We start from the raw sequence: 288,358 nt of genomic DNA, 5'->3' as shown, positions 1-288,358 counted from the left end.
ACATTCTATTTCAGATGACCTAACTATTACTGATTGAAACAATGGCATTGAGGATGAATGTCTGTATACTCTGTTCTTTTATTTCTTGGTGAGGAGATGTGTATGGTTCAAAGTTTTATGGACATTCATAAAATGTTTCCAGCTTCTAGAAATTCCTGGCATTCATGGCATTTGCTATTTTACCAAACATGGAATATCTATCCTGTGGGATTCAGATCAACACTAACAAACAGTCATTGGCCAGTCAGGGTTTTGGTATTAGAATCTTAGGAGAGTTTTGGTGTTAGAATCTTAGGAGTCTCATTCAGAACCTTCTATTAACTGGAAGCTTTTCTTTTCCACTTCAAGAAGAAAGTTTCATTTTTGCTTTGGAGAATGGTACAAAGCAGTTCTGAGGTCAGGGTATTTCTCCATTCTTTTGTCTGTGAAAGCAAGAGGTGGCGTGAAGGCTCTGGCATCACTGCAGTTCTTGTGAGAAGAGGCAGAATCGAGACATGCTAGGGGTGGGTAGCAACAAGTGGGAGAAGCCACCACAGAGGAGCATAGGGAAAGCAAAGGGAATGACAGCCGGCGTGGAGGGGCCACGCCTTTATCAGAGCAGCACTAGGGAGGAGTGCTGGGCCACGGGGCAGGGCAGGGCAGAAGGCTCACTTTCTGAGCAGAGTCAGATCTCAAGTGCTGAACTAAAGCTGCCTGAAATCCTGGTTTCACTGCTTCTGGAGCAGTGCAAGAACCCAGGGTAGCTCGAGCGACCCTGTCACACAAAGAGAAGGGGTATGAGGTTTAGAGGTGTGAGGCTGCAGATCTGCCCTTGGGCACTGTAAAATTAAGAATTGTTACATGGGTTCGTTGTTGTTTTTTGAATAATATCAAGAGAGATTTTAAGCCCTGAGTGTAGAGACAGAATAGGTTGCTGGTGACTTATTGAAGCACTTCATTTCTGGGAAACATCCGTATGAGATGTCCAGGGGTATTTTTTTTTTTTTTTTTACATTAGGTGTTTTATCTAATGCTGTACAATGGACAGTCACAGCAGTACTTGCTGAAGGAATGAATACTAGGACCAGACTATAGGAGAAGTTCCCAGTTATTGATTCGCTTTCATCTTCAGTCTAATAAAGCTTAGTTGTCTGGGTCATTTTCTGATAGTGGATGAGGTGAAATATACACTGAAATACATCGGAGATTCCATTTCCAAGATGATTCATTGTTCTGTAAGTTTGTACTTTAACGATTACAGAGAAACTTGGCAAGAAAGCAATTCTTTAAAGCATAATGATAATGAATCGAAACACCATTGGCCTGAGTGTTTAGCTTAGGGAAGTGATAGCTTCCCTAAACATAGGGAAGCCATCCTAACCAGACAGAGAAGTTCACACTCTGGGAACCCACCTTCCGATTGCAAGGATGCCATTTTTCTCTTTGCCTCTCACGTTGAAACTGAAGTTCTTTGGAAGACAGATGTATCCAATTCAGACTGGGATTCAAAGACTCTAACACATGAAACACTCTCAAGAGTCAAAGGTGTTCAGGTTTCTAATTTCTGGGTGAATGTGTTGGAACGTCTCACCAACTACAGGATGGTTGGGTACTGCAGATATTCCTGCTGAGGTTCAGGCAGCCAGTTGGCATTTGCATGAGCTGAAAAGAAAGGTCAAGGTGAATTGGGACTAGCTTGAGCACTAGGGAAGGGCTTCTCTGCTCTTTCATGTACTCTTCCCAAGTGTTCACTGAGCATTGCTGGGGGGCCCTGTTGCTGTACCCACAGAAGAGGAAAATGCAGCTAAGCACCAAGGGCTACAGAAGCACAGTGTATGTAGCTGCTTAAGTTTCTAAGGATTTAGAGAAGGCTCTTAAAAGGAAGAGTTGTTATGGATGGACTGAATCCCTGTGTTCCCCCACCAAATGTATGTTGAAGCCCTACCTCCACTCCCAGTGGGATGATATTTGATGATAGGGACTTTGGGAGGTAATTTGGCTTAGATGAGGTCATGCGGGTGGAGTCCTCATGATGAGATTGTGTCCTTCTAAGAAGAGGAAGTGGAAAAGGAATTGGCAACCCACTCCAGTATTCTTGCCTGGGTAATCCCACGGACACAGGAGCCTGGCGGGCTACAGTCCACGGGGTCGCAAAGAGTCGGACAGGACTTAGCAGCAACACGGCAGCAGCGAGAAGAGGAATAGGCACCAGAATACCCTCCCTCTGCCAGAGGAAGTACAGCAAGAGGATTGCTGTCTGCAAGCCAGGAAGAGGAGCCCCGCCAAGATCAAATCCACTGCCACCTTGAGCTTGGACTTCCCAGCCTCCAGAACCATGAGGAATGCCTGTCTGTTGATTAGCCCACCCAGTCTACGCTACTGTGCTGTAGCCCCCTCAGCAGACCAAAGCAGGCTTAGCTTTTGATTTCAGTCTTTTAAAGATGCAGACAAGTTTAATAAGCAAGAAGGAATATTTTTAACAGAGAGGAGAACACACGTAAGGGAGTGTGGACAAGCACAGCATGGACATCACATCTAACTCTATCTTCTTTGTGACTGAAAGAAAGAGAATAAGAAAAGAGGGGTGAAATGGTTCCAATTGTGGAGAGTTTCTGTGCCAACCCGAAGAATGTGATTTTGACTTACGGGCAGCTTAGTGGGTTTCATCCAACCATGCCACACCCCTAGTTTACACTTCTGCACCTGCACCTACATTTCTCATAGTGATTGCGACAGGGCGAGCTGAGGACAGCTTATTTATCTGTCTCTTCCACTAACAGAGAATTCTTGAGATCACAGATGGTATTTTTCTTTTCCTTGTGGGGGGTGGGGTTCCAGGCAAAGCCTAACATCTAGTATCGTTGTTGTGTGTGCATGTTCAGGTGTGTTCGACTCTTTGCGACCCCATGGACTGTAGCCCACCAGGCTCCTCTGTCCATGGGGTTTTTCCAGGCAAATCTACTGGAATGGGTTGCCATGCCTCCTCCAGGGGATCTTCGATCACGCATCTCTGAGTCTCCTGCACTGGCAGGCAGATGCTTTGATGCTAGTGCTGCCTGGTAGGAGTTCAATAAATAAGTATCCAATAGATATTCATGTCAGGACTTGGAGGAGAGGTGACATCTCGACAGGGTCCTGGATAGAGCTGAGAGGAGAGCTTTGGAGGCCGTGAGAAAAGCAGGCGTGATGGCCATCAAGCCTGTAGACATAATGTGTTTGAAGACAGAGAAGGCTTATAGAAGGGGAGTGGTCTATGGGAAGGCTGGAGATATGGGGCTTGAATGCTTTATATGGAAATGCATTGATCTCAGATTCTTCCTTTGCTTCAAATGCATTCCTACAGCAAATAGTGATTGTGGCAGGTGGCCTTATAGATGACCCCCTAGGGTCCCCAGTTCCTGGGACTCACATCCTTGGATGATATTCCTCCATTGAGTGTGGGCAGGACTAATGACTTTATTCCAACGAACAGAATCTGGCAGAGGTGGTGGTAGGTCACTACCAAGGTGATGTTATAAGTAGATTGTGATTGCTTTCTCACATTCTCTGACCTGCTTCCTTGCTTTCGTGAAGCAGACTGCTCTATTGTGAGTTACCCTCATGATGAGGCCTTATGGCAAGGTCCTGAGGATGACCCTTGCCAACAGCCAGATAGGAACTAAAGGCCATCAATCCACCATCCTCCAGAATTAAATGCTGTCAACAACCACATGAGCTTAGAAGCCAGTCCTTCTCCAGTTGAGCTTTCAGATGAGATCCCAGCCCTGGCTGGTTCCTTGACTGCAGGCTTATAAGACAGAAGGCCCAGCTACGCTGTGCCTGGCTTCTTGATCTATACAAACTGTTGTTTTAAGTCACTAAGTTTGTGGTCATTTGTTATGTAACAATAGATGACTTTCACACAGTGATGTTTCAAGGTCCACTGAGACAGAAGGGAGTTTATGGGATGAGATACAAGCTTCAGGGTGGCCTAGCCATTCATCAGCAGCTTCCAGGAGCTCTGGGCCTGGCAAATTTCTGGGTGTGACTCTGTTGTGATGTTAGCATCGACCCACAGCAGACAGCTCTGGCTTTGTGGAACTTGGGAAAGAAGCTTCTCCTAGAATGAGTCAACCACTCCAAATCTTTGCTCCAACTCTCATGATCTCTAATAAGGATGTCTTGTGGGATCTTTTAGCATCACACTGGAATGGAAGCACCTGCTTACATTTAGCCAACATAACAAGAAAGCAAGTGCTGTCAACCCAGCCTAGAGGGTTGAAGCAAGAACTTGGCAAGACCAGACAGAAGAAGTTTAAGAAAAATATCACAGAACTCATACAGAAACTTGGTTTTCCAGTGACTCTTTTCTTGGGTCTGAAAGAATCTGAAGATAAATGCAAATAGCAGAGGTCTTTTCCTCTTTCGCTTCTGTTCTGTCTCTAAAGTTCAGTGGAAGGGATCACTCAGGACTCAGCTTACTGTATAGTATGGCCTGAACTTGAAAGAAAACCAAAAACCTAGTGGATGCCAAGTATTTCTTCCTGATTCGCCCTTAATGCACTTCTGAACTTGCCTAAAAGGCTGAATTTCTCTATCCAAATCATGTCTAGTTGATACCTTAACATTTTAGTTGGAGTTTATTTAGAGCCATAGAGTTTGAATTTCGCTCCAAGTGAAGTATTTGGCTCTGACCTGTGTTTGGGAGCACGTGCTGGGGAGCTTTTCCCCATATAGCATATACGTAATTGCTTCGATCACTTTTATATGTTAGGGTTTCAGGTAAGATAACACTTGAAAAATGCAAAAAGACTTATAGTGAGACAAGAATAATAATAAAATTTAAAGTGCTCCCGAAACCACTGATTTTGAGCATCTGCAAAAGGTGCGGGCCCTTTATACCATGATGGAGTATACTTAACTTAATATTTAAAGTATACTTAGTAATATAATTTATTGAGTGCTTACTGTATACTGTTGGTAGCTCAGTTGCATCTGACTCTTTGCAACCCCATGGACTGTAGCCCGCCAGGCTCCTCTGTCCATGGAGTTCTCCAGGCCAGAATACTAGAGTGAGTAGTCATTCCCTTCTCCAGGGGATCTTTGAGACCCAAGAATCAAACCTGGGTGTCCTGCACCACAGGCAGATTCTTCACCATCTGAGCAAGTGGCTTTTAGTAAAATTAGTCACATTTTCTGCTTCCATTTAATGTAAACAAAAGCTGATCATCAGCATTTATCTACTTAATTTACATATTGATAGCTTAGGTTAAATTCTAGAGGGTTTTACCCTGCCATCTATTATTGACAATTTTCTAACTCTTGACCAATATGTAAAATTAGTCTTGGTTTACCTAGGTCAAGGGAAACTGCTATTTAGTTGGCTCACTTCTTCCAACTCGGACTGTTTCCCAGTTGCCGTGGACAGCGTTCATCCTTTGAAAAGCATGAATATCTGCTTTCCTATATGGAGATCATGACTATCATGGATTTTTGGGGTGGGAATCTACCACCCACGCTGTACTTTCTTTTACTTTCTATTCCTCCAAGGAATAATTGTGAATCAGAGAATAACTATATGGAAATCAGAGCTAAAACAGCCTATAAATCACACTTGTCATCGTTTCCCCAAACTCGAGTTGATTTATGATACACCCTAGTGCTTCATTGATATGGCCACACCATTCTCATGACATGAAATCACATCCGAACACCATCGGGGACCACTTAAACACTACACAGAGGGAGAGCTAAAAACAAAACCCAGTCAAAGCTGGAGAGCTCTGAGACAAGCATGGGATGCAAAAACACAGGAGTGGAAAATCTGGGGGAGGCTGGAAATAAATGTGCGCATTGCAGAGAGCAAGGAGGGCAATCCTTTGGTCAACACTGGGTTATCTCAGCTAACGGAGAACGAAGGGGTTCACACCAGTGCTGAGATGATCGAATGCTCATCTCTAGGTACAAAGGTGTCCCCCATGACTTCGTCCTGGGGCACTCTGCATTGGCTCTAAGCCAGGGAACAGTCAAGATTAGCTCCCAGTCAACACTGGGTGAAGGTTTCCCTTTGGCAGCAAAGCGTATTGGGAGAAAGCTAAGAGGAAGGAAGTGGGCTAGAGGAAGTGAAGCTGACCAATAGTCCTCCACCCTTTTCTAAGCTAGGCCTTGGAGAGCTGAGGACGAACTGGGAGAACTGCCCCGTATCCTTGTCCACCCAGATTAAAATTGCAGAGCTGGGATTCAGCTTCCAGCATCCATCAGCATTGCCCCAAGAACCCATTTCCTCTGATGAGTCAGTCTTGAGGCTTGCTCTCCAGTGGAATGTACTTCATTAAAATAAAATCTCCAAGTCTCATCTATTCCAGAAATCTGTCTGGGGTAATTTTCTAAAATACTGCAACAAAAAGAAACAGTCAATGATGAAGTCATGAAGGGAGCTAATGGGAAACCTAACTGTCCCCCTTTTAGGCTGCCATGAATTTTCCCTCCCTCCAGGGCACGTCCGGCACCCACTAAAACCCATCACAGCAGCTCAGGAGATGGGCAGAGGCACAGAGAGGAGGCATCTGGGTGCACTTGCCTTTGCCAGGGCAGCCCCGTCCCTTCCAGCAGCCTGTCGTTTCCAATTGTGAATGATTTCACCAGTGATGGTTATTGGGAGATGATTCCACACTTGTGGGTCTTCTCCCTTCACATATTCTGCCTCTTAATTTGTTTCATTTTGCCTGGTTACTTGTCATCACTTCAGAAGCTGAGCAGAATGTCTTGGTCAGATGAGTTCAAGTCCTAGCTCTGTTTCTTGGGAGCTATGATCACGTTAGCTAATATTTCTGAGTCTCAATTCTCTTACCTATAAAATGGAGATCCTAATAGCTAGTTTGTAAAGTACTTATGGGAATTCAGCAGATATAAACAATCTGGTGTGTGGCTCAACATTCAGTAGGTATGTAATATGACTCTGTGTGTGTGCACGTGTGTGTGTGTGCGAGCATGTGTGTGTGCATCAGTCAGGGTTCTCCAGAAAAACAGAACCAATGGGATGTGAGCATCTTCCTTCTGTCAACTGAAAACAAATGCACAACATGAGAGCTGAGAGTTAAGTTTTATTTGGGGCAAAATGAGGACTGCAGCCCAAGAGATGGCACCTCAGATATCTGAGAAACTGTCCCAAAGAGGCAGGGGGGAAAGATCATTGTACATGTGATTTTGGTGAAGGGAGAATACATGCAATCAAGCATGTATCTTTCCAGACAGTTTCTGCTAGTCTTGTGAGGCTTTGGCTAGTCAAGAGGAACAGTTGTTACTGCAAAGGATTTCAGTGCTTTTCTAGATACAGGGAGACACAAGAGTTGGGCTCATAAAATCAGCTCCTGAAACTATCCATCTGAAGACCTGTCCTGCCCGTTTTTCCCACATCCACAGAGTGCCTCATTTCTGCTTTCCACCCTGAACTCCTTTCAGGGGTTGTTGAAGGTCAGCAGCGGCAGTAGCACATGATTTAATCTTTAATCCTGGCAGAGGTAGATGGCAAGTGCCAATCTGTAGTTGACATTTCTTTCCTAATTTCTTTTCTTCTCATCATCTGTCTAATCTGTCACCTAATTACCTAATCTATCCTCTATCAGTCTAAACTATCATCTATCCATCAAGGTATTTTTTTAAGGAGATGGCTTATGCAATTGTGGAGGCTTGGTGAATGAAAAACCTTCAGGGTAAGCTGGCAGGCTGAAAACCCAGGAAGAGTTGCACTTTGGGTCCAAACACAGACCTTCTGGCAGAGTTCCTGCTTTCCTGGGGGAAGACAGCCTTTGTTCTATGAAGGCCTTCAACTGATGGGCCTTCAACGCCCAGTCACATCATGGAAAGTCATCTGCTTTAAAGTCCATCACTTTAAATTGTTAATTTTGCCCCATAAACACCTTTGCAAAAACATCTTGAATAATGTTTGATCAAATATCTGGGCCCCATAGCACAGCCACATTGACAAACGAAGTTAACCATCACGATGCACATGTATTTAAAATTAGGACACGTAGGGCTCCTTAAATGCATCAAATAATTGTATGCATCAGATACTCATAGGCTTCCTAATAGCTTTAGAGTAGTCACTGACTTTGTGTGGGAAAAAAAAATTTTTTTTTCAGTAACTCTGGCCGGTCATTTGACCCCACATTTTGGATCTTTCAAAACTTATTCCACTCTGGTTGTCTGGTTTGTCCATGCCAAATCTTGAGTTAAGCAAAATCTCCTCTCTCCTGCTGACCTGAAGCAAATTTTTTTGGAGAAAAAACAGAAAAATGAAGCATGTCTAGGCAGAGATAGATGCTGAAGAGAAAGTAAACCCAGCCACTCTTTCCTCAAAGAGACATGTGATTGTTCTGGAACTGTAAACTCCCCATTTTGGCTTTGTTGGCATCAGGCCATGGCTTTGATGGGGAGACCAAGTGGCTTGCTGGTTCCTTGAGGTCTATGGGACTTCTCGGAGTGGATAGTGAGCTATCCACTTTATTACCACCCTAACCACGTGGAGTGCGTTTTCCTACCATGGTGGTCTTTGGACCCACTTGAAATGAGCCTTTTACATATATAACAATAGGCTCAGTCAGAAAGACTCTCACACCTTCTGATAGAGTCACATACGTAGCAAAGCCATTGTGTATTGTGGGTCTTAATCTCTATAACTTGCCTCTTGGCTTTTGAGACGTTCATCTTGGCTTCCTCACTTGTCTGTCTGAGATTATGGTGTCTCTTGGTGTCGCTAAATTATATGTCTTTGACCACACCCTTGAGCGGCTTCCATAAAGAGATATGTTGAAGGAAATGCTTCTTCCCTGGCCCTCCCCCTTCTTAGGGATTTTCAGGCTCTTCTTGATGCCAAAAACCATCTTGGAAGATGCGACTGATATGGAATGAGACAGGGCAAGTTCGATAGACACGTTTTTAGATAGTTTTGGTTGCTGTAAGACAGTTATTCCAGACTGACCACATTTCCATATATTCCGCTGTGTGGGAGGTTTCCCACAGATCCCACATCCCAAATGTTCTTCTGGTGTAGCCAGTGTTCCTACCTTTTCAGCTATTTCCATCTCTTTTTAGCACACATATGAACAAGGGAAGATTTTCTCTCTCATCTGCACATGGCCTCTCACATGTCTGGGCCATTTTCCTAAATTGCCTCTGTCTTTCCTACAAGGCTGCCTAACAAACTCTTACTCATCCCACAAAGTGTAACTCCTGCCAGGATGCCTTCCCTAGAAATCCAACCACTGTCTTCTCTGTGTTTCCATAGAATCTCTATATGCCTCTATTATAGTTCTTTGCAGATGAGTGTAATTATCAGGTTTGTGTTTCTCTCCCTTCTACACTATAAACTCTGCAAAGAAGCAATGGGGAATCTTCATCTTTGAATCTCCATCATCTAGCATAGACAACAGCAAGAAGATCTTTCACACAAGTTTGTTGAATGGACAGATGTCTGGAAGGAAGGAGCTGTGAAGATCTCAGCCAGTCAAAGTTCTAAGGCTGACTTTACCACCAACTTGCTGTGTGACATTGAGCAATTTGCTTGCTTTCTCTGGTTTTTCTCATATGTCAAAATGAAGGTGACTTTTAGTTGATAGGCAAGTTCTTTCCAGTTCAAATAATCTGTACTTCCACCCTGCTACTAAATTTCTATGAGGCAGGTAGCTTCCAAACGAAGATTCCTCACTTTCGTATGGTCTTAGCATCCTTCAACAAGCCCATGCTGTTATACCACCTGGGACCCAAGGAAATACCTGGCTCTTTCAATGATGTATGTTTACTGCCTGATTCACTGGGATGAGAAAAAGCAATATTAAACTCTCAGAAAGCCTTCTCTTTAGAATTCACATATCTTGTGAAGGCAGCTTAGCAGTATGGTCAGCACCATATATACCTTGGTGATACCAACAGACACCAAAATCTGAGAAATACAAGTGGGAGAGCCAAAATGAGTGGATCAAGAGCCAAGGGGCAAGGCATGGGAAGCAAGTCTTGAGACTCATATACATCCAATATTGGAAAAGACCTACGGTCAGTGGCTTCACCCTGGAACAGACATCTTTTCCCAGTGGACACTGTGGGCCTACTTGGCTCCCCTCTGCGATGTTAAGCTCATTACATGCTGAGGCAGTCCACGCAGTTGTTGAAACACTGCAAAGGAATGATGGTCAAACTCTACTCAAATTCTCCCAAAGCGGGAGCCCACATTGTTGGAGAGTGAAAACAGCTGGGATCCTAGGTACTCGTATGCTGCAGCAGTTACAAGGGTATGTTCCGCAACTAATTGCCATGAGCACTAATGCTGAGCGAGCCACATGCCAACTGTGTGGCTTTGTGCACAATGCTAAACCTCGCTCGACCTCAGTTTTCTCACCTGCAAAGTGGGGGTGACTGTAGTATGGGTATGAGGTTTAAATGAGATGCTACATACAAAGTGCATAGGCAATGACTAGCATTAACCAGTGACATTTACTGAAGACATAGTACTTCTCGCAGCACATCAGCTGCCCTCCAGAGGCCCTTCATGTTTCTTTCTTCAGCCGATCAAGACAAACACCAAAATATGTAGCCATCACATGCATAAAGATTGTGAAAAGCGGGTTGCGTTTGGAATCAGACTCATTGGTTCCAAGTCTCAGCTCTCCCAGTGTCTGGGTTGCCCTTCATCAGTCATTCTGGGTATCAGTCTACCTGTAAATGTAATTTTCTTAAACATTTTTAAAACAGATGAATGCATGTCTATGATAATTTTTGAATAATAAGTTCCATTGCTTGTTTTCCATGATCATAATGGGTGAAACTTTCTAGGCTGGAAAAGAAAACTCAGAGCTTCTAGTTACCGAACTGAACTTGTTACTGGGTCAATGTTACCCATTTTGTAACAGCCTTGAACAGCTTGAACCTTGAACTTTCCATATAGAATAAGTTGCTGAACAACACTAAGTCTAAGCAGTACGATAATTTAAAAATCATTCCAAGCATGTGTGTGCATTTCCCCTGAGAAAATCTGGTCTACACGTTCCCATTTTCCACCCTCCCCACAATACTCATGTACCACAAGCTAAAAGTTACTGTCCTGTGAGTCAGTGCCAGTGAGGAGGATGAACGTAGAGCCTGTTATCCGGAGTGAAGTGTGTCGGAAGAGAAGAACACAGTTTGTGTATTAATGCATACATGTGGAATCTAGAAAAATGGCACTGATGCACCAATCTGCGGGGCAGGAATAGAGGTGCTGAAACAGGACAGACTTGTGGACACAGCAAGGGAAGGAGAGACTGGGAGGAATTGCGAGAGTTGCTTTGAAACGTATACCTTACCGTGTGGGAAGCAGATAGCAAGGGAGAAGTTGCTGTATAATACAGGGAGCTCAACCCAGCGCCCTCTGACAACCCAGAGGGGTAGGAGGGAGGTTCAGAAGTATTTGTACAGGGGCTGTATGTACATTTATGGCTGGTTGATGTTGTTGTATGACGTGACTCAGCACAACATCGTAGAGCGATTATCAGTTCAGTCAGTCATGTCCGAATCTTTGCGACCCCATGGACTGTAGCACACCAGACTTCCATGTCCTTGACCAGCTCCTGGAGCTTGCTCAAACTCATGTCCATCAAGTTGGTGATGCCATCCAACCATCTCATCCTCTGTCATCCCCTTCTCCTCTTGCCTTCAATCTTTCCCAGCATCAGGGTTTTTTCCAATGAGTCAGCTGTTCGCATCAGGTGGCCAAAGTATTGGAGTTTCAGCTTCAACATCAGTCCTTCCAATGAACACCCAGGACTGATCTCCTTTAGGATGGACTGGTTGGATCTGCTTGCAGTCCAAGGGACTCTCAAGAGTCTTCTCCAACACCACAGTTCAAAAGCATCAATTCTTCGGCCCTCAGTTTTCTTTATAGTCCAACTCTCACATCCATACATGACTACTGGAAAAACCAGAGCCTTCACTAGACGGACCTTTGTTGGCAAAGTAATGCCTCTTATCCTCCAAAAAAAAAAAAAAAATCACCGTCCTAGAAGCTCTGAATTTTCTTTTCCAGGCTAGAAATGTTCACCTCATTATGCTCATGAAAAACAACCAATGGAAGTTGTTATTCAAAAATTATTGTGGACACGTGTTCATCTGTTTAAAAAAATTACAAAAGAAAATTACATTGGTGGGAACAGTGGTGCAAAATTTCATAAGCTGTTTTTGTTGTATATTTAAAAATAAGTGAAAGTCAACTAACAGAGGAATAAAAGCATGGTGGGTCATGATCAATACTCATTATCTTACAGAGCCTGTGCATGCACGGTATTGTGGTGTTTTCATATCATCCACCCCACAAAGAATTGAAAAATCATTAGCCCACAAAAGTTCCATCTGTCCGTAGTGTCTGCACTAATTTTTCCTTCTTCTCCACCCATTCATCAATGGCTGCATCTTTTCCTTCTTATCAGGATCTACTTTACACCACTGCCCATCTCAGACTGGATTTAAAAAAAAAAAAAGGAGTCTTGCAAATACCTGAACAATAGGCTTTGTGAGGTGGATGGCTTACCTCCAGTCCCCCGAGACCGCATCTTTACCCCAAATTTCCTTAGCTTCCACCACACACCCCCCGACCCCGCCCCACCAAAGGAAACAATAGCTGTCAGCCCCACCAAGCTGTGTGTTTCTGAGATGCAGCTGAATAATCAATTACTGGGTGAGTGTATCTGAGTTTTCCCTGGCTGCCTTCCACGTGCCTTCCAAACTTCAAAGTCTCCAGGAGCAGGTCTGCAGGGCCCTCCTCCCAGACCTTCTCAACATCCTGTCTGTCACTCATCCCAAACCTCCGAGGCAGCTTCTGCCGTCACCAGCCACAGCTTCGCTTCACCCATCCTTTCCACAAGGGGTCTGGAAAGAAAGACCATTGTTCCCCCGGAAAAGGGAGGAGCTGGAAAGGAGACGCGGCCCAGACAGCAGCATCTGGCAACTCTGTGGCTCAGGGTGAGAACCAGAAGCTACGAAATAGAGACTTGAAAACAAGTTCTCTTTTCATTTTGGTAAGTTAAGTGGCAATAGTACAACAATGCAGGTAGATCCGAACTGTGAAGACCTGTGAGGAAGCAGAACCTTGAATGCCCTCCTGCTTGCATGCGCCCGGAGCCGGACACAGTTAGGAAGGGCAGGGCGTCTGTGCTTCTGGTTGTTTGCGGAGTTTACTGTAAGAAAAGTCGAAGGGTATCAAGTGACTGAACAGTGGCAGCTTGCCAGCTGTGAGAGCAAGCTGGGAAACCGCTTAAGGAGCAGAAAAATTCTTGTCTGTGACGATGTCCAGTTTTTCTGAGTGTTGGTGTGGATATTTATGTCACTTTGGGGAAAATGATGGCACAGACCGAAGCCCTGATAGGAGGGTGGTTGGCGGGTGGATCAGACAGCAGGTTGTAATGGTTCAGTTGAAAAACAAACACTGTTTATGTAACAGGTCGTGCACCCAGGCCAAAAGAGCCTTGTTAGGACGACATTTGCTAAGATGTACAGTTTAACAGTTTTTTGCATTTTTCGCTGGGATTCTTGGGGTTCCCTTGGGGCTCAGCTGGTAAAGAATCCGCCTGCAATGTGGGAGACCTGGGTTCGATCCCTGGGTTGGGAAGATCCCCTGGAGAAGGGAAAGGCTACCCACTCCAGTATTCTGGCCTGGAGAATTCCATGGACTATACAGTCCATGGGGCCGTAAAGAGTCAGACGTGACTGAGTGACTTTCACTTTCACTTTCAAGCTGAGGATTCAGACAGACCTGTGTTGAGCGAGTTGGGTTAACAATTCTCAAAATCGGCCAGCTCTAGAGAAAAGCCAGACTCAAGTGTTTTCATCTGTCAAATGGGAGCTATCCTTGTTCCCTTCACAGAGGTCTGGGGTGGAGGCAAAATGAGATAATTACCAGCTGCCCAACAGTGGGATTTTTAAAAATGTGTTGGAGCACAGTTGCTTTACAATGTTGCGTTAGTTTCTACTGTGCCATGAAATGAACCAGCCATCTGTACACATGTATCCCCTCCCTTTTGGGCTTCCTGCCCTTCCAGGTCACCGCCGAGCACTACACAGAGTAGCTGCGCAGTCTGTCTCATGAGCTGTCTATTTCACGCACAGTGCCAATAGCGAATGCGTGTCAGCCCTGATCTCCCAGTTCCTCTCACCCACCCCTTCCCCCCTTGGTACCATACAGTTTTCTCTACATCTGTGTCTCTATTTCTGCTCTGCTAATAAGATCTCCGATACCATTTCTCTAGATCCCACATATCTGTGCTAGCATACGACGTTTGTTTCTCTCTTTCTGACTTACTTCCCTCCGTCTGACAGTCTCTAGGCTCATCGATGTCTCTGCAAAGGAGCCAACTTCATTCCTTTTTATGGCTGAGTTATATTCCATTGTATATACACGTACCACGTCTTTATCCGTTTCTCTCTTGATGGACATTTAAGTTGCTTCCACGTTCTAGCTATTGTAAATAGTGCTGCTATGAACATTGGGTGCATGTATCTTTTTGAATTATGGTTTTCTCTGAGTATATGCCTAGTAGTGGGATTGCTGGGTCATGTGGCAGTGGGATTTTGTTTGTTTATTCAGGGTTTCTAGAAAAAGTGATAAAGTCCACTAGGTAACATTATGTGTTTGAAAAAATCTTTGGAAGGAATCTTTTTTTTTTTTTTTTTTAGTGTCATTATTTGGCCTTTTTTTGCCACCTTATTTTTTTAATTGAAGGATAATTGCTTTACAGAATGCTGTGGTTTTCTGACATACATCATCAAGAATCAGCCATGGGCACACCCGTATCCCCTCCCTGCTAAAGCTCCCTCCCATCCCCTCCCCATCCCACCCTTCTAGATTGCCACAGAGCCCCTGTTTGAGTCATACAGCAAATTCCCATTGGCTATCTATTTTACATATGGTATCCTTAGGAGGTATAATAACAGCAAAAAGATTATAACTATAAACCAAGGACATAGTTGCTGAGTTTCCACTAGATATATACAAGGCCCTGGGGACTAAGATTTCTTGCTATTTCATGCATCATAAAGAATAAGAGGAAAATTACTTGTTTCCCAGGTTGAAACAGTGGAGGGGAAAATAGAGGGTGACTACTAATAGAGGGTGGGAGGCTTCTTTGAGGGTAGCAAAAGAAGTCTAAAATTAAGTGATGGTATGGGTTGCATAATCCTCCAAATATAATTAAATGCACTGGGACGGGGGAGCCTGGTGGGCTGCCGTCTATGGGGTTGCACAGAGTCGGACACGACTGAAGTGACTTAGCAGCAGTACACTTTCAGTGGGTGCACAGGACGGTATGTGGAGTATATCTCAATAACGATGTTCAAAAGCAACGTAGAGAAACAGGATAAAGCTAAAAGAAACAAGAACCAAACAACCAACCACAGTCAAGCATTGGGCAGGAATATACCAAACTGGCTTGGTCCCTGTCCCTATGGAGCATCACGTCTTAAGGAGCAGCCACACATTTGCTAACTGGCCACATAAAGAGGGGGCTGGATAGAGAATAAATGAGTGTAACTCAACTATGCTTCAATGGAATAAATTTTTTAAAAAGAAAAACTGGGAACAGGGCCATGATTCTACTGTAGCTACTGGAAATCACCCCACAATAAACAGGTGCCTCGCCTTTGAGCAGTGGTCCTCCCTGAGGCTAGAGACTTACAGGCTTCATCACCAGCCAGTTTTGGCCCTGGGACTCAGTTCTGGCCAATGGTGTGTGAACAGAGGTCACGTGGACATGTTTTCACGTCATCCTCCTCAGAGCAAGATCTGCTTCCTTTTCTACTGTCCCGGTGGATGGGAAAACAGCTCCAACCTTGTGAACTTTGTAGATGGCAGAACATCAAGTTGGCAGCATGACCTAGTTACCAGTCTAGGAAGCCTCATTGTCTTGTATTATTTCTGACGAGAAATCTGATACATCCTTATCTTAGTTTTTCTGTCCATACAGAGCGCATTTCCTCTGTGGCTGCTTTTAAGATTTTCTGTTTATCTCTGGTATAAGCACACTTTGTTTTTTATTTTGATGAGTTTAAGCAAGTTTTGATTGAGATGTGCCCTTGTATAATTCTCATGTCTATTGTGCTAGGGCAACACTGAGTTTCTCAGATCTACGTTTTCATTCAGTTCAGTTCAGTTCAGTCGCTCAGTCGTGTCCGACTCTTTGCGACCCCAGGAATCACAGCACGCCAGGCCTCCCTGTCCATCACCAACTCCCAGAGTTCGCTCGGACTCACGTCCATCGAGTCCGTGATGCCATCCAGCCATCTCATCCTCTGTCGGCCCCTTCTCCTCCTGCCCCCAATCCCTCCCAGCATCAGGGTCTTTTCCAATGAGTCAACTCTTCTCATGAGGTGGCCAAAGTACTGGAGTTTCAGCTTTAGCATCATCCCTTCCAAAGAAATCCCAGGGCTGATCTCCTTCAGAATGGACTGGTTGGATCTCCTTGCAGTCCAAGGGACTCTCAAGAGTCTTCTCCAACACCACAGTTCAAAAGCATCAATTCTTCGGTACTCAGCCTTCTTCACAGTCCAACTCTCACATCCATACATGACCACTGGAAAAACCATAGCCTTGACTAGACGGACCTTTGTTGGCAAAGTGGTGTCTCTGCTTTTGAATGTGCTATCTAGGTTGCTCATAACTTTCCTTCCAAGGAGTAAGTGTCTTTTAGTTTCATGGCTACAATCACCATCTGCAGTGATTTTGGAGCCCAAAAAAATAAAGTCTGACACTGTTTCCACTGTTTCCCCATCTATTTCCCGTGAAATGATGGGACCAGATGCCATGATCTTACTTTTCTGAATGTTGAGCTTTAAGCCAACTTTTCCACTCTCCTCTTTCACGTTCATCAAGAGGCTTTTTAGCTCCTCTTCACTTTCTGCCATAAGGGTGGTGTCATCTGCATATGTGAGGTTATTGATATTTCTCCCAGCAATCTTGATTCCAACTTGTGCTTCTTCCAGCCCAGCGTTTCTGATGATGTACTCTGCATATGTTAAATAAGCAGAGTGACAATATACAGCCTTGACATACTCCTTTTCCTCTTTGGAACCAGTCTGTTGTTCCATGTCCAGTTCTAACTGTTGCTTCCTGACCTGCATATAGGTTTCTCAGGAGGCAGGTCAGGTGGCCTGGTATTCCCATCTCTTGAAGAATTTCCCACAGTTTATTGTGCGCCACACAGTCAAAGGCTTTGGCATAGTCAATAAAGCAGAAATAGATGTTTTTCTGGATGAAGTTGGGATAAGAACACAACTGGCCATGATCGCTTCAAATATCTTCTTCTCCCACCTATCCTGTTAATTTTACAGAATACAATCACACATCAAATAGGCTGCTTGCAATTGTCCTTCAGTTCCTTGATAATCTTTTCATTGTCTGTTTTTTCCCTCTGAGTTTTATTTTGAAGAGTGTACATCACTAGCGTTCCATGATCACTAATCTTTTCTCCTGTTACGTCTGATCTGAAATCAATCTCATCCAGGGTTTGTTTTGTCTTATGTGCTATAGACTGATAGACTGCATCTCTACGAGTTCACTGTGGGTCATTTATCCATATATATAGAATGTCTTTGTCAGTCAGAGTCGTCTTCAATTAAAACCTGCCTTCTGAACATCTGGAATACAGTTATAACTGCTTTCGTGTCTGTGTCTGCCAGTGTGAAACATCTGTCTTGGTTCTTGATCCATTTCAGCATATTGAGTAGTCTCAATTCCGGCCCTATTTTCTGGTTTCATTGTGGGCCTGGGGATGTTTGGAAGCTAGCCATTGTGAATTTCACCGTCTTCGGTGATGGATAGTTCTGTCCTTCTCTAAGTGTTTTTGAGAGTTTTATAGGATACCGTGAAGTTACTTGGGAATAACTTGATCACTTTGGAACTTGGCATGGATGGTCTCCTAGGCAGGTCTGGAGCAGCACTCAGTCTAGAGCTAATTAGCTCCCACTGTTAAAGCAAGATCTTCCTCTCCCCCATGCCCCATGAAGTATGAGTTCTCACCGGGGAAAAGGCCATTATTCCTGGCTCTGTGTGAGTACCAGGCAATGTTCCCTTTATTTCTTTCAGTGGTTCTTTGCCTGTCTTGGGCAGTTTTCTTGCAGGCTTGTACTGAGCTCTACTCTGTGGAACGCGCAGGAATGAGTGTCTCTTTGGGGGTTCTCTCTAAGTGCAGCTCTTCCCTCCCCAAAACTCTGCCCTGCGTGTACTAGTCTGGCGGTCTGCATGCTCCAGCTGCCTCGGTATCCCTGGACACAGCTCAATGCTCACCTAAAGAGCTGAAGGTTTCTCCAGGGTCCCCCCTCATCAGAGGCAAACTGAGGCAATAACAGCATGAGCTTCATCTATCTCCCACTTCTCAGGGATCACTCTCTTTGGTCACTTGGTGTATAATGCCTTGGAAATAGTTTTTCCGTGTATTTTGTCTTTTCGTTTGTCAGGTTTTTTTTCAGGTGGGTGGGTAAATCTTGTTCATCCATCTTGTCTGGAAGTAAAAGATATGCTTCCCAGGATCTTATTTAATCTTATCAATGAGCCTTTGAAAGAGCTAACCCCACCTCCATTTACCAGAAGAATACGAGGTTCAGACAGGTAGCATAACCTGTCTCACACCATTTGTAAGCGGCAGGGCCTGGATTTCACCCCATTTGCCTCTTGGAAAGAGTTGTTTATACAAGTCCATGCGCTGTGTATTCCCATCACTTAAAATGCTCTAGGGTGAAAGGAGAGGAATTGGGCTTGAAAATAGGCTCCAGGATACTCTTTGGAACCCCAGAGGCCAGTTCCCTGCTCCTTTAGGATCTGGACATTAAGTCAGGATGGAAATTCGAACACATGGTCCAGACACAGGGACCACACCACTGGCTATCATCTCTTCCTTTCTCAGAGCAATCTTCTAGCTCAGTGGGTCTCAAAGTTGCGAACAAACAAATGGACTCTTGACTGGAGAGAATATGCAAAGTCTTGAGTTACGAAGGAAAAACTGAGAAAATAAAGAAAAGACTGAAAATTAAAATACTTGATTCTGGCATGTGCCCCCAGTAAGAACCACCAGCATATAGAAATTAATTCTTCAAGGTGGAGAATTTCATACTCTGAGTGAAATTATCCAATGAATGGCTCAGCAGGTAAAGAATCTGCCTGCAGTGCAGGAGACACAAGAGACGCAGGTTTGATCCTGAGTCAGAAAGATCTCCTGGGGGAAGAAATGGCAACCCACTCCAGTATTTTTGCCCGGACAGCCCCCTGGACAGAGGAGTCTGGTGGACTACAGCTCAAAGGGTCACAAGAGTCAGACACGACTGAGCAACTAAGAACACTTGAGTATAAGTGAAGGTGTACCATTAATTTTACTCTCGACACTCTCTTTTATTCCGTGGATGTGCTCCCCTCCCTCACTGTGGGGCAGCTGAGACACGGTCAGGCATATCCTTCAGACCCAGCTGAGCACGAGAACTGCTTTTCTCCAACTGTGGCCACTGGCTTTTAGTTCCATGCCCCGAGCTGAGACATTCCAAGTTCCTCCCTAGGACTTTGTTCATCTAGGGCTGGAAGATAAGGGTTTTATCTGTGGGGATACAGAATTAGAAGGCATGAATCTGAGTTATCTGGGAGCCATCTCTTAAACCATGCAAAGAAAACTTGTGTGCAGTAGAGAGGATCTGACGACAGGCAAGAGAAGCACAGCCAAGGACTGGCGTGCAGCGGGCTTGGGGCCAAGGCATCAGAAAATATAGGTCCTCAGTTTAACCAGTTCACCATCTGCAGGTCCCACAGTGCCTGCAGCCAGTGTTTGGACCTCCCAGTTGCATGATCTGGTAAATACTATTCTTTTTAAATTGGTCTCTGCTAGGTTTCTGTTACTTATGACCAAGAGAGTCTTTGTGCATACAAAGGCGAATTTACTCCATTCAAAGACTGGGAATTAGTAGGGGAGCTGGGACGAGAATGCTGCTGTTTCAAATACACTAGGCAAGAGAGACACTTTAGGCCCTCTTTTTTTTTTTTTTTCATGACAGGGTGAGCAAAGGCTGCCCCGTGCACACAATCTGATGGTTTTTATTGTTGTTGGCGTGTGTATGACAGAAGCATAGCAGCTTGGTACCAGCTCATGCTAGAGGCATGGAAGATTCCTTGCACAACCTGTAGGGAAGATCTTGTTATAGTCTCCCTTTGAAAGATGAAGAAGTGGAGGCTTGAAGAGGTGAAGGGCCTCAAGTCCAGAGCTGGTCGGTGTTAGAGCCAGGATTCTCGAGTGAGGGCAGCCTGACTTCCCAGCCCTGCTCTTGGGAGCTGCGCTCTTTTGCCCCTGAGTGTGTGTATCCGCAGCCTTCTGCTGGAGCACCAGGTGACGTCAGGAAGTGATCTCTGGCTCAACAGTCTAGTAGGAATTTTCTTTCGTATCAGGCACTTTCATCCAGATTGCTTCCTTGAAGAATGAAAGAGGAAGTCTCACATCAGAGCAGAAGAGGACAGAGACACAGGATTGCTCCCCTCTTTGCATAGCTCTTCAGCCAAATGTTTCCTCATTTGATGTTGGCGTCATGTAAGAGAGTGCCGGTCAAGATGGCTGAGAGTGAGCTCTGGTACACAAGGGAATATTCATAATATACTCTTCCAGAAGGATGTATTATCCCATCTCAGGTGTCATTCTGGCAGAATTTACATGTGATTCCTGCTGATCTAACGAATTGGAAACAAATCAATGTGCTTTTTCTTCAATGACACCAAAGCACTTATTTTTAGAAAATTCTCAGTTGCCCTGATTACCATCTGAGAAAAGAAAAGCCCAAAGGGCACACACTGAGGTCAGTTCAGTCTTTGCAGTGTTCCGTGTCTGAATACATACACAGCATCCATGAGTCAGCCATATACATGTCACTTTCAGTGGAACGACGCCTGTTTGGACAAGTGAGACTGGGAAGCAATTTTCCTTAGGGTCATTTCTCATCCGGAAAAAAAAAAATTGAAGTTGGGGGGAGGTGAAAACGTAAGTGGACTTTTAACAGTCAGTGGGACCAAATCTAATAAATAAAATGACCCAGACCCCTCCGGCATTTGTTGCAACGGCTTTGGCTTTTATCAGCAGTAGGGTTCAGAAAAGTCTTGCTGGGACAGCTGAGGAGAACTCAGTAGGGGCTGCGTGTTTAGACGGGGTGGGGCTGGGAACAGTCACAGAAGGCCCACCCTGGGTCTGGGCTGTGGGAACAGTAAACACAGCGGAGACTCCCATGTCCTAGGGAGGAAGAGACCATCACCAGGCACTTGGGAAGAATGGAGCTGCAGGGTCTCCTGTGGCTTCGGGGGCCCCTCCTCCCTGAGTGCATCGTCACGCGTCTTTCTCACACACCAGATGGTCTCTGCCTCGGAGCTGGCAAGCTGGCGCTCCTCCTCTCTCAGTTGGCCAATACCTACAGGCTAGAGTTCACAGGAAGAGAGTGGATTTGGAGCTGAGCAGAGTGGCACAGTGCCCCAAACCTGCTTGGGCAGCTCTACTGGGCCGACGGTGAACAGGGAGCCTTGAGTCCTTGGGTTGGCTCCACTGCTGACTATGTGAATCTGGGCAAATTCAATGACCTCTCTGAGCCCCAGGAATCTCATCTAAAAAATGAGCAGGTACCTCCTGAAGAAAAACCTTTGAGATGCTCTAATTAAAACAGGCCATGATTCTAAAAAAAAAAAAGAGAGAGAGAGAGAGAGAAAAGAACTGCCAAGAGACCATTGTTCTATTGTGTGTAGAATGTTCCAAAGATTCAAAATTCCCCACATTTGTTTTCTGCCCTCGGGTTGGAAGTAAAGGAGCAAAAAGCAGATGAGAGGGAAACAAGAGAGTCCCTCGGGATATGTCCAGAAGACCCTGTGTGCTAATATTTGCTTACTATTTGTCTTTAAACCAATTCACTATTTTCCCCCACAATAGAAGTACTTACAAAGTAATACTGATATCATTTGCTATAGTAAAGTTTTAAACATTGTATTATTTTCTTTGTATTCCCGCCCCCCCCCCCCACCCCCCACCACCACCACCATTAGCTTCTGATGAGACAGTGTTGCTTGCCAAGGGTTCTAGCCCCAGGCTTGTTCTTTCTTTAATGCTTGCTAATCTCTCTTTTTAATGGAGAGGTATTAAACTCTACTAGTTCTGAGCCAAAAAGCTTCCCGTTGAGGCAACCAGCAAGTGAGAAAAGGAGTCCCTTTTCAGCTCTGTGCAGTCCTTGAGATTTCACTGTTAACTTTGTTCATGTACTTCGGAAAATCATCTGATTCTGAAAATCACTACCAGTGGTGCCTAGAAAGCATTCTCCACATTAGGGAATGGAGACTGCAGGTTCCCCCATGCCTAACCAGAAGTCCAATTCAACAGTTTAAGCCTTGCTGGGTGAAATCAGTCCTGGCCATTAGAAGGATTTCCTTGCAAAGGGCAGGATGCCGTACTCTTATCACCATTTGCTTTGGTTTTTATACAGGTCTTCCATAGAAAGTAATTATTCTCAAACAATTCTGGTCTTGTCCAATACTTCCTGGAGAGTGATAGAACAGAAGCCTCAGTCGCTAGGACCAAGCTTTGGACAAGCCATCCCTCTGAGCCATTTTGGAAACTCATCAAGCTTCTTGGGAACTGGCAGAGCTTATATTCCTACATACCTGCTGAAGTCAGGTCCTTCCTAATCACACAAAACATACGTGAGAAAGTCCACAAATTGTCAAAATACTATACGCAGCAGTGAAACTTAGAGGCAGAGAGGTGTGATAGAAAAATTCCTGTTATTCTTTCTAAATAGTACACTTTAATATCAGAGTGTGTTGGTGGGCACTTGAGGAGGATGATACTGTGAAATGTTTTGTTGATAACGGCAGGAAATACTGCTGATGGGTAATGAACTTCAAGTGAACAGGAATGCAAGGATGTGGGTCTTCAGGACTGTGGCGGCTATCTTTTCAATTCTTTTTGGAATTTCTGGATCTTTCTTTTTTTTTCCTAGTCTAATCAATATTTTTAGAGTATTTTACCCAACAATAGAAAAATACACATTCTTTTCAAGTGTCTATGGAACATATATGAAAATAGACCAAACCACAGACCTGCTTTCAATTCCTGAAGGTATGTTGCTTCTTTAAATTTAATTTTTATTTTATATTAGAGTTGAGTTGGGGCTTCCCAGGCGGCACATTGGTAAAGAATCTGCCTATCAATGCAGGAGATGCAAGAGACGCAGGTTGGATCCCTGGGTCAAGAAGACCCTCTGGAATGGCAAGCCGCTCCAGTGTTCTTGCTTGGAAAATTCCATGGACAGAGCGGCTTGGCAGGTTACGTCCATGGGGTCACAAAGGCTCAGACATGACTGAGCGACTGAGAATAGTTGATTCATAATGTTATTAGTTTCAAGTGTACAAGCAAAGGGATTCAATTATTCTAAACATATATCCATCCTTTTTCATATTCTTTTCCCATATAGGCTATTACAGATTATTGAGTAGAGTTCCCTGTGCCATGCAATAGGTCTTTCTTGATTATTATATATATATAGAGTGTGTGTGTGTGTGTGTGTGTGTGTGTGTGTGTCCCAAAGCCATAATATATCCCTGAATATATTCCCTGGAATCTCTGAATCTTAATTCTATGTTCAGCTTTTCGGGGAAGCACCACTTTTCTTCACAGTAGCCTCAGTATTTTATGATCCCGTAAATGATGTATGCAGATTCTAATTTCTCTCTACCCTCACCAACACTTACTATTTTCCATTTCTGATTATAGCCATTCTAGTAGACATGAAGTCATATCTTTGTTTTTGGTGTGTGTTTCCCTAGTGACTCTGTTGAACTTCTGTCCATGTGCTTATTAGCCATGCATATATCTTCTTTTGAGAAACCTCCACTCAGGCATCTCAGCAACTGTTTAATTAGGCTGTTCGTCTTCTTGCCTTTCCCTGGTGGCTCAGCAGGTAGAGAATCTGCCTGGAATGCAGGAGACACAGGAGACACCGGTTCAATCCCTGAGTTGGGAAGGGATCCTCTGGAGAAGGAAATGACAACCCACCCCAGTATTCTTGCCTGGGAAATCCCACGGACAGAGGAGCCTGGCGGGCTGTAGTCCATAGGATTGCAGAGCTGGACATGACTGACTAAGCACGACCTGGCCAGTCTTCTTGTTGCTGAGTTTTAGAAATTCTTTATGGTGAGTGCTAAGTCGCTTCAGTCATGTCTGACTCTTTGTGACCCTATAGACTGTAGCCCTCCAGGCTCCTCTGTCCATGGGATTCTCCAGGCAAGAATTCTGGAATAGGTTGCCATGCCCTCCTCCAGGAATTTTTATATATTTATTTTAATACATATTTAATATACTGTATGTATTATATATTTTGTATGTTAAATCTTTACCAGATATATGATTTGCAATCCCCCAGTCCCCATTTTTTAGATTGTCTTCTCCCTTTCTTAACAATATCCTTTGGCACCCAGAAGTTCTTAATTCTGATGAAGTCCTATTTATCTATTTGTGGGTGTTGCCCGTGCTTTTAGAGTCTGTATTAGTTTGCTAGGGCTGCCGCAACAAAGCCCCTCTGGCCTTTTGTTTTGCCATAGCAAAAACACATTTGGTTTCCTCTGAGATCTCTCTCTTTGGTTTGCAGATGGCTGCCCGCTTGCCGCCTCTTTACCTGGCTTTTCTCTGCACACACACATCCTGATGTCTCTCTGTGCCCAAATTTCCTTCTCTTGGAGAGATGCCGGTCATATTGAATGAGGGCCCACCTATACAACCTCATTTAGCCTCTGTTACCACTTTACAGGTTCTGTCTCTAAACAGAGTCAGATTTTGAGGTATCGGAAGTTAGAGCAACAGTGTTTGATTTGAGGTAGACACAATCCATCCCGTGACAGAGCCGTCACTAAGAATTCATTGCCAAATCCCATTCGTTGAATTTTACTTTCAACCGATATTTATTGACTGCTTAGCCTATGGGAGATAATGTGCCGGATACTAGACACACAGAAAGGCTCCTGCCCACATGAAGCTTACTTATCTGTTAGGGCGAAGGCGAAGTCGCTCAGTCGTGCCCTACTCTTTGCGACCCCATGGACTGTAGCCCACCAGGCTCCTCCATCCATGGAATTTTCTAGGCAAGAGTACTGGAGTGGGGTGCCATTTCCTTCTCCAAATCTGTTACAGGAAACAGGAAATAAATAACAGTAGACAGCAACAAGTTGTATGATGAAAATAAACATACATTTTAAAAAATAAAATGCCAGAATATAAGAAGATAAAGAGTGACTGGAGAAGAAAGAAGCTACTCAAACTGAATGATCAGGTGTCAACTCTGAGTTGATACTGCCTCTGGTACCTGAATGGCAACCCACTCCAGTATTCTGGCCTAGAGAATCCCATGGATGGAGGAGCCTGGCGGGCTACAGTCGATGGGGTCACAAAAGAGTTGGACATGACTGAAAGGACTTAGTGCACGTGCGCACGCACACACACACATACACACCCCTGAATGATTAGACAGGACCCTTGGTTGCAAGCCCTAGGAGAAAATTCAGTCTTACTCCCTTGAAAACCACACTCATATCCATACCACTTGCTCATAGTAGCAGAAGCAAGATTTGTACTCAGGTCTCCCAATTTCCTTGTATTATGCATTTCAAGATTAATCACTCAAGTTTGAACAATTGGGTAGTTTATCACTAGAAGGAGAAAAGGTAAAAGGTAAAAAGGGATGTGATTTCTATTTATTTATGGATCAAATTTAAGGAATCTTTGGCAGCCGTGAGGGGGGTAATCAAATGACATATTAACTTGAACAGTATTTTGACAAGCTGCGTGGAATGTAGGTTCCCGAGAATGACTTAAAATCAATAAACAACATTCCTTGCTGGGGAAGGTGGCAGGCACGCTGATCAGCTATCCTGGAAAGGAAGGCAATGCGTACATTCCACGCTCCAGACCGAGGGCTGGCCACAGTGGGATTTCTGAGTGGCTGAGGAGAAACAAGAAGATGCAAACGCACGGTCTTTGGTGAACTCGCCTGATGAATACCAAAAGGACAGGTTGACTCTTCTAGTCCCCAATGCCTGACAGCAAAACATGGCGGCAGCTCAGTGTAGAAATCACACTGCACTCTTGCAGGATTGCAAGGACCCCAGCCCAGTTCTCAGCATCCTTCTGAGACCAGACCACACTCTCCTCCTTGGGAAAGCACCACCCAAGGCAGATCTGTGCAACATGCTGCCTTCTCCCACAGCTCACCTCCCAAGTCACTGCACTTCCCAGCACAGTCTTAGCACACTGCCGTATATAAAACAAACAGCAAGGACCTACTTCAGAGCACAGGGAACTCTGCTCAGTACTCTCTAATAACCTATATGGGACAAAATCTGAAAATGAGTAGATTTGTGTATGTGTATAACTGAGGCACATTTCTGTCCGCCTGAAACTAACACAGCACTGTAGATCAAGTATACTCCAACATCAAATTTAAAAAGATTTAAGGAAACAACAAATAACAAAGAGTGGGTGTAGATCCTTCGAGAGAGAGAGGGAGGGAGGCAGAGAGAGTTTATTTTTGATTCCCTAACAATCCATCTTATTTGCACCATTTTCTAACTTGAGCAGGAAAGACAATGTCTTTTTTTGGATTTTTGCTAAATCTTAATCACCATGAACTCCACCACCTTGCTTTCCTGCCCCATGCCGAGTGTTTTAATCCCAAATTCATTCCTCCAGCTTTTGCACATAGCATTTTGTACACTCCGGACATTTTTCCATATTCTGCCTCCTTTCTCTGTGGGTTTTTTTCCCCCTTGTCCTCTGCAATTACATGTCTCCGAACATAAGGGCCATGTCTTACTCATCTTTGCCTCTACCACCGCCTCTGTCATGCTAGGAACAAACACATTCTCCATAATTTGTCTTTGTTTTTTTTTTTTGTTTTTTTTTTTTTTAGTGGCAGACAAATTCAGTGAATTTTAAAACTGTTTCACAGTTTATGTTTAAAAAATTGAGAGCTGTCCTTGTGGGTTTCTGCATAACTCTCATAAACCAGCTGTCTGATAAATGTACAAAGTAGATACTGTAGAAAGAATGGTGTAAGGTTGTCACATGAGAAAATCTAATTGCCCTATATCAAAGTGAGAGGAACAAAGCTAAGTGAAACAATTTTTTAAAATGTACTCACTGGGGAAATTGATGTAAGAAATGTCTACTGTCTAGCCATCTACAAGCCACAAATCCAAGGCTTGATGGGACAAATATTATACAGAGAGAAGGGTCTCTATTAGAATTAAGCATTTGAAAAAGAACAGTATGTATAATGCAAGAGTAGTTTTCAACAATATATTTGTGCATGAGCGCTATACGTTATTTTAAATATAAATAGTAATACAGCGGGGCTTCCCAGGTGGTGCTAGTGGTAAGGAACCTGCCTGCCAGTGCAGGAGACACAGGAGACCTGGGTTTGATTGGGTTGGGAAGATCCCCTGGAGGAGGGCATGGCAACCCACTCCAGTGTTCTTGCCTGGAGAATCCCATGGACAGAGGAGCCTGGAGCACTGTGGTCAACAGAGTCGCAGAATCAGACATGATTGAAGTGACTTAGCATGCGTGCATGCGGTAATACGTCAGTGCATTAACAGGAATGAAGATACTCATGAAAATACTTAGACCCATTCTCTGTCTCAAGGGAATTAAAATCAAGGAAATAATTAATTTGAGTAGATATAAGGTAATTCTTAACTAGTACAGAGAAGAGTTTTTCATATTTATACAAAAATTGAATTTAAACATTATAATTGCTAGTCTTTCAGTGTTTTAAGACCTGCATTATGATCCAGGTAGCTAATGTAGCCAACTTTGCTTAATTCTACCACTAGGGCATGAAACAGCACGAACAGGGATATATTCTGATACTAGTTTAAAAATGCAAATGTAAAAGTGTATCAGTGATTACAAAATATGCTGGTCTGAAATGAAGCTTCATGGATCTGTCTTCTCACAGCAAAGAAAAGATCAAACATATTTTTGAAAAGTGGAAACTTTCCTTGATAGGGAAGAAGATAATGATCACATAGAGAAAAGCACAGGTATCTTCCTTCAGGGCTTGTGAAAACAATACTGTGGTCTGAAAATTCATTAGCGTACTTCTCTACAACCTTTGAATTTTCATAGAAACTAGGAAAGATGCCATTAGATTAGAAATATCCAAATGTTCTAAAGGGGAGACTATCTATTGAAGTCATGTCCCGAAAGCGAAGAAGCGACTTAATCTTTTTAAAAGGAAGGACTCTCTAAAGAGCCAGGTGCCTCTCATCAGACCTATGAGTATTTACAAATGTATGCTGATTCTACAGCAGCCTGTTTTTGCACCAAAATAACTGCATACATATCGGTGGTTTTCCTATGAGGCTGGTGGATCAGGGGACAAATGCGTCTTGGTGTCAGAGAAGGACTTGATAAAGTTGCCCTGATGGCTGTGTGTGCAGGATTATGACATGGGAACGAGATGCTGGGGCCTCTGAATAGAATCACAGATGACTGACGAGGTTGATTCACGACTTCTTGTCAGCTTGGTAGGAGGTCTGCAGCAGGGCGACGTGGGATCCCTCCCTTGGCTCCGTCTTGTTTGTCATTTTTTTATCAGTTACTCGGGTCGAAAGTATGCTTATCACATTTTCAGCTGCCACAAAACAGGGAGGGATTGCTAATAGCATAGATGATAGAAGCAAGGCACAGTGAAATCAACAGGGGGGAACGCTGTTCAAAAATGGAATGCAGATTGGGAGAAAAGGGCATCTTGCTTTGGGGGCTATTCGTCAGACCAGTACGTTTGCCATGGGAGGCATGAGAGTTTAAACTGAAAACAGTCAGGGATGTTTATGTTGTGGGGTCTGATGGTTCTATCTCTGCGTCAGAATCATCCCTGGAGTTGTGTGGACAGATGGGCGCCTCTCATTTCAAGGGGTTCATTAAATAAACTAGAGAGAAATCAGAGGAAGGTGAAAGGCAGCAGGAAGCCGACAGCACTAGCTTGCTATTCTGTAATCTGCTGGGAACTTTATATATTTGATTCCCTCAAAGCCCTATGATGTGTGTTCTGCGTTCATCAATTGACAGATGAGGAGACAGGGTCAATTTAAGGAAGTTATTTAGAGATTAAAGAGTAGCAAAGGGCCAAACTGAGATTTGAATCTAGGGCTAATAAGTTGCTTAACCATTAACTATTTCCTGCTCCAGAGAAGGCATCCAAATTTATTGAGGACACAAGCATTGTCTACTTATATTTTAAGCCTCAGCATATGGAAGAGGAAACAGACTGGACGATGTGGGTTTCCAGTTATGAGAACTAAGGTATGTGATGCAATTTTGTGGAGCAACTAATTCCTGCATAATTTTTTAAATATTTATTTTTTTGGCTGTGCTGAGTCATAGTCACAGCACGTGGGATATTTTGCTTGTGACATGTGGGATCTAATTCCCTGATCAGGAATCAAACTGAGGACCCTGCGTTGGGAGCTCAGAGTCTTAGCCACTGGACCAGCAGGGAAGTCCCTAATTTCTGCTGTCTTTAAGGAAGAAGTATGACCAAGAATTATCCCACCATGCAAAGTCCCATCCACATAAAACTTGAATTTCCTTTCACTGGAGCTCTTGAAGCAGAGAATAGAAGGTCATCTGTCATGGATATGTGGAAAAGATTCCTGACTCTCTTTCTGAGCTCCAAGTCTTGCACCATCCTTTCCAGCACGAAAAATTCATTGAGTGAATAAGCCAAGCCCACAAGAAATGCAGCTATACTCAGAAAGGACCAATTTGCCAACTTCTCTGCTTTAGTACTTTTGAGCTCCTGCTGTTTAATCCCATGTAACATTCCAGATTGCTGGCATTTTATTTCCAGCCCTACAACTTGCTAGCCCTGTGACTACAGATCAAGTTACCTGACTTTTTCAGGATCATTTTCCCCACATGCAATCAGGGAGAAGCATACTGCCTTCTTCAAACGGTTGTGCAACCATCAAGCGAGACATTTATTTTTTAAAATTGTAAGCCACCACCCCCAGATCCTAGCAAAATCTCAGTCAATGTTAATGATAGATAGTAACAGCTTGGTGACCGTAGCTGTTATCAACAGAGTTTACGTTTTCTTGTTCTTTTCTTTCTCTTTTCTACCTTTTCTTTCATCCAGGGAGGATATCAAACTGCTCGAGGAGGCAGTTTGAGGTTCAGATGGGCCAGAGTAGGTTCTGCCTTTCCTCTTACTCCACTGCAGAGTTTATCTTAGAATTGAGCCTGCCTCCAACAGGCAGAGGATCAGCAGTTCTGGACAGGGACCCAGACATTTAATTCCACTGTGTTTCAGAACAGAAGTCAAGAACCAGCATCTCCTTCCACAGGCACTTTCTATCTTCTTGGTATCTTTGTTCTTGTCTTTTTGATCACTGACATTTATGTGTGAAGCATGTTCATCTTAACATACTCAGCTGGTTTGGAAGTGTGTAACATACAGAGTGGGAGCCCCCTGTCCTCCGTGTACTGACCCACCCCATTCCCCAACGCCCGCCTCCACACATGTGCACATCCCCAGTAGGAGAGCTTGGTTGAGAATGTGATGTGTTATCTGTCCAGATTTTTTTCCCTGTTCAGCCACAAAGTTCCCCCTTTCCTATTTCATTTATATACTCAACAGTCATAAAACATTGCCTCTTTACATATGATGACTATAAAGACCAGAGCAGGCTAGTCTCCCAAAGACAGTAGCCATTAGGGTTGGAACTGTGCTCTAAATTGGCTGATCCTTATCCCAACAAAGGCAGTCTTAAAGTTGTTGAAACAAGACTTCTGGCTTATGGCATAAAGAATCATCAAAAAGATTGTTAGCAAAATTGAATTCATTAGTATTTGCTTTGAAGCTTTTACATTGAAGAGACAATTAATTTATAGAGCTCTGTAAAGAAGTGTATAGCCAAAGGCTTTATCATCCAAGAATGTGTCATAACTATTTTCTTTAAAATGTAAGACAAAGAATAACACTAAGTTTTTAAAGGGGTGATTTAGATATTTGGATATGCTATGTTTGGAATAAAATGTGATGTGATAGATTCTCAATTTCTGGCTAGTTTAGTCTTTTCCTACCACCAACTCGTGGGAGGGGTTCAAAACACTGCAATTCAGGGGAAGAAAATATTTGTCTTTCTCCATAACACCTCCTTTTTTGGGAGTTGTTTATTTAATAATCAGAATCAGACTTTTTTTTTGCGGGCTTGGCAAGTGGCTACCAAATTGAGATCCATTCTGATTTGATTAATTGGACCACAGAGGAGACACTGGAGCAGAACTGACTAGAGTTTCCTTATTTTGAAACTAAACATTTGGCTTTGCTGCATTTTTTTGGCCTGTATACATGAGACCACAGTGTTACATGTTCCTAAATCCACTGTTGAATTGAGGGCACTGTGGGTTTTATTTGTGATACCTTCTCTTCCTGATGGATAACTTGTTGAATTTTAAATTCCGAGCTCACCGCACATGAAATGTTCAGACTTAGGAGGACATGTCTGTGATGACATGTCTGTGATGGGTCCTTGGTGTGGCTGGCGGGCCCTCCCATATGTCACAGGATGCCATGTGATCAGGTTATGCAGACCAGGGTTTCCCAGGCAACCGAATCAAGCCCCATGGGGATTGCTTGGGAAGCTGAAAAAAGAAGCTGGAGATGAGGGGTCTGGAGCCACCCTGTCTTGAAGCCATTGTTTGCTTCCTTTTGTCTTTCTCCCCAAACCCCCCGTCATTCTACCTGAGCGCATTGTGGGAAAGGCACCCCATCACTCATGCTCCAGAAGGTTCCCGGACACACAGAATTATTTCTTAATTGTACAGCTTTCAGCTTTAAACTAGCACACTAGGTAGAATCACTTTAAAGTGGATCATTGTAATTAGCTCATTTTTCTTAGTCCTTAATGATGATAATGAACACTTTATTTTCCTTCAAATTCACAAAAAGTTTCATATCTATCAAATCTATCTGTGTAATGGCATGATCGCCCTTGACTTTTTTTCAACAAGGATGAAGAATTATTATTTGTTGACTGCAGGGAGAGAGAGAGAGACCTACAAAACTGGCTCCTGGTTCATGTTAAAAAAAGAGCTTAGTCTGGAGTCTGATAAGCCTTTTTCTGAACCCCAGCCTCATCATTCACTAGTCAAGTGGCCTTGAGAAGTTCTTTGATTTTTCTGTGCCTCAATTTCTTTCTTTATACAGATTTTTCTTTGCAAGTGATGAGCTTGTGCACAGCACTTGGCATAATCCCTTCTGACATACGAATTACAGAGCAATACTTCCTTAAGAGAATAGTTTCATAAAAGATAGTCTAATCTCTCTTTAAACAAAATACTTGCTATGTTGAAATCAAGCCTCGGTTGTTTTTTTGTTTGTTTGTTTGTTTCTCCCAATTTCTCCAAAGAGGATTAGAGGCTCAAAATGAATGCCCAAGGTTACTGGTCAGAATGAAAAACTCAAACACATTCCCCCGCCCCCAACCCCTGGTTCTATTACTATAAAGTGGATCTCAGCAAAATAATCCTTTGAGAAAAGGGATGGATTGACTCCTGTCAATAATTCCAAAAATAATATTAAGAGTCTTCTGTACCTTGCTCAGGGCAAGGGTTACTATGGTTGCTGCTTATTGCTATGTATGAAACATTATATCAGTAATTCTTGGACAGAGTGCCTGATTTTGGGACTGCTTTCCCCAGCATTTTACAGATAGAGGAACGAAGGCTTGAAAGGAAACAGTAGCTGGGTCAGACGGCAGAACCCAAGCCGTATTAGCGGTACAATCTGTCCTACCCACATCCTTCCCCGTTTTCCCCTCCTCTTCTTTCTTCTTCATGTCATTAAACAAACCTTTGGAGTCCCTGCAGGATGGGTCCCGAGACCTGCTGTCTTCTCACTGTAGACTCCGTGGCTTCCCCGGGGACACACACGTGTGAGTCACTTCACGTTTTGATATCTCCAGCCCGGATCTTTTCTCTGAGACTCTACTCCAGGCGTGTACCTACCAGTCTCAAGGACAGCCCAGACTCAACATGCGAAAAACTCCCTTCTTTGTGTCTCGCCTCTCACCTCACCTTGTCTGAAACTTGATGCTCCTCAGGGTTGTCACCTCAGTGAATGACACCCCATTCCTCTAGCTGTGAGGCCAGAAACAGAACTCTTCCCGCCCGCCCCCCGTATCACTGATGGATTTTTTTAAACTGTATTTTTTTAAATAAATTTTTATTGAAGTAGAGTTGTTTACAAGGTTGTGCTAGTTTCTGCTAAACAGCAAAGGGAGCCAGCCCCCTCTGTTTTGGATTTCCTTCCCATTGAGGTCACCACACAGCACGGAGCAGTTCCCTGGGTTACACAGTGGGCTCTCATCAGTTATCTGTTTTAGACACAGTAGTGTGTATGTCGGAGAAGGCGATGGCACCCACTCCAGTCCTCTTGCCTGGAAAATCCCATGGACGGAGGAGCCTGGTGGGCTGCAGTCCATGGGGTCACGAAGAGTTGGACACGACTGAGCAACTTCACTTTCACTTTTCACTTTCATGCACTGGAGAAGGCAATGGCAACCCACTCCAGTGTTCTTGCCTGGAGAACCCCAGGGACGGGGGAGCCTGGTGGGCTGCCGTCTTATGGGGTCGCACAGAGTCGGACACGACTGAAGCGACTCAGCAGCAGCAGCAGCAGCAGTGTGTATGTGTCAATTCCAGTCTGCCAATTCATCCCACCTCCCCTCTTTCCCCCTGGTGTCCATAGTTTGTTCTCTTCTGTCTTTCCATTTCCTTTGCAAATATCATCTGTATCATTTTCCTAGATTCCACACATGTGCGTTAATAGATGATACTTGTTTTTCTCTTTCTGACTTACTTCACTCTGTGTCAGTCTTTAGGTCCATCCACATCTCTACAAAGGACCCAGTTTCATTCCTTTTTATGACTGAGTAATATTCTATTTCAAATCTCCACCACGTCTTCTTTATCCATTCGTCTGTTGGTGGGCCTTCAAGTTGCTTCTATGTCCTGGCTATTGTGAACATTGCTGCAGTCAACACTGAGCTGCATGTGTCTTTTGGAATTACAGTTTTCTCTGGCTATATGCCCGATAGTGGGATTGCTGGGACTCTTTGTAAACACCTTTGTCTCCCGACCCCCTGGGATCAACTCTTCCCAGGAGCCTTTCAGCTCCTTCCCTGTCCCTAAACCTCCACCGTCACCCTCTGGCCTCCCAACCTCATCTGGGGCCTTGACAACTGCACTGCCATCCTAAGTGGACCCCCACCCCAAACCCCTCCCCACCCATCCTCCGCGTCTCGATCACTGCTGATCTTCCCACCCGTCTTCAGACTTTTCGGGGGATGCCATGGATCTCCTAATAAAGACCAGCCTCTTAGCACAGCTTCAAGCCTCTTCTGTGCATCCCGTCTTTCTTCTCATCCTTTGCCCTTTAACCTCTGCATGTCAGTTGCCCTAATATTCTGTCAGTGCCTTAAATGACCCTCCTTCATCCCAATGCCTTGATGCTTCTTCCTTTGCCCATAAAGCCACCTGCATCCCAAAGTTTACCAACCTAATGTCTGTGTTTCCTTTTTATTTCTAAGCAGAGCTCCCTTGCTGAAGCTTTTCTTCCTCTCCCATACTGAATCAGGTGTGTCAGTTTTATTTATAGGAACTTAAGTAACTGGTTCTTATACATTCACTTGTGTATTTGATTGATATCCACTCTCTTGGCTAGAATATGAATATGTGAGAGCAAGACTGTGTGTCTTGAATTACCGTGACACCTTCCCATGCCAAGTCCAGAGCATAGAACATAGTAGTAGCTCAATAACTATTTGAACCAGCACGCTGTGATGAAGCAGTTCTCACAAATGAAACTGTCTGGTGTTTTAGTTATTGGTGAAAACACAGTCACTGTTTCCAGAGCAGGGATGCTCACACTTGAGCGATGATCAGGATCACCTGCAAATCTTAATAAAACAGCATGCCACATCCTATCCCCAGAGTTTCTGATTTAGTAGGTGGGGGTGTGTCCAAACTTGGCATTTCTTTCTTTTTTGAAAAAAGACTTATTTTATTTATTCATTTTTGGTTGCGCTGGGCCTTCATTGCTGCACATGGGCTTTCTCTAGCTGTGGCAAGCGGGGCTACTCTTCATTGCAGAGTGCGGGCTTCTCATTGTGGAAGCTTCTCTTGTTGTGGAGCATGGGTTCCAAGACTCCTGTCTCCAGTGCCTGTGGGACATGGCTCAGTAGCTGTGTCTCACAGGTTCTGGATCAGGGGCTTCGGTACTTACATCATGTGGACTCAGTAGCTGTGTCTCACGGGCTCTAGATCAGGGGCTTCAGTACTTACAGCATGTGGACTCAGTAGCTGTGTCTCACGGGCTCTAGATCAGGGGCTTCAGTACTTACAGCATGTGGACTCGGTAGCTGTGTCTCACGGGCTCTAGATCAGGGGCTTCAGTACTTACAGCATGTGGACTCGGTAGCTGTATCTCACGGGCTCTAGATCAGGGGCTTCGGTACTTAGAGCCTGTGGACTGAGTAGCTGTGTCTCACGGGCTCTGGACCATGGGTTTGGTACTTACAGCCTGCGGACTCAGTAGCTGTGTCTCATGGGCTCTAGATCAGAGGCTTCGGTACTTACAGCATGTGGACTCAGTAGCTGTGTCTCACGGGCTCTAGACCATGGGTTTGGTACTACAGCCTGCGGACTCAGTAGCTGTGTCTCATGGGCTCTAGATCAGGGGCTTTGGTACTTAGAGCCTGTGGACTCAGTAGCTGTGTCTCACGGGCTCTGGATCAGGGGCTTTGGTACTTACAGCCTGTGGACTCAGTAGCTGTGTCTCACGGGCTCTGGATCAGGGGCTTTGGTACTTACAGCCTGTGGACTGAGTAGCTGTGTCTCACAGGCTCTAGATCAGGGGCTTCAGTCCTTACAGCATGTGGACTCAGTAGCTGTGTCTCACGGGCTCTAGATCAGGGGCTTCAGTACTTACAGCATGTGGACTCAGTAGCTGTGTCTCACAGGCTCTAGACCATGGGCTTCGGTACTTACAGCCTGTGGACTGAGTAGCTGTGTCTCACAGGCTCTAGACCATGGGTTTGGTACTTACAGCCTGTGGACTCAGTAGCTGTGTCTCACGGGCTCTAGACCGTGGGCTCTGGTACTTACAGCCTGTGGACTCAGTAGCTGTGTCTCACAGGCTCTAAATCAGGGGCTTCAGTACTTACAGCATGTGGACTCAGTAGCTGTGTCTCATGGGCTCTGGATCAGGGGCTTTGGTACTTACAGCCTGTGGACTGAGTAGCTGTGTCTCACGGGCTCTAGATCAGGGGCTTCGGTACTTACAGCCTGTGGACTCAGTAGCTGTGTCTCACAGGCTCTAGACCATGGGTTTGGTACTTACAGCCTGTGGACTCAGTAGCTGTGTCTCACGGGCTCTAGATCAGGGGCTTCGGTACTTACAGCCTGTGGACTCAGTAGCTGTATCTCACGGCTCTAGATCAGGGGCTTTGGTACTTACAGCATGTGGACTCAGTAGCTGTGTCTCATGGGCTCTGGATCAGGGGCTTTGGTACTTACAGCCTGTGGACTGAGTAGCTGTGTCTCACGGGCTCTGGATCAGGGGCTTTGGTAGTTACAGCATATAGACTCAGTAGCTGTGTCTCACAGGGTCTAGTCAGGGGCTTTGGTGCTTACAGCATATAGACTCAGCAGCTGTGTCTCACGGGCTCTAGACCGTGGGCTTTGGTACTTACAGCATGTGGACTCAGTAGCTGTGGCCCATGGGCTTAGTTGTCCCATAGCATGTAGGATCTTCCTGGACCCGTGATGGAATCCGTGTCCCCTGCACTGGGAGGCAGATTCTTATCCACTGTACTACCAGGGCAGCCCCAGAACCTGCATTTCTAATGCATTTCCTGGTATGCTGCTGCTGGTGGTGGTGGTCTGGGGACCATGCTTTGAGGGCCACTGTGCTACCTCATATACATTTTTGAAAGACAGTTTTTACTTGCACGTAGTCCAAACATTTTTGAGCAATCCCCCTTTCTTCATTGACTGCTCTAGACAGCACAGCCTGGGATACTCTGGAGGGGGGACAGGGTTGCTCTTTCCTAGATCTGGGAGAAGCTTCCCCAGTTTTCAGCAGCTGTGCCTGGTGTTGCTCAGGCCTTCAGCATCCAGCAGGGATTTGCTTGCTAGCAGGACTCCTTACTCTCAACAGGGACAAGTGTCTGCAACTGACAATAAAATGGAGAGCGAGGTTGGGAAGGCTTAGGTTTCAAACATCTTTCACCGAGGAATTAGTTTTAAAGAGACACACAACAATAAAGCATGCTCTGAGTCCAGACAACATCATTCACAGCAAGCTTATACCCTCTGCCTCTGGCTCCCTGCCAGCCTGGAGCCAGGTGCCTCTCCTGGATCTGAGTCAAGCGCCCTGCGGCCACCTACAGAGCGCTCAGGGAGGATCCTGAAAGCCCCTAACCTCCATCTGCCCCACTTGATCCCCATTTCAGGTCCCACCAAAGGACTCTCAGCTGGCTGGCTGGGGTCCAGCAGCTCAGACACGCCCCTCCCATCATCCCTGATGCCCCAGGAGGGTGGGCACGGCCCGCAGGAGACGGATGACAACTGGCCCACCTCCTTCGCTCGGAGCTCATCTCAGAGAGGTGTTGTTTACACATGATTACGGTGTTTATAGCTTCTTATCCTGGGCCTCGTGGCTTCAGAAAAAAACAGAAGGGCCAGACAATCCAAGTGGAGATACAGATTGTAATGGGAGACAAAGCCGCAGACTAGGCCATTCAGGGGCAAGCTGGGCTGGAGTGAGAGGGCGTGTGCACGGAGAAGGGCAGGTGTCATGTGTCCTGCAAGCAGGTGAGTGCACTGGTTCCCAGACGGGAAGGTAAACAGATGCTCCAATCCAGTTCCCAAGACAGGCAGGTGGCACACTGCTTGCCCTAAGGGTGTGTGTTTGAGGACACGCATGTCTAGTTGAATCGAAAGAGCATTTGTGGGTGTTCTGGGGGGAGAGGGAGGCTGTGCTGGAGCATCTCTTGTTGCGGAGCATGGCTGGAGAGCACGTGGGCTCAGCGGTTGCGGGACTCAAGCTTATCTAGCTGTAGCCCGGGGGCTCAGCTGCCCCACAGAGTGTGGGGTCTCTGCTCCCCATCGAGGGCTTGAACCTGCATTCCCTGCATCTGAAAGCAGACTCTTAACCACAGGACCACTAGGGATGTCCCACAGGTGTTTCACGAGACATTAGACGTCAGTGTGGTGGCCGTGGGAATACCTCTCACAAACATTGCGCTGCAGGGAAGAGGACCAGCCAACCAAGGGCCCAGCTGCCATGCCCTGAACCCCCTTGCTGCCGTCCTGCCGAGGCCACGCTTCTGGTGGGCTGCCTCTAGCCAGCAGTCAGTGCAGCACGACGCTAAAGCAGGCTCATCCCTAAGAAACACAGGACACACCTCTGATGGCTGGCTTTGGCTCGAGGCCTCTTCCAGGGTCTTCTGGAAGCTTCCTTAGAAGCTTTCTTAGACTGCACAATGGGCTTCCCAGGTGGCTCAGATGATAAAGCATCTGCCTGCAGCGTGGGAGGCCCGGATTTGATCCCTGGGTTGGGAAGATCCAGGGAAATGGCAACCTACTCCAGTACTGTTGCCTGGAAAATTCCATGGATGGAGGAGCCTGATGGGCTACAGTCCCAGGGGTCGCAGAGTTGGACACAACTGAGCGACTTCACTTTCCTTTCTTTAGACTGCACAGAGGTCTAAGCTGCTGCCACTCCACCAGCCTTCCCTCTGTCCTTCCCTGGGTGTCAGACCCACATCAGGGGCTGAGGGGTTTTCCTGACTTCCTGGCTCCTCCCCGTTTCTTTTTACAAACATGACTGTTAATATATTTGCACACTTCCTCCTTCTCAGAGGATCCTGGTGAAAGGGGAGGGTGCAGAGAACTCTTCACGCATGTGGAGAGGGAGAAACGTTTACTGGAAAGGGGTGGATTGAGATTCTGAGAAATAGAGATGCTTCTGTTGAAGGCTGGTCCACACTCTCCTCATCAATAGCATCTGTCGGGATTCTTTGTTCTCTGCCATCCACTAAATCTCCCCTCCCCAACACACACACACACACACGCTCATTCTCCTAAAAAGGATCTTCAACAGAGGTTTATCATCCCTGGGGAATCAATTTGGTATTCAGGATTTCCTGTAATCACAGACCCTTTTTAGATGTCCTGTCTTCTCTCCTCCCTCAAGTGACAGGCTAGCACCTCTCAAACCACCCACCACAGCAAAAGTCATTCTGAAGATTCTAGCCTTGAAAACCTACAGTATTTGTGGAGTCACTAAATAAAAAAGATAACATAAATAATCTTTACAACAACCCTATGAGGTAGATACTATGATTCCTGATTGCTTTTTCTCTGGTAGCGATTGTATGCGATTGTCAGGAATCATGAAACCTGAGCCAGATGCTGTGCTGCCTTAGGAAAATTATGTAGCCTAACCTCTGTGGACTTCTACTCTATCATCTGAGATGATGACATTACAGAGCTATTGTGAGGACTGTAGGAGATAAGATTAGATATGTGAAGAGTTAACATAGGACCCTACATCCTTTAACGTTCATTGGGTGTTGACCATTATTACACAAATAATTATGGTAAGAAAATAGGCATGGGTTTTCTCACCCTCAGCACAAGGTATGATACATAGACAGTGTTTAATAAATATTTGCTAGATGAATAAACTTTAAGATCAGGGTTTCTCAGCTTTGGCACAATTGACATTTTGGACTGGATGAGTCTTTGTTATGGAGGTTCTGTTCTGTGCACTGTGGGATGTTTAGCAACACCTTGGCCTCTGAACAATAAATGCCAGTAGCAACCCCTAGCCCAGTGATGACAACCCCCAATGTCTCTAGACATTGCCACATAATGTCCCCTGGGTAGAGGGAATGTCTTCAGTTGAAAACCACCATTTAAGATAGAATTAGCATAGCCCTTCAGAGGTTAAAGCATCTGCCTCCAATGCGGGAGACCTGGGTTCGATCCCTGGGTCGGGAAGATCCCCTGGAGAAGGAAATGGCAATCCACTCCAGTATTCTTGCCTGGAGAATCCCATGGATGGAGAAGCCTAGTAGGTGCAAAGAGTTGGGCATGACTGAGCGACTTCACCTTCACCTTCACCTAGATCTCAGAGGCTTGAACTCAGTAGGTTAACCGTCCCACTTTCTTTTAGCTTTTGGTTTAATTTTCTGTGCCCTGACAGAGTGAAATGCTGTAACCCAGCATGACCCCCTGGGACCTTCCTTGGGGAGCCCCCTCTCCCAGGCCCTCTACTTCAGCTCCTCTCGGAAGCACTGAGACAATAGTATCTGATGTTGCCTTCCTAAGTTGTTTTATAGATGCTAAAACCACCACCAAGTGGAAGGTTTAGGTACCTGATAATCATGAGCACCCAGATCACGATCTGAGACTGATCAGATCAGTAGCCCCCAAAACTGCTGCTGCAGATTAACCCCAGGGACGCCACTCTGTTTCCTCATCATCAACCAATCAGAGAGTTGTGCACAAGCGGATCAGATACCTTGGCATACCCCTCCCTCACCTGGCCTTTAAAAACACTTTTGCTGAAATCCATCAGAGAGTTCAGGGTTTTAGAGCCCAAGCTACCGCTTCTCCTTCTTTGTTGTTGTTCAGTTGCTAAGTCATGTCCAGCTCTTTGTGACCCCATGGACTGCAGCCTGCCAGGCCTCCCTGTCCGTCACCAACTCCTGGAGTTTACTCAAACTCATGTCCATCGAGTTGGTGATGCCATCCAACCATCTCATCCTCTGTCATCCCCTTCTCCTGCTTTCAATCTTTCCCAGCATTAGGGTCTTTTCCAATGAGTCAGTTCTTTGCATCAGGTGGCCAAAGTATTGGAGCTTCAGCATCAGCCCTTCCAATGAATATTCAGGATTGATTTCCTTTAGGGTGGACTGGTTTGATCTCCTTACTGTCCAAGGGACTGTCAAGAGTCTTCTCCAGCCCCACAGTTTGAAAGCATCAATTCTTTGGCGCTCAGTTTTCTTCATGGTCCAGCTCTCTTGCAATAAACACTGCTCTTTCCTTCACCGCAATCCAATGTCTGTAGATTCGCTTCACTGTGTACGGGCAACTGGACCCAAGTTTGGTTTGATGACAATCTTGAGTGTTTAAAGATCAAAGAGCAGGGTCATCAGTCCCTTGTGGAGGGGTGGGGATAGTGTGGAAGGCTTCCCATTGAGAAATCAGAGCTCAGGCTCCTGTCAGTCATGGTCTCTTGGGTCAACCTTTCTGAATGGACCCTTTCGGTCAGTCTGAACTAAAGATGGGAAGATCTGGCTTGGTTTCACTCCTAGCTCCATGGTTGAGAGAATGGATTCCAGCTTTTACATTTTAAAAGTTTACAACAACAATAATTTTTTAATCTTAAGCTCAAACCAATGATTAATCTTTCTTCCTTCTGAGGGAGACGACACCCTTCAGAGCCCTGAGGAAATCCACCTCTTTCCAGCTTCTTTTTGAGCAGAGAAGGCATCTGAATCATCAGCACTTTGGTTATTCTGTTCTACTGAAGAGTGAAGCAGGAAATGAAGGACCTTCTGTTTCTGCAGGATCCATTCATGACTTATTTGATCTGCTGGGGTAGGTCAGGCCTGCGGTGGAGGCTGAATTATTCCAAACAAGAGATGGGAGAAAAGGAGAGGCCAGGAGAGAAGTCTTTGGATTTAGGGAGATCTCACAGCACCGGGTGGGTGACCTGGTGACTTGTAAGAAAACAATATCTGCTTTAAATCAGCTTAGGCCTCCATGATGTAAACCCCGCTGATGCTGGCGATGGCTTAATCATGTTGCGGATGCACGGCATGCCACTGAACTGCACGATTTCAAGTGGCTGAAATGCAAATTATATGTTGTGTGGACTCGTGATGCTTAATTTTAAGTGTCAGCTTGACTGGGCTAAGGATGCCCTGATGAGCCATAAGACATTATTTCTCGGTATGTCTGTGACGCTGTTTCTGGAAGAGACTATCATTTGCCTGGGTAGCCCAGGTTCAGAGATCAGCTCCCACCAATGTGTGTAGGCATTGTCCAAGCCACCAAGGGCCTAAAAACAAGAAAAAGTCCCCCAAGTGGGAGGAAGGGTAAAGTCCTTCTCTGTGCTTGAGCTGGAACACGCACCTTCCCCTGCACTTGGACATCAGCGCTCCTGGTTCTCAGGCCTTTGGGCCAGAACTTAGACCCTGGCCGCCCGCCCACCCATGCCCAGCAGGTTCCCAGGCCTTCAGGCTTGAACTGTAACTGTGGCAACAGCTTTCCTGAGCCTCCAGCTTGCAGATGGCAGATGGTGGGACTCCTCAGCCTCTATAACTGGGCGAGCCAATCCCTCGTACCAACTCTCCTTCTGTGTTTCTGTTTGTGCCCTATTGCTTCCGTTTCTCTGGAGAACCCTGACCAAGACAGCATTTTTCCACAATCAAAAATCAAAAGCACTTGGGTCTCCAAACTTCAGCGACAACTGCTGCACACACAAATGCCTTTCTTGAGCGGTTTTGGGCAAACAAGAGGTGCTGGGTTCCACGTCTGGGTTGATGCAGGACAGGGAAGAAGACAGTGGATGAGGGGAGAGACGGGAATGTGGAGAGTTCAGGAGGAGTCAGAAGAAATGTGCGGAGCAGATGTCTAGAAGTCTCTCCAGTTCTGGCAAGACCGCTCGACTTCCAATAGCATTCAGTACAGAGGGTTCACGGGTCACATCACTGCGGTAGCATTCTAGGGGACACGGTAAGTCTAATCATCTGGCTTAACATAAAGATGGAGTTAAAAAGATTCCCTGGTGGTCCAGTGGTTAAGACTCTGCATTCCAATGCAGGGGGCACAGGTTCAATCCCTGGTCAGGGAATTAAGATCCCACATGCTAGGCAGTGCAGCCAAAAAAGAGAGAAGATTCACAAACACTATAGTCGATGCTAGCTTAGAGTTTATCAATTGCTATTTATATTACCATCCTCACAGAGCTGTTGTAAGGATCGAAGTTAAAGAGCTGTAAAAATCTAATGCCGTCTGAGGCTGCCTTTTCACACACCGTTTCCTCTCTTTGCTCCTGTTCGGGTTTCCTTGTCTTTACATCATACTGCATCCGTTCAACAGATATTGTCCTCAGCTGTGTTCCCTGTGTTTTTGTCCTCAGTTTCCTCCCTCCTCTAGCGGGCCTCAAAGCTTTGCTTCTCTCAGCGGCTTTCCCCGTTCATCTGAGCATAGCTATGCTATCTTGCCTCAGGCCCATGACTTGCCTGGGTGAGTATTCTGGTACCCAGAGATAATCTGGGTGAATTATGAGTGTGTATTACAGTGTGCTGCTGAAAGTCCAAGATGAATTTGAAATGCTGTGCATTCCCAGCTGCGATCTTGTCTGGCTAAGCCTTCAGGGATGGGTCTATGGACATCTGCTGCTAGACCCCAGGAATATAGTTCTTTCCTCCACTGAGGCCCCCTGGAACCTGAAATTCCTGCTGGCATGATGGGGATGGGGGGATATTGTACCACTGGTCCAAAGCTTCCTTTTCAGTCACTCAGTCATGTCTGGCTCTTTTCGACCCCGTGGACTGTAGCCTGCCAGACTCCCCTGTTCACGGAACCAGGCAAGAACACTGAGGTGGGTTGCCATTTCCTTCTCTAGGAGATCTTCCCAACCCAGGGATTGAACCCAGGTCTTCTGCATTGCAGGTAGATTCTTTACTGCTTGAACCCCAGGGAAGCCCTTCATGCTTCATGCTACCCAGTAAAAGATGCTGAGATGGACCTTATATGTGTTTCTGGAAAGCAGACTCACTTTCAAATTCTGCCACTTGCCCAAATTTTGTCAGTGCTGGGGGTGGTGGTTGTCTGACTCTCTTGAGACCCCATGGACTGTAGCCCACCAGGCTCCTCTGGCCATGGGATTTCCCAGGCACAAATACTAGAGTGGGTTGCTGTTTTCTCAGTAGGGAATTACTTATTTCTTTGTGCACTGGACATTCTCACTTTCATTTTCTAGATTAGGCAACCATACTACAGAATACTCTGATGTTTCTGTTCTTGAAATGGTGCTTGCCCTACGGTAAGCAACCAGTTAGTGAGAGTAACTTTGATTATCATTATCATCCCTGCCATTTCTTTATCAACCACACTCGAGTCTCTGTATACTGCAGTGGAACTTTCTGAGACACACGTGTGCCTTTGTTCTTCTGTTTTCCTAGTTGTACATTATTAACAATGTATGATATCTTTCATATGTAAAATCACAGTTTTCATTGGGAAGAGAGATGGCCTCGTGAATGTCATGTTTTGTGGGTTCAATCACTAGGCTTGTGAGTGAGAGAACTCATGAGATTCAAAGAAGGATGAAGGCTATCTATGGAACATGTGTTCAACGGGTACTTATCTTTTGCACGGTACTCACAAGCAAGGAGTAGACTCCAAATTCATGCTCTTCTGAGGAGATACTGCTTTTCATCTGCCAGCGGACGAGGGGGGAGGATGAAGGGAGAACTTGACGCACTTGCTTTGTCTTCCTAGCTGTCTCACTAGCTCGGGAACTTTGGCCGGTGACCTCACCTATCAGTGAACACCAGTTTCCTTCTATGTTAGAGGAGATTGGAATAACCCCTTGGAGTGTTGTTGGAGGATTTAATGAGGAACCCTATAGAACATTCCCTGGCATAATGTCTGGCCCAGTGTAACTCAGAAATATGAGTCCTGACTCCCTTCCCCATTCTGAGCGTGATGGTGTCAGCATCCCCACCACTGCTACGATTATTATAGCTCAGCTGCCCCACAGCAAGAGAGCTTCCAAAGTTTTGCTAAGTGTGCTATGTTACACTCTGCTGGATTACATCCCAGCTATTAACAGTGATGGTCCAGAGCATTTTAATACCTGCAGCGTATGCCATATATAGTAGTAGTTACACAAAGCAGTTCACTATATCAGATGCAATCTCAGCTATGCAAAATGGGCTTTCAGCAGGAAGCTACTATGTTATCTGTAGTCATCTTTGAGGGGCGGGTGATAAATTACTTTCATTCTCTCATCATACTTTCTTTTTCAAGGTTTTCAAAAAGAATTCATATTGGTTTTGTCACTATTCAAAAAAAAAAAAACACTTATTACTGTTCTTAAAGTAAATTAAGATTTGCAAACACTCCATGCTAAGTCTGCTTTTCAGCTCTGTGGTGTATGTGGCAATTTATCTCCTTTTTTTTTTAAGAGGGGGTTTGTTTTTGTTTTGTTTTTGTCTGCATTCCCTTTCTGTGCTTTTTAGACCAGAGAACTGTTTGCTAATGAGAGCAGTGTGTTCAAAGCTGTATGTCTGTGAGAGATCTTTCATTTACTGTACAGCTAACTCATTGGGCAAAGCAATATTTAGGCAATTCTGAAGAAGGGTTTTTTTTTTTTTTTTTTAAAGGCATGAGGGAGCATGGGGGTGGGTGGGGGGACTCAACTGTAATGATTTTCCTCTGTGTCATTTAGCAGCTTTCCAGGGCTTTTCATTACGGCCGCACTGGGCCATTTGAGGTGCCTGCTTTCTAATCAGCCCTGGCCACCTTCCAGTCAGCCTCGGCGGAAACTCACTAGGCACAGGGTTTAATTGGGGCCACCCACCATGGAGAAGCTCCCTGCTTTGTCCAGGGAGATGGAGGCTCTTAATGTGATGCACATAAAAACGTCCAGGACTGCAGGCCAGGCACCAGGGCTCTGATGTCCCGAGGCTGTTATTATGTCCCAGTTCAATGTCAGCTTTTCAAAGAGACTCCATCCAATCGTGGGGGAGGCTTGACCTCTCCCAAAGAGAGCACTAGAAAATGCTAGGCTGCAGACTGGACACAACCCCGATGTTTGGAACCTCCCTAAATAGATCGCAGGAGGCTTTAAACATTCAAAATCTCCCCCTCCCTGTCCTTTTCATGATGATCCCTCTGGCATCTTGGATTCCTTCAATTAATTCCTTGCAAAAGCTAGTGGAGTTCCAATCGCTGGTTTTAAACAATCTGCCTCTTGAAACGGTGCCTGGCAGCCTGGCGGACATGCCAGCCTCAGGCGTGGTGGGGCCCAGTCACCACACAGCTTCTGGAAACAGAACGCCTGTGTAACGGGGTGCAGGCATCATGGAGCGCTCTCGACAGGTGGGTGAGTGTGTCATCGGGCAGCAGGGCCTCAGGAAGCCCAGGTCATGGCGGTTTTCGGTGATGCAGGTGAACCAAGGGAGCCGCCACCTCTTTGTGGGCTTCAAATGGGAAATGTTTAATTTGGATGTGATTACGTCATCTGTCAGCCTTCTGTCAGCTCTGCTTCCCAGCGTAACAGAGAAGGATCCTAGAAATTAAGAGTGGACCTGCTTTGGCCTCCTCTAACCACGAAGCAGGGAGAGACATGGAGTGAGGCAGAGAGAGATGAATGATAACGAGGCTGCCGCTTATCAAGTGCTTCACCCAGCCCCTCCCCTGATGACCACGGTGACCCCTTTTACTCCTTCCTCCATCCCTGGGAGACAGCTATTTTTAGTGCCATCGTGTAGATGGGGAAACTGAGGCAGGGGACTACCTAAGTTCACCCAGTAGGTGTCAGTGTCGTATCCATTCGACTCCTCTGGAAAGTTCACTCGGGTACAGCCACCTGGGGACCTTGATCTCACGCAGGTCATCGACTGGTTCAGGATGCGATTCAGGGCCGAGGCTGGGTCTGAGATGACGCTGGTCTGGGGACTGCAACTCTGAGTATGCAGGGAACAGACCGCAGTCTTAACTGGCTGGATTTTAGGTTCACCTGGAGCCAGGGGCCTTTAAAAACACTCCTGATGTACATTCAGACCCAGAACCCCTTGCAGGGGGCGGGGGGCAGCCAGTGTGTACCCAGGTTGAGCACAGTTAAAACGATCAGGGTGAGTCTCAAGGCCTTTAGACCTACTCAAACAGCAACAGAATCGTCAGGTCTGATTAGGAAGGGAGGGAGATAAAAGAAAGACCACTGTGTGTTGGAAGGTGAGGAAAGGAATGAAAATGAGGCCAAGCTGGGGAGTAAGGGAGGGGGTGATATCAGTCAAAACAGCTGGCACTGGTTGGCAGGCAGGCCGGTTGGGTGGTGGATTTTGTTCCTCGCAGGAGGTGGGGTTGATAAGGTTCCCTGGTCCAGGCTGGCCCAGGAGGTGGGATAGAGAGACTGCCTCAGCAGGCCAGGTCATTTTCCTTCCAGGAGAGATTTCAATTCAACAGCGTTATTGTGAGTTTTGGGCTTCCCTGGCGGCTCGGATAGTACAAATTCCACCTGCAGTGCAGGAGACCCGGGTTAGATCCCTGGGTTGGAAAGATCCCCCGGAGAAGTGAATGGCACCTCACTCCAGTATTCTTGCCTGGAGAATTCCTTGGACAGAGAAGCCTGGTGGGCTACAGTCCATGGGGTCACAAAGAGCTGGACACGACTGGGTGACTCACACACACATACACACACACCCACACACACACACACACACCCCATGAGTTTACCCTGTTCTTGGTACTGGAAACAAAGATTACAGGAGGGTCATCTCTGCTCTAAGCAGCAGAAGAGGCGGTGGGGGTCGGGGTGGGGTCACAGCCTCCACGCTTGTCTCACTGACCAATCAGAGGCCGAGGGAACACAGGGAGGTGGGTCTCGCCCAGCCCAGCCCAGCCCAGCCCAGCTGGGGTGATCAGGGGAGTGTGTCCTGGATGAGACACCCCATTCTTTAAGTCTCGGGGTGACACACTGAGGGCCTGAGTTAAAGCAGTCATGATGAGGATGAAGGGCTAATCCAGAGGCATTTCTAAAGCAGGTTTGGTGACCAGTATGTCCCCCTTCCCATCTGAAATACCCAACAAATTTGTGGATATAACAAAACAGAAGCAGAATCACAGATACAGAGAGCAAGCTAGTGGTCTCCAGTGGGGAGGAGGGTGGTATAAGGGTTGGAGAGATGAAGGCACAAACTACTGGGTGTGAGACAGGCTACAGGGGTGGATTGTACAATGTGGAGAACAGAGCCAATATTTTGTAATAACTTTAAATGAAAAGTGAGCTTCTAAAATTGTATTTAAAAAAAGTTTAAAAAGTGGATCAGTGGAAAAAGAATCTCCTCCTCCTCAGTTTGCCTCCCACATCTGAGGGAGGCACCCAAACTCCCCAGCTTGGGATTCTGGTTTATGGTTTATGTCTGGCACATTGCTGAGTTTAGGTGCCTCTGATACATACACTTTAAAATGCCCAGTAAGTGGCTGAGAGTATATATTTAGAGCTAGGAATAGAGATTTGGGCTGGAAAATGAGATCTGGGAGCCACCAGCACATCATTTAGGATTTGTACATCCAGGAATGGAAGCAGTTCTCTTGAGAGAAAAGACAAGGGGAGGAATGAAAGTCTGTGGACACCAACATTGAAGAGAAAGTGAAAAAGTGAAAGTCGCTCAGTCATGTCAGACTCTTTGTGACCCCATGGACTGTAGCCCCCCGGCTCCTCTGTCCATGGGGATTCTCCAGGCAAGAATCCTAGAGTGGGTAGCCTTTCCCTTCTCCAGGGGATCTTCCCAACCCAGGGATTGAACCCAGTTCTCCCGCATTGCAGGCGGATTCTTTACCAACTGAGCCACCAGGGAAACCCAAGAATACTGGAGTGGGTAGCCTATACCTTCTCCAGGGGATCTTCCTGACCCAGGAATCAAATCGGGGTCTCCTGCATTGCAGGCGGATTCTTCACCAACTGAGCTGTCAACATTGAAGGGACATAAAAAAAGCAGGGGGATTATTTGATGGAAAGGTTCCTGTGCAATATTGCTCTTTACAGCATCGGACCTTGCTTCTATCACCAGTCACATCCATAGCTGGGTATTGTTTTGCTTTGGCTCCATCCCTTCATTCTTTCTGGAGTTATTTCTCCACTGATCTCCAGTAGCATATTGGGCACCTACTGACCTGGGGAGTTCCTCTTTCAGTATCCTATCATTTTGCCTTTTCATACTGTTCATGGGGTTCTCAAAGCAAGAATACTGAAGTGGTTTGCCATTCCCTTCTCCAGTAGACCACGTTCTGTCAGACCTCTCCACCATGACCCACCCATCTTGGGTGGCCCCATGGGCATGGCTTAGTTTCATTGAGTTAGACAAGGCTGTGGTCCTAGTGTGATCAGATTGACTAGTTTTCTGTGAGTATGGTTTCAGTGTGTCTGCCCTCTGATGCCCTCTTGCAACACCTTCTGTCTTACTTGGGTTTCTCTTACCTTGGACGTGGGGTAGCTCTTCACAGCTGCTCCAGCAAAGCACAGCCACTGTTCCTTACCTTGGACGAGGGATATCTCACTGCCGCCCCTCCTGACCTTGAACGTGGAGTAGCTCCTCTAGGCCCTCCTGCACCCAAGCAGCCACTGCTCCTTGTCCCATCACTTGATGGGAAATAGATGGGGAAACAGTGGAAACAGTGTCAGACTTTATTTTTGGGGGCTCCAAAATCACTGCAGATGGTGACTGCAGCCATGAAATTAAAAGACGCTTACTCCTTGGAAGGAAAGTTATGACCAACCTAGATAGCATATTCAAAAGTAGAGACATTACTTTGCCGACTAAGGTCTGTCTAGTCAAGGGTATGGTTTTTCCTGTGGTCATGTATGGATGTGAGAGTTGGACTGTGAAGAAAGCTGAGCACCGAAGAATTGATGCTTTTGAACTGTGGTGTTGGAGAAGACTCTTGAGAGTCACTTGGACGGCAAGGAGATCCAACCAGTCCATTCTGAAGGAGATCAGCCCTGGGATTTCTTTGGAAGGGATGATGCTAAAGCTGAAACTCCAGTACTTTGGCCACCTCATGAGAAGAGTTGACTCATTGGAAAAGACTCTGATGCTGGGAGGGATTGGGGGCAGGAGAAGAAGGGGACGACAGAGGATGAGATGGCTGGATGGCATCACCGACTCCATGGACGTGAGTCTGAGTGAACTCTGGGAGTTGGTGATGGACAGGGAGGCCTGGCGTGCTGCTATTCATGGGGTCGCAAAGAGTCGGACACGACGGAGCGACTGATCTGAATCTGATCTGAAGTAAGAAAGGGAAAAACAGGACAAGGTAATGACCTCGAAGCTGAGCAGGTGAGAGATTTTTTGAGAAGGAGATGGTGATCGTGAATTTCAAATGCTACAACACTTTAAAGAAGACACACTGCCAAGGGTTCGGGTTCTCCTTCTCTTTGAGTGAAAGAAACAGGCCCACACATTTCATGTCTCCGTATTCTTAAATAGCTTTTGTCATCTCATGATTATGAGACGACCCTTTGGAGGCTGGCCTTGGTGGGGACAGTTTCAGGAGGCTGGGGGCAGAAGCAGTGAAGGGTGAGTGACGAAGGATGCCAAGCCTGTACCTTCACCTGCAGGCTCCAGCCTTTTGACGGAGCACCTCGGGAGACGGGAACACATGGGAAGGATGCTGAGGAAATGGATGTGGGGGAATGATGAAATCAGTAATTTAGAAATTGAAATGCAGTACACAGCAGTGGAATGAATGAATGAATCAATCTCTGCTCCCAGTCGTTTTCCCAAGCCAAGAGAAGAAAAGACCTAGGAGAAGATTGCAACCCCGCCTGGCAGTGTGGATGGTCATGTCCTGTCTGGGCTTGAGTTGAAATGAAATCCAGTAGGTTATAGACTTCTTAATCCTGTCCCCAAAGGATTCAATAGCCCAGAGGGGTACTCTTGCCCTAATTTGCATAGCTTCCAAATTTTGGCTGCTTTGAATGCTGGTGCAGAAGGGTACATATGCAGAGAAAGACAGATCATATGATATCGCTTACATGTGGAGTCTGAAAAGATGATACAAATGAATTTACAAACATTTGTAAGACAGACAGACGCACAGACTTTGAGAACAAACCTATGGATGCACTCTTTTTGAATGCACACCCAGGCACTGTGTCTGGGAGCTGCAGTCCTGAAACTGAATGGTAGATACTGGGATCCAGCCTGGAGTTTGGATGAAAGAATATTCAGATGGCATCCGTCTCTGGGCCACAGTTCACAGCCTCAGAAAGTGGCATGTGAGTGAGTGAAAGTTACTCAGTTGTGTCCGACTCTTTGCGACCCCATGGACTTTTCTGGGCCAGAATACTGGAGTGGGTAGCCTTTCCCTTCTCCAGGGGATCTTCCCAACCCAGGGATCGAACCCAGGTTTCCCGCATTGCAGGCGGATTCTTTACCAGCTGAGCCACAAGGGAAGCCCAGGAAGTGAAGTGGCTACAGCAATAAAGTTCAGAGAAGTTAAAAAAAGTGGCGGGGGGGTGGGGGGGTGGGGGGGGTGGGGGGGGGAGGGGGGTGGAGAACAGCTATCATTTATCAAGCACAGGAGGTTTGGGGTTCTGTCTCAGACATTTTATACATTTTATTTTGTCCATGATGAAAAAAAAAAGATGTAAAATAAGGATAGTTCACCATCTGTGAGAGATGAGCATGTAAAGACTTTGCATTCAAGGTCACATAACAAAAATACAGGACTACTTTGAAACCCAATACAGACCGACATAAAGAGGAAAGGAGGTGGAAAGTATTTTCTTGGCTGAAATGGCGGTGGTTTAACTCAGACGACCATTATATCTACTACTGTGGGCAAGAATCCCTTAGAAGAAATGGAGTAGCCCTCATAGTTAATGAGAGTACAAAATGCAGTACTTGGATGCAATCTCAAAAATGACAGAATTATCTGTTTGTTTCCAAGGCAAATCATTCAATATCACGGTAATCCAAGTCTATGCCCCAACCAGTAACACTGAAGAAGCTGAAATTGAACAGTTCTATGAAGACCTACAAGACCTTCTAGAACTAACACCTAAAAAAGATGTCCTTTTCATTATAGGGGCCTGGAATACAAAAGCAGGAACACAAGAGATACCTGGAGTAACAAGAAAATTTGGCCTTGGAGTACAAAATGAAGCAGGGCAAAGTCCAACAGAGTTTTGCTAAGAGAATGCACAATCATAGCAAACACCCTCTTCCAACAGCACAAGAGAAGACTTTACACATGGACATCACCAGATGGTCAACACTGAAATCAGCTTGATTATATTCTTTGCAGCCAAAGTGGAGAAGCTCTATACAGTCAGCAAAAACAAGACCAGTAGCTGACTGTGGCTCAGATCATGAACTCCTTATTGCCGAATTCAGACTTAAATTGAAGAAAGTAGGGAAAACCACTAGACCATTCAGGTATAACCTAAATCAAGTCCCTTATGATTATAGAGTGGGCATGACAAATAGATTCAAGGGATTAGAACTGATAGAGTGCCTGATGAACTACAGATGGAGGTTCATGACATTGTACAGGAGGCAGTGATCAAGACCATCCCCAAAAACCTAGATGTCCATTGGCAGACGAATGGATAAGAACATTGTGCTATATATACACAATGGAATATTACTCAGCTATTAAAAAGAACACATTTGAATCAGTTCTAATGAATGAGGTGGGTGAAACTGGAGCCTATTATACAGAGTGAAGTTAGTCAGAAAGAAAAACACCAATACAATACATGAACACATATATATGGAATTTAGAAAGATGGTAACGATGACCCTGTATGCGAGACAGCAAAAGAGACACAGATGGATAGAACAGACTTTTGGACTCTGTGGGAGAAGGTGAGGGTGAGATGATTTGAGAGAATAGCACTGAAACATGTATGTTACCATATGTGAAACAGATCGCCAGTCCAGGTTTGATGCATGAAACAGGGCACTCAAAGCCAGTACTCTGGGACAACCCTGAGGGATGGGAGGGGGAGGGAGGCGGGGGGGGGGGGGGGGGTTCAGGATGGGGGACACATGTACACCTGTGGCTGATTAATGTCAATGTATGGCAAAACCACCACAATATTGTAAAGTAATTAGCCTCCAATTAAAATAATTAATTTTAAAAATGACCATCCCCAAGAAAAAGAAATGCAAAAAGGCAAAATGAAAAGGCCTTAAAAATAGCTGAGAAAAGAAGAGAAGCGAAAAGCAAAGGAGAAAAGGAAAGATATACTCATTTGAATGCAGAGTTCCAAAGAATAGCAAGGAGAGATAAGAAAACCTTCCTCAGTGATCAGTGCAAAGAAATAGAGGAAAACAACAAAATGGGAGAGACTAGAGATCTCTTCAAGAAAATTAGAGATACCAAGGGAACAGTTCATGCAAAGATGGGCTCGATAAAGAACAGAAGTGGTATGGACCTAATAGAAGCAGAAGGTATTAAGAAGAGGTGGCAAGAATACACAGAAGAACTGTACAAAAAAGAACTTCATGACCAAGATAATCATGATGGTGTGATCACTCACCTAGAGCCAGACATCCTGGAATGCAAAGTCAAGTGGGCCTTAGGAAGCATCACTATGAACAAAGCTAGTAGAGGTGATGGGAATTCCAGTTGAGCTATTTCAAATCCTGAAAGATGATGCTGTGAAAGTGCTGCACTCAATATGCCAGCAAATTTGGAAAACTCAGCAGTGGCCACAGGACTGGAAAAGGTCCGTTTTCATTCCAATCCCAAAGAGAGGTAATACCAAAGAATGTTCAAACTACTGCACAATTGCACTCATCTCACATGCTAGTAAAGTCATGCTCAAAATTCTCCAAACCAGGCTTCAACAGTCTGTAAACAGAGAACTCCAGATGTTCAAACTGGATTTAGAAAAGGCAGAGGAACCAGAGATCAAATTGCCACATCCACTGGATCATCAAAAAAGCAAGAGAGTTCCAGGAAAACATCTATTTCTGCTTTCTTGACTATGCCAAAGCCTTTGATTGTGTGGATCACAACAAACTGTGGAAAATTCTTCAAGAGATAGGAATATCAGATCACCTGACCTGCCTCCTGAGAAAGCTTTATGCAGGTCAAGAAGCAACATTTAGGATTGGACATGAAGCAACAGACTGGTTCCAAATAGGGAAAGGAGTCCGTCAAGGCTGTATATTGTCACCCTGCTTATTTCACTTATATGCAGAGTACATCATGAGAATCGCTGGGCTGGAAGAAGCACAAGATGGAAGGAAGATTGCTGGGAGAAATATTAATAACCTCAGATATGCAGATGACACCATCCTTATGGCAGAAAGTGAAGAAGAACTAAAGAGCCTCTTGATAAAAGTAAAAGAGGAGAGTGAAAAAGTTGGCTTAAAACTCAACATTCAGAAAACTAAGATCGTGGCATCCGATCCCATCACTTCATGGCAAATAGATGGAGAAACAATGGAAACAGTGACAGAATTTATTTTCTTGGGCTCCAAAATCACTGCAGTTGGTGACTGCAGCCATGAAATAAAAAGATGCTTGCTGCTTGGAAGGAAAGTTATGACCAACCTAGACAGCATATTAAAAAGCAGAGACATCACCTTGCCAACAAAGGTTGGTCTAGTCAAAGCTGTGGTTTTTCCAGTGGTCATGTGTGCATGTGAGAGTTGGACCATAAAGAAAGCTGAGCGCTGAAGAATTGATGGTTTTGAACTGTGGTATTGGAGAAGACTCTTGAGAGTCCTTTGGACAGCAAGGAGATTCAAGTCCATCCTAAAGGAGACCAGTCCTGAATATTCATTGGAAGGATTGATGCTGAGGCTGAAACTCCAATACTTTGACCACCTGATGAGAAGAACTGACTCATTAGAAAAGACCCTGATGATGGGAAAGATTGAAGGTGGGAGTAAAAGAGTATGACAGAGGATGAGATGGTTGAACGGCATCACCAACGTGATGGACATGAGTTTGAGCAAGCTCTGGGAGTTGGTGATGGACAGGGAGGCCTGGCGTGCTGCAGGCCATGGGGTTGCAAAGAGTCAGACACAACTGAGCAACTGAACTGAACTGAACTCAGGGATGAAAGGAGCAGGTACAAGAATCCTGATCTTAAACTGGAGCATGTTGATTTTCCTCTTCTTACTTGATGGAGTTCATTTTTACAGCTCAGGAGGATGGCTGTTGACAAACCCAGGCTTAATTACGTATTGTGACAACCCCAGCTGGAAGATGGGTTCATTCTCCCAAACTGGGGATCAACAGCAGTGATAGCAGGTCACATAAGTCCAGACTCTACCTTTTTGGCCAATGATTTTTTGCCTAAAAGAAAGTGTTACTGTGTTCAGGCCTGTCTAAATCATGGATCAGGGGCTTCCCTGGTTGTTCGGTGGTGAAGAACCTGCCTGCCAGTGCAAGAGACACGAGTTCAATCCCAGGGTCAGGAAGATCTCCTGGAGAAGGAAATGGCAACCCACCCCAGTCTTCTTGCCTGGAAAATCTCATGGACAGAGAAGCCTGACTGGTGATAGTCCCTGGAGTCGCAAAAGTGTAGGGCATGACTTAGCCGCTGAACAACAAATCATGGATTAAACTTGAAGAAAAGAGATGCAGGTGTTTAGAAGGCAAAGCACTATCTCCAAAATTCAAAAATTGAATCAAACAGCAAATCCTTCCGGCTCATCACTCCATCAAGGATCCAATCTCAAGCCCATCCTTGATTCTTTCTGTTATTCTTTACTTCCTCCATGAATAAGAAATGAGTCACAGGCATTCCAGAAGCCTTCAGTGCTGTTGGCTGGGCAGCAGCACTGGCATTCAGCGGAGGTGTAAGTACAGTGGGCTGCAGCTACAGGCTCGTAATCTAGTTAGTTACATCAGAAACACCCAGGTGTTAGTTCAATGACAGACGTCTGGGCCGCGTCCCAGACCCGCGTAATTGGAATATGCATGGCGATGCCCGGGAATGTCAGTTCTAACAGCTGCCCAGATGTTTCTGATTAGCAGGGGTCGTTCCCTGTCTTGGCCGTCCCAGGCTTTGGGCAGATGGGCTGGTGTTAAAGACGTGAGTTCGGGAGTCACGGGGGCAGGTGTCTAAGTCTGCGTGTGATGAGATCTGATGGAGGACGGGAGCGAATACTTCATGTTGACCAAAGTCATTTCCCTTTCTCATGCAGCCTGAGCTTTTCCAGAGCCCTTGCAAAGAACATGTTCCGCCCTTCGCTGCGCAGAGACTGCAGAACTTGGCCTCGAGTTCGCCCGTGGGAACCGGGAGTCTAGTTGTCATGCTGCCTCTTCAGCCTGGGGCAGACAAGCTACTTTTAATTGTAGGGCTTGGGAAAAGGCTGAAAATAGAGCTGGGGAGCAACTCGTGTAGGCAGAGCTAGGGAAGCTGAGATGAATAGAGGAACCTCATCAGAGGGACCGGCACACGTGGCAAAGAGCAGAGATTAGCGCCGACGTCCCAGGAAAGCGCCCTGAAAGACTGGACATAATTTGAGCTGAGGGAGCAGTTGGTAATCCCTAAATTGTGCTTGTGGATAATCTCCTGTTGCCAACAGAAATCAGCCTATGCATGTCATTTGTTGGAATTTCACTTTTTATTTCGTGCAGTGAAGGAAACACTTTACCTATCTGGATGTGTGTGTTAGCTGCTCAGTCGTGTCCGACTCTTTGCAACCCCGTAGACCGTAGCTCACCGGGCTCTTCTGTCCACGGATTTCGCAGGCAAGAATACTGGAGTGGGTATTCCCTTCTCCAGGGGATCTTCCCAACCCAGAGATTGAACCCGGATCTCTGGCATTGCATGCGGATTCTTTACTGTCTGAGCCCCCAGGGAAGTCCATCTTTCTGGGCTTCTCCCCGTCTCCACTGCTTCTGAGGACAGTGTGGTTAGCTGCACCTTGTTTCCTGAGACACTGGCCAGAAGGCGGCCCCCTTGCCTCTCAGGGTTCACAGCTTGAAATCCGCGTCCATCTCTTTCTTTTTCTTTTTGGCTACTCTTGAAATAAGTCCTATTCTCTGTTTCTCACGTCTCCCGCTCTAGGTTTGGACACATGGCTTTGGACATCTTACTTTCTACAGGAAACTGTCAGAAATCTGTTCAGTAAAACCTGCAGGCTACTCAGGGCAGCTGTAAAACTCCAGAGGAGAGACAGCATTCCTCCTTGGAAGTCAGCTGAGTGGGGAGTGGAATGGGCAGAGACTAAATGTTTCTTTCTTTCTGTGGGGGAGAACCTTGCATCCTCCTACACCAGAGATCAAGGGAAAAGTGAATCACCAACAGAGATCACTGTTTATTTCTTGCTCTGGCCAGAAGGAGGTGCTTGACTTGAATCATATTATCTTGGGGAAAACAGGTTAAACTGATGTCCGTGTAAAAAGATGAGAAAACAACGCCCAGAGCTGTGCTGTTGATTTTAAAGGATGGAAGTGGGGGGGGGGGGCGGGGGGGAATGTTCTTAGGTGTGCGTCTTCATGTCCACTTCCCTACCACATCCTCCCGTCCTTCTTACAAGTATTTACTGAACGCCCACTATGTGCTCGGCTCTGGGCTTGTTTGACAGAATACACCAAGACAGCGATTGCTTTCTCTTTTCCCCATTGGTTCCTGCAATGTTTGTGCCCCGCCCCGCACTCACATAGTGAAATCTAACGCCCAGCGTGAAGGCACTGGGAAGTGAGAACTTTGGGAGGTGACTGGGTCTTGAGGGCTGAGCCCCCATAAAAGGGATTAGCGCCCTTAGAAAAGAGTGCAGAGAGCTCCCTGGCCTCTGCAACCACATGAGGACACAGCAAAACAACGGCCGTCTATGAAGCAAAGCAGGATCTCACCAGACACCAAACAAACCTGCTGGAACCTTGATCTTGAACCCCCTAAACTCCAGAACTGCAAGACATACATTCTGTTGTTTCTAAGGCACTGTGGCCGTGGCATTCTGCAACAACAGCTCAGATGGCCTGAGATGGATTAGTATGAACTTTAGACACCCTTTATGGTGTCTTAGAATTAAAGTTTTAAAATCACTTCAGATTTAGGCTTCCAAATATTTCAGAAGCTGATTGTTGTTTTGCAATCACTCGGTTGTGTCTCACTCCTTGTGACCCCAGGGGCTACAACACACCAGGCTTCCCTGTCCTTTACTGTCTCCCTGACCTTGCCCAAACTCATGTCCAATGATGCCATCCAACTGTCTCATCCTCTGTCGCCCCCTTCTCCTCCTGCCCTCAATCTTTCCCAGCATCGGGGTCTTTTCCAATGAGTTGACTCTTCACATCAGGTGGACAAAGTATTGGAGCTTCAGCATCAGTCCTTCCAAGGAATATTCAGGATTGATTTCCTTTAGGATGGACTGGTTGGATCTCCTTGCAGCCCAAGGGACTCTCAAGAGTCTTTTCCAGCACCAGAGTTCAAAAGCATTAATTCTTTGGCACTCAGCCTTCTTTATGGTCCAACTCTCACATCCATACATCACTACTGGAGAAACCATAGCTTTGACTAGATGGACCTTTGTTGGCAAAGTGATGTCTCTCCTTTTTAATACGCTGTCTAGGTTGGTCATAGCTTTTCTTCTAAGAAGCAAGTGTCTTTTAATTTCATGGCTGCAATCATTGTCGAAGTGATTTTGGAGCCCAAGAAAATAAAATCTCTCACTGTTTCCATTTTTTCCCATCTATTTGCCATGAAGTGATGGGCCTGGATGCCATAATCTTAGTTTTTAGAATATTGGGATCTAAGCCAGCTTGTTCACTCTTCTCTTTCACCTTCATCAAGAGGTTCTTTAGTTCCCCTTCACTTTCTGCCATAAGGATGGTGTCATCTGCATATCTGAGGTTATTGATATTTCTTCCAGCAGTCTTGATTGCAGCTTGAGCTTCATCCAGCCCAGCATTTCACATGATGTACTCTGCGTAGAAGTTAAATGCTCCTTTGCTATTCAGAGCTGAAAGGACCATGGCTCCTGACTCTCTGTCACCATCTAGAGGCAATTTATACATATTGCAGGGCTAGTTCCTAGAATATAGAAACTCAGCTCAGAAGTGGTGGCTTTGCAGTCTTGTGTGTTGGCCCTACAGAAGAAAGTGGGCCCGGTCTTCTGCAAACGCACAGACACTTTGTCCTAAGTGTGGGAGTGCTACTGGCATCTAGTGAGTAGAGGCCACAGGTGCTGCTCAATATCCTACAATACGTGGGACAGCCCCCACCCCAGAGGATTATCCAGCCCCCAAGGTCAAAGGTGCGACGGGTGAGAAGCACAGGTAAAAAGTGTTCTCTGAGACTCAAGCCCTGACCGTGGAAAAGAACGTCTATTCTTGGCTGCAAAAAAGCAAGACCAAAGAGGGTGTGTATGACTTCGCACAAAGATGTCTCACTGGAGAAATGCTGATGAGGGACACGGTTTTATTGGGCTGAGTGTGGACAAGCCACATACCCCTCCAACTTTTAGAGGCACTGAAGTCACCTCTGTCAGAATCATGTGCACCTGCTGGCTGAAAATACATATGTGGGCCCAAGGCCAAGTCTACCCAACCAGAATGCCCATGGCTGGTGCCCCAGGCCTCTGCATTTCCAGCCAACATCAGGGATGATTTTCATGGGTGTTCCAGTTTGACACAGAATGGATGAAGTAACAGGAATACAGAGTATCATCTATTTTTTTTTTAACTGTTATTTTTACTTTTTTCGTTGTGCTGCACAGGCTGTAGGATGTTTGTTTCCTGACCAGGGATTGAAGCTGCACCCCCTGCAGGGAAAGCACGGAGTCTTTTTTCTTTTTTTTTTTTACTTTTTATTTTGTATTGGGGTATAGTTGATTAACAAACAACACTGTGATAGGTGAACAGCCACACATGTATCCATTCTCCCCCAACTTCCCCTCCCATCCAGGCTGTCGCATAACACTGAGCACAGTTCCCCGTGCTATGCAGGAGGACCTTGTTGGTTATCCATTTTAAATATAACATTGTGCACATGTCCATCCCAAACTCCCTAACTATCCCTTCCTCCTATCCTTCGCCCAGCAACCATAAGCTCATTCTTGAAGTCTGTTTCTGTTTGGTAGGTAAGCTCATTTACATCATTTCTTTTTAGATTCCACATATAAGGGATGTCATACACTATTTCTCCTTCTCAGTTTGACTTAACTTCACTCAGTAGACCACTCTCTAGGTCCACCCGTTTTGCTGCAGATGCTATTATTTCCTTCTTTTAAATGGCTGAGTAGTACTCCATTGCACATACGTACCACATCCTCTTTATCCGTTCCTCTGTCCATGGACATTTAGATTGGGTAGCGTGGAGTCTTGATCACTGGAAACGAAAGAAAGTGAGAGTGTCCCTCAGTCATGTTCGACGCTTTGCGAGTTCATGGACTGCAGCCCGCCAAGTTCCTCTGTCCATGGACTTCTGCAGGCAAGAATAACGGAGTGGGTTTCCATGACCACTGAACCGCCAGGGAATTCCCTGATCTTACTTTTAAAGCTCACTTAGAAAGGGCTCAGGAAAAAACATTCACTTCATCCTTGGCATTGGCCACCCAATGCGGCCACACTTTGGCCACCTGATGTGAAGAACTGACTCGTTGGAAAAGACCCCTGTTGCTGGGAGAGATTGAAGGCAGGAGGAGAAGGGGACAACAGAGGATGGCATCACCGACTTGATGGACATGAGTCTGAGCAAGCTCCAGGAGTTGGTGATGGACAGGGAAGCCTAGCGTCCTGCAGTCCATGGAGTCGCAAAGAGTTGGACACGACTGAGCGACTGGAGTGAACTGAATCCTTGGGAGAGCCTTTGGCTGTATTAATGTTTTACAGATTATAAAATGTAGGCCACAAGATCTTTAACAGATTGTTGTGAAACACAAGTGATTTGTTTAATCTGGATTTGTCTCACTGTGCTCAGTCATGTTTGATTCTTTGCAACCCCATGGACTGTATCCCACCAGGCTCCTCTGTCCCTGGGATTTCCCGGGCAAGAATACTGGAATAGGTTGCCATTTCCTCCTCTGGGAGATCTTTCCGACCCAGGAATCGAACCTGTGTCTCCTGCATTGGCAGGCGGATTTTTTTTTTTTTTTAACCACTGAGCCACCTGGGAAGCCCTTTCCAAAGTGTCCCCCACCCCACCCCCTGCAGAAGGTGTATCACTTTCTCTGCTTTTCTAGCCCCAGGTTTAGATTTTTACTGATGCATTTCAGGACTCTGAAAACACACACACAAAGATACACACATACTGCTCTTAAATCTAAGTTTCCTCTGTGCATTGCCCCGCCGCCCCCAGGCCAACGAGGCCCCCTTGATCTGACCGTCTGCTGTTCCTGCATCCGGCCTGTAAGCCTTCCGTCAAGGCAGGTGCTGTGTGCTAAGGTGCTGCTGTCCTGAGTCTTTGCAATGCCATGGACTGTAGGACACCGGTCTCCTCTGTCCATGGGGCTTCTCCAGGCAAGAAAACTGGAGTGGGTTGCCATTTCTGCCTCCAGGGGTTCTTCCGGACCCGGGAGGGGTCTTCAGCATTGGCAGGCGAGTTCTTTACCACTAGCGCCACCTGGCAAGCCATGGCAGGTACATTTCCTACTTGGGGACCTTCTCTTAAGCTGACAGGCAAGACAGCACTCCTCTATTCTTTATAAAACTGATCTTTGGTCTTACTTGAAATGTCATCTCCTCACAGACATCTCACAGTCACACACACAGTTTTAGCTCTCTCCCATCCCCTAACTACATCAGATTCTGCTAGTCTTCTCTCTAATTGAGGGGCCCATTCTTTTTCTGTAGGGGCTCTGTGATCACTTTTGTTCTCAGATGGTTGAGTTACCCCTCGAGGGTCTTTTCCATTAGCCTGTGAGGAGGATATATTTTGTTATCCCTGCCAACAGTGGGGATCGAAAGATGAGATAAGTGTGGCGAGTACATGACGGGCCCAGCGCTGATGGGCTGCACGTCCGTGGCGAAGGCAGCGGCTCACTTCGGAGGCTGTGGGGTCCGGGGCCAGGTTGAGGAGCTGGAAACGCGCTCACTGGTAAGGCGAGGCCACCGCCGGCCAGCCTGGGCTTTCACACGCCGCAGCCTTCACAAGGCTCTTGCTTGCAGCCCTCCCGGCCGCCGGAGACGTGCGAGTTACCGGGACTACTCGTTGGGTGAGCGAGGCCATCGTGCGCCTAGCCGGGCAGTTCCTCCTCCCCATCAAGGGGTTAGCAAGTCTCACCTGTGCAAGGAGAGGGCCCGTGGGAAGCGAGATGAAGCAGGGGAGGGCCCCTGGCCCTTCGGAGGCTCTGAGGACGCTCCGTACCTGGCCTGTCTCGCCAGACTTGCAAAAGAAACGTCTGCACAGGCAAGCAGGAGTGGCGCCCCTCACCTGAACGGCCCCCTCCCCGCGCTCGGCTCGTGCGTCCTCGCGCTCCGGTGACGCTTTCCCAGCTTGGCCCAGGGCGCTCCCCTCCCTCCCTGGGCGGCCGGTCCCTCCTCCCCCGCCCTCCCCCCAGCCTCCCCTCCCCCTGCGCCCCCTCCCTCGGAGCGGGAGCGGGGAATCCCACGCCCTCGCACCAGCCCGGGGGCTCGGACGGGCCCGGGAGCCGCTGGTCGCCAATCACCGTGCGGTGGAGAGGCGGGCGCTCGGCTCCGGCGCGCCGGGGGAGCCAGCTGGCGCCGCTGGCCCCGGGAGCCTCAGACGCTCACCCCGACGCAGAGCGACGCGCGCACCGCAGGGCGGGCGCGGACTCAGCGCCCCGGCCGTCTGCGCTCCGCGGCGCGCCCGCCCCGGCCCCGGGGCGCCCCCGGGAGGAGCAGGCGGCGCGGCGCGGGCCGGCACCGGCGCGCGGGCGGGCGCCGGGGGCCGGAGCCGGGGAGTGCCGAGGCGCCCGGCCCGCGATGTGAGCGGCGGCGGCGGCTCCCACCTGGCGCCGCACCTGGAGCGCCGCGCTCCGGGGCGGCGGGGAGAATGCGCGCCGCCCGCAGCCGCCGCGCCCGCCCCTGACCATGGAGTGCGCCCTCCTGCTCGCGTGCGCCCTCCCCGCCGCCCGCTCGGGCCCGCCGTGGGGGCCGGCGGCGCGCGGGCGCGTGGCTAAGGCAGGTGCCGGGCGAGGGGCGCGCCGCCGGCGGGGAGGCCCGGGCCGCCGGCCCCGCCGCGCCCTCACGCGCCGGGTCGCCTTTTCCTTTGCAGGCGCTCCAGCTGTGCTGCCTCTGCTGCGCGTCGGTCGCCGCAGCCTTAGCCAGTGACAGCCGCGGCGGGGACGGCAGCGGATTAAACCACGGTTCGTATTCGCCCCCTCCCCGCTCCCAGAAGAGCTCTTCCAGGCACTTTGTCCCTTCTTTCCTTCCAAAGAAAGACAAAGTAGGAGAACTCCCCTCCTCTCCCCCACGTGGCAGGTGTGCGCGTGTCCTGGATACACGGGTCCTGTTTGGAGAGGGGGGGATGTGGCCAGGACTTTGAATTTATCATGGGAATCAGGGCCTCAAGCTGCAAGTCGCCTAAAGGAGAAAACAGTCCTTTCCCCCTTTCCCTCGTTCACAGACGTGGTTTAAAAAAAAAAAAAAATCTGTGCTGCGGTGAGAAATTAGAAAGTGAATGGACATTGACCAGGTGGCTGATATCAAAAGGCACTTTCTCCATTTCCTTCTTCTTTCGAGAAGGAACAGGCCCCTTCTTCCTCCATCTTCACACCCCCCCCACCTCCCCTCTCCCCCACCTTCCCTCCCTCACCTCTCCACTCCTGTTCCTTTTATCCTTTTCCCATCTTCTTACTCCCCTTTCTCTTCTTTTGTATCGTTGATTCCCAAAGATCACCAGAGGAAAGCAGGTGGCTTCTCTGGGGAGCGAGGGGTTGGAGAGGGGGGTGCCTCTTCTGAGGTTTCCTGGCTGCAAACATCCAGAACACACTTTACTTCTGTTATTTATTAACTTCTCCCTGGCACCTGGAAGGAAAATCCTTGTTTCCATTGTTCCCATCAGCTGCTGGAGAAGAGCTAATTCCTGACCCAAGGTTTCTACAGCAAGACTTTGATGTCCAGCTGGGGTTCTATCACTTTTTCAGCCTTCCACGGCCTTATCTCCTCCTCTCGGGGAATCAGGGATCCTTTTGGGGAAGAGAGGATGGCAGACTCATGGAGAAGGCCGTGCCACCCAGGAGTGGGTGAGTGAGGGGACCCAGGAGAGCCAGGAATTTGCCCTTGAGAAATTCACCATTTGTCCAACCAGAAAAGCTGGCTGCAGTTTCTAAAACAACCCTTCATTGTTTCATCACGGCCAAATGGCTTGAGATCCCCTCCATTCCAGTCGGCACCTGTAAGCACCTCGTGTTAGGCAGCCCTTGGGCGGATTAATCAGATCACTCACTGCAGGGGCTCTGACTGCCCCTCTTCCCTTGAGGCACTGGATATTACCATCAGCCCACTGGTTCACCCTCCCTTTGCAAACAAACCAGCAGCAGGTGTCTGGGTAGGGGGCTTTGCAGGCTGATTCGAGGAAGGCTGGCTGGATAAGGCTCCTGCGTGTTCTCCCAGCTAAGAGCAGGCAGAGCTTCAGGTGGCTTTGCACAAGGAGGTAAGAATCAACATAGCATAGAGACTGTCTGGAGCATGTGTGATTTTGACAGTTAGGTTTTAGCCTGGGGGAGGGAGGGAGGAGGTGTTTTCTTGCTGTGTTTCATCAAAAAGTCTTGTACACGGAAAGCGCCATAGTAGAGGTTTTGAAGGGAAGTGGTATGTGTGCTGCTCAACTTTTTAAGGTTAAGAGAAAAACATTTTTTTTCAATTGCTTTCTGTTACGCATGTCAATTAGATAGTATTTCTAGTTAAAGAAGTGAAGAAAAAATGGGAAGAATGGCAAGAACATTGTAAGAATGGGTTTCTCAAGCAGTTTGAGTCTCAGATGATTCATATACAGAAGAACACCATTGAAAATTGCCATATTGGGATTTTTTTTTAATTCAAATATAGGACCAAATAGAATATCCCTCATTGATCCCTGCTAGCTACAGGGCTTCTGTTCATTCTTTAGCTTTCTTTCCTTCCTTTTCAGTTGTTGACTATTTTGGGAAAAGGGAAATTCCTCTTGCTTTTCCTCCTCCAGTAACCAAGGACCCAAGTGACTCAAACATGCCTCTTAGTTATTTGGAATCTTTCTGAACACTATCCAAATTAGTTTCCCATTCTGTGCCTAGAAAGTGGAAACCCAGAGTGTTTTTTAATGCGCAGAGGGCATATTCCAAGTCACTTTGTGGACGATACTTTTCAGTTTCAATGTCCTGTGATACAAAACAGTGTGCTGGCCTTTTTTTTTTTTCAAGCAGCAAATTGTTGTTTAACTTCTGCTCTCCGGGACAAGCAGCAATTAGTGCTGCTCTAGGGAGCAATGGGGAAGGTATTTTTAAACACGTCTTTCCAGGTGTCCCCTGATCTGACACGCCCCCACCAACATGTCTGAGCAATTTTCAACATCAGACTGTAGAAGGAAGTCCTGACAATTCCGAGGCATTTTTATGTATCCACTCTATTTTATGCTTACAAGTAAATGGAATTGTCCCAGAGAAAGCTCGCTGTAAAACATTGGGTGATATGAGTGCTTGAGTTTTATTATCACGTATAATTAATATTGGAAGCATAAAATGGCAGTTACTTGTTAATTACCTGAGATTTCATCTCAAGTTACTCAGCGCCATGAGTTATATTTGAAATTTAAGCTCTGTCCATCTTCCTCCCCTCCCCTGCCCCCCCCCCGCCCCGACACACAAATGCTCCCAATGTATTTTAAACAGAGGTATTATCTTGGGGGAAAGTTCCTTTCTTTGACTTTATGTCTCCATGGTTATAATATTGTCTCCTCCAAGTCAACTTTGATGTGTGGATGACTCCATGACGGATATATAAAAAATCCACCTCTCTCTGCAGACCGTGGACGTCGTGGCATTTTCCACGAACATTCTTGACATTCAGCAGGACGGTGCTTGACTCTTAGTTTCTGGAGGAATGACTGTGGCGGAGCTAATTGTCAAGATCACAAAATTCTCCCTGTCATGAGCTGCTCTGAGTGATATATCGTCTAGGTGCATGGCAGTGGAGACAAATATCTTTCAGCTGTGCTTTGCTCACTGCCAGCCTGTGGGAAAGGGGCCCCCGGGGCGTCCTGGGCTCGGGTGCTGACAGCCAAACCTTTCCCATTGCAGATTACGTCTTTGTCACGCCAGTAGAAGTGGACTCGGGCGGGTCATATATTTCCCACGACATTTTGCACAACGGCAGGAAAAAGCGGTCGGCGCAGAGTGCCAGCAGCTCCCTGCATTACCGATTTTCAGCATTTGGACAGGAACTACACTTAGAACTTAAGCCCTCGGCGATCTTGAGCAGTCACTTTATTGTCCAGGTACTTGGGAAAGATGGTGCCTCAGAGACTCGGGAACCCGCGGTGCCGAGATGTTTCTATCAGGGATTTATCAGAAACGACAGCTCGTCCTCCGTCGCTGTGTCTACGTGCGCCGGCTTGGTAAGCACCCCGACTCCCTCTCGCCTGTGTTTTGTGTAACTGGAATGAACAGATGTCTATAATACCGAGCGCTCTTGCAGCCAGCTCTACATATTCACACTGTCAGCTCTGATACGTAGAATCTTCTCAGCTGAATTAATCTAAGCTGCTCCCAGAAAAAGAAAATCTAATAGAACTTCAGTTACCATTTGAGAACGTTCTTTTGATGTTTACTGGTCTGGGCCTCTTCATTCTCCATGTTTGAGGCGATCCCTGAGGAAATTAATTTGATGGATGCCATTCGCTTTGGAAAGTCTTGAGAGACCAGGCTTTATATAAATCTAGCAAGCTGCATGCCTCTACAGTGCTCTGACACAAGGGAAACTTATTTAATGCAGGAGTACATTCACAGCCCTGAGAAGCCTGACCTTCCCTGTGCAAGGGAGGCCTCCTGTTTTCTTTCCACTAATCCGTTAGTGTTGTCCTGCAAGTAAGACATCCTTTTAGAATGTGGTGTGGTGTGTGTGCGGGCTGGTGGGGTGAAGTGTGACATCCAGGAAGGCAGGGCATTTAAAAGCATTCGGGACAAGCAGTATTGCCTCCTCTGTAATCCTCACTGTTGAGCTCGAGACCTGTAATATTAGGATAAATGATACTTGTCTCAGGATTTGGGCATTTGTGCATTAGTAACTGGCGATCTGGGTTGATGCCATCTTGTGTTACAGTTGGGAAGTGTCTGTAACTGACAGAAATGTGTGTGTGTGTGTGTGTGTGTGTGTGTGTGTGTGTGTTGAGATGCACAGTGGTCTCGCTCTGGTGTGGCTAGAAGAAGGAAAACAGGAGGAAACCTCAATTCAGCATGTAGTTAGTAATATACATGATACGCTCTGACTGAGCAAGAGAGTGGGGCTTAGGCGCTGGTTAATGAGGACTTTCATATTCTTGGCTAGCTGAAACTTTATTACGTTAACTTTCCCCGCTCCCCCCACCCCCACCCCCGCCACCATGTTGTGGCTTGACACATAACTAAAACGGTTCATCAAATCAGAGTTACAATGTTTTGTTATGGTCTTTATAGAGTGAAGCAAAGATTTAACAGTTCTCAACTAAGCTGCATCTGTTTAAATGAACGATATGGCTTACTGGTGACTACATATTCTAACCTGGTTACACACACAGGCAGCACCCACGCCTGTGAATATATCTTGTGTTGGTTGGTTGGTTGGTTTGGTGGTGATGAGTCTCCTGACCTTTTGGAAGCATCCTCCTCTCTTCTATTTCAGTATCCTGACATCTTCAGAAGGTGGTCAGGCCCTCCATCACGGTGGCTTACACCACCCCATTCCACATAACCCAGCGGTTAGAAACAGTCTGTCCAAGGTCATTTTCACACTGGCCCTTACCAGAAGGGCCTTGGGCAAGCTAGGAACCTCCCTGTGTCTTAGCGTCTTCATCTCTGCAGTGAGAATGGCAAGAGGGTTTACGCTGCAGGGCTGTGGGGGTGACGTGACTTCCTACATGCAAAGAGCTACAGCAGGTCTAGGAAGGCACTTGGGCTCCTCACGCTGGATGAGCTCAGGATTCCACTCTCTGTGAGTGATAGGAAATCTGACCCTGCTCATCTGATCCCATATGCATAGATGTTGGGTTGTTTCTCCTAAGAAGGAGATTCACTTTAGAACAGGGAACAGAGAGCTACTTCATATGTAGAATGAGGCAGGCTACACAGTTTCATCTTATCGGCAACCACATCTGCCTGTGTATAAGGCCAATATACAGTTTTTCACTGCATGCCAGTCTGACTTTGTTTGTTTTTATGTTTTAAATTTGATTTTTATTTTATGTTGGACTGTAGTTTGATTTATCAATGTTGTGTCAGTTTCAGGCGTATAACAAAGTGATTGAGGGTTTTATATAGATATATACTTTGGCCGCCTCATGCGAAGACTTAACTCGTTGGAAAAGACTCTGGTGCTGGGAGGGATTGGGGGCAGGAGGAGAAGGGGATGACAGAGGATGAGATGGCTGGATGGCATCACGGACTCAATGGACGTGAGTCTGAGTGAACTCCAGGAGTTGGTGATGGACAGGGAGGCCTGGTGTGCTGCGATTCATGGGGTCGCAAAGAGTTGGACACGACTGAGCGACTGAACTGAACTGACTGATATATATATACACACACACATACAGACATACATACACATTCTTTTTCAGATTTTTTCCCATATAGTTTATCACAGAATATTGAGTAGAGTTGCCTGTGCTATGCAGTAGGTCCTTTGGGATGGAAGTGAAAGAAGTCATTGGAAACCACATCTGCCTGTGTGTAAGGCCAATATTCATTTTTTTTCTTTTCATGCCAGTCTGGTTTTGTTTGTTTCTGTGTTTTCAATTTGATTTTTATTTTATGTTGGACAGTAGTTTGATTTACCAATGTTGTGTCAGTTTCAGGTGTATAGCAAAGTGATTGAGTTTATACACACACACACACACACACACACACACACATATACATATACACACGCATGCTTTTTCAGATTTTTTCCCATTCAAGTTTATCACAGAATATTGAGTAGAGTTGCCTATGCTATACAGTAGGTCCTTTCTGATTATCTATTTTATGCATAGAAGTGCATATATGTTAATCACAAACTCCTAATCTTTATTCTCTCCTTTGCATACCAGTCTGATTTTTTTTTTAATTCAATTTTTATGTGTTCAGTCACTCAGTCATTTCCAACTCTTTGCGACCCCATGGACTGCAGCACGCCAGGCTTCCCTGTCCATCACCAACTCCCTGAGCTTACTCAGACTCATGTTCGTCGAGTCAGTGATGCCATCCAACCATCTCATCCTCTCTTGTCCCCTTTGGTCTATAATTTGATTTACAATGTTGTATTTCAGGTGTACAGAAAAGTGATTGAGTTATATGTATATGTATAATCCATTCTTTTTCAGATTTTTTTCCCATATAGGTTATCATAGAATATTGAGTAGAGTTGCCTGTATTATACAGTAGGTCCTTGTTGATTTATATGTTTTATACATAGTAGTATATACATGTTAATCCCAAACTCTTAATTTATCCCTGTCCTTCTCCACACCTTTCCACTGTGGTCGTCATAAATTTGTTTTCCAAGTCTGTGAGTCTTGGAAATAAGTTTGTATCATTTTGGATTCCACATATAAGTGGTATATGATATTTGCCTTGTTCCTTCCGACTAACTTCACTTACTACGATCATCTCTAGGTCCATCGATGTTGCTGCAAGTGGTATTACTTCGTTCTTTTTTTATAATGCCATTATAAGTTGAAACCATGGAATTCACATTGTTTCTTTTAACAAACCAGCCACATAGACTTAATTAACTTTACTTCTCTAGGCCTCGGTTTCCTCTCCTGAACCACGTGAAATGATTTCTAAGACTACTGCCATCTCTAGGCATCTGAGTCTAATTATCAGTTGGTTTACCCCATCAGGGCCCACTAGGTATGGGGTGGGGAAGGTATCAAGCTTATCTCTCTTGCATCACACACCTTCCCATGTCCTGCCAAGAACTGCAAAATATAAACCCATACAGCCATCCTTAATCAAACAAAAAGAAAAATAAAACAGGGAAGAGGATCAAACCCCAAGTGAAAAAGCTGAGACACTGCTCTGTAGTGATTTCTGTAACTTCTGTTGAAGTATAGTGTATATACAGAAAGGTGCAAAAATCACAGTTTACAGCCTAATGAATTTTCACAAAGTTCACATCCCTGTATGCCAGTGCCTGGAAAGACCACTCCCCATCCCTCATCCCCTTCCAGTCACTGCCCACCAGAAGTAACCACTGTCCTAATTTGTAGCATAGCTTGATGTCATCTACTTAAAACAATTTTACTTAAGAGGGGGTCATACAGTGTTCCTCTGTATGAATGTTCTGTGTTGTTTCTAATTGTTAATGGCTGTTGAAATTGTTTCCAGTTTGGGGCTGTTGTGAGAATACTACCAAACATTCTTGTCTCTGCCTTTTGGTAAACTTACACATTCTGTTGGAAACATACTGAAGGCTGAAGTTTCTGGGTCATAGGGTAAAATATATATGTTCTCCTTTGCTGCTGCTGCTGCTGCTGCTGCTGCTAAGTCGCTTCAGTCGTGTCCAACTCTGTGCGACCCCACAGACGGCAGCCCACCAGGCTCTGCCGTCCCTAGGATTCTCCAGGCAAGAACACTGGAGTGGGTTGCCACTTCCTTCTCCAATGCATGAAAGTGAAAAGTGAAAGTGAAGTTGCTCAGTCGTGTCCAACTCCTAGCGACCCCATGGGCTGCAGCCTTCCGGGCTCCTCTGTCCATGGGATTTTCCAGGCAGGAGTACTGGAGTGGGGTGCCATTGCCTTCTCCCTTTCCTTTGCTAGATTCTGCAAAACAGCTTTTCAGAGTGGTTGAACTAATTGACGCTGCCGTCAGCAGTGTGTGAAAGTTCCAGTTGCTTCAGATCCTTATCAACACTTGCTATTATCTCTCTTTTCCATTTGAGACACTCCCACTGACGGATGTAAGGCAGTACCACATTATGGGTTTCGTTTGAATTGTTCTGGTGGTTAACGAAGTCGAATCCTTTCTTATGCCTACTGGCCACTTCTATACCCTTTTTTATGCTCTATTAATTGATCATATATGGACAAGCAATCGTATATAAGTTTTCTCTGTTACCTGAAAGTAGAGTCTTCTATGAAGCCTTCTGTGAGCCAAAATGACAAAAGCAAAGAAGCAGTTACCTTAGGACACATCTTGGCAGTGAGTGCACAGAAGAAGCGGGCATGGAGCACAACGGCTCACAGACGTAGTTCAGAGCTACAGCAGCCTGATGCACAGGTGCTTGGTGGGAGGGGGCTTGGTGGTGCCACTTCCTCTGCTGGGGGTGAGAGCTGCCTCTGTAAGGGCTCACTGGAAAACCAACAGATGAACACTCATCGCCATTTTTGCTTTGGGGTTTTTGTTTTTTAACGTCTTTTGTAAAAGCAAAGTGGTGTAAAGCAAGCTTTTGAAAGTGGGGCATTTCTGCAAGTGTCTTCAGCCCAAATTGTGGCCCTTTTCCCTTTCTTTGTGAATAGAAGCAAGAATTCTGAGCAAAAACACCTTTGCCAACTTATCTTTGGTAGCGTGGCTGTGCACCTCTAACGGTGCTGATCTGCATATGAAACACTGTTGAGGGGCAATAGTGAGCGCTGGAAGATGACTTGAGGCTCCGACTGAGGAATCACTTCACTGAGGAGACAGAGAGATGACCCCCTGAAATGTCTACATCAGAGTTTCACCGAGAGTGGGGCTGGACAACTGGCAACAGAATGACTTTCAAGGTGCTGGCAACTTCCTTGTATGCATCAGTGTGTATTAAAAAAGTAAGAAGTCACCTTTAGATAACAGAATACCGACAGGAAAGCTAACCATTCTCTTGATGGCTAGGAATCCCGGGAGTGGCTTAGAAAGGGTGGAAGGGTTAAAGTGTGTGTGTGTGTGTGTGTGTGCGCATGTGTGTGCATGCATGTGCGTGCGTGCACGCACACTCCCTCAGTGCTGTCCAACTCTTGTGTGACCCCATGGACTGTAGCCCACAAGGCTCCTCTGTCCATGGAATTTTCCCAGCAAGAATATTGGAGTGGATTGCTGTTTCCTCCTTCAGGGGATCTTCCCGACCCAAGGACTGAGCCTGCATTGGCAGGCAGAGTCTCTACTACTGAACCACCAGGGAAGCCCAAAGGTTTTAACAGTGAAATATATATGAATATATATGCATGTACACCTACTCCAGTAAGCATTTCTCAAGCAGGGAATTTAATAATTCACAATTAAATTCTGTTCAAAATATTGTCTTAAAATGTACCTGCCCCCATGATAGTGAGTGAAGTCGCTCAGTCGTGTCAGACTCTTTGAGACCCCATGGATTGTAGCCCACGAGGTTCTTCCATCCATGGGATTTTCCAGGCAAGGGTACTGGAGTGGGTTGCCACTCCCCACCACGATAGACCTCATTTTATTCATCAGTTCAGTAGGCGGCTTGTTGTTGTTCCTCGGTTGCTGTCATGCCCAACTCTTTGTGACCTCATGAACTGCAGCACACCAGATCTCCCTGCCATTCACTCTCTCCCAGAGTTTGCTCAAACGCATGTCCATTGAGTCCATGATGCCACCTAAACATCTCATCCTCTGTTGCCCCCTTCCCCTCCCACCTTCAGTCTTTCCCAGCATCAGGGTCTTTTGCAATGAGTTGGCTCTTCGCACCAAGTGGCCAAAGTATTGGAGCTTCAGCATCAGTCCTTCCAATGAATATTCAGGGTTGATTTCCTTTAGGATTGACTGGTTTGATCTCCTTGCAGTCCAAGGGACTCTCAGGAGTCACAGTTCGAAAGTATCAATTCTTATTTACTTGGAATAACCCATCAAACAGGAGTTCCAAACTTCTATTTGTGAATCCTGCCTACCATTATTTCTGGAGGTGGTGGTTTTTTAAATTGTGACCTTCAGCAGGATCTAACTCTCTCCAGCCCATCACCGCCCCCTACGCCTGGTGGCCCTACAGCCTGTGAACATTATTTGAGTTTGCAAAACTGTGTCCCAGAATCTCAGGGTTGCAGATGAACTGGATCTAATCGCCCTCTGCCACGCGCATGCTTTACACTGTACCCAGCTTCCCCTGAGTACCACTTAGATGAAATGCTTAGCACATCCAGGAAGCCCATGCGTTGTCAGGAGACCCTTCGTCTTAATGTTGAACTACATACAACCTCTCTTCTTATGACTTTCATCTGTATTTCTCAGTTTTGTTTTCTGGGATGCTAGGAGAAACCTGTGTCTTTCTTCCTGCATCTGAGGAGATCTGAGATACGCATCTGCCCCCAAGAGTGGAACTTTTGTGCTCTTTTCTCAGGAAGACAATAATTTTCAGAGTGTGATCAGCTACATTAGCTTCACTTGCATGCGTGTGTGTTCAGTTGTGTCTGACTCTCTGCAACCCTGTGGACTGTAGCCCACCAGGCTCTTCTGTCCATGGAATTTCCAAGCCAAGAATACGGGAGTGAGTGGCCATTTCCTCCTCCAGGGATCTTCCCAACCCAGTACTCAGACCTATGTCTTCTGCCTCTCTTGCACTGCAGGCGGATTATTTGCCATTAAGCCATCAGGGAAGCCCCAGCTTCGCTTGAGGTATTGAAAAGTTCAATGTCTTTATGTACAACAGAAGGTCAACGAGACTGAGCCCAGGAATATGTGTTTTTTAATTTTCCAAATGATTCTAATACATACTAACATGAGAGAACCACTGGGTTAAGACATTGAACATGTAGGCAAATCGTTTTTACATTTGCTGTTGGTCTGACAGAGTGAGCCTATTTCTAAAACTTAGTAGAAATGTCGTATTTGGAGAACTGACTGGAAAGATTATGTCATTCAGTTACTGATGAACTTCTGTTATGTCAGGCACTGTTTGGAGCACAGGGTGGAGAGAGCTGCAAGCAAAGGAATGCTGTAGGAACTTCCCTGATGGTCCAGTGGCTAAGACTCCATGCTGCCCCTGCAGGGGTCATGGGTTTGATCCCTGGTCAGGGAACTAAGATCCTGCATGCCATGAGGGGAGAAAAGGTGGATGCTGTATTCTGCTTCATAGCATTTCCTTCCGAGGGAGAGATGGAGTGGAGTTGCGAGACCCAGAAATTGCTATTTGATTTTGAACTAAGCTATTATTCAACAGAGCCCTGTAACAAACGGTTCATGGAGTGTGGTTTTAGATTAGCATGTTAACAAGTCAGAAACAGCCTGTGTTATAGGTTTTGCCTAATCTGTTTAAAAGTTTCCCTAACTAATTTGATCACGGAACCTGTTTTTCAGGGAACCTCTCTTCATAGTCTAGTAGACCTCTCTGGTAACTCAGATGGTAAAGAATGTGCCTGTAATGCAGGAGACACTGGGTCAGGTAGATCCCCTGGAGAAGGGAATGGCAACCCACTCCAGTATTCTTGCCTGGAGAAGTCCATGAACGGAGGAGCCTGGCTGGTTACAGTCCCTGGGGTCACAAAAAGTCAGGCAGGACTAAACAACTAACACTCAGTGGCAAGAAAATCACCAAAGCAATGATTCCTAAAAGAGATACTGTAATATTATGTATTGATTTCTGACTCTTAAGAGGTGTTGAGGCATAAAAGGGTGGTTTCATGGCCATATATTCCCATAAGGTTCAGGAAACTTTAAGCAAGTGTCCTTGCTCTCATACATTTCTCACCTTTTAATGTGCTCACATGCATGGTGCAGCTCCAAGAGGTCGAATTTTGACGAACTTGATGACTTCCCTGCCCACCTCCCTTTTAAGCCACACTTCCATCAACAACTTGCCAGGGTTCCAGGCTTCACCCTGGAAGAGTAATCCTTAGGTCTAAGATGATTTGCCCTTTAATAGTACCTGATGAATCCAGTTACTAGGTCCACCAGTTGGGAAAATGCACCTCTTGATTGAGGAGTCTGGAGACTCAGCTCCATTCACCACATGAAGATCCAGGGAAGAGGCATGCAAAGATGCTCTCTGTGTTGCGTCTCCACCCAGATCTAGTCTTTACCTCTGACTAGTCACCTCCGCAGCAGACCAGGCTGGCAAGAATGGTAGAGAGCTGTGCTGTTTCTCTGGCGTCTTCTATCCGGTCTCGGATTCGGCTCTAGCCTCAGCATCACGTCAGGGGCTCAGAGTGGAGTGGGTACCACAAGGTCCCTCCAGCCTTGGTTGCGATTTTGTCACTTGGTTTCCGTTTCTTGTTGCCTTGTCCCCAGCCGTGAAACCGTAAGTGGTGTTTCTCCTCCATGGCTGGCTGCCCTCTTGTCCCCATTGTCTCCTTCCTGGTGGTGGTCTTTTTGGACTATGACTGAAGGGACCATTCTTTGGAGAGCCTGGGTCCCTGCAAGGAGCTTTGGAAGCAGTTGGATTTCAGTGGGGACACTTTGATCTTGCTCTTTTTCAGAAGTGTTTTATGACTCAGAAAGTTCTGCCATTGAGTTGCTGTTGCTGGCTGCCCGGTAGTCTTTAGAAAGCTGATTTCCATTCATCAAAGGGCTGAAGTTAAATGACCTTAGTCCAGACAGGCAGAAAGAAAGCGGAGACTCTCCTGCTTTGGGAGGCCTCGTTAACCAGCAGAGGTTTGCTGCCTGACACACACCCCCTTGCAACTTTTCAGTCGCTTGAGAGCATCACGTGAAATTAAGGATTAGACTGGGTTCTATTTACAAGGTTTTGAACACAGGCTGACCCAAGTCAGAGATGTTTTCTTAGATTTTTACTTGTTTCATCAATGGCTAAAAGTTTTTTTGTTTTTTTTGGCCTCTTTTCTATAGGCCCTCTTCAGACATGGTTTGTGAAGATGATAATTTGCTCAGAACAACACTTTTTGCAAAATGCCAGCCAGTCTCCTTTTTTTTAATTGCCAAGGTTCTTGCCAGACAGCAGGATCCCCAGGCTGATCTGAAGGGTGCTCTCATGGGAAGGCAAAAGGCTGATCCTTCCTCCCTGTGTGCTCAGCCTGTTAAAGCATGGCTGCTGAGCATCAGTCTCCCGAGCACCGGAACTGTGAATCTTGCGTGCTGCACCTCAGTTTTCTCATCTGTAAAGTGGGCAGTGGTTGCTGCCTCTCTCTCTCTCTCTCTCTCTCTCTCTCTCAGGATCGTGATGGTCTATGACGGATTCCTTCCTCAGTTACTCTTCTTTTACTTGTAGCTTGCTTTTTTAAATTGAGTTGTAGTTGGTATACAGTGGGGCTTCCCTGTGGTTCAGATGGTGAAGAATCTGCTTGCAGTGTGAGAGATCTGGGTTCCATCCCTGGATCGGGAAGATCCCCTGGAGAAGGGAGACGCAACCCACTCCAGTATTCTGGCCTTGAGAATCCCATGGACAGAGGAGCCTGGTGGGCTACAGTCCACGGGGCTGCGAAAGAGTCGGACGTGACTTAGAGACTTAAGAACGTGGGCTACCATAACAGAGAACCGCAGACTGAGGGGCTTAGTACATTTTGGATGGCGGAAATGTGACATCAAGGTGTCAACAGGGTTGATTTTTCTTGAGGCCTCTGTCCTTGGCTTGTTGATGGCTGCCTTCTCCCTTTGTCTTCATGGGAGCCTGACAGGCTACAGTCCGTGGGATCGCAGAGTCAGACGCAACTGAGCGACTGATACACACACACTCGTGAACAGTATTATAAAGTTACAGGTGTATATGACAGTGATTCACAATTTTAAAAGGCTCTAGGCTCCATCCCCTGTCGTGCAGTGTCCTTGCAGCTACTTTTATCCATAAGAGCTTGTACCTCTCACGCCCCTTCCCCATTATTGCCCCCACCACTGATAACCACTAGCTTGTTCCCTATGTCTGTGAGCCTGCTTCTTTTTTGATATTCACGAGTTTCTTGTATTTTTCAGATTCCCTGTGTGATATCATGTAGCATTTGTCTTTCTTTGTCTTACTTCACTAAGCATATAAGTTCATCCATGTTGCTACAAGTGGCAGACTTTCATTCTTTTTGAAAAGCATTCCATTGTGTGTGTATATGTATATACACACACACACATACATACACACGCCTCTTCTTTATCCAGTCATCTGCTGATGGACGCCTAGATTGCTTCCACATCTTGGCAGTTGCAAATGGTGCTGCTGTAAACACTGGGGTGCATGTATCTTTTTGCACTAGTGGTTTTGTTTCTTTCAGATATAGACCCAGGGGTAGAACTGCTGGGTCACATAGAAGTTCCTTGAAGATTCTTGACTTTGGTCTAGGAGAGAATCTAGGAAGGAAATGGTCATTGAAACTCCTGGCCTGGAGCCTTTTCAGGCTCCTTAGAACAGGAAATGAGCCCTTGGATGTTGGCAGTCATGCTGGTGAGAATCCTGGGGATTTTATGGGGGAAGGTAGCCACCACTTGATCAGTGATGAAGACATAAAATCAGAAAATGAGAGGAAGATAAAGAATCAAAGAGGAAGGAGCTAAGAAACCAATAAAGATTGGGATCAAGGCACACATGAGAAGTCAGGGCAGTGGGGAATGGCTTTGAGCTCAGACTTTGAAACCCCAGTGCCGGCCTTTTCTATGTGACCCAGGTCAAACTATTTACCCTCTCTGGGCTTGATTTTTCACTGGCAAAATGAGGATAATTGTAGTTCCTTCCTCGGGGGGTTATGGATGTAATCAAAAGAAATAATGCTCTGTGTATAATGCTAGAACAGTGGCAGGCACTTAGTAATAACATGGGGGGTGGTGATAACATATCAAACAGTAATTGGTATTATTAGTAGCAGAATTGGCTAGTGCCAGTCCTCCTGAGCACCCACAGGTAAGGAAGTTTTAGCCTAGATAATAATAACAGTTTATATTGATTGAGCACATATCAAATTTTTAAAAACTGGAGCCGTGGAGTAGAAGATTCAGCTAAGACACAGACCTTTATGATATTTACCTATCAGTTTATGATATTTAACTATCAGTTGGCATATTGCTATTCAAAGTCTGAAGTAACAGTTTACTTCATGTACTTCAGAAAGACCTGGGCACTTCAGAAGGTTAAAAAAAAAAAACAACCCTACGTATACTTATGCTCCACCTCTGAAAATTCAGTAGGTCCTGGGTAGAGCCTGGGTGTCCACTTAAATAAAGGCAGGAAAAGCTTCACAGATTGTTCCAGGGGCACCGGAGACTGTGAATCGTTGTCCTAAAGGAGTCTGCAAAGAAGCTTGCCTACAGGAAAGGGAAGACCAGTGGGACATCCTCTGGGAATTGTTTTTGCTCTTGGCACGCGTCTCACCTTCCGAGTGTCATCGGCGCTGTCTAGCGTGAGCCTGTGTGTGTGCTCTCAAGGCGGCAGGCAGGGGTTGCTGGGGTGAATCCAGATGTACAGAGGGTTCTCGGTTCTGTATCAGAACTCTTCAGTGGCAAGTACAGAAACTCCATCTTGAACTCACTTAAGCGTAAGAAAATGTGTATTTTTGGCTCTGGAGCAGTCTTTCTCATTCCTCCTCCTGTCTGTCTCTCCATTTCCCTGCCTCCCTGTTTCTCCCCCCTCACCCCTTCTGCCCACCACCGACCCCCTTCCCCCGCCCGCCTCTTCCGCTCCCCACCTGTACTGGGATGACTAGCTTCCAGCAAGGCTGGACCCAAGCTACCAAATCCCATCATCACTATCCTCTTTCTGTCAGCCTTTCGGCTCTTTCTACTCCTGCTTGTTGCGCCTTCACGTGCAGGACCCCCGAATTCCAGATGTGATTCAGACGCTGCCCTGGGAGCCTGGTGTCACACGTGACTTGCAGTGACTCTGCGGTTGTAACCGACGTCATACGTGGGAACAAGCGCGTGGGGCTCTTGTCTTTATTTGCTCTCTCACCTGTCTGTAAGCCTCAGAGGGCCGCACTCAAACCCTCTGTGTCCAAGCAAGACTAGATCAGATTTTGGATTGTATATTGGCATGTGAATTAGTGGATAAAAGGCGGTCTGGGATGCACAGTAAGCCAAGGGCTTCACAGTTACCTGTCAGTTTGAAGCTCTTTTTGAAACCAGAGTTGATTCTTTCTGTTGTGTGTGGCCTTAAAATTGTGTTAGTCATACTTCTTCTGAAGTTGTTGTTGTTTTTTTTTGATGAAGAAGGAGTGCCTAAAAATAATGTGTGTCTTGAAGTTCCTTGTTATTCTCTTAATTCCTGTATATTTAATCACACCCTTATAATTAATATGTTTGTTTCTAGTTTGTTTGCTATTGCTAAAAAAGTATGCATGTATATGGGTCTTCTTAGTTGTATGCAATTCTATATTTTATGAGAGAGACAGAAAGACCCACCTTGTGAAAAGCTGGGATGCCAAACACAGGCAGGATATTAGCTATGGCCAGAGATGGACTTACTGATATTGACATTATCCACCCAATACCATGCTCACCTTGGTTGTATAACATGCAGGGTTACGAGAACTTGTTTCGTTTCGTCTTCCATGAGCCTAAGACAGTCACTTAGGAAACCAGTTGTCTCCAGCAGAGCATGCATGCTGGGGAAACTGCACGGTTTCCCACCGTCAACAGTAAACAATTTAAGAGAAAATGGTACTGATTAATTCCCGAAGGCCAAGTATAAACAGGACTAATGTTAACAGTGCACATGAAGGCTCTCAGGACCCAAAATATTTGCCTGGACTTCCTACACATCTCTGTCCACAAACCCGGGAGCTCCTCCTCGATTAGATCAAGTCATTCCCGTGGAAGTCGGTTCCCACGGTTTTCCTATCCAATTATAGGGCCGCATTCACTCAAATAGGCTGGTGAGCGTGTTCTGTCTGGACTACGTGCTCACCTCTCCTGAAGGGATGCCTTTGATGTATGGGAGGATTTCAAGTTCAGCTGAATTCTTTTGATTGCTTATTCATGCCACTGAGCTTTGGAATATCTTATCTGCCCTTATTACCACCGCAAGTCAAGGGGGCATGCTTTCCAGTATAAATTATAAAGTGCACATCACTAATTTACTAGAAGGCAGCTATGCACACACCCTTCTTTAGAACCAGCACTTGAAAGGGATTGAGATAAGCTCGTCAAAGGAGATTATCTCTCTGATGATTTACCGAGTTCTCCCACAGCGCCGTGCTGTTGCAGTGTCTGTGGGTTCATTTTGCTACTTCGCAGTTCAACCCCCTTTCGTATTTTACTCTGTCACTTGCAGGAGGCGAATGAAGAGTTACCCCAGATGAATTTCTCTGTGGATGAATAAGGCACACAGTTTTTATTTCCCGCTCGATTGTCGAGTTTAGGTCTATTTTAGGCAGCACAGAGATGGGGCCAAAAGAAAATATTGCTGAAATGCATTCTCACTCTTTAAATACGCTAATGTATTTCCCTAAGGCTTAGTCTTATCTCGGGGTTTTACAGTCATTGTTTTCCAGTAAAAGACATTGAAGTAAGATGAATTCCAATCCCTTTAAAAGATGCTTTACTCATGTGTGAAGCAAATGCTAATTTCTGTTTAATGGTATATATTTAACACTGTCATTTGTGTTAAAATAATATCAAGATCAATGAGTCTTAACATATAGAGCTTTAAAAAATACAAATGCCTAGATCCAACTGAAAGCAGAATGGCTGTGAATGGGGGCCAGATACCTATGTTTTTAAAATACTCCCCAGTTTTTCAAAGACTCCCCAGTTGATTCTAATGTGCAGTCAAGTTTGAGGAGCCCTGCTCTAGATAAATGTCCCCAGAGGCTTTAGAGATGCTATCACCTTAGAAATGCTTTGTGCAGTAGTTTAAGAAGGCGGCATGATATTAAAATGCATGGGATTTGGGAAGTTTATCTCTTTCACTTAAGAGTTAATGTGATCTTGGTGAAATTATCCTTTGTAAATACGCTCTATTTTGAAATAGTGTTATATTCACGAGCAGTTGCAAAGATAATAGAGAGTGCCCGTGTATCCTTCACCCAGCTTTGGGACATCATCAAATTATCTGAAAATCTAGTTTCTTTGTAAAGCAGAGATGAAAAAAACAACAACAACTTCAAAGTGAAATTGCACACCTCAGGTTCAGACTTGAACCCAGGGGTTGGGACTTGAACCCACTGTCTTTTCATTGAGGTCACACAGCTGGCCTTAGGACTTAATGAAGCTTGAGTTCCTTCTCTCATCGCAGAAAGAATTCAGTGAGGGACCAAGTGATAGGTGAGAAGTGGATTTATTTAGAGAGATGCCTCATAGACAAGGTGTAGACCATCTCAAAAGGCATGAGCGGCCCTGGGAGACGCACAGCAGGCAGCGTGTGGGCCATCGCAGAAGGCAAGAACGAGAGACACAGAACGGTTAGTGTTGATGAGTTGGGAAGTTCATAGGCTAATGCGTGGGAGGGTTGTTCAACTGTCTGGAGAAAGGGGCAGAGATTTCCCTTAAGCAGCTGGGTCAGTGCCCACTTTTTGGACGTTTATGGTTGGCCTGGGAGCTGTTGTGGCGCTGGTGGGTGTGTTGTTTAGCTCGTGCTAGTATATTCCAATGAGCCCCGATGAGGCTCAGGCTCCACTGGAAGTCGAATCTTCCGCCATCTTGGCCCTTGCTGGTTCTAACCAGGTTATGGTGTATCCTCAAGGGCTGTGTCATTCTTGTTCCCTGCCCCCTTTACTCCCATTTGAAAAGGGTTACTGTAAGAATTAGATGAGAGAATGATTACGTGTAAAAGCTGTGGGAGATAGAGTTCTAAGTGGGCCCCCAGGCTTCCCAGCCCTCCAGTGATTGCTCACTGGTGCTAATTTAGGTGCTGCTGGGAGGGGATTTTGCAGATGTAATGAAGGCATCAAATCACTTGACCTTACAACAGGGATATTGTCCAGGTAGTGTGAGCTATCCTATGATCACACAGCGTCAGGAAAGTCAGAGAGCATCGTAGCTAGAGGGATTTGTGAAAAATTCTCCATGGCTGGTTTTGGAGGCGGAGGGGACCACATGGCGTCTAGTGATGACCAACCAGGAAATGAAGCCTCAGTTGTACAAATAGAAGGGACTGAATGCTGCCAACCACCTGAATGAACTTGAAAGTGGGCTTTTTCCCAGAGAAAGGAATGCAGCCTGGCTCGGGCAGGAGCCCTGAGCCTAGAACCCAGTCACACTGTGCCCAGACTTCTGACTTGCAGAACTGTGAGCTAATAAATTGAGATTATTTTTAAGCTGCTAAATATGTGGTAATTTCTTCTAGAGCAATGAAAAAAAGAAAGAAAAACAAAGACAGAAAATGTCTAGAGGGCTTCCTCTGCAGCTGGTGTGAACACGTGATGAGTCCCTGCCCATCGTAGAATCTGGGTGTCTGAGATTATCCATCAGCTCCTCATGGAGCAGGTGGGATAGTGGGGTTGAGGAGAAGAAGCACGCGTCCTTCGATATTCACTGTTCACAGTTGTGCAGTAAATTGTGATATTTAGCCAGGGCTTCTCGCCGCACCATTGAGGTGTGGATGGACTCCTGGGGCTCACTGCAGGGGTGGGGATGGGGGCGGTCCAGGGCATTGTAGGGTTCTCAGAAGCATCCCAGACCTCTACCCACGAGATGTCGGTAGTACCCCCCGGCTGTGTCCAAAACTGTTTCCAGACGTGGCCAGGTATTCCCTGGGGACACCAGGAAGAACCAGTGATACTAAACTATCACAAACTGGCCTCTTTAACAGAATGCATTTGTGTAAGTCTATTTTTTTTCAGGGTATACTTGTTGATCTCAGTGCCATGAAGAATAACGATGTTAGGTACTTCACTTACTTTGGAGGAATTTAGCTAGGGAGACCAAGATGAATGATATATGGGGGCTGGAGAGTGAACTGACTGGAGGCAGAAAAACTGTCTGGAAATACATTTAAAAGTGTGTATTTGTTTTGAATTTCACAGGATGCCAGCCTACCCTGCTGCAAATAGCTGGATCTCTGTTGGTGCAAAGATATCTTTGTAAGAAAATTGACTCTTGCACTCTTATGCAGGAGGGAACCTAACCATGGAGGATGTAGGTTAGAAATGTGGATTCTGTTTCTGAATTTGCAGCTGAGCTTAGACAGAAGTTAAACACCCTGCGTGTTCTCTTGATCTATAAGGTTGGGTGCAGTGGGCAGTTCTGGGGATGAAGTGGGAATGTTCTCTGTGTTTTGTGATTGTGTGTTCAACCATTATGCTGAGAAAGACTGAAGGCAAGAGAAGGGGCAACAGAGGATGAGATAGTTGGATGGCATCACTGACTCAACGGACCAGAGTTTGAGCAAGCTCCAGGAGATAGTGAAGGACAGGGAAGCCTGATATGCTGCAGTTCATGGGGTCGCAAAGAGCTGGATGTGAGTTTGTGACTGAGTAATAACATTCAAGCTAGAAACCTTGTAAAGATATATTAGATCTCTCTATCACCTGCATGGAATTGGGTGATTTATTATACATTAATTTCTTAGTACTTGGAGAGGCAAGGTAGTCAGGGAAGTTTGGAGCTCTGTTTTTCTTTTTTAATTTATTTATTTTAATTGGAGGATAATAACTTTACAATATTGTGGTGACTTTTGCCATATTGCCATATACTGAAAGAGACACAGATGTAAAGAACAGACGTTTGGACTCTGTGGGAGAAGGTGATGGTGGGGTGATTTGAGAGAAGAGCACTGAAACATCTATATCACCATATGTAAAATGGGGGACCAGTGCAAGTTTGATGCAGGAAGCAGGGCACTCACAGCCAGTGCTCTGGGACTCTTTTAATTGGAATGCTAGGTGAGGAACCTGAGTTTCTCATACGCAGAGGTTTACCGGCTTAGCTGACCGCTGAATCTGTTTCTGTCATCCCTCCTTTGAATAGACCCTTCATCTAAGAGTGAATAGTACAGTGGTCCTATATAATTTGCAACATTCTTTAAATTACTCAGTCTCTTTATAAATATACCAGGTAAGCAAAGCCAGGGTCACTTCGGGGCCTATATTCTTAGCTCTCAGTAATGAATTACTAGTATTTCTCCTCTTTCTATTTTAGTATTTCTTCTTTCTCTCTCTTCCTTCCTCTTTTCCACCCATCTACCCATCCTTCTGACCCAAAACATTTATTCCGAATAAATGTTTTGTGTGCCCAAGTCCTATCATAGATTTTAGAAATACCAAAATGGTAATGTGGACCTTTAATCCTAGGATATTCTGTTGCCATTGTGGGGAGGATTGGTGGCAGGGATATATAGGCACATAAGGACAGGGTAACAAGGTAATGTAATTGCTAAGGTGTGTTTAAAGAACCACGAGAGTGCAAATAAGGTAAGACATTTTTCTCTAAAATTTGAGTATAGTTGCTTTACAGTGCTGTGTTTCGGCTGTACAGCAAAGTGAATGAGCTACACACATACATATATTTCCTCTTCCTTGGATCTCCTTCCTGTTTAGATCAGCACAGAACATTGAGCAGAGTTCCCTTAAGCAGGTTCCCACTGGTTATCTGTTTTATACCCAGTAGCATCGTGTATCTCTTGACTTCCTACTTTTGCATTCCAGCATTTCATTCCTATAATGAGAAGGACATCTTTTATGGATGTTTGCTCTAGGAGGTCTTGTAGGTCTTCTTAGGAAGTCAAGAAGTACCTGGAGTAACAGGCAAATTTGGCCTTGGAGTACAAAATGAAGCAAGGCAAAGGCTAACAGAGTATTGCCAAGAGGAAGGGCTGGTCATAGCAAACACCCTCTTCCAACAACACAAGAGAAGACTCTACCCGTGGACATCACCAGATGGTCAACACCAAAATCAGATTGATTATATTCTTTGCAGGCAAAGAGGGAGAAGCTCTATAGAGTCAGCAAAAACAAGACAGGGAGCTGACTGTCCCTCAGATCATTAACTTCTTATTGCCAAATTCAGACTGAAATTGAAGAAAGTAGGGAAAACCACTAGACCATTCAGGTATGACCTAAATCAAATCCCTTATGATTATACAGTGGAAGTGACAAATAGATTCAAGGGATTAGATCTGATAGACAGAGTGCCTGATGAACTATGGATGGAGGTTCATGACATTGTTCAGGAGGCAGGTATCAAGACCATCCCCGAGAAAAAGAAATGCAAAAAGGCAAAATGGTTGTCTCAGGAGGCCTTACAAATAGCTGAGAAAAGACGAAAAGCGAAAAGCAAAGGAGAAAAGGAAAGATATAAGCATCTGAATGCAGAGTTCCAAAGAATAGCAAGAAGAGATAAAAAGCCTTCCTCAGTGTTCAATGCAAAGAAATAGAGGAAAACAACAGAATGGGAAAGATGAGAGATCTCTTCAAGAAAATTAGAGACACCAAGGGAACAGTTCATGCAAAGATGGGCACAATAAAGGACAGAAGTGGTACGGACCTAACAGAAGCAGAAGATATTAAGAAGAGGTGGCAAGAATACCCAGAACTGTACAAAAAAGATCTTCACAACCCAGATAACCATGATGGTGTGATCACTCACCTAGAGCCAGACATCCCAGAGTGCAAAGTCAAGTGGGCCTTAGGAAGCATCACTACGAACAAAGCTAGTGGAGGTGATGGAATTCCAGTTGAGCTATTTCAAATCCTAAAAGATGATCCTGTGAAAGTGCTACACTCAATATGCTAGGAAATTTGGAAAACTCAGCAGTGGCCACAGGACTGGAAAAGGTCAATTTTTATTCCAAACCCAAAGAAAGGCAATGCCAGAGAATGCTTGCATTCATCTCACACACTAGCAAAGTAATGCTCAAAGTTCTCCAAGCCAGGCTTCAGCAGTATGTGAAACATGAGTTTCCAGATGTTCAAGCTAGAAAAGGCAGAGGAACCAGAGATCAAATTGCCACATCCATTGGATCTTTGAAAAAGCAAGAGAGTTCCAGAAAAACATCTGCTTTCTTGACTACATGAAAGCCTTTGACTGTGTAGATCACTACAAACTGTGGAAAATTCTGAAAGAGATGGGAATACCAGACCACCTAACCTGCCTCCTGAGAAATCTGTATGCAGGTCAAGAAGCAACAGTTAGAACTGGACATGGAACAACAGATTGCTTCCAAATGGGGAAAGGAATACATCAAGTTTGTATATTGTCACCCTGCTTATTTAACTTATATGCAGAGTACATCATGAGAAATGCTGTACTGGATGAAGCACAAGCTGGAATCAAGATTTCTGGGAGAAATATCAGTAACCTCAGATATGCAGATGACACCACCCTTATGGCAGAAAGTGAAGAAAATGTAAAGAGCCACTTGATGAAAGTTAGAGAGGAGAGTGAAAAAGCTGACTTAAAACTCAACATTCAGAAAACTAAGATCATGGCATCCGGTCCCATCACTTCACGGCAAATACGTGGGGAAACAGTGGCTGACTTTATTTTTCTGGGCTCCAAAATCACTGCAGATGGTGACTGCAGCCATGAAATTAAAAGACACTTGCTCCTTGGAAGAAAACTTATGACCAACCTAGACAGCATATTAAAAAGCAAAGACATTACTTTGCTAACAAAGGTCCATCTAGTCAAAGCTATAGGTTTTCCAGTAGTCATGTATGGATGTGAGAGTTGAAATATAAAGAAAGTGAAGTGAAGTGAAGTTGCTCAGTCATGTCCAACTCTTTGCGACCCCATGGACTGTAGCCTACCGGGCTCCTCCATCCATGGGATTTTCCAGGCAAGAGTACTGGAGTGGGTTGCCATTTCCTTCTCCAGAGGATCTTTTCGACCCAGGGATCGAACCCAGGTCTCCCGCATTGTAGGCAGATGCTTTACCATCTGAGCCACAAGGGAAGCCCTGTAGGTGAATGGCAAAGAATTGATGCTTTTGAGCTGTGGTGTTGGAGAAGACTCTTGAGAGTCCCTTGGACTGCCAGGAGATCCAACCTGTCCATCCCAAAAGAAGTCAGTCCTGATATATTCATTGGAAGGACTGATGCTGAAGCTGAAATTCCAATACTTTGGCCACCTGGTGTGAAGAATTAACTCATTTGAAAAGACCCTGATGCTGGGAAAGATTGAGGGCAGGAGGAAAAGGGGGCGACAGAGGATGAGATGGTTGGATGGCATCACCGACTCAATGGACATGAGTTTGAGTAAAGTCCAGGAGTTGGTGATGGGCAGGGAGGCCTGGTGTGCTGCAGTCCATGCGGTCACAAAGAGTCAGGTGTGACTGAGCAACTCAATTGAACAGAACTGATTATAGTGTGTATATGTCAGTTACAGTCTCCCAGTTCATCTCACCCCTTTCCCTCTGCCCGTCGGTAACCATACATTTGTTTTGTATGTCTGTGTCTCTGTTTCCACTTTGCAAATTAGAGATCAGTTCAGTTCAGTCACTCAGTCGTGTCTCACTCTTTGCAACCCCATGGACTGCAACACACCAGGCTTCCCCGTCCATCACCAACTCCCAGAGCTTGCTTAAACTCATATCCCTCAACTTGGTGATGCCATCCAACCATCTCATCCTCTGTTGTCCCCTTCTCCTCCTGCTCTCAATCTTTCCCAGCATCAGGGTCTTTTCCAAATAAGATAATCTATGCCATTTTTCTAGATTCCGCATATATGTGTTAATATACCATATTTTTCTCTTCCTGACTTACTTCATTCTGTATGACCGTCCCTAGGTCCATTCTTGTCTACCAAATTTTGTTCTTTTGTATGGCTGGGTGATATTTCATTGTATATATGTACCACACCTTTGTTATCCTTTCCTCTGTTGATGGACATTTAGGTTGCTTCCATTTCTGGCCTTGGTAAATAGTGCTGCAGTGAACATTGGTTGGGGGGGGGTGTCTTTTTGAATTATGGTTTTCTCCGAGTGTATTCCCAGGAGTGAGATGAGACTCATTTTTAGTGTGATGGGCAGGCTATTTAAATGACCTCATTAGCTTGTGAGGATATGTAAATGCTGGTGATCTTATACATAAGTCCATGTAAGTGTCATTGCCCACAGGTCAATTCAGTACCCAATTCCAGCCACTTATCACCTTCATTGTCACCACTGTGACCTGAACCACTGTCATCTGAATTCCTGCAGCAGCTTCCATCCTGCTGATGCTCTTTTAACTCGTATTCCTAGAAGCTGTTTTTCTCAAGTAGCCAGGTGATTTCACCTTCCTTTTCCCCACCAGCAAATGGCTTTCCATGACCCATGGGATGTAATCCAAATGTCTTACCAAGGCCCTGTGTGGTCTGGCACTCTTGGCCTGAGGTCCAGTCTCTCCTCCCGTCATCTGCTCCACCCCAGCCCTTCTGATGTCCGGGCCCTTTCAGCATTCCCAGAGGCCCCCACTCCTGTGCCTGCACTTTGTATGTTCTTCCCCCAGACACTCACCCAGTTGCTTTTACCACCTCCTGGCACTTCCATTCTCTGTGCAGAGGTCATTATTGCAGAAAGCTCCTCCCTGACACCCCATCATGCGCCATCCCCTGACCTTGCTTTATTTCATTCCTCCTCGTTATCACTACCCGACTGACTTGTTTACTACCTTGCATTTCTGCCTTCCCCTCTGAAATCTGGGTTCCAGAAGCCTGCAGCTTCATCTCTGTTGCTGCACAGCTGTGTCTCCAGTGGCTGGAATAGTCTCTGGCAAATAGTAGACACTCGATGACCACTCATTACATGAATATGTGTACTTAATATCCTGGTGATTTAGAAATAGATACATCATTTCCATGTTTGGCACACATCATGAATTAGATACTATGCATGTGTGCAGTCGTTGATGATACTCATAAGTTATATGTCTTTTTATCCTTACATCAGATTAGAGATATGGATATAGAAACAGCACTGGCCACCTATACTTTTTTATCTGCCCAGCATCCCTTTCCCCAATCTTTTGGTAAGAACATTGAAGTTTTCCTTGGGGACGAACCTTCCTTACCTGCTCCTTGGAATTGGATGGAGGTGACTTTGTTTTCCAGTCAGAACATCATCTGTCCTTGACTGCAGTGATTGGCTCAGGGACATCTAACAGCATCAGAGCCAATAAAATTAATTCTGGGACACCTGGGGAAAGCGAAGAGGATGCCCTCTAACTCTGGAGGGGCAGCCGTCTTGTCACCTAGAATAAGGTCATCACAGCCTTGACGTCCAGTTATGCCTGAAATGAAAGTATGTTGGCCTTTCCATGAGCCATAACTACCCACCCACCCCCCCCCTTTTTCTATCTTTTTTTTCGGTTAATCTAATTTAACTCTTCTCACTTTTTACTGAAAGTCCTAACTACAATAGGGATGAACAAATTCTGGACACTTTCTATGAAGAGCTCATAGACTCCCAGAGAAAACAATAAGGCAACCAGGCATTCGGCGTGAAGTAGCTGACAGGTCAGTGCATTGGGCAGCTTGCCTTACACACTTCGTGATCAGCGTTCATTGTGTGCGGTGCCCCCTGCACAGGGTCTGACTGTCTCTAGAGCAGTCAGTATTTGTTCCTTGCAGTGCATGCGGGTGCATTATCTAGCTGTTGATTCACTACTTTATCTGTCAGTTGTCTTGTTGCTACGCACCTCTCTGTGTCTGCCAACCGTGACTGCACATGGCTTTCAAGCAGCCAGTACCAGTGAGCACATTAAATGCTTGTCAGTGAGCAACTGGAGGGAGACAGAGCCTCCACAGCTGGCTTAGAGGATGACTTCACACTGTGAAACCACTCTTCAGTGATTTGTTGGGATGATGACATGTGGGACGATGTTGTAAACCAAGGTTGCTTATTGATGGATTATATGGTTCCACGTTCATATGCCGTTCATTTGTGTCTTTGAAGATATTTATTTTGATGAATCTAATTTTAGTCTGCAGTGGATTTTTAATTTTGAGATGATGACAGAAGTGGATTTTTCTCCCCAATGAAATCTTCTATTTCTTTCTTTCTTTCTTTTTTTTTTTTTTTTTTGATGCATGGAATTCCAACTGTGCTCTGGCACAGTGCTGTTTGGTAGAATATAATGCAAGTCAACATGTGTCATTTCAAATTTTCTAGTACTCATGTTAAAAAGAAAGCAACAGAAATGGGTGAGATTTGTGTTGGTATTCTATTTTATTTAATCCAGTATATCAAAAATGTTACTGCAAAATATAACCAATACCAAAATGATTAATGAGATACTTTACTTTTATTTTACACACAAGTCTTCAAAATCAAGTTTGCATTTTACAGTTACTGCATGTTCAGTTCAGACCAGCTACTTTACAAGCGCCGGTAACAGCTACTGTATTGAACAAGATAGGTCTATTCGTCTCCTATCTTGAAGCTTCCTAACATACACAATGAGAGCAAACCAAAAGGATTCCTTTTCTATTGACTGGTTGGCTAAAATTCCAAATTCCCCACTTTAGATCTACTGAATTAGAACCTCTGAGACTGGAATCCTTGACATCTACAGTTTCAGTAATTCTCATGCTCACTACATTTGCAGAATCAGTGAAATGGAAAAAAAAAAAAAGATAGCCTGGGATAGGAATGTACGGCATTCCTATGTATGCTGTAGTTAATAATGTAGTTAATAATATATATCATGTCTTTGAATGTTGCTAACAAAGTAAATCTTTTTTAAAAAAAAATCACTTATTTGGCTGTGCCAGGTCTTAGTTGCAGCAGGTAGGATCATTTGGTTGAAGCTGCAGGATCTTTACTTGCAGTGTATGTATTCCTAGTTGCTGTACGTGGGATCTAGTTCCCTGACCAGGGATCAAACCCGGGCCCCATGCGTTGGGAGCACAGTGTCTCAGCCACTGGACCACCAGGGAAGTCCCAGAGTAAATCTCAAAAGATCACATCACAAGAGAGAACGTAGCTGCGTGTGGTGATGGACATTAACCAGATGTATTGTGCTGAGCATTTTGCAATATATACATAGATCACATCATTATGTTGTATACCTGAAACTAACATAATGTTATATGTCAGTTATATATATTAGTTTAGAAAAACATTGCCTGGCTCACCAATTTGGAAAAAAAATTCTGTTTCCTAGAGAAAATACCTTTGTCTTACTTCTGAGTTGTGATCAATTAGTGAGTCATGAATCAATTTAATTATTATAACAAACACTCGCAATGGCACCCCACTCCAATACTCTTGCCTGGAAAATCCCATGGACGGAGGAGCCTGGCGGGCTGCAGTCCATGGGGTCGCTGAGAGTTGGACACGACTCAGTGACTTCACTTTGACTTTTCACTTTCATGCATTGGAGAAGGAAATGGCAACCCACTCCAGTGTTCTTGCCTGGAGAATCCCAGGGACGGCGGAGCCTGGTGGGCTGCCGTCTATGGGGTCGCGCAGAGTCGGACACGACTGAAGTGACTTAGCAGCAGCAGCAGCAGCAGTGAGAAAGGAAATATTAGAGACTAGCATAAAACTAGCGTCAAGAGACAATCCCAGATTACTGAGATCTAGGAAGTGTGGTTCATAAAATTTTTGCAGTGTGGACATGTATGTGTGCATACAGTGAGGCAGGTTATAAAATGCATGTGCTATGTATGCTGATTTTTTTAGACATGGCTTTTAGTCAAAATGGTTTCAAAAACACTGTTACAGAGCATTCATATTTAATGGCTGTGACATAGTATGTCATTGTCCCTCAAGAAAGCAGTATTGTGGACGCCACTTAGATCCGACCCAGACAGACACTGAGCTGTGCTCTGGTGACATCTACAGAGGTGCTGTCCAGGTAGCGCAGTGGTAAAGGTCTGCCTGGCAAGCAACAGACACAAGAGATGCTGGTTCGATCCCTGGGTCGGGGAGATCCCTGGAGAAGGAAGTGGCAACCCACTCTGGTATTCTTGCCTGGGAAATCCCATAACAGAGGAACTTGGCGGGCTACAGTCCATGGGGTTCCAAGAGAGTCAGACACGACCAAGCACCACCACCACCACAGTACCAGCGGCTATGGGGTCATTGGATAAATGTCTTTTCTAACACTGATATGATAGGTCTGAAAAGTTAAGTACATCTCTCTACATTTATGCCATTTTTTTCTTTACTCCCATCATGCAAGCAAGATTTCCATTAAGCAGTTGAACAGAAATGGAGCGCTCGTCTTCTCCTGTTAGCAAATGCTTGCCTTTCATAGCCCAGCTTTTAGCTGAGCTCAGATTCAAGACAAGGCTTGTTTGACCAAGCAAGACCCGTCGGAGTGCTTTGCCGTAAATGCCATAAACGTGTTGATTTAAGGGTTTCAGTGTATACTGTAGGTCATCAAGCCCCAAACAGAGCACACAGTTTTTGATCTGAGGATTCAGGTCTCCATTGTAAATCTGTCAGCCTCGGCTGTTGAGTCAGCTACTGAGGGCAGAGTGTCTGTGGGGCTGTTTATCCTGTCATATCAGCTTAGGTGAACAGTTTTGTGTTACTCTTTGCAGAGTTAAGCCAGCCCCCCATTAAATGCTCCTTTTGACTCTAATGTGGTTCTTATCTCTGCTTTCTGCTGTTGTCTGTGTCAGTAGGAACAGGGCTTCAGGCCATGTAGCTTTTTACTAAAATATTGCCATTCAGTTTACAAGGTGATTCTGAAATTCTGCATGCCTCTTCTCTCCTTGAGAGAATGTTTCCATTTTTTGCTTTATGAAAAAAAAAGGGGGGTGGGGGTGGGGGAAACAGCATAAATTAGAAAAATGTAGGAATCATGAATTTGTAGTTTAGTTAAATTTGGCAAAGTGGACACTCATGTAGCTGTCAGCTATTAAATAAATGGAATTTAGAGGGTCACCAGCACCCCTGAAGCCCTTATCTGTCCCCTCGGTACTTAATTGCCTCGCTCCTCAAACACTATCGTTATCAGGGTTTCTATCACAGAAGATTCCCTTTGCCTGATTTTGAACCTTGTTTAAACACACTCCATGGAATGTTCTCAGTTGGCCAGCTTCCTTTTGTTCAGCAGTCTGCTGTGACAGCCACCCATCTGGTTGTACACAGCTGTCAATTATTCGCTTGCTTTGCTCCAATATGTGATACCGTTATATTAATTGCCACACTTTATTGTTGAGGGACATTTGGGTTGTTTCTGGTTTGGGGCTATACAAGTAATGCTGCTGTCAGAATTCTTTTGTAGGACTTATGGTTTAAACGTGTAGTCATTTCTGCTGGACATCTAGAAAACTGGAATTTCTGGGTCATAATATATAGCAGGTGCAAATTCAGCATCATTAGGACCTGCCCGTTTTTGCAGTGGGCCTACCGATTGACGTTATTCCCACAAGCTGTATATGTGTCCCTTGTTCCTCATCTTTGCCAGCACTTGGTGTTGGTTTTTGCTTTCCTGTCTTTTTTCATTTGAACAAATCTGGAGTGTGTGGAGTATATCGTACTGCAATTTTGCATTTCCCTTAGACCTTTAGATATCCTTTTATCAAATATCTCCATTGGGGTTGGTTTTTTTCTTTTTGCCATTTTTCTGTTGGTTTATCTGGAGATGGGACTCTCTTGGATAAATGTATTTCCTCCACCTTTCTGGGTCCTCTTTTCATCCCATTAATGGTTTCTTTTGACAAACAGCATTCTTCATTTTAATGTCTCCCAACTGATCATTCTTCAGCATGCTATATTAGACCTCTTTCCTACACCCAAGATCAGAAAGACGTTTTCCAATGTAAAATTCTAGAAGCTTTATTTACCTTCACGCTTAGTCTCTGCTCTACTTGGAATTTGTTTTTGTGAATGGTATGAGGGGTGGGACAAGATACCTTTTCTTCCCAGTTGGAGATATCAGCAGGCACTGTTTCTTTCAAAGATGATTCTTTTAAGCGGACTGTGTGGAAGTGGGATCTTTCTTATGAATTGCGTGATAGCGTATCTGCTGTTCTGTTCCTTCTCTATTTTATTCTATTTTTAAAAGTCTTTTTCTAATACCACACTTCATTAGTTATTATAGCCCTCTAACTTGTCTTGCTATCTATCGATAATAGTGTAAGTCCTACATCTTTATACTTCAAGACTGGCTTGGACTGTTTGCACCTTTATATGCATTTTAGGATCAGTTTGCCAATTCCCCTTAGAATGCCACTGGGATATTTGCTTGGATTATGTTGTGTTTATAGGTTAATCTTGACAATGCTATTTTTCAATGCCTAAATATGGTGTTTCTCATTTGTTTAACTCTTTAAGTTCTTTCGGTAATGGTTTGTAATTTTCATAATAGAGGTTGTTGATTATTTTTCTTGACTGATGTTTTTGATGCTGCCTAATATTTGCACTTATTTCATTTTCTAAACTTTTGCTGTTGATAAGTAGAAGTGAAATTGATGTTTGCATATAGAAGTTTGTCTGGAAATCCTTCATTTCTCAATTTTAGAAATTTACTTATAATTTTCTTACTTCTTTATATGAAATCATGTCTTTGACCATTTCTCCCCATCTTTTTGAATTTATTATTTTTTATTATTATTTTGCCTCTTGCAAAGTCAAGGACCTTATGAATGATGTAGAATATAAGTGATAGTATTAAACATCTTTGTTTCAGTCCTGATCTTGAGGGGGTAATAGTTTTACTCTTTCACCAGCATCATGTTAACTGTAGGTTTCTTTGTCTGTATACGTCATCAGATTGATAATGTTCCTTTTATTTGTAGTTTGCTAATTTTATTTTATTTTTTATTTTAGCATCTGTTGAGATCATATGAATCTTTTTTTGATTAAACATACTGATTTCTTCAAGTATTAAGTCAACCTTACTTTCCTGAAATAAACTTATACTTGGCCATGATGTACTATCACTTTCAATCATTGCTGAATATGATCTCAAAGTATTTGTTTAATTTTCTGATGGATATTTGTGAGAAAAATTAGTCTGTAACTTTTCTTATTATATCCTTGGGTAATGAAGTTAGGCTGTTTTCATAAAATGAATTGAAAAAAAAATTTGCTACTACTTTCCTTAGGTTTAATTCACTATTTTTTTTTGTAATGGGGAATCTTAGGTCATTGCTTTGTAACCTTTTCCTTTTCTAATATATGCTTTTAAAACTAATCTAATATATGCTTTTAAAACTAATCTAATATATGCTTTTAAAACTAAACATTTAACATAAATATTACTTTATCTATATATCACAAATTTTAATATATTAAATCTTTATTGACATTAAAATATTTTATAATCCCCTTTGGATATCATTTTTAACTCAAGGATAATTTAAAAATGAATTGATTAGTTGCAGACATTTGGAGGTATTCAAGTTCTTTTTGCTTTTGATTGCTAATTTAGTTTCACAGTGATTTTTAGAACATCCATCCTCTTTTCCACTCTTTGAAATTTATTGAATCTTGCTTTATGGTCTAGGATGTGGTCATTTTTTGGGTTCAAGATAACTGTTCCCTATGTATTTGGAATGAATATGAATTCACTTATTATCAGGGTTTCCGTGGTGGCTCAGAGGTTAAAGCATCTGCCTGCAATGCGGGAGACCTGGGTTCGATTCCTGGGTTGGGAAGATCCCCTGGAGGAGAAAATGGCACCCCACTCCAGTACTCTTGCCTGGAGAATCCCATGGACAGAGGAGCCTGGTGGGCTATAGTCCATGGGGTCGCGAAGAGTCAGACATGACTGAGCAACTTCACTTTCCCTTTTCACTTTCATGCATTGGAGAAGGAAATGGAACCCCACTCCAGTACTCTTGCCTGGGGAATCCCACAGACGGAGGAGCCTGGTGGGCTACAGTCCATGTGGTCGCAAAGAGTCGGACACGACTGAGCGACTTCACTCTATTACATGTACAGTGTTTTATTCACCAATTCTGTCAAGTACGTTAACCATGGCTTCTCTCATAGCTCAGCTGGTAGAGAATTACCTGCAATGCAGGAGACCCCGGTTCGATTCCTGGGTCGGGAAGATCCGCTGGAGAAGGGACAGGCTACCCACTCCGGTATCCTTGGGCTTCCCTTATGGCTCAACTGGTAAAGAATCTGCCTGCAGTGTGGGAGACCTGGGTTCTATCCCTGGGTTGGGAAGATCCCCTGGAGGAGGGGAAGGCTACCCACTCCAGTACTCTGGCCTGGAGAATTCCATGGACTGTGTAGACCACGGGGCCGCAGAGTCGGACACGACTGAGCGACCATCACTTTCACTTTCATATTAACCTGCTAGTCAGATCGTTTCTGTCATTGCTGAGTTTTCTGGTTACTTGACCTGTCAGCTTTTGAGAGATGTATATTAAAGTCTCTCATTATGGTTATGAAGTTATCTGTTTTTTGTTAGTTTCACAAAATTTGCTTTATTTTGAATTTCTGGTATGGGCTAATACAGATTTAAATTTTTTATCTTTTCCTGATCAGTTAAGCTGTTTCAAAATATAAAATGTCTCTTTTTATCTATAAGTAATGCTTCTTGCCTTAGTCTATTTTTGATTAGTACAGCAGCTGTTTTATTTTGTTTGATATTTTTGTGGTATAACTTTGTTCCGTCCTTTCACTTTCTACATATTTTTGTCCTTAGTTTTGAGGTGAGGTATTAATTTATTAATTTTAATTGAAGTATAATTGGATTACAATATTAGCTTCAGGTATATAACATAGTGACTTGATATTTTTATGCTTTACAAAATGACCTCTATGATAAATCTAGTTACCATGTGTCACCATACTGTTATTTAAGATATTCTCTATTCTGTACATTTCATTGCCCATGACAGTTATTTTCTAACTAGAAATTTGTATCTTTTATTATAAAATGAATCATTTATAAACAGCACATAGTAAAGTTTTTAAAATTCATTCTGATATTTTGTTACTAGTTATTTGTTTTCAGATTGTCGCACTTTCTCTGCTTTGGATTTTCTTCTTTCTCACCTTATTTTGGGTCAATCGTTATTTTTATCTCTACTGTTCTATTTTCCCTTTTTCAGCTTATTAGATGTGAATTATTTTTAATTCTTATAGTATTATCCTAGAGATTTCAACATGCATCTTTGATTTGTTAGAGCCTAACATAAATGAACACCTTTAGCACTTCTGTTATATTGTAGTTGAAATCCATCTGCCCTCTGCTAGGTTATTATTAAGTATTTTAATTTTATATATACTTTATACCCAATAAGGTATTATCATTCTTGCTTGCAACATTAATATTCATTTAGATTTACCCACATGTACCCATTTCACTGCGTTATTCATTCTCTCTTATTTCCATTCTTCCATCTGGGAATAAATATGTGTGTGTATGTGTGCTTTTGTGTTGTAAGTGTGTGTATTCATTCCTCTATATGCTTGAAGAAATTGCGTTAGTATTTATTTTAGTATACATCTGATGGTGACAAATAATTCTCTCAGTGTTGATTTGTCTGGAAATGTGTCTGATTTCTGTTTGTTTTCAGTGGATTTAGAGTTCTAGGGTGGCCAGTATTTTCCTTCAGCTCTTTGAAAATGTTAATCCATTATCTCCTGGCTTCTATTGTTTCTATCAAGTCAACTACTGTCTTTCTAACTGTTGCTTTTTTTAAGGTAATATGTCTTATTGTGTTAATTTTAGCTGTTTAAAATATTTTTTACACCTTTTGTGAGCAGCAGTATTACTATGATGTGCCTGAATACTTTTTGCTTTTTTGTTTAAACTCTTGGAACTTATAATGCATCTTGATATGTGGTTTGAAGTCATGTTCAGCTTTGAAAAGTTTCTGATCATTATCTTTTCACATGTTTCATCTGACTTATTGTCTCACCTCCTCTTCTGAGGCTTCAGTTGCATATATATTACATATATTTTTTCATTAAAATATACCAAAAACGTGTATATTAAACATTTCCTATTTGCCTGTTTTCCAAAATGTTAATCCTCCTTTCAGCTGTGTCTGAATCTTTTTAAAACACACCTGAATTCTTAATTTGAAACATAACTTCTCAAATTTGATTTTTAAAATAAATTTTTGTTTTCCAGGGAAATTTTCTCACTTGATGCATATTTTTTTGAACATGTTATCCACGGTTCTTTAAAGTCTGTGGCTAAAAACATCAATATTTGCCTCACTTGTGGATCTCTCTCTAGTTTCTGGGGTTTCCCCCTCTTGGGTCCTGCTGCTTGTGCCTTGTGAGTTGAATTAAATACTGAATGTCATACATGAGCAGTGATGCTAGGTGACCCTTAAACTTCGTGAAACAGTTAGGGGAGGGTATACTAATTTAATCCAATGAACTGTTTTGAGGCTGAACTGCGGTCTTTTGGAGTCAGCTGTACTTCCAGTTTTCCCCTATACCTAGGCGGCAAACCTCCAGGTGCTCCACTGAAGACTGGGCGTTTTCACTAGTTTTCATGTTCTTTGGTGATTAATCAGCTCAGCCTTCTTTTTATCTCCCCATGAAACTACCAAGACCTTGGTTTAGCTCTTTCAAACTTTGAGTTGTTACTTTCTCTTTGGTTTCTCTAAATCATTGCCATTTATGACATAGCGAATCCCTCGAAGAGATAAGCATTTCAGACCATTGCACTCTCTTCTTTGTGCTCCTCTTCTCTGTGGGATCCTGGCTCTTCAGGTCCTAGATAGATTTATAAGCTCCAAACACAAGTTTTGGTCCTCCTCCTTTCTTGAAGCAGCAGAAACTGGGCTATAGTTTTTGCCTCTTACCAGTTGCTTTTGTGTTTTTAGCCTATTCATTGAATGTTTTGAGGGGGAAATAATGTGGGATGCTGAGATCATTTAACAGCCTTTTCCTTCCTTCTGGAATCTTTGCCCTTTTGATTCGGAGTATCTTTATAGTTACATACTATCTTCAAATAGATTTTAAGGGGAGGTAGCTGGTTTCCCCCTCAGTCAGTTTCTCCCATCAGGAAGCTTCTGTAAGCCTCTTATCCTTCTCCATCAGAGGGCAGACAGACTGAAAACCACAATCACAGAAAACTAACCAATCTAATCACATGGACCACAGCCTTGTCTAACTCAATGAAATTATGAGCCATGCCGTGTAGGGCCACCCAAGATGGACAGGTCATGGTGGAGAGGTCTGACAAAACGTGGTCCACTGGAGAAGAGAATGGCAAACCACTTCGGTATTCTTGCTTTGCTGCTGCTGCTAAGTCGCTTCAGCCATGTCCGACTCTGTGCAACCCCATAGATGGCAGCCTACTAGGCTCCTCTGTCTCTGGGATTCTCCAGGCAAGAATACTGAAGTGGGTTGCCATTTCCTTCTCCAATGCATGAAAGTGAAAAGCGAAAGTGAAGTTGCTCAGTCATGCCCGACTCTTAGCGACCCCATGGACTGCAGCCCACCAGGCTCCTCCGTCCATGGGATTTTCCAGGCAAGAGTGCTAGAGTGGGGTGCCACTGCCTTCTCCGATTCTTGCTTTGTGAACCCCATGAACAGTATGAAAAGGCAAAAAGATAGGACACTGAAAGATGAACTCCCCAGGTCGGTAGGTGCCTGATATGCTACTGGAAATCAGTGGGGAAATAACTCCAGAAAGAATGAAGAGACAGAGCCAAAGCAAAACCAACAACCAGTTGTGGATGTGATGGGTGATGGAAGTAAAGTCCGATGCTGTAAAGAGCAATATGGCATAGGAACCTGGAATGTTAGGTCCATGAATCGAGCCAATTGGAAGTGGTCAAACAGGACATGTCAAGAGTGAAAGCTGACATTTTAAGAATCAGTGAGCTAAAATGGACGGGAATTGGTGAATTTAACTAAAATGACCTTTAAATCTACTACTGTGGGCAAGAATCCCTTAGAAGAAATGGAGTAGCCATCATAGTCAACAAGAGAGTCTGAAATGCAGTACTTGGATGCAGTCTCAAAAACAACAGAATGATCTCTGTTCACTTCCAAGGCAAGCCATTCAATATCATGGTAATCCAACTATATACCCTGACCAGTAATGCTGAAGAAGCTGAAGTTGAACAGTTCTATGAAGACCTACAAGACCTTCTAGAACTAACACCCCAAAAATGTCTTTTTCATTATAGTGGACTGGAATGCAAAAGTAGAAAGTCAAGAAACACCTGGAGTAACAGGCAAATTTGGCCTTGGAGTACAGAATGAAGTAGGACAAAGGCTAATAGATTTTTACGAAGAGAACACACTGGTCATAGCAAACATCCTCTACCAACAACACAAGAGAAGGCTCTGCTGCTGCTGCTAAGTCACTTTAGTCGTGTCCGACTCTGTGCGACCCTGTAGACGGCAGCCCACCAGGCTCCCCTGTCCCTGGGATTCTCCAGGCAAGAACATTGGAGTGGGTTGCCATTTCCTTCTCCAATGCATGAAAGTGAAAAGTGAAAGTGAAGTCGCTCAGTCGTATCTGACTCTTAGCAACCCCATGTACTGCAGCCTACCAGGCTCCTCCGTCCATGGGATTTTCCAGGCAAGAATACTGGAGTGGGGTGCCATTGCCTTCTACACATAGACATTACCAGATGGTCAATACCAAAATCAGATTGATTATATTCTTTGCAGCCAAAGATGGAGAAGCTCTATACAATCGGCAAAAATAAGACCGAGAGCTGACTGTGGCTCAGATCATGAACTCCTTATTGCCAAATTCACACTGAAATTGAAGAAGGTAGGGAAAACCACTAGACCATTCAGGTATGACCTAAATCAAATCCCTTATGATTATCTGGAAGAAACACAAGCTGGAATCAAGATTATCGGGAGAAATATCAATAACCTCAGATATGCAGATGACACCACCTTTGTGGCAGAAAGTGAAGAGGAGCTGAAAAGCCTCTTGATGAAAGTGAAAGAGGAGAGTGAAAAAGTTGACTTAAAGCTCAACATTCAGAAAAACGAAGATCATGGCATCTGGTCCCATCACTTCATGGGAAATAGATGGGGAAACAGTGGAAACAGTGTCAGACTTTATTTTTTAGGGCTCCAAAATCACGGCAGATGGTGACTGCAGCCATGAAATTAAAAGACACTTACTCCTTGGAAGAAAAGTTATGACCAATCTAGATAGCATATTCAAAAGTAGAGACCTTACTTTGCCAACTAAGGTCCGTCTAGTCAAGGCTATGGTTTTTCCTGTGGTCATGTATGGATGTGAGAGTTGGACTGTGAAGAAGGCTGAGCACCGAAGAATTGATGCTTTTGGACTGTGGTGTTGGAGAAGACTCTTGAGAGTCCCTTGGACAGCAAGGAGATCCAACCAGTCCATTCTGAAGGAGATCAACGCTGGGATTTCTTTGGAAGGAATGATGCTAAAGCTGAAACTCCAGTACTTTGGCCACTTCATGAGAAGAGTTGACTCATTGGAAAAGACCCTGATGCTGGGAGGGATTGGAGGCAGGAGGAGAAGGGGACGACCGAGGATGAGATGGCTGGATGGCATCACTGACTCGATGGACGTGAGTCTGAGTGAACTCCAGGAGATGGTGATGGACATGAATCGCGTGCTGCGATTCATGGGGTCGCAAAGAATCGGACACGACTGAGTGACTCAACTGAACTAACTGATGATTATACAGTGGAAGTGACAAATAGATTCAAGGAATTATATCTGATAGACAGAGGGCCTAATGAACTATGGATGGAGGTTCGTGACATTGTACAGGAGGCAGGTATCAAGACCATCCCCAAGAAAAAGAAGTGCAAAAAGGCAAAATGATTGTCTGAGGAGGCCTTACAAATAGCTGAGAAAAGAAGAGAAGCAAAAGGCAAAGGAGAAAAGGATACCCATTTGAATGCAGAATTCCAAAGAATAGCAAGGAGAGATAAGAAAGCCTTCCTCAATGATCAATGCAAAGAAATAGAGGAAAATGATAGAACGGGAAAGACTAGAGATCTCTTCAAGAAAATTAGAGATACCAAGGGAACATTTCATGCAAAAATGGGCACAGTAAAGGACAGAAGTGGTATGGACCTAACAGAAGCAGAAGATATTAAGAAGAGGTGGCAAGAATACACAGAAAAACTGTACAAAAAAGATCTTCATGACCCAGATAACCATGATGGTGTGATCACTCACCTAGAGCCAGACATCCTGGAATGAGAAGTTAAGTGGGTTAGGAAGCATCACTACAAACAAAGCTAGTGATGGTAATGGAATTCCAGTTGAGCTATTTCAAACCCTAAAAGATGATGCTGTGAAAGTGCTTGCACTCAACATGCTAGCAAATTTGGAAAACACAGGACTGGAAGAGGTCAGTTTTCATTCCAATCCCAAAGAAAGGCAATGCCGAGGAATGCTCAAACTACCACACAATTGCACTCATCTCACACACTAGCAAAGTAATGCTCAAAATTCTGCAAGCCAGACTTCAACAATACAGCAACTGTGAACTTCCAGATGTTCAAGCTGGATTTAGAAAAGCCAGAGGAATCAGAAATCAAAATTCCAACATCCGTTGGATCATCGAAAAAGTGAGAGTTCCAGATGAACATCTATTTCTGCTTTATTGACTATGCCAAAGCCTTTGACTGTGTGGATCACAACAAACTGGAAATTTCTGAAAGAGATGGGAATACCAGACCACCTGACTTGCCTCCTGAGAAATCTGTATGCAGGTGAAGAAGCAACAGTTAGAACTGGACATGGAACAACAGACTGGTTCCAAATCAGGAAAGGAACATGTCAAGGCTGTATATTGTCACTGTGCTTATTTAACTTATATGCAGAGTACATCATGAGAAATACTGGACTGAATAAAGTACAAGCTAGAATCAAGATTGTTGGGAGAAATATCAATAACCTCAGATATGCAGATGCCACCACACTTGTGACAAAAAGTGCAGATCTAAAGAGCCTCTTGATGAAAGTAAAAGAGGAGAGTGAAAAAGCTGGCTTAAAACTCAACGTTCAGGAAATTAAGATCATGACATCTGGTCCCATCACTTCATGGCAAATAGATGGGGAAACAATGGAAACAATGGCAGACTTTATTTTCTTGGGCTCCAAAATTACTGCAGATGGTGACTGCAACCATGAAATTAAGATGCTTGCTCCTTGGAAGAAAAGTTATGACCAACCTAAACAGCATATTAAAAAGCAGAGACATCACTTTGCCAACAAAAGTCCATCTAGTCAAAGCTATGGTTTTTCCAGTGGTCATGTATGGATGTGAGAGTTGGACTATAAAGAACACATGTAAGAATTAAAGATTTTAAAATTAAAAAAAGAAAAAAGAAAAAAAAGAAAAAAAATAAAAATGCAAAAAAATAAATAAAAAAAATAATAAAATACAAAGCAAGAGAATTGAGAGTTTTCTCAGGCTTGAAACATGTATACTATCATGTAAGAAACGAATAGCCAGTCTATGTTGGATACAGGATACAAGATGCTTGGGGCTGGTGCACGGGGATGATCCAGAGAGATGATATGGGGTGGGAGGTGGGAGGGGAGCTCAGGATTGGGAACTCATGTACACCCGTGGTGGATTCATGTCAATGTATTGCAAAACCAGTACAGTATTGTAAAGTAAAATAAAGTAAAAATAAAAATTAAAGAAAAAAGAATACAAAAAAAAAAAATAAAGAAAGCTGAATGCCGAAGATTAGATGCTTTTGAACTGTGGTGTTGGAGAAGACTCTTGAGAGTCCCTTGGACTGCAAGGAGATCCAACCAGTCCATCCTAAAGGAGATCAGCCCTGAATATTCATTGGAAGGACTGATGCTGAAGCTGAAACTCCTATACTTTGGCCAGCTGATGTGAGGAACTGACTCATTGGAAAAGACCCTGATGCTGGGGAAGAGTGAAGGTGGGAGGAAAAGGGATGACAGAGGATGAGATGGTGGGATGACATCACTGACTCAATAGACATGAGTCAGAGTGAACTCTGGGAGTTGGTGATGGACAGGGAGGCCTGGCGTGCTGCAGTCACGGGTCGCAAAGAGTTGGACACGACTGAGCGACTGAACTGAACTGAAGACATCTTAAAATGCTTTTCTGGAAAGGACGGAAAGGATCGTCTACTACAAGATTAACTCAATTTATGTTTCTATTGCTTTTCTATTGAATTATTGAAGACACTGTAGAAAAGAAAGAGCAGGAGAATTTGGGTATGATGGGACTAGACAACATAAATTTCTACCTAATACCTATTTTGAGGCTGGTTTTATGAGGAACTGAGAGACAAAGAGGCCACACAAGTACTGTAAAGAGGTATAATTATTTGGTATGTAATGCTGTTTATATAATGAAGAGTTATACTTAATAAGACAGTGGGACATTTCATTTCCTCATCCAGATTACTTCTATATATAGCTAATAATTTAAAGAGTGTTTCTCTTGGTCTAAGTTTCTTACAGAAGAAGAAAGGAAGCATTAGGCATTAGAAACTGAATGTTTGTGACTCCCTGCATCCCAGGATCCATATGTTGGAGGTCTAACCCTATAAATGATTATGTTTGGAGACAGGAAGTAAGGAAGATTGAATGAAGTCACAAGAGTGGGACCCTAATGTGATAGAAATGTTGCCTTTATACAAAGAGGAAGAGACATCAGAGCTCTTTTTCTACCATATGAGGACCAAGCAGAAAGTGGTTGTCTTCAAGCCAGTGGGAGAACTCTCACCAGGACCTGAACTGGCTGACATCTTGACTGGAAACTTCAGCCCCCCAAATTGTGAAAAGATAAATTTCTGTTATTGAAGCAACTCAGTCGGTTATTTTGTTATGGCAGCCTTAGTTGCCTAATGTAAGGACTTAACCACTTAGAGCCTCTCAACTATTGAGGCAGAGGAATAACCATCATAGGAATAATACTGGCTTCTTGTTAATAGCACACTGGAAGAGTTCATTTCCTAAGCAGTATACATCAATGTTAAGTGAACTTGAAACCTGGTTATAGCCTGTCTGCTCATTGAGAGCATTGAAATGGATCTGTTCTATTGATGATTGGAACTGGGGCTGCATTGGACGATGGATTGGGCATTGCAAGATGTTCTCCCAAGTGGACTGGAGAGGTGCTCAAGATATTGAAAAGAATTCCATTATTTAAGTTTGGTTTTCATTCAGGACTGAAAATTTTTGGATACGTTTTTCCAAGAGCTGCTTGTCTGGACATGAATTTCGATCCACTTAGCTGTCAACACAACATTGGAATGCCCAGATTCTCTCTCCCAGTCTCAGCACAGGGGTGGCCAAATGCTGCTTCAAGACAAAATCTTAAATTAAGTCTCTCTTTTGCATTCCCCATGTCTGGATTTCAACGTCAGTTTTAGTCAGATCTGCCCAAAATCAGCTGGAATTTTGTCCTCACCCGTGGCTCAGGCAATTAACAGCCGTGTTTAAAAATGTTTTCCTGGAGGCTCTGGTGTTGTCTTTCATTAAGGTTTTGTTCAAACATCCTTTTCATCACAAAATCTCTGATGCTCCTGTGCTGAGTTAAGGACTCAAGCGTTGTGCTTTCAGGGCTTACCTTGGTCACCATGCTGCATAGCAATGACCTGTTTACTCCCTGATAGGTAACCCTTTGAAGAAAAAGGCCAGATTATAATCTTTGCATAGAATCAGTCACACAGAATGAACTGGGTACGAAATCTGTAGAAAAGTAGGTGGACAGAATGACCTGAATTGAGCTTTGAGGGATTATAGCTTTTCATTACACAGACAGGACAAACAGGAAACTCCAGCATTCTTAACTGCCCCATCGACATGTATTTGAGAGTCAAAGCATGATTACTATTGTTTCCCAAATTGATTTTTAAACAGTCATTAGCCTTGGAGTTTACTGTACATTTTCTGTGGCTTTGTTTCTTGTCTTCTTATAATTATGTTGCTGTTACCGGTTCTGTTATTAACTTAGAAGCCCCGGATCCATTTGATAATATAGTCAGGTGAAATGGAGGTTTGTGCTCAAAATCTGTTTTCTCTCAAACCTGATATTTTGTGACCCTGATGTTAATGGAGGTCATGTTAACCTCCAAATGTCTCTTCTTGTCCCTCAGAAGCACTTCCTTCTCCCTGGTCACAGGCATCCGTTGTCTTAGGGAGCTTTCTGACGGTTTTTGCAGTGATGCAGAACTCAGCTCAAGCTCTTGAGTCATTCCTTCCCAGCCCTTTGATCCACTACTTCCTCCTCTTTGTCGCACAAGGAGGCACAGCCTTCTTAGAGGCCAAGACTTTCAAGGCACAAGAACCAACATCTGAAGAACTGTTTGCAAATCTAACTCCGGTTCTCCTCCAGACCTCCTCTTTTCCAGGTCACACCCTTAGGAAAGCCTTCTTTCCAAACTAGATTTGCTCAAGTCCCTTTGTTTCATACCTTCATATCTCCATGTCTCTTCCTTCCAAAATCCTGGTCTCCATTCGCAATTGGTAGATTCTTCATTGTGTGAGCCTTTGGTTATTGTTTCTCTGTTTTGCTTGACCTCAACAACTGTGAGGCAGCGCTCTGTTTTACTCATATTATCTGGCATATACAGGTACCCACATGTATATTTTGAATGAAACAATGACTGTGTCCTGTAATAGAAAATAAACTGGCTGAGACGTGAAGACCATTTAGACATTGTTCAGAGGACCTGCTCAGATGGCAAAAGGCTGTGTTCCAGGCAGAGGTATCCAGATGCCCAGAAGCAAAAGAAATGTTGACTTCTAATACCTATGGGTCCCCAAGACCTCCAATCTATTTCCTCATATGTCATACGTAGTGTGATGTAGTGGGTTTAAAGCACAGACTCTGAATTTAGACCGTCTTAAGTTCACATCTTGTCTCTGCTAGTTAACAGAATTGTGACATTGGAAGAATGGCTTAAATCTTCAATTCCTCACAGCCCACCTCCAAATATGGATAACATATTCCTTCCATCTAGACATTATGTGGGTTAAATGAAGTGAGTCAAAGAAAGCATACTCAATAAGTGCTTGCATTATTATCCCCGGTAATGTCAAATTTTAGCCCAGGGATAAAATCTCTCTAGACTTGTATCTACCATTCTACCTTTTAATGGTATTAACACCTCTTAATGATAAATTCCTCTACTTTTCCTCTTTATCACTGTGATTTTGCCCAAATTGCTTAGCTTCTTTGTGCATTATTTGTCTTAACTATAAAGCTGATGACTATTATTATCTGTCTCACAGTCATATTGAATGTGAGATGGAGTTAATACTTGTAGAGAGTTTTAAACAGTGCTTGGCACATAAGAAGCAGTTAAGGTATTAGATTTCTTTGTTATAATTTATAATAATTATGATAAAAATAATTACTGATAATATATCACCATGTGACTCCTGCCCAGTGATTGCTTCATGTGCTTTGATAGAGACTATGTTTTTATGATATCCTGGGACATTTCCCAGGAGGAAGCCAGCTGCAGAGGTGAAGAATTCGGGGCATTCATCCATGGCTGGAGCCCTTGGTCTTGAGCCAGGCATCTCTTAAAACTGCAGAGAGTTGGGATGATTTTGTAAGAATATGAACTGGAAAGCTCAAACTCTGTTTTGGGGGAGCCAAGAGTGCTAATCCAGCCTTCGTTTCTTTGTTTCGTAAAAATGTATTTTCTACCCAGTCTTTAGTTTAATTATCCCTGTTGCTCAAATGCAGGTTCCTATATCAAGAAGATAAGAAGGCATGTAAACACTCTCCCACTTAAGGTTGCTTTTTAACATTGTTTACATTCTACTTAAATCTGGAACTTAAAATTTACTCTCAGAACGTAAAGCCCCATTAGGAACCTCAGCCAGTACTCAAAAGTGGGCTCTGTTCTCTGCTCCCCATGCTTGAATGCTTCAAGCTACACTCCGGGATTTGCAGGACCTAGAAGAGCCTCCTTTCTGCTACAATATGTCTTTAGAAAGGGGTTCTCTGCACTGTCGGGGTAATGAACCCTGCTGGTCCCTATGGCTGCCTCCAGGAAAAGGACCGGTGTGATCAGACGAGGAGCGGCAGGCACCTTCACGGGCAATAGCCTTCCCTTTGGGTGGGAAGCAAGTGTTGGGTCATACTTTGTGCTATAACAGGAAACTTAAGAAACTGAACATCTCATTAAATAACTAAAGTTCTTTTCTATGTGTTTTTTTCTGACTCTTTTGGAAGAAGACAGAACTTGTGAATTCTAGAGTCTGATGGGAACAGTATAACACAGTTATTAAGGGTCTGGAGTCAAACCAGGTACAAACTCCAGTTCCACTATGTGGTGGCAAATGACTTAAATGCCCTGGGCCTCAGTGTCCACATCTCTAAAGCAGAGTTAATATTATCACCTGCTCTGAAGGACTGGTGAATTGATTTAAGCACAGCTCTGGCCTTGGCACCTGACACAGTAAACACAGTAGCTCTGATTATCTTGCATTGTTGTGCCTTTGCTGGTGTTCATCCCCAAGTCGTGTCCAGCTCCTCGTGACCCCATGCGCCGCAGCATGCCAGGCTTCCCTGTCCTTCACCATCTCCCAGAGCTTGCTCAGACTCATGTCCATTGAGTTGGTGATGCCATCCAACCATCTCATCTTCCGTCACCCCCTTCTCCTCCTGCCTTCGATCTTTCCCGGCTTTTGAGTCTTTTCTGGTGAGTAGGGTCTTGGCATCAGGTGGTCAAAGTATTGAAGCTTCAGTGTCAGTCCTTCCAGTGAATGTTCAGGGTTGAAGTGAAAGTGAAAGTCGCTCAGTCATGTCCATCTCTTTGCAACCCCATGGACTATACAGTCCATGGGATTCTCCAGGTCAGAATACTGGAGTGGGTAGCCCTTCCCTTCTCCAGGGGAATCTTCCCAACCCAAGGATCAAATCCAGGTCTCCCACGTTGCAGGTGGATTCTTTACCAACTGAGCGACAAGGGAAGCCCAAGAATACCAGAGTGGGTAGCCTATCCCTTCTCCAGCGTATCTTCCCGACTCAGGAATCGAACCGGGGTCCCCTGCATTGCAGGCAGATTCTCTACCAGCTGAGCAATCAGGGAAGCCCATCCAGGGCTAGTAGTAGTTAAGTCATGGTCGAATGCTGCGTAGTACCTATCGGCATGTATTCCGTGCTGAGCATTGCTATCACCTGCGTGGTGTCAGGCAGCGTTAACTTAATTACAGCCCAGGATAACTCTGTAAAAAAAAAGCTGCACTGTCCACTTTCCCATTTGATAATTGAAGCAACCGAAGGTCAGAGAAATTAACTAACTTTCCAGGGTCATAACACCTTATTTAGAGTGAGAAGAAACAACAGATACCACTTTGTGTGTGTGTGTGTGTTTTTAAAGAAAACAAAAAGTTGAAAATTTTAGAACTCTTAACTCTCCTGCAGCTTCCAAGAGCGAGAAGCTTGACTGCCCTGATTTGAGTGAACCAAGGAGTGTCTGGTTTGGGGTTCTGCTGGGTTCCTGTGCTAGAGAGTATCATCAGGCCTTGGTCCCTCTCCATCTCTTGAGTCCACTTCCTTCCATGTTGCCTTCTTGGTTGGACCCCCCTAAGTTTGGCCAGAACAGTCCTGGTCTCACTTCCTACCAGTTTAATGATCTCCGACTAGAGACAGCCTCTTTCCCACAAGATCCAGCTCCACGCCCGGGCTGACTGTCCGCAGCCAGGATCAAGATGGATTCATCTCAGGACCCGGGTAAAGTGGCAGCTCCCAAAGAGAGTGGTGGGGCCACCTGGCACCTGAGCCACATGGAATGGCGGGGTGTGGAAGGCATTTGCCCCCGAAGAGGTGTGGCTTCTGGCCCAGATGCAGGGACACCAGGCGGGTCAGAACACTGATGGCTGCTGCTCAGGTTCCCGTCACCGCTGTCTTTGCATCTGTCCATAAATAAGCAATCATTCTGTACACCCCTTGTCTCCCTGTGGCTGTCGCTCTATGCCTGCTTTTTCTTTATCAGATCCAAACTTCTAGATACATATTTTCAATCATCCTTCTCTTCAGGCTTGAATTTCTACTCCTTCACTCACTTGCATCTTCTCAACTATGGGCAAAATTGTCCCCCAGGAGACATTTGACAGTATCTAGAGACGTTGTCCCCCAGGAGACATTTGTCAGCATCTAGAGGCATTTGGGGCTTTCCTGGTGGCTCAGATGGTACAGAATCTGCTTGCAGATGCAGGAGCCCCCAGTTCGATCCCTGAGTCAGGAAGCTTCTCTGGAGAAGGAAATGGCCACCCACTCCAATATTCTTGCCTGGAGAATTTCATGGACAGAGGAGCCTGGCAGGCTACGCTCCTTGGGGTTGCAAAGTCAGACACAACTGAGCAACTAACACACACACACACAGACATTTTGGGTTTTCCCACGTGGGGAAGGGGTTACCATTAGTATCTAGTGGGCTGAGGCTGGGGTGGGGCTCAGCATCTTAGAGCACAGCACAGTCCCCAACAAATTTCACTTGGTCTAGAATATCAATAAGGCAGAGGCTGAGAACCTAAGATCTAGGTCAGTGCCTTAACACTGTTGTGACGTTGCTATATATTAAATAGATAAGCAACAAGGATCTACTGTATAGCATAGGGAACTCTGTTCAATATCCTGTAATAAACACATGATGGAAGAGAATAGGAAAAGGAATATGTATGTAATGATACCTATATAATACAGACACATATAAGTGATTCACTTTGCTGTACTCAGCATTGCAAATGAACTAAAATTAAATGTTTATAAAAACACCCAGGCAGAACCGCAATTTGAAAAGATACATGCAGCACAAGGTTCACTGCAGCACTGTTTACAGCAGCCAAGACACGGAAGCCACCTAAGTGTGCGTCGACAGATGGATGGGTGAAGACGCGGTGTGCACAGACAATGGGACACTCCTCAGTCGCAAAACAGAGTGCCATAACGCCAGTTACAGCAACAAGGATGAGCGAGAGATGACCGTACTAAGTGAACCAGAAAGAGAAAGACAAAGACCACACGGTATCACTTGCATGTGGAATATGAAACATGATGCACATCAACATATCTACAGGACACAGACAGACAGACAGACAGACCAGACCTGTGGTTGCCAAGGGGGGAGGGGCAGGGAAGGGGAGGCGTAGGGGTTTGGGATTAGCAGAGGCCAACTGTTACATATGCAAGGACAAACAGCACAGTCCTGCTGCAGAGGGAACCACGCTCAGTATCCTGTCACAAACCATGATGGGACAGATATGAAAAGGAACATACATGTGTGTGTGTGTGTATATATGAGACTATATATTTCTCTAAAACTAAATGCTTATCATTTATATATATATAAAACTGAGTCACCTTGCTGTACAGAAGAAATTGGCACAACATTGTAAATCAACTATATTAAAGTAAAGTTTAAAAAAAAAACAACTTATGACCAAAGCGATCACATCCTCCCTGTTGCTAAAGCCGGCCCATTCCTCTCAGCCCTGAGATTATCCAGCCTTTCCAAAATGTTTGGCAGTTTTGACCATGACCATCTGGAAACCCTCCATTGCCTTGGAGTATGTGACTGTTGACTCAATGTGTGCCAATATATGTTGCTTTTTAAGGTACTTTATTCCAAATCTAATACTATTATTTCCACCAGTAAAGAAGGAAAAAAAGCGTTTTCAAATCCGCTTGAGACACGGGAAACATGCTTTAGACATAGTGGTTTTTTCCGACATAGTTTTAAGGCTCTGATTAGAGCCTGGGTTCTCAGGCTCTGCGTGATATCTCAGTCCAGGTGAGCTGTTGCCGTGGGGCTGCTGCTGTAGGACATTTAGCTCCATCCCTGGCCTCCTCCCACTGAATGCTAGTAACCGCCCTCTGCTGGGTTTCCTGCTCTTCTTTCGACCCTTTCTTCCCAGTTTCCCACCCTTTATCATTCTGTATATCAGGTGTCCCCCGTGCAAATCCTGGGCCCAGGCAGGAGGCACAGATCAAGCAAGCAAGCTCAGTGTACCAGTGCACGGAGGAGCCACACGGGAGACTGAGGCACAGAGGGGCTGGGGTCTCAGGCTTGTCATCTCTAGCTTCTCGGGAAGGTGGCCCAGGGTTGCTAGCTTCCTTGAGTTTCCCAGACAACCCATGCACCTGGATAGTGTGAAATCTTTCTGTGTTTAGTGTGGGCGACTTATTCTCTATCATCAGTATGTAACTTTCTCTGCCTTCAATATCAGAATTTCCTGGGGATTTTTTTTTTTTTAACTCGGTTGGGACTTCCCTGGCAGTTGACTGGTTAGGACTCTGGGCTTCCTCTACAGGGGACATGGGTTCAATCCCTGTTCGAGGAACTGAGATCCCACAGTGTGGCCAAAAAAATAAATGAGCTCTGTTTTTTTCTCGTATTCTGTGCAGTCACAAACTTACTGTTTCTTGGACTCAATTAGCATCGATAAACTAATGACTCCAAATTCTTCCAGGCCTGTATGTCCCATAACAATGATTTCATTCAGCTTGTCAAAGGGTGCTCTTTGGAATAGAGATAACTTGTGCATTTCCGTGAATGTAATCTGCTGGGTGATGGTGTTGATGAAAATGATCACAGAGAAGAGAGCCTATGATACAGTAATATCCTAGCCACAGCATTTGGGAACTCTGACGTGTTTTTATAATTGTACTTAGGTAGGATAAATTGGAAAAATGAGGATCCTGTCATCCTTCATATATCTTTATATCTCTTTCTCTTTATTTATCTATCTATATATTTATATTTCACTTATGCAGGAATAGGTCTTCCCTGGACACTCAGCAGTAAAGAATCCTCCTGCCAATGCAGGAGAATTGTGTTCAGTCCCTGGGTCGGGAAGATCCCCTGGAGAAGGAAATGGCAACCCACTCCAGTATTCTTGCCTGGGAAATCCCATGGATGGAGGAACCTGGTGGGCTACTGTCCGTGGGGTCACAAAGAGTCATACACAACTTGACGACTAAGCCGCAACAGTGTGTCAGAATAGATAAGTGCACAGAGTTCTTTCTTTCCACACAGACAGGTTTTCTTCTTACAGATTTGAAAATGACTTTCTCTTCTCTTCTCTGCTGATGGAAATAATAGTATTAGATTTGGCATAATGTGAGCATTTTAAAAGCAGTGCAGATCGGCACAGGCTTAGCGAGCAAAGCTGGGGGTGTCCTTTAATATGAACTCTCTGAACACAATAATGGTTTTGGAATTCACCTGGTCTTTGACTTTGGTTTACAAAATAAACCAGTCCCCGCTTCTGACACACTTCCTCGGAATCCAGCTTTCCCCTGTGCACTGGAATTTAGAACTTGCACTTTGCAGGCTTTCTCTCAACCTGTTGCCTTGCCTTCAACATTTGTTTTCCCATTAAGACTTTTCCCTTTGAATAGTTCCTGCGGTTTTAGTCAAAAATGATTTTTCAACCCTGCGGTTCTGATAACAACTTCCTTCAAAAATTACACTAATAATGTGAAACTGGTCCATAATCCATATGGTGTCTGGAAATAGTTATTTTTAAATGACTTTATGCTGAAGTGTAGTCATATTTTTGTAGAAAGGCGGTGATCTGTTTTTAATTTGCAGCAGTTTGAAGCCATATTGATATGGGGTTTTTTTTTCTGCTGATATTTCAAATTTCTCTTTATGGCAAACACAGAATGTCGATTAACCTCTTGGCTTCTCTTGTTGTCCAGTGGCAGGAGCTTTATTTACCCAATGGGGATGTCTAGAGATTAAAAACTCGCTGATTCCATGTAAAACTTGGACGGAGTGTGGTGGAAAGTTCTAGATTATTGTGGTTTAGTGCTCAAGCTTGGGGGTCCAATGGCTAGTGAAAAGCCTGCCTTCCCCTACCAGCTGGGTGGCCCTGGGCAAGTGGCTAAACTTTTTCTGAGGCTCGGCTTTCTCATCTACAAAATATTAATGGTATTCTTCCCACCCAAGAGTGCTGTTAGGAGAAGTAAATGAGATTAAGCAGCTTGGCACCCTGCCCCTAGCGCATTGTGATAAATGCTTCATCCACATAAAAGGAACTTCTGCTGGCCTTGGTACTTGTAGTAACAGTGGTAGGAATCATAAGGCTGTCCGTGACATTTCTCTAGAATGGTTCTAAGTATGCCTAAGGGCTTTCCCAATGCTGATTTCTCCCCGCTGGAGCCTAAACTCTAGTGGGAGGAAATGGACCCTAAGTAAATGCACTGATAATCTAGCAGCAGGTCAAGTGTTAGGAAGGAAAGTAAAGGTGAGGGATGGCTGTGGGGAAGGGGTGGGGCAGGAAGTTCATTCACGGGGGTCAGGGAAGGTCTTGCTGACACTGAGGTGAGCAGGAAGGAAATGAGGGTGTACGCCAAGTTGGGAAGAGTGTTTTTGGCAGAATAAACAGGATTTACAAAGGACCTAGACAGGAACATTATACTTTGTATATTTCAGGGTCAGCCATCAGGCTAGTATAGTGGCAGGTGGTCAGTTAGTGAAGGGCAAGCATTAGGAAATGCAGTCAAAGAAGAATCACGAAAATCATGGAATTAGCATGACACCCCCACGTAGGCTGTGATGAGTACCTTGACCTTTGCTCTGAGCCGAACAGGAACCACCCAAGTGTTCCGAGTAGAAAACGTTTGAGTTTTGACCTTGATCGTCTCCTTTCCTGTAACATTACCAGCTGGGCCTGGCGTTTGGTATGCAATCAGCAATTCGACTAAGTGCTTCTCATGTTTTGTTTGATTTGCTGTCCCACAATGGGCTTCCCAGGTGGCGCTAGTGGTAAAGAACCTGCCTGCCAGTGCAGGAGGTGCAAGAGATGTGGGTTTGATCCCTGGGTCAGGAAGATTCCCTGGAGGATGGCATGCAACCCACTCCAGTATTGCTGCCTGGAGAATCCCATGGCAGGCTACGGTCCGTAGGGTCACAAAAAGTCAGACACGACTGAAGTGACTTAGCATGTGTGCGTGCACTCTAGCATGACTGAGTATCCTTCACGTAGAAGGGACTGCTTTCCTGGGAGTAAAGTCTCCATGAACGTAGGTACTCAGTGGAACTATTTCCTTAGTTAGCAGCAGTGTGAATTTACATTTTTCAAAGTGAAGCCACCTTTGTCCAGTTCCCCAAGCCACTTTCTCCAGCGATGTGGACTGACCTCTTCGTGAGGCTCTTTGGAAGCCCAAGAGGGTTGAGCTGTCAGCTGATCTGAAATGAAGTCCTGGGTCCCTTTGGCTGTTCCTCTGCAGGAGGAAAACAGTACTTTCACTTTCTGTGCAACTTGAAATCAAATACAGTTGTCGTAGTTTTTGTTACTGTTTTCAGACGCTGTAACTCGTGTTATTTCTAACCCCAGCAGGTTGTACGTTGTCCATAAGGCTCTTTGCAGGTATTACAAGGGATATTGACAGAGTCTTCTCCCGCTCTTCTCCCTTCCCTGGGCTGTTGGTACTTTATCAGGAACACCCAAAGAATGACTCGTTGTTTGATGTTACAGGTCCCAGCTTGTTTGGAGCAAGCCTGTGCTAGTCTTCACTGTGGGTTGGTGCCTAATCTTGCCACCATTCTCTTCCAAATGCACTTATGCGGTGGCATTTAATTTATGCAGGTAGGTAGATAGAGATTCTTGTCTTTAGAAGTCGCTTGACATCTTTTAGATTAAAAAGGAAAACAAAATATAAATGTGTGGGATTAAGGAAAATTTACTGGATAATGCTAACGTAAGGATGGTGGCGTGGTGTGTCCAACATCTTCCTGGGCTCTCCGAGACCATAGCCGCTCTGCATGTGATCAGTGAGCACTTAGAGTGTGCTGGCGGGACTGAGGAACTGCGCTTCTGTTTCATGTTAATGAATTCAGTTTAAATAGCTGGGGCTTCCCTGGTGGGCCAGTGGTTAGGACTTCCCCTTCTAATGCGGGGCGTGCGGGTTCGATCCCTGGTTGGGGAGCTAGGATCCCACATGCCTTGAGACCAAAAAACCAAACACGTAAAGCAGAAACAATATTGTAACAAATTCAGTAAAGACTTTAAGGGTGGCCACCTTGTAAATAGCCACATGTGGCCCGTGGTCCCCATATTGAGCAGCATAGATTTGACGGGTTTTAGGGGTTGTCTGTAGGAAGTTAGCAGGGCTGAATGACTCTTAAAAACTTGAGACCAAAGGCTCCTTATACCACTGATCTACCCAGTTGCCTGCAAAAGAATTACGAGTACTTTGCTTAACGACCCATTCCCAATTATTAAACCCTGGCAAGTCCACGTTCTTTTTTGTTCTTATTGTTAACTTGTCTGCTTTATGCCGTCTTTACCACCATAACTTCATTTCTGTTGCCATTTTCTCTTGCAAAACCCCAGACAGGACCCTCTGCTGGGTTTCTTTGTTTCCATTCCTATCTTCGTTCCATCCACCCTCCGCATCGCAGCCACATTAACTCCCCCCAGGATTAAGTCCCCAATTAATCTCCATTTTTTTTCTCAGGATAAAGCTCACAGACCTTAGCTTTAATGAGCCAAATGACATTTTCCCTTTGCAAGTTGTAAATTTCTGGCTTTTTCTGTGTCAGCTGAATGTAAGTTTTCTTGATCGTGTTATTTTTGTTTGGAATCACATGTGTGTATATGCCAGCTTTTTCCTGTTTGGGGACTTGAAACAGTCTGCCCCTTTCCACTTCCAAAAGCATAGGCATGCTGAAGCGCAGGACCATTTAATGCATGACCTGTCAAATAGCTGCAGGCAAACGAGTCTCTCTCGCCTCTCTCTCTCTTCACCTTTGCTCCCTCACCTGGATATCCACCCCACCCCCACCCCCACCTTGTTCATCTGGTCTCCGATAAGATTAAAGGCTAAGCTTAGAAATCCCTTCTTAGAAACCTCTCTTAAGAGTTTGTTGGTGCCCCTCCAGAGGTTTCCAAGCTCCTTGGGGACATAGCGGGTGAGGAGAAGGAGACTGTCTTGGGATGTCCTTTTAGCTGTTGGTCTCCCTGGTGAAAAGTACCCGAGTCAGAGGCTAGTACTGTTTCATTCCTTATCCCCAGGGCCTCAGTCAGCATCGCACCCATTGTAAATACTCAGTATTTGTTGATGACTTCATCTGACCGTTACACACTGTCCTGTGGGGAGTTATCCAGACCCCCACCCTGCAACCTCTCAAAAAAGTAGCACAGCAAAGCCCAGCTCCTCATACAGGCTATAATCTCACATGCGTTTTGTGAAACTAGCTAATACAAAGTTTGGGACACGCTTGTTTTTATTTATTACCGAGTCATATCCCTGGCTCCCTACCTAACGACTGCTCAGCTGATTCCTGCCAGCTTCATCAGTGGGTGCTGCAGAAGCATCCTTTGGGCATTACTCATTCAGCCAACAGATACTTATAATCCGCCATGTGTCCGCCACTGCTCTTGGTTTATTGAACTATGGTTGCTGTACAGTATTATATGTTATAGATGCACAGTATAAAGGTTATATTTTGTTTACGGTTATTATAAAATGTTGGCGATATTCCCTGCATTATACAATATATCCTTGTAGCTTATTTTGTACCTCATAGTTTGTACCTCTAAATCCCTAAATTTCCCCTCTCCTTTCCTCACCCTACTGAAAGTGAAAGTGCAGGTCGCTCAATTGTGTCCGACTCTTTGCAACCCCATGGACTATACCGTCCTTGGAATTCTCCAGGCCAGAATACTGGAGTGGGCAGCCATTCCCTTCAGGGGATCTTCCCAACCCAGGGATCGAACCCAGGTCTGCCACATTGCAGGCGGATTCTTCACTATCTGAGCCACTAGGGAAGCCCTCTCCCTACGGGTAAGCACTAATTTGTTCTCGAGATCTGTGAGTCTGCTCTTTTGTTATAGTCACGAGTTTGTTGAGTACACATGTGCACCACATTGTCTCAATCCATGCATCTGTTGGTGGACACCTAGCTTGCTTTTATACATCAGATACTCTTGGTGCTGGGAAGCTTAGGGAATGAAAACCAGGACGAGAACATACAAGGCCCCTCGACTTTGCTGCCCCCCATGCTAGTGGGAAAGACAACCAACCAGCCCACTGGGAAGCCCAGGACTTTGAGGAGTGAAGCGGCACCTGAAATGAGCCAGCCAGGCCCTCCCTGCGTCAGCCACTGTCCTAGATGGTTTCCCTGTATTGTCGTCTGTGATGCTCAGAGCGTCTGTGTCCTTCATTTGTCCTTGGGAAACTGAGACAAAGGAGCCTGGCGGGCTACAGTCCATAGGGTCACACAGAGTCAGACACGACTGAAGTGACTTAGCATGCACACGTAGTTGAATGACATCGTTGTGTTCCTTTCTGCCATGCGGCGAACTGATTCAGTTAGGCATACATATATATTCTTTTTCATGTTCTTTTCCACTATGGTTTAATCACAGGATACTGAATATAGTTCCCTGTGCTATACAGTAGGACTATATAGCATTGTTATCCATTCTATACATAATAGCTTGCATCGGCTAACCTAGTTATCTGTTCTGATCAGGTATCTGGAAGCCCGTACATACTTGGTTTATTGAAATACAGCTTATCTTAGTTCAGGGGCAGCCTGTGCCATCTGGCAGTCTGGACAACTTTGTAAACTGATCCTTGCCCCGTGACAGACTAATCTGTGACTCCTGACGGTAGATGGAAGTGACCCAGCCTTTGGCGAGAAGACCACTTCCTGTCTTCCTGCCACTCTTGTGCTTGCAACAGGGAGAGAAGCTGCATGATGGTTGGATGAGCCAAGGGAATCTGCAAGAGCGTGAGGAAAGCTTGGGGATCGTGGCACACACTCAGCTAATCCCCAGGCTGTATTAATGGGCTAACAGCGTATGTGTTTGCCCTCCATTCTGTCTTGTTTATGTCTCTCTGGAGCTGAATCTGGATGGAGGGCATTCGTTTAACTGAAGGCAAACAGTCCTTTGCTATTTTTGCCCCAGGCTTCCTCCTCCATCCCCAGCACGTGTTTAGAGTAGGAATTTGGATGCTATGGAAGGCAAGTTAGGTTCACAGAGCAGAAATGTTTACCCAGTTGCCGGCTTCTGTAGTTTGTTTCTGCATGAAGGCACCAAGTATTTGCAAACTCCCAGACCTCACAGAGGAAATAAACGCGGCTTCTATTCCAGTTTTCTAAGAAGGCCGTGTTTGCCTACCTGCCTCGCGTGAACAGGGACCGTGCGTTGGTCTCTTCACGGATATCTGTCAACATGCAGTGTGCCCTCCAGGCGTTTCCTAGCGGCACCCCAGGCAATGCTGAAAAACAGAATTCTGTGTTGTTCTCATTTTACAGATGAGGAGACTAAGACTAAGGTAAGTCATGCAAATGGTCCAAGGTTACAGAAACCAGAGAAGACTCAGAACTCTGTAACCAGACCAGACTCAGAATCCCAGGTCTTTTTCTTTTCTCCTTGATATAGACTCTTTATCAGGCTTCCCTGGTGGCTCAGCTGGTAAAGAATCCGCCTGCAGTGCGGGAGACCTGGGTTCGATCCCTGGGTTGGGAAGATCCCCTGGAGAAGGGAAAGGCTACCCACTCCAGGATTCTGGCCTGGAGAATTCCATGGACTGTATAGACCATGGGGTCGCAAAGAGTCAGACACAGACTCTTTATAAGCAGGTGTTTTCCTTAATAGGTTTGTATGGGGAGTTAGCATTGTGCTAGGGGACTGGGCAGATATGAAATAAGGAAAAAGAAGCGCCTTGGAAAACAAGGCCTGACTCTTTACAGAAGCTGCACGTTGAGTGTAAATTGGATTAGGGCAGAGGTCACAAAGCCAGATGCCCGCAGGAGCCAGGCTGTTGGTGTCACAAGAGACATGGGACAGTGGGGATGCTGGAGACTGTAATAAACTGGAAAAGTATTCCAGAAGATTGCTTTTCAGACTCTAGAAATTTAGACTCTAGAAGGGCTAAGTTGGGGACAGGTGTCTACATCGTTAAGCTGAGCGTTCAGCCAGGTTGAAGATCAGATCTCAGGGCTGTGAATGGGCTCTGATATTAGCACCACCAGAAAACGGGCTTCCCTCATAGCTCAGTTGGTAAAGAATCTGCCTGCAGTTCAGGAGACCCAGGTTCAATTCCTGGGTTGGGAAGATCCCCTGGAGAAGGAAATGGCAACCCACTCCAGTATTCTTGCCTGGAGAATCCCATGGACAGAGGAGCCTTGTGGGCTACAGTCCATGGGGTCACAAGAGTCGGGCGCGACTTAGCGACTAAACTGTTACTACTCTCAGTAAACACGTTTACTCTCACGTGTGTGCCAGGCTCTCCAGCCAGCTTATGCGATCTTATGCAGAAGTTGTTTTCAGCACGACAGTAAGTTACCTGCGTGTCATTCACGTTGTTTAGTTGCTCAGTCATGTCCCACACGTTTGTGAGCCTGTGGACTGTGTCCTGCCAGGCTTCTCTGTCCGTGGGATTTCCCAGGGAAGAGTACTGGAGTGGGTGGCCATTTCCTTCTCCAGGGGACTTTCCCGACTCAGGGTTCAAACACACGTCTCCTGCATTGGCAGGCTCATCCTTTACTGCTGAGCCACCAGGGAAGCCCCCTGCATGTCATACCAACTGATCAAAAGAGTAGACTTTCAGATGTGGAAGGGCCCTTAAGTCTCATCTCTTCGTGAAGGTGATGAGAAGCAGAACATGCTGCTCCTAAGTGGTGAGATCTGGGGTACTCCCTTTGTTCTCCCTCGACCTCATTTCCTTTCCCTGTAAATCCAGGAGGATGAAGTACACGATTGCTACCATCCCATAATCCTGTGATTATTTTCCTTGGTTTCACCTTAAGGTAGGGGGTGAGGAGGGAAAGGAGAAGATGAATAGTGGAGGAAAATTGGGACCAGGCGTTTCCAGTATGGTGTCCACCCCTGGCTCTTACACCCCACCGCCAGGAGAACTTGGGAAGTCCTGTCAATCATCCGGCTCCTCTGTGCAGCTGTCCAATGGGATGCTGCCACGTGGCAGACTTCATCACTGTCACTAACGGCTGGTTACTGGCATGGCTTCCAGCTCCAGCTGTCTTTGTAACAAATGGATGCTGTCAGTTCCAAGGGAGGCAAGGAAAGGTGGGGCGGAGAGCTTGACATTAACGATCACCACTATAGAAACAAGTAAAAACATGTGTCTCCCTGATGCTGTGTATCAACAGGCAGCAGCCTTGGGAATGGAGGAGCATCACTTATTCCAGAAATGGTTGCTCCGCTGCCTTGCAATACAGTGGACGTTATTTATACAGCTCCAGCTGAGTCATGAGACCCCTGTCAAGTGTTCCTTGTAGGAAATCACTGTTTTACAGCAAACACGTATTAAGCACCAGCTACATAAATACACTGGGCTTCCCTCATAGCTCAGTTGGTAAAGAATCTGCCTGCCATGCAGGAAACCCAGGTTCAATTCCTGGGTCGGGAAGATCCCCTGGGAAAGGAAATGGCAACCGGCTCCAGTGTTCTTGCCTGGTGAATCCCATGGACAGAGGAGCCTGGCGGGCTACAATCATGGGGCCGCAGGAGTCGGCCATGACTTCGTGAGTAAACCACCACCACCACCACATAAATGCATTACTCTCCAAACTCAGAAACCAAGTAAATTCAGATAGTGATAATTTAAGTAGCAAAAGATACCAATAATATATTCATTATATTCAGATAGTGAGGAATTAAATTTTTGATAGCCTGGGATACTAACCTTATATGAAAATATTCATCTTAATTGATCCTGAGAGTTTAGGTTTCAATACCGGAATACCTCTAGCTATAATATTTAGGCTCTTTAAAAAATGAAAAAGAAATCCAAAGCCAAAGATGGTATATAACGAGAATTGACAAACTAGATAGATGTCAGCTAATGTGGGCTCACTTCTTATCTAAATTTTTGGGATATTTCACAATAATGCCAGGCAGACTACAACAGATCAAGTCAGTTTTTCCTTCGCTGTTACACGAGGCCAAGAGTCCTGACATCTTGGGTCCAGCCAGTTTTCTATTCCACAGATCAGTCCTTAGAGCTTTTTCCTTCAGAATCTTCAACCATCCCTCACTGTCCAATACAAGAGTTGGAATATTATCCTCAGAGGTGGTGTCCCCAGACTTTCTATTCCCACAGAATTTTCTGTGTTCTCTCATTCCTTGCAGGATGGTGAGAAGCCTGCTTGAGAGGCGAGCCCGGAGGTAAATAAGGAAAAGGACACATCTAGGTAATCGGTGACATGTGTCTGCTGTTACAGCCGCACATCCTTGAGTGCAGGCATCAGTGTCTTGCTTGTTTTATTTAGTTATTTTTTGTCTCTCATAGTACCAAGCATGTTGCCTTGTTTCTATCTCATTGCTTAGTCCCACAATGCCACAATTCCATACCGTGTGTGTGCGCTCAGTCTTGTCCCGCTTTCTGCTGTCTCATGGACTGTAGCCTACCAGGCTCCTCTGTCGATGAAATTCTCCAGGCAAGAATAGAGGAGCAGGTTGCCATTTCCTCCTCCAGAGGATTTTCCTGGCTGAGGAACAGAACCTGTGTCTCTTATGTCTCCTGCATTGGCAGGTGGGTTCTATACCACTAACGCCACCATTGGCTTGTCCAAAAAGTTCATTCAGATTTTGGTAACATTGGACTGGAAAACCAGATGAAATTTTGGGCCAGTATTTACTGAGCACTGCTGGCTCATATGGTAAAGAGTCTGCCTGCAGTGTGGGAGACCCAGGTTTGATCCCTGGGTCAGGAAGATCCACTGAAGAAGGAAATGGCAACCCACTCCGGTATTCGTGCCTGGAGAATCCCATGGACAGAGGACCCTGGTGGGCTACAGTCCATGGGGTTCTAAGAGTCAGACACGACTGAGTGACTAACACTTTCACTGTTACAGTTGTGTGGTAAACACTGGTCACATGAAAATTAGCAAGAGAGAGACAAGACCTAGGCTTTAGGAAGCTAATAGGAAAAACAGACAATAAACAGATACACAGACAGCTACATGATAGACCATCGAGTAGGGGTCAGGACTGTACAAAAAAATGAAACTGAAATGAAGAGTGACAAGGTCGGCTTTGTCTTTATGGAAGAGTTTGAAGAGATCACCCTTAGGCAAAAAACACGAAATAAAGTGAAGTAGCTGAGAAGAGATCATTTGAAACAAACCAGACAGCACTCACCACAGCCCTGGGAAGGGTGGGCTATCTCGTTGATGGATGAGCAATGGAGCCATCGTACCTGCAGTTCAGTAGAAGAGGGTGGCAGGTGAATAGACAGGCCACTGAGCGATGGCTTTAGAGTTCAGATCAGTTCAGTCGCTCAGGCATGGGCTGAGCTTCACAACCCCACAGACCGCCGCACTCCAGGCCTCCCTGTCCATCACCAACTCCCGGAGCTAACCCAAACTCATGTCCATTGAGTCAGTGATGCCATCCAACCATCTCATCCTCTGTCGTCCCCTTCTCCTCCCACCTTCAATCTTTCCCAGCATCAGGGTCTTTTCTAATGAGTCAGTTCTTCGCATCAGGTGGCCAAAGTATTGGAGTTTCAGCTTCAGCATCAGTCCTTCCAATGAATATTCAGGACTGATCTCCTTTAGGATAGACTGGTTGGATCTCCTTGGAGTCCAAGGGATTCTCAAACACCACAGTTGAAAAGCATTAATTCTTCAGTGCTCAGTTTTCTTTATGGTCCAACTCTCACATCCATACGTGACTACTGGAAAAACCATAGCTTTGACTAGACGGACCTTTGTTGGCAAAGTAATGTCTCTGCTGTTTAATATTCTGTCTAGGTTGGTCATAACTTTTCTTCCAAGGAGCATGCTCTTTTAATTTCATGGCTGCAGTCACTATCAGCAGTGATTTTGGAGCCTCAAAAAAAGAAAGTCTCTCACTGTTTCATTGTTTCCCCATCTATTTGCCATGAAGTGATGGGACCGGATGCCATGATCTTCGTTTTCTGAGTGTTGAGCTTTAAGCCAACTTTTTCACTCTCCTCTTTCACTTTTATCAAGAGGCTCTTTAGTTCTTCTTCACTTTCTGCCATAAGTGTGGTGTCTGAGGTTATTGATATTTCTCCATGCAGTCTTGATTCCAGCTTGTGCTTCATCCAGCCCAGCGTTTCTCATGATGTACTCTGCATAGAAGTTAAATAAGCAGGGTGACAATATACAGCCTTGACATACTCCTTTCCTGATTTGGAACCAGTCTGTTGTTCCATGTCCAGTTCTAACTGTTGCTTCTTGACCTGCATACAGATTTCTCAGGAGGCAAGTCAGGTGGTCTGGTATTCCCACCTCTTCAAGAATTTTCCACAGTTTTTTGTAATACACACAGTCAAAGGCTTTGGCATAGCCAGTAAAGCAGAAGATGTTTTTCTGGAACGCTCGCTTTTTTGATGATCCAGCAGATGTTGGCAATTTGATTTCTGGTTCCTCTGCCTTTTCTAAATCCAGCTTGAACATCTGGAAGTTCTTGGTTCACATACTGTTGAAGCCTGGCTTGGAGAATTTTGAGCGTTACCTTGCTAGTGTTTGAGATGAGTGCAATTGTTTGAACATTCTTTGGCATTGCCTTTCTTTGGGATTGGGATGAAAATGGACCTTTTCCAGTCCTGTGGCCACTGCTGAGTTTTCCAAATTTGTTAGCATCTTGAGTGCAGCGCTTTCACAGCATCATCTTTTATTTGAAATAGCTTAACTGGAATTCCATCACATCTACTAGCTTTGTTCATAAGGCCCACTTGACCTCGCATTCCAGGATGTCTGGCTCTAGGTGAGTGATCATACCATTGTGGTTATCTGGGTTGTGAAGTTCTTTTTTGTACAGTTCTTCTGTGTATTTTTGCCACCTTCTTCTTAATATCTTCTGCTTCTGTTAGGTCCATACCACTTCTGTCCTTTATTGAGCCCATCTTTGCATGAAATGTTCCCTTGGTATCTCTAATTTTCTTGAAAAGATCTCTAGTCTTTCCCATTCTATTGTTTTCCTCTATTTCTTTGCACCGATCACTGAGGAAGGCTTTCTTATCTCTTCTTGCTCTTCTTTGGAACTCTGCATTCAAATGGGTATATCTTTCCTTTCTTCTTTGCCTTTCACTCCTCTTCTTTTCTCAGCTATTTGTAAGGCCTCCTCAGACAGCCATTTGCCTTTGCGCATTTCTTTTTCTTGGGGATGGTCTTGATCCCTGTCTCCTGTACAATGTCATGAACCTCCGTCCATAGTTCATCAGGCAGTCTGTCTATCAGATCTAATCCCTTGAATCTGTTTCTCACGTCCACTGTATAATTGTAAGGGGTTTGTTTGATTTAGGTCATACCTGAATGGTCTAGTGGTTTTCCCTACTTTCTTCAATTTCAGTCTGAATTTGGCAATAAGGAGTTCATGATTTGAGCCATAGTCAGCTCCCAATCTTGTTTTTGCTAACTGTATAGAGCTTCTCCATCTTTGGCTGCAAAGAATATAATCAATCTGATTTTGGTATTGACCATCTGGTAACGTCCATGTGTAGAGTCTTCTCTTGTGTTGTTGGAAGAGGGTGTTTGCTATGACCAGTGCGTTCTCTTTGCAAAACTTAGCCTTTGCCCTGCTTCATTCCATACTCCAAGGCCAAATTTCCCTGTTACTCCAGGTATCTCTTGACTTCCCACTTTTGCATTCCAGGCCCATATAGTGAAAGGGACATATTTTTTGGGTGTTAGTTCTAGAAGGTCTTTAGGTCTTCATCAGTTCACTTCAATCACTCAGTCATGTCCGACTCTTTGCGACCCCATGAATCGCAGCACACCAGGCCTCCCTGTCCATCACCAACTCCTGGAGTTCACTCAGATTCACGTCCATCGAGTTCGTGATGCCATCCAGCCATCTCATCCTCTGTCATCCCCTTCTCCTCCTGCCCTCAATCCCTCCCATCAGAGTCTTTTCCAATGAGTCAATTCTTTGCATGAGGTGGCCAAAATACTGGAGTTTCAGCTTTAGCATCATTCCTTCCAAAGAAATCCCAGGGCAGAACTCCTTCAGAATGGACTGGTTGGATCTCCTTGCAGTCCAAGGGACTCTCAAGAGTCTTCTCCAACACCACAGTTCAAACGCATCAATTCTTCAGCGCTCAGCCTTCTTCACAGTCCAACTCTCACATCCATACATGACCACAGGAAAAACCATAGCCTTGACTAGACGGACCGTAGTCGGCAAAGTAATGTCTCTGCTTTTCAATGTGCTATCTATGTTGGTCATAACTTTTCTTCCAAGGAGTAAGCGTCTTTTAATTTCATGGCCGCAGTCACCATCTGCAGTGATTTTGGAGCCCAAAAAAATAAAGTCTGACACTGTTTCCACTGTTTCCCCATGTATTTCCCATCAAGTGATGGGACTGGATGCCATGACCTTCGTTTTCTGAATGTTGAGCTTTAAGCCAACTTTTTCACTCTCCTCTTTCACTTTCATCAAGAGGCTCTTTAGTTCCTCTTCACTTTCTGCCATAAGGGTGGTATCATCTGCATATCTGAAATATCTTATTGATATTTCTCCCGGCAATCTTGATTCCAGCTTGTGTTTCTTCCAGTCCAGCGTTTCTTATGATGTACTCTGCATAGAAGTTAAATAAGCAGGGTGACAATATACAGCCTTGATGTACTCCTTTTCCTATTTGGAACCAGTCTGTTGTTCCATGTCCAGTTCTAACTGTTGCTTCCTGACCTGCATACAGATGTCTCAAGAGGCAGGTCAGGTGGTCTGGTATTCCCATCTCTCTCAGAATTTTCCACAGTTTATTGTGATCCACACAGTCAAAGGCTTTGGCATAGTCAATAAAGCAGAAATAGATGTTTTTCTGTAACTCAGGTCTTCATAGAACTGTTCAATTTCAGCTTCTTCAGCATTACTAGTTGGGGCATAGACTTGGATTACCTTGGTTTGCCTTGGAAACGAACAGAGATCATTCTTTCATTTTTGAAATTGCATCCAAGTACTGCATTTTGGACTCTTTTGTTGACCATGATGGCTACTCCATTTCTTCTAAGGGATTCCTGCCCACAGTAGTAGATATAATGGTCATCTGAGTTAAATTCCCCCATTCCAGTTCATTTTAGTTTGCTGATTCCTAGAATGTCAACGTTCACTCTTGCCATCTCCTGTTTGACCACTTCAATTTGCCTTGATTCATGGACCTAACATTCCAGGTTCCTATGCAATATTGCTCTTTACAGCATCGGACTTTACTTCCATCACCAGTCACATCCACAACCGGGTGTTGTTTTGCTTTAGCTCCATCCCTTCATTCTTTCTGGTTATTTCTCCACTGATCTCCAGTAGCATATTGGGCACCTACCAACCTGGGGAGTTCATCTTTCAGTGTCCTATCTTTTTGCCTTTTCATACTGTTCATGGGGTTCTCCAGGCAAGAATACTGAAGTGGTTTGCCGTTCCCTTCGCCAGTGGACCACGTTTTGTCAGACCTCTCCACCATGACCCGTCCATCTTTGGTCTTTAGAGTGGATTAGACTAAAGTGGTATGAATCCCACATTCCTTGTTCCGGCACTTATCTTGTGATAACAGCTTGAATGTGAACCTCTTCAAACTGATGCTTGAGAAAAGTGTGTTCAGAGCAGAAGAGGGTGGGGATTGCCAACAGCGTGGTGAAATAGGAGACTGCTGCTTTAGCTCTCCACCTGGGGTGAAACAGGACTGAGCTGGAGTGCTAAGGTCAGTGTTGTGAGAATTGCGACAGAAATGTGAATGTCGGTAGGGTGCTGTTCGAAGAAGATGGAGTATTGAGCTTGGGAACACAGATTTCGATTCTGAAATTGCCATTAAAAACACAAGTTGGGTGTTAGTTCTGAGCATCTCCTCCCAGACATTTAGCCTACTCTCCTCCCCCATCTTCCAGAGGATGCTGACGCGATGTGTGAAGGAGGAGGACTGTTACCAGCAGACACAGCACCGAAGCCTCTGATGATGTGGGGGAAGGGCTGGCCGCATGGTCCCATGTGAAGTTTGCAGCAAGTCTGGTTTCTATGAAACCCAGACGTGCCAGCTCTCTCCACTTGGGCCCTCACAATTCCCCAACAGCCGTTACAGCGGTCCCATGCTTGCCAAATGGCATGCTTCCTTAAGCTTCCTTTGAGATGATCTGATTCTTGAGGGTGGCCTGGGACAGAGGGTCCCATGACGCGAGGCTGTCAGATGGCTCCTGCCTTGATCTTCTTGACCGCTTGTAAGGGCCATGCGGCTTCGTCATCTGTCCTTCCTGTCGCTTGTCAATGTATAGGCTTGCCCGGTGGCTCAGGGGTAAAGAATCCGCCTGCAGGGCAGGAGGTGAAGGAGACATGGGCTTGATTCCTGGGTTAGGAAGATCCTCTGGAGGAGGAAGTGGCAACCCAATCCAGTATTCTTGCTCGAAAATCCCCATCGATGGAGGAGCCTGGCAGGCTACAGTCCAAAAGGTCACAGAGTTAGACACGACTGAGCACAATTAGCTGTCTGAAGGGCTGGGAAGATACGGTTTCTTTTCCTTATCAATCTGTGTATACCTCTCCCAAAGAGTTGAGCGCTGCATACCCTGACATCCATGGCTGTGCTGTAGTCGTTCCCCCCATTAAGATTATATGCCCATCACTTTACCTGTTTACCTGTGTGTGTGTGTGTGTGTGTGTGTGTGTGTGAACATTTAAGTTGTACTCTCAGTACATTTCAATTCAGTGTTTCTGGAACTTTCCCTGACTCCTAATAGGATGTGTGTGCTTCCTTGGTGACTCTGTGGGAAGTAAAACCTCCTGCCAATGCAGGAGGCATGGCTTCAATCCCTGGGTCATAAAGATCCCCTGCAGGAGCACATGGCAACCCAGTCCAGTGCTCTTGCCTGGAAAACCCCATGGGCAGAGCAGCCTGGCGGCCTACAGTCCCTAGAGTTGCAAAGAGTCGGACACGACTGAAACAACTAAACGGCCACAAATAGGATGAGTGTTTAAGACTGAGGAAGGGTTGAGCGCTCGGGCGGCCCTGGAATACGAGAGGTAAAGCACCCATCAGACAGAACTGTCATGGGAGTGCGGTGAGATTTTGCAGGTAGAGTGCTTTGCAGAGCGTCTGGTGTGCAGAAAACGGTGAAATGGTCCTCCAGACGGGGCCAGAAAGGACGATGGGCTGGCGGGGAGAGTATCACTGATCGTGATTAAACCACTTGGATTAATGTATAAATGTTGAAACGCAGATCGTGACTACTCACTCAAACTGAGCGCGTCTTTGAGCATGTGTGCATTTCATCCTTTCATTGTTTTCATCAATAACAGAACACTGATAGCACTTCCCAGAACTGCAGGTCCAATTGTAGGGGACAGTTATAATACACACTTAGAAAAAGGCTCTCTTCCCTCATCTGATCAAATATAATCATTGCAACAGTAAACACACTTGGAGTGTTTTCTGTGCCAGGCACTGCTTTTAGCACTTTAAAAGTATTAACTCAGTTAATTCTCTGAAAACCTGCCAAGGGAGATGCTCTTACTCTCCTTGTACAAATCTGGGACTTGGGAAATGAGGGGTTTGTTCTTGAGAGGTGTGTACACTTCCTCAGGAGATAACAGCTGGAAAGGGCACTTCACCGGGTTGAAAATACTGTGTGTCGGCGCTCTTGTTAGCTTCGTACCCCTCTGTCTCCAGGCTGTGAGCAATGTGAGGGTGTTGGTGGTATCTGATTAAATGTTGATGGACTGGGCTTTACAGATTTCTGAAGAAAGATTGCTGTGGATACAAATCTGGAAAGCATAAATCCCCTTCCACGTTGTATTTGTATTGGAGTCCTGCTGATGATCATATTAATATCAACGAATGGATGAGAAATGATAGATTTTTGTTGACATAACTATTTTGGGGTTTTTTTTGTCCCAAAGTATAGGAGATTTTTTTCCCCCTTTGACAGTAATGTGGAGTCCTGAACACACATTCTTTTTTCAAAATGTGTCCACATGTGAGGGCCTGTCCCAGCTGTCTGTTAAACCAGCTCTGCGTGTGTAGATGCAGATGGCAGAAAGTTCTATTTCAGTTTCTTAGAATGACGCACTTTGTAGAGAACTGAGGAAGTTATTAGGGTCCATATGCTTTCAGCATCGTGTCATCAGACTTTGCCTCATCTCTGGCCATGGGACCGGAAACGGATCCACAGCTTTTCACCTGGAGTCTGTCTTTCTATTCCTCATATCCTCTTGAGTCTCTAATTTTCTTTTTTAAAAGCCATGACTCTCTTTTTTTGTGTTCGCATTTACTGTGGGCGCATGCTTTCACTTCAGTCCTGCCCGACTCTTTGCGACCCTGTGGACTGGAGTCCGCCAGGCTCCTCTGTCCACAGGATTCTCCAGGCAAAAGTACTGGAGTGGGTTGTCATGCCTCCTCCAAGGACTGAACACCCACCCACTGCAGCATTCTTGCCTGGGAAATTCCATAGACAGAGGAGTCTGGCAGGCTACAGTCCATAGGGTCACAAAGTGTTGGACGTGACTGAGCAACTGAACACACACACATACATATGTGCATGTGTGTGTGTGTGTGTGTGTGTGTGTGTGTGTGTATGCATATGTATATTACTCAGTCACTTTGCTCTGCACCCAAAATATTGTAAATCAACTGTATTTCAATTAAAAAAATTTTTTTTAACTTCCAAAATCAGTCTCTCCTCTCCGCTCACTCTTTGATCTTCTCTCTCCCATAGAATCATGGACTTTCCTTGTCACTCAGCAGGTAAAGAATCCACCTGCAATGCGAGAGCCCTGAGCTCAATCCCTGGGTTGGGAAGATCCCCTGGAGAGGGGAAAGGCTACCCGCTGCAGTATTCTGGCCTGGAGAATTCCATGGACTGTATAGTCCATGGGGTTGCAAAGAGTCGGACACGACTGAGCGACTCTCACTCATAGAGTCCTGCTTTTTTTCCCTCCACACTCGACATGACGGAATGTTTGCCTGTGATCTTCCCGTTTCACCCCTGCTTTGCCCATTTAATTGGAAGCCTGTTGGGAGCAGAGGTCTTGTCTTCCAGGCCACATTTCATCAAAAACATCACATGTGTTCAGTCACTCAAAATGCTTCACACATTCTATAGTTAAATAGGTGGCTCCTCTTCGAGGTACTAGGTTTATGTTTTAAACCATAAAAAGTATTTTTGGTTAGACTCCATTATTTTCCATGAGACTAAACTCCCAAAAAGGAATATTTGTCTTCCTTAACATGCAGCCCTGTAAAATCCTTGTTTTGTTGTAAAGAATCACTCTGGAGTTCTGTCCTTGCCGCCCAAAACTGGATTAAATATGGAGGGCTGTGTTGGTCCCAATATAAGAGGCTATTTTTTTTTTAAATTGCTTTCTTAGAGGTCACTCTACATTTGAGATGCCCACAGTTCTCAAGAAATACAGAGTAAAGAGAAAGCTTCCAAACCGGTTCCTCCAGTTAAGGCAGTTGAGTGGCTTAAGCCTTTGATATGAGTTGAACCAAGTCAGGAAGTTAGTAAGGCTGGAGGGCCTTCATGGATAGTTCACTATGTTTTTTTTCCTCTTTTAACTGTTCACTCTGTCGTCTGGGCTGTAAATGGGGTCTTTTGTCTTCACGCACTTTGGAGAGGTGAGGGCACTGGGTGCCGGGGCTTAGATGTGAGGGCCCTGCTCAGAAAGGGGGCCTGAATTCTACCTGGACTTCCAGCTGAATGCCCCATAGGTGGCCTTGAGGTTTAAATAGGCGTTCCAGGGGTGGGGGGCTCCTGGCTTCACATTGTTCCCCCAAAACTGGGTTTGCCTCTTGGTGGATATCCAGCCAATAGTCCCAGCCATGTTGGGAGAAGATGGGGAGAAGGAAGGATTTATTATTATTTGCAGCAAGTAAGGAGCACACTAGGGGTCTTTCCCAAAGCATCAGGGATTTTGTTGTTGCTGCTGCTGCTAAGTTCCTTCAGTCGTGTCCGACTGTGCGACCCCATGGACTGCAGCCTACCAGGCTCCTCCATCCGTGGGATTTTCCAGGCAAGAGTACTGGAGTGGGGTGCCATTGCCTTCTCCGCAGGGATCTTTCCCTGAACAGCAAAACTGGAGAATTTGAAGCTAATGGTACATGCATATTCATGAGGGAGCTTGGGCAGAGAAGAATTTAGTGTAGCACTGAGGCCAAGGTCCATGCTTTAGTTGATTGAAGTCAAGAGGGCCAACGTCACCATTCCATCCTGCACCTGGGTGGGGGCCTTCAATCCCATGGACCTCAAAGATAAAGGTTATCCATACCCCTTAAGGAGGAACTAAGAGCCTGCTTTGTCACTGCAGTATTGTTTGGCCGTCTGCCTTTCTTGATTCCTGTAAGGTCATTGACTACCAAGACCTGTTCAAGGGCAAGCATGGTGACTGGGCTTAGATCACAAAATGCCTTAGGCCAAAATGGGTTCCCTTATGTCAAGAAAGCCACGCCTGGTTCTCTTTCTCTGGGAAACCCATAATCAGTGTGCTTACAACATTTGCAATAGAGAAAGAGTTCATGGTGTTTATGAATTTGAGCATGTCACTTCCTAGCTCTGGTTTCCCTGACTGGAAAGGGAGGAGGATATTGGCATGCCCAGCTTCAGCATCCGCTCCATTCTGAGATTTTTCAGGTCACTTGTTCACTTATTCCACACGTCTGTGGCCTGATAGCCATTTATTTATTGACTGATGATTTGTGGCGTACACCAGGAATGCCCAGATACAATGTGGATGTTAAAACTCTGTCAGAGGTGATAGGAAGGTTGTGTCTTCTTTGTTTCCTTCATCGAAGATGGATGCACAGCACATAAACCGTAGCTGGAAATGGGGAAGGGTAGTTTTCAGTAGGGTGCTGACTCCTGTCTCTCTGGGAAGAAGTTGTTTAATCTGCGACAAAAGCAAAAAGCACCAGAAGGCCACACCTGTGAGTCTCTGGGGGAAGAAGGTGGCCGGGCAAAGGAAAAGGATGTGCAAAATTGACTAAGAGTATGTAGACAATGAAAAGAATTTTCCCTTTACCCCTCTAGGTTCTTGGTTGTGACCAACAACCCCCCCCCCACCCTCATTGTAATAAAGGACAGATTAATAGGAAAAAAGCAGATAGATGTTTAATAGCATGTATATAGGCTTCCCTGGTAGCTCAGACAGTAAAGAATCTGCCTGCAATGCAGGAGACCCATGTTTGATCCCTGGGTTGGGAAGATCCCCTGGAGAAGGGCATGGCAACCCACTCCAGTATTTGCCTGGAGAATCCCATGGACAGAGGAGTCTGGTGGGCTACAGTCCATGGGTCGTAAAGCATCAGACACGGCTGAGCAGCCAACACTTCACTTCACATACCTCCTGTGTACATGAGAGACCCAGGAAAGCTGAATAATTCCCCCAGAAGACCCAAACCATCCCCCCTTAAATACCTAAAGACCAAAGAAAGAACAGGGTGGGTGGCAGTTACGTGAGCCTGGCAAAGCCCAGTAAGTGAGGGTATGGTTGTTACACACATTTAAAGCGGAAACTTCTCAGCAGATAAAAGTTTCTGGAGTCGCAGTCACCCTCTCCTTCCTGGTAGAAGAGGGAGCCCCCACCCCGGCCCGACACATGGAGATTTCCCTTTGAAGGGACATGCTCTCAGAAAAGGGCTCCCATCTGCTAACTGCCCAGAGCTCCTCTGGTGTCTGCTGTTTAACCAGCTCAGGCTAATCCTTATGCCCAGGAGGTGCATTTGGGGGTGGCAAATGCTGCTTTCACCCCTTCAGGTGAAAGCATTTGCTGATTCAAGAAGTCACAGAAGTGTCCTGTTCAGAACGGTAGGAAGGAGAGGAGGGCAGACCAAGCTGCCAGGCTCCAGAGGGGGCAGATGATGGAGGGGTCTGTGACCTGGGGAAAGGGAATCAGATCTGAGATGGATGTCAGCACCTGTGAGGTGAGCTGATGCTCTTGGCTGAGGATGCTGGCCGGTGTTGGGGGACCATAGTGGAGAAGACGAGGGGCATTTGGAAGACGTGATAGAGTGCTCAAATGAGGGATGAGCGTGTCTGCAGCTTGGCACTGGGCTGGGCAGAGAGGGCTAACTGCGCTCAGATCCATCCTGAGTGAAGGTACAGTGGGGGGGCAGGATTTCTGGGGTCGTGAGATTTTACCTCCTCAAATTTTTGTTGCCGATTAATTGCCCCATCATCTCCTCGAGAGCATGAATGTGGACTGTGTCCTGACTTTCTGCCTCTTCTCTTCGTGCCAAGGCCTGGATCTGGGCTATGAGTTAGATACTCAGCGTGTATCTGCTGAACAAAGGAAAGCGACGTGCTGGCACAACAGACCATAAGGCGGTCTTTGTTCTTTGTTGGCGGGGTTTGTTTTGTATTGTTTGGGGATGTTTTTCATTTTTTGGCAGCACTGCATGGCAGGTGGGATCTTAGTCTCCGACCGGGGATCGAGCCTCTGCCCCCTGCAGTGGAAGTACAGACTCTTAGCCGCTGGACCACCAGGGAAGTCCCCTCGAGACAGTCTTTAAGAAGGCAGCAGACTCCTAAACTGCAAGGAAAATCAGGATCACACACACATGCTGGGGCTCCTTTTAGGAGGGAGAAACTGGATCCTAACAGAGGGTTACAGTACGGCCTGGGGACACCCCTGGTGATGCCCCCCACACCTCTCTCTGTTCCCTTGGTACCCTGCCCTCACCCCAGCACCCCGTTAAATACTTGAATATTTACGTCTGACTCCCCAGTAGGCCGCATGCTCTGCGTGGGTGTGCGTGTGTATTTCCTGCACAGGTGCATGTTAGCCCTTACCCAAGTGCGTAGCACCTCGCTGGCGCTCAGTGAATGTGGGTTAATTCAATCATTCATCATCATCAGTCATCTAAACTGGGATTGAAAGTGTGTAAAGGGTTTCTGCAGTGGTTACTTTATCTCCCCTTATTAGGTGGTCTGGGCAGGAAAATTTCTCTCTGTTTTGCACCTGAGGAAGGTAGGACCTAGGTCATAAACTCGTTTGTACGTTGGGAGGCAGTTTAAACAATTCTGATGTGTGAATCACAAGAGAGTCGCTCTTTGATAGGATGACATTCCGCCTGGGAGTGAGTGACCTGGTATGTGTGTGGGCACATATTTAAGATCTGCAGGCATTCCTACGTTCAACAGGGTTTAAGAGCTCCTGGCCTGTGTTATGCATGTGTGCATTCGTGCTAAGTCGCTTCAGTCGTGTCTGACTCTTTGCAACCCCATGGACTGCAGCCCACCAGGCTCCTCTGTCCATGGGATTCTCCAGGCAAGAATACTGGAGTGGGTTGCCACGCCCTCCTCCAGGGGATCTTCCCGACCCAGGGATCGAACCCGCGGCTCTTATGTCTCCTGCATCGGCAGGCGGGTTCTTCACCACTAGGACCACCTGGGAAGCCCTGCTGGCCTGTGGCAGTGCTTCTCAAGGGTTACCGGGCAGACAGACCACCCAGGGAGCTACAGAAATTCTGAGTCAGCAGGTCTGGGGAGAGACCTGAGAGTCCACAATTCTAACCAGCATGCTGGTGAGGCTGAAGCTGCTGGTCCATAGACCACACTTTTCGCAACAGTGCCTGGGGATCAGGGAAATTCTCAACAAATGCAGAGAAGAGAGAGTACAGCGCATGTGGGGGGAAAGGCGGGGGTGTATTGTCTGAAATTTCATGTATAAAGACATATTGTGCCGTGAACTTGAAAGTGACGTTGTGATTGGATGGGCTTGTCCCGGTCTCCTCTTTCTTCCTGATTTAGCTCGTCTGTCTGTCCATGTTGGAGTAACCCTTCAGATTCCCCAGACCCTCACTTGAAGATAACCAAGAGTCACTCACTCCTCTCTCTCCCATCCTTGCTAGTTCTTTTTTTGAGCACTTATGAAGTCAAGATGGAATGTCTCTGTTTTTACTGTCTATACCATAAGCTCTTGGAGGGTGGGGCTGTTTTTAAATACACCACTGTGTCCAGTGTTGACTATGGTATCTGCCCTGTCCTAAGTGTGGAGAATCCCAGAATGTCTCATGACTCAGGCCTTCAGTCCCAAACATCGAGATTAGCTGCCTAGAATAGAAGTTAACAGCACTGCCCCACTAAGTAGAGAATTCTAGGTACCGATACTAGCTTTCCTACTTACTGTCTTAGCCTCAGTTTTCTCACCTGTGAAATGGGGGTAAGAACAGTTGCAGCTGCTTATGGTGCAGATAAAATGACACAGCCTGTGCCCAGTACTTAGGGCGACGCCTGCACACAGGAAGTTGCTGAAAATCTACACGCGCAAAACAGGGATGCAAGGAATCCCTAATGTTTCCTTTGTGTTTGGCTTTTTAGTCAGGCCTCATAAGGACACACAAAAATGAATTCCTCATCTCGCCATTACCTCAACTCCTGGCCCAGGAACACAACTACAGCTCCCCTGCAGGCCACCATCCTCACGTGCTGTACAAAAGGACGGCGGAGGAGAAGGTCCGGCATTGCCAAGGCTACCTGCGCTCCGGCCGGGACCCTGCGGGTCACCCCCCGAGTCACACTCCCCACACCTCTTGGAGTCCAGAGAGAGAACAGCATCATGGAAGGTTGCAAAAGCAGCATTTTTGTGGACGACGCAAGAAATGTATGTAAGGAAACCTTTTCTTGTTCTCTTCCTCTCTGGGCGCTCGACGGGTTTTCCCAAGCATCACTGGGTGTGCTGACTTTGCAGGATAAAACTGGGCTATGCTCAGCCCCCACTGAAGTTAATCTTGGAGATGAGCCAGAAATCACTCCTGTCAGACAAAAACTAGGTGATCCTTTTTTTTTTTTCCAGTTAAACTGGAAAGATTTTTTTCCCCTCTTTTAATATCTTTTTAATTGTATGTCCCAATATTATTATAGTTTGTGTATCTTTTCTGTACGAGAAAAGGACCTAGTCTTCCAAATGATGAGAGAGATCAGAGGTGAATTCCCAGGTGTGGTTAGGTATTCTTTTTGAAGATTTGAATCTTCCCTGGTGGCTCAGATGGTGAAGAATCTGCCTGCAATGCAAGACACACGGGTTCAATCCCTGGGTCGGGAAGATACCCTGGAGAAGGGATTGGCAGCCCACTCCAGATGCTATTCTCTTACCTGGAGAATTCCGTGGACAGAGGAGCCTGGCGGGCTACAGTCCCTCGGGTTGCAGAGGGTCAGGCATGACTGAGCGACTAACTCAACAGCCTTCCCAGTTAACGAGAATATTGGCACCTGATCGGAGGTGGCGATGGAACATAGGGAGTCTTGGACTTGGCTTGTGACCTGGGCACAACCATCTGCATTTTCCATACCAGCAATGTCCAACAGAAATATAACATCAGCCCCATATGTAATTTTAAATTTTCTAATAGACACATTAAAAAATGCTTAAGTAGGTAAATTAGCATGAATGATATATTTTATTTAACCCAATATATACAAAATATCATCTCAGTATGTCATCAATATAACCAGTGAAGTACCAATTTAAATGTTGTATTTTATATTCTTTTTCATATTTAATTTTAGAAATCTATTTATTTTACAGAGAACAATTCCAAATCAGACGGTAAATTCTCACCAGAAATGCTTAATCTGAATCTAGATTTTATAAAACTTAAAGGTGAGAAGTAGACGTACACAGTCAAGTTGTTCCATATATAAAGTTTTTTCAATAGCTGAATCAAATACTGTCTTTTAAATATAAAATAAACAATAAAAATTAAACAAAATTTAAAATCGCATTCCTTCCATGGCACCAGCCACATTTCAGAGTCTCAGGAGCCGTGAGCAGCCTGTGACTATGTCGTTGGACAGGGCAGCTGGGTGGTACCCAGGAGCAGAGGAAGCGGGTGATCACTAGAGGTCGTGAAAGACGGTGTCTAGCACTTTAATTGGTTTCGGTGATTTGGTATTACTGAAATATCCTTTTTAAGGAACATCTATTTGGCGTGAATTTGTAATACTAGTGGTATTAAGGATAGTGATGATATTCACAGAGGCAATGACACACACTTGATATGAAATATAAAAGCTAATCTTTAAAGCAACTTTATGATTAGATATTCTACTCATTTCACAGATAAGGAAACTGAAACTCAGAGTCATTCATCAAAATGGCCAGTTGAGGTTTTAAATCGAGCTCTAAGTGATTTGGTCATTTCATTTTTCTCTGTGGAGAGCTGACCTCACTCTAATGACTGTACCAGTTGTTACAGTATTAAATGGATCTATAGTACATACAGTCCTGAGCTTTCCCAGCCAGCTACCCTTGAATCTGTCACTGTCCATTAACTAAAGGGATAGTGCCTAATCTAACAGGTACTTTGAGGTCTCTGCTCAGACACTATGGCCAATATCCATGCCTGCACCTAATCTATTACAAAGCATTTAATAGAATTTAAAAATATCACTTCTGTCCATTCTGTTTCCACAGCAACTAAATTAATATTGGGTCAAAGAGTCTTATTGACCACTCATTTTGTACTATATTAAAGTTTGTCTTGATGAAACAAGAACGTGGGCAGCATTCTACAGGATACATATTTGTAAGCTTCAGTTAGAAAATAATATACAAACTGTATATAGAAAAAAAGAAGGGGCAGCGGAGGATGGATGGTTGGATAGCATCACCAGCTCAATGGACATGACATCGAGCAAATGCTGGGAGACAGTGAAGGACAGGGAATCCTGGCCTGCTGTAACCTATGGAGTTGCCGAGAGTCAGACATCACTTAGCGACTGAACAAGAACAACAGCGATACAAAGTGTGATAATGAATTCAGAAGCAAAGGAAAATGTCTGTGTCTGCAGTTTCTAAGCAATAAAATAAAATGCGCATTGTATGTTTTTAAAGATTCTTCCCACAATACTGATTTTTCTTGACCCACTCTTCCAGCTAGAATTGTAGCTGCTTTTCTTTGACTCTTTGGAGAGCACTTTTGAGTTGCTCAATCCATTTGCCTGTCCACCCATTGCACTTCTACTGAAAGAGTCTCTCTTGACCACAGATTAGGTCCAAAGTCCCAGAACAGGTGCAGCAGCATCATCTGCCAGGAGACGAGTGAAGTGCTCCTCACGTGTCTCCCGCCTCCCCTGGTTTAGATGTCTGTCTGTCCCCCCGCTGGTCTCTGCTGACTTCCCTTCCAAATGCTCTTCTGTTCCTTGCAGATGCCCCTAAGCCTCCCACAGAGGACACCTATCTCAGGTTTGATGAATATGGGAGCTCGGGACGGCCCAGAAGGTCAGCTGGCAAGTCACAGAAGGGCCTCAACGTGGAAACCCTTGTGGTGGCAGACAAGAAGATGGTGGAGAAGCACGGCAAGGCCAACGTCACCACGTACATTCTCACGGTCATGAACATGGTACGGAGACAGTCAGGACCCCAGCCTTCTGCCTCCCTGAGACAGCTCAGAATCGTGGAATTCCCGTGCATGAGTTAAACAGCAGATGCAGCCACGTGATTATACTGGAAAAAATTAAGTCGGAGGGAAATTGGCTTCCTACATAAATATCTTTGGCCAAATCAATGCATACTTGCTCATAAATATGTTTTATTGATCTTCCCTTGCAGTTTTGGAAATTAAAAAAAAATTTTTTTCAACTTTTCTCTGATTTCAATTCATTTCAACAGGTTTCCAGCCTCTTTAAAGATGGGACCATTGGAAGTGATATAAACATTGTCGTGGTGAGCCTCATTCTTCTGGAACAAGAACCTGTAGGTGCCACACTTCATTTCTTTTTTCTTCATTCATTCTGCCATTCAGGGTACACTTAGCGAACACCTGCTGTGTTGCCACCCCATGGAATTGTCATTAGAAATTCAACTTTGAAAATTTCAAATTACCCTCAAGGAAAGTACAATCCAATAGGGTTGTGTATTTAAATACTAAAACCTCACAAAATGATAATTTATATATAAACATACAATATATGTGTAGATATACAATGATATAAAATATGATTAAAAGTGCATATGTAATATGGCTACAAAAAAGTAAAATGAATACAAAAAGTAGAATATAGACATTATAAAATATTATGCAGGCTTCACAAGGAAAGTACATTTGGTAAGAGATTTAAATGTTAGCTGGATTTGGCAAGTTGGAGATTCTGGGTAATTACAAAAGGATATTTTGAAAATATACTGAAAATAAGTCCTCCAAAAATTCAGGTAAATAGCTTACTGTCTCCCAGCACCACCTTAGGTACTACAGAAAATGAACAAGGGATATTTAACTGCCCTTGACTTAGTTACAGGGAGACGCAAGCAGAACAAGTGTTAACTTGTACGGCATCTCCTGCTTTGTGGTGTTTTGAATACACCTGTATTTTCTGAGGTGGGAGTTACCAATCTGACTATTTTTAAGTCCCCTAAGGCTTTTTCCTCTTCATCTGTAAACGCAGTAATGAATGGACAAAGCAGAGAGTCAGAGGTGAGGCAAAAATGAATATAACTGCCAGATCTCTAGTGCTCCAGAGGTCAACAATCTATCAAATTATTCTTAGAATTTTAGAAAAGAAGAAAAGGTGTATGTTGTCTGGGAGATACTTCTACTTTACTACTTATACTGTTCCCAAGGACTCAAAGTCAGCAGCATCCTAATTCACTGATAATTAAGGGTTTTGTCTAAAAACTCTCAACTTGGCCCAAGTTAATAGTTCTTAGGAAAAATTTGATTAAAAAATTATTTTAAGAGTAGGTCCTTGCTTACCCTTTAGAATATTGTAATTATTTGTTTCTTCATCCATCCAGTGAGCTTTCAGTTTATTGACTGATGGACTGTAACTATGATGTGCTGAGCCCTTTCCTGGAAATTTTGACATAGGAGTAAGCAAGCCATGATCAGTTCTGTCCTCATAACCAACTGAAGGACCCACTGAACTTTACCCCACTAAGCAATAATTATTTGTAAAAGCAGTAACAGTTCTATAAAGATGGTACCAGTGTGAGACGGACAAAGGTGCTTCTAACTGATGCCAATTTATTTGTTATAGAAATACAACTGGTCACAAAGCACACTGCTGAAACTCTGTGGTTACTTCCAATATTGTGAACATTTACCTGCAACGGTTTTAAACACCAATTACATCCAACCTTAGCTCAGGTGTTTTCCCCTGTTGACCCTTCCCCCAGAAACATGATGCTTCTGTGTTTGCCTGTACAAATGGAGTGATGCGACATTCTCACATCTGTCACGCATCCACACTTTGACTTGTGCGGTTTTCCTGTAGGGAGGATTGCTGATCAACCACCATGCAGACCAGTCTCTGAATAGTTTCTGTCAGTGGCAGTCTGCCCTCGTTGGAAAGAACGGCAAGAGGCATGACCATGCTATCTTACTCACGGGATTTGATATCTGTTCCTGGAAGAATGAACCGTGTGACACTCTAGGTATGATATGAACACGTGCTTCAGGCACACCCATGTCAGCTAAAAGCACAGGCTGGAAACTTTCTGTTGGGTGAGTGGCTCTTGGGATTCTTATTAAGGAGATAATCTTTAAATTGTGGAGTATCCTCATTGTTCCCTCTCTGAATATCGTTCTGTTTAACTGAACAGTGTGCAATGGGGACCCCTTTACTTTATTCCCGTTATGTTTTTCTTTATTAAGCTTTGTAATGATCCTGCAGGCATGAGATCAATTATCATTTAACTACGCAAGTTGTAGGTTATTCCCAAAGCATCTTGAGTGCAGAGCTGGATAGCTGAAAAGAGCCTGCCTAGTCTCTGTGGCATTCAACTGTGCCCCTAAGTAAGCATGCTTTTTTAAAAAAGTTGTTTGAACTTTGAAGGACTCAGCTGAAAGTATCTTTAAAAAGAAACAAAATGTTAAGTTCTACTCTTATCTATAAGAGAGGACAGAGAGCCATATACCTTTAGCGTTTTTTCTGCAAAAAAAAAAAAATCATCTTTTAAACTAAAAGTGTGCACAGCATTTGGACATCAGAAATGATCAGGAGTGTTTCCTTTGGATTTGAAATTGCTCTCTCAACAGGGTTCGCCCCCATCAGTGGGATGTGCAGCAAGTACCGTAGCTGTACAATCAATGAGGACACAGGGCTTGGCCTGGCCTTCACCATCGCTCACGAGTCAGGGCACAAGTAAGTGACCGCTCGATGCACCGCTTTATATGAAAGCCAGTTGGGTGGTTCATTGGCTTTGCTCTATAGGACACATCTTATATAAGGTTTACAATAGTACTTGACTGTTTTTTCCATTTGTGGAAGTTGCTCAGTCGTGTCTGACTCTCTGAGACCCCATGGACTGGAGCCCGTGGGCTCCTCAGTCCATGCAGTTCTCCAGGCCAGAATACTGGAGTGGGTAGCCGTTCCCTTCTCCTTGGGATCTTCCAAACCCAGGTCTCCCACATTGCAGGCGGGTTCTTTACCGTCTGAGCCACCAGGGAAGCCCATGAATACTGGAGTGGGTATCCTATCTCTTCTCCAGGGGATCTTCCCAACCCAGGAATCGAATCAGGGTCTCCTGCAATGCAGGCAGTTTCTTTACCAGCTGAGCTAACAGGGAAGATCACACTTTACTGAAAGAAGGGCCCCAACAAGGGCCAGTCATTGTCAAGGCTCTTGTTGAATATGTGATAGTTGTTGGGTACTTAGTAGTCCATTGTGTGTGTAAATGGACTTTGCTGTTGTTGTTCAGACTGTAAGTAACATGGCCTAATAGTTAAATTATGAAGGAGACAAATCATAAGATTTTGATAAAACTTTTGACATGTACCAAAGAAAATGCATATTATCTTTTTATAGGCTGTCAAATCAAACTTAGGAAATTTAAAAAAAATTTGAAGTTCAAAATCCAATTCAATTGGATTTCTTATATCTGGAAAACTACACTAAGGTGCTGGTTTAATGACCGTTCCCTCTTAGAGGAATGGCTTTGATCTCTCCCCACCTTATCCCCCTTTCTGTGACTCTTACTCTTTCCTTTGGTGCTTTATACATAAATTTCCCTCTGCTTTTGACTTTCACGAATCTATTTAGAAAGACTGTCTCCCAAACAAACCCCTTAGCTTCTTGGTTAGGTACAAAGAAGAACCGAATTGGGCAAAGTGGAGCTTGGGAAACGGCTTTCCCTGAGTGTATGCTGAGGTTAATAAATACCTATGTGTGGATCCATCACCTCTAATGCCGTGTATCAGCACGTGTATGTTGAATCTAGAAAGGTAGCCTAGATCCTATTTTTCACAAAGCCGAAAGTGAGACACAGATGATGCAGAGGACAAATGTGTGGACACCCAGGGGGAAGAGGCAGTGGGATGAACTGGGAAACTGAATTGATGTATGCACACCGCTGTGGATGCAACAGATAATTAGGGGACCTGCTGTAGCACAGGGGCCTCTACTCAGGGCTCTACGGTGACTAAAAGGGAAGGGAACCTGAAAAAGAGGGGGCATGTGTATACGTATAGCTGATTCACTTTGCTAGACAGTAAATACAAACACAGTATTGTGAAGCAACCAGTAAAAATTAATTAAAATTTTTTTTTAAATCCCTGGGGCCCTCACTGATCAGCTCACAGTATGCAGCCATCCTGCCATTACTAACCTGATAAACTGAGAGGAATGATGGGAAAATGGCTGGTTTGTAGACGAGAGTCACAACAGAATCATTGTTGTTGTTGTTCAGTCATATCCGACTCTTTGCAACCCCATGGACTGCAGCACATCAGGCTTCCCTGTCCTTCGCTAATCTCCTGGAGCTTACTCAAACTCACGTCCATTGAGTCGGTGATGCCATCCAACCATCTCATCCTCTGTCAGCTGCTTCTCCTCACGCCTTCAATCTTTCCCAGCATCAGGGTCTTTTCCAATGAGTAGGCTCTTCGCTTCAGGTGGCCAAAAGTATTGGAGTTTCAGCTTCAGCGTCAGTCCTTCCAATGAATATTCAGGGCTGATTTCCTTTAGGATGGACTGGTCGGATCTCCTTGCAGTCCAAGGGACTCCCAAGAGTCTTCTCCAGCACCACAGCTCAAAAGCATCACTTCTTCGGCCCTCAGTCTTCGTTACGGTCCAGCTCTCTTTTCTTACAGTTTCAGTAACTCTGTCCCTCACTTGGGTTCCCTGATTCTCAGTACACCTTTCTCGTCCTCTGCTTGCAGTTTGGAAAATGGGTTTCCGGAAGCCTGTCTGTTTGCTTTCTGTCCTAGTTTCGGCATGGTTCATGATGGAGAAGGCAATCCCTGCAGGAAAACGGAAGGCAGCATCATGTCCCCCACGCTGACCGGAAACAATGGTGTGTTCTCATGGTCTTCTTGCAGCCGGCAGTACCTCAAGAAATTCCTTAGGTAAGAAGACAGGCCAGGGCCAAGGGCGCTCCCCGGTTCGGAGGAGTGACCGTGAATGGTGCTCAGTAGACACGAAAGCAAGTACTTGGTGGGTTGATGGTGATGATGATATTGTCGTGACTGTGGCTGAAAAAAATACATGGAAGGCCTAATACTGTGTTACATGTTCTCCACATAATGCCGCAGTCAGTCCTCACATCAGTCCTATTATTATCCTCGTTTTAGAGTTGAGGAAATTGAGTCTTAGGCTGGTTAATAGTGTTCCTGAAGGTTCTACAGCTGGTAAGTTGAGGACAAAAGACACCCTTAGATCTGTTATGTCTCCAAAATCTGTGCTTAGAACTGTCTGCTCTAAGACATCCAGAGGTTGCTGGGTATATTATCTTTTTATTGTGACTGATTATTTTAATCTAGTCAATCAACTCAGTCATAAGAGTATTAAGAGTACTAAAATAGAGTGTTTGTTTTACAATGAATGGAGCATTGTGGTGATTGGCTATTTTGTTTGAAATGGCCAGGAGCTAACTCGGTGTCCAAAAGACATCCAAAGGGCATGAAAGGTATGTAAAATTCCTCTGGTAACTCAGAACTCCTAGATTTATTTCATTAGTAAAATGGGAGTTAGCGAGTTAGGAATCTCTTTGATTCATATTAAATGATGAACACCAGCTTGAAACGCTTTGAAGTTTCCTTTGATTTTATTGAATATAATACATATTTAACCATTTGGACATTATGCAACACTAGAGGCATTAGACATGTATGTATGTATCTCATTTTTCATATGTGTGTAGATATACCTTGTTAATCTATGTTGATGCACAAGAACACTCAGGTTCTAAAGGCATCGCCTCTTGACCAGGTATTAGGGAAACTAACCAAGTTTATTTGGGAATTGATATTCTTAATACTTTTTCTTTAACCTGTACCATTGCTTATTATATGCAGATGTTTACAGACTTAGCCATACACACAGTCAAGGATGATTCAGTGGAAGGATGTCAAGCCAAATCATGCCCCAAAGGACAGTGAAATATTGACAAAGCTTTTGTTATGTGACTTTGTCACACAGGAGATTTTCTTACTAGTTTTAAATTTATGGTCTGGGGCCTAAAGTTACGTTTCCTATCTCATGTGAGAATGAAGTCAATAAATATGACAAATCAAGGTCAACTTAGTATAAATTGAAGTTCTTACTATAAATTGAATGTCACGAATATGATATAGTTAGATTCGTTTGGCTGATGATGACAATAAGAACAACAAAAGCTAACTTTGAATGCTTCCTGTGCTGTGTTGAGCGTGTTACTTTGTCTTGCTTGATCTGTGAACAACTCTTACAGAAGTCAGATTATGTTAGTAATCAGATACGTAGGAGTTGGTCATATCGGCTTGGTTGACTAGGACCCCCATCTGTCTGACTCCAAAGTCATGTGTAACCACCATGCTGTTTTATCTCTCACTGATACCCTAGTTTAATTATTTAAATAAGTGGAGATAAGGTGCATGAAAATCCATCCCATTTGGACTGTGTTTTTTTCCAACACATCCCAGGTCAGTATACCTCAGGGAGATTGTTCTGCTTTGTTCCCATTGTGTCCTTTCTCCTGATTTCTTTCAAAAACCTTTTTCATTTGTTGCTCATAAAGATTACTGGAGGTAAAATATATCTTCGACCACACCCCATTATCTGTTTAAAACAAACAAACAGAGCATGACTTTCAACTTTGTGGAGACAGGTAATTGTCTCTAGTTTATTTAAATTATGACTTTAGTACTCACCACAGAGCAGGCACTCAGTAAAAATTTGTTGAATATTGTTGAATGAGACTGTTGGGGAAAGTTGACGTTTCCCATCTCCTTGCAGGTCAAGTTTAACCAATCAGATAACCGTAACTTCCAGTCCCACGTAAACACTCTGTGGTCCTGTAAATTTCATTTTGCTAGACAGGACAGGACTCACTCTTAATTTTAAGCATGTGCCTATTGCTTTGCCATGTTACATTTTCCTTTGCATGAACGCATTCAGAAGTACAGTGTTCTGTGTGGCAAGATCGCAGAGAAACATGGTAACTAACAAGGATGTGTTATTGCAGCACACCTCAGGCTGGGTGTCTGGTGGATGAGCCCAAGCAAACGGGACAGTATAAATATCCAGACAAACTACCAGGACAGATTTATGATGCTGACACACAGTGCAAGTGGCAGTTTGGAGCCAAAGCCAAGTTATGCAGCCTTGGTTTTGTGAAGGTATGTTTGCTTGTGATTTCAAACTTGCTAAGATTCTATCGTGTCCCTGTGTACCTAACAGAAGGATAAACGTTTGGTTTGCTAAGGCCAAGGGTTAGAGTCTGGGTTACCTCTGAAATGTCATTTGTTTGGCGTGATAATCAAGTGGCAATTTTACTGCCAATGAATTATCCAGACCTATCCCCCATAGACCATGCCTGGTTTAAATACCAAATTCCTCCTCTGTAGACAACGATTTTATCACAAGTAGTAAATCTAGATACAATGGCTTTCACCTAATGCTCGTAACTAATTCTGTTCATTTTGTTGTGTTTCATACTCTTATTTTTTTAATTAATTAGTTTAATTGAAGGATAATTACTTTACAATTTTGTGATGGGTTTTACCATACATCAACATGAATCAGCCGCAGATATACATGTGTCCCCCCGTCCTGAACCCCTCCTCCCACCTCCCTCCCCACCCCATCCCTCTGGGTTGTCCCAGAGTACCAGCTTTGGGTGCCTTGCTGCACACACAGAGCTTGCTCTGGTCGTCTATTTTCCGTACGGTAATGTACATGTTTCAGTGTTATTCTCTTAAATCATCCTACCCTCGCCTTTAATGTAATTCATATAAGACCATCGCCCTTTCAAAACGCACACATATACCTTTTACAGTGATATGAACACGATCTTTGGCAGCTAACCTCTTTTGGTATGTAAAAATTCAAGGTGTATCTTGAGTAATTTTAAGATTACTCAAGATTTTTGTGTGAAGTCTTTCTTTCAAGGAACACTTACCTGTTTTATAAATAAGTTTGTATTATTTTTTTTAGAACCTGCATATAAGCGATATCATATTATATTTGTCTTTCTCTGGCTTACTTCACTTAGAATGATAAACTTCCCAAGTGGTACAGTGTTAAAGACTCTGCCTACCAAATGCAGGAGACCCAAGAGACATGGGTTTGATCCCTGGGTCGGAAAGATCCCCTGGAGTAGGAAATGGCAATCCACTCTAGTATTCTTGCCTGGAGGATCCCCTTGGACAGGGGAGCCTGGTGGGCTACAGTCCATGGATCACAAAGAGTCAGACACGACTGAGCGGCTAAGCACAGCACAGTACACGTCTGTGTTGTTGCAGGTGGCACTACTTCATCTTTTTATGGCCAAGTAATATTCCATTATGTGTACATACACTGCATCTTCTTTATCCGTTCATCTTTGCTGCACTATGAAAGTGAAAGCCGCTCAGTCATGGCCGACTCTGCGTCCAGTCCATGGAATGCGCCTCTGTCCATGCAGTTCCCCAGGTCAGAATGCTGGAGTGGGTAGCAGTTCCCTTCTCCGGGGGATCTTCCCAACCCAGGGATCGAACCCAGGTCTCCCGCATTACAGGCGGATTCTTTACCAGCTGAGCCACCAGGGAAGCCCAAGAATACTGGAGTGGGTCACCTATCCCTTCTCCAGGGGCCCTTCCTGATCCAGGAATCGAATCAGGGTGTTAATCAACCATACACCAGTATAAAATTTAAAATTAAAAAAAGGAAGACGTATCTTTCTATGAAAAAGATACATGGGAAAAAGCAAAAGTCCAGGAGGTAGAAATGGGAGAAACATTCTTCTGATTGGTCAACAACCACGCCACTGACCATCTCAACGTCACTAAAAAGTAGAATCATTTTTAAGCTGGTTGCTTCCTAGTATCCAAAGAGAAATGTGGAAATCCTGGGTGTCTGGAGACCTGGAAATTATGGAGAGTGGCAGCTGCTCTTCGCATCTCTGTGTCTCTTCCCTCCCCTCCTCTCTCCTCTCTCCTCCTTTTCTCTACTACCGTTCCCACCGTGAGCAGCACCACCACCGCCCGTCACCCTGTAGCAACTGCTAATCAAGCCTCTGCTCCACACATGGCGTTCTGCTTAGAGACATATTTCACTTTTCCTCAACTTTCACAAAAGCCTTTTGAAGGGAGAATCATCACCTGCTTTTTAACTGGGGCTCAGAGAATTCCATTTGCCCAAAGCCACACAACTTTTAGATGGTAGAGGTTAAACATCTCCTCACCCATACTGATGAGTATGGGTGCTTCCTCCTCCTTAGGTAATTCCAGTGTTTCCTAAACTTCAGCATTAACGTTCAGTCCTTAAGAACTACTTTTATTAGTTGTGCCGTATCTCTGTATGATGACTCACTTGTTGCTTTTTTATGAATCAACCCACTTGAAAAAAAACAGAAGTCCAGTCCTAAGGAATAATAACCCCCAAATCACCGGTTTAATATGGGATTACGTGTGTTTCTAATGCAACGTAAGTGCATAGCTATTAGAAAAATGTATGCATACACCATCCACATTTTTCTGGTATATCCTCCATGGTGCATGGATCTTAATTTGGCAAACACTAGTCTCTCATGTGTATAAATTAACAAATTCACAATTACTTCTAACTAAGGGGAAGCTTTTGGCAGAAAAATGTGGCCATTCTTTTCTTGGAAAAAGCTTATCGGCTAACTTTGTCTCCTGTCATTCCATTCTTAAAGGTTTTGCTAGCTTATTCCTTTGCGAATCGTATATGCAGCGCTAAATATGCAACAAACGCACAAATGGTAATGACTTTGATTTTCCTTAGAAATATACAGTGAACTTCTAAAATGACTGTTGGGAACTCTGGTGGGCCAGTGGTTAGAGCTCTTCACTTTCACTGTCAAGAGTGTGGATTCAATCCTTGACTGGGGAGCTAAGATCCTGAAAGCCACACTCTGCAGCCAAAATAATAATAATAATAATAACTGTCATTACTTGAGGATCATATATTCCACAAGCATTTTTCAGATGCCCGTGCAGAGTTTAAACAACTCTCCTGAAGTTATAGATCTTTCTCTGGAACCAAACCATATTTTTGAAAGATAGCATCTCAGTGTGATGGTGTTTCCTGGGAAGTGGTGCAGAGGCACGTGGAAGTTCTAGACTAAAAGGCTGCAGAAATTGAAGAAGGCACAGACGTAGGGGTATCTGGAGGGGTCGGAAGATCCAATATACAAATGTCAAATCATTGTGTTGTATGTGTGTTCAGTCGAGTCTGACCGTGACACCCTGGACTGTAGCCCGCGAGGCTCCTCTATCCATGGGATTCTCCAGGCAAGAATACTGGAGTGGGTTGCCATTTCCTTCTCCAGGGGATCTTCCTGACCCAGGGATCAAACCCACGTCTCTTGTGTCTCCTGCACTGGCAGGTGGATTCCTTATCACCTGGGAATCCCATATGTCAGTTATTCTGTACTTGTTCAGTCACTCAGTCCTGTCCGACTCTTTGTGACCCCATGAACTGCAGCACGCCAGGCCTCCCTGTCCTTCACCATCTCCTGGAGTTTGCTCACTCATGTCCATTGAGTTGGTGATGCCATCCAACCATCTCATCCTCTGTTGTCCCCTTCTCCTCCTGCCCTCAGTCTTTCCTACCATCAGGGTCTTTTCTGGTGAGTTAGCTCTTTGCATCAGGTGGCCAAAGTATTGGAGCTTCAGCTTCAGCATCAGTCCTTCTAATGAATATTCAGGATTTACTTCCCTTAGGATTGACTGGTTTGATCTCCTTGCAGTCCAAGGGACTCTCAAGAGTCTTCTCCAACACCACAGTTCAAAAGCATCAATTCTTCGGTGCTCAGCTTTCTTTATAGTCCAACTCTCACATCCATACATGACCACTGGAAAAACCATAGCTTTGACTAGGCAGACCTTTGTTGGCAAAGTAATGTCTGCTTTTTAATATGCTGTCTGGGTTTGTCATAGCTTTTCTTCCAAGGAGCAAGCGTCTTTTAATTTCATGGCTGCAGTCACCATCTGCAGTGATTTGGGGACCCAAGAAAATAAAATCTGTCACTGTTTCCACTGTTTCCCCATCTATTTGCCATGAAGTAGTATATTAGTTATACCCCCAGTAAAAAATTATTTCAAAAAGAATTTGACATTGGGAGGAATAAAGAGAAACTTTCTAGTATCTAAATACAGCTACTTTGCAATCTATTAAATTTACTACATCACATTTCAACTTCTAGCAGCTCTCGCAGGGACTTAGATTCCAGCTGTATTGATGAGCTTGTAAGTTTCTCAGGCATTTCCTGGTTCCGTGTCCACAGGTCTTTGCGTGCTTTCCATCCTGAAATGCGGCATGGCCATGAGGACAAGTATCTCTCATTTTTTTATTACTATTGTTAAAGATTCAGCTCAGATATTACCTCTGTTTTTCCCCCAAGGAAACTTAAACTCCACTTTCCCTGAGCTCTATTTTCACCCTTTATGTCACCTTCATAGACTTGTGATGCTAATATTTTAACTCTCTGTGTATATCTCTTGCCTCAATAGATAGAGTGTCTGCAATGCCTGTCATGTGCCTGACGTATTAACAGATACTCAGTAATTGCTTATTGGATTTACAATGATAATCAAAGTCCACATATTTCTTGCGGCTGTTCCACATAGCATGTGGATCTTAGTTCCCTGAACAGGGATCGAACCTGCGTCTGCTGTGTTGGGAGCACGAAATCTTAACCCTTGGACTACCGAGGAAGTCTGGTCAAAGCCCATGTATTGTTAGCACTCCCATTTTCAGAACATGGACGATTTTGCCTCCATCTCTTTCTCATCACTCCTCAAGGAAGCAGGAGTGGCCTCTTGGAGAAAGAGAGGAGCCAAAGATGACCCTGGGGCTTGGGGGTTATGCAGCTAATAGGATGGGGGTGTCATAAGTGAGCTGCGGAGGCTGAACGTGGAACAGATTTGGGGGGACAGCTGGGGAATTGTGTTTTGGTTGTATTAAATTTGAGATGCTTGATAAAGTTGGATTGGCAGAGACCTTTAATCTTTGTGCATCTCATACTTCCCTTAAAGGGGCATCTGATCATTAGAAACAGTAGAAGGTGGGCACCCAGGGACCAGACGGAACAACGGACAGCGCTGAGACTCTTTCCTTAAAGGTCACATCTAGGCAACACAAGGCCTTTGGGGTCTCCATGGTTATTTTTTTCCCTTAAATTATGACTTAAGTCTAAGGAATTATAGATAAGGAAAAGTTAGATGAATAGGCTGAAAAAATAAAAAGAGGTAAGAACAAGAACAAAAAAAAGTGCAAACTCTGATTTCTGTTTCTCTTGAAAGGAAGCCTGCTCTGAAGGCTCTGGGGTAGTCAGAGCACGTCGTTGGCTATAATTACACTTGACTTCTGTGCTCCACCACAAAAGAAATAACATGTTCGCACAGCCTGTCGTATTTCTCTCTGGAATCCCTGTGTCTCTGTGTCTGGCTTGATATTCCCGGTCTCCTCCGGCTGCCCCTTTTCCTCGGCCCTGTGGCTTGGCGTTGGCCAGGGAATGGGGCCTCTGCTGCTTTGGTCCACTCTGGGGCCATTTTGGTGTCTGGCTCTGGGTGTGGGTTTTGGCTTGACCTGGGCTGTAAGACAGAAAGCAGTTTAATTCTGAAAGCCTTTCTCACTGCAGCTTGTTTCTGTGGTGACCTCCCATCCCTCCGTTTTGATAGAGACAGGTTTTTTCCACCTAAACTGGTCCCTCTTGGATCCAGGGTGACCCAGACGGGAACGCACGGAGATGGTAAACTTCATTCATCTGGTTGGAAGGCTGCCTCGTGCTTTCTACTAATGCCAGTGACAGGTCCATGTCCTGGGAAACGCTTCCATGTTGTGTCTTATGAGCTGTGCTGAGATTTGGAAATACTTTGTGCAAGCATGCTGAGTCACTTCAGTCGTGTCCGACTCTTTGTGATCCCACAGACTGTAGCCCGCCAGGCTCCTCTGTCCATGGGATTCTTCAGGCAAGAGTACTGGAATGGTTTGCCATGCCCTCCTCCAGGAGATCTTCTCAACCCAGGGATCAAGAGGTCCTTCCCTTCTCATTTTAAGAGACACATTATACAACCCACAAGACGAGGCTCACTGCCTGCACCTCCTGTTTCCCTATGTTTTCTGTCTAATGGAACACTTTTGTTGCGAAAGATTTCTAAGTACGTTCTTGCCATGTTTTTCTAACCATGGAATCTCTGTTAACTGGAATGCTTGGAGAATTGGGTGCCTGGTTCACTGGATTTTCAGGGCGCCAACAAGTGACCATAAAAATCAGGTTGTTTCCTCCCTCGTTGTTAATGTTTTCCCCAAAATGGACCTTGGTCAATAGAATGTGGCAAATGAAACAGAATGACTCTGGTGATTCGTGATTTTGACCTTCCGCTTATGATGTCATTCTGAAAAGCAAGTTTACCTTTTGAACTGGAAGGAATCTGGTTCAGGCACTTTACTTTATAAATAGACAGTCAAGGGGCAGAGAAGTTGAAAGCTTTTTGACATCCGTTGGTAGTAAATGAAGATCCAGTGTGGTGGGCAAGGACCCAGACTCTGGAGTCTCACCTCTTTGCCACTTACCAGCTTGGTGACTTGACAGCTTGAGAGTGTTAGCATCTTACTCAGTTCCCTCACCTGAACAAGTTGATATAAGGCAATGGCCCCCAGGCTTTTAGGCACGAGGGACTGGTTTTGTGGAAGACAATCTTTCCATGGAGCAAGGCAGTGGCAAGGGAGTAGATTCAGGATGACTCAAGCACATGGCATTTATTGTGCTCATATGAGAATCTAATGTCGCCACTGACCTGACTGGAGGCAGAGATCAAGCCGTAATGAGCATGATGGGAGCAGCTGTAAACACAGATGAGGCTTCACTCACTCACCCGCAGCTCACCTCCTGCTGTGCATCCCAGTTCCTAACAGGCCTGTACTGGTACATGCCCTGGGGCTTGGGGGTCCCAATGTGAAGGACTAGTGTCTGCCACTAAATGACGTTAATGACAGTATTCATTACCTGCAGCTGCTGTAATCAGTTTCCACGAACTGACTGAGTTAAAACAGCTCAGATGTATTTCATTGCAGCTCTGGAGGTAGACCTCTAAAATGCATCACACTGGTCTGAAGTCAGGAGTTGGTGAGGTTGTGCTCCTTCTGAAAACTCTAGAAGAGCAGGCATTTTCTTGCCTTCTCCAGCCCCCCAAAGCTGCTTGTACCCCTTGATTCATGGCCTCCTCCTCCCTCTTCAAAAGCCAGCAACACCTCCCTGCGTGCTCCCCACAGAGCCATCTCTCTGGTTTTCTTCTGGCACCCTCTTCTCTGTTTAAGGACCCTTGTGATTACCTGGGGTCCATCTGGAAAATCTAAGACCATCTCCATCCCAAAGGCAATGGATTAACACCATCAATTTAATTTGCAACTTTAATTCTCCTTTGCTCTATCACCTAGGACAGTCACAGGTTCCTGGAACTAGGATGTGGTTGTTTGCATGGGGGAGGGCATCATTCTGCCTAGTACAATCCCGCTTGCTGTTTAGTCACTCAGTTGTGTCCGACTCTGCGACCCCATGAACTGTAGCCCGCCAGGCTCCTCAGTCCATGGGATTTCCCAGGCAAGAATACCGGAGTGGGTTGCCATGTCCTTCTCCCATCTTCTGCCATTTCCTTCTCAAGCAAATAAATTAGCTTGAGAGTTAATTGATTTCATAGGTCTGGTGTAAGAATGAAGTTGTCCAAATGCTTGAAAGTTATAAAGGTCAAGAAGGCAATGGTGATTACACTTTTATCCTTGGGAATAACCCTTCTGAGGCAAGTGCTGATTTGACCACTTATTCATAGATGAGGAAACTGCCGTTTAAAGGGCTTCTATAGCTTGTTCATAGGTCATGCAACCCAGGAAATGGAGGACAAGGCTTTGAATCAGAGTTTCATTAATCCAGTCTTGATCTATTCTACTTTGACGATGATAGTCGTGATGATGGTGGTATGCCGAATCTCTTAGTTAAAAGTGTCTAAATTAACTATTGTTACCTCTTAGTCATTACTAAACACATACGAATATACAGATAATGTAGAAATTTCCTGCTTCTATGTTTGCTAGGACGTGTTACCAGTTACTTTGCCACCGCTAACTTCATTTGCCTCTCCTTTCCAGATAACATCCCATTTCAGCCACCTCAAAACAGAATATGGTGTACAACAGCTTTGGGTATTTTTATTGTATCCTCACACTTACCGGCTCCTTCTTTCCTTTCAGGACATTTGCAAATCCCTTTGGTGCCACCGAGTGGGCCACAGGTGTGAGACCAAGTTCATGCCTGCCGCGGAAGGGACCGTTTGTGGCTTGAGTATGGTAAACTGCATACTTGCTAGTTTTTAGTTCTAGAGACTTAATAATGCAGTGGACCCAAACTATTTGTACCATGACCTCAGAATGGAATGCTTTGGCTGCGTCTATTTTCTGACTTCGCTTTAAATTAACTAGCTATTCTTTAGCAGCTTTTCTAAAACTCAATGCTAATATAACCGAGTTGGCTCCATTTTTTTTTTAAGAAGGGTTTTTTTCCTTTTGCCTTTGTTTTCCATTTTTAGATGGAGGCTTGGGCTCAAGTGTTTCTCTTTCAATGAGCTGGAGGGTTTCATTGTCTGTTTGCTGTTTTAACAAATTTTATTTATTATTTGGCTACGTCAGCTCTTAGCTGCGGCCCACAGAACCACCTTTGGGCCATGCAGGCTCTTCATTGCAGCACACGGACCCTCTAGTGGAGGTGCTCAGACTCAGTGGTTGCAATGCATGCGCTTAGTTGCTCCACAGCATGTGGGATCTTAGTTCCCCAGTCAAGGATTGAACCCATGCCCCCTGCATTGCAAGGCGGATTCTTAACCCCTGGACCACCGGGGGAGTCCCTCAACTGTTTGCTTTTTAAACTTGATTCGGTATAGACAAGTCTCAGGAAGCAGGTATTTCCTTTAGTAACAAAGAGAGGATTGTCCCTCCATACAGCACATCCGAGACTCCCCTCCCAGGGCCAGCACTGAGCTTCTGACATGCCCGATAGTGGCATTCTGTCCCTTATAGCAAATTCTCTTAGATTAGAAATACCTAAATGTTCTAATAGTTGTTGTTCAGTCACTAAGTTGTGTCCCACTCTTTGTGACCCCATGGACTGCAGCACACCAGGCCTCCCTGTACTTCACCATCTCCCAGAGCTTGCTCAAACTCATGTCTGTTGAGTTGATGATGCCATCCAACCATCTCATCCTCTGTCATCCCCTTCTCTTCCTGTCCTCAATCTTTCCCAGCATCAGGGTCTTTTCCATTGAGCTGGCTCTTTCCATCAAGTGACCAAAGTATTGGAGCTTCAGCATCAGTCCTTCTGGTGAATATTCAGAGTTTATTTCCTTTAGGATTGGCTGGTTTGAGCTCCTTTCTGTCCAAGGGACTCTTCCAGAACCACAATTCAAAAGCATCAATTCTTTGGTGCTCAGCCTTCTTATGGTCCAACTCTCACATCAGTATATGACTACTGGAAAAACCATAGCTTTCACTATATGGGCCTTTGTCAGCAGAGTGATGTCTCTGCTTTTTAATATGCTGTCTAGGTTTGTCATAACTCCTTCCAAGGAGCAAGTGGTCTTTTAATTTCATGGCTGTAGTCACTGTCCGCAGTGATTTTGGAGCCCAAGAAAATAAAATCTGTCACTGCTTCCATGTATTTATTTGCCATGAAGTGATGGGACTGGATGCCATAATCTTAGTTTTTTGAATGTTGAGTTTTAAACTAGCCTTTTCACTTACTTCCTTCACGCTCATCAAGAGGCTCTTTAGTTCCTCTTTACTTTCTGCCATTAGAGCTTAGGTGACTGAGTTTAACCCCAGTCTCTGCTAATTGTGTTGCTAGTTGGGTAGTTTGAGCAAGTTAGTATTTCTTTGCTAAATTTCTCTCACTCATTTATTCACTGCTATATGCTTTGAGAGAGTTGTATTAGTTACTGCGGATCAAGTTTCCCCCACCCTTCTGTGGCATCCTTGTGGACCTATAAGCAGCTTCATAAACTGTAGCTGCTTCCGTTATTGCTGTTGGCTGTTGTAATTTTGTCACAACCACTGAGCTTAGCCCAGGAAAATCATATTCCTGGTGGGGAAGGTTCAGATTCATGCTTATGGTTGACAAAATCCTCAAATGACCCATCGTCCCCCCTTCAAAGTTCTGAGGCATGCTGTATGATTTCGTGCAAACTCTGAAGTGGCAACGAATCTGGGGAAAGAAAACTGGGGGAGCTCATCAGCACGTGGCAAGGAATTGAGAGGAAGTCCTCGCTTGACCTCATCACAATACACTCGCAGCCAAGCCTTCCAAACAGTAAACAGCCACAAAGCCAAGGTGTCATGAGGGAAAAGTGGAGATTTGAAAGTGAAAACTCCCTCCCCTTAATTCTGTAACCGAACCCCCACTCCTCGGTAGAACCTGGCACGATCCAAACCCTGACTCTTTGGATCTCATTGCAGCGGCTTTTGGGCAAGTGTGCAGTCATGCTAAGTCATGCAGAACTTGCTCATAATAAAATCACCACAGCGGGAAGAAAACCTCTCCTTGGGGGCCCCCAAGGACAGAGGCAACCCACATAACTGGACTGGAGGACAAAGGAGAATGCAGACGGAAAGATCAGCACAGATTCTGCTCTTGAACTTGAGCAGATCACCAGCCCAGGAGACACCCAGAGCTAGTTTGGAAAGGACACTCCGCCCAAAGTCATCAGCCGGACCTTTCATACAGATGGAAGGGCAAAGGGTGTTACCTAGAAGCACAGTTTGTGTGGCCCGAAAGCTACTTGGTTTCATCAGAAATGCTCTTACGGGGACGGTTTGGAATAAAAATGTATGCGTAATTATACCTGTCTCTCTGATGCAATAATCATCATGATAAATTCTGTGTTCCTGTCTGAAAAACTGATTCCCTTGGAAGCCATGCGCCCCGTTGTTTGCAAATGTCGAGGCAGGCTCCGTGGTCACGTCTGTGCTGCCTCCCTGGGCTCTTGGGTGCACCTCATCTGCACGTGTCCCCCGGACGGCTCACAAAGCCTGCCCTACGCAGCCCGCTGGTGACAGATGCTGTTTCCCGTAGATGTCAGCCATTCAGACTGCACGTGGTGAACACGGCAGGTGTGGCTAGCAATGCCTTGACAGCATCTGCAGCCTCCTGTTTGCCACCAGATGGGTTTTCCCCATTGTCCCGCAGGTGTCTAACCTCCGCCTGCTCTCCCAGCTGGTCTCTGAATGTCACATATTGTTTTCACAGTGGTGTCGGCAAGGCCAGTGTGTCAAGCTGGGGGAGCTGGGGCCCCGGCCCATCCATGGCCAGTGGTCTGCCTGGTCGAAGTGGTCAGAGTGTTCCCGAACGTGTGGTGGAGGCGTCAGGTATCAGGAGAGACATTGCAACAACCCCAAGTAAGGCTCCGACAGAAAGTCCGTGTTTGTAAAACTCAAACTTTCAACCTGCTCCATCTTGCCTATTTGTTTATCTTGCTGATGCCTGTTTTTAAGGGTGGTTTTCTTCTGTCTGGTTAATAGCAATCAACGAGGGCTTTACTGTTTGTATACAAACACTGTATATACTTCCCTGGTGCCTCAGCGGTAAAGAACCCACCTGCCCATGCAGGAGACTCATGTTCGATCCCTGGGTTGGGGAGATCCCCTGGAGGAGGAAGTGGCACCCCACTCCAGTATTCCTGCCTGGAGAATCCCATGGACAGAGGAGCCTGGCGGGCTACAGTCCCTGCTGCTTAGTTGCTCGGTCGTGTCCAACTCTTTGCAGCTCCATGGACTGCAGCCCGCCAGGCTTCCCTGTCCATGGGATTCTCCAGGCAGGAATACTGGAGTGGGGTGCCATTTCCTATTTCAGGGGATCGTCCCAACCCAGGGATCGAACCCATGTCTCTTGTGTCTCCTGCATTGTAGGCAGTTTCTTTACCCACTTAACCACCTGGGGGCTATAGTCCATGGGGTTGCAAAAGAGTCAGACACTTAACAACAGATCCACTGGGGGAGGTGTGCTGGGCAGAAACCTGAAAAGAGCAAAGGAGTTTATTCTTTGTGTGACTCTGCTGATCACAGATTCCAGTAATGGAGTGGGTTACTTTCAGCATCTAAATTAGAGCTGTGTGCCTGGGATACTGGAGAACATAGAAGCTTGGCTGGTAGACAGTGTGTGTGTGTGTGAGAAACTGATGACCTGGAGAAAGCATGTGGAGTTTTGCCCTGCAGGAATGTACATCAACACGTGTTGACAGATATGCCTGATTTTTAAAGAGAAACCAGAAATCTGAAAAAAATGTGTGAAATTTCCCAATTTGTAAAATATCGACCACACATTCAGTGTTCTCTAGAAAAATAAAAGGCTGGGAGGACTCATCAAATACCTCTTGGGCGCCCTCTGATCTGGTGGCCTTGAGATTCTGAGCTGTCTGTCTCTGTGCAGTGAAGGTGGTTTCATGTTACTTTCATCGGCCCTAATTCCCGCCCGCAGTGTGTGTGAGATGTATGTTTCCTGATGGGCTGCATGATGCCAAAAGAGCTCAGGACTTGGAAACGGAAAGATCTGACTCCATATTCTGGGTCCGCCACGTATTAATGGTGTCGCTCTGGGAAGGTCGCTTGAACTTGGAGGTTGGGTTGACATATAAGATGGAGATGACAACACCCACTTCAGATGGTTTGAGGAGATTAGAAATGTGTCTGTAGAGTTTCTGGCACACTGGGGAGCATCCAGGGGACATTCAGCAAAAGGTTCTGAGGTCCATGTGGTTTTTCATTATCTTCATCCTAAACTTGGGGGCTTTCCCGGTGGCACTAGTAGTAAAGAACCCACCTGGCAGTGCAGGAGACTTAAAAACCTGGGTTCGATCCCTTGATTGGGAAGATCCCCTGGAGGGGGAAATGGCAACCCACTGCAGTATTCTTGCCTTGAGAATCTTATGGACAGAGGAGCCTGGTGGGCTACAGTCCATGGGGTCGCAAAGAGTTGGACACGATTGGGCACAAACACACACATGTCCTAAACTCACCAGGAATACGGGTGACAGAGGGTCAGTCCTCAGAGGCGACGGGGAGAGGGCTTCCTGATGAAGTTAGACGTGGGAGAAGGTGGTGGAGTAAGAAGAAAGTGATGGGACCTTGGAAAATGGTGGATTTAATTTTCCAGCATGACTTGATATGGATGTTGAGAACAGAGGCTCTTAGGCTCAGGACCTGAGTTTGGCTGCTAGTCCGCCCCTGCCTAGCTGGGTGGCCTTGGATGACTGACTCGCCCTGCCCTGCCCTACGTCTCTCGTTTGTAAAAAATGAGATAATGACAGGCTCTGCCTCATATGAGCTGGTATTCATAAGTGCTGGTCTTTATAAAGTGCCTGGTACATTGTAAGCACTGGTGTTTGGTAGGTTGAGAATGTAAATAAATAATAAAACGACAGCAAAGGGAAATTTTTGAAAAGACAAATAGTCACCTGAGTCAGCACCTGAGCTGGATCAAGAGGCCAGTTTGTTCCCCAATATAAGGGAGGGTTTGGCGATTCTTTAACCAGGGTTTGTTAGGTGGCATTTGGGATATCTCAGAGGCTAACGTAGGATCTCTAAGCTTCGGCACTCTTCGCATTTTAGGTTGAAAATTTTTCTGTTGTGAAGGTTTGTCGTGTATGTGGCAAGGTGTTTAGTAACAGTTCTGAGCTCTACCCACTCCATGCCAGTAAGATGACTCCGCCTCCCTACTCAACTTCCAAGTCATGGCAGTGAGAGTATCTCCAGATGTGGCCCAGCATCCTGAGGGGGCACAGTCATTCCCGATTAAGTCATACTGCTCTAATCAGACCCAGTAATTCACTATAATGAAAGGAAGACTTGAGATGCATTCACAGTTTAGACCGGAGTATTAAAACCACCCTCCACATACACGGAGTGTAGCCCATGTCTTGGATAGAATTGTTAGAATCATTCTATTACTTTTCGTTTTTGCAGCATATTTCATGGATCTGGTTTTCATACATCGCAACATTTTACAATCTCGATATTTTCTCAAGAACGAAAGAGATTACCTAATTCAATAGCTCTGCTGGTGAAGTGCATGAATGACGCCCCTGAGATTTAAATTAAAGCCTCTCTCATATCTGTGGGATTGAGAGCTCTCATTATAACAAGACATTGTTCTTGGAAATAGCATACTGTAATTTTAGAAACACCTAATATAAGAATTAGTCATTCAAGTGGTTCAGTTTGGTGCAATTTTATCATCTCAAACAAGATTGAGGCTAATCAGGATTTTGGTTAGTTATGAACTCTGTGAGATGGTGATGGACAGGGAGGCCTGGCGTGCTGCGATTCATGGGGTCGCAAAGAGTCGGACACGACTGAGCAACTGAACTGAACTGAACTGATGCACAAAGTCATAAATAAAGCAAGTAAATGATCGGCTGTTTTGAAACGGTTGAATCAGCTCTCCATCCTTAGTTCATGTTGTTGCCGTAAAGCTGGTTTACTCCTCTTTCAGGTTACTGATTTCTTTCTCGATTCCGCTGAAACCTTTGGTCTGTTCAGATCACTCAGCTTGAGTACTTTCATTTTTTCATGTGAAAAGCAATGTGAGCTTTTTATTTCACATAATGATGGTTTTCCCAGAGCATATTTTGTTTCATAAAAAATGAATTATTTCTGGTTGATTCATGGATTTATCAAACTTTTCAGCTTCAAAAAGACTGAAAGGTTATCTGGTTCTGGAATGGCCAGACCCAGCACATGTGGCCCTTCGTCTTTGTCCCATGTCTGTGACAGACCCATTCATCAAAGCCCCTGTGTTTTGCTGATCTCTACTCTGCCTCAGGAACCTTCTCAAAAGACTTCCAGGCATTTGCTGTCAATCAGGGTAGAACAGATGCATGAGCTGAAACCTGTTGCTTCATCTGATGATTTTGCAAATGGGTAGCCAGAGGAGACGGAGGCTCCCACTCAGAGTGGCAGCCGTTGTTCAGGTCACCAGGCTGGGCATGGGGGAGTCTAACCAAGATCCCACTGTCTTCATCCTCACTGGGAACATTTTTTTCTGGTTCCCTGGAAGAGAGCCTAGTGAAATTCCTATACACTCTGTTCAAGAAAATGAATAATGAAAATTCAAGTGGAGCAATTCAAATCATGATAAGCAAACTTGCAAAAGCATTCTGTGTGTGCTTAGTTGCTCAGTCGTGTCTGACTCTGCATCCCACGGACTGTAGCCCCCCAGGCTCCTCTGGCCATGGGATTCTCCAGGCCAGAATACTGGAGTGGGCTTGCCATGCCCTCCTCCAGGGGATATCTCCAACCCAGGGATCCAACCCAGGTATCCCACATTGCAGGCAGATTCTTTACCAGCTGAGCTACCAGGGAAGGCATTCTAGAACTCTCTAGAACATTCTCGAACTCTCCTAAAATATGAGTCCATTTGAGAAAGACTAACAGAAGAAGCATTGAATCATATCTCTGGCCCATTTTCCAACCAGTAAATTCCAGACTCAGCTGATTATCAGAATCACCAGTTGTGCTTTAAAAAAAAACAACACTGATTTCTTGACACTCCTCATCATGTATTTTTATTGAGAAAGCCTTTGAAGAAGTTCAGAAATATTTGTGTGTGTGTGTGTGTATATATATATATATATATCTGTGTCTGTGTATATTTACACATGTGTGATCGATTGTATATAAATATACATATACATACACATATATACATGTAATATATTGTATATATACATATGTTTACATATATATACACATTGTTGTTCAGTCACTATGTATTTTATATTTATATATACACATATAACCATATAATACATATGTAAATATGTATTTGTATATGTATAGTGTATATGTGTCTATATGTATACATATGTAAATATGTTATATAAATATATGTGTGTGTATGTGTATATATGGAGGGAGAGTTACATATATAAATACTTCTTAAAAACAGCTTCCCAACTGCTTGTAATGCTCAGCCACTGCAATATATAATGATCAACCAACAGTATAGCCATTTGTAGTCAGGACTGACTAAATTATTCAGAAGCAAATATGTATATACTTCATAGTAATCTAATATAAAGACAAAGTCATGCACCTAGATATTTCGGAGTTTTTTGTTTTTAATCATAAAGAACTCATTGTACCAAGGGACATCATGGTAGAATTTTCTGTTAATTTATCCTAATACTCATGTTCCAAGTTGCAGGAAAAAACGTATCTGTATTTGAAGATTTGATGGCAAAGTCCAAATTCTTGCCAGTCATTAAAAGTAGAAAGCACTTTAAAACAGTTACAATTGATTTGTCCTCTGCCCAAAACTCTCTACCGGCCGTCTCTCAGGTAATCATCACAGCCGTCCTCACTTGACACGTCAGGAGGCTGACTGAAATTGCCTGCAGAAAAGCTGGCAAGGAGCAGAGTGTGCTTCCCTTCAGATCTGCTCCGCTGTCCGCAGCCCGCCCCCGAAGCACTGGGCGTCCTCGTCTCCCTCTTTGCCTTCCCATGCCCAGCCCGCCTGCCGACCTCAGTTCCATGCAGGCACCGCCGAGCTGGACCCTCATCCTGGGGAGCCCAAAGGTGTGAGGTGGAGCTCTGTTCTGGCTCTTTCTAGCTGTGTGACCTCCACTCAGCACATCTGAGAAGTGCTGCCGGCCGTCTTTCACTTCATCTGTACACTGGGGGGATGGCTATGTGAGGCTTTTTGCTGGTTTTTTATTTGACTACCCTGGGCCTTAGTTGCGGCACGCAAGATCTTAGCTGTGGCATGCAGGCTCGGTAGTTGTGGTACATGGACTTGGTTGCCCCGCGCATGTGGGATCTCCATTCCCTCACCAGGGATCCAACCCACACCCCCTGCATTGGCAGGCGGATTCTTAACCACCGGACCACCACGGAAATCCCTGTCTGAGTTTTGAGGTCTTTTCCACGTTACACTTTCTGAATTGAAGAGTTCACAGGTGGTCCTCTTTCACTTTGTTGAATTTGAATAGTCTAAACGAAGCTTATTTGTAAAATCTCAGACTAGAGAGGCTTATGCTGAGACAATTTTAATTACGCACGACTTGTAAAGATGACCAGGAACAGAGGAAGGCTCTCATGTGGCACTTTAAGACTTTTCTAAATGCTTTTTTGGATAATGGTTTAAGAATTCTTGGTGGATTCGATCTAGCACAATAACTGCTAAATGCTTTAGTAGTTGTTCCAGAGTGTTTTGAAATAGCTTAAAAATCTCATTCTGGCGATGTGATGCTTCCCCGTTCTGTTGAATCCATTTTCACATAGGAGGATTTGATCAAATGTGCTGAAGCAAATCCAGAGGTGTTTTATAGCATTCCTGTGCTTCCTAAAGAGACAAGGAATTTTAATCACGTGTATTTATTAACTTGGATCCTTCTTCTGTGTTACATGTTTGCATTGAGCTTTTGTAAGAGATGATCTATACATGGTTTTTAGTCCATTTCATGGAAATGAAAAGAGGCAATTTCTTTGTGCCTGGAGTATGCCGGAGAAGACATTATTGGTAACTTTTTTCAGTGGGGTTGACACTCCTTTTTATTTTGCTTTCTGGTTTTTGCAGTCTACCTAGCAAGATCTTAAAGAGCTTGCCATTAGGTCATAATTATTTATGTTCTAATGGGATTCCTTACTCTGGAAACCCATTTCCCATTGTGCTTGGCAGGAAAGGCGCAGGCCACCTGCAATGTTAAAAAGTAATTATGCAGATACAAACAAGGGCATGTTCCCGCCACCCCCGAGTTTAGAATCCTGGGAATAAAGCGCATATGAGTCTGACAAAGCAAGATTGGAAAATATGGCAAGTCATACACTCAGTGTCCTACTGGACCTTGTGCATCCCAGGAGGTGCTCTACAAACTGTAGGGAGAGGAGAGGGGTTGGAGATGGGAGCCAAGCTGGGGAGGAGGCTGGATCTGCGCTGGAAGAGCTTTGGCGCCAGCAAATGGGGCCTGTGTGTTTGCATGCGTGGCACACTGAGCAAGAGCATTTAGGCATGCTTGCAGACTTCCCTAACACATGAGGTAAGAGGATGCGCACCAAGAATATGCCTCCGCCAGTCTTTATGGAAGTCACCAGAATGTTCAAATTGGATTCAGAGGTAGCAAATACATTCCATCTAACATGGCAATTGATGAACAGTGGTTGTATCTACCCTAGGGCCATGTAGAGAAAAGAAAGCAGAGAACAAGAAAAATTGTTGGTTGATTAGTGATGTCTGCCATGGGTACAAGAAGGATTGTGGGCCACATATTTCCACTGTTGTAATCGACTGGTTCCACTGCCATACACTGTGGCCACCATGATGATGGTCCCTCCCTGTAATATTGCCTGTGACTAATAGTGAGCCCTTTGCTTGCCAGTATTTAAAGAGCTTTAATCTTCTTTGCAGGCCTCAGTATGGTGGCAAGTTCTGTCCTGGCTCTAGCCGTGTTTATCAGCTGTGCAATATTAACCCTTGTGATAAAAACAGCTTGGATTTCCGAGCCCAGCAGTGTGCAGAGTATAACAGCAAACCTTTCCGTGGATGGTTCTACCAGTGGAAACCCTATATGAAAGTGGAAGGTAATTTGGTCTCTATGAACCTCAAACAAATATATCTCCATGTGAACAGTAATGTGAATGAACAGCACAGAAAAAATTGTTGCCTGTATAAAAGAGTTTCAGTGTTTACCTTTCATTACCCGGGCCCATCCTGGCCCAGGTTTTCATTCAGTTCTGTGGGTTTGTTTATTTTGCCACATTTTTTTTTTTCACAAGACATCCCTTGCCTCCCACATGTATAAGTTGAAGAGGTCATGTGTTTGGAATGTACTTATGTTTCTAAACTTACTTTTGACATTTCAGCAATTAAGTCTCCCAGGAATGTTAATTGCAGTTGGTATGAACTGTCCAGACCAAAAACTCATGAAACCATATCTGCCCCATGGAGACACCATTCTCAGTAACTGACATGGTAGATGATAACAGACATGGGAAGACCTATTTTCAGAGTGTATGCACACACACACACAAACACACACACACACCATGAATAAGAAATATCTCTATATAAAATTCTTGGTACTTACTATCGCAAAGTAATACCTTGTATTTGAACTTTTACATTGATTAGTTTTGATTTTCAGCTCAACATCAAAATTTAGTTACCATGTATGTAAGTACCAGATTTAATGTACTTTCTGTTACAGAAACAGAATAATTCTGTACAAAATAAGCTGAGACCATTCTGTTTGTTTCCTATCAATGTTTTTCCACTCACTCACTTTATCAGAACTCATCTACCCTCCCTTGGAAAAGGATAAATGTGAACCCCAGTCAGACATATGCAGAATGGGAAGAGATCAGATTTAATGATAATTCATGGGAAATAAGACTGAGGGCTGCTTCTGCACAAAAGCTCAAAATGAACCTATATTATCAATAACCAAAAGGAACTGATGTAATCAGACCTCATTATAATAAGTATTAAATAGCTTCTACAAATCAGAGGTGATACTACAACTTTGCTCAATATCAGCAAATGTTACAAAATATTTTCTGATTTCAAATTTCTGTCACTAATATTATTGCAGCTTTACGAGGTAGAGAACTTGCCATTTCATTCATTCATCCAACAGATACTGATTGAGGACCTCCTCCTGGGAGACTCTCTGCTCCATGCAGAGGCGAGTACATTGAATAAAACAGAGACCCCAGCCATAGGGTCTCACGTCCTACTGCAGGAGACACAAAAGTTTAGGCTTTCTCATCCTTTCCTCTTCTCTCTTTGACACTTACTTAAAATCATAGAAGACAGACCATGATTTGAAGGTCTGTGACATTCATGCTGCTTGCGCAGAATCAGGGAAAGACTTTTCATAAATCTAGATGGTCTCTGTCTTACACTGATTAGCTTTTTCTTCTGTATTCCTTTTTTTAAATGGAAGTGTAGTTGATTTACAATGTCTGTTAGTCTTAAGTGTGCAGGAAAATGATTCAGTTATATATGTATATATGCTTTTTCAGATTGTTTCCCCTTATAGGCTATTGCAAGATATTGAGTACAGCTGTCTATGCTATACAGTAGGACCTTGCTGTTTATCTATTTTATATGCTGCTGCTAAGTCGCTTCAGTCGTGTCCGACTCTCTGCGACCCCATAGACGGCAGCCCACCAGGCTCTCCTGTCCCTGGGATTTTCCAGGCACGAACACTGGAGTGGGCTGCCATTTCCTTCTCCAATGCAGGAAAGTGAAAAGTGCAAGTGAAGTCACTCAGTCGTGTCCGACTCTCAGCAACCCCATGGACTGCAGCCTACCAGGCTCCTCCACCCATAGGATTTTCCAGGCAAGAGTACTGGAGTGGGGTGCCATCGCCTTCTCCATCTATTTTATATATACTAGTGCATATCTGTTAATCCCAAATTTAATTTATTAAATTAATTTATCTTAATTTATCCCCTACCCCAATTTCTGTGTTTCTAATAGACTAGTTCCTAAACTTTCTCAGGAACCTGTGTGGAAACACTGAACTTTCTAGAACTTGTTAATTCTTAGGAATGATGGAGAAAAGAGAGGGTATATGTTTTCTAGCTCCCTAATCTCACATGCACTGAGTAGGACTCATGAAATAAAAATGTTATTAGAAAAAATTCCTAGGTGAGAAAAAGAATCGAATCTATCCATACGGCTGCACATTTGGGCCATAGTGACTGCCCTTCTCTCCTGTTTTTGACTCTGTCTTTTATTGAGTGGTTTGTGAAAGGCATTCACTTGCGAACTGTTCACACATTTGTTGTCAAACTGTTGTCAAGGACTTCACACAGCATCGCCCACATCAAGTCTCATGTGAGCAGCGTCATGTGGAATTCCTGGCCGAAAAGGACTCTTTCTATGGGAGAAATTGGCACAATAACGCCTTTCTGATAACAAAAGCTCTCTAAAGATAATACTTTATTTTTGCATGTGATACCAAACACTTCTCAGAGACCTAACATTGTTTTAGTCTTAATGTTTAGTTTGTTTGCTTCCTCTGCCTTTTCATGATTTGACTCTTTTCTGTATGTTTTGTAAACGTTATTGACCATATGCCTTTTTTCCAAAGTGCCTAAAACATTCCCTCTTAACAGACTGAATAAATATCTAAAATCATTGTGCCTGTCCTAAATCACAATCAGAAAATTATGACCTATGGGCCAAATCTGACCCTTTTTTAAAACATATTTTTTTTAAGTGGACCACTTTTAAAGTCTTTACTGAATTTGTTACAATACTGCTTCTGCTTTATGACTTGGTTTTTTTGGCCCAAAGGCACATGTGATCTTAGCTCTCAGACCAGGGAACGAACCCATACCCCCTGCACTGGAAGGCAAAGTCTCAACCACTGGGCCACCAGGGAAGCCCCTGACCCGTCTTTTCAAATATTGTTTTATTGTGACCCAGCAATACTGCTTCGTTCACATGCTATTAATAGCTGACCTCAGGGTCTATGAAATCTTAAATACTTACTATCCAAGGAGGATAGGGACACAAGCCACCAATCACTTGTATTGTGGCTCTTAGGATTAGGAAAATAAAGTTCTCATGTATTAATGTTAAAGTATTATATGGATTACTAAAAGGAGTTCATGTGTTAAAAAGCCACATACATCTGCCCTCAGGCATACATGCGCACACACACCCACATGGAAAACTGTAACATTTCCCACCTTGATCATCAGTTCAGTTCAGTTCAGACACTCAATCGTGTCTGACTCTTTGCGACCCCATGAATCACAGCACGCCAGGCCTCCCTGTCCATCACCAACTCCCGGAGTTCACTCAGACTCACGTACATCGAGTCAGTGATGCCATCCAGCCATCTCATCCTCTGTTGTCCCCTTCTCCTCCTGTGCCCAATCCCTCCCAGCATCAGAGTCTTTTCCAATGAGTCAACTCTTCGCATGAGGTGGCCAAAGTACTGGAGTTTCAGCGTTAGCATCATTCCCTCCAAAGAAATCCCAGGGCTGATCTCCTTCAGAATGGACTGGTTGGATCTCCTTGCAGTCCAAGGGACTCTCAAGAGTCTTCTCCAACACCACAGTTAAAAAGCATCAGTTCTTCGGTGCTCAGCCTTCTTCACAGTCCAACTCTCACATCCATACATGACCACTGGAAAAACCATAGCCTTGACTAGACAGACCTTTGTTGGCAAAGTAATGTCTCTGCTTTTCAATATGCTATCTAGGTTGGTCATAGCTTTCCTTCCAAGGAGTAAGCGTCTTTTTAATTTCATGGCTGTAGTCACCATCTGCAGTGATTTTGGAGCCCCAAAAAAGAAAGTCTGACACTGTTTCCACTGTTTCCCCATCTATTTGCCATGAAGTGATGGGACCAGATGCCATGATCTTCGTTTTCTGAATGTTGAGCTTTAAGTCAACTTTTTCACTCTCCTCTTTCACTTTCATCAAGAGGCTTTTTAGTTCCTTTTCACTTTCTGCCATAAGGGTGGTATCATCTGCATATCTGAGGTTATTAACCTTGATCATAGTAGCTTTCTAAATAAATTTAACTCATCTTTTCGGTAATCACGTCATTGTCCTAGGATTTCCTCTTGACCGTGACCTCGTTTGATCTCTTTGCTTCTAGAGGAAGACCGATGTAAACTGTACTGCAAGGCTGAGAACTTTGAATTCTTTTTCGCCATGTCCAGCAAGGTGAAAGACGGGACTCCTTGTTCCCCAAACAAGAACGACGTTTGCATTGATGGGATCTGTGAAGTAAGAGAACATTTCTTCTTTGGAACATGTGGTCATGCTTGTGCTGCCTCCTATTAAATTTATAGCGGGAGAAGTGTGGCGGGAGATTCTTATGTCTGGATAAGAGCAGCTGGTGAAGGGAAAAGGGTAACATTTCAAGTTGGATGTGAGTTTTTATCTCCAAGTCCCTGCTCACTTTCTGCATGACCCCTGTCCTGTGTTTTGAATTTCTCTTTCACTCCCTTTCCACATACGGAGGTGCTGATATGTGCTACTTTACATGAAAGTTTGTAAAAAATAAGAATGGAGATAACAGTGGCAGGAGACTTTTCTTGCGTGTTCACTAAGTACACGCAGTACATGCTTAGAACTTTGTAAATGTGCTTGGAAATAGCATTTCTGTTTACTTGGGGTGAGTTTTTCTTTTTCTTCCGGTATCTACTTTCTCTTTTCAATTTGATTGTGAGCTCCGTGATCTTTTAAGGGAGTGTGAGCGTCCTTGGGTTGGTGCTGGGGGGAGGAGGGGCAGTCCCAGCATTTTTATGTTTCACTGGTAGAACTGGCCTGAGTAAATTCCTCTCCCATTAACAGCAGTAGTGGCTTTTCATTCCAGTTTTACAGATGAAAGCTCTAAGCCTTAGAGAAGTTTTGTGACTTCCCTGATCATATGTCTAGTGATGGCAGAGGAAGGATTTGAATCCCTAGTCAAACTTGAGACTCTGCTCTTAATCATAAAGGTGCACCACCTTCCTAATATTTAGTAAATACAGAAAACCATGTATACGTTTTGGTTATTCTAAGCCAGTGGCTTCTCAAATGTTTGATTTTCTCACTCTTTTTTTGTTTTTTGGTCACAGCCAGTGGGATGTGATCATGAACTTGGCTCTAAAGCAGTTTCAGATGCCTGTGGTGTTTGCAAAGGTGATAACTCAACTTGCAAGTTTTATAAAGGCCTGTACCTCAACCAGCACAAAGCAAATGGTAAGAAATGCTGCAGATTCAGTGCTATGAGCGGTGGGACATGTCCTTTGCTGCCAAATGAATTTGAGACTTGCTAAACATGATCCAGCTTTTCGCTGGCTCCTATGATGCGTGGAAGATGGTGGCTTTTGATGCTTTGTTATTGTTCAGTCACTCAGTCGTGTCCGACTCTTGACACCATGAACTGCAGCACGCCAATCTTCCCTGTCCTTCGCCATCTCCTGGAGATTGCTCAAACTCATATCCATTGAGTAAATGATGCCATCCAACCATCTCATCCTCGGTCATCCCCTTCTCCTCCCGCTTTCAATCTTTCCCAGCATCAGGGTCTTTTCTAATGAGTCAGTTCTTCACATCAGGTGGCCAGATTATTGGAGCTTCAGCATCAGTCCTTCCAATGAATATTCAGGACTAATTTCCTTTAGCATGGACTGGTTGGATCTTCTTGCAGTCCAAGGGACTCTCAAGAGTCTCTTCAACACCACAGTTTAAAAGAATCAATTCTTTAGCACTCAGCTTTCTTTATAGTCCAACTCTCACGTCCAGACATGACTACTGGAAAAACCGTTGCTTTGACTAGATGGACCTTTGTTGGCAATGTCTCTGCTTTTTAATATGCTGTCTAGGTTGGTCATAACTTTTCTTCCAAGCAGCAAGTGTCTTTTAATTTCATGTCTTCAGTCACCATCTGCAGTGATTTTGGAACCCAAGAAAATAAAGTCTATAACTGTTTCCAGTTTTTCCCATCTCTTTGCCATGAAGTGATGGGACCAGATGCTATGATCTTTGTTTTTGAATATTGAGTTTTAAGCCAGCTTTTTCACTCTCCTCTTTCACCTTCATTAAGAAGTTCTTTAGTACGTCTTCGCTTTCTGCCATAAGGGTGGTGTCATCTGCATACCTGAGGTTATTGAGATTTCTCCCTGCAGTCTTGATTCCAGCTTGTGCTTCATCCAGCCCAGCATTTCGCATTATTTACTCTGCATGTAAGTTAAATAAGCAGGATGACAATATACAGCCTTGATGTACTCCTTTCCCAATTTTGAACCAGTCCATTGTTCCATGTCCAATTCTAACTGTTGCTTCTTGACCTGCATACGGATTTCTCAGGAGGCAGGTCAGGTGTTCTGCTATTGCCATCTCTCTAAGAATTTTCTACCGTTTGTTGTGATCCACACAGTCAAAGGCTTTAGCATAGTCAATGAAGCAGATATTTTTCTGAAATTCTCTTGCTTTTTCGATGATCCAGTGGATGTTGGCAATCTGATCTCTGGTTCCTCTGCCTTTTCTAAATCTGTCTTGAACATCTGGAAGTTGTCGGTTCACGTATTGTTACTTATGCAAGAGCAAAGGAGGATGAGAAGTTTTAGCAATACAAACATCCAGAGGTGTGTTCAACAAATGCCTTTCTGCTGAGCAATTTCAATATGCTGTGACACCTGTATTTGTTAAACAAAGAACATATTGTGGAACTTTTAAAAAATATATGTATTTATTTATTTGGTTGTACCAGTCTTAGCTGTGGCATGTGAGATCTAGTTCCCTGACCAGGGACCAAACCTGGGCCCCTTGCACTGGGAGTGCAGAGTCTTAGCCACTGGGCCACCAGGGAAGTCCCTGTATTATGGAACTTAGATGGTCCACACTTAAAACGTAAGATGCATACTTGAAGCAGTTATCTCACCATCTTGAGTAGAATTGAGCTTCGAGCCCTGTCTTCTGCACACCACAGTTGAGACTAGGCAGTTCCAAGTTTTTTTCCAGATTGATTAAAAATAAAAAGCATCTTTGAGTTTCGTGGCCTTTGTCGTTCAGAAAAAGAGAAGTGTGTCTTCTGTCCGCATGCATGTGCTTGGGGAAAGTACATCATTTTCTCTCTAGGGTGTTCCTACCACTTGAAAAATGGAATAACTGAGTGTTTTCACTGCGTAGGAGTAGAAATGAGCCGCACTCTGTAAGGAGGGCCGCTGCATCTCTCTGACGGGGTCTCCCGCGGGTGACGTGGATGACAAAGATGTTCTGCTCTCTCCACTTAGAGTATTATCCGGTGGTCACCATCCCAGCGGGCGCCCGCAGCATCGAGGTCCAGGAGCTGCAGATATCCTCCAGCTACCTTGCAGTCCGAAGCCTCAGTCACAAGTATTACCTCACAGGGGCCTGGAGCGTCGACTGGCCAGGGGAGTTTGCCTTTGCGGGGACCGTGTTTGAGTACCAGCGTGCCTTCAACCGCCCTGAATGCCTGTCTGCCCCGGGCCCCATCAATGAGACGCTGGTCATTGAAGTAAGCCCCTTCTCTTTATTCGGCTCTCACTGCCTCTTGCTGCGTGTCTAGTGATGACCCCCATTTAAGCTAGCTTAAAGAACCACTAGTTCACACTGTATCCTAACAGGCTAAAGCTCAAAGGGCAAAGACAGCCCCTTCATTTAGGGGAAGAGGGATCCAGTGGGTCCCTGGGAGAACGTGCCAACTTTCACATTTAGATGCCAGCCTTCCACCAGTCCACCTGGCTGTTCAGTTTGCTGAGGAATATCCCAGGGATCATTTTTTACATGATTCCAGTTTGTCTGCATCTGCCGTTTGGATAGTCTGTTCATAGTTATTCATTACATAGATCTACCGGCCTTGGAGGCAGAGTGGCATAGTGGGAAGAACACTTGCTTGATGGCTAGACAGTTTTGGAGAAGGAAATGGCAGCCCACTCCAGTATTCTCGCCTGGAGAACCCTGTGGACAGAGGAGCCTGGTGGGCTGCCACCTGTGGGGTCGCACACAGTCGGACACAACTGAAGCAGCTTAGCAGCAGCAAGACAGTTTTATAGAGCAAGCCAATCACTCTTTTGGCTGCCGTTTTCTTTAGAGGTGAGAAGAGAAATGAATGGATAACAACGAGGAGAGTGAAAACAGCCACCATATCTGCAAATGACTCCGTAACAGAATTGTCACGGAGACTTTGTCTTTGGTCCTCGTCACATCTCGGGTTTGCTTCCTCCAGTTTATAAAACAGGGCCAGTCGTGTGCTTTCAGAGGCATGTGGTATGTCTGAGGTGTGTAGAAGTCCCTGTGCCCACCACGTACCGAGGACTTAGGTAACCAAGCACTCCTGTTAGTCATTCAGCTTCAATCTCTCACTTGCAAAACTGGGGCAGGAACCCTGCCTCACTGACTTGCCAGAAAAATAAGCAATGAAGTGTGATGAAGAAATGTTAACAGATTTGCCTAGCTCACGTAGCTGGGAAAAAAGCAGAGTTGACTTGGAGTCCAAATCTTTTCCATCTACGAGTATGATATCTGCTCTCAGGCTAGTCATATTGCTCTGCTCTTTTCAAATCAAAGAAACAAGTCTAATTCAACTATTTCTATTATTATTATTTCAGGTACTAACCCAACATTTACTAAGAAAGATGAATTAAAAAAGAGGTTAAAAGTATGACTACATGTAACTCCGCCCACCTTGGAAGGACCTATTTTATTTTTATTGCTTTTGCTATGTGATGCATTTTTAATTTCTTTACTTTATATTGGAGTATAGTTGATTATCAATGTGTTAATTTGAGGTGTACAGCAAAGCGATTCAGTTATACATATATCTATTGTGTTTTTTTTGGATTCTGTTCCCATTTAGGTTATTACAGAGTATTGAGTAGAGTTCCCTCTGCTATAATTTTCTTTACCAGCTGAGCCACAAGGGAAGCCCAAGAATACTGAAGTGGGTAGCCTATCCCTTCTCCAGGGGATCCTCCTGACCCAGGAATCAAACTGGGATCTCCTGCAATGCAGGCAGATTCTTTACCAGCTGATTTATCAGGGAAGCCCCTGTGCTATACAGTAGGTCCTTATTGGTATCTATAAATATTTTAAATATAGCAGTATGTGCATGTTAATCCCAAACTTCCAAACATACAGCTCAACCTTCCCCACCACATTCTCTGCTGATGACTGTAAGTTCATTCTCTAAATCTGTAAATCTGTTCCTGTTATGTAAATAAGTTCATTCACATCGTTTTTTAAAGTTTCCAAATATAAGTGATAGCATACGACATTTGCCTTTCTCAGCCTGACCTACCTGACTTACACGATCATCGTTTGGTCAATCCATGTTGCTGTTGCTGCAAGTGGCATCATTTCACTGTTTTTTATGCCGAATATCCCACTGTTTATATGTACCATGCCTCTGTCAGTGGGCATTGAGATTGCTTCGCGCCTTGGCTTTTGTAAATCGCGCTGCAGAGAAGGTTGGGGTGCATGTGTCTTTTTGAAGTAATGGTTTTCTCCAGATAAATGCCCAGGAGTGGGACTGCTATGTCATGTGGTAGCTCTGTTTTAGTGTTTTAAGTGAACTCCATACTGTTCTCCATAGTGGTTGTGCCAATTTACATTCCCACCAACAGTGCAGGGGCATTCTCATTTCTCCACACACTCTCCAGCATTTATTTTTTGTAGATTTTTTGGTGATGGCCTTTCTGACTGGTATAATGTGATAGCTCATTGTACTTTTGGTTTGCATTTCTCTGATAATTAAATGTGGAGCATTTTTTCTTGTGCTTTTTGGCGATCTGTATGTTTTCTATGGAGAAATGTCGCTTGCGATCTCTCCAGTTTTTGATAGGGTTTTTTGGTGTTTTTGACATAGCGCTGTCAGGTCTTTTATTTCAGAAGATGAAATTAGGAACCCCAAATCAAACTGGTTTTATCTTAGGGTAGTTTGGAGTTCAACAATGAATCCAGCCCCTGAAATCAGCCTGTAATTACATGGAAGGCATAGGAATTGAACTTTCTGGTTAAAGATTTTGAGACTTGTTTTTCAGTCCTAATTTTTTAGATGGACATGTTTGTTTTCTTTTCTCTCAAGCATCTGAGCAGCAAATGTCTTTTCTTTAGAAAAGGTATATTTTCTTTAAAGATATATTTAGCTTGCAAGGAATCAGTTTTAGAGCAACATGGCTTCCTAAGTTTTACCATGAGGCCTTTGATCCATCTCTAAGCAAATGTACACAAACCAAGTTCTGTGGCTAGAAAATTACTGAATCAGAAGGTGGGTACCTCTCACAGCTTCTGCCACCAGCGACCGGAACTGAGTCCAGATGATTCCTCACGAGAAACACGTGTTTTCCTGCTTAATGACAAGCAACCATTTTTTGTTGTTGTTTCTCTGTCCAATTTTCTTCATAATTACAAAGCCCTTCTGGTAGGTTTTCACAGTTCTGTCTGTAATTTAAGGTTTGCTGTTAACCATAAGTTATCTTCAGGAAAACCACAACAAAGAATGAGACAAGAAGTGATGGAAAGTGCAAAGCAGAATCACAGAGCTCCTTCTGACTTTCATCTTTAGAACCTGAATGTCCCCTGTCATTGTCTGTGTTGATCAAATTAAACAGATAATGGACACATTGTCACTGAATACTATGCCAGCCTCAAGCTGAGAAGTTTTATTTGTGCTTTGCTTAATTTAAGCATCCCTTCTTATCTCATTTATCTATGTTATTTAATTGTGATTAAAACTAAATCTTTGGACTGTTCACTGGGTCTAAACATTTTCCTAATGATTAGTGGCTATTTTTGAGAAATGAAAAGAATGATCTTCATTGGTGATGGAGTTCTACAAAAGCCATCAGCTACATCATCTATCTCCTTGCAAATACATAGAATTCCTGGTCATCCAGTGGTTAGAATTCCATGTTCTCACTGCTGAGAGCCCAGGTTCAATCCCTGGTTGGGGAACTGAGATCCTAGCAGCCTCAGGGCATGGCTAAAAAACAAACCAACAAAAACAGCTGGTTTGTCCTCGCAAATACAGACAGATCCTTGGGTGCGGGTGGAAACCAAAATGTAAGGGGAAAAATTGGGCTGATCTAAATACAATTATAAAACATAAAGCCTTTCCCAGATTCAACTGGGTATGCATGGTTTTCTAAAATTTCATTACTATATAAACATGATTAAAACTACAATAGGATCTCTATTAATACAAAATGGTAGTTTTACCACAATGCAGTAAGGTCACATTCGCCTAGCTATTGTTTTTACAACAGCTTTATGTACACATTCTGCTTATAGATTCAGTGAAAGATCCAGTTGATGTGCTTGGAATGTGGCTTGTCTGAAAATAATCCACAGGGAAACTTGTATGATTAATTGGCCATGCCTTGCTTGTATTCTTTAAAGGAGGCATGGTTTCATTCAAAACTAGCAACTATTTTAAAAAATCCAACTCAGTAACCTAGTATTATATCTATTTTATCTTTTAAAAGAATTTGGGTTAATGACTATAATATTTAAATTGTACATTATTGCTCTCAGAAGAATATGGTCAAATTTGAGGTCAGTTTTTATCACATGCTCATGCCTCTCCAAAACTGATAGAACACAGTGATTCTAAAAACTGAAAAAATCACAATAAGCAATACATTACATTTTCTAAAACTAGACTATGTATCAGTATCCAAGCCATCCATCCACGGCCATCTTCTTTAAAGAAAGGAAGTTCAAGTTCATATGCCTTTCCATGCAACTGCGAATTGAATCAAAATGAATACTTCTGGAGCCAAAAATATGTTCACTCCAATATGAATTGTTGAATGTGTTTTACAATCCCATGGGATGCTGAAATCGAAGTGTGGGAACCTAACAAAATGGAAAATGCTGTTCTACCCACAGAAAGTGTGTGTTAGTCGCTCAGTCGTGCCCGACTCTTTGCGACCCCATGGACTGCAATCCATCAGGTTCCTCTGTCCATGAGATTTTCCAGGCAAGGATACTGGAGTGGGTTGCCATTTCCTTCTCCAGGGGATCTTCCCAACCCAGGGATCGAACCCAGGTCTCCTGCATTGCAGACAGATTCTTTACCGACTGACCTACCCACAGAAAGTACAAGTCTGTGAAAGAAAGCGCTTTCTCTCTTGGCCTCTTAAAATGACTGCATGGTCACTAAGCTCTTACTATAGTGTAAAACTCAGCAGAAGGGTGTGTGACAGTGTAAGGATAAGGTCCCTGTTTATATCTCATTCATTTATGTTAATCAGATCCTCTCAATACCTTAGCTAACTCCTATCTTCAGCTACCTTGGCATGTATTGATTTAGGTAGCTACCTTCAAAGCAATATTCCTCTGTTTATTTCCTCTCAGTGTCTGACTTAAAAAAAAAAAAAAAAACAACCAAACTTTCTGTTGAGTGCCCATTCACTGCCCAGCCCTATATAGACATTGGAGATACATAAATGTTTAAGACATAAATCATGTCTAGTCAAAGCTATGGTTTTTCCAGTGGTCATTTGTGGATGTGAGAGTTGGACCAAAAAGCAAGCTGAGCACTGAAGAACTGATGCTTTTCAACTGTGGTGTTGACAAAGACTCTTGAGAGTCCCTTGGACAACAAGGAGATCCAACTAGTCCATCCTAAAGGAAGTCAGTCCTGAATATTCATTGGAAGGACTCATGCTGAAGCTGAAACTCCAATACTTTGGCCACATGATGCGAAGAGCTGACTCATTGGAAAAGACCCTGATGCTGGGAAAGATTGAAGGCAGGAGGAGAAAGGGACGACAGACGATGAGATGGTTGGATAGCATCACGGACTCAATGGACATGACTTTGAGTAAACTCTGGGAGTTGGTGATGGACAGGGAGGCCTGGCATGCTGCAGTCCATGGGGTTTCAAAGAGTTGGACACAACCGAGCGACTGAACTGAGCTGAACATGTCGCCGAATCATTATAGTTGCAGGTCTTTAAGGAATGTAAAGAGTGAGTTTTGGTATGTGAGTCCCATTCTTTTTGAAGCAATGTGAGTTTGAACAGGAAGCACCTCTTTAAACTGTTGGTGATACAGGTCCCTCTGATACTACTGTGTTACTCTGCATGAGGCACTTAAACTGTCTGATGATAGTTTATGATACTTTGGGAAATAATTTCCCCAGGCTAAACTAATATCCTCTGCTCTGTCCTGTAGCACTATCCTGAAGCACTTCTAAGCACCTGAAACCCTCTATTGCTGAGAGATCTTTGTAGCTTCCATAGTCAGCATAGTATCTAGAACATCAGTTCAGTTCAGTTCAGTTCAGTCACTCAGTCGTGTCCGACTCTTTGCGACCCCATGAATCGCAGCACGCCAGGGCTTCCTGTCCATCACCAACTCCCGGAGTTAACCCAGACTCACGTCCATCGAGTCCGTGATGCCATCCAGCCATCTCATCCTCGGTCGTCCCCTTCTCCTCCTGCCCCCAATCCCTCCCAGCATCAGAGTCTTCTCCAATGAGTCAACTCTTCGCATGAGGTGGCCAAAGTATACCAGAGTTTCAGCTTTAGCTGAAATCCCAGGGCTGATCTCCTTCAGAATGGACAGGTTGGATCTCCTTGCTGTCCAAGGGACTCTCAAGAGTCTTCTCCAACACCACAGTTCAAAAGCATCAATTCTTCGGTGCTCAGCCTTCTTCACAGTCCAACTCTCACATCCATACATGACTATTGGAAAAATCGTAGCCTTGACTAGACGGACCTTTGTTGGCAAAGTAATGTCTCTGCTTTTCAATATGCTATCTAGGTTGATCATAACTTTTCTTCCAAGGAGTAAGCATCTTTTAATTTCATGGCTGCGATCACCATCTGCAGTGATTTTGGAGCTCAAAAAAATAAAGTCTGACACTGTTTCCACTGTTTCCCCATCTATTTCCCATGAAGTGATGGGGCTGGGTGCCATGATCTTCGTTTTCTGAATGTTGAGTTTTAAGCCAACTTTTCACTCTCCTCTTTCACTTTCATCAAGAGGCTTTTTAGTTCCTTTTCACTTTCTGCCATAAGGGTGGTGTCATCTGCATATCTGAGGTTATTGATATTTCTCCCAGCAATCTTGATTCCAGCTCAGGCACTCAAAAAAAAAAAAAAAAAAAAAAAAGTTAATGAATGACATCTGATGAGAAAATTCATTCATTCATTTAAAGAGTAGAATCTTCTTTCCAAGTTGAAAAACCATCCATGGAGACAGCAAATAAATCAAGTGACAGGTGACTTTCTCTGACCCAAGTCAAGAGTGACAGGGCCAGCCTCTCCTCCCTATTTCTGTCCCAAACAACCATCATAATCTGAAGTTCTCTGAAATGCTTCTGCGGTACACATTTTAAAAACCACTGGATTTCCTCATCTTTTAGGACTAGTCTTAGAACTGTACCATTAAAAGTTAAGTACAGTGAAAGGCATTCAAAGTATTGAAATTTGATCTCCTCAGTTGCATTTGAGGAATCAATCTGCTTTCTAAAAGGCTTGCCTTTCCCAAAGTGAATAATTTACACATAAAAACTTGCTGACCAGTTAGCTCACAGTTGACTCACCTTGATCTGAGGGAACAGCAACTTGCCCTTCCAGGGTAGGGGATTAACTAGATCTTTTCACTTATTTCTGGGTGTTTCCTGGTACACAGCAGGAGTAATATAGTCCTGGGAAAGACTGACTGCTGTCAGTGAACCCCAAGAAATAAGTGCATGGCCTGACATCAAATAGAAGTGTCCTCTGCTTCTGGTTATCTTTATATGTGAGAACTTTATGGAATGCCTTCATAGGGAAGCTCAGTTTAAATGGAAAACAGACTTTCACTTTTATCACTGAATCACGTGCCTGCCCCGTTTTCAGATGGTCTCTTGGAAAGAATCTTCATTCTCCTTGGAACCCAGATCCCACAGGGTCCACCGTTTGCAACAGGTGGACGTCAGTTTAGACTGTGCTGGCCTTCTTGATTTCCTTGGTGGCCAAGAGGAAATTCCTAAGGACAATTAAGGATTTATATGATTGTCTGAGTTCTTAAATATTTTAGGCATTATTTAAGTCCATCAATCAAATTTTTATTTCAAAGTACAAATATACATGTATTACATGTAAATGACTTGGAGAAACGGAGTTCATTTTCATGATCCTGTATCCTATTTCTGCCTCAGCCAGGGGAAAACAACCCATACACATGCACACCCCAGATCAGAAAAAAATCAATATTGATTTGGCAACTGCACACTTTCTGAGATCACTACAGACACAGCTATTATAAACCAGATAATTTCCATGTCTTTCTGTATGTCCACTTATCCCCCACAGCATGGGTCTGGCATAGAGTCTAAGGAATTTCTTATTGAACTAGTGCACTCATTAGTCATCTCAAACACAGAAAAGTCAGCTTATATTTCAGTAGTTTTCAGTATATTATATATGGACCTACCCTATTTTTTTGACTAGGTTTGAGAACACAAGGAAAACTGGATCATTGTTATTTGTGCACCCCACATAGCTAAATTCTCTGTGTGTGTGTCTTGTATAAGGAATTAAATTTTGAAGTGGTTCAGTTCAGTTGCTCAGTCGTGTCCCACTCTCTGCAACCCCATGGACTGCAACACACCAGGCCTCCCTGTCCTTCACAAACTCCCAGAGTTTACTCAAACACATGTCCATTGAGTCGATGATGCCATCTAACTATCTCATCCTCTGTCATCCCCTTCTTCTCCCACCTTCAATCTTTCCCAGCATCAGGGTTTTTTCCAGTGAGTCAGTTCTTCACATCAGGTGGCCAAAGTATTGGAGTTTCAGTTTCAGCATCAGTCCTTCCAATGAATATTCAGGACTGATTTCCTTTAGCATGGACTGGTTGGATCTCCTTGTACTCCAAGGGACTCTCAAGAGTCTTCTCCAACACCACAGTTCAAAAGCATCAATTCTTCAGTGCTCAGCTTTCTTTATAGTCCAACTCTCACATCCACACATGACTACTGGGAAAACCATAGCTTTGACTAGACGGACTTTTGTTGGCAAAGTAATGTTTCTGCTTTCTAATATGCTGTCTAGACTGGTCATAACTTTTCTTCCAAGGAGCAAGCGTCTTTTAATTTCATGGCTGCAGTCACCATCTGCAGTGATTTTGGAGCCCCCAAAATAAAGTCTGTCACTGTTTCCCCATCTATTTGCCATGAAGTGATGGGACCAGATGCCATGATCTTAGTTTCTGAATGCTGAGTTTTAAGCCAACTTTTTCACTCTCTTATTTCACTTTCATGAAGAGGCTCTTTAGTCCTTCTTTGCTTTCTGCCATAAGGGTGGTTTCATCTGCGTATCTGAGGTTATTGATGTTTCTCCCAGTAATCTTGATTCCAGCTTGTGCTTCTTCCAGCCCAGCATTTCTCATGATGTACTCTGCATATAAGTTAAATAAGCAGGGTGACAATATACAGCCTTGACGTACTCCTTTCTCAATTTGAAACCAGTCTGTTGTTCATGTCCAGTTCTAACTGTTGCTTCCTGACCTGCAAATAGGTTTCTCAGGAGGCACGTCAGGTGGTCTGCTATTCCCATCTCTTTAAGAATTTTCCACAATTTGTTGTGATCCACAGAGTCTCTTGCTTTTTCGATGATCCAACAGATGTTGGCAATTTGATCTCTGGCTCCTCTGCCTTTTCTAAAACCAGCTTGAACATCTGGAGTTCTCCATTCACATCCTGTTGAAGCCTGGCTTGGAGAATTTTGAGCATTACTTTACTAGCATGTGAGATGAGTGCAACTGTGCAGTAGTTTGAGTATTCTTTGGCATTGCCTTTCTTTGGGATTGGAATGAAAACTGACCTTTTCCAGTCCTGTGGCCACTGCTGAGTTTTCCAAATTTGCTGGCATATTGAGTGCAGTACTTTCACAGCATCATCTTTTAGGATTCAAAACAGCTCAACTGGAATTCCATCACCTCCAGTAGCTTTGTTTATAGTGATGCTTCCTAAGGCCCACCTGACTTCGCATTCCAGGATGTCTGGCTCTAGGTGAGTGATAACACCATGTGATTATCTGGGTCATGAAGATCTTTTTTTGCATAGTTCTGTATATTCTTGCCACCTTTTCTTAATATCTTCTGCTTCTGTTAGGTCCTTACCATTTCTGACATGGTATAAATATGAAAACCAAAGTTCAGAGTTGAAATTGACACCTCCCTTTGTTGAAAAATAATCATTTAATCTGAAGTGTGTGTGTGTGTATACATACATATATATGTGAAAAGTGAAAGTGTTAGTTGCTCAGTCATGTCTGACTCTTTGCAACCCCTCAGACTTGTAGCCAACCAGGGTCCTCTGTCCATGGGATTCTCCAGGCAAGAATAGTGGAGTGGGTTGCCATTCCCTTCTCCAGGGGATCTTCTTGACTCAGGGATTGAACCCAGATCTCCTGCATTGCAGGCAGATTCTTTACCATCTGAGCCACTAGGGAAGCCCATATATACATATGTACACAAATTATATATATATGTATGTATGTGTGTATATATATATTTGTGTATATGTATGTATGTATATATATTATATATATATATGTGCTGGGCGTTTGGAGTATGGCTGAAAACTTAATGTTTTTCCACTTCGAGATTGAGATATAGGTAACATAAAGTCGGTAATTTTGTCCTTTGTTTAAGTACAATGCAAAAGGCCCATTTAGTATATAATTTTAAAGGGCCTTGGCGATGAGAATTAAAACAAAAATTCTCTATTTTTCATGATTAATGAAGGTGTCTACTTAGAGATGATAACGCTCTGTAGAAGTGACTGAAGATCAGCTGTTTCGTTAGCTGTTGCATGCTAGCTCTCTCCCCCAACCCTGCCCCTGCGCCCCCTCTGCCCCCCTCTTCCCTCCCAGCTGCCTCTCCCCTCTCTTCTTCCTCTGCTTTATTCTGTTTCTCCGTCTGTGTTTTTCTCTCACACGCAGTCACACACAAGCACACACAACAACGAATGAGTCATATTCTCCATCAAACTGTCGTGAAGTTGGAGGGTAGGTGAGGAAATTCATCATGAGTGTTTCATTATAAAGTAACTTCATCCCCGTCTGATAAACAGTGATTTAGGCTGACATGATAACACGGGTTGCTAGTCTAAGACTGAAATATGATCATCTGTATTTTTACAGCATTCCTTTTTTTTTTTTTTTGGAAAAAGAAGTCTTAAAAATAAAAGCTCTCCTTCACCTTAAGGGTTTTTTATTCCCCTCTCTGTTAAGAGGCCAGAAGGGAGTGTTTAACTCTTTGAAAGCCCATTCCCAATTAATCATGTACCGAGGGAGAGTGCCGCTGACCCCTACAGCAGCGTTTGTAACGACAGCAAGTGAGAAATAGGTTAACCACAGGCCAGTTTCAAGGCAGAAAAAGACATCTCAAGAAAATTACTACCATAAACAACTTCCTCCACTCTTTGGCCAAAGGCGATGATGGGTCGGTTGGGGGGAGACCAGGTGGACGGACACGTTGATCACTGAGTTGACAGTGTGGGAGCGTCATGGCCAGGGACGTCCCTTCTCATCCAGCTCCTTCCTCATGACCCTGCTGTCTGCACCCCTTCCCCCACGGGGTAGGGGCCGAGATGAGCAAAGATGTGCCTCGGGATAGAATCAGTGTCAGGGAGAGAGATTAGCCAAGGAGCAGGGACGGAGTGAAGACACGGCTCACGAGAGAGGCCGAGAAGCGGTGGAGGACTAATAGAGACCAGATGACGGGGAACCCCAGGCTCTGGAGGACGAGCCAGACGTGCTCCCGAGATGCCGCATCACTTCTCCCCGGGTTGCCGTTCACTGTTTGAAGTGTGGGCCTCCAGTTAATTCGCAGCAAATACTTCTGTGACAGGTTGGAGCGTGCTCTTTCTCTCCCCTAAACTCCCAGGAATGTGGATGAGTCGAGGTTCAGTGTGTCAGCCCACACCTTTGAAGCCGCCTCGTAGATGGACTTCCAAGGCCCCGGTCGGGGTCTTTGTGGTGCTCCGTCCTGTCAAATCTGACTCACTCACACCTAATCCCAGAGATGATACCTGCTCGTGTTCTTCAGGCTTTGAAGCAAACAAGAAGCTGGGGGCAACTGGCTGATTTTTCACATCACGAGGCTTCCCAGAAACTCACAGGATCATACAGAATCATGAACTCACACCACAAAAACGATTCCTCCTCTGACTTAGGCAACATGTAACGTACTGTGAAATCCATCCTTTATCAGAAGGGGTCGATCTGTAAAGTCGGTTGAATTTCAGCTGTTGAAACGGTATTTAAAACAAACATTTCTGTAAATGAATGGGGAAATGGATTGAGGATATTAAAAATCACAAATCCTTAACTCAGATATTAGCATGTTCAAGAAGCGACATTTTCAGATTGGAACCCGATAGCACAATGTATGTGTTAGAGCATGTTATTGGATCCCAGTGACAATATCTTTTCAGTGTTCCTCCAGTCTTGAGAATTTTAAATTAGAATCCTAGACAGGACATTTCAGAGCTGCAGGTGCAGTGTCTTGAGAGTTAAGAGGTCAAGTTTGCGAGTCATGCAGTATCAGAAACTTGAGTTCCCCATGTTGCTACTTACTGCTGCTGCTAATAAGTCATTTCAGTGACCTTTAGTGACCCCATGGACTGCAGCCTACCAGGCTCCTCCATCCACGGGAAGAGTACTGGAATGGGTTGCCATTGCCTTCTCCGGTTTCTACTTTCTAGCTGCGTCCATCTACAAGACTAGGGTATTAATAGCACTGTGCCTTCCTCATGGTGTCATTATTAATTGTAAAAGAGATAATGCTGTACAATGCTTTGCCTGGCATAAACACCATAAGTATGGCTATTATTATTTTTTAAAGCTATCAGGTACATTATTACATTATTGAAGATGAGAAATAAGCTTCCAAGCCTGCACTAAATAAAATGCTGGTCTTTAGAACCTAACTATAACTCTTTAGTTTCCACGGGAGGGTTTGTTGTTCAGCCACTAAGTCATGTCCAACTCTTTGTGACCCCATGGACTGTAGCACACCAAGAGTTTCACTATCTCTTGGAGTTTTCTCAAACTCATGTCTGTCAAGTCCGTGCTGCCATCCAACCATCTCAACCTCTGTTGTCCCCTTCTCCTCCTGCCCTCGATCTTTCCCAGCATGGGGGTCTTTTCCAGTGAGTCGGCTCTTTCTATCAGGTGGCCAAAGTAATGGAGCTTCAGCTTCAGCATCGGTCCTTCCAATGAATATTCAGGATTGATTTCCTTTAGAATTGACTGGTTGGATCTCCTTGCAGTCCAAGGGACTCTCAAGAGTCCTCTCCAGCACCATGGTTTGAAAGCATCAATTCTTCAGTGCTCAGCCTTCTTTATGGTCCGACTCTCACATCCATACATGACTACTGGAAAAACCATAGCTTTGACTAGATGGACCTTTGTCAGCAAAGTGATGTCTCTGCTTTTTAATATGCTGTCTAGGTTTGTCACAGCTTTTCTTCCAAGGAGCAAGCATCTTTTAATTTCATAGGATTAGGATAACTTCTTTAAAAGAAAAACATAGGTCTTCAATGATGAAACAAAGATGAAGCTGTTTGAAGGCATTTTATAGTTTGCATATTAAAAAATAAAAGTGGGAGTGAAAGCAAGCTATTTACCAAAGATTACTCAGTGTGTCCTTTATTTTAGCCCGTGTGCACCCCAAGCAGAACCTGCATGCCCTCCTTCAGAGGGGAACTGGTCGAGTCCAGCCTCATCTGTGGTTTTCCAGCTTAAGCTGTAAATTTTATCACTCCGCACCCTGTGGTCAGAGCTGCTGGAGTGTTGTGTCTGAAGTCAGGTGGTTTGTGTGTTCAAGGTAGACATTAAACAGTTCTACTGTGGACCTGGAAGCATTTAAGGAGGTTGCTTGCCAGCTATAAATTAAGAGACTCAATGCCAGTTGGCTCGAAAATTCTCTGGCCTGAGTCCAGTTAAGTAGACTGAATTGCTGGTGATCTTTCCGAATGTGTGCACGTCACAGCCAGGCCACACGGTTCTCTGGGCCACGTTGGGATGGTGTGCTGTGATGCTGCCAGTGGTGGGGGGCAGCAGTGTTGGGGAGTGGCATCCGCAGGACCCGGGGGGGTCTCCGTGTTCTCCACTAGTGCCAAAGAAGGTTACTGACAGTGCTTGACAGGACTGCTGAAAATATTCTAAAATAGATGTCAGTGACAGGGATGAGCATTTCCAGATGACGTGTTGTTTCAGAGGCACCTAGAATCTGGGCTGTGTGGTTATCGCACGTCGTCCCGAGGTCCCCTTGCTGCAGAGCTTCGGGTGGGACAGGCTGTCTGCAGTCGAGGTGATGGTCATCATCACTCAGGTGTAGACAGACCTGCCAAATTCATTCTCCCTCTGAGAAGAGTGGTCAAAGCCAGCATTAGACCACAGGGCCATTTAGAACTTGGAACCTTTTTAATTGTGTCTTAAACTGATGCAGGTGACAAAACCTCGGCCTTAAGGTTGGGCTGAGGTGGCTTTGTGGATGTGGACCCCGCAGAGTCACCGGGGACCTTGGGCTCAGAAGGGCCCTGTGATTGGTTTAATGCTCTGTTGTCACCAACTTGAAATCCTTAATCACTTTTTTAAACAAGGGGCCTTTCATTTCCGTTTTGCCCTGGGCACACTCCCCGCCCCCCCCCCCCCCCCCCACGAATTATGTAGCCATTCCTGAGGGTGGAATTGACTTTTTAAAAACAAAGTCTAGTCTTTTTTTAGAATGGGGTGAAGGACAGACTCACAGAGATTGTTTTAGCCAGACAGACAGTCTGTTTCTAAAGGATTGGGTAGTACAGGCATAAGATGGTAAAAGATAAGATGACTGCTGTGTATTTCATTCTTGGTTACTTTCTTGCTCATACAGGATAAAGAAAAGGGCAGAGAATGCTTTAATTATCATTGAGAAGCAAATAATGTGATTGGCAAATACTCATCTTCTATGTATTTAATCTTGGCATTTATTTGTTTAAATAATTACTTTAAGAAGCCTTTATGAGCTGATGTTAAATTCTACACTCAGCTTTCTGCTGGTTTATACGAATACTGTCTTTTAGCCTATGTGATTACACACACAATTCTCCTGTGACCTTCCAGATTATTGTTGTTTACTTGCTCAGTCGTGTCTGACTCTTTGCAACCCTATGTACTGTAGCCCACCAGGCTCTTCTGCCCATGGGATGGAGTGGATTGCCATTTCCTTCTCTAGGGGAGGATCTTCCCAAATAAGAGAGGGAACCCGAGTCTCCTGCTTGGCAGGCCGATTCTTTACCACTACGCCTGGGAAGCCCGACCTTCCAGATGCACAGACATTATAATGGTGCTGTGAGCCCCTGGATTTGGTTTTTTTTGAAATACGTATTTAGTTAGTTGGCTGCCTCGGGTCTTGGTTGTGGTACCCGGGACCTTTCACTCTAGTTGTGATGTGCGGGCTTTAGTAGCTGTAGCGCCAGGACCGAGTTGCTCCATCCAAGGCATGTGGGATTTTAGTTCCCCAACCAGGAACGAACCTGGGTTCCTTGTATTGCAAGGCAGATTCTTAACCACTGGACCACCAGGGAAGTCCCTGATTTTTTTTTAAAGTTGAGAGTCATATTCATTTGTGCGTTCAGTGAATACATTAACATGTCCAACCAACAAAATATAAACTGTATGTCCTATAGGCCGTTGGCTGTAAAACTGTAATAATAATACAATTGTTAGTTTTCCTTTTCTTTGCATTTCTATTGGGGATCCCTTTCCCCTATGGGAGTGGAAGCCAGGAACCAGTCTGATGCGGCGGGGAATGGGTGGTCCTAGAAAGTGGAGATAAGTGAGTGGATTTCTTCACCTGGAGCACCTGGACTTGAAATGTCTGTCTGAGATGCGTGTGTGATGCAACTCCACTGTACTGGATTCTGGAGTTAGTAATAGGTGGCTGTGAGTGGAGTATTTATTCTAAGGTTTTACGTGTGCTTTTATGCCTAACACCTGCTGACCTTGATTCTGAGAAGGTTTTCCTTGGTGACTAGTGAGAATTTGGCATTTGTCCATTTTAATGGTTCTTCCTGTTGTGTTTTGTTTGTTTTTTGCTTTGGATGGGGGTGCGGGAAACAAAGACCCATCTATTAACAGTTTGGTTTTTTTCTGGGAGGCACCAAGACTTTGTTTTGTTGGCTGACAAAGGATGACTGCACCATGGAATCTTCAGAGTAAGCCGTGATACTTCTGGAGACATTTAAGCTGATAGTAAAGTGGAAGCCGTTTCGTAGCAGCCCAAGGAGTGGTCTGGCACAATGGAGGTCCTTGAACCGCTGCCACCCACCCAGCTTTAATTGAGGTGGGATCCCACCAGACAGAGATAGAGCCAGGGGTTCCTATTTTTAACTGAAAATCTGCTTTGGGGGCATGAATGCCCAGCTCTGGTGGTAACAGATTTTCCGCAAGACTCATGGGATGGGAGAGAACCAGCTATTTTTACCCATGCTTTGAATTTGAAGGAAAAAAAGAGACATAGTTAGGAAAAGAGAGGATCAGCAAAGGAGGCCAATAATGTGTTTGCCCACACCAAAAAGAAAGTGATCTCCAGACACAGAGAACAAATGTATGGTTACCAAAGGGGAAAGGGGGGAGGGATCAGTTGGGAGTTTGGGATTAATAGATACACACTGCTATATATAAAATAAATAAACAACAAGGACCTACTTATGGCACCAGAAACTGTATTCAGTATCTTATAATAACCTGTAATGGAAAAGAATCTGAAAAAGAATATATATATATACACACACACACACACACACACACAGAGAAAGTTATAGATAGATATGTGTGTGTGTGTATTGTGTGTGTATGGCTAAGTCACTTTGCTGTGCATCTGAGATGAATACCACATTGTAACTCAACTATACTTCAATGAAAAGTAAATACAAAACAAGGTGATATCTTGCAGTCTTTAGGCACATTTTGTTGGAGTGTCTAAGTTCTATTTTAAACTCATTTACCAGTCACCTGTGTGATCTTGCACAACTTCTTTCTTCTCAGGTTTTTTTTTTTTTCCTGTGAAAAATTAGCTACATTCTAGAGTTGGAGAAGGCAATGGCACCCCACTCTAGTATTCTTGCCTGGAAAATTCCATGGACGGAGGAGCCTGGTAGGCTGCAGTCCATGGGGTCACTAAGAGTCGGACATGACTGAGAGACTTCACTTTCACTTTTCACTTTCATGCACTGGAGAAGGAAATGGCAACCCACTCCGGTATTCTTGCCTGGAGAATCCCAGGGATGAGGGAGCCTGGTGGGCTGCCGTCTATGGGTTTGCACAGAGTCGGACACGACTGAAGTGACTTCGCAGCAGCAGCAGAGTTGTTAGAGGACTCTTGAGATAATGCAGCGCAAAAGCCCAACAGAGTGTCTGACATCCGCAAAGTGCCTGTAAATGATGGCTCTTTTGGTGGCCACACCTGTTAGGGTCAGATTTGTCCCAGGTTCTTGCCCCTTGGAGGTCAAATCCATTCCAGTACCAACCCCTACTTCTGATCGTGTTTCTTTTTGTCCTATCTGCTCATCCTAGTACAGTTAACAGACATATACTCTTGGGCAAATTCTCTTTGGAAGTCCTATCGGACATCTGCCTGGATTCTGGAGTTGGTGATAGGTGATTCTAAGGGGGGGTGTTTATTCTAAGGTTTTATGTGTGCTTCTTTTGTGCCTAACACCTGCTGGCATCCTGGAGACAGGTTATAAGTTGTGGGCCAGAATCAATCATAAAAACTTATATATGTAGATTGAGTTTCAGCTCCTGGTGGCTCAGATGATCATCTGCCCGCAGTGCAGGAAACCCAGGTTTGACCCCTGGGCCAGGAAGATACCCTGGAGAAAGGGTTGGTTACCCACTCTAGTATTCTTCCCTGGAAAACCCCATGGACAGAGGAGCCTGGCTGGCTTACGGTCCACGGGGTCGCAGAGAGTCAGATGTGACTGAACGAAAAACTCTTTCATTATTTGTGGGCACCAGTGTGTGTGAGAACCATGCTAGGCTTTCATGTTTCATGTGAAGGGTAAACTGTATAGTTTGGCCTCCCTCAACATAATGTAAAGACCTATTTTCCTGCTTTCTTAACTGGTTTTACCCAGAGTTGAGGGTCATGGGCTTATAGCAAATGTGCTGTTCCCCTACTAGCCTTCCACATCACAGCTTTGACTCTCTGGAGCTGCACATTTTAAAGTGGCATGGGCAGGCTTCCAGTCAACATAAAGTGTACTTGGGAACAATGACATGAACCAGCTCTGAGATCAAAATGTCGTGCAGTTCAGTCTCTTAATCATGTCCAACTCTGTGACCCCATGGACTGCAGCACGCCAGGCCTCCCTGTCCATCGCCAACTCCCAGAGCTCACTCAAACTCATGTCCATCGAGTCGGTGATGCCATCCAACCATCTCATCCTCTGCTGTCCCCTTCTCCCGCCTTCAATCTTTCCCAGCATCAGGCTCTTTTCCAGTGAGTCAGTTCTCCACATCAGGCGGTCAAAGTATTGGAGTTTCAGCATCAGTCCTTCCAATGACTATTCAGGACTGATTTCCCATAGGATGGACTGGTTGGATCTCCTTACAGTCCAAGAGACTCTCAAGAGTCTTTGTCAACACCACAGTTCAAAAGCATCAATTCTTCAGCTTTCAGCTTTCTTTATTGTCCAACTCTCACGTCCATACATGACTACTGGAAAAACCATAGCTTTGACTAGACAGACCTTTGTTAGCAAAGTAATGTCTCTGCTTTTGAATATGCTATCTAGATTGGTCATAGCTTTTCTTCCAAGGAGCAAGCATCTTTAAATTTCATGGCTGCAGTCACCATCTGCAGTTATTTTGGAGCCCAAGAAAATAAAGTCTGTCACTGTTTCTATTGTTTCCCCATCTATTTGCCATGAAGTGATGGGACCAGATGTCATGATCTTGGTTTTCTGACTGTTGAGTTTTAAGCCAACTTTTTCACTCTCCTCTCTAACTTTCATCAAGAGGCTCTTTAGTTCTTCGTTTTCTGCCCTAAGGATGGTGTCATCTGCATATCTGACGTTATTGATATTTCTCCCAGCAATCTTGATTCCAAAATGTTGTATAAATAGTTTTAAAATGTTCAGTGAGGTGTCTGGAATTCCAGGGTCTGACCTGCGTCTTGATCTCTGATTTGTATCTTATACTGTGCAGATTCTCATGCAAGGCAAAAACCCAGGAATAGCTTGGAAGTATGCACTTCCCAAGGTCACGAATGGAACTCTGCCAGCCTCAGAAAGACACAGCTACGCCTGGAGCACAGTGCAGACAGATTGCTCCGTCTCCTGTGGGGGAGGTAGGTTTCCCAATACTGTCTTCCACGTCTTCTCTTAAAACAGGTTCTTCCACTCCAGACCTCTTTCAGTTGTCTGGTTGAAATAAGCGACAGAAGAACTATCTTTATGAGAACTGTCACTATTTAGAGGGAAAAAAATCAAATATTATTTGTACTCTTTGGAGATTTTCCTATGTATTAATAGAAAGGAACCAACTCAAGCAAATCTCAAGTCAACTACAGCCAGGACTCGAAAGTGATGCATCTGAAACTTCCAGCGGGGGGGAAATATAAAACACGTGTCCCTTTGTTCTAAATATGAGGAGTGATGGGTTGCTATGTCTGCCAACAGTTTTCTTTCTTTCTGTCCTGGCTTTTTTGTTGTTGTCAACTTTTCAGGGGGAGTTAGAGAAGGTAGGCGATAGGCAGTGAAAACACAGGCCAGGAGGGCTTAAGGCAGCGAGCTAACACATGGAGGAGGAGTAGTCTGTCCCCCAGGGGTGATGTCAGCAGAAACTCTGCAGGCAAGTGGATTCAATCTGAGAAATAACCCATGTAAGGAAGGAAGAGTCACAGCCACCCCCTCAGTGAGTAGAGGGAGACATTTTATTTAGACCTAAGAATATCACGTATTTGTTGGTAAGTCAGTCTTTGTCACACTTGCCCCTTTGGGAAGAAGGCTGAAAGTCCGTAAGTAAGTCCAGGACATGGAACCAACGCGTGAAGGTTGGTCTCTCACTTCCTCATGCTCAGAGTGCCCGGGGACAGCAGGGCTTTCTACGGCGTCCTTCCCACTGGGCGAAACAGGGCGTCTTGGGACCAGGGACAGCAGAAATAGAGAAAACAAAGAAATCCTTATGTCTCTGAGGCCTGGGCTTTGGCTGCCCGTGCTAGCTAACAAAGCAGGAGGATTACTTCTTTTTCTAAAAGATAGAATAACTTAACTATATTTGATATATTTATAAATATATATATAATATGCATATTATATACATATATTTAACATATAAATGATTAATATTTTAATAATTCTTAATAAACAGGAATATATTTTCATTAATACACATTTTAAAAGCAATATGCTATAAAGAAGAAAATAATCTCCCACAATCCTTTAATCAGCAGTAGCCAACGTTAATACTTTGGTCTATATCATTCTATTCTTTTTCTCAAGCAAACGTAAAAAATGCATGTGTTTTACATACTCAGACACACGCCACACAAATCATTTGATCTTTTTTTAAGGAACAGAAACCATGCTATAGCCATGTTTATGCTCTTTTTCATGTAGTGTTTGAGTGTAATCAGTTGTTCATACATTGAATGGCCTTTAAGATCATTTTCAGTAATTTTTTGGTGTCCAGGGAATGCAGACTTTCTTGGAAAGGAGAAAGAGTCCATTTTCCACTTACAGGGAATAAATACAATCAAAGGGATGACGTTGGACAAATGCATTGTGGGATTCTGGCTTGCCTTGAATTAGCAACCCCTTCATGTGACTCATAGACCATGGTGTGTCTGAGGCATAAGAGGGGTCCAAATGAATACATTCTCCAGAAGCAAACTCTCAACTGTAGAGAGTCCTGATGTTTTGATCAGTTCCTCCTGAACATAATACAGAAGGAAATGGCAACCCACTCCAGTGCTCTTGCCTGGAAAATCCCTTGGACAGAGGAGCCTGGTAGGTTACAGTCCATAGGGTTGCAAAGAGTTGGACACGACTGAGCGACTTCACTTTCCTTTTCCTGAATATAAACCCACTTCAACCTAATCATTCTAGCAGGAGTAACTTTTCATTGTTGCTCAGATTCCATTTTAAGGAAAAGTCCATGTGAATAGAAACAATTAAAAGAGGAGGCAGGCTTCCTATATGGGGAGCTGTCAAATACAGTTACTGACAGAAAACTGTACACCTCCGATGAGAGGTCCTAAAATGAACATTGAAAGCCAGGCAGTAGGGTGAACCATCAGAAATAAAAAACAGAGTCGTATAAACAGGGATGAATACATGGTTGGTGAGTGCAAGTTTCCATTTATATATGTACCACAGTTTTATGGAAGTAAAAGTTGCTTCATGAAAATGCAGAATCTTAGAGTTTCCACAATTAATTCACCCGTGACTGTTCTTTGAAGAACATTTTTCATTAGATATGTGCAATGGAAGTTAAAACTTGTGAGACATTTCCCTTTACAGCGGCCCTGTTTTCAAAAGGTCGTTTTTTATCACTGTGTGACTCTAGAATCCATGGTGGTCTCGAAAACTAAGAAGCTGCATGTTAAAAATATTAAACTATGTAAGCAGTTATCTCGGGAGAGGTGGAGATAGAAGTGGGATTCACATGTGTTGTAGATGTTTTCAAATAAAGTGTTTTGACACAATATTTGGATTCTGTCTTCAGTAAAATATCAGAACCCTGGTACATGGGAAGCTAAACTTGGAAACTAAATGGCATTGGTTATCTGTAGTTTTCACTTGGTAACTGTTGATGTCTTATTAGGTTACATAAGTGTCAAGGCTGTTTGCTTACGAGATCAAAACACTCAAGTCAATTCCTCATTCTGCAATGCAAAAGCCAGGCCAGCAACTGAACCCAAAGTGTGCAACGCCTTCTCCTGCCCTGCCTAGTAAGTCACCTGGGACTGTCTCTCTGGTTGTGCTTGCACTTGTTACTTTATTGTTGATATGCGATGATCGAAGCCACTGTCAATGCCTCTGGTCAAAAGTGATTCAAAGATAGAAAGACTAACCCTCACCTTCTAAAAAGTCAATAGAAGAAAGAGACGATAGTTGGCATTAAAATATGTAACTTGAAAAACATAAATTTACTTTAAACGTTCAGACCCTGTCTATGCCAGTGTAATCCTGGGGTTTAAAAAAAAAAAGGCATAAAGGCATCTTTTTTTAACCTTTAGAGACCTCTCTTCTCTGAACTAAATCAAACAGATATTTAAATAACACAGAAACCTATATTAGCTAAATTTCCCTGTGGTTGTGCACTCAAGTTTTATAGAGTCATCCAAAAATTTAAAAATCGTATTACTGTGCAACCCATGAAACCTCACATGCAAATTACCCAGTAGCAAGACACAAAGTCAAAAGGCAGGACTGCAGCCCGAGTGGTAACCCCATTTTTGATGAGGACACTCTGTGGGGATCTCAGTGGGTTTGCGATGGGATTGATTTTAGCCACGCTATTGTTTGAACACTAATTTTAATGTTCCCAAGCCAAATGGAGTCTCTTCTGGTTTGAGTTATCTCCTGCCAAATATATTTATATAGAGTTGACAGTTTCTTCTGAAGCAATGCTGCGCTCGCTGATCTCCCTGATCATCTTAATAAGCAGTGTTTGCTTTGTGGTGATGCAGTTATATCGTGCAATCTATTTTTCCTTGTAAAGAGTGTATGTCATAATTGTTTGGGGCTTCAGCTACCCACCAATCCCCTATGCCCAACTGTCAACTCGGGTTTTCTCTTAGAATTTGGAACCAGCTGTATCCTGAACACAAAAAGGAGAAAGAAATTTGAGGGGCTTCTGTGGATTCATCTTTTGCCAAGAAATGTCTGGCTCTAAACATATCCAGTGGCCCTAATAACCATATCAAACCTTGTGGAATAATCTGTCCTTTAGATGGGTTTGTGTATGTTTACATACATGTAGGGATTAAGCGTCTGAATGCAGAGTTCCAAAGAATAGCAAGAAGAGATAAGAAAGCCTTCTTCAGCGATCAATGCAAAGAAATAGAAGAAAACAACAGAATGGGAAAGACTAGAGATCTCTTCAAGAAAATTATAGATACCAAGGGAACATTTCATGCAAGGATGGGCTTGATAAAGGACAGAAATGGTATGGACCTAACAGAAGCAGAAGATATTAAGAGGAGGTGGCAAGAATACACAGAAGAACTGTACAAAAAAGATCTTCACAACCCAGATAATCACGATGATGTGATCACTAATCTAGAGCCAGACATCTTGGAATGTGAAGTCAAGTGGGCCTTAGAAAGCATCACTACGAACAAAGCTAGTGGAGGTGATGGAATTCCAGTTGAGCTGTTTCAAATCCTAAAAGATGATGCTGTGAAAATGCTGCACTCAATATGCCAGCAAAGTTGGAAAACTCAGCAGTGGCCACAGGACTGGAAAAGGTCCGTTTTCATTCCAATTCCAAAGAAAGGCAATGCCAAAGAAGGCTCAAACTACCACACAATTGCACTCATCTCACACACTGGTAAAGTAATGCTCAAAATTCTCCAAGCCAGGTTTCAGCAATACGTGAACCGTGAACTCCCTGATGTTCAAGCTGGTTTTAGAAAAGGCAGAGGAACCAGAGATCAAATTGCCAACATCTGCTGGATCATGGAAAAAGCAAGAGAGTTCCAGAAAAACATCTATTTCTGCTTTATTGACTATGCCAAAGCCTTTGACTGTGTGGATCACAATAAAATGTGGAAAATTCTGAGAGAGATGGGAATACCAGACCACCTGACCTGCCTCTTGAGAAATCTGTATGCAGGCCAGGAAGCAACAGTTAGAACTGGACAAGGAACAACAGACTGGTTCCAAATAGGAAAAGGAGTCCGTCACGGCTGTATATTGTCACTGTGCTTATTTAACTTCTATGCAGAGTACATCATGAGAAACGCTGGACTGGAAGAAACACAAGCTGGAATCAAGATTGCCGGGAGAAATATCAATAACCTCAGATATGCAGATGACACCACCCTTATGGCAGAAAGTGAAGAGGAACTAAAAAGCCTCTTGATGAAAGTGAAAGAGGAGAGCGAAAAAGTTGGCTTAACGCTCAACATTCAGAAAATGAAGATCATGGCATCCGGTCCCATCACTTCATGGGAAATAGATGGGGAAACAGTGGAATCAGTGTCAGACTTTATTTTTTTGGGCTCCAAAATCACTGTAGATGGTGACTGCAGCCATGAAATTAAAAGACGCTTACTCCTTGGAAGGAAAGTTATGACCAACCTAGATAGTATATTCAAAAGCAGAGACATTACTTTGCTGACTAAGGTCCATCTAGTCAAGGCTATGGTTTTTCCTGTGGTCATGTATGGATGTGAGAGTTGGACTGTGAAGAAGGCTGAGTGCCGAAGAATTGATGCTTTTGAACTGTGGTGTTGGAGAAGACTCTTGAGAGTCCCTTGGACTGCAAGGAGATCCAACCAGTCCATTCTGAAGGAGATCAGCCCTGGGATTTCTTTGGAAGGAATGATGCTAAAGCTGAAACTCCAGTAATTTGGCCACCTCATGAAAAGAGTTGACTCACTGGAAAAGACTCTGATGCTGGGAGAGATTGAGGGCAGGAGGAGAAGGGGACGACAGAGGATGAGATGGCTGGATGGCATCATGGACTCGATGGACGTGAATCTGAGTGAACTCCGGGAGATGGTGATGAACAGGGAGGCCTGGCGTGCTGCGATTCATGGGGTCGCAAAGAGTTGGACACGACTGAGCAACTGAATTGATTGATTGATTGATTGATAGGGATTGTCAAAACACTTGAATGGCAAGCTACTATCTTCTTATTTAAAGCCTCCTTTCCACCATTATTGACCAACCCCATGGACTATACAGTCCGTGGAATTCTCCAGGCCAGAATACTGGAGTGGGTAGCTGTTCCCTTCTCCAGGGGATCTTCCCAACCCAGGGATCGAACCGAGGTCCTCTGCATTGCAGGGAGATTCTTTACCAGCTGAGCCACAGGGGAAGCCCAAGCAAAGACAGGGACCCCGTTTGTATGTACATCCATGAAGAGGGAAAGCATTGGTAATGCTTAACTCCTAGAACTTTCCTGATGACCCCATGTATTAACAGAAATAGTACTCTGTGCAGTGACCAAGTTCTCTGGCTATATGAAAGCAGAGCTTCCCCTGCAATGACCACAGAGCTGGAGCAGTGGAATTTTTCGCTGTGTTTCCCTTTCTGCCACCTCTTACTTATCACAGTATTTCCTGTCGAGTAATGGGATCTTTTAGGGACTGTTCTTCAGCAGGGATATACTAGGTGTCAGGCCTTAGACCATTAGAATTCTAAGGACAGAGGCGCTCATCTGATCTAAGCCCATTATTTTCCCTGTAACAACCATGGGATATGCCCTGAGAGCATGCCTGGTCCTCAGTTCAGGACTGGAAAATGGAGATGAGTAATTAGTAGTTGCTGCCACTGGAGAAAGAAATGGCAACCCACGCCAGTGTTCTTGCCTGGAGAATCCCAGGGACGGGGGAGCCTGGTGGGCTGCCGTCTATGGGGTCTCACAGAGTCGGACACGACTGAAGTGACTTAGCCGCAGCAGCCATCAGAGAACCCACCATCTAATGGAAGAGGTGGATGTGCAAATAACTGAGATGCCACGAGATGCATGCTGTAAGAGCGACAGATGTAGAGAAAGCAGTAAGGGGACTCCCCTGGTGGGCCGGTGGGCCGGTGGTCAGGACTCCACGCTTCCATGGCAGGAGGCATCACAGTTTGATCCCCGGTTGGGGAAACTAAGATCCTGAAATGGAGAGTGAGCCTGGGGCCCGCGTGTGGAGAACCAAGCGTGTCACAAAAAAGTGTGTTACGCTCTTTCTAGTACTTTTCCAAATTCATCATATTTGCCACATAAGGAAAGAAACTTGAATTTGGCAGACAAAAATGCCACCCTTATAGGCAAATGTTAAAACCAATACTCTCATGATAATAGATGTCTTTTCTTTGCCTCTTACTGGAAGGTAAAGTGTTGTACAAATGTAAGGAACCATTTGCTATCAGCTTTCTTTCACTAAATTAGATAACATGGATTATGCAGTGTTTTAGAATACTTGTAATCCTAGAACTTGTATGGCAGGTTCTCTAGACCAACAGAAAGGTGTTTAACCTCACAGCTCGGACTTTGGGGTTGGGGAGCCAGAGCAAAAATCGCAGGACTAGGCAAATGCATGGAGAAGGCAATGGCACCCCACTCCAGTACTCTTGCCTGGAAAATCCCATGGATGGAGGAGCCTGGTAGGCTGCAGTCAATGGGGTCACTAAGAGTCAGACACAACTGAGTGACTTCACTTTCACTTTTCACTTTCATGCATTGGAGGAGGAAATGGCAACCCACTCCAGTGTTCTTGCCTGGAGAGTCCCAGGGATGGGGGAGCCTGGTGAGCTGCCATCTATGGGGTCGCACAGAGTCGGACACGACTGAAGCGACTTAGCAGCAGCAGGCAAATGCAGTAATGCAGAGGTATAACAAAAACATATTTGGTCTTCGTGATGTTTTATGTTTTCAAATAATGCTTAGAACATTTGTGAACAGTTTCTGGACTCTGCTGCTTTGAAGTGTGTCACCATCTTATCTGGTGGATCTTTTTAATGCTAGGCCTTCGAGTCAGACAATTTCAGTTAATCCAAGGTGATTGTTGAAAAGGATTCACGGTTTCAGATGATCACTCTTTAGCGTACACCAAGTCTCAGATACAACAGCTGTGAAAAAAGTGAGCTCAAAATCTTGAAATAAGGAACTTGAGGTTATTCCTCCAACGCAACCATAGAGTTTAAGGGTAATCAGAAAAATAGGTTGGGGGAACGGCCTATTTAGAAACATTCTTGGTGAGACCTTCTCTCAATATGTCTCTCTTTTGCATGTGTGAACGCACAAGCGCGCACACGCACGCACCTCTCCCTTCTTCATTGATCTTGTATCAATAGTCTCATTAATATACTTTGTATTAACTTCTGTTATAGAAATGATCAGAAAGTATTGCCTTGATGTGTTCACACAGCCACCACTTCCACAGGCAACTTCATGGGAAGAGCCTGGCTTCATTCATTTTTTCCAACCCTAATGCCTGGGAGAGTCTCTGGCACAGGGTTTAAGATCCCGGTAAATTAGACTGAATCACTCAGAGTTCCAAACAGCACACATTTCTTCGCCTGATGGCAGGAATGTATTTTTCCCCAGAACTATGGGGTAATAGACCGTGTAGGCTTGCAAATCTATAGAAGAAGAATCAGTTATTGGTTGTTGGTTCTGCGGTAAAGGCTTCCAGCAGGTGGCTAATCTTTCACAGTAACTGCTTTGGCATTGATGATGCAGAGTCTTAGCTTCCCCGGAAGTAATCCCATCTCTCCCTGAAAGCTGGAAGCCGGGCGAGTGGAGCGCCTGCAGCAGGTCGTGTGCGGGAGGCCAGCAGAGCCGGAAGGTGCAGTGCATCCAGAAGAAGCCCTTCCAGGAGGAGGAGGCGGTCCTGCACTCTCTCTGCCCGGTGAGCACGCCCACTCAGGTTCAAGCCTGCAACAGCCATGCCTGCCCTCCGGAATGGAGCCCTGGGCCCTGGTCTCAGGTAAGTGGGAATTACTGGAGTCGTGAGTCCTGTTCCCTGGGAAAAAGGAGGGAGACGAAAATACAGGTGGTGTCTGCTTCCCCCCAGAGGATCTCAGCCGCTTACACCTTCATGGGAATCACACCCAGTCATGTGAATGGGCATTTTAATTAGCATCCTTCCTGATTTTTAGCCTTTTTGGTGATGGCCATGCAGCCAGATAGGTGGCGCTAGTGGTAGAGGACCCACCCATTGGAGACGATGGCCCTGGATTCAGAAGCAGATGAAAATTTTTACCTTTCTGGTAAAAGAAAGTCACAAATATAAATAAGAATTCTGTTGAATGAGAATTAACCACCTAGATGTTAGCACCATGGATGAATGGCATTCCGTGGTGCAGAGCCATGGTCTGACGTCAGACATATTTGCTCATCTCCGCAACTTGGCAGGTGGCTGACTCATCATGTGAGTCTCAGACGCCTTCCCTTTAAAATGGGGTAATAGCAAGAGGACCACTGGGAAGTCTCACCCTTCGTATTTGTAAGGGAGATGGAGACAGGATGCTGATATTATCAGACTTAGCCAACCACAACAGAGAACATTTAATGCCTTCTGCGTGATGAAACACATAAGTATATACCAGAGCCTATATCACATAACCTTCTAACCACCCCATGAGATAATTTCTGTCCTGGCTTTCAGAGCTGTGGTTCAAAAGCTGTTGAGATCACTTAGAAGACTTTTGAACCACACATCTGAAAACCAGGGAATAATTTGCTGCCTTCCTTATTTCGCAGGTCTTATGAAGGTCAAGATGGTAGGAATAGAAGAGCATTAGCCGGCCATGCAAAGTTATTCCCAAACATTTGATGAGCGTTGACTTAATTTTCCCTGAGAGTTAGCACAGTGCCCAGCCTAGAGATAGCAGAGGGCAAGACAGATAGACAAGACAGACAGTAGGGCAAGAGCTGGACACCCCCAACCCATTGCTGTCAGGCATACTTCTATGATTCCCCTTGTCCAAATCACTGAAAATCCTCTTTAGCCAAATGCCCAGACTGACTCTGCTTTGTGCCAGAGACAGACACAGTTACAGCAACAAATAGGCCTTGGACCGTTTTCCAGGTTGTTATCATGTGTGCTGTGCACAGAAACCCTCTCTTCTCCATGAAGACTAAAACCTGTCTTCAGACCTGGGACACCACAGCAGCCCCTGGGTGTTCAGATTGTTGAAGGAGACCTAATCTGGACTCAGAATCTCTGGATGGAGGAGATTTCTTCTGCTGACTACAAGGAATTTTATTGGGCATTTGGTCCTGGTGCTTAAAAATAGCTTTGTAAACCCTGCATCAGTGCTTTTCCAAGCATTTACCTGCAACACGGTCACTGGAGACTGGCATCTAATGGCTTTTTCCTTTTTAATCTCGAGTGTTCTAAGACCTGTGGGCGAGGAGTGCGGAAGCGTGAAGTCACGTGTAGACGCGCTGCCCTGGCAGAGGCTGTGCCCGAGAGCGCGTGCGCCGGCGCCCCGAGACCGGACTCGCAGGAGGGCTGCGTGCTCGGACGCTGTCCCAAGAACAGCCGGCTCCAGTGGCTCATCACTTCGTGGAGTGAGGTAGGAGGTCAGATTCACTCCTGGGGGGTTCTGAAATGCTCAGCCCATCCACCAGCATCTGGAGGCTTGCACACATACACCAGGTAGCTACTTACTGTTCATCCTTCCCCACTGATTTCTCCATAAAATCCCGATTATAAAGCACCCATCTCAGTGATGAAGCAATGCCTGGATGGTGGAGGTACCAAGCTAAAGAAAGTGTGTGTATAAAAACACAGGGAAGGCGAGCGGAGTGCTGTGATGGGGTCTGTGATTGCCTCGGAGAGCTTAACCTTGGCAGAAGAGATTCCCAGGGAGAGTGAGCCTGAGGGATGAGCAGGAATCTGGCAAAGATGGAGTCGGGGCTCTTCAGACAGAGGGTGCCCCCTGTATGGGCAGAGCTGGGAGAGTATGACACAGAAGGAATGAGTGGGGATGGGTAGAAGGTGGAAGCTTCATTGGGCACAGATCATGATTGTGTGGGGTGGCAGACTAGAAATATATCCTGTTAACATTGGGGGAGCTAATTAAAATTTTAAATAAAGCAGTGGAACAATCAGGGTTTCATTTCAGAGAGGATCCCAAGCCCGGAGCCGGGAAAGGCGGATGCAAACGAAAGATGAAATATTTCAGAGATGGAGGAAAGCTGGGTCCTGGAGAGTCCTTTCTTTCTTTCCTTCTTTGGAGGATAATTACAGTATTGTGATGGGTTTTGCCATACATCAGCGTGAATCTGCCATCGGTTACACATGTCACTTCCATCCTGGAACCCCTTTCTGCCTCCCTGCCCACCTGACCCCTCCAGGTTGTCAATGCATCGGGCTTTGGGTGTACTGCGTCATCCGTCAGACGCGCTGGTTATCTCTTTTACATATGGTAATATTTATGTTTCAGTGCTGTTCTTTCAAATCATCCCACCCTGTCCTCTCACCGAGTCTAAAAGTCTGTTCGTACGTCTGGGTCTCCTTTGCTGCGCTGCACGCACGATGGCCAGTACCATCCTTCTATTCCCTATATATGCGTTAATATACAGTGTTTGTCTTTTCTGAGAGTTCTTAAAGAGGCCGGTGGGCACCTTCAGGCATCTGTTGGGCAGGGAGAGGGAAGTCTTGAAGATGCCTCCTAGACTCCTAGCTTGGGACACTCATTTGAGTTCTTAGGCAGAGGAAAGGTGAGCAGAGGTCAAACCGGAAGTACGCATCAGTGACCCCTAAGGCGAGGTCTCTGCTCTTACGAAGTCCACGTCTAGTGAGCAAGACAGTGGCCAAGAAAGAAAAAGGTCGCTGGTGGGATTGGGGGCGGGCGTCCAGTGGAGGAGGGGCCGCTGTCCCAGCAGCTTTGGTTTCTCCCATCAGTGCCCTTCCCTTCTGTGTGGCTAAGTGCAGAGCAGGGCGCCTGTCTCTCCCCTCCTCTCTCAGTTTCTTTAAGAGACGTTATAACCAAATGGCTAAAGGCTTGGGCTTGAGTCACAGGCAGCCTTCAGTGATGACTACAGATCCGACCTCGGGCTAACCCTCCCTTTCCTCTTCCGCACAGTGGAGCGCGCACTGGCAGCTCCCTCACAGAGCTGCTGCAAGTAGGAAGCTCAGTGTCACCCTTCTTTATTTATTGAAGTATAGTTGATTTACAGTGCTGCGCTGGGTTCTGCCGCGCAGCAAAGTGACGCAGCTGTAAACACGTACACACTCTTTTCTCTGTTCTTTTCCATTATGTTTGTCCCGGGAGATTGGGTCCAGTTTCCTGTGCTGTATACCGTAGGCCCTTGTGTGTCCATTCTAAGTGTAATGGGCTGCATCTGTGAACCCTGCTGTATACCGTAGGCCCTTGTGTACCCATTCTAAGTGTAATGGGCTGCATCTGTGAACCCCAGGCTCTCAGTCCGTCCCCCTCCCCCCTTCATTAGGCAGCCACAGGTCTGTGTCTGTGAGTCAGTTTCTCTTTCGTAGATATTCTTTTGTGCCATATTTTAGATTTCACGTGTAAATGATATTGTGTGGTGGTAGGTTGCTTCTGTCTTTCTGACTTCCCTTAGTAGGGTGATCTCTGCGTTCATCCATGTTGCCGCCAATGGCCTGACCTCATTCTTTTTTAAGGCTGGGTGGTGTTCCGTTATATAGGTGGACCACATCTGCTTTACCCATTCTTTGTTCCTTTCCTTTTCTTCTGGTGGTTTAATGGTTTCCTTTTAATTTATGCTTGTGTTCTTTTTGGTTTCTGTGAATTATACTATGGTTTTGTGGTTGCCCTGTTTTTCAAGTATGTTAACCCCTCTCTGTATCTGCTTGCTTTAGACAGGTAGTCATATAGGTTCAAACACATTCCAAAAAAAAAAAAAATCGCCTTCTTGCTCTCCTTCCCCACATTTTACGATTTTGATGTCCCTTTTTTTCCCATTTTCTTGTGTATCCTTTGTTGCTCGTGTGTGTCGCTGCTCTCACAGATAGTTTTTTCCTTTTGATCTGTATGCTGGCTACTTTAGGTGGATTTACTCTCCGTTTGTGATTTCCTCCTTCCTGTATCTTCTTGCTGCTTATCTGTTTAGAGAAGACCTTTCAGAATTTCCTTTATGAGAGGGTTAGTACTGCAGTATCCTTTTAGCTTTTGCTCATCTGAGAAATTCTTTTGAATTTGAAATGGTAGCCTTGCGGGGTGGAGGATCCTAGGACTTTGCGGCCTGAGCAGACAATGGGGAGAAGGACCCTCCGACGGCAGCCCACCCCCTTCCGCGCCTGGCCGCGGTGGTGCCTTTCCTCTCCGGTGTAAGGCGGGCGGTGAGCCACGCTTCTTCCATCCTCCCGTGGCTGCAGTCCCCTTACCGTCTGCCCATCACCACCCGGTCCTCCCCCAGGTCTGCCCTCAGGAGCCTCAGCACCTGCCCAGGCCCGCAGGGGAGCGTCTGAGGCCGGCAGCACCCTGCGTCTCTCTCCGCTCTGCCCTCTACGCCCTGCTTGCTGCGCCCTCCTTCAGAGCTCCCCTGAGTCCTGGTTGACCTCCCTGCTGGTGGGGGGCTTCCCAGGGTACAGAAAGCTTTCCCCTTTCACAGCGCCCTCCCCAGGTGCAGGTCCTGGCCCAATTCCTCTTTTTTTTCTCCCTTTTGTCCTACCTGGTTTTGTGCAGATTTTCTTACCCTTTCGGGGGTCTGAGGTCTTCTGCCAGCGTTTGCTAGATGCTCTGTGAGACTCGTTCTGCACGTAACTCTAGTTTTGATGTCTCGGGGAAGAAGGGGAGCACGACCACGTCCTGCCTCTCTGCCATCTTGATCTGATCCCTAGCCTTCGTGATTGATGATGGTTACGCTGATGTCATTTCTTACTGCTTTCTGCAGTTCATCAAGGCCCTGTACAGTATCCCACAATACTGTTTAAAATATTGAAAAACGGGTTTTCCCTAATGCCATTTGCAGCCACACGGATGAACCTAGAGACTGTCGTGCTGAGTGAAGTAAGTCAGAGAAGAATATCCTGTGACACCCCTTCTATGTGGAATCTAAAGACAAATGAACTTACGAAATAGAAAGACTCACAGACTTGGAGAACAAGCTTATCGGTGCCTAGGGAGAAGTGATAGTTAGGGGGTTGGGGACCAGCCTGTACACACTGCTGTACTGAGAACAGATGACCGACAAGGACCTCCTGTAGGGTGCAGGGAACTGCTCAGTGTTACCTGGCAGCCTGGTTGGGAGGGGAGTTGGGGTACGTGTATACATATGGCTACCTGTATTTATTTATATGGCTGAGTTCCTTTGCTGATCACCTGAAACTATCACAACATTGTTTATCACTGTACCCCAATACAAAATTAAAAGTTTTGAAAAAGAAAACGTGTATAGTGGAAGTAAGGAAATATTTAAATAAAATAGCAGTCAGTCACATAAAAAAACAAAACAGGTTTTTCTCAGACTTATTTCATCAGCCTCCATCCTCTTTTTGTTTTTTCTTGCCATAACGCAGCTTCAGTGTATATCCTAGCTGAAGCGAGAGGCAGGTAAAGATGAAAGACAGTTGCTTGTTTATGTGGTTCTTCCCCTGAACTGCCTGTAAGCCCAGTCCCTGTGCCCTGCCTCCTGCCCTGGACCGACCGCTACACGGAGACCCTGACCTCATCGTCTGCTGGTCTCGTCTTTCTCACGGGCTCTGTCTCGCTCTCCTGTGTGCCGTGTCATGGCAGGGCCTGCCTTTATTTTGTGGTGCTGAGCCATGCTGTGACCTTGGGAAAGTGACTCCAATCCTCCGGCTTCTGTAGCGTGCGGGACTTGAGGCACTGCCTTCAGGAGGTGGTAGGCTGTGGCTGACCTGCCCTAGTCCCATCCCTCTGATTACACGTGGACGGTGGAGCCGGCACCCTGACGCCTCCTTTCTTGGCCCCCAGTGTTCCGTGAGCTGTGGTCTGGGAGTGAGGAAGAGGGAGGTGAAATGCAGCGAGAAGGCCTTCCAAGGCAAGCTGATAACTTTCCCCGAGCGAAGGTGCCGCAATATTAAAAGACCAAACCTGGACTTGGAGGAAACCTGCAACCGGGGGGCGTGTCCAGCCCGTCCAGGGTACAGTCTGGCCGCTGGGTGGTATTCATCGCCATGGCAACAGGTGAGCACGCAGAGACTGAGGGGGGCAAAGTTAAGCGAGATTCCATTTACAACTGCTGTTGTTAGGGACCTGTCCGACCGACCTGAGTCCCTGGGCAGGTTCTAGCATCGGTGAGCCTCCATTTTTACATCTACAAAACTGAGATGATAATATTGTGCAGAGTTGGGTTTTTTCTCTTCTTTTATTTTTAGTGAATAAGTAATACAAAGCAGTTAGTCCCAAGGTACTGCTAATGTTCATAGTTGCTGCTGCTATTAAAACCACCGCTAGAGTCTTCCGTGGTTTAGAAATGCTGCTATGTCTTGACTGACTTGCTTCTCGTGTTTCTGAGTGATATCAATAACGGCTGGCATTTGTCAAGCCATTCCTATGCACTGTGTTACGTCCTGTACACGCACCTATCTCCTCCCTCCATCCTGGAGGTGATGCTGTGTGCCTAGTCGCTCAGTCGTGCTTTATGACCCCATGAACTGTAGCCCACCAGGCTCCTCTGTGCAAGGGATTTTTCAGGCCAGAATATTGGAGTGAGTTTGCCATTTCCTCCTCCAGGGGATCTTTTTGACCCAGGGATGGAACACACGTGTCTTGTATCTCATGCACTGCAGGCAGATTCTTTACCAGCTGAGCCACTGGGGAAGTGGTCTTATCTGTGGGTTTTATTGTCCCTGTTTTGTGGATGAGGCTAAAGCTCAGAGTTAGGCAGCTGATCAGCCAAGGACACACAACTTTTAAACTCAGATGTTACAGGTGTCCTTTTCCTCAGAAGACTTGGAAGAAACTTTAGATGCATTGGTTTGATGCTTATGAGCTGGGATTGGTTTGTGATGCTGAGTCTGAGCGAACAACATGTCCTCAGGAATCCAAAGCTATGGTTTGGTTGACCCTTGCATTGTTATAGCTAACAGGTGTTACATAGCTCTTCAGAAAAAACACCTCTAGCTTGAGAGGTGCTGCCAGCCTCACCATGAAATTGGATTTCTTTTTAAATTTTCTACCATTATTTTACTCATTTAACAGACTTGGAAATTGATTCATGCAGAATTATTTAGATCAGATATAAGCAAATAATTACCAGTGGCAAACCTTCTCCCCCTCCTGTGGCCTGATTTTGTGGATAAACTCCATTAGACACAGCCATCCTCATTTGTGTGTGCTGTCCACGGCTGCGTTAGTGCAGAGGTGAGTGGCTACAACAAAAGTCGTACGGCCCATAAAGCCTAAAATACCATTGTGAGACGAGAGGTCCCCACACAGCAGAGTAGGGGTTTGCAGGCACGCTGAAATAATGGCTATTTGCAGAACAGCAATTGAGGACCAAGACCAGAACCTGCCCTGATGGCTCAGATGGTAAAGAGTCTGCCTGCCACGCAGAAGACACAAGTCCCCTGGAGGAGGGCATGGCACCCCGCTCCAGTACTCTCGCCTGGAGAATCCCACAGACAGAGGAGCCTGGCGGGCTGCAGTCTGTGGGGCTGCAAAGAGTCAGACATGACTGACTAACACATTCACCGGAAAAGAGCTTCTACAACTGAAGATATAAGAAGGAACCACGATGAGATGGGTGGGAGAGACAAAGCCGAGGGCACATTTCAGAGAAAGATCACACTTGCAGAGCTTGTCCCCCAGGAGCAGGGGGTCTGCACGAGGAGGACGAGCCCTCAGAAGCTTTGGGCTTGCAGGCGAGTGGAGCTCACGTTCAGGCGTCCCAGCGCGCTGTGGGAAACAGACGCACCGCTCCTGCAGGATGTGCTTTGAGCTCTCGGGCAAAGCAACGCTGAGAAAGGCGCAGACCTGCCGCCGATCCTGCAGAGTCTTCTGGAGAAGACGTCAGCTGGAACACACGCTGGGGCAGAGACAGTGGCATCAGACTCTCTGGGGGCCCGTCCTGCCGCGAGCACCATTCTGTAATCCCCACTCCAGCTCCTTAGCCCGGAGTCCCCAGGCCAAGCCCAGCCTCCCAGTGAGCATGCTGTAGCTGCAGACTCAGCCTCTCCCGCCAGCAGAGGGACCCCAGCCCTCCACGGCGGGACCCAGCCCGCCCACCAGCAGAGGGACCCAGCCCGCCCACCAGCAGAGGGACCCCAGCCCGCCCACCAGCAGAGGGACCCAGCCCGCCCACCAGCAGAGGGATCCCAGCTTCAGGACAACCGCGGCCCCACCAGCGGCCCGCACCAGCTCGGAGGCACCTCGGCTGCCTGCAGCCCAGGGATCCAGCCCCACACAAGCTCCGAGACATGCTGGACCTTGCAGCGGCTGTGTCAGAAAACGGCCCCCGGACCGCCACCTCCAGGGCCGGCCACCCACTCTGGGCTCTGCCGCTGGACCCAGGACCCGGCCTTGCCTGCCCTGGGCTGGCACTCACTCCAGGACCTGGCTGAGTGCTTCAGGAGGCGGCATCTCCCCCACTGGCCCCACCGCAATTAAACCCATGCACTTAGGGGCGATTAATCTGCAACGGAGGAGGCCGTTGTATGCAGTGGAGAAGACAGTACCGGGGTTAGTGGCACTGGGGAAAATACCACAGCACGTAAAGGAAAGTGATGAGTGCATTTTCTCATACCGTGTACAACATAAGCTCGAATGGATTAAAGACTGAACTGTCAGACCAGAAACCATAAAACTCCTAGAAGAAGACACGGAACATCCATGAATATAAAGTGGAGCAGTATTTCCTTTGGATCTGCCTCCTTTGGCAAGAGAAACTAGAGCAAAACTAAATAAAGGGTGTCTAACTAAACTTAAAGACTTGTTCCCAGCAAAGAAATCCATGGACAAAATGACAGCCTACTGGCTGGGAGAAAATATTGGCAAATGTTTGTGAAAAATAAGGGGATAATATCTGAAACATATAAACACCTCAGTGTCAAAAGAACAAAACAACCCAATCAAAAGGGAGGCAGGCAGAAGAACTGAATAAACATTTTTTCCAATGCGATGCAGATGGCCAAAAAGTACGCAAAAAGATGCTCAGCCTTGCTAATCATCAGCGAAATGCAAATCACAACCACAGGGAAACACCGCCTGATACTGCTCAGTATTTATCGTCGCAAAGAACACAAAGGACAAGTGTTGGTGAGGGTGTGGAGGAAAGCCAGCTCTGTGTCCTGTTGGTGAGACTGTAAACTGGTACACTGGGGAAAACTGTATGGACATTCCTCAAAAAACTAAGACTAGAGCTACCTTTTGACCCAGCGGTTCAACTCCTATGTCGTATGTATCCAGAGAAAATGAAAGCACTAATTTAAAAAGACACACGCACCCCAGCATTCATAGCAGCATTGTTTACAGTAACCAAGACACGGAAGCAGACTAGGTGCGCATCAGCAGGTGTAATAAAGAATGAAATTTTGTCATTTGTAACAACATCAATGGACCAGGAGGGTATTATGCCTAGTGAAATTAGTCAGATGGAGAAAATCAAATACTGTTTATCACTTATGTGGAATAGAAAAAATGTAGCGAACAAACCAGTGATTACTGCAGGGCGAGAGGCATTAAGAGGCACAAACTACTATATATGATATGTATATATGTGTGTGTATATATATATATAATCTACAAAGACAAGGGATTAACCAATATTTTATAATAACCAGAAATGGAATATAATCTATACAAATTTTGAATCACTCTGTTGTATACCTGAGACTAACATAATATTGGACATCAACTATACCTCAATTAACAAAATAGTTACTGGCTTGTTCTTCACAAAAATAGTTAGCCATCTTCTGACTGAGATGATTTGATAACAGGGATCCAGCTATCTTTGAATTTAGAGCTAATTCCAAAACTCATACTCTTTTTACCGCAACATATTTTTTCCTCTCAGAAGCCATTCTGCATAGCGATGCTTGTCCCAGGTGGACGTCCTCACCTGTCCACAATAAAATAGGAAAAAATAATAAGGATAATGAGCTGGTAGTGAACTTTCTTTTAAAGCAAAATACATGTAAAGATTAATTTAAAGGGCTATCTTTTCTCTGATAATATTTTCTTATTTGTTCTTTTGTTAGGAAATATATTTATGTGTGTGCCTGGAAAAAAATTACTAGACAGTCTTTTTTAGTCTTTTTTTTACCTTCAGTTGGACAGTGAGATAATTGACTTTTCCAAAACACAATATCCACCACACTATCTCAGAATTTGGCTGGGCAGGGAGGACATAATTCCTAAGCTGTCTCAGAGCGTTATATTTCTTGGGCTGTCCAAGTTCTGAACCATCCCCTCCACTATTGTATCTGCAGAGGTTGCCTGGAATTCTTTAAATACTGTGATGAACTGGCTGGATGTGTGTGTATTCGCTTCCGCATTCCTGTGGCAGCTTCTGTATGCCTGGAACCTCTCTTCTGCCTGAGTTACTTGACTGGGAGACACAGGGTCTCGGGGGAAGCAGATAGCATTTGCCTCAGAGCCTTCTAATCAGATCAAATGGCTCCCAAAACGTGTTAGGAGAGTGGGTTCCTGTGCCCAGCTCTGGACAGTCCCTGTTTCATCGACAGGTGCCTTGGCAATGTCACGAGGCATGGAGGTTTCTTTCCCTGCTGTGAGTGGCATCGGGAAGGGCCCATTCCTGACCGCTTCCTCCCTCTCCTGCAGTGCACCGTTACCTGTGGCGGAGGGGTGCAGACGCGCTCGGTCCACTGCGTCCAGCAGGGCCGGCCTTCCTCGAGTTGCCTGCTGCGGCAGAAGCCTCCAGTGCTGCGGGCCTGTAACACCAACTTCTGTCCAGCTCCTGCCAAGAGAGGTAAAGGACCCTGCCACGCGCAAGTCGGTTTTCCTCCTCTCTGGAGTATTTGTCCAACACCTGCTGTATTCAGTTACGCAGCTCCTGCCCATACTCTAGAGGGTGCCTTTCACATCACAGTCGACGTGAGGAGCCCTTCTGAGAGGTGTGCAAGGTATACACATCCAGGGCAGTCCCTGATGGTGGTGAGCTCTAGCTGGTGCCAGGGATGGTGCGAGGAGGCTCTGGGGAAGGCTTCCCAGGAGAGGGCCTTGTCTCAGGCCTCCTGCCTGAGGCAGGTCTCCTTGTATCAAGAGGAGTAAAATGAGAAGGCAGACACGCAGGACACAGGCCCAGGCATTTCTTCCTGACCAAACACGGGCCTCTAGTTTTACTCAGGTGGGGATTCCTCCCAGTTCTCCCATCCCCATCCCCATCGCACGGGAGGATCCCTGGAAGTTACACTGAGGAGGGGGCCTAGCACAGAACGAGGACTTGTCTCCTCTCTGCAGGAGGCGGGTCCCACGTCCAGTGAGGGGACGAGGTCCCACAAGGGTAGTGGTGGTGGGAGTCGCTGGGTGTGAAGATCCAGCCAATGATACCTGTCAATTAGTTTGCATGTAGGATGTGAAGCTCGCTCTGGGGTTGTCCTTAATAGTGTAAACAAAATACCAGACTCATAACAGAGGCTCAAATAATCAGCTATTCAGTTCAGTTCAGTCGCTCAGTCATGTCCGACTCTTTGCGACCCCACAGGCTGCAGCACACCGGCCTCCCTGTCCAACTCCTGGAGTTTACTCAAACTCATGTCCATTGAGTCAGTGATGCCATCCTCTATTACACTCAGTAATCAGCTATTAGTAATCATTATTACAACTATAACCCAATGCAATACTTACTCTGACCACATCGTGAGACATCGCACATCTGATTCCTGACTTGCATCTAGCTTCCAGCAGAAGCTAGATGTTGAAATTCCATGCTTAGCTCAGGAGGGGTAAGTGGGGATAGTGCTGTGAGGCCCATGCTTTTTGTATCCTCCAGTACTTCCACTGCATCAATAGGATCACCTCTACTGTCTAAATAGAAGCTGATCCAGACGTCCATTCTGACTGATTAGGGTGCGTGCTAATGCACTGCAGTGTAAGACGCTGTACTGAAAAATAACTGAACTTGAAGATTATATATGTATAGACACATAGGCAAAGTCTTCCTCTCATGTGGCGCTTGTATCTCTGTTGATATACCCTAAACTAGTCTGCTGGTGCCTACCTCCACCCCGCCCCCATCTCAGTAAACATAGCCCCGTTCTTCTAGATGCCCAGGTCAAAATCCCGTAGCCATTCTTGATTCTCCTGTCTCACACTCTTTACCCACCTGTCAGCTAATCCTCTAGACTCCACCTTCAGAATATAACCAGGTCTTACTAGTAGGAAAGGAAAGAACAAGTCCATTTCATCCTTGTACCCAAGCGGAGACTTAGTGTGGCTTGAACTGGTTGTTTTGGCCGTGAGGTGGAGGGAATTTATTTTTTTCAACAAGTGCTTCTTGAGCAGCTGCGCTGTGGCAGGTGTTGGGAGCAGAGCAGTGAGAGAAAGTCGGTCAGATGTCTGCTCGAGGCTGCTGCGCTGGAGAGGAGGCGGCCATAGGTAAACACGTGACGTGATAAATGCTGGTAAATCGCACATAGGGAAACAAAGCAGGGAGAGGCGGTCCTTCCTGGGGGCCACGGGGCGTGCCGTTCTCATAGGGAGGTCAGAGAAGGCAGAACCGAGCGGGCACCTCTGAGCAGAGGCTTCAGGGAAATAAAAGGATGAGGTGGCTCTGCCGTCTTGGGGACCAGATCCTGTGAGTCACTGTAGAGACTGTACTTCTGACTCCAGGTGAGCGGGATCCAAGGGGAGGGTTAGGGGCAGGGGTGTGCCAGGGATGCGCGCCCGTTTCAAAAGGATTCCGAGGCCACGCTGGGGGTGGGAGGAGTGAAGTGTGTGCGTGAAAGGGAGCTTTAGGCGGAAGAACCAAGGCTTAAGGAAGGAGCTGTCAGCAGTTCACAGGAAGACCAGATACAAATTGGGAGCAGCAGGCAAAGCAACAGAAAAAGAAGAGCCTTGTGAGCCGTGTCCCGGGCTCAGAGGCGAGCCGTGAGGGTGGATTCAGGAGGGACGTGACTGGGTGCCCGTGGGTGGTGTACGGTTTGCGGGGACTTGAGGGTGACTTTAAGACTTGCATAGAGGAGGAAATTCCATTTACTCACATATAGGGGTAGACCATAAATAGTTCTAAAGTTAAAAAAAAAATCCTTGCAAACCCAGGCAAAGGACTGAGCCCTGACCCCTAAAACACACATTTATGCTTGCGGAAGGAAAAATGGATGTCCACCTCCATGTGCGCTCTGCAACTCCTGAGGGCCTTTGGGTAAAAGCCTCTGATGCCCCGTGTTCTGCTTCCAGTGGATAATCACACCTGTTATCCTACACAAGGAAGGGAGTTTAAAAAGACTGGTGCTGACTTCAATTCATGTCTTCACAAACTGGCCATGAGATTTGATTTAAACCTGCACAGAGTGTCACAGTTGGGCCTTCAATCTAGGTGTGGAACCCCCAGTATATGAGGTTTGTTGCTCCCCAAAGTAATGAGCCTGGAGTAGTGGCCACAACCCTGGGGTGTTAGTTAGAAATAAAAAAAAAAAATCTGGGTTCTCACCCCAGGCCTTCCGAAACAGAACCAGTGGTTTAACAACACCCTCGGGGATGTTGTTTTTAGGGGACATGCCTTGGAGGCACAACAGTAGTCTCCAGCTTATTCAGGAGGATCAGACCTTAAGCTCAGGCTGGAGATGACTTTTTCTTTTTGTTTGAACATTCACTTGCAATCCAGTAACCCTAACCTGTTTACATTTTGTTAGTGGTTGCAGTGCCTTAGGAGCCCGGCGGGCTACAGTCCATGGGCTCGCAAAGAGTCGGATCCTGCTGAGCGAATAACACTTTCACTTTCATGGTGCCTCTGGGTGCCTTCATCCTGCTTTTCCCCCCACAAAGTCCTCGTGTCTCATGTAAGAACGCCGGGGAGCCATAGGCAAGTCGACCCCAAATCTCTGTCTGTAGGCCCTCACCTTAAGGAAAAGGCTAAGAACCTGTCCTAATGTGCCGAACGTCTCTTCTCACCTTAGAGGATCCATCCTGTGTGGACTTTTTCGGCTGGTGTCATCTTGTTCCTCAGCACGGCGTCTGCAACCACAAATTCTACGGCAAGCAGTGCTGCAAGTCATGCACCAGGAAGAGCTGATCTCGACGCCCTCCCCTCCTGGCAGGGCCAGGGTCTTACCTCGCAACCTCCGGAGAGACCTGCGCCTTTTCCATCGAAAGCTGAACACTGCAAACCCCGTGTGAGCCGACCACCATGTTGGAGGGGCTGCTCTCGAGAACAGCCTTCTTGTTCATTTCCCTAATACACACGGTACTCAGAAGCACTTGAAAATGGGAAGCAGTGACAAATCGGACTCACAAAAGCATAGAACAGAAAGAGACCAGCTTTGCTTTGCACTGTTACAGGAAGGAGACGATGGCTTGCCATGAGAGAGAGAGAACAGGTTTGAATTTTGACCAAGGGAGGTGCTTGTGAACTTTGGGGACAGACCCCACCCCAGGGAACCTCAGAGTGTGGGTTTTGGAAATGTCCTTTTGGACTTCAAGTCACAGACTGAGACTTGGAGTAATCCAATGTGGGTGGAACACGCTGCCTAACTGTTGCTCAGAACTTAGAGTTTGACCGGAACTGTGGACGCCCCGGACCAGGAGTTGTACAAACGCCAAATGGTGCTCACGATGGTGCTTGCTGCTGGACTAGCAAGCTTCATGTCCTGTTTCTCTGGTGTGTGTGTGTGCGTGTGTGTGTGTGTGTGTGTGGTGGTGTTTCTTATTTCGTTTAAAGTATATTCTGCTTATAAAGAGAGTCTCCAAGACTAAAATTCACAACTTGAAAAGTATTCTGAGGAATATTCTGAAAACAGGGCAACGTGGACAAGTTAAGATCTCCACTGAATTGGACTTCGCACTCTGAAAAGAAAAAGAAAAAAAAAATAACCACAAAACCTTGTTGCCCTACACACTCTGTCAACCTCGTCATTTTTGGTGCTAGCCGAACAAGTGGGAATCAGCATGTGCGTTTCTGGTGGAAGCCCAGGAGGAGATAAAGAGCAAAACAGTCTTGTTTGTAAGGACAGGAAAATGTCAGCCATGGTGCTCCCCGCGTATTATCAGAGATGCTTGGAAAATTAGAGGCCGCTTGTGGGTTTTTTTCCCCTAGCAACTGACATAGTTAAATTTGCCCTTGGAGTTGGTTAACCAGGGGAAAGTCCCAGTGGCAGCTGAGAAATCCACCCACCTTCTCGCTATGTGAGTATTAATACATCGTAATATGCCAAGACACTTCAGCAAACGAGTGTTTCGTAATCTTCCAGGTGATACGTTCAGTCTTCAGAAGCCAGCTGTTGGTAGGCACCATGAGCTTAAGATTGTTCTCCGTGGGAAGAACACCACACCATTTTGCCAAAACCAAAGTAACTTACAAGATGGTGTCCTTCTGTAATTTTTTGAGATGTGGTTATAAAGGGCATATTTATATAATTCTACTCTGTTCCTCAATGTCTTTGATGAATGTAACCCAGTTTTACTGCTTTTAAAAGTCTCAATTCAAACAGGGATTTTGCCCGCTCAGCATAACCAACCAGACAGTGGTTTGCTAAATTTAGAGGCTCCTTTATTCCATTCTAATTAAAATCATACATTCTCAAATCTCAAAGAAATGATTAGAATATTCTGTCTCCTGGACTTGGCCTAGAATAGTGGCCATTTTATCATAAAAATAAATATAGGGCTCCATATCACTACCCTCTTTTCCTCTGAAAAAAATTTCAACTTGTTTCTTTATCATTTTATTATTTTATGGAAAATTAATTTATTAATAGCCTATTCTTATGTGTTCTCACTTGCTTCTTTGAGGAAGTGAATTAATTCTGAGGAAAAGTGTTGAATAAATAAACATGGGTTATAGAGAAAAGTCAAAATATATGTGTAATATTTAATTATTTTATAAGTTTTATAATAAAGTGTTCTTTTCTTTGCCTTTGAAACTTGCTAACTTATTCAAGAACTTAACAAGAAGCTGGTCATTACCAAGGTGATCTAAATGTATAAATGTTGATTAAGAATCTCAGTAATTTCTCGAAAAGGTGAGAAAAGGTTGGAGGGAAGACATTAATCATTTTTCTTGTTTGTGCTTGAGGAAATTAGAAACCATTAAATAGATGAAACACGTGACATTTACCAGCTCATGGAAATACTAAATTATTTTTTTTCTACTCTTACTAGTCATGTAATCATTTATTTATGGAAAACATCCAAGTTAGATAAACCACAAATATAGTGGGTTTTCTATCTTTTTTTTTTCCCCTACTTGAAAATCTTTTTGCAGAAAGAAAGGGGGAGGGAAAGGAGCAAGGAAAGGGAAAAAACCTAAGTAATAAATTAAAAAGCAAGTTATTCAAATTTTCTAAATTTCAAATCTTCAGACCAGAGGGAAATAAAACACTCTCTCGGCAAAGTAAGTCCAAATGACCTGAATAAACTATTTTTTCCTGCATATCTGAGATTATATGTGTGTGTGTGTGTATATATATATATATATATATAATGCATGCATATTTTAAAAATATATATAAGAGGATTTTAAAGTGAATGATTGCTATTTTGCAAACATAAAAATTATTGTCAATAATGAAAAGCAGAATAGATGGCAAAAAAGGTACCTTCCTACGTTCTACGTTTTGGTCATATTATTAGTAAAAGCAATCACGTTATCTCCTTTAATCCCCGCATCAGAAGTGGAAGGAGTCAGGAACAACCACAGGATGGTATCCTTTTTAAAAAGCCAGGGAAGGCCATCTGAGCCTTAGAATTCTATTATGGCCCCCAAGACACGTGTGAAGAGGGTGTGACAAGAACCCAGCAATTCTGGGCAGAAGAATTCTGGGCAGAGCAGGGGTGACCCGAGGTGGGGAGTTGAGGATGGAGGCAACACGCTCCATCTTAGCCTGCCTTCTCAATAAAGGACACGCAAAGATGACTGCTGTTCTTCTCTAGTAACCGTTTCTCTGCGGGACGGTAGTGTCTCCTGGGCAACAGGACCTGAGTATGGGAGCCTGCAACACGAAGTCCATTAGGATGGAGAGCGAGAAGAACGGTGGTCTCAGTGTGGATTCTGTATGTCAGCCGTGGGAAGGCTGACCTTACAGCAGCGTGTGTCATGCAGGAGACAGTTTATAGGATTAACAGCACAGAACCCATGAGTGCTAAATGCAGTGTAGGAGAGGCTACTTAGTTATGTCCCACATGGGTTTATTTTAGAACCTGTAAAAATCTGTATGCAGATTCCATGTTTCATCTGCCTCATCTTACCTTTCCCGAAGTAAGATCTTAAGTCCTCAATTCCTGCGTGGTTACCACTGAGGCTGAGGCTCGGAACATCTGAAGTGACGTCATCAGTACAACCTGGGTGGCTGTACCTTCCTCCTCCGGAAGGGACCAAGAATGAATTGATTCTTGAGCTACTGTCATCCATTTACTATAATCCTGAATTTCCCTGGAAATGCAAAACACCTCTGTTAAATATTTTTTATTTAACTGTATCTATTCAACTTAAAATGATGTGAACTAAAGAAAACACAGTTTAAAAAGTAAACTTTTTATAATTCCTGTAAATGGAAAATTATATTATTTCCCATAATAGAAGGCAAGTAAAAGCCCACTGAATAGCATTCACATTTAATTTTAATTAAAAATAAAATACAGTCACTACAACTGCTTCACAGAATTCATACCTAAGAAACATTTCTCAGTAAGTGAACTGCACCTAGTCCCTCTGGAATATTCAGTTTAGCATTACTAAGCTTAAGATAAAATTCTGTGTCAAAAAGATGATTTTGGCCTTGAATACCAATTCATATTTGTACATAGAAAAGGCAAATTATACCCATTTGATTGTACCTATGGTGATAGACATTTAGAATTGTTCAATGAGTTTTTGTGCACAGAGGCCATCAGGAGCAATATGCAGAATGCATTTTTCTAAATATATCCAGTTATTTGTTAGTTTCTGCAAAGCAACAGTAAAGGCCTTACCCGTGCACAAAACCAGCATCCTCTTTGAACATTATGATGAGATACTTGCAAAGTAGTTCTGTTTTCCTAATCCCTGTTTCATAAGGGACAGTTGATTCATAATTAGTAATTTATACAATTGTGATTGGTGGAACAAATGAATGATGTTCAAGAATTGTTCCCAGCATGCTAACTGGAATGAGAAAGAGGCATCCAGGTCTAGGAAAAGGAAATCCTGTAGGACATTTCTCCCCAGCAGCCCAGATTCTTCCTAGCTCTCTTTTCTTCTATCACCTTGGCCTCCCAATTTAGGCTCCCTCTGCCCCGAACAGGTTAGGACATCAGCTGACGTTACCAAGTGTTAGCACTGCAGCGCCCATACCCCGGGTCGGAAAGCACTCCTCTAAGTAAACACCTGGTACTCTGACTCCTCCGTCCTCTCAGCTGGCAGACTTGCTAAACGTGGTATGCTGTACAAAGAGTGGCCCTTTCTCTGTTACTGATCAGAGCCCTGGGGGAGATGGCCTTTGAAGATAAACCAGGGCCAGGAGCTGTTCCGGTGGAGACAAGGCCCAGACACGTTTCTCTCTCTGACCCCTCCTCTCCTTTCATGTGGCTGGAGCAGAGGAAGGATGGAGCAGCCCCCACCCCCAGCCCTTGGCAGAAGGTCTAGGAAGTCTTCCATTCTTGCACACTTCCATTCCATATACCACGGAGCCTAGTGTCTCCTATTTCTCGGAAAGAGGGTCCACTCTCCCCTGCCCCACTTCCTTTGAAAGTCAAGTTGTGTCTAGAAATATGTCTCAGGACAAGAATTTCTAAATAATTAGCTATGTTACCATCGCCTAAGGATGTATTTTACATAGAAACTTCCCAGGCCTCATTCCAGAAATTTAAGTAACCTGAGGGTAAGACCTGGGCATTTACATTTTTAAAGGCATTCATGTTTCTTCAAGGAAGAGCTAGTTTAAGTCTAGGGCAAATAAAGAGGTGCCCTGGGTCTGTCTGCCCTGTGCAGGCAAAGGAGGCCCCTGGGCACCACGCCCTCCACTGCAACTGCAGCGTGTGGCCCACAATCAGCTGAGAATGAAGGGCTCTGGTGTATTCTCAGAGTGTATGTTTCAGCTGGGAAGCTCTTGTGTTGGTAAATCCTGGGTCAAGCAGAGATATCTTGGGGGACTTCCCTGATGGTGCAGTACTCCCAATCCAGGGGCCACGGGTTCGATCCCTGGTCGGGGAGCTAGATCTGGGGGTGGGGGGTGGTGTGGGGTGTGTGTGTGTGTGTGTGTGTGTCGGGGAACTAGATCTGGGGGGGGGGTGTGTGTGTGTGTGTCACTCAGTCGTGTCTGACTCTGTGTGGCTCCTCTGTGTGTGTGTGTGTGTGTGAGACTCAGTCGTGTCTGACTCTGCGACCTCATAGATTGTAGCCCACCAGGCTCCTCTGTGTGTGTGTGTGTGACTCAGTCGTGTCTGACTCTGTGACCACATGGACTGTAGCCCACTAGGCTCCTCTGTCCATGGAATTCTCCAGGCCAGAATACTGGAGTGGGTAGCTGTTCCCTTCTGCAGGGGATCTTCCCAACCCAGGGATCGAACCCAGGTCTTCTGCACTGCAGGCAGAATCTTTACCATCTGAGCCACCAGTGAAGCCCACAACTCAGCGCTAGCATGCCACAAGTAAAAGTTCGTATTCCTCGACTGAGACCAAGCACAGAGAAAGAGAAAAAGCAAGCAAGAAAGAAAAGGATTTACAGGAAGGGACAAGGTCCTTGCTCATCTCCTCTCTCTTCCCGTTCCTGAGCATGTCAGTAGTCTAGGAGGGGTTCAGAGGGCAACGGAACACCATGATTGAGGGAAATCAGCCATTTCTCTCAGCCAAGCACCCTTATGCAAGAGCTAGGGTACTGCCGTTTATTTTCTTAAAAATGGGTGGGAGGGTGCCTAAAAGAAGCCACTGGGTCCCCAACGGAAAGTGTCTTTTGGCAATCACTCCCAGGGCTCTTTGTGTGTGAATTTAGAAACCCACAGTGCGTGGAGACAGTGGTACTCCTGAGAGCCAGCGTCAAGGGAGAAGGAAGCCTTCCCTCCTGTTTCCTGCCCAGTCATTAGGTGCCAGAAGGTAAATCAATCATTTCTATGAATTAGGCCAACTGTCACTTTCTGACAGTTTGCCAGAAATCTACTGGCTGACTCGACTGAGTGAAACTAGGAGAAGCTTCAGCTTTGTCCAACGGAAGACAAAAGAAACATCTTTTGTAATATAGGGAAGACCTGCTGAAGATGCTTTGGGGCTGTGCTAGAGAATAAACAGGTTAGTTCTATGGTTTGTGCTGTTCTGGGCCTCTGATTTTTCTGGTTTAATGACTAATTTTATTAAATTAAGGGTTTTTAAGATTAGTTCCAGATATTTAAAATGAACGTCTATTTATTTATTGGCATTTTTTAAAGCAGTAAAAGAATAATTGTATTCAGTAAATACCTTTGTTATGATGCCCACACGATGCAGAGCTTTTATTACAAGCAGAGAAGTCTGGTGAGGAGGCAAACTTTTCACACTGTCGAGGGAGTTAGCATTTGTGGTCACACAAGTCTCTAACATACGATCATATGGACCCTCTTACGTAGTTCGCTCTGCCTAAACTAACATTATGTCCTGCATTTTTGCTATCTAAGATATATTCATTCTTCAACAAGCATTTATTGAGCATTTACTGCATTTCAAGGTCTGAGCATGGAAACAGATCCTGTTCTTTACCCAAAGGGACTGATTCTTAAATAATATGAGACGTTCATTCGTGAAGCAATCTGGCGATAGTCCAAAGTCATAAAGTCCTAAGATTTTTTTAAAAACGTCTTCGCTTTTACATTCACCCCACTCAACCTTTGAAAATGCTTGCTTTCCCTGTATTGTTGCAATATCACATAATGCGAATCAGGATCATGTGAATGTGAAGGGGGGTCCTTCTAAAATAATAAAATCGCCCAATTGTATTTAAGCAGAGTACTCTGCTTTCAAATAAATGTATAGAAGTTATGACCTGGAAGAGAAGGTAGTTATCATTTCATTCTCTCTCCCTCACAAATGTGGATACTGAGACCCAAATAGTTCAGGGCCTTTCCTAAAATTACCTAGTGAGTAATGGTAAGTCCAAGTGTAAAGTCAGAGATGATCATTTTCAGTCAAGTATTCTCTTAACTGTATTATATTTGATTTTTCACTTGATAAGTAAATGCTTTTATCGACAATTACTCTGGAGACATCAGAGAATTTTAATGAGTGCTGTGCTGTGCTAAGTCGCTCAGTTGTGTCTGACTCTTGGCGACCCTATGGACGGTAGCCCTCCAGGTTCCTCTGTCCAGGGGATTCTCCAGGCAAGAATACTGGAGTGGGTTGCCATGCCCTCCTCAGGGGATCTTCCCGACCCAGGGGTGGAACCCCCGTCTCTTACGTTGTCTGCTTTGGCAGGTGGGTTCTTTACCACTAGCGCCACCTGGGAAGAAGTCATTCTAATGAGTAGTGTTTCAAATAGAAGCCTAATAAACACTGCCAAGTTCATATGATAGTAAGTTCACCTTCCTCAAAAGAAATACTCTGGGACAATAAAAAGCATAAATATGTTGTCACACTTTCTCTACACAAGGCAAAGGTGACCTCATGAAAGATCCAGTTCTTTAAAATATCTGACCCCTTACCTTTCCAAAGGGTGCTATCTTCAGGGACTTTGCTTTGAGCCATAAATTAGGAAGGGTGTTGAAGGTGACAAAACCTTGTATTATAAATACACTAAAATACATTCTCTAGGACACTTTAAATGGGTGGATTTTCATGGCATGCAGATTATACCTCTTTGTTGGGATATAAAAATCTGTTTGAATAATGATATGCTTGAACTGGGGACTGTCTTTGATCACACCTATGATCACCTAGGAACTTTGCTATGTGGCACTAACTGTTCCTGTACTGTTCACACCCCCATTTACCTGGTTCAAGAGTGCCCCAAGCAAATTTTGTGTACACAAGGGGCAACTTCATTCACGCATCTGCTGTTTCACTCAACCAGAGAACGGGAAGGGAGCTTTCAGCCACTGTCCTTGGTACTGAAGACACAATTAGAATGGAAGGTCCATGAGGGTAGGGAATTTTTCTGTCTTGTTGAGTGTGGTATTGTCTTTACCTACCATTTCTTGAGTGGATGATATATGGGGGAACAGGACAGACATAGTCTCTTGCCTCTTCACTCTCCAGGTGTTTTTTTTGGGGGGATTTAGAAAATTCAATAGGACTCTTATTATAGGATTGAAATAATCTATGACTGAGAACTCTGTGGAGCCAGAAAAAGAGAACTAAATCAGACTGTTTCTAAGGGGTTTTTTTTGTGATTGTTTACCTTGATGACTGAAACGAAAAGGATAAGCTCAATGTTAATGTTTATTTTAAACATTTTCTAAATGGATTCCCTATACTCTTTCCAAAAGGAGAAACATTCACAGTATCAATATTTAGAACACAGAGAGTAAGCATGTTTGGACCCAAGAAATATCATGAGTCAATATGTTTAAAATGGACATATATGCTGAAAGGGTGTTTGACCTGTTGATAAACATAGAACTGAAGTAACCATAGTTAAACCCTCCTGTCCCTGCTTGGATTGTGTGAGGAAATTAAGCACACTGGAAGTCAGCCCTTCATTTTTATTGGGATGTCACTCAAGGATAAGGACCTATAAGGAGCTAGTCTGTTTCTGCTGGACAAGAGTAAGGTGGGAAGCATTGTTGAAGTTCTGAAATCTGGGACTTCCCTGGTGGTCCCCTGGCTGAGACTCCACACTCCCAATGCAGGGGCCTGGGTTCAACCCCTGGTCAGGGAACTAGATCCCACATGTAGCAACTAAGACCTGGCACAGCCAAATAAATAAATATTTTTTTTTAAGTTCTGAAATCTGGTTGTAGAAACAGGGAGATGGAGGCTGCCCATGGCATTTTGCCTCACTCATTCAATCTACTCTTTAAGAATCTGGCAGGCGTGTCTACATCTGGCACTTCCAGCCATTCCCCCCGGAATTATGATAAGGCTGGAGCTGGAGAGAGTGGAAGGAAGAAAAAAAAATGAATTTAATGTTACTCCCTTCTATCCTACACATTGAAAGAGAAGAAGAGGTATACCCGAGGGAAGGTATTTTGGACACAGTATTCTTTCATATCATGTGCTTTCCATGAAACAGATCTTTTAAAATGTTTTAACACATTACTTACTGGAGGATTTTGCAGAAGTTAATGCCTGTAGCTGTAATACGTCTCTGGTCCATAATGTGTTAAGAGTGATTGATGAAAAGTAAATGTTTTGCTTATTTTCATAAAATTTTCCTGGGGCCTACTTGGAAAACCAAAAACAACAATGTGATAAGATGACCAAGTGGGAACAGCAGGGAGAGGCCATGATGAAGCGGTGATGGTGAGGATAGTAACTAACATTAACGCGCAGCTGCTGCGTGCAAGGGGCGTGCTCGGTATTTTCCATATATTAATCTCAATTTCTAGAGTGATCTGAATCTTAAAACAACAATGTAAGATTATTATTAACTCTTCTAGTTTTTCATAAGAGCCAAGGCTCACAGACAGTTTGTACAAAGGCATTATATTCACAAGGACGCCCTTATGTTGATTAAGAGCAAAGGATTTGCATTCACACACACCTCAAATTCAAATCTTAAATTCCCTCTGAGTACCCGTCTGCTTACTGGCAGCATCACTTGATCTCTTTTGTGCTTTCATTTCAATATCTAGGAATAGGCATTGAACCATGTGTTCAGTGAAAGTCGGCACCACTTGTGCTGGATCCTGCAAGGTTGAAGAGAAACGGAGTGCTGCTCTCTTTGGGTTTATATTCATGGATGAGGACAGCTATTAACCAAGGCATCCCACAGACCAACCCAAAAAATTACAACCAGGATAAGTGCTCAGCAAAAGAGATATAGGGTTAGGGTTAGGGTTTAGCATTAGGGTCAGGGTCAGGGTTAGGCTTAGGGTTAGGGTCAGGGTCAACGTCAGGCTTAGGGTTAGGGTTAGGGGTTGGGGTTGGGGTTAGGGGTAGGGGTAGGTTTGGGGTCGGGGTCGGGGTCGGGGTCAGGGTTAGGGTTAGGGAGCTGCAGCAGAGACCACATGCTGCTCTAGCCAGTACTTGAGATCCTGAGTCATTTCTTCCACACCAGTCTGTGGTGGGAGTTTATTCCCAAAGCCAGCACCTGTGTTCTTGCTTTTAAGATCATGCTCCCACAATCTGCACCCACCTTGCCTGCCAGTACAGAAAACCACTGGAAAGTTACTCCCCAATTCAACCCTGCACAGACTCTCAACCCATATGTCCATTCATTCATTCATGACTGACTTAATCAGGAGTAACTATAGCAACTAGAATTGTTTGAATGCTCAGTTAAGTACGGTGCCCTCAATACTCCCACAGTACAAATGGGAGTGCCTGGACCATAATACTCAACAAAGTGAAGTTGCTCAGTTGTGTCCGACTCTTTGCGACCCCGTGGACTGTAGCCTACCAGGCTCCTCCGACCATGGGATTCTCCAGGCAAGAGTACTGGAGTGTGGTTCCATTTCCTTCTCCAGGAGATCTTCCCAACCCAGGGATCGAACCTGGGTCTCCCGCACTGCAGGAAGAAGCTTTAACCTCTGAGCCACCAGGGAAGCCTAATACTCAACAAATTGGTACCTAAACAAATGACAATCAAGAAAAAGAAGACATGGCAACCCACTCCAGTATCCTTGCCAGGAGGACCCCATGGACAGAGGAGCCGAGCTGACTACACAGTCCACGGGGTCACAAAGAATCAGACATGGCTTGGCGACTAAACAGCAACTGAATAACACAGGGAGCTATATTCAGTATTCTGTGATAAACCATTATGGAAAGGGTATTTTAAAAAAGAATATATATGTATGTATCTGAATCACTTTGCTGTACAGCAGAAATTAACACGTTATAAACCAACTATATTTCAGTAAAATTTAAGAAAAGAAAAAGAAGACGAAATCAGTATAAAGAAGGCCACAGATGCTCTTGCCAGAGCAAAGGAGATTTGAAGGGTAAAAGACAGGTTTATGGTTTTTTAAGCTCTCCAGGAAACAACCTGAGAACCACATTTATTCAGGACTGAGATTTCGTGAGGCCCAGGGTTGTTTGACCCTCAGCTGCCTGCCTCCTGGCACAAGTGCACAGCTGAGGCCCTCGCATGCTGAGAGCTGGCAGCCTGCAGATGGCCAGCTGCCCAACTCCTCCTTCTCCCAGAGTGGGAAGAAGTCAGTTCCTGTGTGATTATTAATTAAATCCTGACCGGGTGGGCACTGCTAACGTCTTTTCCAGCGGCAGCCTTGCTAACGAGATCTCGTCACTGAACCGCAGCCAGCCTTAGCCAAGGAGCAGGAAACCACCTTTGGCTGAGGCCAAAGCACTTGTTCCCCATCCAAATCCACTCACCCAGGTAGAGGGCTGAGTTGGAGGTGAGCCTGCGATTCTCAATGGATCAATTGTTTCCACTCATCTCCCGTCTGCAAGGTCCGGAAGACATGAAATAGGATTTGGGGGCAGATTAATGTGTTCCTTTGCCATACTGTCTGTCTGGAAGGCACACTCTGGGTATTGTTTCCGAGCACAAAGCGTCTCTCAGAGTTATCCTGTGAAAACCTGCTTTTTGGAAGATGGTGTTCAGGAGTTAGCTGTCTCAGTTTCCCTGGTACCAAGTGGCAGGGAGATTTAGCAGTAATCGATTTAATCTTATCAACTCAGATGTTGGTTTTACTGACTTCAAATGCAGTAGCCAGGTAATCATCACCATCCAGCTCAGTTCCTTTCCAAAGCCTGTACTGCTGCCCAGAGAAAAGTGGGTTGATAATTACCAAGCCCCAACCATGTGCCAGATATTGTCCCAGGCTCTGTATCTGCATTCTCTCCTTTAATTCTCACAGCAAATCCCTTATTATCACTTCCTCCCTTTTAAGGATGAGGAAACTGAAGTTCGATAAAGGTAAATAATTCTCTTAAGGTCACAGAGCAAAACATGGTATTACTTGGGTGTAGAATACAAGTCTGTTTCAGGTAATAAAAATCTTTCCACTCAGGAAAGAGAGGTGCGTGCATGCTAAATCGCTTCAGTCGTGTCTAACTCCTTGCGATCCTATGGACTGTAGCCCGCCAGGCTCCTCTGTCCATGGGATTCTGCAGGCAAGGACACTGGAGTAGGTTGCCATGACCTCCACAAGGGGATCTTCCCAACCCAAGGGTCAAACCTGCCTCTCATGTCTTGAGCACTGGCAGGTGGGTTCTTTACCACCACTAGCACCACCTGGGAAGAAAAGAGAGGAGTTTATTTAAAAAAAAAAAAAAACAATAAGATTTGTTTTAAAATTGCTCTATGGTTTCCACTTATAAGATGATGATATGTCTCCTCAAGACTAACTCTCAATCAGACAACTTTTGGATGAAATAGGAAAATCAGTTGCCTGCCAATCTTGAGAGTAAACACAAACAAGCACATTGTCAAGGAGAGACAAGCAGGAAGAAGCTAATAGCCAAGGAATAACTTTCTTTTCTTTTCCTTTCTTTCCCTTCTGTGAAGAAACACAGATATTCACTTTAGTAAACAAAAGCTTTAAATTAGCTATTTCAAATATTTTTAAAAATCAAAGAAGATTATGCCTAAAGAACTAAAGAAAACCATAAGAGTGATGGTTAAGAGAACAATTTCCAAATAGAGAATGTCAATAAAGATATAGAAATTACCAAAAAAGAAACAAATTCTGGAATTTTAAAAGTCCATTAACCAAAATGAAAAGCAATTTACTAGAGGGGCTAAGAAGCAAATCTGAGGAGGCAAAAGGAAGAAGCAACAAACTTGAACAGGAAGCAGTTGAGATGACTGTAGTTTGTGATATACTTTAGAGTCAGAAACTGATGGCTCCAGCTTTGTGCTTTTTTTCTCAAGATTGGTTTGACTCTTTGGGGGGCTTGGTTCCATATGAATATAAAATTTTGTTTCTATTTCTGTAGGGGAAAACGTGCCATTGGAGTGTGGATAGGGATTGCAATGAATCCACAGATTACTCTGTGTAGCATAAACATGTTTAACAATATTAATTCTTCCAATCCATGAACATGGGGTATCTTTCTATTTGTATCTTCAATTTCTTTGATCAATGTCTTACAGTTTTCAATACACAGGTCTTTTACATCCTTGGTTTAATTTATTCCTAAGTACTCTATTCACCTCCACCAGCTTTGTTCATAGTGATGCTTCCTAAGGCCCACTTGACTTCCCATTCCAAGATGTCTGGCTCTAGATGAGTGATCACACCATCATGATTATCTGGGTCATGAAGATCTTTTTTGTACAGTTCTTCCGTGTATTCTTGCCACCTCTTCTTAATATCTTCTGTTTCTGTTAGGTCCATACCATTTCTGTCCTTTATTGAGCCCATCTTTGCATGAAAAGTTCCCTTGGTATCTCTAATTTTCTTGAAGAGATCTTTAGTTTTTCCCATTCTGTTGTTTTCCTCTATTTCTTTGCATTGATCACTGAGGAAGGCTTTCTTATCTCTCCTTGCTATTCTTTGGAACTCTGCCTTCAAATGGGTATATATTTCCTTTTCTCCTTTGCCTGTTGCATCTCTTCTTTTCATAGCTATTTGTAAGACCTCCTCAGGCAACTGTTTTACCTTTTTGCATTTCTTCTTTTGGGGGATGGTCTTGATCACTGTATGCAAGTCAAGAAGCAACAGATAGAACTGAACATGGAACAACAGACTGGTTCCAAATTGTGAAAGAAGTAGGTCAAGGCTGTATATTGTCACCCTGCTTATTTAACTTATATGCAGAGTACATCATGAGAAACTCTGCCCTGGAAGAAGCACAAGCTGGAATCAAGATTGCCAGGAGAAATATCAATAACCTCAGATATGCAGATGATACCGCGCTTATGGCAGAAAGTGAGGAGGAACTAAAAAGCCTGTTGATGAAAGTCAAAGTGGAGAGTGAAAAAGTGGTCTTAAAGCTCAACATTCAGAAAAACGAAGATCATGGCATCTGGTCCCATCACTTCGTGGGAAATAGATGGGGAAACAGTGTCAGACTTTATTTTTTGGGGCTCCAAAATCACTGCAGATGGTGAGTGCAGCCATGAAATTAAAAGACACTTACTCCTTGGAAGGAAAGTTATGACCAACCTAGATAGCATATTCAAAAGCAGAGACATTACTTTGCCAACAAAGGTCTGTCTAGTCAAGGCTATGGTTTTTCCTGTGGTCATGTATGGATGTGAGAGTTGGACTGTGAAGAAACCTGAGCACTGAAGAATTGATGCTTTTGAACTGTGGTGTTGGAGAAGACTCTTGAGAGTCCCTTGGACCTCAAGGAGATCCAACCAGTCAGTCCATTCTTAAGGAGATCAGCCCTGGGATTTCTTTGGAAGGAATGATGCTGAAGCTGAAACTCCAGTACTTTGGCCACCTCATGTGAAGAGTTGACTCACTGGAAAAAAAAGACTCTGATGCTGGGAGGGATTGGGGGCAGGAGGAGAAGGGGACGACAGAGGATGAGATGCCTGGATGGCATCACTGACTCAATGGACGTGCGTCTGGGTGAACTCCAGGAGTTGGTGATGGAGAGGGAGGCCTGGCGTGCTGCGATTCATGGGGTCACAAAGAGTTGGACATGACTGAGCAACTGAACTGAACTGAATAAATGCATTAATTACTAATATATTACAATAGTGCATTGTAAGGAAGACCACATTGGAAGCCAGAAAATCTAGGTTTTTCTCTGCATTAATTCTCTCCATGAACTTATTTTCATACCCTCTGGAGCCCAGGATATCATTAGCTCTTGTGATTCCCAACCCTGGATGTACATTGCAGTAAGGTGGAGAGAATGTAAAAAAGTTTATGTCCATGCCTCACCTCCAGAGATTCTGGTTTCACTGATTTGGGATAGAGCTGCAAGTTCTCCATGTTATTTTTATATTTGGTGGGACTTGGAACCATTGATCCAATTCCAACAATACTGTAGATGAGTCATTTAAGGGCTCTTCAAGCCCTTGAATCTTCCCTAATTTTACGATGGTTTCCATTCTCACTGAAAATCTTAAGAATGACTTCAGCCTATTGTGTAAGTGGCCTGAACGTGCAACTGGTGAAGAAATGTATTTATCTGCCCCGGGTGGGTTCAACAAGCAAAGATTGGAAACATCTGAGCTGAGTATTAGTCGCTGTGGTGACACGGGGCACAATGAGGATGGGAGAAAGAGGTCTTCAGGGAGCTTGTTGGAAAACAACATCAAAGCCTTTTCAGAGGTATGTCACTGTTGCTAGGAAGCTAGCACCAAATGCCCCACCTACACACTATTTGTACATTTGATATCACAGGGCACTAGAATTCACTAGCTCCACAAATACCTACTTCCCTTCTTCTCACCCAGGAACATTTGAAAACTCACATAGATATTGGCAAAACTCTTTTGACAATGAGAGCTATTGAAACCATTCTTGGATGGTGAACATCACAGAGCAATGAGACAGGGACATAAATGAGGGGGAAAATACAGCTTAAAATTACGATTGAATTTGAAAAGTTAGTGTTCTCTCTCTGTCCTCTTTCCAATTCCCTTGATGCCCTATTTCAAAAAGTCAGTTTTATTGTTGAATATGGATCTTCAGTACTTAGTTAGCAAGCCTCTCCATTGCATTTATTTTTCTTTCTCCAGAGAAAAACCACCCCATTCTGGAAGTTAGGATTTTGCACTGAGAACAGAGAACACTGGGGCTCCAAGGAGAGGCAAATGAGGACACCTCCAAGATTGCTTTCTCTTTTTTTTAAGAGCTTTGCTCTACCTAAGGTGGGTACCAAACCCTTGAGTCTTCACTTAATGTTTTGGAGTTCATATCTGTTTTCACTTCAGTTCAGTTCAGTTCAGTCGCTCAGTCATGTCCGACTCTTTGCGACCCCATGAATCGCAGCACGCCAGGCCTCCCTGTCCATCACCATCTCCCAGAGTTCACTCAGACTCACGTCCATGGAGTCGGTGATGCCATCCAGCCATCTTATCCTCGGTCGTCCCCTTCTCCTCCTGCCCCCAATCTCTCCCAGCATCAGAGTCTTTTCCAGTGAGTCAACTCTTCTCATGAGGTGGCCAAAGTACTGGAGCTTCAGCTTTAGCATCAGTCCTTCCAAAGAAATCCCAGGGCTGATCTCCTTCAGAATGGACTGGTTGGATCTCCTTGCAGTCCAAGGGACTCTCAAGAGTCTTCTTCAACACCACAGTTCAAAAGCATCAATTCTTCAGTGCCCAGACCTCTTCACAGTTCAACTCTCACATCCATACATGACAATAGGAAAAATCATCGCCTTTACTAGACGGACCTTAGTCAGGAAAGTAGTGTCTCTGCTTTTGAATATGCTATCTAGGTTGGTCATAACTTTCCTTCCAAGGAGTAAGCATCTTTTAATTTCATGGCTGCAGTCACCATCTGCAGTGATTTTGGAGCCCCCAAAAATAAAGTCTGACACTGTTTCCATTCTTTCCCCATCTATTTCCCATGAAGTGATGGGACCAGATGCCATGATCTTCGTTTTCTGAATGTTGAGCTTTAAGCCAACTTTTTCACTCTCCTCTTTCACTTTCATCAAGAGGCTTTTTAGTTCCTCTTCACTTTCTGCCATAAGGGTGGTGTCATCTGCATATCTGAGGTTATTGATATCTGAGGTTATTTATATTTCTCCTGGCAATCTTGATTCCAGCTTGGGTTTCTTCCAGTCCAGCGTTTCTCATGATGTACTCTGCATATAAGTTAAATAAGCAGGGTGACAATATACAGCCTTGACGCACTCCTTTTGCTATTTGGAACCAGTCTGTTACTCCATGTCCAGGTCTAACTGTTGCTTCCTGACCTGCATACAGATTTCTCAAGAGGCAGGTCAGGTGGTCTGGGATTCCCATCTCTTTCAGAATTTTCCAGTTTATTGTGATCCACACAGTCAAAGGCTTTGGCATAGTCAATAAAGCAGAAATAGATGTTTTTCTGGAACTCTCTTGCTTTTTCAATGATCCAGCGGATGTTGGCAATTTGATCTCTGGTTCCTCTGCCTTTTCTAAAACCAGCTTGAACATCAGGAAGTTCACGGTTCACGTATTGCTGAAGCCTGGCTTGGAGAATTTTGAGCATTACTTTACTAGCATGTGAGATGAGTGCAATTGTGTGGTAGTTTGAGCATTCTTTGGCATTGCCTTTCTTTGGTATTGTAATGAAAACTGGCCTTTTCCAGTCCTGTGGCCACTGCTGAGTTTTCCAAATTTGCTGGCATATTGAGTGCAGCACTTCCACAGCATCATCTTTCAGGATTTGAAACAGCTCCACTGGAATTCCATCACCTCCACTAGCTTTGTTCACAGTGATGCTTTCTAAGGCCCACTTGACTTCGCATTCCAGGATGCCTGGCTCTAGATGAGTGATCACACCATTGTGATTATCTTGGTCATGAAAATCTTTTTTGTACAGTTCTTCTGTGTATTCTTGCCACCTCTTCTTAATATCTTCTGTTTCTGTTATGTCCATACCATTTCTGTCCTTTATCAAGCCCATCTTTGCATGAAAAGTTCCCTTGGTATCTCTAATTTTCTTGAAGAGATCTCTAGTCTTTCCCATTCTGCTGTTTTCCTCTATTTTTTGCATTGATCACTGAAGAAGGCTTTCTTATCTCTCCTTGCTATTCTTTGGAACTCTGCATTCAGATGCTTATATCTTTCCTTTTCTCCTTGGCTTTTCACTTCTCTTCTTTTCACAGCTATTTGTAAGGCCTCCCCAGACAGCCATTTTGCTTTTTTGCCTTTCTTTTCCATGGGGATGGTCTTGATCCCTGTCTCCTGTACAATGTCACGAACCTCATTCCATAGTTCATCAGGCACTCTATCTATCAGATCTAGTCCCTTAAATCTATTTCTCACTTCCACTGTATAATCATAAGGGATTTGATTTAGGTCATACCTGAATGGTCTAGCGGTTTTCCCCACTTTCTTCAATTTAAGTCTGAATCTGGCAATAAGGAGTTCATGATCTGAGCCATAGTCAGTTCCTGGTCTTCTTTTTGTTGACTGTATAGAGCTTCTCCATTTTTGGCTGCAAAGAATATAATCAATCTGATTTTGGTGTTGACCATCTGGTGATGTCCATGTGTAGAGTCTTCTCTTGTGTTGTTGGAAGAGGGTGTTTGCTATGATCAGTGCATTTTCTTGGAAAAACTCTATTAGTCTTTGCCCTGCTTCATTCTGTATTCCAAGGCCAAATTTACCTGTTACTCCAGGTGTTTCTTGACTTCCTGCTTGGGAGCTCTTGGCGGCTGTGACCGGCGCACTAAGCGCCGGCCGAGAGGAGCCACCCTGCGTCCGAAGCCAGGGACGACGGCTGGGAGGAGCAACCCCACGCCTGAGGCCAGGGGTGGCAGCCAGGAGTAACAACCCCACGTCCAAGGAGTGGTGGCTGCTCGGGCGCAAGAGAACCTAGAGGAGCTATCCCACGTTGAAGGTCAGGAAGGGCGGCAGTGAGGAGATACCCTCATCCAAGGTAAGGAACAGCAGCTGTGCTTTGCTGGAGCAGCCATGAAGAGATATTCTATGCCCAAGGTAAGAGAAACCCAAGTAAGATGGAAGGTGTTGCAAGAGGGCATCAAAGGGCAGATACACTGAAACCAGACTCACAGAAAACTAGTCATTCTAATCACACTAGGACCACAGCCTTGTCTATCTCAATGAAAGTAAGCCATGCCCATGGGGCAACCCAAGACAGGTGGGTCATGGTGGAGAGGTCTGACAGAATGTGGTCCACTGGAGAAGGGAATGGCAAGCCACTTCAGTATTCTTGCCTTGAGAACCCCATGAACAGGATGAAAAGGCAAAATGATAGGATACAAAAAGAGGAACTCCCCAGGTCAGTAGGTGCCCAATATGCTACTGGAGATCAGTGGAGAAATAACTAGAAAGAATGAAGGGATGGAGCCAAAGCAAAAACAATACCCAGCTGTGGATGTGACTGGTGATAGAAGCAAGGTCTGATGCTGTAAAGAGCAATATTGCATAGGAACCTGGAATGTCAGGTCCACGAATCAAGGCAAATTGGAAGTGGTCAAACAAGAGATGGCAAGAGTGAACATCGACATTCTAGGAATCAGTGAACTAAAATGGACTGGAATGGGTGAATTTAACTCAGATGACCATTATATCTACTACTGCGGGCAGGAATCCCTCAGAAGAAATGGAGTAGCCACCATGGTCAACAAAAGAGTCCGAAATGCAGTACTTGGATGCAATCTCAAAAACGACAGAATGATCTCTGTTCGTCTCCAAGGCAAACCATTCAGTATCACAGTAATCCAAGTCTATACCCCAACCAGTAACGCTGAAGTAGCTGAAGTTGAACGGTTCTATGGAAACCTACAAGACCTTTAAGAACTAGCCTTGACTAGATGGATATTAGTCGGCAAAGTAATGTCTCTGCTTTTGAATATGCTATCTAGGTTGGTTGTAACTTTTCTTCCAAGGAGTAAGCGTCTTTTAATTTCATGGCTGCAATCACCATCTGCAGTGATTTTGGATCCCAAAAAAATAGAGTCTGACACTGTTTCCACATCTATTTCCCATGAAGTGATTTACCTGTCCCTTTTGACTCATTCAGTTTAATTCCCTCTATGTTTCTCTTCTTTAAGGATAACTTACAGGGATGAAATTAGAGATTTTGGATATGAAAAGAATGAAGGAATAAAAACCAAATCTACTCAAGTTATTTAACTCTCTTTTTATCAAGGTTAGTTAACCCTCTTCTCTAGTTCCTGCCATGAAAAATCTGGGCTCAACTTTTCCCATTCGCAAAAGGACAAACTTGGACACCATAAGTTAAAAGGCTTTTTCATGCTATAACAGTTAATTTTCATTTTACCTCAACTTTTCCCTATAGAAAGTTGTTTCCTATTAAAACTACACTTAGGTTTGGGCTTCCCTAGTGGCTCAGCTGGTAAAGAATCTGCCTGCAATGTGGGAGACCTGGGTTCAATCCCTGGGTTGGGAAGATCCCCTGGAGAAGGGAAAGGCTACCCACTCCAGTATTCTGGCCTGGAGAATTCCATGAACTACTCTTGAGAGTCCCTTGGACTGCAAGGAGATCCAACCAGTCCATTCTGAAGGAGATCAACCCTGGGATTTCTTTGGAAGGAATGATGCCTAAGCTGAAACTCCAGTACTTTGGCCACCTCATGTGAAGAGTTGACTCATTGGAAAAGACTCTGATGCTGGGAGGGATTGGGGGCAGGAGGAGAAGGGGACGACCGAGGATGAGATGGCTGGATGGCATCACTGACTCGATGGACGTGAGTCTGAGTGAACTCCAGGAGTTGGTGATGGACAGGGAGGCCTGGCGTGCTGCGATTCATGGGGTCGCAAAGAGTTGGACACGACTGAGTGACTGAACTGAACTGAACTGAACTGATGTAGTCCATGGGGTCGCAAAGAGTCAGACACGACTGAGCGACTTTCACTTTCACTTAGGTTTAGGGTTTACATTTTAAAAATAATATGTGGTGCCTTTTACTGTGTATTAGGTGCTGTTTTGTACTTTCCTTCATTAGTATTAATTTTGTCCCCAAAAGTAAGTTAGAGATGATAAGATGAAGGAAACACTACAAATTCATTGACATATTCCATAAATATCCATTACTTGCCAAAATGTAACTCAATATTAGAAACACTAGATAAGAAATGGCCCTTTCTTTTACATACCTTTTGGTTCTATCTTTTATATATCTCTTGGTGGAAAGATGAAACAATACTTTACAATAAAATGCATCTTTTTATAAGAGATAACACAGAAGTTATGGGAAAACAGAAAAGAAAAATTGGGGGTTTTGTTGAATGGATTCAGAAAAGAGTCCACGAAGGTGATGAGATCTGAGATCTTTCCAGAAGGATGGCTGGAAGAGAAATAGGTGGAGAAGAGGCCAAGGAAGTAAGCTGAGAGGACCCGTGTGTCAGCGCTGTGGGCGCGGTGGCCACCTCCAGCAAAGCTCCCAGTGCCCTGCCTCCTGGTGTTCCTGCCTTTCTATAGTTGCTACACAGGTTGCCACCAAGAAAAGGCAACCTGTGTAGCCTATGAGTTATTGCCAAAATGATGTGTGTTTCCAAGGCTTGTTGTTATGTTGTTTAATAGCTAAGTCATGTCCAACTCTTTTGCAACCCCATGGACTGTAAATCGCCAGATTCCTCTGTCCATGGGCTTCTCCAGGCGAGAATACTGGAGTGGGTTGCCATTTCCTTCTCCAGGGGATCTTCCCAACCCCGGGTTCAAACCTCCATCTCCTGAACCAGCAGGTTCTTTGCTGCTGAGCCGCCAGGGAAGCCCTGTTTCCAAGACCATGTGAACTATGGTCTCGTCTGTCTTGGTCCCTCCTAGAGTTCCCACTCTGAGGGAAGTCTGTAACCATGTTGCAAGGATGCTCAAGCAGCCCATAGAGAAGACCCCATGAAGAGACCAAGGCTTCCTGTTAACAACCCAAACCATGTGAGTGAGCCGTCTGAGAGGCCGATTCCCCAGCCCAGCCTTCAGATTACTGAGACAGCCTGACCTCTTTCCCACAACCTCACGAGAGATCTCAAACCAGAACCACACTGCTGACCACTTCTCAATTCCTATGAGATAATACGTGTTTATTGCTGAGAGGCACTTTATTTGGGTGTAATTTGCTTCACTGTAATAGACAGTTCATTTAGCTGGCATCCAAGTTTGTGTCATGCTCTAAGATAAGATGGGGAATGGTGAAGGACAGAGTCCAAAAGTGAAGGGGATGATCTGATTGGAAAGATTTTACAGTCGGGGTGGAGCACAGGGAAATTTAAGAGGGAACTGCTGTTGATTTTAGCAATGAAGTGAGGCAACTGGATTTGTGAGTTAGAAAGTAAATGCCTAGGGACTTTCCTGGTGGCCCAGTGGTTAAGAGTCACCCTTGCAAGGCAAGGGACACCAGTTCGACCCCTGCTCTGGGGAGATCTCACATGCCTCGGGGCAACTAAGCCCGTGGCCCACAGCACAAGAGTCACCGCAGTGAGAAGCCCGTGCACTGCAGCTGGAGGAAAGTTTGTGTAGCAGTGAAGACCCAGCACAGCTGGAAGTAAATAAATAAGTGTCTGCTGTATAGCAGAGAGAGCGGTACTCAGTGCTCTTTAATGGGAAAAGAATCTTAAGAGTGGATATATGTGTATGCATAACTGAATCACTGTTCTGTTCACCTGAAACCATTCTGCTTACTTGCTCAGTCGTCTCCGACTCTTTACGACCCCGTGGACTGCAGCCCATGGGCTCCTCTGTCCATGGGATTCTCCAAGCAAGAATACTGGAGTGGGTTGCCATGCCCTCCTCCAGGGGATCTTCCCAACCCAAGGACTGAACCCAGGTCTCCCACATTGCAGGCAGATTCTTTACCAACTGAGCCACCAGGGAAACTATTACAACCCTGTAAATCCACTACACCCCAATAAAAATTTTTTTAGAAAGACTGCACTTCCAATGCAGGGCACGTGGGTTCCATCCCTGGTTAAGGAACTAAAATCCCACATGCTGTGCAGTATAGCCAAAAGATGATGAAAAGAAGAAAATAAATAAATGCCTAGGCACCAGAGCATGACCTGAAGAAAGGTGATAGCAGATATGATATTAGTCTTGAATTACTGCGATGACTTTTTCCTACTGGATTTTATGAGTTTGGCTTCCAGAGGAGTTGCAAGCAAACTTACAGAGTCCCACCTCCTTCCCTCTTCACAACTCTTATCTATAGCCTACTTTGTTGATAACCTCCTTATATCTGTTTTATTACCTCCAGTGATGGGAAGCTCACCACCAGCTGAGTCAGCTGCCAACGTGTTTTGAAGAGCTCTGACTCTCTATGTGAAGAGTCCAATTCTAGTGGATACTGGGCTGGGATTTAGGCTTGTCTCTCCCACTGAACAACTGGTGACCTGGGGGCTAGAACTCTTAGGATCAGTGTAGACTTGGATGGTGTTCAAGACTCTAGGACCTTCTCCTGTGTGTGTGCGTGTGCTAAGTTGCTTCAGTCATGTCTGACTCTTTGCGACCCTATGGAGTGTAGCCTGCCAGGCTCCTCTGTTCCTGGGGATTCTCCAGGCAAGAATTCTGGAGTGGGTTGCCATGCTCTCTTCCAGGGGATCTTCCTGACCCAGGGATCCAACCCACATCTCTTATGTCTCCTGCATTGGCAGGCGGGTTCTTTACCAGTGAGGCCACCTGGGAAGCTTGAGATGAGCTGAGACAGATCAGTAATAAAAGTAATCAGGAACTCTAGGTTGGGGTCTGAGAAGCAGAGTGATGGAGACTTTGCCATGCCTACCCTTTCTAGACCTGACTCCCCCAGACCGAGCAATAGAACCCTCTGAGGGAAAGCAGAGCCCATTTCACTCTAAGTCCACATCTGACTCTGCAGCTGTTTTGAAGCACTGGATTGAAAGATGAGGCTTTGAATCGATGTGTGGTTTTCTGAGGGCACCCGAGAGCTCACGCTGTAACAGCTCGCGTGCCCCTCACTCTGATGGCCTTCGTGGGCCTGCAAAGAGGCAGCGGGAAGGCTGCAGTCCCGGGATGCCTGTGATGAAGATGAGGTCATGGTTAATCAGGGCTTGGCTTGGACAAGCCCTGGTAGGGGAAGCACAGGAAGCATCCCAGCTTTTGTTTAGCCCCCTGCCTTTCCCACCCAGGGTTGCAACACTTGGCCACCAAGAGAGGCCTGCTAAGTGCTTTGGATGTCCATACAGTTGCTTAATCAGTCAGTTCAATCATCTGGAGTTTTAATAACTTTTAAGCATTCAGTATATTGTACAATCCCTGTAGGTCCTGCCAAGACACAGGTTCAAGACAGAAGAAACACAGCAGGGGAAGCAAGACTGTGAACAAGAAGGTCACCCTGTCTCTTTTGTTTTACATGGGCACTTAAACTCGGGAGTCATGTTTGTTGCTGGTATTGTGCAGATGTTGGTCAACCAATAGATTATTTAAACTTTGTTTCAGAATATGTAATAAGAGGCCCCTTAAATTTCAGGAGTATAGTGTAGTTAAAAAAAAAAAAAAAAAAAAAAAAAGGACTTTAAAGTCAGAAGGACCCAGTTGCAAATTGTGGCTTTGTTCGGACATCTGGGTTCAACATGGCGGAGAGAATGTTCAGCGGGATGACCCTCATTCCTCATATCAGCCTCTGAGCACAGCGGGGAGGCTGGGGGAGGACCGTTTCTGCTCAATGTGGGACATCCCTAATGGGCAATCATTGCTCTGCGGCTCCCTGGTGAATTGGCCCATACTTCATCAAAGCCCCTACACCACCCCGCAGACCGTACACGTAAACGCAGACACACACAAAACCACTTGCACTACTGATTCCATCTCAGTGTCTCCTTCCCAAAGGATCCAGCTGACAGCATCAGTTAAACTCTCTGGGGCTCCATTTTTCCCTCTTTCAGATTACACAGTTGGGAGGCCAGGTCTGGCCTGTCCGCACCAGCATGTGTGAAATGGGTCGCTGGTGAAGCCTGCAGCACGGCTCAGGGAGCCGAGGTCGGTGCTTGTGGCACAGCTCTCGGGGAGGGCTGCTGGGGAGGGGATGTGTGTGCCCGTGTCGCTGGCTCACTTGCTGTGCAGCAGAAACTAACACAAGATTGCAAAGCAGCTACACTCCAATAATAATACAACCAAAACCAGTACATTGTTACCGTAGACATCATCAGAATGAAGAGGTGAAATGAAGCAGAATATGTGAATTATTCTGGCTCGTGAGAGTCCAAGACTTTTTCCTCCACTCACTAGAAAGAACTTCTCCACAACTGGTGTATAAAAACAAGATGTATTCTTATTTTACAGCTGAGTCCCTTCACTGTTCCCCCGCAGCTCTCACAACATTGTTAATAGGCTCTTCCCCAATACAAAATGTTTTTGGTGTTAAAAAATATAATACAGATTTAAAAAAACAAGATGCATTCTTCACCACGTCCGTTTACCGACTATAATATGCATGTGTGAGAGTTCAGTCGTGTCCAACTCTGTGCGACCCCATGGATTGTAGCCCACCAGGCTCCCCTGTCCATGGAATTTTCCAAGCAAGAATACTGGAGTGGGTTGCCATTTCATAGACTAATGTTAACCATCCTAAGGAGAATGAATCCTGGAAATGACTGTAGAAAAATCACAGGTCTATGGGCATCTTGGGGGTGGAAACTTGGGGTTTCCTAAGTGCTATGAGAGATGTAAATAAGGGGTGTCCAAGGGAGACACAGAGGAGGGAAACCTAGCCTGGAACATCAAGAAAAACTACCTAGGGTGAAAATACCTGATTTGCGCCTGGAAGAAAGAGTACATTTCAGGAAGCAAGAGAGGAAGGATGTTGTCAGAAGAGGGGGAGGCTCTTGCCACGTCTCCAAGACGCCAGAGAGCAAGGCGGAGTGAGACAAAGTCACGAGGCTCCACGAATATTATAGAGCAGATGGGGCAAGGAGGAGGCCCGAGCAGAGCTCTCCCATCCATGGGGGGCTCATGGCAGGGGTTCTGTACCCGCTGCCCAGGAAAGGATGGTGAGCAGGGCCAGGAGGGGTTAAGGGTCTGGTCCACGGTCCTTGGATGGTGAAGTCACCAACCACCCAGAGGCAGCCCAGATCTCTGATGCTCCTCCACCGGCAAGTGCATGAAGACCCCACCACCACCGGAAGTTACTGCGGTGATCCAGACAAGCCCCAACCAGCGCTTAGTTAGCTGATTGCCAGTGGAGCAGGGAGAGGGACACAGTTGTTGCTCTCGTCCACTGGCTCAGTCGTGTCTGACTCCTTGCGACCCCATGGACTGCAGCACGCCAGGCTCCCCCGTCCGCCACCACCTCCCGAGGTTTGCTCAGATTCATGTCCATGGAGTTGGTGATGCCATCCAGCCATCTCACCCTCTGCTGCCCCCTTCTCCTCCTGCCTTCCATCTTTCCCAGCATCGGGGTCTTTTCCAGTGTGTCGACCAATTAACCTCAGAATCAACATTTCAGGCCTTTCGTGGGGAGAGGAGCTCTGTGCTGTGGTGCAGGGAATTTGGGCTCACTGTTTGAAAGCACAGTTTAGGGGAAACAGAAGCCAGCGTGCACATTCACAGGATTCAGTTTCCCCCCGAGTCAGCTATGCCTAAGTGATGTCAGGAGCCTGCCCGAGCCACAAAAGAGCAATCTTTAACCTCAGAACTGAAGCTGAGCCCCCTGCCTTAACCTAAGCCTTTGTGTCTGGCCCTCCTTGCAGGCCCCGGTCTGGTTCTCATTGTTTTTGTGGATTAAACAAAATCCTTCCCATAACTTACATTAGGGTTTGCATTAGGATTTCTTTTGTTACAATATTAAAAAAGCAGAAGAACCACCCAAAGCCCTACTACCATCTGGGCCATTGATCTAGTGGACACAGGCTGTCCTAATAGAAAGGACATTTTCTCCAAGAATGAGATCATGCTGGCATTGACACAAGGTGGGCGAAGTGAAGCCCCTTTTCAGAGAGCTGGAGGAATGGCCTACATTGGGAAAAGACTCTTTTAAAAAGTGTGTATATATCTGTATGGGCTTCCCTGCTGGCTCAGTGGTAAAGAATCTGCCGGCAGTGCAGGAGCCAAGGAGACGCGGGTTCCATCCCGGGGTTGGGAAGATCCCCTGGAGAAGGGCGTGACAACCCACTCCAGTATTCTTGCTAGAAAAATCCCGTGGACAGAGGAGCCTGATGGGCTACAGTCCACGGGGTCACAGAGAGTCAGACACGACTGGAACGACAGAGCACACGGCATGTATCTTCTATCTGGTTCACCTTGCTGTACACCTGAAACCAACACAGCATTGTGAATCAGCTATTCTTCAGTTAAAACTCTAAAATAGAAAGTAAATAACAGGGCCAGAGGGACTCAAGCTGCTCCTATTCCCTGCTGTTCCTTATTGGTGCACGGAGGTTATTGCAGTCCACACAGGATCAGAAGGGACAAACTGGACCCAAAAGTTGCCTTCAGATGACACTTCTCTAGAAGAAGCCCCATCTCATGCAAGAACACATGGGCCAATCAAGTTCAGCCCCCTCCGTCTTGTAAACAGAGAGATGCCAGCTTTGACTGGACAGGTGACCCGCTCCAAAGCAAGGTCCAGTTCATGGCATGGGAGAATTGGAACCTGAGCCTTTCGCTTTCCAGACCATCACTGGTCTGGTCTCAGCTACTCAGAAAGCAGTGAAAGACTCCCAGGTCCAAGCTTTTCCTTCCATGTGGGTCACGAAACTGGGCACAATTCAAAAGAAAAGGCTGCCCTGGAAACAGGGCAAAGAATTTTTTTTTAATAAAAACCAAACAGTTCTGGCAGCAATAGAATGCTGTGAAACACATTTTCAGGTCTTCACACTTTCATCATCTTTGTCCATGCACTAATGGGTGTGTTTTTTACCTGCGCAGCTCTGTGTGTCTATAGACCTGTCAGTCATCCATGCCACATGGTTTGGGACTGACAGATGAGACCTCTAGCAACAAGGAGAGCATCCCCCTTGTACCTGGTGCTGAAACTCAAGAAACAAACACCAGATGTAGGTGATGCTGGTAGAGGGAAAAGATGGTCAAAGTTGATAAGGCTCTTAGGAGGTTACCCAGTTCAGTAGGTCCCAAAATAATCCACAGGAAAGCGATCTGCGCTTATGTAGAGGGGTCCTGTGATTAAGTGGCTTGGGGGAACCTTAGTTTACTTCCAATCCGACAGGATTCTTTATTATAGGACTCCTTCACTGCATGGGCCTTACTATGGCAGTGTGTACCAATGATCTCATTTGGGGTACAGACTCCCCCAAATGTTGGAGAAGAGATACATGTATATGAATGGCTGAGTCCCTGCACTGTTCACCTGAAACTATCAAAACAGTGTTAATCAGCTACATCCCAATACACAATAAAAAGTTTTAAAATAAACCTCCTCAATCTTGTATGTCCACCAAACCCCTTTTCATTCTAAGGACAATCTCATGAGACTAATGTTTCTTAGAAAATAACCTTTCAATGTTGACCTTTTCCAATATCCTAATTTTACAGATGAGGAAAAAAAAAAAAAAAAACAAGAAAAGAAGAGTGACTTGGAACAGGTCACACTAGTCAGAATCACAAGCTAGAATCAAGATTGCCGAGAGAAATATCAATAACCTCAGAGAGGCTGATGATACAACTCTAATGGCAGAAAGCAAAGAGGAACTGAAGAGGCTCTTGATGAAGGTAAAAGAGGAGAGTGAAAAAGCTGGCTTAAAACTCAACGTTCAAAAACACTAAGATCATAGTATCTTGTCCCATCACTTCATAGCAAATAGATGGGGAAAGATGGAAATAGTGACAGACTTTATTTCTTGGGCTTCAGAATTAATGAGGACAGTGACTGCAGCCACAAAGTTCAAAGACGCTTGCTCCTTGGAAGAAAAGCTATGATAAACCTAGACAGTGTATTAAAAAGCAGAGACATCACTTTGCTGACAAAGGTCCGTCTAGTCAAAACTATGGTTTTTCCAGTAGTCATGTACGGATGTGAGAGCTGGACCATAAAGAAGGCTGAGCCCTGATGCTTTCAAACTGTGGTGTTGGAGAAGACTCTTGAGAGTCCCTTTGACTGCAAGGAGATCCAACCAGTCAATCCTGAAGGAAATCAGTCCTGAATACTCATTGGAAGGACTCATGCTGAAGCTGAAACTCCAATACTTTTGGCACTTGATGCCAAGAGCCAACTCATTGGAAAAGACCCTGATGCTGGGAAAGATTGAGGGCGGGAGGCAAAGGGGACGGCAGAGGGTGAGCTGCTTGGATGGCATCACCGACTCAGTGGACATGAATTTGAGTAAACTCTGGGAGATAGTGAAGGACAGGGAGGCCTGTGTGCCACAGTCCTTGGGCACAAAGAGTCAGACACAACTTAGCAACTGAACAGCAAAAAAACAGAGTCAGGACTCAAACCTGAACCTTCAGACGATAAGCAGAGAGGCGAGTCTGTTCTTGCCGCTGTATCCGTGACGCAGCTCTAGCAGGGTTTTCACTGAGTAGTAAGCTGGAACTTCCCTGGTGGTCTAGTGGCTAAGACTTGACCTTCCAAAGCAGGAGGTGCAGGCCCCTGGTTGAGGAGCTAGGCTCCCACGTGCCTTGTGGCCAAAAAACCAAAACACAAGACAGAAGCAATTTTGTAGCCAATTCAATGAAGACTTTTAAAACGATCTACACCAAATAATATATATATATTTTTAAAAATTAGTAGAAAGTCAATGACTAATCAATAAGAGCTAAATGTTTTATCTACATTAGCTTATATCGATGGTCTTGAACACGGTCTTAAAGGATAGGTACTCTTACTCCCAATTTTACAGGCGACGACATTGAAACCTACTATACTGGCCATTGGACTTCAGGCAGAGGGCTCCCTGGTGGCTCAAACAGCAAAGAATCTGCTTGCAATGCAAGCAACCGGAGTTCAGTCCCTGGGTTGGGAAGATCCCCTGGAGACGGAAATGGCAACCCACTCCAGCATCTTTGCCGGGAGAATCCCATGGACAGAGGAGCCTGGTGGGCTACAGTCCACGGGGTCGCAAAGAGGCGAACACGACTGAGCGACTAACACATGAGTGAGGCAGAGAGTGGGTGAGTGCCTGAGTGACCCAGGGTAGGACGCTTTCTCACTACAGCTATAAATGACCAACCCCAGACACTTTTCCACAAGAGGAAGTCATAGGGACAAAGGAGGGGGGGGACAAAAGCAATGAGGGTTTCCCTCTGACCGTAGCAGAGACCCCTCTCCCAACCTTGAGCCGAAGATCACATCCCAGATCCAAGAGCTCCACAACGCAGTCCATGACCGACACAGTTTGTGCAGACTTCAGAGGTGACGTAGGTCTTGCAGGATGGCCTCATTTCTGCGCCTCCTTAATCAAAGCCCAAGAGGTCCCGTCCTGCCCATAAGGAAGGCATTAGCCCAGCCCTCCCACACTTGCATTGTCTCTTGAAAGTTGCTCGAGTCTTTTCTACCACCACAGAAACCTCATCCTGTGGGATTTCACATTGTTTCCCTTCCTTGCCCTTAATTCTGTGCTCCTGTCTCACATTAGCAAAACCTTACAGCTAAAGCGAGAATTCCTGCGATTGGACCCGGGCTCTGGACCTTACACGCTGTGTGAGCCCGGACAGTTCATCCGGACGATGATCGCTACTATCGTCTGCATCACCTGAGTGCTGATTACAGGCTCTCCCTACCATTAAGGGCTTTAGGCATCGCAGCAAACCACCGGGACAGCTGTAATAATTGACCACATCTTCCAGATTAAAAAACGTAGCACAGAAAAGTTAGACCAGTTCTTCAACTTATGGCCTTTGGTGGACAGCAGATCTAGTTTGAACACAAACAGTTTGATCCCAGGGTCCACTGCTTATCAACCATTTGACAGAGGAAACACCTTTGAGTTGCGTGTGTTGTGCCTGAGTGTGTAAGGTGAATGACGCTCTGCTGGCACAAGCCTGGGAGGTCGGTATTATCATCTCCATTAGATTATAAAGATGAGGAGACTGAGAATCAGAGAGATTTTAAAATCTGCTCAACGTCAAGCTTGCAGCAAATGACCGGTGGAAACAGAACTGGGGCTCAGAGCTGTATGGCTGCCAAGACCCAAGCCCTTTTGCATCCATGATTCTGATGCCCACAGTTTCCTGGCTTACACACGAAGGTAACGTGCATCCCCCCACCCCCTGCATGACTGCAGCGCAGATATGGGGACGTGAAAGTTCGCGTGAGCGGTATGCCTAGCGATGACTCCCTCTTCTCACCCCCGTCTACACAAACCAACACCGAGGAGTCTCGCTGGCAGGCTGCCACGCGCTGACTCTGGGTTCATGTTTTGGCTGGATGTTAGATTCACTCACTTAATTTTTTTAGGGCCTTTTAAAACATATGAGGCAATTTGTCTTTATTGCTTAAAAAAGAAAGAAAGGAAAAAAAAAAAAAAAGATTTAGGATGAATTCACCCTGCAGCATAATTAACCCCAGGCCTGTCTGTCCCTGAGGGAATCTTCCTATCTTAGCAAAACACAGGCAACCCGAGGCTCAGGGCACGTCACTTTATAGAGTCTAGCTAATCTAACACAAAATGCCTTGAATCATCAAGTTTTTATTCCTGCCACCTCTAAGAGCCTCTGTTTCTCCCCAAAGCAAAACAAAGGAAAAGTTTTTGCCAGCCTGTAGGTTGACCGAACAACATAAATTCCAACTGATAACTGTTAAGAAAGTCTGGAGTCCTGGTTTAGGCTGGAGTCTTGATTTCTATTTTAAAAGGTGCACCTTCGGGTTGGAAAGAACAAAGGCAGATGTGTAGGAAGCGGAAGACATTTGCTGTGCCTGCCATTGCTTCTAGAACTTGTCTCTGCTTGATTTTCACAAGGCTTTCTGAGCATAAAGGCTAGCTGACTGCCAGCGCACCTCCAAATGACAGAAGGATTCGCTCAAAACAGAGAGCTTGCGCTTTAATTTTAAACCTTGCTTTTGTTCCTGCTCACAGGGCAACCAAAAATGTGAGGAAATTGTTTGCAGTCCACCCCCTGTGGTTTAGATCATTTAGCTATCATATGACCTTCGGTGATCTGAGTCACCTCTCTCTTGGCTTTGCTAAAAAAGTTGATTGCTATTCAGCTCTCCCTGTCTCACCGCCCATTCAGCAACGCTTTCTCCCCACCGATTAAAGGAAAATGGTGAGGGGTGGGGCAGATCCTGCAGAGAAACAACTGTGAGTTAGGTGTGTTGCTTTGGATCGCTTCTCTCATCATGTGCTAAAGTCCACGTGCTTTTGCAATGGTCCTTGCAGTCAGCGTCCACGAGGAAGCCAAATGGAGCTTTTACAGCCACCTAAGGAAACAGCATCTGTCCTCTACTTCAGGCGAGATAACACAACCAAAACAAGGCCACAGAAGTCAAAGACACAATTGAACCAGGAGACACAGCCAGTGCTAGTAATTACAGTTCTGACCAAACCGATAGGAACGAAAGGATTCTGAGGCTGCTTCACGCTTGTGCTTAGTTGCTCAGTTGTGTCCAACACTTTGCATCTGACCCCATAGACTGTAGCCCGCCAGGTGCCTCTGTCCATGGGGATCCTCCAGGCAAGAGTACTGTAGTGGATTGCCATGCCCTCCTCCAGGGGATCTTCCCAACCCAGGGATCGAACCCAGGCCTCCCACATGGCAGGCAGATCCTTTACCCTCTGACCCACCAGGGAAGCCCATGAATACTAGAGTGGGCATCCTATCCCTTCTCCAAGGGATGTTCCCGACCCAGAGAACTGAACTGGGGTCTCCTGCATGGCAGGCAGACTCTTCACCAGCTGAGTCACCAGGGAAGCCCAAACAAGACTTACAGTCTAAATCTCCTGGTGACAATGTTACCTTGCTGAGCTCCTACCTGGATCATACAAGGTCCTTCATGATCTGATGCTTCTCCAAATAGGGTGCATGCTGCTGGACCACTCCACAGGCATCCCAGTGCATTGTGGGGCACTGCCGAGACCTGAGGATACTCCCCTCCTGAGGTGCCTTCCCCACAGTGGCCCCCGGACTCTGGCGCCCCATTCTGTGAACTCCAGACAGTCCAGGCATGGCCTCCAGCCTCTCCCTGCCATGCCCTGCTCACCTCTGCTCTGCTGCATAAAATCTTATCCTTAAAGACTGAGCTCAGACTTCACCTTTCTGGACTCGCTTTTAACTGACTCTCCTTTGGGTCTGCCCAGCATGTTAGTGGTCAGTGGGAAAGCACGGCCACAGTACCTTGCAATGCTTTGCATCAAAAGTAGGATTCTAGTCCCTCATGCTTTAGCCTCAAACTTGCTTTGCACAATAGGATGTGGTGGGAGTGACGCTATGTGAGTCCTGCCACCCAGTTCTCAAGATGCTTTGAAATGTCCTCTCTTTGTGTCTGGAAATACAGGCCTGAGATCGCCATAGCAAAAAAAAAAAAAAAAAAATCAGTCTTTCCTACTGGAGGTTGTAAATCCATGTTGAGGAGATCCAAAGTACTCCCAGAGAATGCTAACATCAACTGCCATCTGGCCCACCACCCCCACCTGCACCAACAAGTGACAGAAGCCCCACGAGGGATCCCAGAGAAGATGAGAGAAGAGCCACCCAGCTGAGCCCAGCCCAGAGCGAGTAAACACGCAAGGTTTCCCACTCAAAACATGGGCAGAAGACATATCAGTGACCAGCAGGCACAGGAAAAGCTGTTAGACATTGCTAATTATTGGGGAAATGCAAGTCAAAATGACAATGAGATATCACCTCACACAAGGCTATCATCAAAAACTCCATAAGCAACAAATGCTGGAGAGGGCGTAGGGAGAAGGGAACCCTCCCGCCTGTTGGTGGAAATGCAGATTGGTACAGCCACTATGGAGAAGAGTATGGAGGTTCCTTAAAAACTGGAACTAGAGCTACCATAAGACCCTGCTCCTGGACATATGGCCAGAGAAACAATCCAAGCAGATGCGTGCACCCCAGGATTCACTGCAGTACTGTTTACAAAGCCAGGACAAGGAAGAAACCTAAACGGCCCTCGACAGAGAAGCGGAAGAGGAAGATGTGGCGCACACATACAACGGGATATTGCTCAGACCTTAGAAAGAATGAGAGTGTCACGTGCAGCAACACGGATGGGCCTGGAGACTGCCACACTGAAGGAAGGGGTCAGACCGAGAAGGAGAAATATCGCACGACACCCCTTATATGTGGGATCTGAAAAGGAATGATGCCAGTGAACTCACCAACCAGAAAGAGGCTTTGAGAACCAGCTTATGGTTGCTGGTGGGAAGAATGGGGGAAGGGGTAGTTAGGGAGTTGGGGATGGGCACGTACACAGTGCAGTGTTTAAAATGGGTAACCAACAAGGTCCTACTGTACAGCCCAGGGGACTCCGCTCGATGTCATGTGGCAGCCTGGATGGGAGGGGCTTTGGGGGAGGATGAACACATGTATATGTATGGCTGAGTCCCTTTGCTGTTCACCGGAAACTATCACAACATTGTTTGCTAATCAATGAAAAAAACCAAAACAAAATTAAAAGGTTAAGGAAAAAAAAAAGAAGTCATGGTTTCAAGACACAACGTTTTACAGTAGTTTATTAGGCAGCAGCAGATAATAGATAAAATATTTTTTCTAGGTGTTTCAGAAAGGTTCACGTACCTACAGGAAGTCATAGGAAACTTTGTTTTGGGGAAGGTGGGTTATTTCCATAGGAAGTTTCTCTCTCTCCCACTCTCTTTATCCAACTAACTCCTATTCACTATTCAGGTCTCAAATTAGACAACACTTCTGTGGGGCTTCTTTCCAGCTCCCTTGAGATGGGGTCAGGTGCTTCTCTGCTGGGCTCCTTGGCATCCTGCTGAGTACATTTTACACCCTAAGGCTGCAGTGCCCATTTGCCCATCCAACCAAAGGCTCCATAAGGCAAGCACAGAGCCTGTCTCAGCCACTGCTGCACTGTCAGCTTTGGTTTAGCGCGTGCCAAGCGTGGGATTTTCTGCTTGTGTGTCTCGTCAGCTCACCTGGCCACACATTCCACTCAGGACAGTGGTCCATGTGATAAGGTTTTTCTTTAAATGGGACACACTCTGCCCCTATGTTTGTCTTCTGTTTACAGGCTTACCTGTCATCACTGAGAGCTCGAGCCCCCAACATCCCCTGAGTGCGTGCATATTTGAATATGAGTTCTCTGCTCTCTTTAACCATCTTTTCTCCAGCCCACAGACTAAGAAACAGCTGAGAGCCCTGCAAAGGTCTCAGCCAGGGTAGTACCTGACCACTCCATCTCTCCTCCCTTAACATTTTCCCTCTTGCCAAAATATTGCAACAAGAACTTAGCACCACCAGGAGTGGCCTGCCCAAGGCAGAATAGAAGAGAATTACCACATCTATTATTTAGAACCGGATGCCACTCAAAGGCATGCAGGACGTTAATTCCCCCACCAAGGATCAGACCTGTGCCCCTGCAGTGGAGGTGCGGTGTCTTAATCACTGGACCACCAGGGAAGTCCCTTAGACCCTTATTCTTTTGTTAATGCCAGGTTAGGCCCCTACGGATTTACTGGATGGATGCACTGTGGAGATTACGGCAGCTCTGCCCGTGTTCAGCAGCCTGTGTGAAAAAGATGTTTGGATGAGGGTTCATTCACATCTCACCTTGACTTGAGAGCATACAGTTGATTTCACTGATTAACATTTGACGCAAGTAGAATAATTTTCATTTAGCCCTGTTTTAACATTTGTTTGGTAATTGGGTTTTTCAGATGCTACTGTGATCACAGAAACTTGCATATTATGCGACGTTCCTGTGAATTCAAGTGAAGCGGAATCCTATATTACATTCCATTGAACGAGATCATGCCTCTGGTAGAAAAGTTTCTATTTAGCACTTGGCAGAAGGCTTTGTTTAATTCACCTGCATTCTATTTGGAAAAGGGAAAACAAATGAAGTGATCCTAAAATCCTTTCAGGGAACTGAATATTTCTTGTCGTCCCTGTGTTGCAGGGGGAAACAGTAGAAAGAGGGTGCAGAAAGAACAGAGTGTTTGCCATCAGATAAATGTGGGGTTTAATCTCTTTTCCACCACTAGGGAGCTTATGACAATGCAGAAATAACTGAGAAACAGCTAAGAAGTAACTGAGAATCGGCTGCCCAAGGTTTAAAGTGGGGGAGAGTTACTTCTCTCACAGAATCAAACTGCAGGTAGTAACTGACCTTTTAGACGTGTATACCTTCACAACAAGGAAGCACCCGTGAGCCTAGCTCCTTATTTGCTGTTCTTTCCTCCTGGGGTGCAGTTTCTGCCATCCGGTGCCCTGGCTGACCTTGCACTCTAATAAGTCCTACGGCTGAAACAGGTGTTTAATGTAGAACTTCCTGTGATTGCCAAAGTGTAAAAGAAGACAAGCCGGCTTCCTCCGAACGATCAGATTGGGTGGCTCACTGGTCCTGTGGCGACTTTCCTGGTGGCTCAGACGGTAAGGCGTCTGCACAATGCGGGAGACCCGGGTTCGATCCCTGGGTCAGGACGATCCCCTGGAGAAGGAAACGGCAATCCGCTCCAGTACTCTTGCCTGGAAAATCCCATGGACGGAGGAGCATGCTAGGCTACCGTCCATGGAGTCGCAGAGTCGGACACGACTGGGTGACTTCACATTCTTTCTTTCTTTTCTTTTCTGGTCCTGTTGGAAATTGTGAGTGTGTGTGTGGAACAGTCACTCCTGAGCAGACAGCCACAGAACCCTCTTTGTGAACAGGGGTAGGTGGGGGAAAGGAAAGGAGGGTAGAGGCTTGGGGGAGTCTGTTCCCTACAGGAGATGCTCTGAGCCAGCCCAGTCTCTGACCAGAGGTGGGGGCGCAGCGCCCTCTAGTGCTCCGTAAACGCCTTGCATGGCGTAGTGAGGCGGGGCCCTCGGGTTGGTGCATCTCTAGGCAGATGCTGCCATCTGCTGGTTAAAATCACAACTTGCAACTCCCGAATGTTTCAAGTCAGGCTGGAGGCCATCAGGGCAAGGGCTGGGCCTTTCATCTCAAGCCCCTAAGTCGGCTTTTGAAAGGCGTGAAAACACAAAGGAAAAGCAAGCTGGCTGTTGAGAGGGCCCACAACTACCTCCAAATATACTCCGGGACCATCTCAATTCAGTTCAGTCACTCAGTCATGTCCAACTCTTTGCAACCCTATGAATCGCAGCATGCCAGGCCTCCCTGTCCATCACCAACTCCCAGAGTTCACCCAAACTCATGCCCATTGAGTCGGTGATGCCATCCAACCATCTCATCCTCTGTCGTCCCCTTCTCCTCCTGCCCTCATTCTTTCCCAGCATCAGGGTCTTTTCCAGTGAGTCAGTTCTTCATGTCAGGTGGCCAAAGAATTGGAGTTTCAGCTTCAGCATGAGTCCTTCCAATGAATATTCAGGACTGATCTCTTTTAGAATGGACTGGTTGATCTTCTTGCAGTCGAAGGGACTCTCAAGAGTCTTCTCCAACATCACAGTTCAAAAGCATCAATTCTTCGGCGCTCAGCCTTCTTCACAGTCCAACTCTCACATTCATACGTGACCACTGGAAAAACCATAGCCTTGACTAGATGGATCTTTGTTGGCCTCAGTTCAGTTCAGTCGCTCAGTCGTGTCCGACTCTTTGCCACCCCATGAATCATAGCACGCCAGGCCTCCCTGTCCATCACCAAATCCCGGAGTTCATTCAGATTCACATCCATCAAGTCAGAGATGCCATCCAGCCATCTCATCCTCTGTCGTCCCCTTCTCCTCCTGCCCCCAGTCCCTCCCAGCATCAGAGTCTTTTCCAATGAGTCAACTCTTCGCATGAGGTGGCCAAAGTACTGGAGTTTCAGCCTTAGCATCATTCCTTCCAAAGAAATCCCAGGGCTGATCTCCTTCAGAATGGGCTGGTTGGATCTCCTTGCAGTCCAAGGGACTCTCAAGAGTCTTCTCCAACACCACAGTTCAAAAGCATCAATTCTTCGGCGCTCAGCCTTCTTCACAGTCCAACTCTCACATCCATACATGACTATTGGAAAAATCATAGCTTTGACTGCTGCTGCTGCTGCTGCTGCTGCTGCTAAGTCGCTTCAGTCATGTCTGACTCTGTGCGACCTCATAGACGGCAGCCCAGCAGTCTCTGCCACCCCTGGGATTCTCCAGGCAAGAACACTGGAGTGGGTTGCCATTTCCTTTCCAATGCATGAAAGTGAAAAGTGAAAGTGAAATCGCTCAGTCGTGTCTGACTCTTAGCGACCCCATGGACTGCAGCCTACCAGGCTCCTCCATCCATGGGATTTTCCAGGCAAGGGTACTGGAGTGGGGTGCCATTGCCTTCTCCAATAGCCTTGACTAGATGGACCTTAGTCAGCAAAGTAATGTCTCTGCTTTTGAATATGCTATCTAGGTTGGTCATAACTTCTCTTCCAAGGAGTAAGCGTCTTTTAATTTCATGGCTGCAGTCACCATCTGCAGTGATTTTGGAGCCCAAAAAAATAAAGTCTGACACTGTTTCCACTGTTTCCCCGTCTATTTCCCATGAAGTGATGGGACCAGATGCCATGATCTTCGTGTTCTGAATGTTGAGCTTTAAGCCAACCTTTCCTCTCTCCTCTTTCACTTTCATCAAGAGGCTTTTTAGTTCCTCTTCACTTTCTGCCATAAGGGTGGTGTCATCTGCATATCTGAGGTTATTGATATTTCTCCCAGCAATCTTGATTCCAGCTTGTGTTTCTTCCAGTCCAGCGTTTCTCATGATGTACTCTGCATAGAAGTTAAATAAGCAGGGTGACAATATACAGCCTTGACATACTCCTTTTCCTTTTTGGAACCAGTCTGTTGTTCCATGTCCAGTTCTAACTGTTGCTTCCTGGCCTGCATACAGATTTCTCAAGAGGCACGTCAGGTGGTCTGGTATTCCCATCTCTCAGAATTTTCCACAGTTTATTGTGATCCACACAGTCAAAGGCTTTGGCATAGTCAATAAAGCAGAAATAGACGTTTTTCTGGAACTCTCTTGCTTTTTCCATGATCTAGCAGATGTTGGCAATTTGATCTCTGGTTCCTCTGCCTTTTCTAAAACCAGCTTGAACATCAGGAAGTTCATGGTTCACGTATTGCTGAAGCCTGGCTTGGAGAATTTTGAGCATTACTTTACTAGCATGTGAGATGAGTGCAATTGTGCGGTAGTTTGAGCATTCTTTGGCATTGCCTTTCTTTGTTGGCCTACCCCTTCCCAAACCTCTGCTCTTTCGCTTTGCAAATGGCTGGTGCTCCTAGCTTTTCCACTGATCTTTGAAGACCCTGTATAAGAGGCATGATTCTGAAGCTTTGATGTTATGTGAATATTTTGTTGTTGCTGTTGGGGGTGGGAATTAAGGGGTTTAAAACAGTGTCAGACTTTATTTTGGGGGGGCTCCAAAATCACTGCAGATGGTGACTGCAGCCATGAAATTAAAAGATGCTTACTCCTTGGAAGGAAAGTTATGACCAACCTAGATAGCATATTGAAAAGCAGAGACATTACTTTGCCAACAAATGTCCGTCTAGTTAAGGCTATGGTTTTTCCAGTAGTCATGTGAGAGTTGGACTGTGAAGAAGGCTGAGCGCCGAAGAATTGATGCTTTTGAACTGTGGTGTTGGAGAAGACTCTTGAGAGTCCCTTGGACTGCAAGGAGATCCAACCAGCCCATTCTGAAGGAGATCAGCCCTGGGATTTCTTCGGAGGGAATGATGCTAAAGCTGAAACTCCAGTACTTTGGCTACCTCATGCGAAGAGTTGACCCATTGAAAAAGTCTCTGATGGTGGGAGGGACTGGGGGCAGGAGGAGAAGGGGACGACAGAGGATGAGATGGCTGGATGGCATCACTGACTAGATGGACGTGAGTCTGGGTGAACTCCAAGGGTTGGTGATGGACAGGGAGGCCTGGCGTGCTCCGATTCATGGGGTGGCAAAGAGTCAGACACGAGTGAGTGACTGAACTGAACTGAACATGTGTTAAAGTAAATTTGTAACGTTCTTCATACACTACAACAGGTGATCCAAAATACTGGTTGGTAACTTGTAACATAGCTGTTCTTTTTCACTTACAAACTCCCTTTCTAACCCCCACCCTCAACACAACATATCCCAAACCGGCATTTTACCTTAACATCCCCCAACTGCACACATCTGTGACTGCAAACACATCAGCTGCTGCCTAACCTGTTTCATTACCTCTGCAGATGGAGCACTCACTACCCAAGGTGTATGTTGATTCTACTGCTGGACATTGGTGTGCTGGTGGTATGTCGCTTCAGTTGTGTCTGACTCCGTGCAACCCTATGGATTGTAGGCTGCCAGGCTCCTCTGTCCTTGGGATTCTCCAGGCAAGAATACTGGAGTGGTTTGTCATGCCCTCCTCCAGGGGATCTTCCCGACCCAGGGATCAAAGCTGCATCTCTTACAGCTCCTGCATTGACAAGTGGGTTCTTATCACTGTTGGACATGGTTTGTTACCAAGTCCTCATTTGCCTAGCTGGCTCCTTTTTCATGTATCATGTGTTGAGAAGGTCAAAGAGGATTCCCATGTCCATGTTCACCAGGGTAAATTTTCTTAAGATCTCCAGTCTCAACTCTCATGGTGTAGATTTCAAATCTGTATCATACTTCTTCTTATTTGGATGTGATTAATTTTGTTATTTGTTAATAACATCTCCGACTGAGTTTATCAGAATTTTAGAAAATGCCCTGAGCAGGGCTAAACCCGCATAAGCAGTCTCCTTTTTCTGTACACCAGAGTTGTATCAATGTGTTTCAAGAAGCAAAAGTGTGGCTTGAAAGGGTTAATAAACATTATTATGCAATCCAGATCTCTTCCTTAGGAACTTCTACTAAATTTTCTATATTCTGACCCTGGTCTTTCAGCCAGAATATAAATTATTCACAATTATGCCACAATGGGGTTGACTCTGGCTTCTGTTTTCAGAGTTCCCATCTACTCATCTTCCTCTGTGACTGTAAGTTAAAGGCTGTGGTTTCTGTTTCCCGTCCCTGAAGTATGGAAAATACTGATTTTCAGGCATGCCTTCCTTGGTCATAACTCATGAAAATGAGTGTAGACCCACTCATTTAAAATATTTCTTTACATTCATTTTTTTACTTAAATATACCTTGATGTCTATATCTTAAATATACTTCCAAATATAATTTGAAACCCAAATATTCTTTAAAAGAACCTTTTTTTTTTTTTAATTACTATCATGAATGAAAACCTAGCACTATTTGTCCTTAGAAACAAAGTACAAAAATAAATAGGGGGGAAACTAAACAAATGCTAAGTTCTAGAAAAATGTAGTTGCTTTCAAAGGCTTGATTGAAGAAGAGAGGAGCATCAGATATTTTAGAGATGTATTTTAGGCATTTTAAACCAAAGTAAGAGGTGGTGTTTTTTTTTTTTTTCTTAATGTATTTAACTCTTCTGAACACTTCTAAGCAAGGAATAACATCCCCACCCTGTGACTCAATGTTATTAAATGGGTCACCTGGGCCACACAGATCACAGGTAATGTAAGTCTCACATGTCAGTGAAACACTGACCTCAGCCATGAATAAAGAATATTATATTCTGACCTATAAGGGAAAACAACCTGAAATATATATAAATATAACTGAATATATATATATATATATATATATATATATATATATATATATATTCAGGTGCTGTACACCTGAAACTTACACACTATTGTACATCAACTATACTTCAATTAAAAATCAAAAGAGCTACCCAAAACATAAAACATAAATGTATTACATCCTAACCAATGTGTTTAGCATTCACAGCTGCAATACAGAAATGCCTATCATCCCCATTAATACACAGACTGCGTATCTACCTGCATGAAATAGTGATCCCCTTGATAAGGATGGAAGGTAAACTGACACTACCTCATCCTTACAAGAACTTTATTCAAACCGCTATCTCAATTTATAGGTGAGGCAATCAGAAATTAGGAAAATAATTTTTCCTGGGTCACATTTTTCGTTTTGAAGATTCCAGGTTGGGACTTGAAATGTTCTGCCTTCAAAGGCTGCCATCATTATTAATATCACTATCATTATGATCATGATTAATCCTACCACAAAATATACACAAAGAACAAGGATTCAGAAGCTCTTCCTGTGGTAACACACTAGTTCTCAAACTTGGCGGGCAAGTGGTTTACAGATGCTGATATGTATCCCTCCCTTTTTCCTACATTGGAGGAAAAAGTGGACAAAAATGAAATGATTGATGAAAGGCTGTAAGGGAAAATATGCATTAAAAACCAGAGGCTCTAACGGAAGAGATGGGTGTTTGCTCATCACCCAGATAGCTAAGCCCGTGGCGGCCCACAGAGCAGGCGGAAAGAGAGCTGGCAGCTCCACGCCTGAGAGCCTGAAGCTGGGTGTGTCGCTCAAGGCAACAGCCAGTCATGCATCTGCACACGGAGGGCTCGGGAAAAGGAAAGTCAGACCTACAGGGGAGTGACTGCGAATCTAGCTGGATGCCTCATGGTCCTCGTTCATCCAGATGCTCCCTGTCAGGAAGGCACCGCCAATAATGTATGAATCTCAAAGGCGGAGACAGGTGCGGTTATTATTCCCTCTAGGCCTTTCCTGCCTTGGAGAAGACCTATGACTGAGGAATGGCGACAATTTTTAAAAATGTAAGTTGATGCCGCCAGCTTATGAGTAAACGCGTAGCTCCGACCATTTCAGAGCAAACGTCTTGGCAGAATTCCAGTCATCGTCTAGTTCAGTTTGGACTGTAAATTTTCACAGTAAACGCTTCAGACAATAACACACAAGGGCTTCTCGAAGAGAACACGGGAGAGAACACGGCCTTCCTGCGGTGTTGGAGCAAGCAGCTTCCTCTGGGCTGCATCAGCCTCCAGAAGCCTATTTTTAATATTTGCTTTTATTTCTCAATCCTTCCAGACAATAAACATGAAAGTCATAAAAAAACAAATAAGAGGCTCAGTTCTTCCTGTTGAAAATAAGAAAAGAGACTTCACTTGCCTCTTCTTTCAGCATCTACTTTAGAAAACTTGTGCATTCTAACTCTGTTTCTTTGCAATGCATATATATCTTACTAAAAACTCTTACCACCTTTATGACCCAGGAATGTCTTTCTCAAGAACCTAGGAACCATCTCTTTGAAATATCACCATTAAGGAAGAGAGCACTTCTAGCTCCCATTTTCTGTGAGAAGGTTAAAGCCTGACTTCAGCAGGTGCCTTGTTCCAAAACAACCTACGGTCACTTGATTTCCCTTTGGATAAATCCAGTTAGCTAACAAGAGGGTCACTCCAACCACCAAATGAATTTAGGTCGACCTACATGGGACAAATGGTGCTGCCAAGCCTGCCACTTGAAGATGAGTTACTGTTTATCTGCTTTCAGTCTGCTCCTCATTCCAGAGAAAGTCACAGTTTGATAACCGCAGGAACCACAGAAGCTCATCAGGAAACCACTTGAGGCCAGATTAAAGGAGGACGGGCCTTGCATACACCCTGGTGTTTATCAGCAACCCCACCCTTGAACCATTACTATAAAACTCCTCACCAAATCACCCCCGCCAGGTTGGGACACATAGTTTTTGAGGGCACAAGCCTGCTGTGTCACCCTTTGCTCAGCAAAGCAATAAAGCTTTTATGTTCTACTTTCACCCAAAACTCTAAGATTTGATTCGGCACCCAGAGACCTAGCTTCATCAGCAATAGGAGATGCTCTGACAACTGATAAAGACAAAATCTTTATCTCCTTTTTTTGTCTTTAGTTGGAGATGCTGTGGTGGTGATGGGCCATTTACAGGAGATACTCAGGTTATCTCCCGTGTATACAGGAGGCATACATGTTATTAAACTTCTTCTTTCTCTCCTGTTGATCTTTTATTACAGGGGGTGTCTCAGCCAAGAACCTGGAAGGGAAGAGGAACAACGATCCTTTCTGCCCCACAGGGGTTTGCTCCTGTTGACTGTATGAGTCTTGGCTCCCTCCAGTGAATCTGTAAGCTCCTTGAGAGCAGAACTTGTGACTAATACACGTTCTGTTGTTTTCCCGATGACTCACAATGTGCCAGGGATGTAGCGGAGACTCAACAAGTGCAAGCTGAACCACTGAACTTGGAAGAACTAAGTCAACTGGATTGTGATCTTTACTCACAAGATTGTGACAAGACAAGCTCAAACACAGTTGTTTACGCTAAGCCCCACAGCACCAAACTGAAACTTAATTACAGTTTCGGCTCTCCCAGAACTGGACTCTTACAGCAGTCTGCTAGGGGTCACCCTGACAGACAGGCACTAGTTAGGTAACCAAAGGAAAGTGACCCTCCGATAAGCAGCGGTTCTGTCTTGTGGAACTTCCTTGTTCCCACTCCCTTCTGCCTATGAAAGTCTTTCATTTTGTATAGCTCCTTGAGGTTCCTGTCTGTCTGCTAGATCAGATGCTACCTGACTCAAGAATCACTGAGTAAAGCTAATCTTCAAATGTACTCGGCTGATTTCTTTTTTTTTTTTAACAGTTTAGTGGCAGTGATGGGATCTGGACACTTCTGATGGCTTTGAGGACAACAAGAAATGCAGGCATTGGTACCAGTGGACCTTCTGAGCTTTCTGTATTTTTTGTTATGTCCACGGACTGAGGGTAAGTTCCTCTTACAGCTGAGCTCAGCTGTCTGTGTATTGAGCTCCTGACCTACCTGGCTTTCCAGCCCAGGGTTAACCAGTCAGTCTAGATGGACAGGTGGCTCTAATCCAGCACCAGTCCTTAGCCCTGAGTTAGGGCACCATCCTAGTCCAGGGCTCGGGGGTGGGGGGAGCTTGAGCTAGCAGACCGTTCCGCCCAGAACCTAAGTCCCCCTGCCTTTGGCTGGTCCACAGCTCCCATCTGTTGGGTTCTGCTGGTTCAGTCCATAGTCCCACTTTGGGAACTATTGGTGGAGAGCACATAAGGGCTTCTCTTGGCCAGTCCACAGTGCCATCTCCTCGGCTACTGCTGAGGTCCACAGTTCCATTTCCTTGGTTACTCTTGATTTCTGTTTATGGGCACAAGAGGTGCACGAATAACACACTGATTGTTAGTAGAAATCTCGGAAGCCAAAGCCACAAAATTGGTGGGCATGGATTGAACAGGTAAAAGCTGTTGTAGCACCTGCCACCAGACTCTACAACTCCCATGCTAGAGTAAGTCAGTCATGGGATAGGTTGGATTGACACTTGGTTACTGCCTCATGAAAACATCCGTGCCATGAGCTACAGTGTAAAACACCAAAACAATACCCAGCTCAGTGGCACATCCCTCTCAGGTAACAATTTGTCTTAGGAGAGACTTAAGACTTAGCTACAGAAACAGAATCCTCTAGTTTCAAAGAACTGAGCAGGGCACCATCTGGCAAAACTGCCCCCTTTATATCTAAGAGCTGTGGCCCTAGAAGCTTAGATGTCTATAGCAATGACAAAACCTTACTGAAACAACCTAGAGTTACAGCGAGTTATCAGTAAACAAAGGAGACTGTAGCCACCACAGATGGTGAGCTGGTGAGCCCTGGGGCAACTCAGGGAGGAAAGGGTTCCTGCTGTGTAGCAGCCACCAGACTGCAGCCACTCCCTACGGTGAGCCCTGGGGGAACTCAGGGAGGAAAGGGTTCCTGCTGTGTAGCAGCCACCAGACTGCAGCCACTCCCTACGGTGAGCCCTGGGGGAACTCAGGGAGGAAAGGGTTCCTACCATCTAGCAGCTACCAGACTGCAGCCACTCCCTATGGTGAGCCCTGGGGGAACTCAGAGAGGAAAGAGTTCCTGACAACCAGCAGCCACCAGACTGCAGCCACTCCCTACAGTGAGCCCTGAGGAAACTCGGGATGTGAAAACACAGGATGCTGGTGAGGTGCCTATCAAAGGGATGACTTCAGTGAGCCCAGACTCTTGCATCTTCCCATATACAGAAAAGTGCTAAATTCCATAACTTGAGATATCTGATTTCCATTAATTAGCAATAATCTTTTGATGGTCAGACTACCTGCCCTTTGTTGTAAAACTTCTATATAACCTGTCTCCCCTCCACTTCACCTCCTCAGAGCAATTCTCTCAGGGTTACTTCTGCTACTCTCGGGCCTAAGTCCTAAAAATCCCCACCGTATGAAACATAACTCTCAACCTTTCAGTTCAGTTCAGTTACTCAGTCATGTCTGACTCTTTTTGATCCCATGGACTGCAGCATGCCAGGCCTCCCTGTCCATCACTAACTCCCAGAGTCCACCCAAATTCATGTCCATTGAGTCAATGATGCCATCCAACCATCTTATCCTCAGTCTCTCCTTCTCCTCCTGCCTTCAATCTTTCCCAGTGTCAGGGTCTTTTCAAATGAGCCAGTTCTTCACATCAGGTGGCCAAAGTATTGGAGTTTTAGCTTCAACATCAGTCCTTCCAGTGAATATTCAGGATGGACTGGTTGGATCTCCTTGCTGTCCAAGGGACTCTCAAGAGTCTTCTCCAACACCACAGTTCAAAATCATCAATTCTTCACAGCTCAGCTTTCTTTATAGCCCAACTCTCACATCCATACATGACTACTGGAAAAAACATAGCCTTGACTAGACGGACCTTTGCTGACAAAGTAATATCTCTGGTTTTCAATATGCTGTCTAGGTTGGTTGTAACTTTCCTTTAGGTTGTGAATATTTTTAAGTTGACAATTTTAAAAGTGCACTTGAAAGGTAAGGGCTCCCAAATCAAACAAATAGCATAAGATACCTATTTTAATTGGCATGCAAAAGCCTTCGAAAGTCTTCAATATTCCAAAGTAGCTTCATTGAAAGATTCATTGCAAATGCTAATAGAAAACTGAAGACAGAAGAGGTACTTAAACAAAAGACTCAGATTTACAGGACTCGTATTATACTCCTCTAGTCTCCTTTACCTGAATATCCAGAGTCCATGAATCCTCTCCCTGAATTGCTTTTACACTATGAAGAAACTACAAGGCCATTAAAAAAGGTCCACCAAGGTACTGGCCTTACAGACAAGCCCCTAACCACCCTTACGGAGAGCTCCATATGGGCTGCTCAGAGATGATGGAACACCAAGGGATCCTCCGGTAAACTGCTGGCAGAAGGGAAACTAAAATTAAAATTAAAGGAAAACCTTGCCAAATTCTAGAAGATATCAGAGCTATCTTCTACTTTAAACTCCACTCACTCTGGAGCCTGCAGACATGATCCTGGGAAAATCGGCAGGAGAGCCTGACAGGAAATTTTTTTAAGTTTTCTCTCCTAATCTAACTGTATGAAAGGGGGAAGGAAAGCATTTCAAAGACAAAACTTTAAACCTAGAACATGGCAATCTTTTGATTTCCATTTTAGTTGAAGTTCCATTTAGTTGAGTTCCATTTTAGTTCCATTTGTAAGTAGCTTGATGTATCTTCTGCTTGATATGAAGAAGCAACCTGAAGTAATTAGAATGGGAAGGAGAGGGAGCTTTTGAAGTCCTCCATGTTCTTTGAGGAATTAAAAACAACTGTCCTTGTCTTAAAGACTGAGTCTTTATAGTAAAAGAAATGCAGCCCGGAAAGCAATTCAATGCCCATCTATCCTGTTGTGTGTGTGTGCATGCTAAGTGGCTTCAGCCATGACCAACTCTTAGTGACCCCGTGGACTGTAGCCCTCCAGACTCCTCTGTCCATGGGATTCTCCAACCAAGAATACTGGAGCGGGTTGCCATGCCCTTCTCTGGGGGATCTTCCCGACTCAGGGATCAAACCAGCATCTCTTATGTCTCCTGCCTTGGCAGGTGGGTTCTTTAACACTAGCGCCACAATCTGCCAACCTCCCCTATTCATCTTGTTGTTCAGTCCCTAAGTCATGCCCAAATCTTAGTGAACCCACAGACAGCAGCACCCCAGGCTCCTCTGTCCTCCCCAAAGTCTTGTAGATATTGTAAAAATTCTGGCCTTAGGGAGGAAAAGTCCTTCTTTGAAGAATTGTATTACTACTCCATGCCCATTAGAGTTGGAAATGTTCTACCAATTTTCTCCAAGCACTCTGATCTAGGCCATCTCTTTGAAATGCAAACTTCAGGAAGGTAATTCTAAGTAGAAAGAGTAAAGAGTGGGAGGAGGCTATTTGGAAATTAAGAAAGCGAAAAATAAAGTTTCTGTTCCACATATACTAGTAAAAATATTTAACCATCTGAGCAGATAATCTTAACTCATTCTCTTTGCCAGAACCAATTTAGAATCAACTTTTAAAAAAGTAAAAAAGTGGATTTTGCATTACTGTACCTGTCTCATGGCTAAAATTTTAAGACAAAACCTACAAAATATCTGTTTTCATCTGTTGGTTTCTGTATGTATGTTATAAAATGTGTGGGGTTTTTTTTGTACTTCTGGATGGTATTACTAAAATTAATTTGTAAGTAGCTCAATTTAATTGTCTAAAAGACAAAAAAGTATATAAGTCAAGTATATGCTCAGAAATATAAAACTAACCCAAATATTTCAGAAGTTCACATGATCCAGGATGATATTCAGTAAATAAAAGCTAAGTTTGTATATAAAATAAATAAAAGCTAGTTTCAGTAAATAAAAGCTAGTTTAAGTTTGCTGATTTAATTAAAACATGCATGTCCTTAGAATTATCAGCATTAAATATGATACTTTCATTCTACCAAGGTTTACTGAAAGTTAAATAAAGGGAACTGAAATGGAGCAAGGCCCTGTGGGGCCCTCCCTGGTACAAATCCTTTCTATGTCTCCCTAATTTGCAGATAAAAGGATTCAGCCTCCTTGACCTTCCCTGAGTCCCAAAGGTCAGATTCATACAGTTGCTAATCAGGGAAGAGAGGGAGTACAGAAACAAAGGAGGAGAGTCAAGAAACAAGGGTGCAGCCTAGGGGCGGGGTACTGGCTCCCCTCAAGGGATATACACCACAGTATCTTTGAGCTGTTTTGCAGATTTTTAAACCCCCACCGGGTGGGAGAAGTTAACCATAAGCTGCCCACAGCAGACCAGGTGGAACCGGAAGGTCGATGATGCTGACTGCCACTGCCTCACCACCAACCGCTCAGAACAATGTCCATGAGCTGATCACATGCTCCTCCTTCAAGCATTACTATCAAACTCCTCACTAGCCTCTCTAGGGCAGGACACGCTGTTCTGTCGATGTTACCCCATAAGAAAGTAGGGAAAACCACTAGACCATTCATGTATGACCTAAATCAAATCCCTTACACTGGAAGTGACAAATAGATTCAAGGATTTAGGTCTGATACACACAGTGCCTGAAGAAATATGGATGGAGGTTCATGACACTGTACAGGATGCAGTGATCAAGACCATCCCCAAGAAAAAGAAATGCAAAAAAGCAAGATGGCTGTCTGAGGACGCCTTGCAAATAGCTGTGAAAAGAAGAGAAGCAAAAGGCAAAGGAGAAAAGGAAAGATATACCCATTTGAATGCAAAGTTCCAAAGAATAGCAAGGAGAGATAAGAAAGTCTTCCTCAGTGATCAATGCAAAGAAATAGAGGAAAACAATAGAATGGGAAAGACTAGAGATCTCTTCAAGAAAATTAGAGATACCAAGGGAACATTTCATGTGAAGATGGGCACAATAAAGGACAGAAATGATATGGACCTAACAGAAGCAGAAGATATTAAGAAGAGGTGGCAAGAATACCCAGAACTGTACAAAAAAGATCTTCATGACCCAGATAACCACGATAGTGTAATCACTCACCTAGAGCCAGACATCCCGGAATGCAAAGTCAAGTGGGCCTTAGGAAGCATCACTATGAACAAAGCTAGTGGAGGTGATGGAATTCCAGTAGAGCTATTTCAAATCCTAAAAGATGATGTTGTGAAAGTGCTTCACTCAATATGCCACCAAATTTGGAAAACTCAGCAGTGGCCACAGGATGGGAAAATGTCAGTTTTCATTCCAACCCCAAAGAAAGGCAATGTCAAAGAGTGTTCAAGCTATCGCACAATTGCACTCATCTCACACGCCAGCAAACTAATGTTCCAAATCCTCCAAGTCAGGATTCAACAGTACGTGAGCCATGAACTTCCAGATGCTCAAGCTGGATTTAGAAAAGGCAGAGGAACCAGAGATCAGATTGCCAACATCCACTGGATCATCAAAAAAGCAAGAGAGTTCCACAAAAACATCTACTTCTGCTTTATTGACTACACCAAAGCCTTTGACTGTGTGGACCACAACAAACTGCAGACAATTCTTAAAGAGATGGGAATACCAGATCATCTGACCTGCCTCCTGAGAAATCTGTATGCCGGTCAAGAATAAACAGTTAGAACCAGACATGGAACAACAGACTGGTTCCAAATCGGGAAAGGAGTATGTCAAGGCTGTATAGTGTCACCCTGCTTATTTAGCTTATATACAGAGTACATCATGCAAAATGCCGGGCTGAATGAAGCACAAGCTGGAATCGAGACTGCTGGGAGAAATATCAATAACCTCAGATATGCAGATGACATCACCCTTACGCAGAAAGTGAAGAACTAAAGAGCCTCTTGATGAAAGTGAAAGAGGAGAGTGAAGAAGTTGGCTTAAAGCTCAACATCTAGAAAACTAAGATCATGGCATCCAGTCCCATCACTTCATGCCAAATAGATGGGGAAACAGTGGAAATAGTGACAGACTTTATTTTGTGGGGCTCCAAAATCACTGCAGATGATGATTGCAGCCATGAAATTAAAAGACACTTACTCTTTGGAAGGAAAGCTATCACCAACCTAGACAGCATGTTAAAAAGCAGAGACATTACTTTACCAACAAAGGTCTGTCTAGTCAAGGCTATGGTTTTTCCAGTAGGCATGTATGGATGTGAGAGTTGGACTATAAAGAAAGCTGAGTGGTGAAGAATTGATGCTTTTGAACTGTGGTGTTGGAGAAGACTCTTGAGAGTCCCTTGGACTGGAAGGAGATCCAACCAGCCAAAGGAAATCAGTTCTGTTTCCTAAATTCCTTTAGGAATTGGTCCTGAATATCACTGGAAGGACTGATGCTGAAGCTGAAACTCCAATACTTTGGCCACCTGATGCGAAGAGCTGACTCATTGGAAAAGACTCTGATGCTGAGAAAGACTGAAGGAGGAAGGAGAAGGGGATGACAGAGGATGAGATGGTTGGATGGCATCACTAACTTGATGGACATGAGTTTGAGTAAGTTCCAGGAACTGGTGATGGACAGGCAGCCTGGCAAGCTGCAGTCTATGGGATCAGACACGACTGAGCAACTGAACTGACTGACTGACCCCAATATGGCCCCTTGTGTCAGGCAAAGAAGCAATGCTCTTCTTTTCTACTTCACCGAAAACTGTCTCCAAGATTTAATTTGGTACAGAGGCTGGATTTCAGTTATAGGAAGGGGCCCAAAATGATGCATGTTTATTGGATCTTTACCTGAATGACAACAGAGTACTAAACACACAGGTAAGTATTTTTTAATGGTTGGTGAAATTCGTAATCCGGAAGAATTTCAGATGCTAAGTAGATCATGTTGTCACAGAATGCTTGATATTTCCAATGAACAAATAGCTGCCAGATAGGACGGAAATACTCTCTCTTAAGTGTGTATACACATGCATGCACAATAACATATACACACACACATAGTGTGTAACCCCAAAATTTTGAAAATGTACTGATTACTTACAGTTAAGATGTAGTAATTTCACAATTTACATTTCTTTATAAAACCCTACATTTAAAAGAAATACATGTAGACAAAGGATGCGCATGTCATAGAAGTCAAAGATAGGAGTCTTCTCCCTGAAAAGGGGAATTTCAGGGATCATTTTAATCTGTTTAGTGTCTTTAGGGCATTTTAAAACATTTTAAAATTCATGGGAATAATCAACATTCAGAAGAATTACATCTTTGGCAATGAGAACTATGTTGGGAGGATTTAGAGCCTTTGCAAACTGCCACTCAAGCACATTACTTATGAACTCTTTGCTCTTTAAAATTGAGAACAAAGCAATTAAATACAAATTTCACACATTCAGAAAGAACAAGAACATGCCTGCCATCTATTGTAAATTCCAGAGTGTATTCTATCACTTAAATTTATAGTTCCTTTGTGTGGCAATTTTCCTCTTATTCAAAAGACAGTTCAAAAGTGAATCTTCTATTTTGTTCACTGACAAGGGGCAATGCATACCAATTTTGTTCTTAAGAAAATAAGTTTAAATAGGTTCCTTTGTGAAAATAACTGTAAGCCCAATATTTAAGAACGTGATATACATGGGCAGACCCAGTCAAGTGGGACACACACCCCTCGGTTTGTTTACAAAATGTGATGATCCATTTAGTGAGCATGAATACTTCCTGTGGGTCAGATACTGTACTCGGTGTATTATGGAAATCCCTTAATCCCCACGGAGGCCACACTGCACTCACGGTCCTGCTAACATCCGAATCAGCAGGGAGCAGAGAGGGTCAGCAATGAACTCGCAGGTACAGGTGGGAAGGCAAGGATCTGAGCCCAGGTGGTCCAAGTAGAACTTCAGCATCTCACTCTGCGTGCCACCCTCTCCCTAAGATGGGCAGGGATCAGGCACTGGGAAAGCTCCACCAGACCAGCGGCAGGACACCAATAGCCAACTCAACATGCCTTCCATCCAGAGAGAGTAATAGGACATTGCTTTGGGAAGTCAGCAAGCAAAGGAACACAATAGCCATGATCTCCTTGTGATCCAGTGGTTAAGAATCTGCTTTGCAATGCAGGGGACGTGGGTATGATCCCTGGCCAGGGAACTAAGATCCCACATGCTTAGGAGCAACTAAGTACAACTAGTGAGCCTGTGCCACAACTAGAGAGTCTGTGCACATCAAAAGATCCCCCGTGCCACAACTAAGACCCAACACAGAACGACTGGGTTTTCACACTTCAGACCATCTTAAGGAATTAGAATTGAACTTCTGCCCCTTGTTCTTTAGATCTCAGTATCAATGACAGAGACAGACTAAAGGGACAAAGCAGGTGATTAAATAGTTAATCCCACTAGGAAACTGTAAGTAGAAAAAATGTGGGAAACCCCTGTAAGTTAATGATTACTCAAGAGAGCAGGTTGGCTTAATCACGAAACCAAGCAAGCTTGCTTAACAACAAAACCATGCCACAGAAGCACAAGACATGCCCCCAAACAATGGTGGCATGAGACCCACATCCTGCCCAGTGAGCTCAGTAACTTCATCATCCCTAGGACCTGCTCACTGCACACATAAAAAACAATAATCTGTGGACCTCGCTGGACCATATTGGGACAAGAAAATTCCCCTGCTCAACCTGGAGGAGGAGCTCATGATGGAAGCTTGACATCTACAAGAAAGACAAAGATGTTCTCCTCCCGCTTTCCACTTTTTCATTGATTATAAAAGTGTAGCCCCAGTCAGATCTCAGGGCGTAGCATTTCTTACCAGCTTGCTCGTAAGCCTCGCAAGTGTCCTATTCTAATAAATCATTTCTTGTCTACCACTTTGCCTCTCACTGAATTCTTTCTGCCCTGAGACATAAAGGATTATGGCACAGGAGCTCTTCAGAGCCCCTGAAACAACATCCTAATGTTTCATTGACATATCTTTCTTGCTATTCCTGCTGCCTGGGTTAGGCCTCTGATTCCTCCTGAACTATTAGACTAGATTCCAATACATTTTTCCTCCTTCAGTCTCCTATTGAGCTATTTGGCTGAATTTTTCAAAGAGCGGTTCCACTCGTGACTACAGCACTGCTCAAGAGCATTTCCGGTGCCTGCTCAAGACAAAGCGACAAAATACACACAACCTGGACTCCTGTGTTGTGCTTCCCAGTCACGCTCCAAATGCCCACGCTGCTCCCACTAAGAACGAGCCACCAGTTCAGCCATTTCCACCTACATCCCCTCCCACAACCTCAGCCCCAGGACTCTTAACATGACTTACTAAGATTTTGCTGTGCCGAGTGGTCTGTGGTAAGCACTTTGATAAGTGCAAATATAAACCCCACCTGGATATTTAGCAGCCAGATGAACCATATAGCTCACTAAAATAAAATGTCCTGGAAGGATGAGAAGAGCTTTACAGACTTGGTCTCACTCAGTTAGGAAGTGTGTACTTACCTCAGTATTTAGTCGTGTCTGCAATTAAAGCAAACGAACCTGCTTGGGGTGAAAGCAGTTTCAGGAGACTAGGGTCATGCTGTTGACTTTCAAGAGGACAGACAGGCACAGAGACTTCCTCCTCTGCTCTGCCTTCACTGATGCATTTATTTTAATGTTTTAAATTTTTGAAATATGCCCCAATATACGTTCTCATTTTCCCACTCTTGGTCATCCAGTTTTCCTGTCTAGAAGAATTTTTTTCTCACTCTCCTCCTAGTCAAAAATACGTGATATTATTATCTAACCTGGGCTTCTCTGGTGGCTCAAACGGTGAAGAATCTGCCTGCAATGCAGGAGATCCAGGTTCAATCCCTGGGTTAGGAAGATCCCCTGGAGAAGAAATGGCAACCCACTCCAGTATCCTTGCCTGGAAAATCCCATGAACAGAGGATCCTGGTGGGCTACAGTCCATGGGGTTGCAAAGAGACACGACAGAGTGGCTAACACATTATATTAGCCTATCAAAGCTCAACATGTGACCTTGTCACTGTCAAAGGCTATTCTTTCTATGAGGTCCAACAGTTCGCACCACTGCCCACAGCCCATACTTCTGTCATTACGGGGTATGTGGGGAAGCAATGTGCTTCCTTCATCAATACATCACACTTTGCAATCTCATCAGAGCACAAGTCAGGTACCTAAACATGTTTTGTTCACTGATTATTTTCACCTCAAAATTCTCCTATGTCATAGTATTTCTGTCTTTATTCTTCCTCTTAAAAAACAGTTTCTATTTCATTTGCTTTCTGTTTATCTGTTTTCAAAAATATTTTCCAGGACTTTCCTGCTGGTCTAGTGGCTAAGACTCCACACTCCAATATATGGGGTTTGGGTTCAACCCCTGGTCAGGGAACTATATCCCACATGTTACAACTAAAGATCCTGCATGCCACAACTGAGGCTTGGCACAACCAAATAAGTAAGTAAATAAATATCAATATAAAAAGGCATATCAAATACTCATATCAGATGAAATAGACTTTAAAAAACTGTTATTAAGAGATAAGGATGGACACTATATAATGATCAGGGGATCAGTCCAAGAAGAAGATGTAACAATTATAAATATTTATGCACCTGATACATAAGGTAATCACTAACCATAAAAGGGGAAATCAACAAAATAATAGTCAGGGAATTTAACATCCCACTTCTACCAATGGACAGACCATCTAGAAAGAAAATAAAGAAGAAAACACAAGCTTTAAATGACACAGTAGACCAGTTAGGTTTAATTGATATTTAGAGGACATGCCACCCGAAAGCAGCACAATACACTTTCTTCAAGTGCACACAGAACATTCTCCAGGATAGATCACATCTTGGGTCACAAATTAAGCCTTGGAAAATTCAAGAAAATCCAAATCGTAGCATCTTTGCCAACCACAATGCTATAAGATTAGAAAATTGAAAAGGGAAAAACTAAACACACACACACACACAAAGACCCTGCACACCGCAACTAAAGAGCCTGCTTGCCACAACTAAAGATCAAAGATTCCATACGCCACAACTAAGATCCAGTGCAGCCAAATAAACCATTTAAAACAGATTTTTAAAAAATCTAACCTCACACCTAAAGCTACTAAATAAAGGAACAAAGTTAGTTGAAGGAAAGAAATCATAAAAATCAGAGCAGAAATCATTGAAACTGAAATGAAGCAAACAGCAAAGATCAATAAACATTGGTTCCTTGAGAAGATAAACAAAACTGATAAACCTTTAGGAGAATAATCAAGAAAAAAAGGGAGATGACCGAAATCAGTAAAATTAGAAATGAAAAAGGAGAAATTACAGCTGACAATGCAGAAATACAAAGGATCACAAGAGACTACTACAAGCAAATATATGGCAATAGACAGCCTGAAAGAAACAGACGAATTCTCAGAAAGATACTTTTCAAGACTGAATCAGGAAGAATTAGAAGATGTAAACAAGTCAATCACAATTAATCAAATTGAAGCTGTAATTAAAAGTCTTCCAACAAACAAAGGTCCAGGAACAGATGGCTTCACAGGTGAATTCTATCATTTAGAGAAGAGCTAACACCCATCCCTCTCAAACTCTTCCCAAAAAAATTGCATAGGGAGAAACACTCCCACACTCATTCTATGAGGCCACCATCATCCTGATACCAAAAATATATATATATAAAAATTACAGGCCAATATCACTGATAAACATAGACACAAGAAATCCTCAGCAAAATACTAGCAACTAGAATCTAACAATGGCACCCCACTCCAGTACTCTTGCCTGGAAAGTCCCATGGATGGAGGAGCCTGGTAGGCTACAGTCCATGGGGTCTCTAAGAGTCGGACACACTGAGCGACTTCACTTTCACTTTTCACTTTCATGCACTGGAGAAGGAAATGGCAACCCACTCCAGTATGCTTGCCTGGAGAATCCCAGGGTCGGGGGAGCCTGACGGGGAGCCATCTATGGGGTCGCAGAGTCGGACATGACTGAAGCGACTTAGCAGCAGCAGCAGCAGCAGAATCTAACAACACATTAAAAGGATTATACACCATAATCAAGAGGGATTTATCCTAGGGATACCAGGATTCTTCAATATCTACAAAGTCAATGTCACACACCATTTTAGCTAATTAAAGAATAAAAACCATAGCATCTCAATAATGCAAAAAAAGCTTTTGACAAAATTCAACACCCATTTACAATTTCAAAAAAGAACTCTCCAGAAAGTGGGCATAGAGGAATCTACTTGAATATAATAAAGCCCATATATGAAAAACCCAGGGCAAACATCACTCTCAATGGCAAAAAAACTGAAAGCAGTTCCTCTAATATAAGGAACAAGATAAGGATATCCACTCTCCTCACTATTAATCAACAAAGTTTTTGGAAGTCCTAGCCATGGCAATCAGGGAAGAAAAAGAAATAAAAGGAATACTAATTGGAAAAGAAGTGAAACTGTCACTGTTTGCAGGTGACATACTATACACGGAAAATCCTAAAGATGTCACCAGGAAACTATTAGAATCTTATTAGTTTCACCAGAAACTAATCAGAATTTGGTAAAGTTGCAGGATACATAGTCAATACACAGAAATCTCTTACATTCCTATACACTAAAAACAAAAGATCACAAAGAGAAATTAAGGAAAAAGACCATTTACCATTGCAAAAAAAAAAAAAAATGGCTCAGACGGTAAAGTGTCTGTCTACAATGCAGGAGACCCGGGTTCGATCCCTGGGTTAGGAAGATCCCCTGGAGAAGGAAATGGCAATGTACTCCAGGACTATTGCCTGGAAAATCCCATGGACAGAGGAGCCTGGTAGGCTACAGCCCATGGGGTCGCAAAGAGTCGGACACGACTGGGTGACTTCACTTCACTTCACTTCACAAATAAACCTATCTAAGGAGGCAAAAAAACTGTACTCAGAAAACTATAAAACATTAATGAAAGAAATCAAAGATGATACAAACAGATGAAGATAGACCATGTTTTTGGATGGGAGGAATCAGTATCCTAAAAATGACTTATACAATCCAAAGCAGTCTACAGATTCAATGCAATTCTTATCAAAATTACCAGTGGCATTTTTCACAGAATTAGAACAAAAAATTTTACAATTCATATAGAAATACAAAAGATCTCAAATAGCCAAAGCAATCTTGGGAAAGAAAAATGGAGATGGGGAATCAGGCTCACCAACTTCAGGCTATACCACAAAGCTACATAAACAAGACAGTATAATATTGGCACCAAAGCAGAAATATAGATCAATGGAACAGGGTGAAAAACCCACAGAGAAACCAATGCACCTATGAAATTACAACACAGTCTCTAACACCATACACAAAAATAAACTCAAAATGGATGAAAGCCCCAAATGTAAGACAAAAGACACTATAAAATTCTTGAGAGGAAAACATAGGAAAAACATTCTTTGACAGCAAGCTCATTTTTAACATACCTCCTCAGTTCAGTTCAGTTCAGTCACTCAGTCGTGTCTGACTCTTAGCGACCCCATGAATCGCAGCACGCCAGGCCTCCCTGTCCATCACCAACTCCTGGAGTTCACTCAGACGCGCGTCCATCGAGTCAGTGATGCCATCCAGCCATCTCATCCTCAGTCCTCCTAGAGTAATGAAAATAAATACAAAAATAAATGGGACCTAATTAAACTTGAAAGCTTTTGCAAAGCAAAGGAAACCATGTGAAGTGAAGTGAAGTCACTCAGTCGTGTCCGACTCTTTGTGACCCCATGGACTGTAGCCTACTAGGCTCCTCCGTCCATGGGATTTTCCAGGCAAGAGTACTGGGGTGGGTTGCCATTTCCTTCTCTAAAAGGAAACCATAAACAAGATGAAAAGACAACCCTCAGAATGGAAGAAAATATTTGCAAACAAAGCAGTGGACAAAGAATTAATCTCCAAACTATACAAAGAGCTCAAGCAGCTCAATATCAAAAAAACACTAAAAAAAACAGTCAAAAACTAGGAAGACCTAGACATTTCTCCAGAGAAGACATACAGATGGCCAAGAAGCACCTGAAAAGATGCTCGGCATCTCTAAATATTAGAGATATGCAAATCAAAACTACAGTGAGACACCACTTCACAGCAGTCCCAATGCCATCATCAAAAAGTCTACTAACAACAACAACAACAAAAAACCACAAGAAAAAGACAACAAAAAAAAAGTCTACTAACAATAAACGAGGGAGAGGATGTGGAGAAAAGGGAACCCTCCTATACTGTTGGTGGGAATATAAATTGGTACAACCACTATGGACAGTATGGCGCTTCCTTCAAAAAACATAGAACTACCAAATGATCCATTAATCCCACTCCTGGGCATTTATCTGGAGAAAACCATACTTCAAAAAGAGACAGGCACTCCAGTGTTCATTGCAGCACTATTTACAGTAGCCAAGACGTGGAAGCACCTAGATACCCATCTACAGAGGGACGGATAAAGAAGATGCGGTAGACATATACTATAGACTATTACTCAGCCATACAAAAGAACGACAGAAAGCCATTGGCAGCAACATGGATGAACCTCGAGACTGGCATGCTGAGTGGAGTGAGGCATACAGAGAAAGACATATATCATGTGATACCACTTATATATGGAATCTAAAAAAACTGATACAAATGAACTTATTTATAAAAACAGAAATAGACTCACAGACTTAGAAACCAAACTAGGTTACCAAAGGGGAAAGGAGGGATAAATTGGGAGCTTGGGATTTACATATATGCATTACTATATATAAAGTAAATAACAAACAAGGACCTACTGTAGAGCACAGAGAACTCTACTCAGTATTCAATAATAACCTATGTGGGAAAAAAGAAACTGAAAGAATGGATATATGTATATGCATAACTAAATCACCTTGCTATACACCTAAAACTAACACAGTATTGTAAACCAACTATATTCCAATATAAAATAAAAATTAAATTAAAAACTAAACATACTCTTAAAATATGATCCAGAAATCACACTTTTTGATATTTTCCCAAAGGAAGTAAAAACATAGTTTCACTCAAAACTGTTCACATGGATGTTTATCACAACAACTTCATCCATAATTGCATCAACTTGGAAGTAACTAAGACATCCTTTAACAGTGGATAAATAAGCAATGAACTACTATTCAGCACTAAAAAGAAATGAGCTATCAAGCTATGCAAGTTCAGTTCAGTCACTCAGTCATGTCCGATTCTTTGTGAGCCCATGAATTGCACTCCCTATCACCAACTCTTGGAGTTTACCCAAACTCATGTCCATCGAGTCAGTGATGCCATCCAGCCATCTCATCCTCTGTCATCCCCTTCTCCTCCTGCCCCCAGTCCCTCCAAGCATCAGGGTCTTTTCCAATGAATCAACTCTTCAAATGAGGTGGCCAAAGTATTGGAGTTTCAGCTTTAGCATCAGTCCTTTCAATGAACATCTAGGACTGGTCTCCTTTAGGATGGACTGGTTGGATCTCCTTGCAGTCCAAGGGACTCTCAAGAGTCTTCTCTAATACCACAGTTCAAAAGCATCAATTCTTCACCACTTAGCTTTCTTCACAGTCCAACTCTCACATCCATACATGATCATTGGAAAAACCATAGCCTTGACTAGATGGGCCTTACTTGGCAAAGTACTGTCTCTGCTTTTTAATATGCTATCTAGGTTGGTCATAACTTTTCTTCCAAGGAGTAAGTGTCTTTTAATTTCATGGCTGCAATCATCATCTGCAGTGATTTTGGAGCCCAAGAAAATAAAGTCTGACATTGTTTCCACTGTTTCCCCATCTATTTCCCATGAAGTGATGGGACCAGATGCCATGATCTTTGTTTCCTGAATGTTGAGTTTTAAGCCAACTTTTTCACTCTCCATCTTCACTTTCATCAAGAGGCTTTTTAGTTCCTCTTCACTTTCTGCCATAAGGGTGGTGTCATCTGCATATCTGAGGTTATTGATATTTCTCCCAGCAATCTTGATTCCAGCTTGTGCTTCGTCCAGCCCAGCATTTCTCATGATGTACTCTGCATACAAATTAAATAAGCAGGGTGACAATATACAGCCTTGATGCACTCCTTTTCCTATTTGGAACCAGTTTGTTGTTCCATGTCCAGTTCTAACTGTTGCTTCCTGACCTGCATATAGGTTTCTCAAGAGGCACGTCAGGTGGTCTGGTATTCCCATCTCTCTCAGAATTTTCCACAGTTTATTGTGATCCACACAGTCAAAGGCTTTGGCATAGTCAATAAAGCAGAAATAAATGTTTTTCTGGAACTCTCTTGCTTTTTCCATGATCCAGCAGATGTTGGCAATTTGATCTCTGGTTCCTCTGCCTTTTCTAAAACCAGCTTGAACATCAGGGAGTTCACGGTTCACGTATTGCTGAAGCCTGGCTTGGAGAATTTTGAGCATTACTTTACTAGCATGTGAGATGAGTGAAATTGTGTCGTAGTTTGAGCGTTCTATGGCATTGCCTTTCTTTGAGATTGGAATGAAAACTGACATTTTCCCATCCTGTGGCCACTGCTGAGTTTTCCAAATTTGCTGGCATATTGAGTGCAGCACTTTCACAACATCATCTTTCAGGATTTGAAATAGCTCAACTGGAATTCCATCACCTCCACTAGCTTTGTTCATAGTGATGCTTTCTAAGGCCCACTTGACTTCCCATTCCAGGATGTCTGACTCTAGATGAGTGATCACACCATCGTGATTTCTGGGTCATGAAGATCTTTTTTGTACAGTTCTTCTGTGTATTCTTGCCACCTCTTCTTAATATCTTCTGCTTCTGTTATGTCCATACCATTTCTGTCCTTTATCGAGCCCATCTTTGCACGAAATGTTCCCTTGGTATCGCTAGTTTTCTTGAAGAGATCTCTAGTCTTTCCCATTCTGTTCTTTTCCTCTATTTCTTTGCATTGATCGCTGAAGAAGGCTTTCTTATCTCTTCTTGCTATTCTTTGGAACTCTGCATTCAGATGCTTATATCTTTCCTTTCCTCCTTTGCTTTTTGCCTCTCTTCTTTTCACAGCTATTTGTAAGGCCTCCCCAGACAGCCATTTTGGTTTTTTGCATTTCTTTTCCATGGGGATGGTCTTGATCCCTGTCTCCTGTGCAATGTCACGAACCTCCATCCACAGTTCATCAGGCACTCTATCAGATCTAGTCCCTTAAATCTATTTCTCACTTCCACTGTATAATCATAAGGGATTTGATTCAGGTCATACCTGAATGGTCTAGTGGTTTTCCCCACTTTCTTCAATTTAAGTCTGAATTTGGCAATAAGAAGTTCGTGATCTGAGCCACAGTCAGCTCCTGGTCTTGTTTTTGCTGTCTGTATCGAGCGTCTCCATCTTTGGCTGCAAAGAATATAATGAATCTGATTTTGGTGTTGACCATCTGGTGATGTCCATGTGTAGAGTCTTCTCTTGTGTTGTTGGAAGAGGGTGTTTGCTATGACCAGTGTTTTCTCTTGGCAAAACTCTATTAGCCTTTGCCCTGCTTCATTCCATACTCCAAGGCCAAATTTGCCTGTTACTCCAGGTTTTTCTTGACTTCCTAGGTGGGTTTATTTCAATAATAACCAATAGTTATTTGGTAGTAAGTTTTGGGTTGGCCAGTAAGTTTCCATAAGATGTTATGGGATAATTCAAATGAACCTTTTGGCCAAGCCAATAGGATGAACCAAAGTAAGTGATCAAGCTGGGAAACACAGACCTTTGACCGAAACATCAGTTGGCGGCATCACACGGGTTTCAGGAAGTGCGCATGCGTGCCTCTCCTTCACTAGAACCCATTTCCGGACCTGCGCAGTAACGCCCACTCTTCAAAGTATCATTTCAGCTTCTGCCGCTTCGGTAATTGTATTCATCTTCTCTCCCAACTAAATGTTGTCACTTTCTCTTCTGAATTCCCTCCTCAGATGTTTTCAATTTCTCTAGCACCAACTACAACTCTTTTCCTGCATTTAGTTACTAATGTAAATATTTCCTTCCACTGATCCAGTTTCATCATTTGGAGAGAAAGGGGAGTATCTTACTATATGTCCTGCATGGCAGGTGTTCTAGCAATTAATTTTTTAAATGGTGAATTACTGTGTGAAGGATTTATTAGACAGCACCCTATTGAAAGAACTCAAAAGCCAGAAGGGCCTGAGGGATTGGAATATATGAAAAGGCAACTCAAAAAGAGAAAAAAATACGTTTTGAGTTTGAAAGTAGGGCAGACAAAATATTACAGAAAAAAGCTTTAGGTGACAGCTCTGTGCACAAGACTGACCTGTCCTTCCTACTTTTCCCAACTACTGTTGTAAGGAGGATGCTCCACATAATGGCAGAGTTTTGGTCCAGCTCTTAATTTTAACATTATTGACACATAAGCGGGTTACAGCATTTACAATATTTTAAGTTTCCACTCATTTCCGTCTTCTTTAGGAAGTATAGACAACCAAAGTAGAAAACTGTTCCATCTCCATTACATTATCCATTCCTGAATCCTCTTTGTCATACAGTGCATTTTGTTACATTTTATCATGATACATCAGTACATTCAGGATTCATTTTTCAGTCCATTGATGCTTGACAGAATCGTGTTAAAGATTAAACATGAGTTGGGTTCTAAATCTGCCTCTACCACCTAACCTTAGTCTATGTCTATATCATTTTAAAGTTATTATTATTTCTTTCAGTGTGTCAGCCTATCCCAATACCTATACTTTTCTATTGGATGATCTCAGATCATTTGTTTTCAGGATTAAAGTAGGTATAAAGTAGTTAATATATTTTTTAAATAATTTATGTTTGTTCAAGAATGTATACTAATTAATGGAATACAAATTAGTAAAGAAGAAATGGAACTAAAATATTGAACTATTTTTATCTAAACTCTGAACATCTTAATATGATTTACAAGGTCCTAAGGAGAAGGCAATGGCAACCCACTCCAGTACTCTTGCCTGGAAAATCCCGTGGATGGAGGAGCCTGGTAGGCTGAGGTCCATGGGGGCGCTAAGAGACAGACACGACTGAGCGACTTCACTTTCACTTTTCACGTTCATGCATCGGAGAAGGAAATGGCAACCCACTCCAGTGTTCTTGCCTGGAGAATCCCAGGGGCAGGGGAGCCTGGTGGGCTGACGTCTTTGGGATCACACAGAGTCGGACACGACTGAAGCGACTTAGCAGCAGCAGCAAGTAACTCAAACTACTGGATTGGCCAAAAAGTTTGTTTGGGTTTTTCCATAGACATTATGGAAAACCCAATACGCAAATGAACTGTTCGGTCAACTCAGCACATTTTCCCTGACTTCAGTTCTGCCTTCTCCCCAGCGCACTGGCTCCCTTTGCCCTTTCTCAGATATGCTGTTTTATCCATCTTCAGACTTCTGCTCATGTTACTTCATTTCTCCAAATGACGTCACCAGATTTTCACAGGGTGGTCTGGTCGTATCTATCATTGTTGTTGTTTAGTTACTGAGTCGAGTACGACTCAGTGTAACTCTTTGAGACCCCATCGACTGTAGCTCACTAGGCTCCTCTATCCATGGGATTTTCCAGGCAAGAATACTGGAGTGGGCTGCCATTTCCTTCTCCAGGGGATCTTTCCAACCCAGAGAGCAAAGCTGGACCTCCTGCATGGGCAGGTGGATTCTTTACCACTGAACCACCAGGGATATCTATCACTGAGTTTTGGTTTAAATACTAATTCTTGAGGGACTTCTGAATAGGTGCCAAACTATTCTCTGTTATAGCGCATATCAAATATAATTGTATAATGCAGAATTTAAAATTTTATTTGTCCACTTGTTTACTGATTCCCTCCCAGATTAAATTTTGAGTTCCAAGGGCAGTGTCTTTTTTTTTTTTTTTTCAATTTGCCAAGCATAATACAGTGCCTGGGACTAGGAGGGCATTCAGAAATATTTCCAAATAAATAAATGAACATCTCATTAATCAAACCTAATCTTTTTATACTAATCCTTTACAATACTTCATCCTACAGCCTTGATTCTCCTGAGTAAACCATTTAATTTCAGCTTTACAGAATTTTTGTGTTATTATTCACCCCAGTGATCAGCCTGTCTCAAGCACATTTTAGGAGATGAGGTCAAGCCATGTTCAGGATGGGACTCATCATGGTCATGTGCAGTGGACGTGCAGGGCAATAACCTGCCATCATCAAGTCTAGAGTGGTAGAGAATAGAAAATAAAGTGATTTCCTCTAACTGAGATGAAAGGAGCACTGAGAACATGTCTCTTTTAAAGAAATGAGAGAGTGAAACTGCCAGCTAAACATCTCTTCCAATAGATGACTATACTGCCGAATGTTGAGAAACTTGTTTTTATTAAACCATATGGGAAAGCCTGAAAAGAGCTGCATTTGGTCTGGAAGAGGCACAGCTGTACAAGAGTGACTGGAACAGGCTAAGTGCCTTCTGTTTCTCAGTCCTCTCATTTTCACTGTTCACCTTTCCACTCTCTGCTCTCACACCCCCAGCACAGAAACCCTTCGTTTGTGATCATCATCTGCCTGTGCACACACAGCTGTTGTTGTGGGCTTGGGAAACCACTGGACTCTGGTTATTCCTCTTTCTTCCCCCCAGTACAGTGTGAACTTCTGCAGAAGCTGCATGGAGACTGTCAAATGCCTTACTAAGCCTAAGAATTCTTCTGGTTATGTAAATGTTAGTCTAAAAGTTTTACTTTAAGAAATATATTTTAAAAAAAGAAATATATAGACATATATATATAAGAAATATATAGATAACATTCTTATATGAACAAGATCCAGGCATTTTGGCATCACTGATATTCTTTAAAAAACAAGTTCTGGAAAAGGAATTAATACATGTACGTACATACACATACACACACACCCCTACATAAATTCCTAGTCTGATAAACTTTGTTTCAGCCTAAGAATTCTACTCTTTATTTCTTCAACCAGAGAAAAAGCAGAAATCAGACTAGTTGTAACAACTGATTACATTTATGACCTGTCTTCTAGGTTCAAAAAGTAAGTATCTGCTATTTAGAGCTCATGAATAGTAACAAAAAATAATGGTGTATAAATACCAGAAGAGCACTTCATTTGAATCTTGTATAAGTATATAGCACTTGGAATAAAGCCGCCCACAAATCCAATTATACAAGGAAAACATATCTGAGATAATTGTGGGAATCCAAAAACTTATTTTGAATTTTAGTAAATACAGGTTCTTGTTTATGTCACACTTGTGTTTAAAAGTAACATTAACATATTCATATTATTGCTGTGCTGTGTTTAGTTGCTTAGCCGTGTCTGACTCTTTGTGACCCCACTGACCGTAGTCTGCCAGGCTCCTCTGTTCATGGGGATTTTCCAGGCAAGAATACTGGAGTGGGTTGCCATGCCCGCCTCCAGGGAATCCTCCCAACCCAGAGATCGAACCCAGGTTTCCCTTATTGTAGGAGGATCCTTAACCATCTGAGCCACAAGGGAAGCCTCATTTGTATTATTAACAGACTCTTTGCTCCTTTGAGGCTCAATGGAACATAAAATCTGATCCTCCCAAATCAAATATATTAACAGATGAACTGTGTAATTCTAACGTTACCAACGCAAGGAATTCAGTTTTTACATAACTAGGCCTAGAGAGAGGTACCTATCAGGATGACAGTCTCAGATATTCCTCAGTCCTGGTGCAGAGAATAAGATGAGTAAATACAATTTCAGACAACCCTCCAAGTCACAATCAGAACGTGATTTATGGGATAAGAAGCACTCTCCCAGAGTGACTAATGTGAAGAGCCAAAGGAAACCAAATTCTGCTCCAGGGCCTCAGCTAAAAACTGGCTTGTTTTATCTCTAAGTATTTACCTAGTGGTTCTGCGCAACACCTATCCACGTGGTCCGAAGGGAAATGTTAGGGCTTTTCTATTGGATGTTTAAAACATGCATTTTCCTAATAAGGAATAATTCCCAAATTTTCCACACTGGTACTTATAATTTGTAACTGTGGTGACTTGGTATTTTCCAAAGAAAATGTACTGACACTCACTCTAGTGTTGCACTGAGTCTGAAGTCAATAAACTAGAATTCCTATTTTAGCCTCTAACTGAGGTTTCTAGCAACAGACAAGTCACATCACTTCTCTGGAATTTCAGCTTTCTTTATCTCTAAAATGGTAACACTTCAGTATAACCACCTGTTATGCAAAGAGGTATAATATCACTTGGATAGAGATAACTTGAAAAGGTTTATTCCTTACCCTAGTTCTGTTCATTCACTTAGTCATGTCCAACTCTTTGCGACCCCACGGACTGCAGCACACCAGGCCTCCCTGTCTATCAGCAACTCCCAGAGTTTACTCAAACTCACGTCCACTGAGTAGGTGATGCCATCCAACCATCTCATCCTCTGTCGTCCCTTCTCCTCTTGCCTTCAGTCTTTCCCAGCATCAGGGTCTTTCCCAGTGACTCAGTTCTTTGCATCAGGTGGCCAAAGTATTGGAGTTTCAGCTTCAACATCAGTCCTTCCAATGAACATTCATAACTGATCTCCTTGAGGATGGACTGGTTGGATCTCCTTGCAGTCCAAGGGACTCTCAAGAGTCTTTTTCAACACCACAGTTCAAAAGCATCAGTTCTTTGCCACTCAGCCTTCTTCACAGTCCAACTCTCACATCCATACATGACCACAGGAAAAACCATAGCCTTGACTAGATGGACCTTAGTCGGCAAAGTAATGTCTCTGCTTTTTAACATGCTGTCTAGGTTGGTCATAACTTTTCCTCCAAGGAGTAAGCATCTTTTAATTTCATGGCTGCAGTCACTATCTGCAGTGATTTTGGAGCCCCCAAAAATAAAGTCTGACACTGTTTCCACTGTTTCCCCGTCTATTTCCCATGGAGTGATGGGACTGGATGCCATGATCTTCATTTTCTGAATGTTGAGCTTTAAGCCAACTTTTTCACTCTCCTCTTTCACTTTCATCAAGAGGCTCTTTAGTTCTTCACTTTCTGCCATAAGGGTGGTGTCATCTGCATATCTGAGGTTACTGATATTTCTCCCAGCAATCTTGATTCCAGCTTGTATTTTTTCCAGCCCAGCATTTCTCATGATGTACTCTGCATATAAGTTAAATAACCAGGGTGACAATATACAGCTTTGAGATACTCCTTTTCCTCTTTGGAAACAGTCTGTTGTTCCATGTCCAGTTCTAACTGTTGCTTCCTGACCTGCATATAGGTTTCTCAAGAGGCACGTCAGGTGGTCTGGTATTCCCATCTCTTTAAGAACTTTCCACAGTTTATTGTGATACACAGTCAAAGGCTTTGGCATAGTCAATAAAGCAGAAATAGACGTTTTTCTGGAACTCTCTTGCTTTTTCCATGATCCAGCAGATGTTGGCAATTTGATCTCTGGTTCCTCTGCCTTTTCTAAAACCAGCTTGAACATCTGGAAGTTCACGGTTCATGTATTGTTGAAGCCTGGCTTGGAGAATTTTGAGCATTACTTTGCTAGAATGTGAGATGAGTGCAATTGTGCGGTAGTTTGAGCATTCTTTGGCATTGCCTTTCTTAGGGATTGGAATGAAAACTGACCTTTTCCAGTCTTATGGCCACTGCTGAGTTTTCCAATTTGCTAGCATATTGAGTGAAACACTTCCACAGCATCATCTTTTAGGATTTGTTTAGGATTATTTACTTAAACAACCCTTAAAATAACAAAACAAACCATGTGACTAATAAAGATAACCAGGAATAAAGAAATATGCCATTTCCCAAAGAAATTACAAAAAGAGGGAAACATAAGCAAATGACACTAATTTTTAAAAAGAGCAAGATGGTGAATTTAAACCCAACCATAAAAATAATCACACTAAGTGGAGACAGTCTGAACATGCTATTTAAGACAGACTAGGCAAGTGGACAAAGAATCAACATTCACCTGTAGGCTGCCTACAAGAAGCTCACAGTAAATATAAAGACAGAGATAATTTGAAATTAAAAGTACAGAAAAAGATGTCAGACAATGTAAGTCTTAGAGAAAAGAATACACCAGGAACAAAGAGTGTCATTTTGTAATCAAAAAGCAGTCATAATGGAAAACTCACGAAGAGTATATAACCCTAAGTCTTTATTCACTGGGTAAAAGACCTTGAAAATGCACAGAGATAATGGCACCACAAAGGAAACAAACTCAAATTATAGTCAGATATTTAAACAATCCTTTCTCAAGAGAAAAAGTACACAGAGAATCAGAAAAATGTAAAAGACAAGCAACGTTATTAATCACCTTGACTTTTTTAGAACTTTGCACCAAAAATAGCACAATACACATTATCTCAAATTCACTTCTACATAGAGAATTCTACAGAATACACACACACACACACACAAATCCCTGAAAACTCTGTTTGGCAAAGTTGATACAAGATCAATACACTGAAATAAGTTATATTTCTTTGTCCCTAGGAACTAATCATGCTACCTAAGGCAATTTACAGATTCAAAGCAATCCCTATCAAAATACTAAGGGCATTTTTTCAGATATAGATTGAATAATTTTAAAATGTGTAAAGAAACACAGAAGAGCCTGAATAGCCAAAACAATCTTGAGAAAGGAACTACTGAACTGGGGGACTCAGGTGCCCTGACTTTAGACTATATTACAGAGTAACCAGAGGAGTACAGTACTGGTACAAAAACACACACAGAGGCTCAAGGGACAGAACAGAGAGCCCAGCAATAAACACTCACACCTCTGACATCAAAATTAAACATGAAACAGCATCCTTTATAATAAGATCAAACATATGCAATACTTCAGGGTTAAAGCTGACACAGAAGTCATTAGTCATCAAGAAGTGGGAAGAGCAAGTGCAAAGGCACTGAGGCACGAGTACTGTCAGCCTTGAGGAGGAAAGTGGAGCTGAGTGGACAGAGGGAGAGAGGTTGAAAAGGGAGTCTAGGAGGTAGCAAGGGGCCGCATGTGGCAGGGTCTCTGAGGCCTTGGTAAGAACCCCTGAATTGTTATTTCTGCTCTTCCATGTGGATTCCTGCTTAATGTCAACATGCTATAAATCGAACTGAAATCTCATTTTAAGGATGGACTTATTTTTCATTTGTGCCATGTTCACAAGGAAAACTGAGAGATTATTTGCCAATGACCCTCTGTTGTCTTTGCTCAGATGCCTTATAATACACAAACGAAGGCTCAAGAACTAAAAAAAAATAAAGGAAAAAATAAGATAAAGCTAAGGTTTTAAGAGGAGATGTAATTCCCTGGCTGAAAAAGTGAGGGGAGGGAGGAGAGAGGCAGGCAATGTCTGGAAGCAGAGAGCACGTCTTGCATTACTCAGGGCCACTGCTTCACAAAGAGACACAGCTGGTGGCCCAGCCAGCAGCCACCTCTGGACTGTGTCCAGCATCAGAGGACAAGAGAGGCCACGGACCCCCAGCTCCCGCTCATCTCCTGTCTCACTGGTCAAAGTCTGGCCCAGGAGGACCTGACTCCTCAGTGCCAGCTGGTGTCCCCAGGCATTTCAGACATTCCCAGGTGAAGCCACAGGGCACACTCTGGACCGCAGCGCTGCATTCGTGCCCAGAGTGACAGGAGGAATCAGCCTCAGGGGCTCCATCGTTGGGGTGGGTGGAGTGGGGGGCGGCGCCTGCTGGAACTTCTGTGTCTCCACCAGCGGTGACCCAGGGGTCCTTCCAGATGCCAGCACTCACCCTGGGGGCAGGAGGAGGGCAACAGCACCTGCGCTGTTAGATGATGGGCAGGGGCCGTGGTGTGGAGGGAGCAGCAAAGGCTGGGACGCTCTCATAAATAAGGAGCCAAGAGCCCAGGACGCAGTGAAGACAAGAGAAACATGACCCACATACGTTTAACCTGGGAAAACTCTGACAACACAATAAAACATCCTGAAGACAATAAATTCTTCCAAAAAGGGAAATAGAAAGCTGCAGTGCCCCTGAGTGTATGTTACTGCAATATACAGCCACCTGCCCTCCCAACAGAATAAGCAGAATACAATCACAGTATTTAATAAAGGGAATCCTCAAACCAATTGCCTGTGGCTGATGTGAGCTTAAAGAAGCAACAGCAAAAATTAAATTCATCTACCCCGAGGTTAGTAGGGGTGCTCAGTTGTGTCCGACTCTTTGCGACCCCATGGACTGTAGCCCACCAGGCTCCACTGTTCATGGAAATTCCCAGGCAAGAATACTGGAGTGGGTTGCCATTTCCTCCTCCAGGGGCGCTTCCTCACCCAGGAATTGAACCAACATTTCCTGTGTCTCTTGCGTTGGCAGGTGGATTCCTTACTATTGAACCACCTGGGAAGCCGAGATTAAGGATTAATTTAGGATGTCCAAGACAAAATATAAAGAGGATAGAAGACATTTTTAATGGCTGAGTAAAGTTATTTTGAGGGGAAAGATTACTATCACCTTTGATGAATAAACATAGTCCTACAATAGGGAAAGAACATTTATTCAAGGGACAGCCATGCTAAATGAGACATCACAATGTTCTCAACGGTTTAAATGCATAAAAAAATACTGACATTAATATTTTATGATGTATTTGTTTTAAAAGGACTTAATGATTTCTCACAAAGCACATCTATTGTTCATTTGAGCTGTGAATGAATTGGGTCCCGGGGTACCTGGGGTCTTGCAAGACTACCATCTTCAAAAGCGGTCCTGAAGCACGCTGCTAAGAGGACGTTAAAGGTGATCCATGTGGGACATGCGAGTATCAAATCCTAGACCCCTTCCCCTCTCTAGGTCTGCAATCCCTGTAGCTCACAGTGCAGGAATGAGTCCCGCATTTGTGCTCAATTAAGTCTCAGATGCGGGAGGTACCCCGGCCACCTCCGTTCCCGTGACGGCCCAGGTGGGGCCCTGCTCTCACCCTTCATGGGCACCTTCTCCAAACCACACCTCTCACTGGTGAAACACTTCCAGAGCCAAGGCCACAGTCAGTCCGTCCAGAGCAGCCGTGGGTCTGCTCAATCCCCCACCAGGGGCCTGAACAAACTAGTGACTGACTTCAGCTGCAACAGGACGTCATGGAAAACCTAGTGGAATTGGCATTCAAGATGCGGTTTCGATGCTGAGTCAGAGATGTTCAGTCCTGTGATATCAGGGAAGTCGTTTGATATAAGCATCAGTTACCTCACTAAGACAGGGAATTCTAATATTCAGTTAGAACACAGAGACAACTTTTGTAACAGAACTCTAAACAGAAGGGTAAGCAAGGGAGAAATGACTTCCCTTGTGCCTGTGGGAGACTCCCGAGACACCACGCCTGACCCACCCGAGTCACAGAGCTCAGGCTCCGTCTCGTTCTCCCACCAGTGAGGACATAGCCACATCCTCAACATGAAATGTGAAATGAAGTGAAACTCGCTCAGTCATGTCTGAGTCTTTGCCCCCAATGGACTATATAGCCCATGGAATTTTCTAGGCCAGAATACTAGAGTGGGTAGCCGTTCCCTTCTCCAGGGGATCTTCCAAATTCAGGGATCAAACCCAGGTCTCCTGTATTGCAGGCAGATTCTTTACCAGCTGAGCCACAAGGAAGCCAACGTGAAAGGAGGCCCATGATCCCACTGCGGTTGGGGGCGGGGGGGGGGGGGGGGTCACAACCCAGTGACAAGAGGGAACACAGACCTCTCACCCCCAAGGGCATGAGCAGTGCTGTGCTGGGGTGGTCAGAACCAGCCCGGGAGAGCCAGTTGTCGACTTTTCGGAAATTACAGGAGCTGGTTGTCAAACACAGCCTTTGTTAAAAATTAAATTAGATATTCCAAATCACATTAAAAACAAGGGCAACAGATGCTCAGAAATCCCCTTCCTGTTTACAGTACCACATGCCACTGCCAGCCCTGTTTTGTGGTTATTTACATGGTGTCTCTGCGTGGGACACTTCACCCCGTTCTTCTGCAGGCCTTTCTGACAGTGAAGAGCCTTCACATCGAAGCTTGAAATCAACCACAGCGGATTATTAACACTACGAAACAAGAAAGTGAAAGTCACACAGTCGTGTTCGACTCTTTGTGACCCCATGGACTATACAGTCCATGGAATTCTCCAAGCCAGAATACTGGAGTGGGTATCCTTTCCCTTCTCCAGGGGATCTTCCCAACCCAGGGATTGAACCCAGGTCTCTTGCATTGTAGGCGGATTCTTTACCAGCTGAGGTATCAGGGAAGCCTGATACAAAACATGGCAAACACCAATTCAGGCCTAAACTTATTGTTCTACTGATTATTTAAGACCAAGAGCTAGCAAACCACCCAGAATCTGTTTTGGTTCAATCTTTAAGAGTGAATTTTTTTTTTTTTAACATTTTAAAGTATGGAAGGAAGGAAACGAGGAAGGGAGAGCAAAAGCATGAAAGCAAGAAAGAAAACGTGCCAGAGGCAGACTATATGTGACTGCAAAGCCTTAAGTATTTACCAGTATGACTTTCACAAGAAATGTTTCTGAACCTGATGGAGAGCATTTAATAATGCAAATGAAACTCAGAGGCCTCCTCACTGGCTGTCACCCCCAGGGTATGGAAGCAGCCTCCTTCCTTGTCATCGTGGCCCCTTGAGCTTCTAAGCCAGGGATGAAGACGACCCACTGTGCTTGTAAGGTGAGCGTGGAGAAAAAGAGAGCAAGCCAGGCAGTCAGGCAGAGACAGATTTATTACAGGAAGAAAGAGAGAAACTGACTGGCTTGAGAGAGAAACCAGCGCTCTCCTTTTACAGCCAACCCTTTTTATACACTATGAATTGTGCCCGGGAGGGAGGGGGCCTCAGTTTATCTTTAGCCCGCAGCTGGGGTCTTGTGGTCACATAGTCAAAGGGGTCTCATGGTAGGGTGGTCACATAGTCTTGAGAAACTGGCAACAGCAGGGAAAAACAGGATATCCCCTTAAAGAAGAAACAGGATGCCCACCAGGGCCAGGTGGCCACTGTGACTTCACTCCTTGTTTGTCGGGTTGCCACAGTGGGCCATATTTTAACTATAGCTATGAGCCCCTTGTGAACCCTAACATTCCAGCCATTTTGATATAGGCTAAGGGCCAAAGGTCAGTCGTCTATATCTGCTTCACACTAGTTTGGGGTGACATCATGGGGTAAGATAAGAAAAGGCTGGAACATGGGTTAAAGGAAGTCTGAGTGGGCTCAAAGCTTTTGATAATTGGAGCAAGTCAGAAGTAGCTCATGAACAGTCTGGTTGGTGAAGGCTCGTAGGCAGTCCTGGAGAAGCCTTGAAAACAGATGCATTAGACAGGGGCCGAAAGTCAGAATGAGGGTTAATATGAGAAGGGAGCCCAGTAAAGGTAGGACCATGGCAACCAATCCCGATTGCTTAACCAGTTTTCCCTTGAATTACTGAGATGTTGACGTATTCTTGAGGCCCTGTTTGTCAGATTCTTTGCTGCCTCCTTTACAACACCCAATTAATTGGTGTAGAAATAGCAGGCTTCATCTAGAAAAAGACACAGGCCTCCTTTTTCTGCTGTGAGAAGGTCTAACCCTCTTCTGTTTTGAAGGACCACAGCTGCCAGGGAATCTAGTTGGCCCTGGAGAGTGATAAGGCCAGTGGCTACTTCTAGGCTTTCAGTAAGAACCTTGGAGAGACTCAGTTTAGTTCAGTTCAGTCGCTCAGTTGTGTCCAACGGTTTGAGACCCCATGAATCACAGCACACCAGGCCTCCCTGTCCATCACCAACTCCCAGAGTTTACTCAGACTCATGTTCATTGAGTCGGTGATGCCATTCAACCATCTCATCCTCTATCGTCCCCTTCTCCTCCTGCCCTCAATCTTTCCCAGGATCAGGGTCTTTTCAAATGAGTCAGCTCTTCACATCAGGTGGCCAAAGTATTAGAGTTTCAGCTTTGACATCAGTCCTTCCAGTGAATATTCAGGACTGATCTCCTTTAGGATGGAGTGGTTGGATCTCCTTGCAGTCCAAGGGACTCTCAAGAGTCTTCTCCAACACCACAGAGAGTAGTTTAAAGAGGTCATGAGTCCTGCAGTCCCTGTTCCAATCCCTGCTGCTATTTCTAAGCTTATCAATAAGGGAATAAATTGAATTGCTCATTTGGGTGGGTTGTGGATTAGTGGGATAGGGAGAGTATGGTTGTTAGGAGCAACAGAGATATCTGGGGCTAGATATACCAGGGTGCATGTCCCAGTCTAGTTAGTGGGAAGACATAAGTATGTGGTGTTTCCACATAAGAAAAATATTCCAGGAGTAAGGAGGCAGAAACTGGAATCAATAGCAAACAAGAGTCTTTCTGGGTATTTGTTAGCTGACCCCCAAACCGAGCTGGTGTCTTCAGAGGCCGAAGGAAACCTTCCTGAGAAAGCAATAGACCCAAAGCAATAGCGTGACCCAAAGGAAAGATGTGAGGTGTGATTACAGAGGTAACAAGGGTAGAGAGCCTAGATGTGGCTGTGAGTTATTTATAGAGTCGTGTCTAGAAACACAGAAGGGAGCCTTTTGCTGTAAGCAGACATCAGAGGTAGGAGGTCCTCCCATAGCAAGTTTGATATGGATGGAAGCGGGGTCAGCAAGAAGGGAGGACAACATTTTATCAGGATTGTTGATCTGATCTAGTGAATATAAATAGCACATATAGGACAAAAAGAGGGGTTTTCCCCTGTAGGTGTAGTAGGGGGAAGTGTTTACGTGGTTCCACTGATCTGTGGAGACAGGCAGGACTGATCCACCTGGCGAGGAGATGGACAAACAGATCCAACAATCACTAGACAGGGCTGGATTTGAGGTATTGAGTAAACGGTAGGTGAAGGTTTTAAAAGGCAAGTTAAATCTGGGGTAGAGTGAGAATTAGGTAGGGCATGCTGGATGTATAGAAAAAAAGAGAACGAGATCAGTACCATGGTGTGGTGGCTCGTATTTAAAGGGAGTAAATGAGGAGGATAAGGACCCAGGTACAGAAGTAAATTTGGACAGGTGTAAAGTCTGTTGAGCCTCCCTGTAACCATAGGTCAGTAATAAAATCAAGGTGTGGAAAGATCAGTGATTATGAGATTTTGTGAAAAAGTGAGGTTTTGTGATATTACATGT

General features: G+C 44.5%; 1 protein-coding gene across 1 annotated transcript; it reads left to right on the top strand.

Annotated features, from left to right (window-relative positions):
• Positions 1-62,819: 62,819 nt before the first annotated feature.
• ADAMTS18 (ADAM metallopeptidase with thrombospondin type 1 motif 18) lies at positions 62,820-213,072 on the top strand. Its single transcript, XM_052656549.1, has 23 exons — positions 62,820-62,909; positions 63,004-63,094; positions 66,005-66,321; positions 135,711-135,993; positions 138,540-138,733; positions 139,003-139,086; positions 140,604-140,763; positions 141,368-141,473; positions 143,537-143,674; positions 145,771-145,924; positions 153,999-154,094; positions 157,042-157,190; positions 164,194-164,366; positions 168,409-168,539; positions 169,376-169,499; positions 171,536-171,780; positions 190,462-190,603; positions 193,081-193,207; positions 198,703-198,907; positions 200,316-200,501; positions 204,849-205,061; positions 209,661-209,808; positions 212,957-213,072. Exons 1-23 carry the CDS (start codon positions 62,820-62,822, stop codon positions 213,070-213,072), a joined length of 3,672 nt encoding a protein of 1,223 aa, XP_052512509.1.
• Positions 213,073-288,358: the final 75,286 nt, after the last annotated feature.

This window comes from Budorcas taxicolor, chromosome 18 (genome assembly GCF_023091745.1).
Source record: "Budorcas taxicolor isolate Tak-1 chromosome 18, Takin1.1, whole genome shotgun sequence".
Lineage (NCBI taxonomy): Eukaryota > Metazoa > Chordata > Mammalia > Artiodactyla > Bovidae > Budorcas > Budorcas taxicolor.
Note: the sequence above shows the minus strand (reverse complement) of the source record. Positions and strands in the feature narration are given on the sequence as shown.

Coding starts and splice junctions, on each gene's coding strand:
- ADAMTS18 (XM_052656549.1), top strand. CDS start 62,820: ATGGAGTGCGCCCTCCTGCTCGCGTGCGCCCTCCCCGCCGCCCGCTCG. Junction 63,095..66,004: donor CGGCAGCGGATTAAACCACG/GTTCGTATTCGC, acceptor TTCCCATTGCAG/ATTACGTCTTTGTCACGCCA. Junction 139,087..140,603: donor TTCTTCTGGAACAAGAACCT/GTAGGTGCCACA, acceptor GTTTTCCTGTAG/GGAGGATTGCTGATCAACCA.